This window comes from Tamandua tetradactyla, chromosome 10 (assembly GCF_023851605.1).
Source record: "Tamandua tetradactyla isolate mTamTet1 chromosome 10, mTamTet1.pri, whole genome shotgun sequence".
In the NCBI taxonomy this organism is placed as follows: domain Eukaryota; kingdom Metazoa; phylum Chordata; class Mammalia; order Pilosa; family Myrmecophagidae; genus Tamandua; species Tamandua tetradactyla.
The window spans coordinates 1,978,841-2,248,267 of record NC_135336.1 but is presented as its reverse complement, the minus strand read 5'-3'; the positions used below and the strand labels follow the sequence as shown (position 1 = coordinate 2,248,267).

General features: G+C 41.0%; 1 protein-coding gene, 1 long non-coding RNA gene and 6 pseudogenes across 12 annotated transcripts; 4 read left to right on the top strand and 4 right to left on the bottom strand.

The window, feature by feature from the left end:
- Positions 1–32,120: 32,120 nt before the first annotated feature.
- Positions 32,121–44,617, bottom strand: LOC143648897 (5-hydroxytryptamine receptor 3C-like; annotated as a pseudogene).
- Positions 44,618–51,584: 6,967 nt separating this feature from the next.
- Positions 51,585–67,872, bottom strand: LOC143648896 (5-hydroxytryptamine receptor 3C-like; annotated as a pseudogene).
- Positions 67,873–68,553: 681 nt separating this feature from the next.
- On the top strand, positions 68,554–163,021 carry ABCC5 (ATP binding cassette subfamily C member 5). 8 transcript variants are annotated; one of them, XM_077117717.1, is made up of 31 exons: positions 68,554–68,662; positions 71,891–72,074; positions 109,324–109,481; positions 109,664–109,819; positions 110,492–110,639; positions 113,048–113,122; positions 115,471–115,704; positions 115,859–116,032; positions 116,616–116,763; positions 120,064–120,212; positions 120,647–120,754; positions 124,699–125,055; positions 127,735–127,806; positions 128,904–129,028; positions 129,147–129,219; positions 130,813–131,016; positions 131,916–132,059; positions 134,443–134,545; positions 136,581–136,765; positions 137,170–137,316; positions 137,620–137,749; positions 139,119–139,272; positions 139,361–139,489; positions 141,031–141,217; positions 142,576–142,665; positions 144,837–145,026; positions 147,838–147,997; positions 156,720–156,798; positions 157,957–158,070; positions 158,768–158,932; positions 161,573–163,020. In XM_077117717.1, the coding sequence occupies exons 2-31, from the start codon at positions 71,946–71,948 to the stop codon at positions 161,672–161,674; spliced, it is 4,389 nt and encodes a 1,462-aa protein (XP_076973832.1). In that variant the 5' UTR covers positions 68,554–68,662; positions 71,891–71,945; the 3' UTR covers positions 161,675–163,020. The 8 variants fall into 8 exon arrangements, with proteins under 8 accessions (XP_076973832.1, XP_076973836.1, XP_076973837.1 ...); XM_077117714.1 differs by lacking the exon at positions 68,554–68,662 and adding an exon at positions 68,703–68,838; XM_077117719.1 differs by lacking the exon at positions 68,554–68,662 and adding an exon at positions 69,009–69,144.
- LOC143648135 (eukaryotic translation initiation factor 4E pseudogene) lies at positions 103,645–108,092 on the top strand (annotated as a pseudogene).
- Positions 163,022–165,669: 2,648 nt separating the features above from the next.
- Positions 165,670–263,360, top strand: LOC143648133 (uncharacterized). Of its 4 annotated transcripts, none has more exons than XR_013158412.1 (6): positions 165,670–166,427; positions 216,563–216,588; positions 216,762–216,928; positions 217,086–221,044; positions 229,615–229,800; positions 262,373–263,360. It is a non-coding gene; the product is annotated as an uncharacterized LOC143648133 (long non-coding RNA). The 4 variants fall into 4 exon arrangements; XR_013158411.1 differs by lacking the exon at positions 262,373–263,360 and adding an exon at positions 205,993–206,049 and having other exon boundaries at positions 229,615–230,090; XR_013158410.1 differs by lacking the exon at positions 262,373–263,360 and having other exon boundaries at positions 229,615–230,090.
- LOC143648804 (E3 ubiquitin-protein ligase Mdm2 pseudogene) lies at positions 169,962–186,110 on the bottom strand (annotated as a pseudogene).
- LOC143648803 (twisted gastrulation protein homolog 1 pseudogene) lies at positions 231,919–232,914 on the top strand (annotated as a pseudogene).
- On the bottom strand, positions 242,417–242,513 carry LOC143648989 (U6 spliceosomal RNA; annotated as a pseudogene).
- Positions 263,361–269,427: the final 6,067 nt, after the last annotated feature.

The window sequence follows — 269,427 nt, the reverse complement described above, 5'->3', positions numbered from 1 at the left end:
TCTCCTGTGTCCCATCTGAATTGTTGGTTTGTTCCTTTGACTGGGTCATACCTTCTATTTTCCTAGTATGACTAAACATTTTTTGCTGGTTTCTAGTTATTCAATTTCTTTAATTATTTTATTCTGGAGGGTTTTTTTTCACTTTTTGCCTGGGGTTTTCTCGCTGGATGGCTCTGTTCTCTACCTTTGACATTCAGTTCAACTTATTCTAGACCTCCAGCATAGGTTCTGTTTAACTGATCAGAATTTTCCAGTTCTTGTTTTTCTGTTTCCTGCCCTGCTTAATAGAGCCTTTTTTTTAAAGGAGGGTCTCCTCAGATATTATAGACCCCAGTCTGATTTTTCCAGACCAGAGAGGCCCAGGTTTCAAGAGGAGAGAGTAGCCAGCATCAGTTTTCCCTGAGAGTGAAACCCAGCAGGTTGACAGACTTTCTATGAAGCCTCTAGACTCTGCTTTTCCTGTCCTGTCCAGCATGTAGTGCTTGTTTGCCCATGGCTTCCCACCGGCATAAAGTGGTGTGGTTCCTTTAATTTCAGCAGACTCTACCTGCCAGGGCATGGTTGAGACAGAGGTGAGGCAGTAAGTGGGCTTTGATTACTTCTGTTTTCCAGTCCCAAGGGCTGAATTTTTTGAAGGAAGGATTCCACTTGAACTGGGCCCCACCCCCCTTTTCTTGGGGGAGATAAGCCCTTTAGGGAATTAACCCCTTTCAGCTGGCTAGTTATTTTGTCTCTTTTTGTTCTGCCCTTGCCTGGGGCAGTGCTGCATTCTGAACCGCTTGCAGTTCTATCTAATGAGCTGTTTAAGAAGTAAACAAAAACAAAATCAACCCACCCCCCAGGTTTGCTGGGCTCAAGTTGGTACCTAGCTCTGCATATCTACAGGTTCCATCTTTTGTGTTGTCCAACTGAAAAAGCCTGTGCTTTTTTTTTTTTTTAACATGGGCAGGCACCGGGAATTTTTTTTTTTTTTTTTTTTGTAACCCATCAGCCCTGCCCTTCTCTGCCTGGACAACATCTTCTAGTTCTTTTAGTGCTTATTCCATGTTTACCTGTGCTGGGGACTATTTTCAGTAGTCAGAATTTGTTAATTAATTTTACAAGTGGCGCTTGGCTGGGCTAAGCCCTTGCTACTTGTAAAGTCTGTTTCCTTTTCCCCCAGGGAAACCAGGCTGCCATGCCCATGGGGGAGGGGAGTCAGCCTCCAGGGCTTGGGGGACTTACAGTTCTTTGTGGGATCTCAGCCATTTCAACTGGTCCAGACTGGTGTATGCTGTGTGTCTGGTCACTGCTGTGACTCCAGCAGTTGATCTGTACTTTTCCTGGCTATTTTCTAGCTGCTCTGGGGGACAAACTAAATTCCACACCTCACTAAGCTGCCATCTTACCCCACCTCATTCCTTTTAATGGCTGAATAATATTCCATTATATGTGTATACCACCTTTTGCTTATTCATTCATCTGTTGAGGGACATTTGGGTTGCTTCCATCTTTAAGCAATTGTGAATAATGGTACTATGAACATTGGTACACAAATATTTGAGTCTTTGGTTTCAATTATTTTGGTTTCTGTACTTAGAAGTGGGATTGATGGGTCATATGGTAGTCCTATGTTTACTTTTTTGAGGAACAGCCAAACCTGTTTTCCACAGCAGCTGCACCATTTTCTGTTCCCAGTAATGATATGTGAGGCTTCCTATTTCTCTGCATCCTCAGCAATAGTTGTTACTTTCTGTATAAATAAATAAATAAATAAATATGTGTATATATATATATATATATATTTTTGCACAGGCAGGCACCAGGAATTGAACCCGGGTTTACGGCATGTCAGGTGAGAATGCTGCCTGCTGGAGCCACTGTGGCCAGCCCAATATATATTTTTAATAGTAGTCATTCTAGTGAGTATGAGTTTGGATTTGCATTCCCTGACAACTAATGATGTAGATCATCTTTTTTATGTGCTTATTGCCATTTGTAAATATTTTTTAGGGGAATGTCTATTCAAGTCTTTGCTCATTTTGTAACTAGGTTGTTTGTCTTCTGTGTTTGAGTTGTTCTTTATATATTTTGGATATCACGCCCTTATTAGATATTTTCTTCCATACTGCAGGGATTTTTTTACTTTCTTGATAATGTCCTTTGGTGAAAAAAGGTTTTAATTTTTTAAAACTTTTTTTTATTGTATAATGTAACATATATACAAAGCAAAGAAAGAAAAAAGCAATAGTTTTCAAAGTACTCTTCAACAAGTAGTTACAGGACAGATCCCAGAGTTTGTCATGGGCTACCACACCATCATCTCAGATTTTTCCTTCTAGCTGCTCCAGAATATTGGAGGCTAGAAGGAATAAATATTATTTTTATCATTACAATCTACTTTTTTTTTAAGGTCTTCTGTTGAAGACCAATTTATCTATTTTTTCTTTTTTTTTTTTGGAGTAAAGTTTAATAATCTATTATGTAACACAAGGTCCCTAGGATATTTCTGTGTTTTCTTCGAAAAAGTTTTGTAGTTTTAGCCCTTATATTTAGATCATTGATCCATTTTGAGTTAATTTTTGTATATGGTGTGAGATAAGGGGTTCATTTTGATTCTTTTGCATATGGAAATCCAGTTTTCTGAGCATTGTTTATTGAAGAGAAAATCCTTTCCCATTGAATGGACTCAACACCCTTGTCAAACATCAGTTGGTCATTGTGGGTTTATTTCTGAACTCTCAATTTTATTCCATTGGTCTGTATGTCTGTCCTTGTGCCAGTACCACACTGTTTTGATTTCTGTAGCTTTGTAATAAGTTTTGAAATCAGGAAGTGTGACTCCTTCAACATTGTTCTTCTTTTCAAGATGGCTTTGGCTACAGGGAATCCCTTTCCCTTTCTATGAATTTATGACCAGCTTTTCTACTTCTGCAAAGAAGACTGTTGGGATTTTGATTGAATTGTATTGAATCTGTAAATCACTTTGGGTAGTATTGACATCTAAATGATATTAAATCTTCCAGTTCATGAACATGAGCTATCTTTCCATTTATTAGGTTTTTAACTTCTTTCAATAGTGACTTGTAGTTTTCTGAGTACAAGTCTTTACACTCTTGGTTAAATTTATTCTTAAATGTTTTATTCTTTTTGATGATATTGTAAATGAAATTTTTCTTTGGATTAATCATTGCTGGTATGTTGCCTCGGTTTCTTCATCTGTAGAATAATAATTATCGTATCTTATTGTTATGAAGATTAAATGAGTTAATATTTGCCAAACATTACAAATATCTTACATATTTGTAAATTTGTGTCTGGAACATAATAAACATTAAATATGGGCTAATAGAAACAATAAAATATTCAGAGAACTCACTCTGATTGCTACCAAATTTAAGAGTTTCTTTATAATCTAAACATAGTTAATTTTTATAGCTACTACACGTGTGCTTGCAAAGAATATGCCTCCTCCAGTTGTTGAGTGTTAAATTCTATGTATCTTCATTAAAACTAATTTAACTGTATGGTTAAAGTTTATTATATTCTTACAATGTTTTCTCATTCACTGACACGTTAAACTCTACCACCATAATGGTAGATCTGTCACTTTCTCTATGTAGAGAGCCTCATTATCCTGAATAATTGCTATTGTCTTAATAACAGTTTTGTCTCATATTAGGAGAGTCATTCCAGCTTATTTTTGGCTAGCATTAGCCTTACATATCTTTTCCCATCAATTTATCTGTACCTTTTCTCTTTATGTTTTAGGTGTGTCTTTTTTTTGTGTGGGCAGGCACTGGGAATTGAACCTGGATCTCTGGCATGGCAGACAAGAATTCTGCTTGCAGAGCCACCGTGGCCCACCCTAGGTGTGTCTTTTTGATATCCAATTTTGCAAACACTGACTTAATTCTGATTGAAATCCATTTGCATGTAGTATGATTACTAATACAATATATTTGGATTTATGCCATCATCTTCCCACTTTCTTTTTTCTCCTTTTAGACATTCTTTTTTTTTTGATGGAGCAGTCAGAACACACATCATTTATTGATTAGGTACACTGTCTTATATGGGTATGGTTTATGGTGTCCCCAAACAATTATAATAGTAACATCACAGATCAGAGATCACATATCACCAAACAGATATAATAATAATGCGAAAGCTTTAAATAATGCAAGAATCACCAAAATGTGTACAGACTTGGAGTGAACACAGGCTGTTGGAAATACTCACTGATAGCATTGCTCAACACAGCATTGCCACAAACCTTCAATTTGTAAACAGTATCTCTGAAGCACGATAAAGCAAAGTGCAATCAAGTGAGGTTTGCCTTTACCAGTTCTTCACTTAATGATGATCACACTTTACTGATTGTGCACCTTCTTTTGGAATCATTTAGGGTTTTCTTCCCTTATTTTATTTCCCCTTATTATTGATTTGGAAATCAAGTACTCTATTTCTGTTATTTATTTATTTTTATTAATTAACGGAAAAAAAGAAATTAACCCAACATTTAGAAATCATACCATTCTACATATGCAATCAGTAATTCTTAACATCATCACATAGATGCATGATCATCGTTTCTTAGTACATTTGCATCGGTTTAGAAGAACTAGCAACACAACCGAAAAAGATATAGAATGTTAATATAGAGAAAAAAATAAAAGTAATAATAGTAAAAACAAAACAAAACAAAACAAAACAAAAACCTATAGTTCGGATGCAGCTTCATTCAGTGTTTTAACATGATTACTTTACAATTAGGTATTATTGTGCTGTCCATTTTTGAGTTTTTGTATCTAGTCCTGTTGCACAGTCTGTATCCCATCAGCTCCAATTACCCATTTTCTTACCCTGTTTCTAACTCCTGCTGAACTCTGTTATCAAGGACATATTCCAAGTTTATTCTCGAATGTCGATTCACATCATTGAGACCATACAGTATTTGTCTTTTAGTTTTTGGCTAGACTCACTCAGCATAATGTTCTCTAGGTCCATCCATGTTATTACATGCTTCATAAGTTTATTCTGCCTTAAAGCTGCATAATATTCCATCGTATGTATATACCACAGTTTGTTTAGCCACTCGTCTGTTGATGGACATTTTGGCTGTTTCCATCTCTTTGCAATTGTAAATAACGCTGCTATAAACATTGGTGTGCAAATGTCCGTTTGAGTTTTTGCCCTTAATTCCTTTGAGTAGATTCCCAGCAATGGTATTGCTGGGTCGTATGGCAATTCTATATTCAGCTTTTTGAGGAACCGCCAAACTGCCTTCCACAGTGGTTGCACCATTTGACATTCCCACCAACAGTGGATAAGTGTGCCTCTTTCACCGCATCCTCTCCAGCACTTGTCATTTTCCGTTTTGTTGATAATGGCCATTCTGGTGGGTGTGAGATGATATCTCATTGTGGTTTTGATTTGCATTTCTCTAATGGTCAGGGACATTGAGCATCTCTTCATGTGCCTTTTGGCCATTTCTATTTCCTCCTCTGAGAGGTGTCTGTTCAAATCTTTTTCCCATTTTGTAATTGGGTTGGCTGTCTTTTTGTTGTTGAGTTGGACAATCTCTTTATAAATTCTGGATACTAGACCTTTATCTGATATGTCATTTCCAAATATTGTTTCCCATTGTGTAGGCTGTCTTTCTACTTTCTTGATGAAGTTCTTTGATGCACGAAAGTGTTTAATTTTGAGGAGTTCCCATTTATTTATTTCCTTCTTCAGTGCTCTTGCTTTAGGTTTAAGGTCCATAAAACTGCCTCCAATTATAAGATTCATAAGATATCTCCCTACATTTTCCTCTAACTGTTTTATGGTCTTAGACCTAATGTTTAGATCTTTGATCCATTTTGAGTTAACTTTTGTATAAGGTGTGAGATATGGGTCTTCTTTCATTCTTTTGCATATGGATATCCAGTTCTCTAGGCACCATTTATTGAAGAGACTGTTCTGTCCCAGGTGAGTTGGCTTGACTGCCTTATCAAAGATCAAATGTCGATAGATGAGAGGGTCTATATCTGAGCACTCTATTCGATTCCATTGGTCGATATATCTATCTTTATGCCAATACCATGCTGTTTTGACCACTGTGGCTTCATAATATGCCTTAAAGTCCGGCAGCGCGAGACCTCCAGCTTCGTTTTTTTTCCTCAAGATGTTTTTAGCAATTCGGGGCACCCTGCCCTTCCAGATAAATTTGCTTATTGGTTTTTCTATTTCTGAAAAATAAGTTGTTGCGATTTTGATTGGTATTGCATCGAATCTGTAAATCAATTTAGGTAAGATTGACTCTATTTCTGTTATTTTAGCGGATACCCTTGGGATTTCATCCACGTACTGTGACAGATTGTGACCCAGATGAGTGAGTAGCCAAGACGCTCAGGCTTGTGCTTCTGCTGCATTGCCGCTTCTCCCTCAAGAATCCCAACAGCCTCATGGGAAGGTCCCTACGAGGGAACTAAGGGTGAAAAATATTGGTGGTTGGTTTACAGATGACCCTACTCAATGTGCTGACACTATCCGAAAGTGTACATCTGCAGCACTGCATTGTGAATATAATCAATGCTACTCAGTTGTATTCTTGCATACAATTGGGAAATTTTATTTTGCATATTTTTTACCACAATTTTTTAAAAATAAAGCTATCATATCACTGATTTACCTCCCTAATTGACAAAATTCCAAAAGTTTGACAAGCCATTCTGTTGGAGGGACTATAGGGAAACAGTTACTTTCAGACACTACCTCCTTTGGTTGGCCATTTGACAATATCCATTAATATTAACATGTGTATCCTATTTGATGCAGGATCCCACTGCTGGGGATTTTCCTATCTGCATAATGATGAAATATAGCTTCTACAAGATTATCCATTACAGCATTTCTTATAATAATAGAAGATAGAAACTAAAAATCTACCATTTGGGCACTGGTTAAATAGATTCAAGTCCAGTGAACGAGGCATCTGTCTGCCAGGGCCAAGGCTGCGTGCCGCTGGTCAGGAGGCTGGACTTAGGGCAGAGAGACTGGGCTGGGTCAGAGGAGCCAAGGGGGCCCAGCCAGGCCATTTCTTAGTGAGCGTGACAGAGCCTGCACACCAACTTTTGCCTCTGGGTAGTCCTGCCCACGTGCTTACCGCCACTTCCAGCACTATCTGCCATGGTGGCAGATCCTCAGGAAGCCCCCCAAAAATGGAAAATACATTGCCCAGTAGCCTTTCTTCACACAAAAGCATTATGACAACCATTCAGCTTTTAGATTAGTAACTGAAATAAGCGGAAAGGCAGGTGAGAGCCTGTTGAAAGGAATAAAACAATTCTTTTCCTGACACTTATGGTCGGTTGAGGGGAAGGTAAGGCTCTTCTACCACCAAGGTCGTGTTTTCACTGACCCTGAATTTCCAGCACGTGGTACAGTAGCATGCCAGGTAAGTGCAGCCACCTGGAATTCCCTCAGTCGTCTTTGACCTTAAGGCATTTGTTTACAAATATAAGCCAAGGTAAATCATCCTAGGATGCTTGAGCTGATATCCTATGCAGACCAGCACATTTTCAACTTCCCTGCTACTGAAGTGGGAAACTTCGAGATTGATTCATCCTTAGCGGGCATCAGGTGACTGGGAAAAGAAAGACTAAATACCTCTACTTGTGAGGCATGTTCCACAATGAGTTACTAACTTCCATTTATGGGAGCCTGGTGGTGGTGAGTGGGTTGGGAGAGGCTGTGAAGGAACTTGAAGCAGCCCTCTCAAACTTGTAACGCTGGTTTTGTTGGAGACTGTCTGGATAAAGAGGAGGAGGAGGCAAGGGCTGATAATTGGGGAGTAAGGATAGTTGTCTTCTGAACCCTCCTTTCCTTTGTGTTTGAAACTTGGAAAAGAGGAATGGAACACTAGGTAAGTTGCAGGAAAGAGTTATGAATTTTGAGAGGAATGAGGGAGGAATGGAAGAGAATTTCCTACTTTAAATTCTAGTAAAGAAAATCAGAGAAAATCCAAGCTAGTGACAACACATAAAAAGTTAGGAAGAAACCCTGAGTCTTCAGAAGATGAGGTGTCAATTTAAACAATTATACTCTATAGACAGCCTAATTTCCAAAACAAGAAATTCCTGTTTCTTGGAATCCTGGCAGCCAGATATCTCACAGAACTCATATTTTCTCTGCACTTTTTTCTTTTATTAATTTTCTGCATTGATATTTTAATAACACTCTTAACTTTAAAAAAAGTAATACATGTCATTATTGAATACTTAAAAAATATGGATAAGGAAATAAATCCATCTATGTTTTAAGTTTTGAGGCTAAAGAAGGATTAAGTGAGCCAAAGCTTCAGAAAGTTTATGGTAGAAATCTATCTCTGGATGAGTGCTGTTCAAAAGAAATGGTTGAAATGGTCAACATCTGTGCTGTCCATTAGGGGAACCACTGGCCACATGTAACTGAGCACTTGAAATATGGTTAGTGCAACTGAGGAAGAGAATATTCATATTTTAAACTTTTATTTCATTTTGAATTTGGTCAGGATGGACTCGACCAAGTTTCTCTATGGTGCCATACATTGAGAAGTGGGCATCTGAGACATTTATGAGATACTCAGGTGTCTCCAGGCCCACCAAAGATAGAATAAATAACGCAATATCTTGTTTTAGTGCTCAGAATGCATTACGTCTTTGAAAATGGGTGGTCCGGAATGTTTACAAGTTATTTGCATTTTCTTTTCTGTGAAGACTCTGTTCATGTCCTATGTTCATTTTTCTATTGTTTTTTTTTTTGTCATTTTTCTTTTTGAGTCATAGGGCACATGTGTGCGTGCACACACACACACACGTGCACACGAGCTGCATATATTTTTTACAGTTATAGTGTGCCTTTGTCAATGGTGGCTTTATTTGTTTGTTTTTGCTTTGTGTTGTCTCGCCATTCAACTTTTTTCATTTAACTTTTTTTTTATTGTGAAATATAACATACACAAAAAAGCAATAAATTTCCAAGTATGTTTTAACAAGTAGCTATATAACAGATTTTAAAGTTTAGGATGGGCTATAGTTCCACGTTTTTGGTTTACTTCTTGCTGCTCCAAGACACTGGAGACCAACAGAAATATCAAATAATGATTCAGCAGTTACACTCATTTGTTTAAATCCTATCTTCTCTGTTATACTCCCTCTTTTTAAATAACATAATTACATAAAAGCAATAAATTTCAAAGTACATTGCAACAATTAGTTGTAGAGCAGATTTCAGAGTTTGATATGGGTTACAATTTCATAATTTTAAGTTTTTATTTCTAGCTGCTCTAAGGTACTGGAGATTAAAAGAAATATCAGTATAATGATCCAGCAATCATACTCATTTGTTAAACCCAATCTTCTCTGTATAACTCCACTGTCACCTTTGATCTTTCTCCCACTCTTTAGGAGTGTATGGACTATGCCCATTCTGACTTTTTCGTGTTGGAAGGGGCTTTCAATAATAAGGGATAGGGGGATGGAACTACTTGATGTTCTGGAAAGGCTGGCTCCACTGCATTTCTGGGCCAAGGACCCTTTTGGTGGTTATAGGTTTCTGTAAAGTTACCTTAGTGCATGGAACCTAGGTGCTCTTTAGGATTGACAGGAATGGTTTTGGTTGGGGTTTGGCAAGTTATGATAGGTAGCAATGTCTAACTGAAGCATGCATAAGAGTGATCTCTAGTGCAGCCTCGCGACTCCATTTGAACTCTCTCAGCCACTGATATCTTATTTGTTACACTTCCTTTCTCCCTTTTGGTCATGATGGTATTGTTTCCCTGGTACCAGGGCCAGGCTCATCCCTGGGGATCATCTCCCATACCAGTAGGGAGACTTTCACCCCTGGATGTCATGTCCCACATAAGGGGAGGGCAATGATTTCACTAACAGAGTTGGGCTTAGAGTGACAGAGGCAACATCTGAGCAACAAAAGTGGTTTTTCCAGAAGTAAGTCTTAGGCGTACCTATAAGTAGACTAAGCTTCTCTGCTACATACATAAACTTCATAAGAGCAAACTTCAAGATCAAGGGTTTGGTCTATTGATTTGGGTGTCCCTAATGTTTGGCACAGTATCTGGGGTTTCCCTGGGGGTAAAGTTTAATAATTCCATAATTTTTCTCCCATCCCTCAAGTATTGACTTTTTTGATTATCTGCTTAATATACTCTGGGATGTATCCAGACATTACATTAAGTTATGCAGGATTAAAGGCTCTCATTCTCATTCTGGGCTCCCTGTGTTTGGGTTGTCTAAATGATCTATTCAGACAGTTTGAGTTAGATTAAATGCTACAGAAAACCTAGATTCTGGACATAATAAGACTTTCCTCCTTTGGTCTCAGAGAGTAGGTGAAGTTCTAAAATACATGCAATGTCTTCTTTACCCCTGCATTCTGAATCCTGACCTGATTGACTTGATTCTTATCTCTAAATATGAGGTTATACAAATATAAAACAGCCTCTCAAATCCAGAAAGAACACTTACCATTCTGAACTAAATGTGACTGCAGTAAGAACTTACAATCTAGGCCCCAGTTTTCTTATAAGCATTTTCTAAATGAGAGCATACAATATTCGCTCTTTTGTTTCTGGCTTATTTTGCCTCACTAAATGTTCCACAGGTTCATTCAGGACCTTCATCGGAGCTGCCAGCTTGTGGCCAGCCCTACAGATCTTGTACTCTGCATCCCCATGGTTACATGAGACACTTTAATACATTTTATATTTACATATATCTTCTGCTGATTCTGTTTCCTAGAGAATCCTAGCTAATACATTTTGGAATAGCATTTCTCCCCCTATACCCTGAATTTATACACTCTTTGTATAAGATTCATGCCTTTGCAGTAGTTCATGCAAGAACGTATTTATATTTGTAGTGTACGTTGGTGGGACGCACGAGTCTATACAACTCCTTTCAATCATGTTCACCTTCAATATAGTAATATTACTTATACACCCACTAGTGAACCACCTTCACTTCTATCTATTCCCTTACAATTTCGCTTGTTCTTATAATCAAATTTATCAATCTTTTCTTTTATAGCTTCTGAGTTTTGTTTAATAGTTGGAAAGGTCTTTTCCATGCTAGGATTATGTCTTAAAAGTCCCTCATGCATTTTTCAATTATGTTTATGATTTAATTTTAAAAGTTTGATCCAATTGGACTTTACGGTCCCCACCCCCGACACACACTCTTTCCCATTCTTACTTTGGAATGTGACTTTTGCTTGTAATTTGGTTCTAGGTTTGTCTGGTCTCCCTCCAGCTATTGTTTTCATCACTGGGTTTGCCCCTACAGTATTTCCAGAACCTTTGGATTTGGGCTGAGGAAGGGGATGGAGTTGCAGAAATTCAACCTCCAAATTAATTAATCTCTTCTAGTTTAGGGCTGGCCCCCCTTTTTTTTTAAGTAGAGAAGTTGTGGGTTTAGAGAACAATCATGCATAAGATACAGGATTCCCATATGCCACCTTATTTTTAACATTTTGCATTGATGTAGTACATTTGTTACAACTGATGAAAGCACATTTTTTATAATTGTACTATTTTAAGGCTGGTATTTGTCTAGGCTAGAGTTTTAGGTAGATCCTTAGGGCTCTTAGAATGGATGTGTGGGGTGGAGTGGGATTGTTTTGGTTTTGAATTGTTGATTTGGTTGACCTGGCCTGGTAGATAGATGCCCGGGTAATCTCACTGAGTTCCACCACCCTGTTCTGGTGGTTCCATTAGTGAAAGAGGGAGAACTACCAACTCCTCAATAGCCCATGAAAAAGTCTGCTTTTCCTTAAATAAAGTGATATACAATAATTTTTATTCCATTTTATTCATTTTATTTCCAGTTTTGAAATAACATTTTAACTTGTTTAACATATTTAACTTATTTTTTCATTGCACATGTAGAATATTTTAGCTTCCTTGTGGATTAAACAGACTTAAAAAATATTCTAATTTGGTTACTTAGAATATGTTCCAATGGAAAGTGTGTTGTGAATTCAAAATTATTGACTATATAAATGAACATTTGGAGTATAATTCATCTGCAAGCTGGTTATTACCTGTACTACAATTAAGATTTTGAATATATATTTTTTAAAAGATTGGCAACTTTTTTTAGCATTACATTAGAAAAAATTGGTTTATTTTTCAGCCTATTGAAAACATTCTCCAGTTATTATTGAATGATTTTGTTGGGTACATTTGATAATTCTGATCTTAATGTAAACTTTTCTAAAAGTTTGATTTCCCAGTGGTTATTATAACATGTATACAATCTCCAAAATTGATAGATGTTAACTTACATTAGAGACTTTAAAGACTGTTTATAAATATACATATTTTAAATTTGCATCCTTGCCTTAATACGATTGTATTAGTTTGCTAATGCTGCCGGAAAGCAATATACCAGAAATAGAATGGCTTTTAAAAAGGAAATTTATTAAGTTACAAGTTTACGGTTCTAGTGCCAAGAAGATGTCCAAACAAAGGCAGCAACAAGAGGTTACCTTCATTCAAGAAGGCTGATGTTGTCCGAACACCTCTGTCAGCTGGGAAGGCACATGGCTGGCAACTGCTGGTCCCTTGTTCCTTGGCTCCATTGCTTTCAGCCTGTTTCCTGTGGGGGTTCCTCACTTGGGGTCTGTGGGCCTTCACTGAACTCCTTTGGGACACTCTGGGTTCAGACTTGCCTCATGGGAAAGTACATGGCAATGTCTGCTGAGTCCTGCATCTCCAAACATCTCAGTTTCATGTTGGCTCTGTCTGCTCTAAAGGTACCAGTCTCCAAGCATCTGCATGTGCTCTCAGCTTTCTCCAAAATGTCTCCTCTTTTAAAGGACTCCAGCAAACTAATCAAGATCCACTCTGAATGGGCAGAGCCACATCTCCATCTAATCAAGTGCCACACCTACAACTGGGAGTGTCACATCTCTGTGGACATAATATAATCAAAAGGGTTTCCACCTTACAATATTGAACCAGGATTAAAAGACATGGCTTTTCTGAGGTACACAACACTTTCAAACTAACACAGCTATTAATATCAATTTTTCTACATTGAAAAGTTTAATGTAAAAACTTCAGAAATTTTTAGTCCAAATTAAGAGGTTTTTAATACTGTGAAGTTTTTTATATGTACATACATGTGAAGATGTCTTCACTTTGATTATAAATTAATGAGATTAATTTTTTTATGCCTGGGCTTTCAGACTGTATCATGACTTTTTAGTCACATCTCATACTGAGAGTTATTTTTTATCATTCATTGAAAATACTTAGATTTCTAATTTACATATAATTTATACTTGTAAAACACGTGAACAGAATTATTTTTCAAATTATGTAAGTGGTTATGTGAGTCAGCATGAATTTGAGAAATTCATGAAGAGTTTTAATAACTCAGAATTAATAATAATAGCATACATATGCATAATCTCATTTAATCTTTATAACAGCCTTCTTGAAGACATACTATTAGTATGTCCATTTTATATGACTGAGCTTTAGCAAATTAGTGCTTATACATCTAGTAAATAATGAAGTTGGAATTCATTTCTGGATTTGTCTGTTTGAATCAACATCCAAGAGTTGCAGTCCCTTCTACCAGTGATGAGAAAATATACTGCAAGTTGACAATGATAAATTTGAATCTGTATAATAGCTTTGCTAACTTGCATTTTAAAAAAAGTAAATGGCTTTCTTGAGGGATATTTGATATAGCATAAAATTCACACATTTCAAGTGTATAATTCAATGATTCCTGGTAATTTTACTGAGTGGTGCAACTGTCACCATAAATCAGATTTAGAGCATTTCCAGCCTCCAAATATACTTAATCCCCATTTACAGCTAATCCCCTACTCCTCTCCTGGATAACCACTAATCTACTTTCTGTCTTGATAAATTGCCTTTTCTGGCATAAAAATGGAATCATACAATATGTGGTCTCCTGTGTCTGGCTACTTTCACTTAGCAGAATGGGTTTTAAAAACAATGAGTTAATTTATTTTATTTTTTAAAAATATTTTTTATTGAGATATCTTCACACACAGTCCACCCAAAGTATACAATCAGTGGCTCACAATATCATCACATAGTTGTGTATTCATCACCATGGTCATTTCTTAGAACATTTACATCATTCCAGGAAAAGAAATAAAAGGAAAAATCCATACGTCCTTATCCCTTCCTCTCATTGACCACTAGTATTGCAACCTACCCAATTTTTTTTACCTCTTATCCCCCTATTATTTATTTATTTACTGTCCTTAATTTTTTATTCATCTATCCGTACCCTGAATAAAGGGAGCATCAGCCACAAGGCTTTCACAATCACACAGTCACATTGTAGAAGCTATAGAGTTATGCAATTGTCTTCAAGAATCAAGGTTACTGGAATACAGTAAAATAGTTCCATGTACTTCCCTCTAGCCACCCCAATACACCATAAACTAAAAAGGGATATCCGTATAGTGCATAAGAATAACCTCTAGGATAACCTTTCATCTCTGTTTGAAATTGCTCAGCCACTGAAATTTTATTTTGTCTCATTTCTCTCATCTCCTGTTGGTTAAGAAGGTTTTCTCAAACCCATGATGCTGGGTCCAGCTCATCCTTGGGAATTATGTCTCACATTGTCATGGAGATTTATATCCCTGGGAGTCATGTTCCATGTAGGGGGACACTAAAGGTGATGGTGGAGTTGTACAGAGAAGATCAGGTTTAACAAATGAATATGATTGCTGAATCATTATATTGATATTTCATTTAGTCTCCAGTACCTTAAAGCACCTAGAAATAAAAACCTAAAATTGTGGAATTATAACCATACCAAACTCTGAAATCTCTTCTACAAACTAATTGTTGCAATGTACTTTGAAAATTTTTGCTTTTTTTGTGTATATGTTATTTTTCACAAAAAAAGAGAAGGAAGAGTATGAGAGAAAAAATAAGATTTAACAAATGAGTTTGACTGCTGAATCAATAAATTGAAATTTCTTCTGGTCTCCAGTGTCTTGCAGCAGCTAGAAGAAAAAATGAAAAATTGTGGCACTGTAACCCATACCAAACTTTTAAATCACTGTGGTTCACCAGTCAGAGTAGGGGCTTATGAAGGTCAGGTTATCAATGGAATTTTAGCTTAGGTCCATCTTACAGTGAATCCAACGGGTCCCCAGAGCTATTCCATGGTTATTTCTCTAGTTCCAGAATGCACAATAGAATAGATATATTCAGCAAATGGCAGAATCCCCATGTTGGTTCTCTGACTTATGGAGGGTTATTATGGTAGGAAAGCCAAGTAGAAGCCATTAGAACTTCCCTTACCTAGCAAAATAGCAAATCAAAAACAATCTTGAATTTCTGGAAGAATTGTAGAGATTAGTGCCACCATTAAGGACTCGAAGGATACAGGGATGGTGATTCTCACCATGTCCCTATTCATCTCTCCTATTTGGCCTGTGCAGAAACAGATGGATCTTGGAGGATGACAGTGGATTATTGTAAACTTAACCAGGTAGTAACTCCAATTGCAGCTGTTGTTCCAGATGTGGTATCATTGAGATTCAGCAGGTCAACCTCCCCTGGTACCTGGCATGCAGCTATTGATCTGGCAAATGTTTTTCTCTCAACTGCTGTTGGACCACCAGAAACAATTTGATTTCAACTGGCAAGGCCAGCAGTGTACCTTCACTGCCTTGCCTCAGGGGTATGTCAACTTTCCATCCTTGTGTCATAATCTTGTCAGCAGGGGACTTGATCATTTCTCCCTCCCAAGACATCACACTGGTCCATTATACAGATGATATTATGTTGATTGGAACTAGTAAGCAAAAAGTAGCAACTACTCTAGATTAATTAGTAGGGTATTTGCATCAGAGGGTAAGAAAAACAAACAACAATTCAGGGTCCTTCCATCTCAGTGAAATTTCTAGGTGACCAATGGTATGGGGCATGTCAAGATATTGCTTCTAAGGTGAAGAGTAAAATGTTGCATCTGGAGAGTTCTACAACCTAGTTGGTCTCTTTGAATTTTGGAGACAACGTATTCCTCATTTAAGTATGCTACTCTGAACCATTTACCAAGTGCCCCCTAAAAGCTGCTAGTTTTGAGTGGGGACCAGAACAAGAGGAGACTTTGCACAGATCCAAGCTGCTGTGCAAGCTGCTCTACCACTTGAGCCATATGATCCAGCAGATCCAATGGTGCTGGAAGTGTTGGGGGCAAATAGAGATGCTGTCTGGAGATTTTGGCAGGCCCCTCTAGGGAAATCACAGAACAGATTCTTAAAATTTTGGAACAAAGCCCTGCCATCCTCTGCAGATAATTACTCTCTTTTTGAGAAACAGCTCTTGGTCTGCTACTGGGCCTTAGTGGAGATCAAAGGCTTAACCATGAGTCATCAAGTTACCAAGACCTGAGTTGCCTATCATGAGCTGGGTGTTGTCTGACCTGCCAAGCCATAAAGTTGGCATGCACAGCAGCACTCCATCATAAAATGGAAGTGTCATATGCAAGATAGGGCTTGCAGTCTGCCCTTTGGAATTTGTACTTCTGCATCCCCACAGTCGTGTGAGATTATTCTTATAAAATTTTCATAATATTCACATTATGATACATTACATATATATATATATATATATATATATATATATATCTTCTGTTGGTTGTGTTTTCCTAGAGAACCTTGACTAATACAAAAGTTTTACAAAAGAGCTATTAAAAAGGTAAAGGAGAAGAGATAAAAGAACAAAAGAAAATAAAACAAAAAATGTAAAGGAGAAAAAATAGTGAAAGGTAATGGTATAGGAAAGTTATATGGGAAAACAAGAGGAGTAACAGAGAAAGGTGAGAGAGTACAGCAGTGAAAGAGAGGACAGAGGACCTTGGTTTTCAGAGAAAAGAGATGGAAGAAGAAAGGGGATAAGTGGGAAATATAGTACTAGCTATAGATATTCTGGGTTTCCAGAAAGCGAAAGAAATCAAGGACAATGACAAGATTAGAACATGCAATCAAAATGGTCAATTATATAGGATATAAAAGAATAATTAAAGGGAAATTATTCTTTGAGAAATTCTTCTCAGAATTATTTAAAGAATATGAAAATAAGCAGTGAGATCTTAGAAAGTTGTGGGAAAATCCCTAGATACTGTTAGTGAAAGATATTGTTAGAGAAGGGAGAGGGTGTGAAGTTAGTAAAAATTGCAACCAACAACATTAGAAACATAATCAAGAATTTGATGAGAATAGTAAATCCAGGGCCAATGGTCTGGTTTTTATAAAGAGCTCATAAATTCCCAATGTCCTTTGTGAGGCATGCAACTAGGTGTATGAACCTTAAGGACTGTATGTTAAATGAAATGTCAGGAACAAAAAGACAATTATTATTATGCCTTAATCATATGGACTAACTATAATATAAAAACTCTGTAAACCAGCTGCTGCGATTGTGGCTCAGTGGCAGAATTCTTGCCTACCATGCCAGAGACCCGGGTTCGATTCCCTGTGCCTGCCCATGCGAAAAAAACAAAAAACAAAAAGCAAAAAAAAAAGCCCTCTGTGAACCAAAATTGAGAACCTGGCTTATCAGGTTGGGGCATGTTCTAGTTTGCTAGCTGCCGGAATGCAACACACCAGAGACTGATTGGCTTTTAATAAAAGGGGATTTATTTTGCAAGTTCTTCAGAGGAAAGGCAGCTAACTTTCCACTGAGGTTCTTTCTTACATGGGAAGGCACTGGATGGTCTCTGCTGGACTTCTCTCCAGGCCTCTGGGTTCCAACAACTTTCCCTGGGATGATTTCTTTCTGCATCTCCAAAGGCCTGGGCTGAGCTGAAAGTGCTGAGATGAGGTATACTGAGCTGCTTGGGCTGTGCTATGTTGCGCTCTCTCATTTAAACACCAGCCAGTTAAGTCAAACATCATTCATTGCAGCAGGCATGCCTCCTAGCCGACTGCAGATGTAATCAGCAACAGATGAGGTTCATGTACCATTGGCTCATGTCCACAGCAACAGAACTAGTTGTCTTCACCTGGCAAAGTTGACAACTGAATCTAACTATCACATGTCCACCACTTGTCAACTTGGCAACTACATGCATCACCTTAAACAAATATTAAGGTGCAAAAAATTCTCTTCTGGCTTGGTGGGCCTGTGAATCTCAAAACAAGTTGTCTGGTGCCAATATGCAAAGGAGAATATTCACAGGATACAGGTTTTCATGTCCATTGGAAGAAACACAGTTGTAAGCAAGTGCCATGGGATTTCAAAGTCTGAAAGTCATTTTTCCTTCGGCTTTAGAAAGTGTCAGTCCCACCCTTTCCAAGGGCCTATGCGGTGGCCCACCTCTTTCCAAATCAATCTCAGTGAATGTTGAGGAGACCACCTTTTTCTCGGCTCCACTTTCTCCAGGCATCAGGGCCACCCTGGGTTCTTTGCCATTTCCGGGGCACAAGCTCAACCCCTCCATGTGGTGGCAGCCAGGCTCTCCCCAGTCACCAAGGAGCGTGCTATTCCTTCTCAAAGGCTTGAGGCTGCACAACTCTTCCACTGCAATGAAACGGGAGACTCGTCCTCTGCCCTCAGGGCAAACTCACCCTCTCCATATATATGGGTGGGTCCAGTCTCCTGGCTGAGGTTTCTTGGCTTCAGACCCGAGCATCCATGGTTCTCACTCTGCAAACTCCAATTTGTTCCTTTGTGTCCCCTTTGTCCAGATTGGCAGTGGTTCTGTTTATACCAACAGTCTCTTCAAGCACTCCTGTACTTCTCCATCATTCTCTTTATAGTTCCTCCAAAATCTTCCCCTTAGCCATCCAAAAAACTGTTCCAACATAGCTGGTATTTGCAAACTGCAGCAGCACCCCACTCTCTGGTACCAAATTCTGTTCTAGTTTGCTAGCTGCCAGAATGCAATATACCAGAAATGGAATGGCTTTTAAAAATGGGAATTTAATAAGTTGCTAGTTTACAGTTCTAAGGCTGAGAAAATGTCCCAATTACAAGTCTATAGAAATGCCCAATCAAAGGTATCCAGGGAAAGATACCTTGGTTCAAGAAGGCCGATGAAGTTCAGGGTTTCTCTCAAGTGAGAAGGCACATGGCAAACACAGTGTCGCCTGCTTGCTTCTTCTCCTTGCTTCCTGTTTCATGAAGCTCCACGGAAGGCATGTTCCTTCTTCATCTCCAAAGGTTGCTGGCTGATGGACTCAGGTTCTTGTGGCTATGTCGTTCTGTTCTGCTCTCTCTGAATCTCTTATTCTCCCAAATTTTTCCTCTTTTGTAGGACTCCAGTAAACAATCAAGACCCATCCAAACGGGTGGAGACATGTAGTCACCTAATCCAGTTTAACAACCATCATCCAGGGAGATGATCTGATTACAGTTTCAAACATACAGTATTGAATAGGGATTATTCTACCTTTATGAAATGGGATTTTGATTAAAACATGGATTTTCTAGGGAGCATACTTCCTTTCATACCAGCACAGAGCATATTGTAAAAGATCTTGGATTTTAAGTTCTTATAGCAGTCACATATATTCAGGAGTTGTAACTTATTTCTAAATTCTGAAATATTGAGATGTTTGTTTATAGCCTGGTTATTCCCAGAAACTTCAGGTATTTATATGACACCTGAGACTCAGAGTTAGAGCTCAGAAGCTGTGAAAGCCAGTGGTGTCCCATACAGGAACTGTTTAAAAAGTTGAAAAAGGATCAGACTTCAAATACAGATATGAAGGAAGCTGATCTGGATAGGACTAAGGTATATCAGAATACAGGGTAAAGAATGATATTGTCCATATTTTAAAACTTCAGTCTCTGTGTGAGCCTAAAGGGAGAGATGTTTATTTGGTATAAATTTTATATTTTGGATTTCTAGTTTGTTAGCTGCCAGAATGTAATATACCTAAAACAGAATGGCTTTTAAAAAGGGGAATTTAATAAGTTGCTAGTGTACAGTTCTAAGGCTGAGAAAAATGTCCCAATTAAAGCAAGTCTATAGAAATCTCCAATCTAAGGCACCCAGGGAAAGATACCTTGGCTCAAGAAGGCCGATGAAGTTCAAGGCCTTTCTCTCTCTCAAGTGAAAAGGCTCATGGTGAACACAGTCAGGGTTTTTCTCTCATTTGGAAAGGCACATGGCAAACATGGCATCATCTGCTAGCTTTCTCTCCTGGCTTCCTGTTTTATGAAGCTCCCCAGGTGGTGTTTTTCTTCTTCATCTCCAAAGGACGCTGGCTGGTGAATCTCTGCTTCTCATGGCCGTGTCATCCTTCTCTGTTCTCTCTGAATCTCTCTAATTCTCCAAAATGTTTCCTGTTTTATAGGATTCCAGTAAATTAATCAAACCCAGACCGAGACGTGTCTCCACCTAATCCAGCTTAACAACCACTCTTGATTGAGTGATTTCCAGGTAGAGGATCTAATTCCATATTCAAACACATAGTACAGAATAGGGATTAGAAGAAATGGCTGCCTTTACAAAATGGGATTAGGATTAAAACATGGTTTTTCTATGGTACATACATCATCTCAAAGCGCCACATTTGGGTAGTGCATTATCTGATTTAATTTGTACCATACCAAGCTTAGTTTGGCTCTTTTGACCCCTCCCCAAAATGTCCCCAGTTGTGAAACTCTCCCTATGTCCCACCCTTTTCTTAATATGTCAAAGCCCAATGCAGTAGAATTCTCATGTGCCATGTGAGAGACCCGGGTTCGATTTCCTGCCCATGCACTTCCTAAAGAAATCAACAAAAACCAACCAACAAACAAAAATTCAAAAAATGGTACTGCAATAATGGGATACTCACATGGAAAAAGAATGAAATGTGACCCCGCCATACAGCATACAAAAAAAAAAAAAGCCAATGCATCACTAGTGCATTTCCTAATTTAACTTGTATGGTCAGTTTTGTTGAACACCATAACTATATGGAATCTTGAATAGTGCATGAGATTTTGTTGGTTTGTCCAGATTAGTGTGATGCCCCACTATATCCCAGAGTAATTTGAAAAGAAGTATTTGCAAAGTCCCCTTGGGGGACTTGGGAGAAAGAAGGAAATATTCAACTTCCCCATTTGGAGAATTTCTGATATTCTTGTAAGCAGTGGGGACAACCAAATCAATAGGCCAAGCCCTTGATCTTAGGGTTCACTGCTATGAAACATATACCTGTAAAAGATAGGCTAAGCTTACTTAAAATTAGGCCTAAGGATGTGGGGAGGTGGGGCCAAGATGGCGGTTTAGTGAGGTATGGGATTTAGTTCGTCCTCCAGAGCAGTTAGTAAATATCAAGGAACAGTACAGAACAACTGCTGGAGCCACATCAGTGACCAGACACACAGCGTACCCCAGTCTGGACCAGCTGAATCGACTGCGAGCCCACCCAGAACCATGAATTCCCCAAGCCATGGCAGTTGGTGTTGTTCCTTAACTGGCTGCTTCCCAGAGGGGAAAGGAAAGGGACTTTACCAGCAGCAGGGGCTGAGCACAACCAAACTCCAATTGTGGAATTAATTCACAAATTCTGACTACTAAAAATAGGCTCCCCAGGTCAGCTGATCCTCAAGTAAAAGTGAGGTTGCTGGTTTTTGCCTTAGTGCAGAGAGGGCAGGGCAGACAGAAAAAGGAAAAAAGAAACAGAGTTTTTTTTTTTGATTGGATAGCACATAATACTTGAAAGGGTCTGGGCCCTGAAGAAAAGAAGGAGGCACATAAGCCCTGATGGTACACAAAGCAACATACCCACTTAAGCTCTTAATTGGCAAAACCAAGGAATGGGGGTCCTGCTCTGAAGAGGATTTTTCTTTCTTTTTGTGGCTGTGTCTCTATGGCTTGACTGTTCTTTGGATCCAACTGCAAGGCTTCTCAGGCTCCAACTTCCTCAGGTATAGGCAGAATTGAGCTTATTTGAATGTTTGTCTGGGGCCTATGCCTTCCCCAGGAGAGGGGTGGGACCCTGCTCAGATAGAATCCCTCCCTCAAGGAATTCAGACCCCAGAGTCTGGAAAAGTGAAGTGATTAAGGCCAGCCTACAACCTCTTCTCTGTCTCAACCATGCCCCCAGCAGGGGGAGACTGGTGAAGTTAAAGGTACCACATCACCTTATGCTGGTGGGACCTGCAGGCAGAAAAGCACCACATACTTGGCAGGATAAGAAAAACAGAGTCTAGAGGCTTCATAAGAAAGTCTCTCAACCTGTTGTGTTTGACCCTCAGGGAAAACTGATGCAGGTGACTCTTTCCTTCTGATATGAGGCCAGTTCTGTCTGGGAAAATCTGGCTGGGTATATAATACCAAGGTAGACCCTCCTAAGGAGGGAAAAAGGCAGGACAAGAAATCATACAGGCAGGGCAAGAAACGAGAAAACACCTACTGAAAAATTTTGATCTGTGAGACAAAACCTAAGCTAGAGGTCCAGAATAGGCTGAACTGAATGTCAAAGAACAAATAAACAACAAAGTCATCCTAGGTAAAAAAAAGTGAAAACAATCTCCAGAATAAACTAATTAAGGTAATTAAATGCCTAGACACCAGCAAAAAATAACGAATCATAGGAAAATTGAAGATATGGCCCAGTCAAAGGAACAAACCAACAATTCAAATGAGATATAGGGGTTGAAATAATGAATTCAGTATGTTTGAGCAGATATGGAAAACCTCATCAAAAATCAAATCAATGAATGGAAGGAGGATATAAAGAAGACAAGGAATGAACAAAAAGAAGAAATCGAAAGTCTGAAAAGTCAAATCACAGAACATATGGGAATGAAAGGCACAGTAGAAGAGATGAAGAAAACAATGGAAACCTACAATATCAGATTTTAAGAGGCAGAAGAAAGGATTAGTGAACTGGAAGACAGAACATCTGAAATCCGACAAGCAAAAGAAAATACCAGGAAAAGAATGGAAAAATATGAGCAGGGACTCAGGGAATTGAATGACAGCATGAAGCACATGAATATACATGTTGTGGGTGTCCCAAAAGGAGAAGAGAAGGGAAAAGGAGGAGAAAAACTAATGTAGGAAATTATCACTGAAAATTTCCCAACTCTTACGAAAGATTTAAAATTACAGATCCAAGAAGTGCTGTGTACCCCAAACAGAAGAGATCCAAATAGATGTACTCCAAGAAACTTACCAATCAAAATGTCAGATGTCAAAGAAAGAGAGAATCTTGAAAGCAACAAAAGAAAAGCAATCCATCACATACAAAAGAAGCCCAGTAAGACTATGTGTGGATTTCTCAGCAGAAACCATGGAGCCAAGAAGAGAGTGGGATGATATATTTAAGTTACTAAAAGAGAAAAGCTGCCAACCAAGACTTCTATATCCAGCAAAAATTGTCCTTCATAAATGAGGGAGAAATAGAACATTTTCAGACAAGAAATCACTGGGAGAATTTGTGATGAAGAAGCCAGCTCTGCAAGAAATACTAAAGGGAGCACAAGAGACACATAGGAAAAGACAGGAGAGAGAGGTGTGGAGAAGAGTGTAGAAATGAAGACTATCAGTAAAAGTAAAAAAAAAAAAAAAAAAAAGAAAAGAAAAATTAGATATGACATATAAAATCCAAAAGGCAAAATGGTAGAAGAGAGTACTGCCCATACAGCAATAACACTAAATGATAATGGATTAAATTCCCCAATCAAAAGACATAGTCTGGAAGAATGGATTAAAAAAACAGGACCCATCTATATGCTGTCGACGGGAAATGCATCTTAAACCCAAGGATAAACATAGGTTAAATGTGAAAGGTTGGGAAAAAATACTTCATGCAAATAACAATCAGAAAATAGCAGGAATAGCTATACTAATATCGAACAAATTAGATTTCAAATGTAAAACAATTTAAAAAGACAAAGAAGGACACTATGCATTAATAAAAGGAACAATTCAACAAGGAGACATAACAATCCTACACATTTATGCACTGAGCCAGAATCCTCCAAAATATACGAGGCAAACACTGAAAAGAGAAATAGACACATCTACCATAATAGTTGGAGACTTCAATTTCCCACTCTCATCAATGGACATCGAGATGGAAGACCAATAAAGAAACAGAGAATTTGAATAATATAATAAATGAACTAGACTTAACAGATGTTTATAGAACATTACACCCCACAACAGCAGGATTCTCCTTGTTCTCAAGGGCTCATGGATCATTCTCAAGGATAGACCATATGCTGGGTCACAGTCTCAATAAATTGAAAAAGATTGAAATCATACAAAACACCTTCTCAGATCATAAAGGAATGAAGTTGGAAATCAGTAATAGGCAGAAAGCCAGAAAACCCACAAATAAATGGAAGCTCAACAACACACTCTTAAACATCCTGTGGGTCAAGGAAGAAATTACCAGAGAAATCAGTAAATATCAGCAAATGAAAATGGAAACACAACATATCAAAATTTATGGGATGCCACAAAGGCAGTGCTAAGAGGGAAATTTATTGCCCTAAATGCCTATATCAAAAAAGATGAAAGAGCAAAAATTGAGGAATAAATTGTCCACTTGGAAGAACTAGAGAAAGAACAGCAAACTAACCACAAAGTTAGCAAAAGGAAAGAAATAATGAGATTAGATCAGAGATAAATGAAATTGAGAACATGAAAACAATTGAGAAAATCAACAAAACCAGAAGTTGGCTCTTCGAGAAAATCCTTAAGGTGGATGGACCCTTAGCAAAATTGACAAAAAGAAGAGAGAGGATGCAAATAAATAAAATCAGAGATGGAAGAGGAGACATAACCACCAACTCCATAGCTTTATGCTAATAAACTCAACAATATAGATGAAATGTACAACTTCCTAGAAGGGAATGAACAACCAACATTGACTTGAGAAGAAATAGATGACCTCAACAAACGAATAACAAATAAAGAAATTGAAGCAGCCATTAAGAATCTCCCTAAAAAGAAAAGTTCAGGACCAGATGGCTTCACATGTGAATTCTACCAAACATTCAAGAAAGAATTAGTACCAATCCTGCTCAAACTCTTCAAAAAAATTGAAGAGGGGGAAAACCTACCTCACTCATTTTATGAAGCCAATATCACCCTCATACCAAAGCCAGACAAAGATATTAGAATAAAAGAAATGATATTAGAAGAAAACATATTAGAAGAAAAGAACCATGCAAAGATGGTTCAACATAGGAAAATCAATTAATTAATATACCATATTAACAAATCAAAGCAGAAAAACCACGTGATCATTTCAATTGAGGCAGAAAAGGCATTTGACAAAATTCAACATCCTTTCCTGTTGAAAACACTTCAAAGGATAGGAGTAGAAGGGAACTTCCTCAACATGATAAAGGGAATATATGAAAAACATCTAACACAGCTAACATCATCCTCAATGGGGAAAAATTGAAAACTTTCCCCCTAAGATCAGGAACAAGACAAGAATGTCCACTATCACCACTGTTATTCAACATTGTGTTGGAACTTCTAGCCAGAGGAATTAGACAAGAAAAAGAAATACAAGGCATCAAAATTGGAAAGGAAGAAGTAAAACTCTCACTGTTTGCAGATGATATGTTACTATATGTCAAAAATCTTGAAAAATCCACAGCAAAACTACTGAAGCTAATAAATGAGTACAGCAAAGTGGCAGGTTACAAGATCAATGCTCAAAAATCTGTAGTGTTTCTATACACTAGTAATGAACAATCTGAAGGGGAAATCAAGAAAAAAAATTCCGTTTGTAATTGAAACCAAAAGAATAAAATATTTAGGAACAAATTTAACTAAAGAGACCAAAGACCTCTACAAAGAAAACTACAAGAAACTGTTAAAATAAATCACAGAAGATCTAAATAAATGGAAGGGCAAACTGTGTTCATGGATTGGAAGACTAAATATAGTTAAGATGTCAGTTCTACCTGTTCTAGTTTGCTAGCTGCCAGAATGCAATATACCAGGAACAGAATGGCTTTTTAAAAGGGGAATTTAATAAGTTGCTAGTTTACTTCTAAGGTCAAGAAAATGTCCCAATTACAAGAAATCTATAGAAATGTCCAATCAAAGGCATCCAGGGAAAGATACCTTGGTTCAAGAATGCTGATAAAGTTCAGGGTTTCTCTCTCAAGTGAGAAGGCACATGGCAAACACAGTCAGGGCTTCTGTCCCATCTATACAGGCACATGGTGAACATGGTCAGGGTTCCTCTCTCATCTGGAAGGGCACATGGCAAACATGGCATCATCTGCTAGCTTCCTTTCCTGGCTTCCGGTTTAATGAAGCTCTCCAGGAGGCATTTTCCTTCTTCATCTCCAAAGGTTGCTGGCTGGTGAACTCTCTGCTTCATGGTGCTGCAGCATTCTCTGCTCTCTCTAAATCTCTCTTTCTCCAAAATGTTTCCTCTTTTATAGGTCTCCAGAAACGTATCAAGATCCACTCAAGTGGGTAGAGACATGTTGTCACCTAATCCAGCTAAATGACCACTCTTGATTAAATCACATCTCCAGGGAGATCATATGATTACAGTTTCAAACATACAGTATTGAATAGGGATTATTCTGCCTTTACGAAATGGGATTTCGATTAAAACATGACTTTTCTAGGGGATATACAGCCTTTCAAACCAGCACGCTACCTAAATTGATTTATATATTCAATGCAATACCAATTAAAATCCCCAAAACTTACTTCTCAGAAATGGAAAAACCAGTAACCAAATTTATTTGGAAGGGCAGTGTGCCCCGAATAGCTAAAAGTATCCTGAGGAAAAAAAATGAAGTTGGAGGTCTCACGTTACCTGACTTTAAGCCATACTATGAAGCTACAGTGATCGAAACAGCATGGTACTGGTGTAAAGACAGTTATACCGACTAATGAAACTGAACAGAGTATTCAGATATAGACCCTCTCATCTATGGACAATTGATCTTTGATAAAGGAGTCAAGCCAACTTGCCTGTGACAGAACAGTCTCTTCAATAAATGGTGCCTGGAGAACTGGATATCCACATGCAAAAGAATGAAAGAGGATCCATATCTCACACCCTATACAAAAATTAACTAAAAATGGATCAAAGATCTAAATATTAGATCTAAGAATATGAAACTGTTAGAAGAAAAATGTGGGAAAATGTCTTATAAATCTTATAATAGGGGGCAGTTTCCTAGACCTTACACCCAAAGCATGAGCATTGAAGAAAGAAAGAAAGAAATGGGAACTCCTCAAAATTAAACACTTTTGTGCATCAAAGATCTTTGTCAAGAAAGTAAAAAGACAGCCTACACAATGGGAGACAATATTTGAAAATGATATATCAGATAAAGGTCTCGTATCCACAATACATAAAGAGATTGTTCAACTCAACAATAAAAAGACAGAAAACCCAATTTCAAAATGGGCAAAGGCTTGAATAGACACTTCTCAGAAGAGGAAATGCAAGTGGCCAAAAGGCACATGAAAAGATGTTCAGCTTCCCTGGCTATTACAGAAATGCAAATCAAAATCACAATGAGATGTCATCTCACACCCACCAGAATGGCCATTATCAATAAAACAGAAAACAAGTGCTGTAGACGATGTGGAGAAAGAGGCACACTTATCCACTATTGATGGGAATGTCAAATGGTACAACCGCTGTGAAAGGCAGTTTGGCCAGTCCTCAGGAAGCTAAGTATAGAATTACCATATGACCTGGCAATACCATTGCTAGGTATCTACTCAGAGGACATGAGGGCAAGAACACAAACGGACATTTGCACACCAATGTTTACGGCAGCATTATTTAAAATTGTGAAGAGATGGAAACAGCCAAAATGTCCGTCAACAGATGAGTGGTTAAACAAGCTGTGGTATATACATATGATAGAATATTATGCAGCTGTAAGACAGAATAAAGTTATGAAGTTTGTAACAATGTGGCTGTATCTTAAGGACATTATGCTGAGTGAGATTAGCCAGAATCAAAAGAACAAATGCCATATGGTCTTACTGATATGAACTAACATTAATGAATGAACTTGGAGAATTTCAGTTAAGAACAAAACAAAGAGGAGATAGAAATAGGGTAAATATTGGGTAATTGGAACTGAAGGGATACAGATTGTGCAGTGGGACTGATTGTAAAAATTCAGGAGTGAATAGCACAATATTACCTAACTGTAATACAATAATGTTGGAACAGTGACTGAAGCTGACTGTGAGAATGATAGAGGGAGGAGGCCTGGGGGCACAAAGGAATTTAGAAGGAAAGATACACAATAAAGACTGAAATGGTATAATCTAGGAATGCCTAGAGTGTATAATGATAGTGACTAAATGTACAAATTTAAAAATGTTTTTGCATGGGGAAGAACAAAGGAATATCAATAGTGCAGGGTGTTGAAAATAGATGGTGACTAATATTTTAAAATTTTAACTTGTGTGAGACTAAAGCAAAAAATGTTTATTTGGCACAAAATTTATGTTTTCACTAGTACAAATCCTAATATAACTTATGTAGATAGCTTAATTGAACACCATAAGTACATGGAACCTTGGGTAGGGCATGAGATTTTTTAGGTTTGTTCAGAATGATGCCCCGATGCCCTGAGTGATTTGAACAGTGAATAAAAAAGTATTTGCAAAGTCCCCTTTGGGGAATGGTGAGAAAGGGGGAAAATTCAGCCTCCACAAGTGGAGAATTCTTGATATTCTCACAAGCACTGAGGACAACCAAAGCAATAGGCTGAGCCCCCAGTCTTGGGGTTTGTTCATATGAAATTTATCCCCTCAAAGGATAAACTAAGCCTACTCAAAATGAGGCTTAAGTGTCACCCCCAAGAGTACCTCTTTTGTTGCTCAGATGTGGCCCTCTCAGCCAACACGACAAGTAAACTCACAACCCTTCCCCTTTCTACATGGGACATGAATCCCAGGGGTGTGGACCTTCCTGGGAACATGGGACAGAAATCCTAGAATGAACTGGGACTCAGCATCAAGGAATTGAGAAAACCTTCTCAATCAAAAGGGTGAAGAGTGAAATGAGACAAAATAAAATTTCAATGTCTGAGAGATTCCGAACTCAGTCAAGAGATTATCCTGGAGATTATTCTTACGCATTAAATAGATATCACCTGTTTAGTTAAGGTGTCATGGAGAGGCTGGAGGGAACTGCCTGAAAATGTAGAGCTGTGTTCCAGTAGCCATGTATCTTTAAAATGATTGTATAATGATGTAGCTTTCACAATGTGACTGTGTGATTGTGAACACCTTGTGTCTGATGCTCCTTTTATCTACCTTTTCAACAGCTGAGTAAAACATATGGATTAAAAATAAATAATAAGGTGAACAAAAGTTAAAATAAATTTAGTAGATTGAAATGCTAGTGATCATGAAAGAGAGGGGTAAGGAGTATGGTACGTATGAATTTTTTTCTGTTTTCTTTTTCTGAATTGATGCGAATATTCTAAGAAATGATCATGATGATGAATATACAACTATGTGATGATATTGTGAATTACTGATTGTATATGTAGAATGGAATGATCATATGGTAAGAATGTTTGTGTTTGTTTGCTGTTATGTTTAAAAAAATTAAAAATAAATAATAAAAAAATTAGGCCTAAGGGTCACCCCCAGAGAACTTATGTTGCTCAGATGTGGCTTCTCTTGTGAACTCACTGCCCTTCCCCCTACATGGACATGACTCTCGGGGTATAAATCTCCCTGGCAACATGGGACAGAAAGCCTGGGATAAGCCAGGACCTGGCATCAAGAGATTGAGAAAACCTACTTTACCAAAAGGGGAAAGAGAGAAAGGAGACAAAATAACGTGTCAGTGGCTGAGAGATTTCAAATGGTTGAGAGGTTATCCTGGAGGCTATTTAAGTTTTCTTAAGTTTAAGAAAAACTTAAAGCCACATATAAATGAGGCAGAGAAAATTGCAAGGTGAAACCCAGAGAAATTAAATGTGGAGATGGACAAAGAAAAATAAATAATACAAAGATGATCTTAGAAATGTGAAATTCCTAAAAGGCTTGGTAAGACACTTTTCGTTTTAAGCTATTGGCAAAACCCAAGGATGAGTTTCTGAGTGAGAAGACATGCTCCAAGCAATGTGTGGAAAGGAGAAGGAAATCTAATAGAATCTGATATGAGAAATGCCTTTTACCAGTATATGAGTAACATCTCTAAGAATTCAAGGATAATTAAGCTGACATGTAAAGATGGGTTGCTAATTTTCTAGAATAGAAAAATAAAATATACCGAGGAGGGATAAAGGGATTACAGCAAGATCTAGAAAAATGCTGTTCCTGGTTGATGGGCATGCACTCATACATTTATTCATTCAATACCTCTGTATGATTTATTAGGTATGGCATACATGCTTAGCTATAAAAATGGATGAGACATTGTCCCTTATCTTTAGGGAAGCACACACTATAAGGGGAGGCAGACATGTAGCTAAATCCCTGAAATGTATTCATGCACTTGAAGTATAATTTAGAAACTGGTTCACTTTCCTTTTTGCTTCTTTCTCTCCTCAGCATCTTGCTCTGAGCTGGGTATAAGAATTCTCCTGTGATGCTCACTGCTGATGAAGTGTGCAGTCCTATTATAAATAAGGGCCTCTTTAAGAAAATAGTTTTATTGCTTTTTTCTGATAATGAAAGTAATACATGCTTATTGAAAACAATTTAGAAAACACACAGAAGAGGTTGTAAAAGAAAATAGCAGCCCTCATAAACCCATTATCCAGGGCAGAGTTCGCTAATGTTTTGGTATCTAGTCATTCATACCTTTTCCTCTGCATAACTTTTTCTTTTTTACAGAAATTAGGTCTGTGTTCTGTTCTGTAACTTGTTTTCCCTACTTAACATATCATGGACTGGTTTCTTTGGCATTATCATAGCACTACATACTCACTTTAAATGGCTGCATAGCAATCCATTGTGGGGCTCTATGACAATTTATTTAGCTAGAACCCTTTAACTGGGGCACTTGAATAGCCTTCCTGGCCTTCCTCCAAGGACGCATATTCAGAAGGTCCATTCTGTTTGAAGTTGTGAAATAAGAGGCATGTGACAGGATTTTAACAATAACACACTATCTCATTTAGTTTAAAAAGAAATTTCAGGAATTGGAATGGTGAGGAAAATTGAAAGATAAATGGTTGATTGTTCTAGTTTGCTAGTTGCTGGAATGCAACACACCAGAGACGGATTGGCTTTCAATAAAAGGGGATTTATTTAGTTGACGTATAGTTCTTCAGAGGAAAGGCAGCTAACTCTCAGCTGAGGTTCTTTCTTATGCGGGAAGGCACAGGGCGATCTCCGCTGGCCTTCCCTTCAGGCCTCTGGGTTCCAACAACTTTCCCCAGGGTGATTCCTTTCCACATCTCCAAAGGCCTGGGCTGAGCTGCAAGTGCTGAGATGAGGTATGCTGAGCTGCTTGGGCTGTGCTATGTTGAGCTCTCTCATTTAAGCACCAGCCAATTAAATCAAACATCATTCACTGAGCAGGCAAGCTTCCTAATCCGCTGCAGATGTAATCAACAACAGATGAGGTTCGCATGTCATTGGCTCCTGTCCACAGCAATAGAACTAGGCACCCTCGCCTAGCCAAGCTGACACCTGAATCTAACTACCACATTGATTAAAGGAAACATTTGCATTTATAAATGTTTTCTAATAATTTCTTTAAATGAGATTTGACTCTTTTAAAACTCTGTATGTATCTGAAAGACTAAAAAATCAAATTGGATCACACCTTTTTAGGGCGAAGTATCAAGGCATCTGCAAGAGCACTTTCTACCCCAGAGTTTATGGATCTAAAATAAAATGTACTGAGGAGCCAGTGCCTCCTGGAAAGTCTTTTATTGGGTTGATCAATCAAGGAGAGACTCTGCTGATCTGGATCTACATTTACAAGAACTTAGGTGTAGCCCATAGGACACTGAAGGTGTGCAGGAACGGGGTCTGTGCCTATGGGAAGTCAGGAAATTGTCCAGGAATGTTCAGAACGTACTCTGTGGGGCTGCACTGGAGTTTTTGGAATAGAGGAGGGCCCTTGGTAGTCAGTAGCAGCCAATGACTAAGAGCAGGAGAAACTCTGGGCTGGGGTTTCAGGAAGAGATGGGCTTCAGAGGATGCTGACTGTCATGATGGAGATGCCAGGAAGAGCAGGTAGAGGCGGAAGAGCAGTGCGCCCATCATGTGGCTGAACTGCACCCACAGGCCAACCAAGTGCTGCTTCTGAGGCTCGTGCTCCTACTGGGCCCATGTTGTTTCAAGGTGCCCATTTAACTTGGCCTCTCTGGGTCCTGGCACCTTCCCCACCAACTCCACTGGCCCCTTCAGGCCTATGAAGAGGACAGAGACTCAGTTATGGACTGTGAAGTTCTCCCTGGAGAGGGAGGGTGCCAGGGAAGGAGGCTGGAGCAGAGAAGTGGAGGTATAGAGGAGGGGCCATGGGCCATGCTGACTTCCCTTACCAGGCAGGTGGGAGAGGGAGAGAGCCGGGTCTTGGCTTTCCTTCTTGGGTGCAGTGGGGCAGCATTTCCTTGGGTGGGTGCAGTGCAGCAGCAGGGAGTGGACCACAGAGGCACGGGTGGGGGCTGGGTGGTGGCCAGGTGCAGCAGGTAGGTGATTGGGATGGTCTGGGCACAGGCACAGGGCGAAGTAGATACCTGGGGCAAAGCAAACTATAAATAAACCAGGGCAGCTTTATCTCTGAACACATATTGAGCCTCTTTTCCCAAATCCGGTCTTTCCCCAGAACTCCTTTCATCTTTAAGTGGAACAGCAGACAGTTCTTTTGGTCTCCCTGCCCGTTCCCTGCTGCATTTGCTTCTCCAGGAAGTGGGAGGGGCCGTACTGATGAGGGGGGTGCCACTGACAGGGAGTAAGTCATTCATCATGAGCAGGAAGACACTGTAGCCCAGCAGAAGGGTTCTCTTGAAGGGCGCTCGGTTCCTGCTTTCCACGGCAGGTAGAAGCTGAGGGCCTCGACTGCAACCAGAAAGCCACTGGGCACCGGAAGGTTTATCACGGAGAGGCTGGGTCTGCACCTGATGGCCACCTGGTGGGGCCGAGAGAGAGTGGAGCGGGTGGCAAATAAACTGATGCTAGAGGGCTCATGTGTATATCGGGCCATCTAATCCTTGTGAATAAACTGTTAAGTTGGCTATGGGACCATCTCTTTAGGTAGCATGTGCATTTGATAGTGTCCTACAAAAGGGCCCCTCTCTGTCTAATTTTTATTGATTGCCAACTTGCTGGGAACACACCGTGACTGTAGTCTTTTTTTTTTTAACAGTTTTATTCACACACCATATAATCCATCCTAAGTGTACAATCCATCCTTTATATCCCCCTATTATTGATATTTAGCTTTAGTATATAGTACCTTTGTCACAATTATTGAAATAATATTACAGTGCTATTGCTAATTCCAGACCTTAGTTTGCATTGATTGCATTTTTCCTGTATACGATCCCATTATGAATACTTCATAATACTGACTACATTTGTTCTGGTTCATGTAAAATCTTTCTTATATTTTTACAATTAACCACAATCCTCATCCACTCTAGGTTTTGCTAAATTTTTATCCTCAAGCTTTCTGTCTGGTGACATATATGACTCATTTTCCTCTTTCAACCATCCTCATACTCAGGTTTGTTAATTACACTTACAATATTGTGTTACCATCATGACTGTAGACTTAAAAAAATTTTTTTTTTAAATTTTAAAAATAGGCAGGCACTGGGAAACGAACCTGGGGATCTTAGCCTTTTGAGGGCAGCATGAGCCCTGTGGGCCATCAAATGGGAGGCTGCTGTCTCCCAAGCAGCAGTGGGTGGTAACACTGCCTCCTCCTCTCTGGGATGCATGGGTGGGGACCTGGGGACCTTCCTTCAGTGCAGCTGGGGTAGAGGGCAGAGTGAGGAGCAGGTGCTGAAATCCCAGGAGCTCCTCTTTTACTTTCCGGAGACTTAGATGGAGAGGAATATCACAGAGCTACTAGGGTCAGAAGCCAAGCAGTGTCTGCTGGACTCACACAGAACGTGATCTGGTCATATAGGTTGGTGCCCACTCACATCTTTGGGGTGGCCTTGTTGATGCCAAGGAACTCCTGCTCTCCATGGGTCTGAATGACACGATGAGAGATGTCTGTTATTTCTCACACTTCATGCCCAGTACCGTGTTATCCAGTGCGGGGGGACCCAGGCAGCTCAGCCTACACACTCTCCCAAAGCTCCCACCCACAAAAGGCCATGCCCCCCACACTGAACTGCACCAACACATTTTCCTCTCCGTCCTTTTAAAGCAGGTCATCCAGGTCTTTTCAGAAGTGGGTTACAGGACCAGCAATTCCTGTGTGTGGGCTGCAGCACTGATTTTTGACGTGGTTTTGGAAAACAAGAGCAAGTCAAGGTTGTTATGGGAATGTTGAATATGACTCAAACATGAGCCAAGAGCATGTGGAGTCATTCCTATTTTCCTTCTTAATTTCCCAGTTGCATGATGTTGTTTTAGTGGAATGAAACTTGAACAGCTCAACATTTTTATAATTACTCACATGTCTGTTATAATGAATAATTTATCCAAATTCACCACATGATACCTGATGGCATTCTGTTACATTAATTTACTGTTTTAAATTTGTTAGCTTTTAAAGTAAAAAGGTTTGACCTAAAAATTATGGGTGTGCAGCAGCTCAGGGTCCAATGGCTGTCATCTGGCACAAAGGCTATTCCAAGATTGAAAGTAATAGCTCTCAATGTGGCTGCATGTTAGCATCACCTTGGATGATACAACAAATTACAGTGCCTAGACCCTCCTCTGCAACAATTAAATTGGAGTCTCTGGGGTGATATGCAGTTGGTTTTTTCTTAGAAAAGCTTTAGTGAGCAGCCAGATTGAGAAACACTGATCTAAAGCATTCTTTAACAACAGCCACACCATTTAAATATCTTCCCTTGAATCTTCAATAAGTGCCAAAATGTGCCATACTCACCTGTGTAAAGGAAGGAACTGAAGGTGAAAGTACAGTTCTGTTGGCCAAAAGGGAAGTAGAAGATGTCCAGGTGATGGATGCTGGTCACCCGCATTGGCTTTTAATACTGTATTGACCTTCACTGCTGACATACGTGGTGAGACCTGGAGGTAGCTGACCCTCATCCATGCTGCTTGTGAAAAGGAGGGAGACTGGGTTTGCAGTGGGTGCTTTAATCAGCTTTCGTCTCCCTGCCTTCCCAGGGCTTTCCCTGCTGTGCTCTCCTTTTTGGCTCTTACTCTAATGCCACTACAGCTTGTCTCTTCTACCCTTATAGTGTTTTGTGGCAGTCAGCTAATTGAGACTGTGCCCCTGTCTGAGTCTTTTGACAGCTACGTACCCTGCATTGACACTGAGCTGTTCTTCACAGAAGGCTTTCGCCAGTCCAGATGCATATGATTCCATGATGAAGATGTCCAGGAGGGTGTTCTGTTTTCTGCTGATAACAGTGAGTTTACTGAGGCTGAAACACTCTTCTGGGTTCCAATGGATGAATGGATTATCCCACACCTGGAAGTCATGGCAGTGGGAAAGAAAGGTGAGTGATGGTGGGGCTTGTGCAGTCAGCTTCTCCTGCTCTTTCTAGTCTTCTTTAAACCTTGACCCTCCCCCTGCTGCTTGTGTCCTTACTGGCCACAACTATCTCTGCCTCTTTATTTAACAAGGGTTCATAAATAAAATACCTGCTAATGGTCTTTTTTTCCAGGCAGATCTTAAATATGGTCTAAAAGTGCTTGGAGCCCAGTCATATACCAATATATTGTTCTGCAATCACTTGGCCTGAGATATTTTCTTGGGTCACCATTTCTACTTTCTTAAATTGTCCATCCAGTTATAGGTGGGATTATTTTGTCCCAGTTTGGGAGAGGTTTAGACTAGAAAACTTTTAAGTCATGTCCAACTCCTCAAATTTAAAATTATAAATGGAAGTGGGAAGGGGGTAGCTGAGTCTGTCTTACCAAATTCATCCGCAGGAATGATGGCAGCAGCTGGAGATGTGCATCCTAATAAAGGAATTCCCACCCAGGATTATTAGTGCCAAGAGATTTCGTCCAAGACGACCTCATATTCTCATAAATATTTACTAATTTATTGTGCCAGACATATTCTAGATGCTGAACGGCCTTTTCCTTACTTGTTCCCCTTATTCCTAAGGGCAATTCACGTTTTGATTGACATAGAAACCATTTATTTTTGGAGAATTCCAGAAAGAGCATGACTCAAAGACAACTATATCCTTCAAAAAAATTATTGTGGCATTCTTCTTCATGTCTCCCCACCCTATAGGGTAAACATCTGACTTGTACAGATCCCTTCAGGCACTTATTGCTCACCACTGGGTTGTTGGGGCAGAGGGCCACTGTTCCTATTAGAAGCCTATGGAAAGGATGGAGGAGTCAGCACTCACCACTTCCAGGATGGGAGACAAGGTAAAGTTGATGACTTGACGGAAGTCCTTCTGGTTAAAAACAGCCTGGAAGGCATCAGGCTCCACCCCATGCTGTTCAAACTCTGAGCAATTGATGGTGAAAGTGTCACCTCTTCCTATAGAGAGCAGAGACACTATGAGTTGGAAGCAGGGCCATTGTGTTCCATCTTTTTTTAAACAAAAATTTATTAGAGAAGTTGTACATTTACAGAAAAATCATTCAGAAAACATAGAATTCCCACATACCCTCCTGTGCCAGTTTGGAAGGATTATTAGCTCTAGAAAAGCCATGTTTTAATCCTGATTCATCTTGTGGGGGCAGCTGTTTCTTTTACTCATTCAATACTATGGGTTGGAAAGCTTGATTAGATTATCTCCACAGAGATGCGACACACCCAATTGTGGGTATTAACCTTTGACTAGAGGGAGCTGTGACTCCACCCATTCCTGGTGAGTCATGATAAATTTAATGGAATCCTTTAAAAGAGGAAACATTTTGGAGACAGCAGCAGAGCCAGGGGAACCACGAGAGCCCATGCAGCCAGAGATCTTTGGAGATGAAGAAAGAATATGCTCCCTGGGGAGCTTCATCAAACAAGAAGCCTGGAGAGAAAGCTAGCAGACGTTGTCATCTTTGCCATGTGCCTTCCTCGTTGAGAAAGAAACCCTGAATGTCATCGCCTTCTTGAACCAAGGTATCTTTCCCTGGATGCCTTAGATTGGACATTTCTATAGCCTTGCTTTAATATTAGACATTTTCACAGACTTAAAACTATATGCACACAACTAATAAATTCCCTTTTTAAAAACCTTTCCACTTTTGGTATATCGCATTCTGCAGCTAGCAAACTAGAACGCCCCCTATTATTAACACCTTGCATTAATGTGGTATATTTGTTAGAATTGATCAGACAATGCAATTATAATTGTACTATTAACACTAATCCATGATTTACAATAGGGTTCACTGTTTGGGTTGTATCATTGTGTTCCTACGTAAAAGAAATGCCAGGGCTGGAGCCTTTCTGCAGAGAGAGAACAGGGGACACCAGGAGGAGCATGTGAGCCCCTCCTTCCTGGGCTGAAGCTGTGAGTCAAATCCCCTTTGCCAGGGCCAGGGAGGATGGCTGGTCTGGTTAGGCAAATGGAGGAAACTGATGTGGTGAGGTGAATCAGCACTGTATTCTCACTGCCATTGTTTCAGCCCCTTGCAAAATCTACCCAAAACTGTGTGCAAACTTGGCCTTGGTGCAATGGTAGCCACTTCAAAGAGTCCTTTAATGTACCCATTCCAAACCTTTTGGGTCTACCCAGCACTTGTGCCACTTAGTGCTGCCCCAAATCTGTAGTCTAGACCACTTAGAAATCTGCTGCAATGTATTTCTTTCTCACTTTCAGGGACTTCCATCTACTGAAGATAAGAATGGATTTATCAAGAGGGTAAGAGAAGTAAGCAACTGTACTAGTAGTTAGATGTGGGAAGCATACCGAAGATATTCTGAATAGGTGCTTACCTTGATCCTATTATTTAGCTCTTCTCAGATTTAGTGACCTCAGATGCCTTGAGATTATTTTCAGCATCAGGACCATGAGGCACATTCCATTTGCCCAACCACATAGCAAGGTCTATGCAAGTACTGTCTCTTGGCCATGGCTAGGGAGCCAGCTGGGAAGTAACTGAGAAGAATCTTTTTCCCATTACCATTTATGTTCAGTCTTTTTCTTTGTCTCCTTTTCTACGTCTCCATCTCTTTCCATAATATTTAAGGTATATACACAGATTGGAATATATTTTTTACTCATGGAAACAATGCACCTACTCTTTTCTACCTCAGATTGATCTCCACCCTCCCTTGGTATTTTACTTAATCCTTCAGAGTGTGTTTAAAATCAGTGGCTACTGTTTTCACTAAGACCATATCAAGAGAAACAGAAACAAGGAAAATTGGCTGAAGGGTTTGGTGGAAGGGGCATGAGCAGTCACTGGAAAGATGGAACTGGAGAGGGTAAAGTGAAAAGATAGTTTGGTAGATCTCTACACAGGCAGACATTGAGAAGGCCTGTGTGCACTGATCAGTGAAATGCCTTTCTGTTTCCAAAAGGAAGTCAAGACACAGACATTTCAGAGGAAATATTTAACATGTTAAGACTTTATGCCCTCTAAGTGTTGGAGAGGAAATTCCTGTATGTCCTTCAGATCCACACTCTGTTCTTGCCCCTGTTCTTGCCCCATTTTACCTTGAAGCAGAAGGCTGACAGGCAAAGGAGGAACTGCCCTGTAAGAGGCCACCTCTCTTCCATCATTCTCTCTGGACTCTTGTTTTGAACTCACCCCCATATCCTTGAGCTTAAAGGACCTGGGACCACACCTTGGCTTGTTGTTTTGCATATTGCTCATGTCAGCTGGACAGTCCCTGGAGAGAGGCTGTGGCCGGAGAGGTCACAGGAGTGTGTCCACTTTGCCTGTGCCCAGATACCTTGCAAGCTCCAAGCAGGACGATGTTGGATCATGGCTAAAGGAGAAGCATCCTGCTGGCAGCTGTGTACCGAGATCAATAATATATTAACAACAACTAAGCACAGGATGGTGCAATACAGTGAACCCAATGTAAAGTGTGGACTGTAGTTCATAATATAATTATAATAGTATTGTTCCATCAATTGTAATGAAGGGAACACATTATGGCATTAGTAATGTTACTAACAGGGAAAACTGTGTCTGAGGAAGGGTGTCTGAGAAGTCTGTGTGCTTTCTGCATGATTTTTCTATAAATGTACATCTTCTCTAAAAAACTAAAAGTGAAAAAACAACAGCCAACAAACAAATTAACTCCCCTTAATGAGCAAGTGTCGTTACTAGAGAAATAGGTATTATGTTCTTCCAAGGCCAGAGAATTTGCAGATTTGGAAAGGTGATAATATTTAGGGATTTTGATATGAATAAAGTATCTTATAGCTTTTGTTGACATTAAGGATGACTTCAAATGCCAAATTATAAAGCTTGGTTCACACTTTCACCATCTATTGCCTGTATTTTCCAACAGCTCCTAATTACATTTCTTCTTTCCAGTCTCTTTTCATTCTCTCATTCATTCTCCCCAAACCATTGTTTTCCACACATCTTTAACTCTATGCATTGATTACCTAATAATAGAAATTATAAAATTAAGGTAGTAGAACTGTTTTTAAGATCTTTGTGCTGTTAGTAGTGTTATATATGATTTTAAATTAGTAATCTCAGTTAACATCAATATTATTGTCATGTGTCAATATGACATCTCTAGGAAATACTCAATTGGACCAAGTGAGTGAACTGGAGCATTATTATATAAAATAACTTAGTTACTATTTCCTGAAAGACTTGGAGTTTTTTTTTCTTGCAGAAAGGGTGAAGGGTCAGACCGACAATGCCAAAGAAACTGTTCAGAATGGATGGTCATGACTGCCCTAGACAGTCCTGAGAAAGGCAGGAGTGACAGGGCTACACTTATAAATGTTATAAATAGTCCCTTGATTCCAACAGCTCTGTAAGTAACTTCTTTTCTTCTTTGGAAACGTGGCCATTGTGCTGGTTTGAAAGGATTTATGTACCCTAGAAAAGCCATGTTTTAATCTTAATCCATCACAGCTGTTTCTTTTAAACCCTATTCAAACTGCATGTGGGAGCTTGATTAGCTTATATCCATGGAGATGTGGCACCACCCATCCCATATGGGTCTTGATTAGTTTACTGGAATCCTTTAAAAGAGGAAGCATCTTGGAGAAAGTCTAAGATTCCAAGAGAGCAGAGCCCTGACAGCTCCATGAGACAGAGTCCACCAGCCAGAGACCTTTGGAGATGAAGAAAGAAAATACCCCTGGGAGAGTTTAATGAAACAAGAAGCCTGAAAAGACAGCTAGCAGACCTCACTATGTTCGCCACAAGCCTTTCTAATTGAGAGAGAAACCCTGTACTACATTGGCCTTTCTTGAGAGAAGTAACTTCCTTGATGTTGCCATAATTTGGACATTTTTATAGACTTGCTTTAATTTGGAGATTTTCATGGCCTTAGAACTGTAAACTTGTAACTTATTAAATTCCCCTTTTAAAAGCCATTCCATTTCTGGTGTATTGTATTCTGGCCGCTAGCAAACTAGAACAGCCATCCTGAAGTAGAGGTTGAAGGAATAGGAAGAAGAAAAAAGAGCATCAGAAGAAGTAGAAAGAGAGCAAAAGGCCCGGGGTAGAAGGAATGAAAAAGGGAGGAGGAGAAAGGCAAAATCCTTTCCCTGTTAGAAAATCTGTTCAAGGTTCAGGGCTCTCTAAGGTGACTTGAAAGAGTTCAGCTAGGAGGCAAATTGGGATCTTGAAATAAAAGGTACTGGCTAGCACAAGGAGGAAGCTGATGGTATGAGGGCTGGGTCTACTGGCCAGGCTACAGGTGCTGTTCCAAGCTAGGAAGCCAGGCGGTCCTACACATAGTGTACCCTTAAAGCAGAGCAAACATGGCATGTTCTGAGACAGGTCTGGGAGGGCAGGCATGGCAGTGTCTCACCCAGGAAGTGGATAACCATTTGGAAGTGAGGCCAGCAGCAACTGAGAGTCAAAATGTCCACTTTTGGATTGCAGTTCAAGGCAGAGATTTTGGAGGACAAGACCTGTGAGAATATTGGCTGTCACTCAGGTGGCTCACTGCTTGCAGGCAGAGGGTTGGGGAGTCATACATTATGACTGAACAAATCAGGTAGAAATTGAGCAGGAAGTCTGTCCTTTCAATTTGGCCCATCATGTCATGGAGAACCAAAGTACTGCTGTGTCTGTAACATAACTTGGGGCTCTGATTCCTGCACTGGCTAAGAGTGAAGGACTTTCAAGGGAGCAACAATGGAATTTCCCATATAGACTGGGCTCACAGACCTTGATCTAGGAAAGGGGATTAACTTCAAGCCCTACTAACAAGCAACTGAAGACAGCTGGTGTATATCTTGGTTTCAAAGAGGTTGGCTGAAAAACTGGGCTGAACTTAAGTTTAGAGGTTGAATGTGGCCAAGTAAATAGCTGGAGAGATGGCAATTGGGCCTTGTATTTCCCTACCATAGTTTATAGAAAATAGTAAATTTGAGGAATATATGAAATTCTGTCATTAACCAAAAGAATCAGGCACCCACAGAGTCAGTCACCTGTGTTCTAGTTTGCTAGCTGCCGGAATGCAATATATCAAAAATGGAATGGCTTTTTTTTTTGGAATGGCTTTTAAGAAGGGAAATTTAATAAGTTGCTGGTTTACAGTTCTAAGGCTGAGATCATGTCCCAATTAAAGCAAGTCTATAAAAATATCCAATCAAACGCATCCAGGGTTTAAGAAGGCTGCTGAAGTTCAGGGTTTCTTTCTCAAGTGAGAAGGCACACAGAAAACAGGGTCAGGGTTTCTCTCTCATCTGGAAAGGCATGTAGCGAACATGGCATCATCTGCTAGCTTTCTCTCCTGGCTTCCCTTCATGAAACTTCCCGGGAGGTGTTTTCCTTTACCATCTCCAAAGGTCGCTGCCTGATGGACTCTCTGCTTCTTGTGGCTTTGTCCTTCTACTCTCTTTGAATCTCCCACTTTCTCCAAAATGTTTCCTCTTTTATAGGACTCCAGTCAACTAATCAAGACCCACCCAAATGGGTGGAGACACGCCTCTACCTAATTCAGTTTAGCAATCACTCTTGATTAAATCACACCTCCATGGAGATGATCTAATTACAGTTTCAAACATACAGTACTGAATAGGATTAGAAGAAACAGCTGGCATTACAAAATGGGATTAGGATTAAAACATTGCTTTTCTAGGGTACATACATCATTTCAAACCAGCACATCTTGTATAGTAAAAACACACACACACCTAAAATGATGAATTGGCAACCATTTTCAAATAAGGCAATAAAAAATAAACTCACTGAGGTTGCAGGTTTTGCGATTCTTATAGCTTATAAGAAGCCATATAAGAATCACATATGATTTTTCAGCATGGCTATCAGATCTCTTTCCTACCTTCAGAATTCTTAGGGTGTGCAGGGTATCCACAGAACACATGTTACTTTCTACATTGGCCAGTCTTCCATCTCAGACAAATAATTAAGCATTTGGAATGACTTGGGGAGGCATACTAGCTTGGCTAGCTCTCATTCAGAGTGCATCCTGGAACAGAGTCCCTTGTGACAGTGTGGCTTGGACAGTCCCTCCTGGGTGTGCCTACTTCCTCCCACCCTTCTCCATTAGGCACTCAAAAAAGGGAGTTCAGACATATTTAGACAGAACTTCAGTAGCTTGATATCATTGTCTAAGGCCTTTAGGGGTTTCTGTGCCCTACATTCTCCATAACATCTTGGGGAACCTTGAGGACTCCCATCTTAGCTCCAGGCACATCTCTCCTAAGCCAAGCTGTGGCTTCTCATGGTGATTCAGATCTAGGAGGTGATCCAGAAGCTCTTAGCTGATTCAGGGGTCATTGTGGAGTGTCAGGACTTCCTCCACACTCTCTGCTTTCTCTGAGCATCTTAGGAGCCTCCCTCTAGGGTTCACATATCCCTAGGATGTGCGCATTCTTGGGCACTCAGCCAAGCAACATCTAGAAACATAGGCTTTGAGTCTGGGGCCTTACCTGCCTACTTGGGCAATTCTGTGGCCAGTTAAGGGTATTGGGGGTTGCCTAAAGGAAGGTTTCTCAACTTCAGCACTGTTGACATTTTGCGCTGAATAATTATTCATTTGGGAGGATTTCCTATGCATTGTAGGATGTTTAGTTGCAACTCTGACCCCTACCCACCAGATAACAGTAGTACCCCCATGTCCCACCGCCTACGGTTGTGACGGCCAATAATGTCTCCAGACTTTGCCAAATGCCCCTTGAGGAGTAAAATTACCCCTTGCTGAGAACCACTGGCAACTTAGGATGCTAGGGATTTAACAGTTTTTTATTCTAAATGATTGTAGAGTGGTCACCAGGTGCTCTCCTCTCATTCCCTGTTTTCCCTGGCAGGGCAAATTCTAGCTTCTCTCAGTTGTAACTTCCAATATGTACTTTTCAGGTCTCTTATATTGGCATCTGGGGTCTTGGCTGTACTTTGGAGAATTAGGGACAGGTACATTGGGTAATACATTACCTAAGGCTTCAGGATACTAAGATGAGGCTTCTTTAAGGTCTAGGGCACAGGCACTGAATTTAGAAGCCCAAGTAAGCTAGAGCATCTGAGGCATAGGCAGGGGTCCAGCTGCCCAGGCCAGCCAACAGGGTCTGTGTTCGTAGGCTTGCAAGCTTGCTTTCCTCTGAGATGATGGGAAGTGTCACATTCTATCGTTTCTTAAGCCCTATGGTGGCACCAGTTGGGTATTGTCCTGGCCTGGGACACATAAACTGGTTCCCCAAATGTCAGGGTGTCTGAGCAGTCACCTCAGGGAAGGCCCCTGAGGAGTTTCAGAAGGGGCCAGAGCCCGGACATAGAAGCTTTGGAGCCTCTATAGGCTGGGAAGAGGTAGATGAGGTTTGACAAGGCAGGGCTGGGTTTCTGAGTTCTTCATATTTGAAGGGCAGCTTGGATTTGTTGGCAGATACTATCAAGTCAGTTGCAGGTGTTTCAAGAAACCTTTGTTTCCTGTGGGGTTCCAATATACTATAGTTGCTGCTCTACATTAGACACCTTGAATCACCTGAAAAAACATCTCGGGCAGTGCAATTGTGGCTCAGTGGCAAGAATTCTCACCTGCCAAGCCGGAAACCTGGGTTCAATTCCAGGAACCTGCCCATGCCAAAAACAAGCAAACTAACAAACAAACAAAAAACATCTTCTTCTGCAGAGGGTCTGCCTTTGTACAAGGATGGCCGTGTGCAGCAGAAGACAACCTTCCCAGGAAGGTAGAGAGCCAAGACTCTCTTTGGCAACTGCATAGAACCTTTACAACCCACTGGCTTCATACCGCTCATATCCTTAGTGGTCTCACTCATAGGCTGGCCTTTTCCAAATGACCCTCCACTCCGAAGTCCGCGTGATTTGTCTGAAATGCAAATCTGAGCATGCCTCTCAAACTTGAAATCCTCCAGTGGTTCCCGCTGTCTACCATTTCCAGGTGCCACCGGTCCTGGCACCATGCTTCCAGAGCTGCTGGCCCGCAGGATGGAACCTAGTTCCTCAGCCACCCCCATTCTGTGACTCCCGGCTACCTTTCCCATTATTTTTTGCCTTGGATTTTTTTGTACTGAAGGAGTTGTCCTCAGAATCATCCATTATGTCCCACCCCTCCCCCATTGGCTGAGAACCTTAGCTCCAAATCTGAATGCAGGCAACAGTGGTCAGGGATTTATTTATTTATTTATTTTTTTCGCATGGGCAGGCGCAGGGAATCAAACCTGGGTCTCCAGCATGGCAGGCAAGAATTCCGCCACTGAGCCAGAATTTACGTTGTTAAACGAGATCTGCAGCTGATTTTAAGGCAGGTGGGCCTTGGGCCACACCTGGAAAAACACTGCCTAATGAACAACATTCCCAACCATACTATGTGATATTATGCCTCTACATTTCCCTCGACCTTCTACCGTTATTCTCCTGCCCTGCTAATAAATTCTTAAAGCTCCAGCTCAACACAAGTATCCAATCTTCTGTAAAGCCTTTTACACACACAAGCATGCACACACACACACACACACACACACATGCACCCTGCCCTCCCCCACACTTCCACTGGATTGTAATCTCTTAGAGAGTAGGAAGCACATCTTGTTCTTCTTTGGGCTTCCAGTGTGTGGTATAGTTAGTATGTAGGTGGTCAACGAATGTTAATTAAATGACTGGACCTTAAGGTCACTATGGATGGGGGTGGAGGGAACTTATGTACCTTGGGCAGATGTTAAAAAGTAGCTGGGAAACTTATGGGATTCTCAAGGCCACATCAGAGAAGCTGGCTGCTGTTCCCCTGGTGAGCTGAGGCGCTGGGCTCCATCCTGGGGCAGTTTGGTGGGGGTGGGGTTGGCAGAGGCACGGCAGTCTGCGACAGGTGGGAACCAGGGCCAGGGCAGGGCCTTTCTTCTCTGACTGCCTCCTCCAGCTTCCCAGAAGAGGCACAGAAGGGCCTAAGTGGAGCTAACATTTGTCGAGTTTGTGCTATGTGTTCTTTACTACCTTAGGCACTTCACTTCCAGTATTCTTATTTTCACAAATGTGTTGTGAGATCAGTATTATGACTCCTGTTTTATAGATTACAAAACTGAAGTGCAGAGAGATAAAAAACAAAGCAAAAAAACACATATTCAGGATTCACCCAGGTGGAAATGGTTAGAATTGGATTCCAACCCAGATCAATCTGATTCCAGTGTCCTTTCCTTGTTCTTTTCATTACTCCATAACTGGAGAGTCTTGTTGACTGGGTTACTAGGCCCCTAGGTTTTCACCAGTGAAATCCCTGGGCCTAGATAATGCTTGGGTTGAAAGACAAACAGTATGGACAGCAGCTGTAGTTTTTTCCCTCTGTTTATTTTAGCAAGGTTGCAAATATGGCTTTCTGGTGTCTCAGTTCATCTGAGACTCTGGGGGATCAGATTTGAGAATAATGCTATAATCTGGATGGGGCAGGATTAGTTGGTAGAAGGGAGGTGAAGGGCATGGTTTTGCAGCCCAGATGAATGGCAATCACAGCTAAGGAGCCAGGAGTGTAGGAGGCTTCCAGGGTGTACCAGTTTGAAAGTACTATGTACCCTGGAAAAGCCATGTTTTAATCCTGATCCTATCTTGTGGGAGCAGCATTTCTTTTAATCTTGATTCAACACTGCAGGTTGGAAACTTTTGATTAGATTACCTCCATGGAGATGTGACACACCCAATTGTGGGTGTGATCTTTTGATTAGATGAAGATGTCACTCCACCTATTCCAAGAGGGTCTTGATTAGTTTACTGGAGTCCTTTAAAATAGAAAACATTTTAGAGAGAGTCAGAAATGACAGAGCTGACAGACAAACTTCAAAGCAGAGCCGCCACAGATACTGACACTTGGAGAACAGAGTAAGGATTTTGGGAGATGCTTGGAGCCCAGAAGATGTCGCCATGAGATGTTAAGTAAGCCAGAACCTGGAGAGAGCCCAGGGAAGCCGAAAGATGAAAGCCAGCCCCAGAGAAGCAAAGAGAAGAACCCCTGCAGGAACAGAGGCTGAAAGCAACAGAGCCCAGGCACAAGGGACCAACACATGCCAGCCAGGTAACTTCCCAGCTGACAGAGGTGTTCCTGACCCATCAGCCTTTCTTGAATTAAGGTATCTTGATGCTTAGTTTGGACAATTTTATAAGCTTACAACTGTTTAAACTTGTAACTTATTAAATTCCCCTTTTTAAAAGCTGTTCTGGTTCTGGTATATCACATTTCAGCAGCTTGTAGACTAGTACACAGGGCATCCAAACTGCCGGGTGGTTACTAGCTGAGGTCAGGCTGGCTATAGATCCTGGGAACAGGAGAAAGAGGGTCCGAGGACTCTTAGAGGTACCTGGGTAAAGAGCCCCATGGATAAGCATTCATCTGTGGCTGCAACTTTGATAGGCTCAGGCTCTGATCTCAGGCTCTGCTGAAGTCTGACAACCCCATACTTGTCACTTCATTTTACTCATATAAAAATGAGGGGGTTGAACTGAAAATTTGAAATCCTTTATGTCTATTGCCTCCCACCTAGAAGTCTATTTTACACTCTAAGTTTCAGCCTGCATGATAAATAGAATCTCTCTAGTGCGTCACGTTTAGCTTTTTAGTTTCTGTAAGCTTATAAATTAATTATAAAAGTAGGAATTTAAAGATAATTAAATCTGTGTTTCACAAATAAAGAAATTTAAACTTGTGTGGAGCCAGTATTGGCATCAGATTAAAATTTGGGGCTTCTAAATTCCAAAGCCTCTATACAATACTACTTTTTCCTACTACACAGAAGAACCAGTGTCAATGAATGATCAAATAAGAGAGGTTATCAAAGGAAGAATCAGAAATTGGAGAGGAGAAAGAGCACAGGCTTGAAATGTAATCTGCAATTTACCATCCTAGGATAGGCCCGAAGGAAGGGGAAGGAGGAAAGCAAAGATGGCAAATGAGATAAAAAAAAAATCAACATCATGTTTATATGGAACCAAAAGCAATCATAGAAAATATGGAGAAATATTTCTTATACTGGTTTAGAGAACAAGAGAGTGAACAAAACTATGTGTGAGAGCTGCAGGATGGCACTGCAGATGAATGGACAAGGCAAGGAGTATAAGGTAGTATAAGGCTATCAAATTCAGGATGGCATAGGCAAACCCAGGTGTCTGTCAGCAGATTTTTTTAAAAGCAATTGCAAATTACCTTTCAAAGGCTTACAGAGCTTGCTACATAGTAAAGAGGAAAGTCACCAGCACAAAGTGTGCTAATTATATGACTGTTACACATGAAGCAGAAACAGCAGCAACCATACCTGCTAATTTTCTGGAAGAGCTCCAATTCTGACGGCTTTGTATGATTATCAGTTATGTGTTGGGATTATATACTCAGATTTTGCTTTTGAAGAACATAAAATCACTATAACAACGTCATGTCTTCTCTTACTGAAAGGAGATAGAGATTCCTAATCCATGTTTCAAAAACAGATAAATTGCAGATTTTTTTCTGCAAATAAAACTTAAAGCTACATGTAAGAAAAAATAGAGAAATATGGACATGACGATGGGTGGAGAGAACAAAATGGTACAAATTGGTCTTGAATAATTTCAAAGGTCCTCAGAAGCTGGGTAAATGAGTTATTTGTACTCAGTAAAAGCTGAGGATGTTTCCATGTGAGAGGACTCTCCAGATAGGAAGTAAGAGAGGAAGATCCTAAAGTAGAATAGTTGCAAAAACCAAAATCCATAGGGAACACAGAGGAAAGATTGGATTTGGGGAATATATATATTCTAAAAGGAATGGAGAAAGTGCAACTGGTGAATTTAGGTATTCCAAAGGGCTGGGGATAGGGGTTTTAAGGATCTAAAAGGAAGTTTTTCTGATCAGACCCTTGTTCTTTCTGTTTTAATTCTCCTAAGTATGAGCTGATAAAGATTTGAAGTGACATCGTCATCTCAATACGCAATTCTTAGGGAACTTCTCTGGCTCTCATCTTCAGTTTGGAAGGCTGTATAGCAGAAAGGTTGAATCCAATCTCTAGAGACAGCCTAGGTTCAAACTACAGGTCTGTCACTTAACAAGTTGTGGAAATGTGGGGAACAGCTAAACTAACTAGCTAAACTTAGCCTTACTGGGCTTCATTTTTGCTATTTATAAAATGAAGATAATAATACAAAACCACAATTCCTGAATCTAAGGAACTCTGCCACCCAGCTGATTTTTCAGAAATTATTTGGTGGCAAAACCTAGTACTATTTCGCATGAATATTCATAGCTTTCACTGCAGAATTATTAATCTGTTTGATTATGGGGTGCTGCCCCATACTCCATTTGAGATGTTATTAATATAGAGTACGTGCATGATTATCTGAAAAAACATGTTTTTTTGATGTGAAAAATTCCAAATTCCAAAACATTGGGATCCAAGGTTTTATGGATCTATAGTTCCTATTTCATTGGGTTGCCCTAAGGATTAAATGTGTTAGTTAATTCATATAAAGTGTTTAGAAGAGTGCCTGCCCCATATTAAGAGCTTAATAAATGTTGGCTATTATTATTACTTTTATTGCCTTTTCTGGAGACCCACCTGGTAGAAAGCTGAGTTGAGGAACCACCAAAATAATGCCAGATACCCCAGTTTACTTAGGTGAATATGAGGGCTTCTAATTTGAGCCAAGAGTGTGCACCTACTGGGTTTTGGGCATACTTAGAGTCTTGGTGATAGTGAGGGGAGTGACTAGCAGGGTTGTAGAAACTGAGCACCAAAGACCTTCCTGCAATAAAAGTGCATTTTAAAAGGAGAGTTGAGGGAGCCAGAGTTCTCACCTGCCATGCCGGAGACCTGGGTTCAAGTTCCGGTGCCTGCCCATGTAATAAAAAAAGGAGAGTTGAGGGACACAACTTGAGTTCAAAGATCATGAGCCTGCAGATGGGTCCCTGAACCAGATGAGTACTGAAATGGAACAGGGCCAGTCTCTCCAGGACATCAACTAGTTCCATCCCCCTATCCCATATTATTGACAGCCTCTTTCAACATGAAAAAGTTAGATTGGGCATAGCCTAAATACCCCTAAAGAGGGGGAAAGATCAGAGGTGATGGTGGAGTTATACTGAGAAGGTCAGGTTTAACAAATGAGTATGAGTGCTGAATCATTATACTGATATATCTTTTAGCCTCCAGTAACTTAGTGCAGCTAGAAGTAAAAACCTAAAATTGTGGAATCATAACCCATACCAAACTCTGAAATCTGTTCTACAGCTAATAATTACGATGTACCTTGAATTTGTAGCTGCTATGTATATGTTATTTAAAGAGAAGGAGGAGTATAACAGAGATATAGGATTTAACAAATGAGTATGACTGCTGATTCATTATATTGATATTTCTGTTGGTCTCTATGTCTTGGAGCAGCTAGAAGAAAAAACAAACTTTAATATCTGTTCTATAACTGCTTGCTAAATGTATTTGGAAATTTATTGCTTTTTGGCATATATGTTATAATTCACACTGAAAATAAAAGTTAAAAAAAAAAAGAAAGATCATGAGCCTGAATAAAAGGAGTAATTGATAGTATAGAAGGGTATGTCTGACTCAATACTCCAGATTCCCTTGGACTGGGTCCAACTGAAAGGGATGTAAGAAAAGAGCAAGAAACAGCTGGACTGGTGACTCAGCATCAAACTGGAAACATCTGGGGCTGCAAGACTCAGCGCCTCCCTGTGACTGTGGCAGCGAGAGGCAGAGGCTCCTGCGGGGGATGCCATGGGTAGGGCCTTTGATGGGCCCAGCAGCAGCTCCTCTGGGATGCTGCAAACCTTGCTACCCTTTGGGCGTCTACAGTGACCAAAAGGAGCCAGAGGAGTCTGAGGAAAGCCAGTGGAGAGGAAGAACCAGAGAAATATTGTTTAGTAAATGCTATTTTCATCCCCAGCCTTTTATAACCTGGGAAATACAGGTTTCAGATAGAAAACAGTAGAATAAACGAAAGAAAAGGATATGAATCATTGCTAAGCATAAAAAAAAAAAAAACGTGACTGAGTTGTAATTAAATTGCTCTCAAATCTGTGCTTTTCTGAACCTGCTGTGTCCAACAAGCCCGGCTGTAGCTCTCGTATTCTAAGACACAGTGTTCCCTCTGCTTGGCCCCATGCTGCAGGTGGGGGAGATGGATCCACAGACAAAGACTTTCAAAATAATAAGGCAAAAGCTGGGAAGGGGAATTTTCCAGTTCACATGGGGACATTGTATTTCTCCCAAATAAAGTAGAGCCATTTTCAAATGTGCTTCCCATTACTTAATGTCCTTTTTTTTTTTTTAAAACATCATTAAAGGGAAATCAACTCATATTGCAAAGCAGATACTGTTAGGGGTAATTCCGGATTATGTTCACACTCTAAGTGCTTAATGAAAAATGAGTCAGGCTGTGACAAAAGACTTCCTTCTTGCAGCAAGAGAGGCCCTACCTCGTTCTGACATGCTATTCATTACTGAAGCCAGAGTAACTGGATTTATTAATCTCTATTTTATTACAATTCCTTGTAATAGATTTGGCCCCTTCTCTCACCTCCCCCCACTCACATATATGACTGATAGACTTCAAAAAAGACAAACATTCAATAAAGTCCTTCTTACTTTGGGAAAAAGTTTCTATAGGAAGTTTCTACGAGAAGACTCTCAATCTCAAGTTTTTTTTTACTATAATATAATGCACAGAAGAATCAACACTTTCTGCCAAGGGGTTTATTGGGGCTGATTCAATCAAGGAAGAATTCCAGGAACTGGAATCATGGGAAGGCTGAGGGGAGCTGATGGGGTGCAGGAGCGAAGAACTAACTTCTGAAGCATAGAAAACTATCTGGGTCTCATCTGAAACTGCACAGAGGGACCAGGTTAAAACTAGGTGGTTGCTGGGACTGTGGGCCAGGCTTTGGACAGGCATCAGGGCTTGACTGATCTCCAGAGGCCAAAAGAAACTCTGGTCTGGAGTTTTCAGGAGGTCAGCTGCCTAGGTGCTCCAGAGCATGCTGACTGTCACAATGGAGGACGCCAGGAAGAACAGGTAGAGGTAGAAGAGCAGTGCGTCCATCATGTGGCTGAACTGCACCCACAGGCCAACCAAGTGCTGCTTCTGAGCCTCGTGCTCCTGCTGGGCTTGTGTTGGTTCAGGGTGCCTGTTTACATTGGCCTCTCTGGTACCTGGCACCTTCCCCACCAACTCCACTGGCCCCTTCAGGCCTATGGAGAGGACAGAGACTCAGCTATGGACTGTGAAGGTCTCCCCAGGGAGGGAGGGTGACAGGGAAGGAAGCTGGAGCAGAGAAGTGGAGGTATAGAGCAGAACCTGTGGGCCGTGCTGACTTCCCTTACCAGGAGGGTGGGAGAGGGAGAGAACCAGGTCTTTGTTTCCCTGCTTGGGTGCAGTGCCACAGCAGGTAGTGGAGCCACAGAGGCATGGGTGGGGGCTGGGTGGTGGCCAGGTGCAGCAGGTAGGTGACTGGGATGGTCTCTAGCAGGCTAGCCACCATCAGGGACAGGCACAGGGCAAAGTAGACACCTAGAGGGAAGGGAGGTCTGTGGGGTGCCAGAGGCTCTGCTAAAGACTTCTTGTTTCATCTTTTCTCAGAGGGCCCTTCTCCAAAAGATCTCTTTACACTATGAATGGGGCTGCTGTCCCTCTCCTCACACGCTCCCACCTTGCTTTTGTTTTGATGGAGGGAGGGGTCATACTGATGAGGGGGGTGCCACTGGCTGGGAGTAAATCATTCATCATGAGCAGGAAGACTCTGTAGCCCAGCAAAAGTGTCATCTTGAATGGGGCACGATTCTGGCTTTCCACCGGCTGGTAGAAGCTGAGGGTGTCGATAGCAACCAGAAAGCCACTGGGCAGCAGGCTTATCACGTAGAGGCTGGGCCTGCGCCTGATGGCCACCTGGTGGTGGAAGAGAGGGGGACAGTGAGGAGGAGGCTGCCAAACTAGGACAGGGACCAGAGTTGGATTTGTCGCAGATTATGCTGTCTAGTGAGGAAATGCTACCTCTCGTCCCTTTACACTTTCTGTCTGTCCCTCCAAAGTCATCTTCATTACCACGTCTGCCTTTCCAGGGTTTGGTTCTTCTATGCTTCTTATCATTGACATGTATATCATCCCTTCATGGCCCAAGGTGTCAACTTTCTCCATTTTAAGTTTTTATCTCTACCAATGTGCTCTTGGCACCAGAACAAGAGTGCAGGGACCAGCTTCTTAGGTATCATGTGCATTTATCTTTGTATTTCTGCTTGTTTTCCTCATCAAGGTCTAATCTTCAGTCACTCTGCTGATTCACATTAAAGACTTGTGGGAGGAAAGCCAGAGAGTGGCAGATTCTCGGATTTAGAAGGATTTGGAATCATAACATTCTTAGACAGTATTTCATAACTTTTTTTTTTACTTTATCTTTTTAAAAAAAAGTGTAAAAATCACTGCCCTCCAAAAAGTTCTGAGAGCCTTAGGGGATGGGAGGGCTGCTTTCACTGGGAATAATTGGCATAGGAACCTTGTTTCTTCCAAGGAGAATATTTACTCATACATATTGAAGAATATTTAATCGTACATACTAAATGCCAACAATATGCCAGGTACTGGAATCAATGAAGAAAAGTGATACAACCTGCCCTTTTGGAGCTTACTTTCTAATGGGAGAGCTTAAATTCTAGTCGGGGGCATAAGCTATGAATCTTAGGAGAAGATCACCACTAGGGCCCCTGAGCTCACATAAAAAATGATCTGGTCTTACTGGTGGGCATTCACAATCATCTTCATTGCTCAGAAGTACCCACTGCCCCTTGCTCTGAGGTTCAGTGATGTGTTTGAAATCTCCTGCACATCCTTCTCCATGCCCTGGACCATATACTCCACTGCGAAGGAGACTCAGATGGCTCAGCCTCCCCAGATTCTCCCACCCTCTTACACAGACTGCTGGATCCATCACCACTTAGCTTCCGCACCCCGTCCGTGACATTCCCTCACTGTTCTTGGATTTCTGTCCCCTTCTCACTCAAAACTCATTCTCTGCCTCTTGATAGGCTATTGTAACATGTGTCATCCACCTGTGTAGATGAAAGAGCTGAAGATAAATGTGCAGTTCTGCTGTCAAAGGGGAAGTAGAAGATGTCGAGGTTACAGAGGTTGACTACCCGCATTGGTTTTTCATATGTGATATGACCTTCACTGTTAATATAAGCCATGAGACCTGTAGGTGTCTGGTCCACATTCATGCTGTGTATGAGAAGCAGGGAGGGGTAGTAGGTCCTGTGGTTCCCCATCAGATTTGCCTTCCATCTCAGCTCACCCCACTCCTGTGCTGCTGCCCCACTCTCTTGACTCCCCCTTTTCCACTTAGCCCCCTCTGGTGGGAGTCTTGTGGTCTAGTCAAGTTGGATCCTGCCCTTTTCCAAGTTGTGGCCTACACTGTTTCTATTTTACCCTTCCCTGGAGAAGAGGTTTCCTTCTTCCCTTTTCCCACCCTGAATACTCACAACTCCTCAATGAAGATGTGTGGAAGCCACAGGTTTTCACTGGCTATGCTGAGCTTCCTGGTGCCCCCACATTCCTCCGGGTTCCACCTGATGAGTGGATTATATGAGATCTAAAGGAAATCATGGCATGGAATAAACAGGATGTGGGAACCAGTTCACTCCTGCACTTTACATTCCTTTGTTCATTCATCCCTTCACTCTCCCACCTCCTCCGTAGTGGCACCTGTCACAAGCTCACTAACAAAGTCTAACCTGCTTGCACTTCTCCCTCAGGATTCTCAAGGGAGACTTTAAGATTGGCTTTGGATTTTTGGAGATGGAGCCACCTAAATGTTGGCTTCCTTGACCTTGGTTTATGCTACCTTTTCCCTGTGACCCATTCCTGCCCTCCAAAACAGGCAGAATAATAAAGTTTTGTGTTCTCATTTCTAGTTGGACTATGTTTGAAGTTGTCTAATTCATGAGTATTCACAGCTTTGCCTCATGTAATGTGAAAATTGGACCCAAGAATGGAAAAAGGGATGTATCATAGTAATGAGGAGACTGAGTCTATCACACCATATTTAGCCACAGGAATGATGTCACCAGCTGAAGCTGTGCATCCTAGAGAAATAATTTCCATTAAGGTCATTAATTCTAGGAAGTCAGGTCCAATGCCGTCTCCCATCCCTTACTCATTTCCCAGACTGTTCCATGTGGAAATTATGATTTTCAGTCACAAGCCCCTGAAAATCGTGGGTCAAAAAAACCCAGAGTACATGGGATATATAAGTGAAAAAAACAGTCTGAGGGTCCACTGGGAATATGTTTCCTATAGAGTACTCCAAAGAGATAAATTTTACCCGCAGAAATGTCTCTACAAGGAGTGTGTGGGTAGTTGAGTGGGGGAATTCTTGACTACCATGTGGGAGACTGGTTTGATTTCTGGCCCATACACTCAAAAAAAAAAAAATCAACAAATGGTGCTGCAATAACAAGATATTCACATGGGAAAAAATGAAACATGACCCCCCACACACAGCATAAAAATATTCTCTGCAACATTCCCCACTCCATAGAATGAACTTCTCATTTTATAAAATCCAGTTAGGGGGTGGTGCGACATGGTCAGTGGCAGAATTCTTCCTGCCATGCCAAAGGCCCAGGTACGATTCCCAGTGTCTGCCCATGGAAAGAAAAAAAAAGAAAAAAATCCAGTCAGGGCACCGGCCCTCTGCTTACCACTATCCCACTGTAATGTTGAGTCAGGACTCACCACTTCCAGCATGGCAGAAAGGGTAAAGAAGAAGCTGACATGAGTGGGGACGCTGTAGTTGACGCCCAGACAAAAGGCCTTCCTGTCAAACGCTGCTTGGAAGGCAGCCGGGTCCACCCCATGCTGGTCAAATCCTGAGCAATTGATGGTGAAAGTGTCACCTCTTCCTGCATAGAAAAAGATCTAGAGCACAGCCAGTGAGATAGAAACAGGGTCTCCATGTTCCCTATGTGAGGGGGTGCAGGGCACCCAAGAACTTGGGGAGTCTTTCCGTACAGAGAAAAAGCAGGGCACACTGGGAGAAGCTTCCTGAGCCAGGAAGATGAGCTGGTCCTGTAGGCAAATGGTGGGAGTCGATGAGGTGAACTGAGTCAGGCCTCTGTCCTTAATTCCATTGCCTCTGTTCCCAAGCAAAACTTGTCCAAATGGATATGCAAACTCAGCCTTGACCATCACTTTCCGTTGTACTGCTGTGTTCACACCACAAGTCTCTTCACCTTCACTCAGTGTCCTTCCATTGTTCACCTCTGTCCTCAAGCCATCTGGGTGATATCACTGACAAATTTCACAACCCAAGTTTTCCTCCTCACTAATTAATAAGGCACAGATGGTTGTAAGTTAATGATGAGGATGTGTTCAGGTAGTAATGTGAACTATGTTAAGGAAGAAATGCAATTTTGTAATTTAATGCACATTTACTGTGTCTCTACTATGTGCTGTGACTGTGCTCTGCTAAAACTAAGTAGTCATCACAACTGACATCTCTGAAAGAAAATTCCTTTCTAGTCACATTTTTTGGAGCAGAAACAGAGAGTTATGTGATAATATCTTCTGGTAGAGTCTTATTCTTACCTATCTCTGATTTTCTACTATTCCTTATGGCTCATTTTCAATAATGTTACAAGAAAAATACTCTAAATTGGGAAATTTACACTAAAAATGTTACCCTGTTTCACTACAGATCTTCTTTCTCATACTTCTCCTTCCCGCTTAGCATCTCCTCTGGCCCATTTCTTTTATCTTGAAGAAAGAGAGAAAGAAGAATGCTCTTCTTCTTAACATCGGTTGATACTCAGAAACTATGGGGATAGATTATATGCCTGGAAAGAGAGCGATGTAGGGAAGAAAAAGAGGCCAATAGAAGTACAGAAGTGGAGAAGCAGCTAAAAGGAAAATTTTTTTAGGTTTCTAGGAAGAGGTGCAGAGCTGTCAGTGACTAGGAGTTTTCATTTTTACCAAAACAAATGCCCAGTCATTGACTGACTAGGAATAACAAAAATTAGCCTGGTTCTCTGATTTCCAGAAATTATATGGCTCCTTTGCTCTTGCTCCTGTTCCATCTTACCTTAAAGCAGAAGGGAGAGAATGAAGCTGAAAAGGAATCCTTCCCCATGGGGCCAACTTTTCCATTTTCCTCTCCTCTGATCTCCTAGGGGACTTAGTTGACCTTAAAAGGCCACAGGCCACAGCTCGAGCTGTGTCAGGTGGCATTAGCCATCTTTCTGACAAGCACTCCTGATAACAAAGGAATATCATGGGGGCCTGAATCTGGTTTCCAAAAGGAATCTGGCAAATCAGTTTGGAGAAGCAGCAGCAGAAATTCGTGGTCACTGGAGTACACATAATGCTTCTTCATACTTTAGAGTTACTCTGGCATATAATGCATCATTGAAAAGGCACATAATCACAGCCATTGCCTTCAAGTGGCACCTACCTTTATTTTAGCCCTGCTGCCAGCTTTAAAAACTTGGAGGTGGGTGGGACGGTGGGTGGAAATCTTTTTTTTTGTAATCAACCTTGGGTGCTGTAGTCTTAAAAATGGCTTCAGGACTGGTGAGTGTTTACCTTTGAGAGTGCATATGATTTTTAGGGTGTGGCAGAGCAGTTTGGAGCAAATTCTATTGAATGAATGAAGTGATTAGTGGTTCAGACAGGAGATAGCAGAGATAATACCGTTTTTAGTAGGAGATGACATCCACTTTTAAAGAAGTGCTCAGGAGCTATTGGCCTGCACTTTTATATTGTTTTAGGCCCTTCTAATGTTTTCAAGAAATTAGTCAACATTAAAAAATTGGGAGATTTCAACTATAACTTGTGTTTCTGGCTTCATTTGAAAACCAGGAAGATCAAGCAACACTAGGCTTACATTTGCTTGACAACAACTTTCTGGAGCTAAGAAGTGGTTGAGCCCTTTGGATTGAGATTTCTAGATCTTCTCAGCCACATCACCTTTTATTGTCTTATATCCGAGCAGCTTCTCTCATTTATATTAACTGCTTAACCTCTGTGGGCATTTGAACTTACCTTTGAGTATTAAGATTGATTTTTCTTGTTTGAGTCTTTAACGCCCTTGGAAAGTGCCAAAATACCATGCCAGGCCCTAGGTGATCCCAGATTTAGGGTGAGCAATTACCTGGTTCATGGTGGAAACTAGAATTATTTCTGGTAGGAAATGATTCTGGGAGAGGAGGGTAACTAGTGGCTTAGAGAACCAAGGGAGAGCAATTGCCTCAATGAAGAAGCTTTATAGACACTGATACCATGATTACATGATGGTGTGATGCAGTAGGAAAGGTCTAAGACCAAACCCTGCTGCTGTAAGAATCATGTCATACTTTCTTGGCCTGTTTCCTCACTTCCAAAACTGAAAGGATAAAACCTGTCTTGGAGTTTTAGGTGTGTTTTTTTATGTCTTGCCCATCTTAAGCAATTGCAGTAGAAATAACAGTAAATGTAGGAATCAAAGTAGTTGTTTTTGTTTTCCTGGTGGCTCAGGGTACTTCAGTCTGAATAGACTCTTTTGGACTTAAATTGTCTGGTTGATTGAAGTAACCCAATTCCTGTGAGCATAAGAGCCCTTTTCCCTCAGCCTCATTTAGCTAGATCCTGGTGAGGTTTGTCCTTCCACTCTCCTCAGCATCATTTTTTATCTTTTGGGAATCCCTTCCTCTTTAGGAACTTTTTGCTTGTTTCATTTTTTTAAAGATGACTTTGGACCAGCATTTCCTATAGAACGCTAATTCTACAGGGTGTTAAATGCTGTTTTAAAAAATATTTTTGTTATTTCATGCTCAATTAAATCTGGGAAATGCTGAATTAAATAAGGCTAAATAGATTTCATTACCGTAGGATAATATCTCAGTCTATTGAGCTAAAATGCTAATGTGACTTTTAAATATTATATACATTATCCCCCAAATTTAGTTGGCCTTGGGAATTTTTTTCTCAGACTATTTTGCAGTACTAGTATTCCATGGCTTATATTTTGGGAAACACTGCCGCCAGTAAACAGAATAAGTCTAGAAGAAAAAAAAATGTTAAATTTGTCTTATACTTGGTACAGATAGAATACTGAATGCGAATAGCACATATATAAATAAATCAAGAAGTGGAAAACAAGTAAACTATAAATATTTTAAAACCTGAAGTTTGATTAGAATTGTAAGAAGCTACAAGCAATAAAAAGCTGTTTTAAGCTGTGAGTTTCAAGGTCTCTCTCCTGATCCCTCAGCAATACAAACCTAGACTGATACAAGGAAGAGTCTTTTTATTTTTTAAATTTATTTTTTTAGTTTTATAAACCCTTTTTAAAATTTTGAAAATAACATATATACAAAAAAGCAGTAAATTTTCAAGTACATTTTTACAAGTAGTTACAGAACAGATCTTTAAGTTTGGTATGGGTTACAGTTCCACGATTTTTCATTTTTTAAGGAAGACTCTTTTTTTAAATTCCATTTAGCTCAGTGATGACCTGCCATTTGCGGGTTATATGTCATCCACCTAGATAGAATTTGGGAGTGAGAATTTTAAAAGATTCTTCGGTATTGCTATTTCTCAAACATACCCAAACTATAACATTTTAGTAGGTAAAAAGCAATGCTGATTTTTCTCATTGGTGCTCTTACATTCAATAAAGTATAGTATTTGTGTTTCAAGAAAATATAGGTTCCCCCCATGGGAATGCAGCCTGCATACATTTTTAATTTTCCCAAACAGACACTCAGGCCAAGAGGTTGTTATTACCATTCTAGACCACAGTTGTTTATAACTCCTACTGGCCAAAAGCCCATATTTATAAAGCAAAGCACTTGAGGGTTTGAGGGAATTACTGTTCTTCAAGTCCGCCAAGGACTTTTTTTTAAATGCAATTTTATTGAGATATATTTACATACCATATAACCTATCCAAAATATACAAACAATGGCTCACCGTATTATCATATAGAAGTGCATTCATCACCATGATCAATTTTAGAACAATTTCATTATTCCAAAAATAGAAAGAAAACTCAAAGCATCCCATACCCCTTACCTTCCCCTTATTATTACTAAATTTTGTCTTCATTTTATTACTTATTTACCCATACACTGTATAAAGGGAGTGACACCCACTTAAACATACTTTCTTAATATTCTGTATTTAATAATTTCAACACCTAAAGTCTTTGTGACTCTGTTCTTGTTTGGTTCAACCTGCCCCAACCTCCACCCACTGGCTTTCACTTATGATGCCTGTTTCCATCTGTGACTTGAGAATTTATGACAACGAATTTGTTTTTCTTGGAATGTTGTTTTGGTTTGCTATGCTGCTCAAAGCAGATACTATGAAACACATTGGCTTAAACAGTTGGAATTCATGACCTGTCAAGCTTGCAGTTGTTTTTGTTTGTTTGTTTTTTGCTTTTTTATTTAATTTATTTTGTATTATCAAACCAAAACAACATACAAACATGAACTTTTCTTCTTTTTTTTTTTTTTGTGCATGATCCGGGAATCGAACCGGGGTCTCCCACATGGAAGGCGGGCATTCTAACCACTAAACTACCCATGCACCCAACACAAACATTCTTAACATACGAACATTTCGTGTATGGTGTACAATCAATGACTCACAATATCATCACATAGTAGTATATTCATCACAACAATCATTTTTTAGAACATTTGCATCACTCCAGAAAAAGAAATAAAAAGAAAAAAGAAAAAACTCACACATACCATATCCCTTACCCCTCCCTCTCAGTGACCACTAGTATAACTCAATAGATGCTAACCTTTGCTCCCCCTATTTTTTTCTATACCCCTTACCAGTCCCTTTCATTATTCACTGGTATTTCAATCTACTCAATTTATTTTAACATTTGTTCCCGCTATTATTTATTTATTTTTAATTTATATTTTTTACTCATCTGTCCATATCGTAGATAAAAGGAGTATCAGACACAAGGTTTTCACAATCACATACTCACACTGTAAAAGCTATATCATTATACATTCACCTTTAAGAAACATGGCTACTGGAACACAGCTCTACAGTTTCAGGCACTTCCCTCTAGCCTCTCTAATATACCATAAACTGAAAGGGGGATATCTATAAAATGTGTAAGTATAGCCTCCAGGATAACCTCTTGACTGTTTGAAATCTCTCAGTCACTGACACTTTATTTTGTCTCATTTCTCTTCCCTCTTTTGGTCGAGCAGTTTTTCTCAATCCCTGGATGCTGAGTCCCAGCTCATTCTAGGATTTCTATCCCACATTGCCATGGAGGTTTATGCCCCTTGGAGTTATGTCCCACATAGAGAGGGGGACGGTGGTGCCTTTGCTTGCCATGTTGGCTGAGAGAGAGAGGCCACATCTGAGCAGCAAAAGAGGTTTTCTGGAGGTGACTCTTAGGCTAAATTTTAAGTAGGCTTAGTTTATCCTTTGCGGGGATAAATTTCATATGAACAAACCCCAAGATTGAGGGCTTGGCCTATTGATTTGATTGTCCCCACTGCTTGCGAGAATATCAGGGATATCCTGAAATGCCCAGTCCATACCTCCCAGAAATGGGCGAGAATTCTCCATACACTCCTTATCATTAAAGATGTTGACATTGACATACTGTATCATTTCATTTAGTTTAGTAAGTAATTCTTCTTTGTCATTTTGGGAGGATTAAAATCCCAATGCTAATCTATGGGCTTTGATGTTTGTTGTTTCAGCTGAGTAGATTTAGAAGGTTATTCTGGGTGGAGGAAACAGAGTAAAGACCTGGAAATTAGAGTATTGCTGGGACCTCATATTTGAATAGAAAAGTAACAAGAGATAAAGCTGTGGTAATATGTGGGGGCCAGATCATGGAGGGCCTTGCATACCAAGCTAATGTTTGGTTTTATTCTATAGATCAATGCTTATAAATTGAATGAGATTCAGACCTCTTTTTAGGGAAACAATTCTTTTGAATTCCTAATGTTGGCTTAAATTATTTATATTATGTAAATATATGCATTCCTAAAGCCATGTACAAAGTCTTTTTGCTTAAAGCTTATTAGAAAATTAAAACAAAATAAACAAGGCTACAAAATCAATACAGTATTAATTTAATGTGGTAGAGAATATTGTTTTGCTAAAAATAGATGACTGCTGTCAATTCTCTCCTTTTTAATATGGAGTTGTTGGGTTTTTTTTGCCTTTTTCATTGTTATTTAAAAAAAATTTTATTGAGATAAATCTTCATGCAGCATACAGTCCATCCAAAGTTTATAATCAGTGGCTTACAGTATCATCACATAGTTGTGTATTCACCACGATGATCATTTTTAGAACATTTGCATAACTCCAAAAAAAGAAATAAAAAGAAAAAAGAAAAACCCATACATCCCATAACCCTTACTCCTCCCTCTCATAAACTACTAGTATTGAAATCTACCCCTTATCCACTCCTTGTTAGGTATTTATTTTTTGTCCTTATTTTTTTTTACTCATCTGCCCATACCCTGGATAAAAGGAGCATCAGCCACAAGGTTTTCATGTTCCCACAGTTATACTGTAAGAAGCTATACAGTTACACAGTCGTCTTCCAAAATCAAGACTGGGCAGGGGCAAGATGACGGCTTAGTAAGGTGTGGAATTTAGTTTGTCCTCTAGAGCAGCTAATAAATAGCCAGGAACAGTACAGAACAACTGCTGGGGCCATGTCAGTGACCGGACACACAGTGCACACCAGTCTTGACCAGCTGGAGTGGCTGAGATCCCACCCAGAACCATGAGTCCCCCAAGCCACAGAGGCTGGTGCCCCTCCCCCACAGGCTGGTTTTCTGAGGGGAAAGGAAAGAGACTTTACTAGAAGCAGGGGCTGAGGTCGACGAAGGTCCAATTGTGGAATTCATTAACAGATTCTAATTACTGAAAATAGGCCCCCAGATCTAATAAACCTGGAATGAGAGATAAACTGCTAAGAGTTTTTGCCCCAGCAGAGAGGGGGCAGGCTGATGGGGTAAAAAAAACCACAAAAAACAAAACAAAACAAAACAGAGGCTTTTTGAGTTGGGCAGCCCAGAATAGCTGAAAAGGGCTGGACCCTAAAAAAAGGGGGCACACAGAGCTGGGAGATATGTAGAGCAATGTATCAACCAAACTCTTGATTGACAAACAGGGGGATGGGGTGGGTCCTGTTCTGAAAAGGAAAGTTTTTTTTCTTTGTTTCTACTACTTAACAGCTCATTAGATAGAACTCCTAGGCTTCTCAGGCTCCAACTGCCCCAGACAAGGGCAGAATTAAGCTTGTCTGAAAGATAAAGAGGCTGGTCGGGTGAAAAGAGGCAATTCCCTCGAGGCTGTGCCTTCCCTAGGAGAGGGGTGGGGCCTAGCTCAGGTGGAATCCCTCCCTTGAGGAATTCAGACCCCAGGGACTGGAAAACTGAAGCAATTAAAGCCAGCCTACAACCTCTGCTCTGTCTCAACTACAATCCCAGGGAAGCAGGGAAGAGTCTGCTGAAGTTAAAGGCACCACATCACTTAATGCTGGTGGGACCCACAGGCAGACAAGCACCACATATTGGGCAGGATAGCAAAAGCACAGAGTCTAGAGGCTTCATAGGAAAGTTTTTCAACCTGCTGGGTCTCACCCTCAGGAAAAACTGATGCAGGTGACTCTCTTTCCTCTCGAGAGGAGGCCAGTCCTGACATGGTTCTATAATATCTGAGGAGACCCCCCTCAAAAAAAAAAAAAAAAAAAAAAGAGCTCCGTACAGGCAAGGCAAGAAACAGAAAAACAAAAACTGAAAAATTCTGATCAGTTAAACAGAACCTATGCTAAAGGACTAGAATAAGTTGAACTGAATATCAAAGAACAGATAGAGAACAAAGCCATCCATCAAGAAAATCCTAGGTAATAGAGTGAAAACAACCTCCAGAACAAACTAATTAAGGAAATTAAATGCCTAGATGCCAGCAAAAAATACCAGTCATACCAGGAAAATCGAAGATATGTTCTAGCCAAAGGAACAAACCAACAATTCAAATGAGATACAGGAGTTGAAACTACTAATTCAGGATGTACAAACAGATATGGAAAAGCTCATCAAAAATCAAATCAACAAGTTGAGGGAGGATATAAAGAAGGCAATGGGAGAATAAAAAGAAGAAATCAAAAGTTTGAAAAACAAATCACAGAATTTATGGAAATGAAACACACAGTAGAAGAGATGAAAACAAAAAACAATGGAAACCAACAATAGATTTGAAGAGGCAGAAGAAAGGATCAGTGAACTAGAGGATTGGATATCTGAAATCTGACACACACACAAATATAGGGAACAGAATGGAAATCTATGAGTAGGGTCTCTGGGAACTGAACGACAACATGAAACACACGAATATACATGTTGTGGGTATCCCAGAATGAGAAGAGGAAGAAGAAGGAGCAGAAAGACTAGTTGAGGAAATAATCATTGAAAATTTCCCATCTCTTATGGAAGACACAGAATTACAGATTCAAGAAGTGCAGCATACTCCAAACAGAATAAATCCAAACAGACATACTCCAAGGCACTTACTAATTAGGATGTCAGATATCATAGAGAAACAGAGACTTTTGAAAGCAGCAAGAGAAAAGCAATTCATCACATACAAGGGAAGTCCAATAAGACTATGTGTGGATTTCTCAGCAGAAACAATGGAGGTGTGAAGGCAGTGGTATGATATATTTAAGATTCTAAAAGAGAGAAACTGCCAACCAAGAAATCTACATCCAACAAAATTGTCCTTCAGATATCAGGGGGAGATTAAAACATTTTCAGACAAACAATCACTGAGAGAATTTGTGACCAAGAGACCAGCTCTGCAAGAAATACTAAAGGGAGCACTACAGGCATATAGGAAAAAGCAGGAGAGAGAGATGTGGAGAAGAGTATATAAATGAAGACTATCAGTAAAGGTAAAAAGAGAAAAAAATCTTTTATAACTTGCCTGTGATCATTAAAGTGGTCTCTGCCACACTATATTGTTTCCATGCTAGATAAAAGGTTCAATTAACTAACTTTAAAAATGAAGTCCTGCCAAGAAAATGCCTGTCATTGCAAATCTGATCCACAAAAGAGAAAGTTTTGTCTTTGGATTTGGCAGAAGAATTCATCATGAGTGACCCAGCAGATGTGGGGTGACTGGCACCATTTGGTCTTGGTTCCTGACAAGCCGGGTAGAGGAAGGTGGCAGGAAGCTATGGCAGGAGAGCCCTTCTCATGGTAATGAGTAGTGCTGCTATGCAGCCTGTTCTATAACCAGAAACCCTGGCATTGCTCACCACTTCTTTCTCTCACCCCCATATCTAACCCATCACCAAGTTCTGTTGACTTTACCTGCTCAATTTTTCTTGAGTCCATCACTTCTATCTCTACCATCACAACATGATCCAAGCCAGCATCATCTGTTTCTTGGACTACAGCAGTCACTCCTAGCTGATCTCTTCTCTTCCATTCTGGCTGCCATGAATCCTTTCTCTACTCTGTCAGCCTCACTGCAGTTTTCAAATGGCAAATCTGATGATCTCAACCCTTAACCCAGTCACCCTTTAAAATCTTTCAATGGTTGCCTTTTGCGCTTTACTCTAAATACCTGTAACATGGTCTACAGGGCTTTTAGAGATGTTCCTTTCCTCCCTCCTACCTGCCTTCTCCAGCCTTTGTTGCTCTCTCTGCTTGGATTGCTCTCTCCTCTACATACCTTATCATCTTTACATCCTTAACTCCTACTACCCTTCGGATGTAACATACACCTTCCTTTATGAGTATTTACCACAGTTATAATTTAAAATTGTATTTACATTTATATGGGAATTTATGCTCCATGAGGGCAGGAAACTTATCTGTTTTAGCTCCATTGTATCTCCTCATATAGTGAATGAACAAAAGGAGTATATTCTAGAACACAAATATTATTTAAAAATACATACATTTCTATATTGCAATATAATTTCTCTAGCCCCTTGATTGAGGTTTGGGGAATATCACCCTTAAATTCACATACACTTTTCAAGGAGGGGGTTTTGCAATGAATATCATGGAAATAAGTGTTCTAGTTTGTTAGCTGCCAGAACTGCAATATACCAGAAATGGAATGGCTTTTAAAAAGAATATAAAAAGCTGCAAGTTAACAGTTTTTAGGACATGGAAATGTCCCAATTAAAGCAAGTCTTATATAGAGTCCAATATAAGGTATCCAGGGAAAAATATCTTGATTCAAGATGACTGATGAAGTTCAGGGTTTCTCTCTTAAGTGGAAAGGCACATGGCAAACAAGGTGTCACCTATTATCTTCCTCTCCAGCTCCCTGGGAGGCATTTTTCTTCTTCAAAAGGCGTTTTTCTTCCCCAAAAGTCACTGGCTGGTGGACTCTGCTTCGTGGTGCTGTGGCATTCTCTGCTCTCATAATCTCCTGGCTTTTTCTCTTGTTGTTCTCTAGCTTTTCTTAAAGCGTTTCTTCTTTTACAGGATTACAATAAAACCAATCAAGACCCACCTGGAATGGGTGGAGACATGTCTCCACCTAATCAGGTTTAATACCCACACTGATTGAGTCACATCTCCATGGAGATAAGCTAATTACAGTTTCTAACATACAGTACTGAATAAGGATTAGAAGAAACAGCTGCCTTTACAAAATAGGATTAGGATTAAAACATGGCTTTTCTAGAGTACATATATCCTTTCAAACTGGCACAATAAATTAAGTGTAATTATTTGGTTCAGGATATATTTGAACAGACCAAGACAATACCTATTAAAAATATATATACATATATGTAAAATCCATATTTTCCAAGTCTTTCAGGGAGAGTTTAGACCTTTTTTTTAATCTCATATAAAGACATGATATGTAGCTTTTCATTGCTAGTTTTGAAGCATAGTTGGTAATCCTAACGTGCTTCAATGAGGTGGCTTGAGGGGTGCTGAGGAAAAGCTTTCCTTATCTAACTGGTTGGCAGAGTTGCTTCAGGAATTCTTAACCGTACATGATATATTCCTCTCTCCATATATGTATGTCTCCGAGATTCTCCTGTTAAAGTTTCAGCTAAGGTTTTCAAGTTCCAGTCTCCGTTACAGTTAGATGTGACCATATGACTAAATTGCCCCCAATGGAAAATGAGTGGAAACGTATGCTACTTCCTTCCTTCAGATAAGAATACACCTTCTCCATATTGCCTTTTTCATTCCTTCTACCTGCATGACTGGAATGGCATGACCACAGCAACTCTGGAATATACTGAAGCTGACAGCACCTCTGTAACCTGGGCCTGGGCAGGAAGAATCCCCCACTGACCTGCTAGACACATGTGGGATTTTTATGCGAGAGGGAAAAACCTTCTTGACTTCAGGTCGTCGAACTGTAGCAATCTATTTGGGATCAAATAATATAGTCCATTTTCAAATTGCTTTTTAAGGTGGATCTATCAGTTTATACTCATTCTACCAGCAATGTATGAGACATCATGTTTCTTCAAATCCTCAACAACCCTTGGTGTTGTCACATGTTTTTCATATCAGGTGGGCTTATGTATCTCATGGCAATTTCAATTTTCATTGTCTTATTTAGCAAGATTGGGTGTCTTTTCATATTTTAGTGGCTATTCAAGTTTCAGTTTCTGTGAATTGTCTGCTCACATCATTTGCTGATTTCCTATTGGGTTATCTTTCTCTTATTGAGTTGAAGAAATTATTTATATACTTTGTATTAAGAAATTAGTGAGTTATAATTTCTGGTTTATAATTTCATATTAACAGCATCCTGTATAGAAGCTTTAATTTTAATATAGCAAAAATTGGTGTCTTTCCTTACTTGTTTCTGTATCTTGTTTAAGAAGTTCTTCCCTATTCCCAAGCTTTTAAAGATATTCTGTATTTTCTTTTAAAAGTTTCAAGTTTTCCCCTTCACAGTTAGACCTTTGATCTAGTGGAACTGAATTTTCTGTGGTATGAATTTTTTCCATCAATGGTCACAGCAGTATTTATTGAATCCATTTCCTTTCTCCATTGATGTGCAATATTTTCTCGGTCACAAATTGAGTTAACATATATATACGAGCGGACAAGCCTCTATTCTATTGCATTGCTCTATTAATTCGCCTTTGCGCAGCAGCACACTTTGTTAATTACTTCGGCTTTGTGAACTGTTAAAGGATTAAATTGTATGAAGATGGATAAATGACCTTACCTTTCTTTCTTTCTTAATCTCTAAAAGGGATAACATAATACTTACCCATACGGTTACTATGGAGGCTAACAAAATTTTATGTTACAGATAAAGCACCAAGAGAAATGAAGTGATCCCTTTCTAAATTTCATTTATAAAAAGAATAGGTCAGGTTAACATACCATTTCTAAGGCTCTTGCCACTTCTTAAATTGCGATCCTGGCCTTTTATTATCTAGAAGCCAGGCAGGACAACATCCTAAAACGGGCAGTTGGGATTAAAGCGAGAAGGGCGATAACCGGGCAGAATGCAAGGTCAAATCATGAGCAAGCAATCATAAAATTTAAAGTGCTACAATAAGATGAGATTCGGGGCTGGCCAGCGGGATGGGGCGTCCCTTCCGGCCAGACGCGGGCTGCGGTGTCCTTCACAGCGAGTCTGGTGCGTGAGGGGCCGCGCGCCGTCCGCTCGCCCCTGCCCAAGACGCAGGACTGCTCACGCACACAAGCCCACCGTCGACCTGCCCCGCTGCCCACCCAGACATACGACCGCAGAGAAAATTCCAGACGGATTCGCAGAGGCACGGGGAAGGGGGCAGAACCTGGAGCGAGCGGACCGAAGGCGCAGCCCGCACCGCCTCCAAGGCGCCTTCGTGCTTCTGGGAAATGTGGTTCTCGGACGCGCCGCGAGCCCGAGGTTCGGGGCTGGAGGACTACAGTTCCCTGCAGCCCGGGAGACTGTGTGCGGCGCGCCTGCGCGCTGCGGCGGCCAGAGCCGCTATAAAGGCTTGTTTTGCTTCGGGGCTGATGCTCCGCAGCGTGGGTGACTGGCCGCGCGGGTCTGCGGGCGCCGGGGCGCAGGTAGGTAGCTGTTCCCGCCGACCCCTTCCCTCTCCCTCGGCTGTCACGGGACTCAACCCCGGGCGTTTCCTCGGGGCCTGGCGTGCTGTGGTCACAGAGACGAGCAGTGGGGAGAAGCCGAAGACCTGAGAGATGGGGCCTGGCTTTCGCTGCTCTCCGGCTGCCAGCACCTCGAGGTGGGGTCATGAGGGCTCCTGGGGTCTTTCCATCAGAAGTCAGTTTGGCATGAGTGGTCAGGGGTTCCGGCCACCTTCGCGGCTGCGGCCACTAGGGGGTGCTGCGTGCGCAGACCCGTGGGTGTGGGTCGCTCTCACCTCGCCGGGCTCGGACTGGCCGTAGGAACGCCCTGGGGCCAGAGCATCTCAGGCGAGGCTGGCTACAAAGAAGTCCCCGTCGTCAAGATTGGGCACCCCCGTCCAATTCGACCGGAGACTGTGATCTGTGAACAGCCTTAAAAGTCATCCTCCTGTTTTTGCAAATGGGTAAATAAAGGTGGGGGCCATGAGCACGCGCAGCTGACCCTTGGCACAGAGCACGGAACGGAACCCTAATCTCTTACCTGTCATACTGTGTTCTTACCACTTCCACTACGCGGAGCTGCACGTTGCTCTGTGTTTGTGATTTAGGGTCATTGGGTTTCTGCACAGACGTGCGGGGGCAGGGGCAGATGTGTGCGGTGATGACTGGGAAAGTTTCAAAAGGCTTAGAAAGAGGAGGTGGACCATTTTTACTTGTCTCTGTTCGGTGGAGCTTGGAGGCACAACAAGTGGATTACAGGAGGTGTAGTAAATAGGACCTCAGGATAAGATGTACATTTTGGCTTCAGGTCTTCCCGTGTGCCTGCAGGGCCTGTGGTCTCTTGGAAACTTACCAGGGAATGTTGTGAAAAGGCAATTTGGAAACAGCAGTTTGACCAGTTGCAGTTTTTGTAATTTTCTGCAACTGAACTCCCCTCCTTGCAGTTCAGTCTGCATCATTGTGCAGGGATAATGTCTACATTTTTATCACTGGAAGGAGAGTCTTAATTTAATAAAAAGCCGTTGACCAAAAGCTCTCAACTCTCTTAATCTTGAGTCTGGGCACTTCTTTGGGGGTTCTGTCAATTTGATTATTCTACTTTTGTCATCCTACACCTCTAGCCCAAGTGGAATTCCTCCTTTGGCGCTGAAGTAAGTTAGCGTTTTTAAAACAGACTTAAAAAGGAAAAAAACTTTAAGGGAGAACAGAAGAAAATGTGGAAATTGTATGCAAGTAGTCTGGTCTAGTGACCTCTCTTTATTTGCTTCTTTATATTTGGGCCTTGTTTCTTTCCAGAACCTAGGGCTTCTTAGCTCTTGGCTGGCCTCCCCGAGGGGAGCCTTTTCTTACCTCTGTTTATGCAGAAAATGGTATCCTCCCTCAAGGCCAGGAGATAGTAACTTTGTGCTTTCTGAGGCCTGCCTACTCTGATGGTTGTGCCTCTTTACTCAGGAAGTTAGAGACAAGGGTGTCATAGAGAGTGGGGAAATGTGCCCTGTGCCCTTCATAAGGAAGTGACTTGGTCCCTTGAGGCTAAATTTTAGTACTGTCTTACCCTAACAGTCACCGTAGCCACAAAATAATTATCATTTATACTGTAACAGGGGAGTCATTTCATCCCTGGCTTATATGTTCTAATGATTTTACTTTATCCTTTGGAATAAAGTGATTGAAAGAAAACTTGGTTATCGTGGATTCTTAGAAAATCAAGATAGTTTTCCTGTATTTCTTGACATGGCATTTCATATTATGAATGAGTTACATTCAAACTCCCCTTCCCCTGCCCTCCCCCCCTTTTTTTTGGGTAGTACTAATTGTTTCCTCTTTGAGATAATCAGCTAGGCTAGGGAACCATTGGAGGGTAAGGTTGGATTTCTGTGATCCTTGTAACAAAAAGGGTTACTCTAATCTGCAGCTTGACTTCAGGTACAGTGGCAGATGCCAGGTCTGTTTATAGTTGGGGCTTAATGAGGTCTCAGTGACGTGCTTGCTGTGCTCTTGCTTGGTAAGCCCGTGTTCTCTGTGGTGCAGTTTGTCATTGGACAAGGTGACTTTTTTTTTTCAAGCTAAGTAACTTAGCTGTATCAATATAGTGCTTGAGCCAGACCTCTGCAAGGCAAGAAATCAAGCTTTGTGCTAGATTCTATCTCTTGCGGAGAAGATTTAATTCTTTTTATTTACAGGAGTAGTGAGTGTTCTTTTTTTATGATACTTTAAAATATGAATTGTAATTGTCAGAATTTTGTGCTGTAGAAGTAGTACTTTTAAGTCAGTAATAGCTAGGGATTTATGAAATGCAAAAGGCAACACAACCACACTTTGATTTCGAGTGAGGCTGGTTTGAAAAGCTTCTGTCTTGGAAGCTTTGCACTACCTTAGAAGGGAAGAAACATTTTAGGGGTGTGTGTGTGTGTTTATTTTTAAAAAGTCACCAGAATTGAGACAGGATTTTGATTAGAATCGGGCCAGGCAGGCAGTGATTTAGGACAGAGTTTCTGGCAGAAATTGGATAAGATGTACCTCGTACAGGTTCTGTTTCAATGAAGCTTTACTGAGATATAATTTACATACCATAAAATTCCCCATTTAAAGCCTACAATTGAATGTTTTTTTAATATATTCACAGGGTACTAAATAGTGCTTCACTTTTTACCACTGTCTAACTTTAGAACATTTTCAGCACCCCAAGGGAAATTTGATTTAAAGTTGAGGTATAATAAGTGTTTTAGCTGTATAAATCCATGGCATTAATTAGAAAAATTGGCTAATTATAAAAATGCAGGGATGGAATATATCTTTGATAGAGTGTTTTCTGAGTTTTCATTTCATACTTAGTAGAAGAAATAATGTCTGTTTTTTCATTGTGGAGTTTACTGTGCTTGGAACAAATTTACATTGTTTCCAGAAACTCTTTTGTTTAAAATCCTGTGTAAATGCTTATACATTGAGCTTAGCTGAAGAGGGTGGGTGCCTTTTTATGAGTATTTTTATTTATCCTTAGAGGTGAATAGAATTAATCCTTCCTGATTCTGTTATACTGAATGTTTGTTTTAAAAAATGAAATGGTACTTGAAAACTGAAAATTTTTAGTTTATAATGGTAGAAAGCTTTAATAATTTTCTTTTTTTTTTTTTCTTATTTTAAAGCATGTTAGCATACGGTTAAACATAATCTAGGAAATATCTGTTCCTAATGAATTTTTAATTTCAGGAATTCTAAAGTGAAACCAAGATTCTGTGAGCCCTGGCACCCTTGCTCGGAGAAGATGAAAGATATCGACATAGGAAAAGAGTATATCATCCCCAGTCCTGGGTACAGGAGTGTGAGGGAGAGAAACAGCACCTCGGGGCAGCACGGGGGACACGAGGATTCCAAGTACAAGAGAACTCGGCCGGTCAGTTTCTTCTCCCCTCAGAGTCCTTTTTCTTAACTCGTTTGTTGTACTAGGCCACACACTCTTTTTTTGTATGATGCTTAATTAAAAAGATATTTATTTTTCTTTATTGGCATTAGGCCACTGTTAGGAATTTTTGCTTTCTTATGAAGGAATTGCTGGTTCATAGTAAGCCCTCAGGACATGGAAGGAGAGATTGGTTCTCATCCTCCTACCTATTTCTTCCTTTGCGTTCTCTGCTTTTCCTCTTTTACTCCTCTTTGATGCCCTCTGAAAAAAAGGCTTTGCTTGAGAGAAGACAGCCCAGGGGACAGGCTGAGGTGGGGAGGACATTATGAATCATCATTAAGCTTCATTCATGTATATAAACAAAATTGTTTTTTCTCTGCCTCTGTTGTCTGTGTTTAAAAGGTGAATTGTATGAAGAGACTCATTCATACTTCAGAAAGTACTTGAAACAATTCTAGATGGTTGTAGGATAATCAGTAAGTTTTTCAAGTAAATCTGTGAATGTAGAGGTGCCTTTAAATAGTGATTTAGTTTCCTCAAAGGGAAATAATGGAAAAGCATTTCAAACTGGAGGAAATATATATATGTATGTATGCATTTGGTCTTGTCTTAAAATACGCAAGTAACTAAGAAGGCAGAATGGGAGTAACTGCATTGAAGAAGGGTTGTCTTCATGTATTTATTATGTGAAAACTTGAGAAAGTTCTGAACTTTGCATCTGACACTAGAATTTCACCAACGTGATGTTGCCTGTCTTTTGGTTTGTGAAAGCTGTTGCCTTATAACCTGCATTTCCTCACTAATGGGTCTTTTCTTTCCCTTACTGTGTGTTATGAATGCATTCTGTTTCTGGCTTATCTTTGAAGAAACATAGATTCAGTGTAATCACTGTTAAATCTTTTTATGGTGCCAGTTTTGTAACTTTTTTGTATGTATTCTTTATGTTAATTCAACATTTGTTGAAAATCTTCTGTTTTGCTGATATTGTTAGTATAGCACTTAAATCTGGAAAAAGTCACAGAGATGACATTGGAGCAGGGCCTTGAAGGATGATTAGGAGTTTACTGTTAGATGGGGAGGCTTTCCAGACAATAATAGTAAAGGTCTAGAGGTATAGGGAAATTACACTGCATATTGGGACCTGGGGTAAATTCCTATATCATCTGTGCCTCAGTGGTTTAGTGTTAAAATGGTGATGATAGTAGTAACTCACTCAAGTAATCATTGAGGATTACATGAGATATTACATATAAAGTGCTTAGAATGGTGCTTGGCACATAACCAGTGCTCAATAAATGTCTGTCTTGCAACTAATTTCCTGGAGCGTAGGATGTATAAAGAGAGGGGGTGATCAGGCTAAGAATTTTTGTTCTAACTTTTTGATATAAGTATAGGTTCACATGCAGTTATTAAAAAATATATAGATCCTTTCCTAACACCTGTGTTCAAGTTCCCCCAAATGTAACATGTAGCACATCACAACCATTCACACAGTTGATCAATCTTATTAAGATTTCACCAGTTTCACATGCACTCATTTGTGTGTCTTTAGTTTTTGCAAGTTTTTCACACATGTAGATTCATATGCTCATCACCACAAGCAAGATAGAAAACAGTCCCAGCAGAAGGATCTCTCATTCTCCCTATTTACAACCACAGTCCCCCACCCTGTCCCCAGCCCCTGGCAGCCACTAATCAGCTCTGAATCTCTGTAATTTTGTCATTTTAAGATGCTATGTAGATGAAATCACACAGGTAACCTTTTGATATTGCATTGTTTTCAGTCCACGTAATCCCCGTGAGATCCATCCAATTGACTGTGTGTATCGCTAGTCCTTTCATTGCTTTGGAGTGTCCCTGTCACAGATGTACCACAGTTTATGTGTTCACTTGTTGGAAGACCTCTGGGTTATTTACAGTTTTGGGCTATTACAAATAAAGCTGCTTTGAACATTTACGTACAGGATATTGTATGGACGTAAGTCTTTGTTTCTGTGAGATATATGCTCAGGATTGCAGTTGCTGGGTCATTGGTAAGTATGTATTTAGTTTTTTAAGAAACTGCAATCTCTTTCCAGAGTGGCTGTATCATTTTACTTCCTACCAGCAGTGTATGAGTAATCCAGTTTCTCCACATTCCTGTCCCACATTTGTTGTTCTCACTATCTTTATTTTAGTCAGATAGGATTTTAGTGATTTTTTTTTGTGGTTTTAATTTGCATTTTTCTTATGGCTAGTGATGTTGAACTGAACTTTCAAGAAGGAATTTTTAAGATTAGATTTTTATCTTAGATTAGTCTTGCGGCAGTGCACAAGAACCTGGACAGAAGAGAGACAAAATACACAGAGCAGTCAGGAGGCTGCTGTACCAGTTCATGTGAAAGAGGTTAGGGGGTCTATTTCTAAATATCAGGATCGGGTGGAAGAAAGGAGGGGGAACAACAGGTGAATCTGGAAAGAGCGGGAGCCTTTGGGGTACCTGGGATTGACAGTCGTGATTTTAGACTATCAGTTGAAGAGAAGATTCGAAAGTTAAGAATGAGTTTGATTTCAAGCATGTTCAATTTGAAGTTTACCCAGGTAAAATTATCAGTAGTTAGAATTTAGGCAAGAAATATAATAGGGAAAATAGTTTGGAGCAATTGATGTGTCCAGGTAGAGGAAGCCTTAGTGGTGAGCAAACTTGCCCAAGGGTGGTTTGGAGAGCAGGAAAAGGCTGGAACCTGAGAAGCCAGTGTGTGGTCTTGTGACATTTCTGGTGCCAGAGTCCTCGTCCAGTTTGTTAGAGCAGAATTGAGATTAGAGTGTGAAGAGGCAACGGCAAGCTTTTCCTGTTGTCAATGGAAAAAAACTGGAAATAGAGTGATTGCTGTGCCTTTTGTCCTCTCAATTGTTAGGTTAGCTGCCATGATAGCAAGTTTCCTCCATAGAAATGAAGCTTTATCTTGAAGAAACAGGAAAGCTAATAACAGTTTTATAAAATTTCGGGACTCCACATGAGTTTTATTTTCATTAGCTTTCATGTTTCCTAAACTTTTTTTTTTAATTTATTATTATTTTTATTAATTAACAGAAAAAAAAGAAATTAACCCAACATTTAGAAATCATACCATTCCACATATGCAATCAGTAATTCTTAACATCATCACATAGATGCATGATCATCGTTTCTTAGTACATTTGCATCGGTTTAGAAGAACTAGCAACACAACCGAAAAAGATATAGAATGTTAATATAGAGAAAAGAAATAAAAGTAATAATAATAGTAAACAAACAAACAAAAAAACAAAAAAACCTATAGCTCAGATGCAGCTTCATTCAGTGTTTTAACATGATTACTTTACACTTAGGTATTATTGTGCTGTCCATTTTTGAGTTTTTGTATCTAGTCCTGTTGCACAGTCTGTATCCCTTCAGCTCCAATTACCCATTATCTTACCCTGTTTCTAACTCCTGCTGGACTCTGTTACCAATGACGTATTCCAAATTTATTCTCGAATGTCCGTTCACATCAGTGGGACCATACAGTATTTGTCCTTTAGTTTTTGGCTGGACTCACTCAGCATAATGTTCTCTAGATCCATCCATGTTATTACATGCTTCATAAGTTTATCCTGTCTTAAAGCTGTATAATATTCCATCGTATGTATATACCACAGTTTGTTTAGCCATTCTTCTGTTGATGGACATTTTGGCTGTTTCCATCTCTTTGCAATTGTAAATAACGCTGCTATAAATATTGGTGTGCAAATGTCCGTTTGTGTCTTTGCCCTTAAGTCCTTTGAGTAGATACCTAGCAATGGTATTGCTGGGTCGTATGGCAATTCTATATTCAGCTTTTTGAGGAACCGCCAAACTGCCTTCCACAGTGGTTGCACCCTTTGACATTCCCACCAACAGTGGATAAGTGTGCCTCTTTCACCGCATCCTCTCCAGCACTTGTCATTTTCTGTTTTGTTGATAATGGCCATTCTGGTGGGTGTGAGATGATATCTCATTGTGGTTTTGATTTGCATTTCTCTAATGGCCAGGGACATTGAGCATCTCTTCATGTGCCTTTTGGCCATTTCTATTTCCTCTTCTGGTAGGTGTCTGTTCAAGTCTTTTTCCCATTTTGTAATTGGGTTGGCTGTCTTTTTGTTGTTGGGTTGAACAATCTCTTTATAAATTCTGGATACTAGACCTTTCCAAATATATGTCATTTCCAAATATTATCTCCCATTGTGTAGGCTGTCTTTCTACTTTCTTGATGAAGTTCTTTGATGCACAAAAGTGTTTAATTTTGAGGAGTTCCCATTTATTTATTTCCTTCTTCAGTGCTCTTGCTTTAGGTTTAAGGTCCATAAAACCACCTCCAGTTGTAAGTTTCATAAGATATCTCCCTACATTTTCCTCTAACTGTTTTATGGTCTTAGACCTAATGTTTAGATCTTTGATCCATTTTGAGTTAACTTTTGTGTAGGGTGTGAGATATGGGTCTTCTTTCATTCTTTTGCATATGGATATCCAGTTCTCTAGGCACCATTTATTGAAGAGACTGTTCTGTCCCAGGTGAGTTGGCTTGACTGCCTTATCAAAGATCAAATGTCCATAGATGAGAGGGTCTATATCTGAGCACTCTATTCGATTCCATTGGTCGATATATCTATCTTTATGCCAATACCATGCTGTTTTGACCACTGTGGCTTCATAATATGCCTTAAAGTCCGGCAGCACGAGACCTCCAGCTTCGTTTTTTTTCCTCAAGATGTTTTTAGCAATTCGGGGCACCCTGCCCTTCCAGATAAATTTGCTTATTGGTTTTTCTATTTCTGAAAAATAAGTTGTTGGGATTTTGATTGGTATTGCATTGAATCTGTAGATCAGTTTAGGTAGGATTGACATCTTAATTATATTTAGTCTTCCAATCCATGAACACGGTATGCCCTTCCATCTGTTTAGGTCTTCTGTGATTTCTTTTAGCAGTTTTTTGTAGTTTTCTTTATATAGGTTTTTTGTCTCTTTAGTTAAATTTATTCCTAGGTATTTTATTCTTTTAGTTGCAATTGTAAATGGGATTCGTTTCTTGATTTCCCCCTCAGCTTGTTCATTACTAGTGTATAGAAATGGTACAGATTTTTGAATGTTGATCTTGTAACCTGCTACTTTGCTGTACTCATTTATTAGCTCTAGTAGTTTTGTTGTGGATTTTTCCGGGTTTTCGACGTATAGTATCATATCGTCTGCAAACAGTGATAGTTTTACTTCTTCCTTTCCAATTTTGATGCCTTGTATTTCTTTTTCTTGTCTAATTGCTCTGGCTAGAACCTCCAACACAATGTTGAATAATAGTGGTGATAGTGGACATCCTTGTCTTGTTCCTGATCTTAGGGGGAAAGTTTTCAATTTTTCCCCATTGAGGATGATATTAGCTGTGGGTTTTTCATATATTCCCTCTATCATTTTAAGGAAGTTCCCTTGTATTCCTATCTTTTAAAGTGTTTTGAACAGGAAAGGATGTTGAATCTTGTCAAATGCCTTCTCTGCATCAATTGAGATGATCATGTGATTTTTCTGCTTGGATTTGTTGATATAGTGTACTACATTAATTGATTTTCTTATGTTGAACCATCCTTGCATACCTGGGATGAATCCGACTTGGTCATGATGTATAATTCTTTTAATGTGTTGTTGGATACGATTTGCTAGAATTTTATTGAGGATTTTTGCATCTATATTCATTAGAGAGATTGGTCTGTAGTTTTCTTTTTTTGTAATATCTTTGCCTGGTTTTGGTATGAGGGTGATGTTGGCTTCATAGAATGAATTAGGTAGTTTTACCTCCACTTCGATTTTTTTGAGGAGTTTGAGGAGAGGTGGTACTAATTCTTTCTGGAATGTTTGATAGAATTCACATGTGAAGCCGTTTGGTCCTGGACTTTTCTTTTTAGGAAGCTTTTGAATGACTAATTCAATTTCTTTACTTGTGATTGGTTTGTTGAGGTCATCTATTTCTTCTTGAGTCCAAGTTGGTTGTTCCTGTCTTTCCAGGAACCCGTCCATTTCATCTAAATTGTTGTATTTATTAGCGTAAAGTTGTTCATAGTATCCTGTTATTACCTCCTTTATTTCTGTGAGGTCAGTAGTTATGTCTCCTCTTCCATTTCTGATCTTATTTATTTGCATCCTCTCTCTTCTTCTTTTTGTCAGTCTTGCTAAGGGCCCATCAATCTTATTGATTTTCTCATAGAACCAACTGCTGGTCTTATTGATTTTCTCTATTGTTTTCATGTTTTCAATTTCATTTATTTCTGCTCTAATCTTTGTTATTTCTTTCCTTTTGCTTGCTTTGGGATTAGTTTGCTGTTCTTTCTCCAATTCTTCCAAGTGGACAGTTAATTCCTGCATTTTTGCCTTTTCTTCTTTTCTGATATAGGCATTTAGGGCAATAAATTTCCCTCTTAGCACTGCCTTTGCTGCTTCCCATAAGTTTTGATATGTTGTGTTTTCATTTTCATTCGCCTCGAGGTATTTACTGATTTCTCTTGCGATTTCTTCTTTGACCCACTTGTTGTTTAAGAGTGTGTTGTTGAGCCTCCACGTATTTGTGAATTTTCTGGCACTCCGCCTATTATTGATTTCCAACTTCATTCCTTTATGATCCGAGAAAGTGTTGTGTATGATTTCAATCTTTTTAAATTTGTTAAGACTTGCTTTGTGACCCAGCATATGGTCTATCTTTGAGAATGATCCATGAGCACTTGAGAAAAAGGTGTATCCTGCTGTTGTGGGATGTAATGTCCTATAAATGTCTGTTAAGTGTAGCTCATTTATAGTAATATTCAGATTCTCTATTTCTTTTTTGATCCTCTGTCTAGATGTTCTGTCCATTGATGAGAGTGGTGAATTGAAGTCTCCAACTATTATGGTATATGTGTCTATTTCCCTTTTCAGTGATTGCAGTGTATTCCTCATGTATTTTGGGGCATTCTGGTTCGGTGCGTAAATATTTATGATTGTTATGTCTTCTTGTTTAATTGTTCCTTTTATTAGTATATAGTGTCCTTCTTTGTCTCTTTTAACTGTTTTACATTTGAAGTCTAACTTGTTGGATATTAGTATAGCCACTCCTGCTCTTTTCTGGTTGTTATTTGCATGAAATATCTTTTCCCAACCTTTCACTTTCAACCTATGTTTATCTTTGGGTCTAAGATGTGTTTCCTGTAGACAGCATGTAGAAGGATCCTGTTTTTTAATCCATTCTGCCAGTCTATGTCTTTTGATTGGGGAATTCAGTCCATTAACATTTCGTGTTATTACTGTTTGAATAATATTTTCCGCTACCATTTTGCCTTTTGTATTATATATATCATATCTGACTTTCTTTCTTTCTACACTCTTCTCCATACCTCTCTCTTCCGTCTTTTCATATCTGACTCTAGTGCTCCCTTTAGTATTTCTTGCAGAGCTGGTCTCTTGGTCACAAATTCTCTCAGTGACTTTTTGTCTGAGAATGTTTTAATTTCTCCCTCATTTTTGAAGGACAGTTTTGCTGGATATAGGAGTCTTGGTTGGCAGTTTTTCTCTTTTAGTAATTTAAATATATCATCCCACTGTCTTCTAGCCTGCATGGTTTCTGCTGAGAAATCTACACATAGTCTTATTGGGTTTCCCTTGTATGTGAGGGATTGTTTTTCTCTTGCTGCTTTCAAGATCCTCTCTTTCTCTTTGACCTCTGACATTCTAACTAGTAAGTGTCTTGGAGAACGCCTATTTGGGTCTAATCTCTTTGGGGTGTGCTGCACTTCTTGAATCTGTAATTTTAGGTCTTTCATAAGAGTTGGGAAATTTTCAGTGATAATTTCTTCCATTAGTTTTTCTCCTCCTTTTCCCTTCTCTTTTCCTTCTGGGACACCCACAAAACGTATATTTGTGCGGTTCATATTGTCCTTGAGTTCCCTGATACCCTGTTCAAATTTTTCCATTCTTTTCCCGATAGTTTCTGTTTCTTTTTGGAATTCAGATGTTCCATCCTCCAAATCACTAATTCTATCTTCTGTCTCTTTAAATCTATCACTGTAGGTATCCATTGTTTTTTCCATCTTTTCTACTTTATCCTTCACTTCCATAAGTTCTGTGATTTGTTTTTTCAGTTTTTCTATTTCTTCTTTTTGTTCAGCCCATGTCTTCTTCATGTCCTCCCTCAATTTATCGATTTCGTTTTTGAAGAGGTTTTCCATTTCTGTTCGTATATTCAGCATTAGTTCTTTCAGCTCCTGTATCTCATTTGAACTATTGGTTTGTTCCTTTGACTGGGCCATATTTTCAATTTTCTGAGCATGATCCGTTATCTTCTGCTGGCGTCTGGGCATTTAGTCAGATTTCCTTGGGTGTTGGACCCAACAGGTTGAAAGATTTTTCTGTGAAATCTCTGGGTTCTGTTTTTCTTATCCTGCCTAGTAGGTGGTGCTCGTGGCACACGTTTGTCTGCAGGTCCCACCAGTAGAAGGTGCTGTGGGTTCTTTAACTTTGGAAAACTCTCGCTGTTGGGGAGGTTCGCCAGCCAAAGCGGCTTGGAAGAGTGCCAGCCGGTCCGGGGGTCCAAACGCGGGGAGGGCGCCGGCCGCCGCAGCCCGGGAGAGCGCCCGACCAAATTTCCTAGTCAGCCCGGGGTGCCAAGCGTGGCAGGAGGGCGCCTGCCACCGCAGCCCGGGAGAGTACACCGTTCCCAGCCAGACCGGGGAGTCATGTGTTTAAAAGGGACCCCCCCGGTCCCCGTTCTCCGTGGTCTGGGGATTTGCGACCCAACTCTCTCAGTTGGTCCGGGGGGCCTCGCGTGGTGGGGGCGCCAGCCGCCGTGGCCCGAGGGGACCGCTTGCCCAAATCTGCCAGCTGGCCTGGGAAGGAGGAAGGGAGGTACTCCGGCCTCTTGCCGTCCCGCCTGGGAAAGCCCGCGCCCCTCGGCGATCTCACCAGAGCTGGTTCTCCCAGACAGTCAGCCGTTCCAGGATGGGTACGCCGTCCCTTTGATCTCCGTCGTGACTCCGGGAGCTGTTCTGTATCGTCTCCACTCCCCCAGTAGCTGTTCTGGAGGAGGAAAGGTGAGGGTGGCAAGGCTGTCAAGGACGGTGGCGGAGGAGCCGGTGAAGGCGGAAGAGGGCACGGTGGTGGTTGGAGAGCCCGTTTCGTAGACTTTTAAATTGGAGTACCATTTTCTTGATGTTTACCATGTCCTTGTACCTGCTGAACTTTTTTTAATTAAGATATTTCTTTCAGTCTACTCACTTTTTTTTTTCTCAGCCTTGACTCAAGCAATAAAATCATTGGTTTAGGCAACCTGTTTTTTTTATACACTTAAAAATGAATGCATAGCTATTAAATGTTTTTTTTAAATTCCACATACCACCTAGAATCTTCTTGCATCCTACCTGTGAAGAAACAAAATTTCTTAGGCATCTTTATCTTGAGCTGGCCTCGTATGTTATTAGTTTACTGACAAAGGGAACCAACAAGATTATTTTTAAAATTTTAAGTTCAGGGGTGATATAAAAATTGATGATGTCAGAAGTTGGGAAGCAGAATGCCTATATAAGCATATAATATTTAAAAAAATAAGCAGCTAGTTGGATAGAGATTGCACTTTTATGTCACATGCTCTTAACCATCATTTCTATTTTGGTGGTTATAGAGGAAACCAGATGCCAGCTGTTCCACAGTAGATAACGCTCAATTTGTGGCTCTTAAATGGAAAATAAGGTTTTATTTACCACCATTAAAATTTTGATAGGGCCAGTTAACACAAACTGTGTTAAACAGAAGTCAGAAACAAAGCACCAAAGAACAATTTCTGGTTTTCAACAAGCCAGTGCTGTTCTTCTCAAGCTGTAAGCAAAGATGTGAGCTCTGCTGCCTGCCCATTTCTTAGTCATGGAACAAGTGTTTTCTTTTGGCACCTTCTTTGGAAAACATTGCTCTAACCAGTCTTGTCTTCAAATGCTCCCACATTTGCTTGGAGGTAATTTGGGTAAAAAGAATGCATTTGCACACCTACACCTTCTTCAGGACGAATCAGTTAATGGTTGTGGTAACACGTCTGATGCTTAGCAGATGCTCTTACATCCCGAAGAGCTAGTAGTGGTGCCTTCTGTTGCTGTCAGCTGTCTCAGCCTAAGGACCAAACCTGGCTGGAGTAAACTGGGCATTATTTCAGCTCACATGAGGATTTTTATTTAGGCCCCGCCCTCACACTGTTACTGCATGTGAGGCACAAATATGTATACACAGACTGCACATACCGTGTTTTTTTTTTTAAAGATGTGATATTTATTTATTTATTCATTCAGCAAATGTTTGAGTGCTCTCCATGGTGCTTACACAGCACTGAGCCAGGCAGTCTTGTCCAGGTGAAGGTGAACGGATACTGGGTCTGCATCTCACCCCAGTAGACAGCATACATTGTCATATGCATGGATTACTGTTATTTAGGAGCTCTGGAAATTAGTAAGAAGGACAGAGTGCATCCGTCTTTGGGGTCAGGGAAGAGTTCAGGAGGATATAGTATTTGACTGGAGACTTGAAGAATAGGCAGAATTTGGAGAAATGAAAAACCTGCCAGGCAGAAGAACGAGTTGTGAGTAGAGAGAGATAGGTCCATGGTCTTTGGCCTTAACGCATAAAATGTGTGGTCTTAGATATAGGGGGATAGGTAAGTGAGTTTCAGATTGTGTGTGTTCTTGAACAATAGGTTAAGGGATTTGGATTTTTTTAAAACACTTTTTATTATAAAATATAACATATATACAGAAAGCAATATATATCAAAGTATAGTATAACAAGTGGTTATAGAACAGATTTCAGAGTTTAGTATGGGTTACAGTTCCACAATTTCAGGTTTTTCTTTCTAGCTGCTCCAAGACACTGGAGACTAAAATAAATATCAATATAATGATTCAGCAGTCATACTCATTTGTTAAATCCTATCTTCTCTGTTATAACTCCTCCTTCTTGCTCCAAGACACTGGAGACTAAAATAAATATCAATATAGTGATTCAGCAGTCATACTCATTTTTTAAATCCTGTCTTCTCTGTTATAACTCCTCCTTCTCCTTTGATTTTTCTCCTAGTCTTTAGGGGTATTTGGGCTATGCCCATTCTAACTTTTTCATGTTGGAAAGAGGTCAGTAATATGGAATTGGGGATGGAACTGGCCAGCGTTCTTGAAGAGTCTGGCCCCTCTGGGTTTCAGGACTTGTCTGGCGTGGGAACCATCTAGAGGTTGTATGTTTCTAGGAAATAATCTTAGTGTGTGAAACTTTTGTAGAATCTCAGATATTCCTATGTATTCATTAGGGTTAACAGGAATGTTTTTGGCAAACCATGGTAAATAGCAATATCTAGCTGAAGCTTTCATAAGAGTAGCCTCCAGAACAGCCTATCGACTCCATTTGAAATCTCTTAGCCACTGATATCTTATTTTGTTACACTTCTTTTTTTCCCTTTTGGTTGGGAAGGTGGTGTTGATCCCATGGTGCCATGGCCAGGCTCATCCTTGGGAGTCATGTCCCACATTGCCAAGGAGGCTTTCACCCTTAGGTGTCATTAGGGGGTTGGGTTTTAATTGCTGTAAATTAATATTTAAGGAAGACAAAGCTGTTTGGTACTTTATATGATTTTTTTTTTTAATGTGTGTTTGCTTTCCTATTCTCAGACCAAAGTGAAGGGTGACTTTTGTTTCATAAGCATGTCTAATTTAGCCTGAAGCAAAGGAGGAAGAATAGAAAATAAGCAACAGTTGACTAAAGTTCATGTGCCATTATTACCATGTACTCTTTTTTTCCCTTTCCTCAAAACTGTACCATTGGTGGAATTTTCTTTCTACCAAGTTGGAATATTCGCCTCTAGAGAAGCTAACAAAGCAAGTAGTCATAAAATCCACTAACCATCATTTACTGTTCCTTTACTTCCCCATTAGGCTGACCCTTTAACCTGAGTTGGAGTTTTCATAATTAGTAGTTTGCAGTATTTTGGTGGGCTGGAGCTATAGCCTAGGGATCAAGGGCATAGGTCTAATCCCTTAACAAGAAATGTGATTCTAAGATACATTACTTTTAATGAAAAAAACTGTGGGCTCAATTTGCAAAGTAGAATTGCAAAGTATAGAAGATTGTAGCAGGAAAAAAAATCACTCTTAACCCCTTTCCAGAGACAGCTATTGCTATCACAAAATATTTTGTTTGGCATATTATACCAGAAAGCTGGTACTATGAAAGCTTTTCATTAAGCAAACTATGTGAGCTTGTTTATGCCCTCATGTTCTTAGAGTTAAGAATATTGCCTGTGAGTGTGCTTTGGCTATTAGAAAGGAGAGCAGGATGAAGATTATTTGCATTTGCAGTCTCTGCATTATTTTTCTCTTGATTGGTCTTCAGTGACTCAGCAGATTTTCTGAACAGTGTTAGAATGAGTAAAAATATCTGTCCTCCCTCCCCCCACCCCCCCATTGGCATTTGTAAAGCTTTATAAGACTCAGTTTGTCTCTTCGGCAATGCTGGGTATGATTCGCTGTCTCTAGTAGCAGGCTGCAGCTCTCTGGAGGAGGCGACAACAGGGCTGCTATTGGTGGGAGCCCAGGTGGCTTTTGAATCAGCGTCACGATGGGCAGGCAGATCCTGTGTTTGGTCTGCTGCCTCAGTCATGAACTCGCTTCTGCCATCAAGGCTGCTGCTGATGTCCGTGGAAACGCTGCATGAGGAAATAAGTGTAGGCTGTCAGTGTGATAAGAGAGCTTTCTGTCAAAAAAGGAAGAAGTGTTAAAATTATTTCTTAAGCAGTTTTAAGTGCCTAAATCTTTATTTGGTTAGGATACGTAACTTGAAAGTTACAAATGGTTAATGAAAACTCTTTCAGTGAAATCTTGGTTCCACTTTAGGTTGCCTTCTGCCAATGCTTTCTTTAAATGCCTGACCATTCTTTCTTTCCCTTTCCCTTAATCGTAAGTCAAAAGGTTAGTGCCAAGGACGGAAAACAGGGCCCTTGAAAGTCTTTGCAGAAGTTGAAACTGTCATTGTCAAAATTACAAGACTAATGTGAAGTTAATTTGGTTCATTGACACTATTAATTAGCAGCACTTTGTGTATCTCCCCCCTCCTTTTTTTTTGGGAGTTAGTCTATTTAGATAATTAGATGTTATATATGTTTTAATTATTTAAGATTTATCTAAATTAGCTGTTCTAAGAATCCACCTTAGTGCAGCTATTAGATTCCAGATGAAAACTTTTGCTTACCATAGCTTACTCTTGGAGGCAGAAAGCAAGACAGACTCATAAAGGTGTGCACTCCAAAAGACACACGGGACCTTGCAGGCCATTCTGCACATTTAGCCTCACTTCCCTGTAGGTGAGACCCAGCAGAGGTGTCCTAGGCAGACTGGGTTAGCACCAGGTTCTCCTCCCAGTGAGCTTGTTTCTGGAGTTAGGCGCCTCAGAACCCAGCTCTTGGCCTCCTAGCCCAATATGTTGGACTGCCGAAAGGAGCAGGTCAGGGAATAGTCAGCAGACACCAGTGTACTGACGACTGTACAGCTGTTGTTTTTACCTAACCTTAGAGTAAAGGATATGTTTGGATCACTTTCAAAAGCAAATCTTGCCAAACAAGATTCATGTGGGTGGCTGTGAAGTCTGTTACATGTCATAGAAATAGACAAACTTGGGCTTTCAGAGGTAAAGTACATAGAACGTGTTAGAATAAATGGTTATGTTTGCTTGGCTTTTAAAAAATCTCACGACCTTTACAGTGTTCTTTTCACTTTTAGTTAATGTAGGTATGATGTTGAGTGGTCACTTAGTTTCCTCAAATGTTGTGTTCTCACAGTAGCAAAGTAGCTAAACTGCCCAACTCTTGTGTTTGTTTCTTTCCAGTGTCAGCAGTTCTAGCCTACTCTACAGGTCCACATAGCAGAACCACTAACATCTCATGCTAAGCATTTAATATGGGTACATGCACTGTTTAGCTATTGAAGGAAGTTTATTTAGAAATTATATTTTGGCTGTTTATTTGAAAGCTAAAGTCTGAAAATCCTGAGGGAATTTTTTTTCAGATGCTGAAGACCAGCATTCACAAACTCCATTACCTGAATTAATGGTTGTTATCCTGGCTGTGTATTCATATGGAAGATTATAAATATATGTGTGTGTGTATATAATAATAATAAATGCCAGGCATTTAAGTCAATCTGGGGTGAAACTCAGGCATCAGTATTGTTTGAAAGCTCTCCTGATGATTCTAGTGGGTAGCCAGAACCTAAGAACCTCCACTTTTGGATCTCATGAAATAAAGTCTGCTCTGTCCCCTCAACCATGTGGGGCTCCAAGAGTTTCCTGAGTGTCTTTTTTTTCTGTAGTTGAGTTTCAGCTTAATCCTTTGAAACCTCATGATGGTATTAACAAAGTTTTAATTTCAAACTCCCAATTTAATAGAACTTTGAATAAATTCCTTGGAATTTAGCTCTTTAACCAACCAACATCTCAAATTCCTGCTGCATATGGGGTAATGCTAGATTATGAACAGTAGAAAAAGTAGCTCTTTTACTGTGGTGGTGGTATAAAGTTGTACCCATTGCATTTATATATTTACCCTTGTGAAGCATATTAACAGCTGGTCCTTGCCATGAGGGTAACACAGCACAGCTATAGATGAGTGAGCCGATGCACAGTAGCTTTCTTTGCCCAATGGCATAGCTCCCGAGTGCGGGTGCTGAGATTAGCAGGTTCCCTGACTTTGAATAGTAGGTTCTTTCTTCTGTATTCTAGGATTTTGCTGACCCTCTTGACTGAAGTGGTCAGTATTTGGAAGTTCTTAGAGAAAGGGCCTAAGATGATGGATGTGGTGAGAATTTGGAAAGGGGCAGTCCTTGAAAGCTTTCCTTAACCTGATAGGGGAAGGGAAGGTGGGAAACTGAAGTGAGCTAGTCTTGGGAGAACATCATTTTTTATTTTTTAAAATATTTGTATTGATAAGTCTTTGCACACAAGCATTCCATACATGGTGTACAGTCAGTGGCTCACAATATCATCACGTAATTTGTATTCATCACCATGATTTTTAGAACATTTGCATCACTCCAGAAAAAGAAATGAAAAGAAAAAAAACAAAACTCATACATACCATACCCCTTATCCCTCCCTCTTATTGACCACTAGTATTTCAGTCTATCAAATTTATTTTACTTATTGTTCCCCCTATTATTTATTTATTTATTCTTTATCCATATTTCTTTACTCATTTTTCCATACCCTGGATAAAAGGAGCAACAGTCACAAGGTTTTCACAATCCCACAGTGACATTATAAAAGTTATTTCTTTATAAAATCATCTTAAAGAATCAAGGCTACTGGAACATAGCTCAGCAGTTTCAGGTACTTCCCTCTAGCCACTCCAATACACCATAAATTAAAAAAGGATATCTATATAATGTATAAGAATAACCTCCAGGACAATCTCTTGACTCTGTTTCAAATCTTATTTTATCTCATTTCTCTCTTCTCCTTTTGGTCAAGAAGGCTTTCCCAATCCCATGATTCTGGGTCCTGGCTCATCCTGGGATTTCTGTCCCATGTTACCTGGGAGATTTACACCCTGGGAGTCATGTCCCACCCAGGAGGGAGGGCAATGAGTTCACCTGCTGAGCTAGCTTAGAAAGAGAGGCCACATTTGAACAACAAAAGAGGTTCTCTGGGGGTGACTCAGGCCTAATTTTAAGTAGGCTTAGCCTGTCCTTTGCAAGAATAAGTTTCATAGGGGCAGACTCCAAGATCAAGGGCTTAGCCTATCGATTTGATTATCCCCACTGCTTGTGAGAATATAAGAAGTTCTCCAAATGGGAAAGTTGAATATTTCCTCCTTTCTCCCCAGTTTCCCAAGGGGACCGTGCAAATACTTTTTTATTCACTGCCCAAATATCAGGCATCACGCTAACCTGGACAGATCATCAAGATCTTATGCCTGTTCAATGGTGTTCAACTAAACTGACCATACAAGTTAAATTAGGAAATGCACTACCCAAAATAAAAATGTTGCACCAAATAAACATCTCTCCCTTTGGTCTCACACATAAGTCGAAGTTTTAAAATATGGACAATAGCATTCTTTACCCTGTATTCTGATTTACCTTAGTCCTATCCAGATCAGCTTCATTCATGTCTCTACTCAAAGGAGGACATCATTTAAAAAAATTGTTTAATTTAAAAGAAAATTTTAATTTCTTCTTTTAAATTTATTTTTTCATATTCTGAGCCTCTGGTGGCCTTTGTCTGATGGTGCTACAGTTCCCCCCTGAAGTTTATCTGTAATCCTGGGACAACTGGCAGAAAAGCTTTTACCTGGGCAAGGAGGGTTTATAAGAAGAGGCTGCTCATTCCGTGTTTGTGTTATGATCTTATGAAATTAGGGAGGGGAGAGGAAGCATATGCTGTGTGTCATTTCTGATTGTGCCCCAGACACTGCTTTCTTTGAAGGTTGTGCCACACAGGAGCCCTGCAGGCTTTAACCCCCTGGGACTCTGGGAGGTGCCTCTGTGCTGCAGTTGATGCCTGCCAGCCCTGCACTCTGAGCTCAAGGGGCATGGAGCCTTAGTTCAGAGGCTTAGCAGGCCACGCGGCTGCTGTTCTGCCCTTGGGTACGGGTTGTTCAGCTCCAGGAATGGTTTCTGGCACCTGGTATCTTGTTCCAGCTGCCTTGAAGCAGGGGGAGAAGCCCATACTTCCCCCGTGGTCAAACATCTCACTCCGCAGCCTATTAAAATGAGCTGGGGCAAACCGGGCAAACCGTGCAGGCGGTGGCTGAGTGGGGTGAGAACTGCACTGATTGCGGAAGACCTGAGGACAGGCCCAGTGCGTGCAAAAGAGGGAGGATTGATGCAGAGAGGGCCCTTGGGCAAGTATCTCTGTTCCCTTGTGGATTGAATGTGTGCCTTGTTTCTGGCCCCACGTGGGCTGTGCAGGAGTGTTTTCCCTGACCTTTGTTTAAACCTTGGCCGAATCTGAATTTCTTTGCCCTGTTTTAGCCTCCGGTGTTCCTGTCCCTGGGTTGACACCTTGGTAGGAAAAACCCTGCTGAGTGTCTCCTTAACCACGTCATCCTAGATGAATGTAACAGGTGGTAGTATTTCATTGTGATGTTTTCTCAGCCCCTGGCTGGAGCTGGTATTTTTCCCTTTGGAATGAATCAGCTGCTGCAGAGTCCTCACTGCATGGCCAGAGCCTTTCAGGTCGCCGTGCCCCTTAAGGGTTATAGTGCTGAGAAATGTGCATACTCATCCTGTCTCTGAAAAAGATTTGAATCATCTTAACATAAAAAACAAATAGGAGATCGGATTAGGGCATTTGACCTCATGCAGCATGGTTCCCAGATCAGCATAGGTGGAGTTGTGTGTGACTAGTGCTGCCTGAGCACATGCTGTTCAGGCCCAAGTAACTGTCAGGGCGTCCTCTGCATTGTAGCATGCTCACGGGCACCCCTCACTTCTGCCCACCAGATGCCGGTAGCTTTCCTCCAGGTATTATACCAACAGTGTCTCCAGGCATAGGCACATGTCCCCAGGGGGAGGAAATTGCCCTCCATTGTGAACTGGTGGGCTGCACTGTCCAGTCCGGGAGCCACTTGCCCCCTTGTGGCTATTGAGCATTTGAAGTGTGGCTAGTCCGACTTGAGCTGGGCTGTATTTATAAACACACTAAGGTTTGAAGACCTAGTACAGAAAACAAATATAAAATAACTCAATGGTTTTTATGTTGATTATATGTTGAAAACAGATTATATGTATGTTGGGTTGAATAAGATATATTTTTAAAATTACTGTCATTCATTTTTATTTTTTTAAATGTGGCTACTAGAAGACTTTAAGTTATACATGTTGCTAACATTGTGGTTTGCATTGTATTTCTTTTGGATGGTACTGAGCTACAGTGTTGATCTACTGTATTTCAGCCATTATTGTATTTATAAGGCTTTTAGTTTTATGTGCTCTTGGATTTAAATTATTTTTTTCTTTGGAAATTTTTCCTTCATACAATAAAATTATGGAGGCAGAGAGTATATGAAGTATCACATATTATGAGGTTGCTCTCCAGAGTAGCTGCTTGTGGCAAATTGAAAAGCAACTCAGTGTCTGTGTAGTGTACATTTTCCTACATTTTCTTCCTTCCTGTATTGGATTTCATCACTATTTTTATTAAGGGGTGTATAGTGCTATCTTAAAATTTAATTTATGTCTCTTGACTGGTAACATCTAATTTAGAAGCTGATATATTTTCAGCCAGTTTAGCTGGATTTTTATGAGTCTTAACATTTTATAAATGCCAGTATATAACCCAATGAAGGCAGTGATGGGAGCAGCAGGGGAGCTGTTTGCTCAAGACAGTATCTCCAGCACCGAAATATGTAATTGGTGAATGAATGACTAAAAAATTCATTATGTCTTTCAGTTAAAGCCTGCTATTCAAAATATATTGTTGTATTAGTTAATTAGTTACCTTGTCACTTTTGCATTTCTCCCTTTTGCCTTATGCACAAAGTTTTCCTTTTTGTGTTTATATCTATCCATGTTGCCTTTAATAAGTTTTTGACTTCTGGGAAAAAATAGAGCCTTCTCCATTCCATAACTAAGTGTGATGAGTTATATATATTTCATCTTTTTTTTTTTTTTGGGCACATGGTCCAGGAATTGAACCCGGGTCTCCACATGAAAGGCAGACATTCTAACCCACTGAACTACCTGTGTGCCCTGTATTTTTATCATTTTAAAGTAACATTTTGAGGTATTTCCACATGGATTAATGCATAGTGTGAAACCTGAATATCAGCTAATTCAGCTCCAATCTGGTATTTACTTATCCTAACAATATTCACAGACTTGTGATTTTCTACCCTGTTATATTATTTATGTTTTCATGTAGTAAGTCCTTGTAGTTTGAATAAGTAAGCCTTTTCTCTTGGTTCATTTCCATTTTCAAACCATTCAACCTTAGATTTTTGATAATTGGCTTTACAGAGCATTAATTTGGTAGGAAAAAGTTTATTTTTACCTTTAAACAGGCATACTTCTTTTCCCACCATGCTTGGCCATGTAAACTTTTTTAGGAAGCCTAGGGAGGAAGAGAAGTTAGATAGGCAACCAAATAGTTACAAGTGTGAGTCATCAACACAGTTACTGACGAATTAGTATAAAGGTGCTCAAATTTTATGACTAATTTAATGAGCATCTTCTCATCTTTGGTTTAAAAACAATTAGGGAAGTGCATTTTTGTAATTAAGCAAAATAATTTATTTACATTCTAGTATTCTAATCTATAATTATGACTTTGGAAACTGCCATTTACTTATGATGAGGTTAGTCAGGAGAGTTAGAGAGTTAGTGTTTATTTTAATCTGGACTCACCTTGGGGAAGAGGGAGAAGCTATCATAAAGGTACTTCTGAGATTGTCTGGTACAGTTGTGATTTACTTTCTTGCTTTTTCTTTGAATGGCATGTAGCATGATGCTTAAGCGGATGAACTCTGGAGCCTGCCTTTAAATCCCTGTTGTTACTTAGTTTTCTCACCTGTAAACTGAAGGTAATAATAGTCTGTACCTCATAGAGTTATTATAGGATTAAATGAGTTAATGTCTTTAAAGCATTTAATACAATACCTGCCCCAGAGCCCAAACACCCCTAAAGAGGGGGATGGAAAGATCAAAGGTGATGGTGAAATTATACAGAGAAGATAGGATTTAACAAATGAATATGAATGCTGAATCATTAAATTGGTATCTCTTTTAGCCTCCAGTATCTTGGAGCATCTAGAAGTCAAAACCTAAAATTACGAAATTGTAACTCATGTCAAAGTCTGAAATATGTTCTACAACTAATTGTGGTGCTGTGTCTAAAATTTATTGCTTTTTTGTACATATTTCACAAAAAAAGAAGGGAAAAAAGTCAATTGCGATGATAAAAAATATTTAAGCCCTCTAGCCTCCTATATTCTGGAACAACTAGAAGGAAAAATCTGAGTGAATGGTATGGTAGCCCATGATAAACTCTTAGAACTGGCCTGTAACTACTTGTTGAAGAGTGCTTTGAAAACTATTGCTTTTTTATTTCTTTGCTTTGTATATATGTTATACTATACAATAGAAAAGTTAAAAAACTAAATGAAACAATGCCTGGCACATGTACGTGCTATGTGAGTTTGTTATAAATTAGTTTGGACATATTTTTCTAAATTAGTTTGGACATATTTTTCTCTCGCCAGCAAGTATACAGTTTGCCTTTATAGACTAGTCATGAGATTTGCTTTAAGAAGGAAGATTGCTCTAGCTTCCTCTAGTTCTAGCTAATGTCCAAGGTAGATAGGATGGAGCCCACTTCAAAGGCCAACAGAATAGAACTGAAAGTACTACAGCAACTGGCAGTAATGCTGGAGCATGTAGTCCATAATAAGCCTTCATTAGGCAAACTGGGTGACTGTCTAATTGCTAGGAGGTAGAGTCTTTAATCCTATAATCCCACAGATGGGAATTTACCTTAAATAGTTCAGAAAGAAAAAAAATGGACTATAATTGTTTACCATATTATTAATAATAAACAAGTGAAATGGTATATCATGCTGTGATTAAATGAAAATGGTACAGATTATGAGGCAACATGAAGATATTTTAGTTGACATTTGACGTTAACTACATACTCAATGCTTTGCTCTACTAATACTTTAATACATTAATGCCCCTCAGCTCTTTGGTCGTAGCAGTGACCAAAGATATGACAATAAGTTTGAGCATTTGGGAAAATGTTTAGGAAAGAATAGCAAAGATGATATATGACTTGGAAACTGTAACTTAGAATGGCAAATTTGGTCCTCTTAGGTCCACAATATAGGCTTCTCCTTACCTTTAGTGTAGGAATTCCTACTCTATACTTTATTACGTGGAATTTTGAGGACAAGTAGTGCCATTTCAGCTACTTTTTTGGGGGATGGTTTGTCTTTGTCAGGATAAAGGCGCTTTGTACTGCCTGCCTTGTTCTGAAATCCAAGGCAGTACAAGTACCCTCAATCTGTCATTTTACAGAGCGTGCCTTTTATGGTACTTGGGATAATTCTGGGGGAATGAAGCCTTGCTTGCCAACTCTCATCAGAGTCTTTATTAAGAGCTTTTGAATTTGGCATTCTGTGTTTGGCTTCCAAATAGGAAGTAGCTTTCTACCCAGGAGGTGGTAGAACGTGACATTATTATATATTGTCAAATAACAGAACCCATACAGATGAAATTTTGTTGTTAAGTTCATTAACTTTTCTCCGAATAGATTTTGGTGAAAACTGTCAATAGGCTCTTTGGAGATGGAAAAAAATGAAATTAGTGTGCTGTACACATAGGAATTGGCATATTCAAACATGCAGAACAATCTTGCACATAGTGGATGCTCAGAAAGTTATTTGTCTAAAGAATGAATGAGAAAAGATGTGAGGATTTTAGTTTCTTCTTAATGCTAGTATGCCATTCTCATATTAGCATGTTAATGGATGTGTTTTCTTTTCTGTTGCTATAATAACAAAAGATGTTTATAAAACTCCTGTCTCTTGAGCTTGGTTCACCTGGGTCAGTCTTCTTTTCCCAAGTTGTCTCTCCTTACCTGTACTCTCTTCACCTTCCTTCCACATCTTACATGATGTGGTCGAAATAGCTTGTTTAAAATTTCTTTACTAGAAATTAATTTTTAGCTTTGTATTTTAAACTTAAAAGTTACAAGAATAGTATGGACAATTCCTATTTACCCTTCACACAAATTTCCCAGTGAACATTGTATATTTGTGTTATCACTCTCTCGATATGTGTGTATATATAAATAGCTTTTTTCTGAGCCATTTGAGAGTGTAAGTCACAAACATGATTCCCCTATACGTCTAAAGGTCCAAGTCAAGTATGTTTCCAAAGAAAACGGTTAATCTCTTAAATAACTGCAGCACAATGATCAAAATCAGAAAATTCACATTGAGATACTACTTTTGTCTAATCTACAGACTTTATTCACTTTTCACCTTTTGTTCCCATAATGTCTTTTATAGAAAAAATAAAATACATGTTTTCTCATCTGGGATCCTTTTAAGGATCAAGCATTGCCATATAGTTTCATGTCTCTTTAGTCTCTTTTAATTTGGAATAGTTCCTCAGTCTGTCCTTCGGTGTACAGAATAGAGGCCAGGTGTTTTGTGGGATGTCCCTCAGTTTGAGCTTGTCTCAGATGTCCTACTGATGTGTTATCACTTGGTAGGAAAACCCAGAAGTGATGATGTCCTCAGCACATCATACTGGGAGACACATGTTGGCTTGTCCCTTTTTAGGTGGTATGAACTTTGATCACTTCATTAAGGTTTTGTCTGCCAGGTTTCCTCTCTAAAGCCACTATTTTTGTTTTTATTTCTGTTTTTTTTTCCTTAAAAACTTTTAAGGAAAATGAATCATCTTGTTTAAAAACATCAGCACCTCCTGGGAGTTCACAGGGTTGACCCCCCTATCCCTTTGGCTGTATTTTAAGATTGCATTCTGACAGCACCAGCATTTTAGCTTTCTTCCTCTAGTGATGGCTGCACCCGTTGCCCCCTGAGACTCCAGATGCTCTCCTATAGTTGCCTTTTATCCATGGTGTTGACTTTCTTTCCCATGCCTAGAATGCCCTTTCTTTACTCTGCTGTTGTGTGTGGGCAAATCCAACCATCAGAGCCCTGGAAATCACGTCTGTCCTCTTCCATGGAGCCTTCCTTCCTGGGTCATACCAGTCAGTGCGCAGGGGTGGCTCCATCTGGAATCTGGGCACATGGAAATCCCATTTGGCAGTTACTCATATGCTTCTTCCTTTTTTTATTGTATAATACAACATATATAGACAGCAAAGAAATTTAAAAAAGCAAAAGTTTTCAAAGTACTCTTCAACAAGAAGTTACAGGACAGATCCCAGAGTTTGTCATGAGCTACCATATGATCCTCTCAGATTTTTCTTTTTAGCTGCTCCAGAATTCAGGACACTAGAGGGCTTAAATACTTTTTTATCATCACAATCGACTTTTTTTTTTCTATTTTGTGAGAAGTAGCATATATACAAAAAAGCAATAAATTTCAAAGCATAGCACCACAATTGAAGAACATATTTCAGAGTTTGACATGGGTTACAATTCCACAATTTTAGGTTTTTACCTCTAGCTGCTCTAAGATACTGGAGACTAAAAGAGATATCACTTTAATGATTCAGCATTCGTATTCATTTGTAAAATCCTGTCTTCACTGTATGACTCCATCATCACACTTGATCTTTCCATCCCTTTCTTTAGGGGTATTTGAGCTATGGCCATTCTAAATTTTTCACATTGGAAGGGGCTGCCAGTAATATGGGGTAGAAAGATGGAACTAGCTGACATTCTGGAGAGGCTGGGCCCTCTGGATTTCAGGACTTATCTGGTCCAGGGACCTATCTGGAGGTTGTAGGTTTCTGGAAAGTTACTGTAGTGCCTGGAACCCTTGTGGAATCTTGTATTGTGCTAGGTGTTCTTTAGGATTGGCTTGAATGGTCCTGGCTGGGGGTTGCAGGTTATGATAGGTAACAAGGTCTAAATGAAGCTTACATAAGAGTAACCTCCAGAGTAGCCTCTCGAGTCTATTTGAACTCTCTCTGCCACTGATACTTTATTAGTTACACTTCTTTTCCCCCTTTTGGTCATGATGAAATTGTTGATCCCATGGTGTCAGGGATAGATTCATCCCTGGAAATCATCTCCCATGTTGCCAGGGAGACTTTCACTCCTGGATGTCATGTCCCATGTAGGGGTGATGGCAAGGATTTCACTTGCAGAGTTGGGCTTAGAGAGAGTGAGGACACATCCAAGTAACAAATGAGGTCCTCCAGAAGTAACTTTTAAGCATACCTATAGGTAGTTTAAGCGTCATAAGAGTAAGCCTCAGGATTGAGGGCATGGCCTATTGATTTGGGTATCCCTAAAGTTTGACACAGTATCAGGGGATTCCCTGATGGTAATGTTCAGTAGTTTCATAATCTTTCTCCCGTCCTTCAAGGGACTTTGCCAGTACTTTTTGATTATCTGCTTAATATACTCTAGGATGTTTTCAGGCATTACAGTAATTTATATAGGATTATAGGACCTCTTTCTTATTCTGGGCTCCCTGTGTTTCAGTTGTTCAAATGAGCTATACATATAGGTTGAGTTAGATTATGCGCTATAGAAAATTTTTTATAAGCATTTTTTAAAGGTGACCATACCATTATTGTTCTTTTATTTCTGACTTATTTTACCACTGTAAATGTCCCACATATTATATTCATTCACATCTTTGCATGCCTCACAATTTTGTTCCTTTTTGTAGTGGCACAACCTTCATTCGTAAGTATACACCATCGTTCACCAATCTGCCTCTCATTCAGTGCACCTTTCAGCCACCTGCATTCATCAGAGATCATGTATAGCGGCCCAAGTCCATAGTCCATCACCATTCTCAGTTTTAGATGAAATCATTGTTCCCAAGAGAAAGAAAACCAATGAAACTTCACCAAATAGGAAATCTAAACCTCCTCTTAACTCTTGTCCCTACCCCCATTATTTACCTCTGCTGTTGCTGTGGTACTGCTGAGGGTTTCCTTTAGAACGTAGCTCATAGCATATAATAGCAGTTTTCCCCTTGTACCCTGGATTAAAGACTCTTTGTACAAAAAAATCATATCTTTGAAGTAGTTCTTTCAAGATCTAATTCATATTTCTGGTGTTAATCAATGGGACACATAGGTCTATACAACCTTTCAGTCTTGTCTTGTTCATCTTCGTTATGCTAATATTACTTACAGACCCACTAGAGAACCACTGTTCCAGATTACTAGCTGCCGGAATGCAATATACCAGAAACGGAATGGCTTTTTAAGAGGGGGATTTATTAAGCTGCTAGTTTACAGTTCTAAGGCTGAGAAAATGTCCCAGTTAAAACAATTTATACAATGTGAAAAAAAATTTATAGAAATGTACAATCTATGCATCCAGGCAAAGATGCCTTGGTTCAAGAAGGCTGATAAACTTCAGGGTTTCTCTCTCAGGTTAGAAGGCACATGGCAAACACAGGGTTTCTCTCTCATCTGGAAAGGCACATGGCGAACACGGCAGCATTTACTAGCTTCTTCTCTTGGTTTCCTGTTTTGTGAAGCTTCTTGGGAGATGTTTTCCTTCATCTCCAAAGGTCACTGGCTAGTAGACTCTCTGCTTCTTGTGGCTATGTCATTCTGCTCTCTCAGAATCTCTTGCTTTCTTTAAAATGTTTCCTCTTTCATAGGATTCCAGTAAACTAATCAAGACCCACCCAAAAGGGTGGAGACATGTCTCTATCTAATCCAGTTTAACAACCACTCTTCATTGAGTCATCCCTCCAGGAGATGATCTAATTACAGTTTCAAGCATACAGCACTAAATAGAGATTAGAAGGAAATGGCTGCCTTTACAAAATGGGATTAGGATTAAAATGTGGCTTTTCTAGGGTACATACATCCTTTCAAACCAGCACAACCACCTTCACTCCTATCTATTCCCTTACATTGAAGTTCAACCTCATTAGCTAACTTTTCACCCATTTCTAGCTTCTATGTAATCTCTAAATCCCCTATATTCTATATTGTAAGCCTCTGATTTTACCTTTTCCATGGTCATAAAAGTGGAATCATACAGTATCTATCCTTTTGTGTCTGGCTTATTTCACTCAGCATTATGTCCTCAAGGCCCATCCATCTTGTCATGTGCTTCCAGACGTCATTTTGTCTTACTGCTGCATAACATTCCATCATAGTATATTCCACATTTACTTGATCCATTCGTCTGCAGATGCGCATTTGTTTTGTTTCCATCTTTTTTTTTCTCTCCATCCTGATGATTGTGAATAATGCTGCTATGAACATCGGTGTGCACATGTCTATTTGTGTCATTGTATTTAGTTCTTCTTGGTATATACCAAGCAGTACTATTGCTAGTCATAGGGCAACTCAGTATTGGTTTCCTAAGGAACTGCCAAACTGTCTTCCATAGTGGCTGCACCATTGTACATTCCCACCAGCAGTGCATAAGTCCCAATTTCTCCACATCCTCTTCAACATTTATAGTTTCCTGTTTGTTTAATGGCAGCCATTCTTATAGGTGTGAGGTGGTATCTCTTTGTAGTCTTGATCTGCATTTCCCTTAATAGCCAGTGAAAGTGAGCATCTCTTCATGTGCTTTTGACCCATCTGTATTTGCTCTTCAGAAAAATGCCTCTTCATTATCTTTAGCTCATTTTATGACTGGGTTGTTCTTTTGTAGTTGAGTTGTATGATTTCTTTGTATATACAGGAAATCAAACCTTTGTCCAATATGTGATTTCCAAATATTTTCTCCCATTGAGTTGGCTGCCTCTTTACCTTTTTGACTAAGTCTTTTGAGATGCTGAAGCGTTTGATTTTGAGGAGTTCCCATCTATCTGATTTATCTGGGTTTTTTTGTTTTGTTTTGTTTTTTGTTTTTAACATGGGCAGGCATCGGGAAACGAATCTGGGTCTCTGGCATGGCAGGTGAGAACTCTGCCTGCTGAGCCACCATGGCCCTGTTTTTTCTTTGTTCCTTGTGCTTTGGGTATAAAGTTTAGGAAGCTCCCTCCTATTACCAGGTCTTGAAGATGTTTCCCTACATTTTCTTTTGGAAGCTTAATGGTGGTAGTTCTTATATTTAGGTGTTTGATCTACTTTGAGTTAAGTTTTGTGTAGGGTGGGGGTCCTCTTTCATTCTTTTGGCTATTGATATGTAGTTCTTCCATGCCCAATTATTGAAAATATTATTTTGTCCCAATTCAGAGGATTTTGGGGGACTTGTCAAAAATCAGTTCACCATAGATTTGGTGGTCTATTTCTGCACTCTTGATTTGATTCCATTGGTCAGTGCTTCTATCTTTGTTTCAGTTTTGACAACTGTTTTGACAGCTGTGGCTTTATAATAGGTTTAAAAGTCAGGGAGTGTTAATCGTCCCACTTCATTCTTCTTTTTTAGGATGCTTCTAACTATTCAGGGTCTCTTTTCCTTCCAGATGAATTTGTTAATTAGCTTTTCGAAGTCTTCAAAGTAGGTTGTTGGAATTTTGATTGGTACTGTGTTGAATCTGTAGATCAGTTTGGGGAGAATTGACATCTTAACTATATTTAGCCCTCCTGTCCATGAACAGGGAAGGTCTTTTCACCTATTTAGATCTCCTTTGATTTCTTTTAGCAATGTTATGTAGTTTTCTGTGTACAAGTCCTTTATGTCCCTACTTTAGTTCATTCCTAAGTACTTGATTCTTTTAGTTGCTGTTTTGAATGGAATTTTTTCCTTAACTGACTCCTCAGCTAAGTCATTGCTCATGTATAGAAATGTTACTGATTTTTTGCACATTAATTTTATATCCTGCCACCTTGCTGAATTTATTAGCTCAAGTAACTTTGCTGTAGATTTCTCAGGATCTTCCAAGTATAGTATTAGTACTGTCATCTGCAAATAATGAGAGTTTTACTTCTTCCTTTCCAATTTTGAATGCCTTTTTTTTTCTTTGTCCTGCCTGATTGCTCTAGCTAGAACTTCTAGCACAATGTTGAATAATAGTGATGACAGTGTCTCATTCCTGATCTTAGGGGGAAAGCTTTCAGTCTCTCTCCATTGAGTATGATGTTGGCTATCGTTTTTTCATATATTCCCTTTATCATATTGAGGTAGTTATGGTTGATTCCTATCTTTTGGAGTGTTTTTGTCAGAAAAGGATGTTGAATTTTGTCAAATGCTTTTTCAGCATCAATCGAGATGATGATGTCATTTTTCCCTTGTTAATGTCAAGTAATTGATTTTCTCATGTTGAACCATTCCTGGTATAAACCCCACTTGGTCATGGTATATAATTCTTTTAATGTATTGTTGGATTCGATTTGCTAATATTTTGTTGAGAATCTCATTAGGGAGATTGGCCTGTAGTTTTCCTTTCTTACAGCATCTTTACCCAGTACTGGTATTAAAATGATATTAACTTCATAAAATGAATTAGGTAGAGTTCCTTTTTCCTCAATTTTTTGGAAGAGTTTGAGCAGGATTGGTGTTAGTTCTTTTTTGAATGTTTGATAAAACTCCCCTGTGAGGCCATCTGGCCCTGGGCTTTTCTTTGTAGGAAGATTTTTGATGACTGATTGAATCTCCTTACTTGTGATTGGTTTGTTGAGATCTTTTGTTTCTTCCTGAGTCCGTGTAGCTTGTTTGTGTGTCTCCAGGAGTTTGCCCATTTCATCTAAGTTATTTAGTTTGTTGGCGTATAGTTGTTCATAATATTCTCTTATGATTTCTTTTTGTTTTTCAGGGTCTGTGGTTATGCACCCCTTCTCATTTCTGATTTTATTTATTTGCATCCTCTCTCTTTTTTTCTTAGTCAGTTTTGGTAGTGGCCCATCAATTTTATTGATTTTCTCAGTGAACCAATTTTTAGTTTTATTGATTCTTTCTATTGTTCTTTTGTTCTTCCATTCATTTATCTGTGCTTTAATCTTTGTTATTTCTCTTCTTCTGCTTGCTTTGGGGTTAGTTGCCATTCTTTCTCAAGTTACTTGAAGTGTGCTGTTAAGTTCTCAATTTTTGCTCTTTCTTGTTTGTTTTTTTTTCATGGGCAGGCACCGGAAATCAATGTTTCTTGTTTTTTAACGTAGGTATTTAGGGCAATAAATTTTCCTCTTAGCACAGCCTTTGCCACAGCCTGTAAGTTCTGATAAGTTGTATTCTCATTTTCATTCATCTCCAGATAGCTACTGATTTCTCTAGCAATTTCTTCTTTGACCCATTGGTTGTTTAAGAGTGTATTATTTAATCTCCATATATTTATTAATGTTCTTGTTCTTTGGTGGTTATTGAGATCCAGCTTCATCCCATTGTGATCAGAGAAAGTGCTTTGAATAATTTCAATATTTTAAAATTTATAATGACTTGTTTTGTGTCCCAGCATATGATCTATCTTGGAGAATGTTCCATGAGCCTAAAGAAGTATTTCCTTGTTCTTTGGGGTGCAGTGACCTATATATGTCTCTTAAGTCTAATTCATTTATAAAGTTATTTAACTTTTCCATTTCCTTGTTGATCTTCTGTCTGGTTGGTCTCGCTATAGAGGAGAGTGGTGTATTGGAGTCTCCTGTTATTATTGTTGAAATACCTATTGCTCCCTTCAGTTTTGCCAATGTCTGTCTCATGTATTTTGTGCCTCCTCGATTGGGAGCATAAACATTTATGATTGTTATAGCTTCTTGGTGAATTGACCCTTTAATTAGTATATAGTGTCCTTCTTTGCCTCTTATACATCGATGTCTTTACATTTAAAGTCTGTTTTGTCTGATGTTAGTACTCTTGCTTTCTTTTGGTTACAATTTGCATGGAAAATCTTTTTTCCATCCTTTTACTTTCAGTCTATTTGTATCCTTGTGTCTAAGATGAGTCTCTTGGGAGCACCATAAACTGGATTATGTTTCTTAATCCATTCTGCCAATCTGTATCTTTTAATGGTAAATTTGGTCTGTTAACATTCAAAGTTATTACTGAAATGGCATTTCTTGAATCCACCATCTTATCTTTTAAATTTTATTTGTCAGATCTATGTGTTCTTTTCCCTCTTTCTCTTTTTATTGTTTGAGTTACCCTCGTGGTACTCTTCAATTCTGCACGCTTCTCTAGACCTCCCTCCCCTCTCTTTTTTTTTACCTGGCAGAGCTCCCTTCAGTATTTCTTATAGGGACTTGTCTCTTGTTGACAAATTCTTTCAGGATTTGTTTGTCTGTGAAAACTTTAATCTCTCCCTCTGTTTTGAAGGACAGTTTGGCTTGTTACAGAATTGTTGGCTGAAAGTCTTTCACTTTCAGGATCTTGAGTGTATCATACCACTGCCTTCTCACCTCCAGGATGCCAGTTGAGTAGTCTGAACTCAGTCTTATGTGGTTTCCTTTCTGTGTAGTAGATTGCTTTTCTCTTGCTGCTCTCAGAATTTTCTGCTGCTCTTCAACTGAACGTTGAATGTGTCTTGGGAAGGCCTATTTGGATTTATTCTATTTGGAGTTTGTTGGGCTTCTTTGACTTGTATATTTATGTCCTTTATGAGGGTTGGGAAATTTTCCCCCATTATATCCTCAGCTACTCTTCTAGCCCTTTACTCCTCTCTTCTCCTTCTGGGATGCCAGTGATTCTTATATTTGTGTGTTTTGTTTTGTCTATCATTTCCCTGAGATCCAATTCAAATTTTACCATTTTTTTGCCGTTTGCTGTTTTGCATCTTTGAAGTCAGTTATCCTTTCTCTCTATTGCTTATTCTTTCTTCTGTCTCTTCAAATCTGGTGTTGTCTGCCTCTAGTATGTTTTTTATTTGGTCAACAGAGTCTTTAATCTCTGTGATATCTGCTATTTTTCTCTTTATTCTTTCAAATTCCTCTTTATGCTCTTCTGTCTTTTTGATCTCCTTTATGTCATTTGCTATCCCACGTTTTTTATTAAGTAGAGTTATATGAACATCTTCGATTAGTTGTCTCAACATCTGTGTCTCTTCTGGTGTTTTAATTTGGTTGTTAGGCGGGGTTGTATGTGTCTGCATTGTGATATGCTTAGTGACCTGTTTTCGTCACATGTAAATATCTTGATTAACTTTGGGAGTTGACTTCTTTCAGTAGTCTAAGGCCTTGTGTTTGCGGAATGGTTGTGCAGCAGAGTACAGGGTATGGGGTGGGGCACAATAGTGCAGTGATTTGTTTCAGTATAGGTGCAGGTTGGGGATTTTATGCTGGTGCTTGTGAATGTGGATGCTCAGTGGCCAGGGAGGATGTCGCTGTGCAGGTGCATTGGTCTGTGGGGCGTAACACTGGTGTGCGCTGGTCTAGGGTGTGGGGCCCTTTGTGCATAGGCGTAGAGCTGTGGCAGCAGGGTGGTCTTATGCCTTTGTGGATTGGGTACAGATGTGACCCAGCTGCTCAGGCCAGCACTTTCTCAGAGCTGGAAAATGTGGCTGAGGGCCATGTGCATGTGCGGTTCTAGGACTGAGGTGAGCTCAGGTTCCCAGAGCTGAATGACGTGATTGGGGGCCTGTGCGCATGCCTATGTTTAGGAGCACGGTAAACTGATGCACAGAGCTTGTCAGGCGGGGGTGGAACTGTGTGACACTATGGGCAGGGGGGCAGGGTAGCCTGGGGATGGAGGTTAGTGCATGCAGACTTTATTCGCTGAGGCAACAGCTTGAGGGGAACAGGGAGGGGGCGGTAGAGCTCGGGAGGGGTGCAGGAGAGGTGGGTTGGGCTGTACTTGGGGTGGGGGTAGTGGGGCAGGTACGTGTACTGGGGGCTGGTCAGGTCAGGGTGCCTGAAGCGTGGGAATGGGAGCGGGTGATGGGGTTCAGGTGCGTGGGGTGTGGGGTGAGTCATGGGGTATGGGGTCATGGGGCTGCGCTGGTGAGGGCAGCACATTCAAGGAATTTGGAAGCCTATTTTCCTTTGTAATATAAATCCTATATGATATTCTTGATTTTGCCTCTTGGTCCGCAAAGCCTGATGTATTTATTGTTTGACCCTTTGTGAAAAATGTTTGCCAAATCCTGGCTTAGATAGTTGATTTTTTTTCTTCTGTCTTTTCTTTCTAATATACACTTTTAAAGCAGTCAGAATCTCACTCCGTGCACTGCTTTAGATGCAGTACATAAAGTTTGATGTGTTGTAAATGCTTACACTCTAGCTCAAAATATTTTTTAATTTTCACTTAACACTTTTCATTCTTATTCAGAAGTACATTGCATAATTTCTGAATATTTGGAGATTTTTCTTACCTTTGTTATTGAATTCCAATTAAACTCCAAAGTGGTTAGAGTATACATACAGATTTCAGTCTTGAAATGTGTTGAGACTTGCTTTAAGGCCAGCACAGTCTTTTTTTTGACATAGATTCAATATGTACTTGAAATGGTAGTCTTTTAATTTTTTACCTTCTTCCTGTAGCTGTGTGTATCTAAATAAGATTGGTACCTGTAACATTAACCTACTCTGTACAGGTTTCCAGTTTTTACTCACTTATAGCAGGTATGTTGGTATTTTTTAGAGGGTCTTTTCCCTTCAACCCAACTATGTGGGTTGTCACACCATTTAGCCTTTCCTCAGTTTGGTGATCTATACTTTCTTTTTGTTTCAGTCATTGTTGGATACATTTGTGATACGTGAGCTTCTCTGCTCAGACAGAAAAGGACGATGAACTTATCCTTATTTGAGAAAAATGAAACTTCTGCTTCTGCCACAGCAAGACAAAAACTTTGAAAGTAACTTGGGATAGGTGTGTCCAGATTCTTGACCCACCCTTCTCTTCCACAGACAGACCTTGATTTACGTACATTTTTTTTTTTGTAGATCTAAATGACATAAGTTTTCTAGTAAATATGTGACTTAGTTTTTCAACTTATGAAAATTTGAGGTCCTTTGCTTCCTGCTGCAGGGCATTCTGGAATTCTAGTTATTACAGCTCTTTAGCTCTATGTTCTGTTCTCCCAGTTGCCCATACAAGAGAGCTAGAGGAGGCAAGTGTACACCCTGGCTCTTTTTGCATGACAAGGCTATGTAATTGGGGCTGATTCTGAAGTTTTTGTCATAGAAAATGGGCAGTAAAGATCGATCTGAGATGGAGACTGTGGAACTGGAAACCACCCCTGCTCCTATTCTCCTACCTACAGAAGAAGAGAAAACAGAATCTAATCAGGGGATTGCTAACCCAGAAACACTATATTAAACATCCACTACAGAGTAGATGGGTGCCTTGGTTTTTTAAAAATGATAAAAGTAAAATTTGCCAAACCTACCTTTGACTGATCTCTTAGGTTGATACTGTTGAAGCCTTTTGGTCTCTGTACAACCATATTCAGTCAGTGGCTAGTAATTTAGTGCCTGGCTGTAACTACTTGCTTTTAAGGGCAGTATTGAGTTCCTGTGGGAAGATGAAAAAAACAAATGAGGACGAAGGCTAATTAACATTGAATGGGCAGCAGACATGAAGTGACCTCCATCAGCAGAGATGCTGCTGGGCCCTGTTGGAGAATCTTTTGACGACTTCAGTGATGATGTGTGTGGAGCCATTGTTAACCTTGGAAGTAAGGTGATAAAAGATAGCAGTATGAACTACTGAATGTGAAAAGCAGAGAAGCTGTTACACAAATAGGGAGGATATACAAGGAAAGATTAATACATCCTCCAAGATAGTGATTGGTTGTCTGTCTCAGGCAGACACAGCTTCTAAGAGAGGCTCCACCACTAAAAATAAGTTTGGTATATAAGAGGACACCTTCTGAGTATTTTCATAGAGACTGCGTCAAGCCGCTGAGACTTGGGAGCTGAACCAAAGCCTTTTCAAATCAGTCACTGCATTTAAATTTGATTTCCATCTAGGTGTTGCTAAGATTTAAGAGAAGACTCATTTGCCTTTGTCTTGTACTTCTGTGTTCATATACTATTATTATTATTTTTGTATGTTGTATGGCGGGGTCAATTTTCATTCTTTTTTCCGTGTGAGTATCCCGTTATTGCAGCACCATTTGTTGAATTTTTGCTTGTTTGGTTTCTTGTTTGTTTTATTTTTTTTTTGGGGGGGGGGATACATGGGCTTAGAATCGAACCCAGGTCTGCTGCATGGCAGACAAGAATTCTACCACTGAACTACCCTTGCACCCCCTATTATTAATATTTTTTAACATTTTAAAATTGTATCATATAACATATAAAAAGCAAAGAAAGAAAAAAAGCAATAATTTTCAAAGCACTCTGCAACAAGTAGTTGCAGGACAGATTCCAGAGTTTGTCATGGATCCTCTCAGATTTTACCTCCTAGCTGTTCCAGAAGATAGGAGGCTAGAAGAAATAAATATTTTTTTTATCATCACAATTGACTTTTTTCTTTCTTCTTTTTGTGGAAATAACATATATACAAAACAGCAATAAATTTCAAAGCACAGCACAATAATTACTTACAGAACAGATTCCAGAGCCTGGCATGGGCCACAATTCCACAATTCCAGGCTCTTAACCTCCAGGTACTCCAAGAGACTAGAGACCAAAAGAAATATCAATTTAATGATTTCACAGTCATACTCGTTTGTTAAATCCTACCTTCTCTACCATCACCTTTGATGTTTCTGTCTCTCTCTTGAGGAGTATTTGGGCTATGGCCATTCTAACTTTTTCATGTTGGAAGGGCCTGTCGCTATTATGAGGTAGGAAGATGAAACTAGTTGATATCCTGGAGAGGCTGGGCCCTCTAGGTTTCAGAGCTTATCTGGTCCAGGGACCCATCTGGAGGTTATAGGTTTCTGGAAAGTTACTCTAGTGCATTGGACCTTTGTGGAATCTTATATATTGCCCTAGCTGTTCTTTAGGATTGACTGGAGTGGTTTTAGTTGGCGTTTGGCAAGTTATGATAGGTGGCAATTTCTTCTGAATCCTCCTTAAAAGGCTTCCAGTGATTAGATTAAGCATTGACACATGAACCTGACCATGACACAGTGTCTAACTGAAGTTTGTGTAAGAGTGATCTCCTAGTATTCTCTCAATTCTATTTGAACTCTCTCTGCTACTGATACTTTATTAGTTACACTTCTTTTCCCCCTTTTGGTCATGATGGAATTGTTGATCCCACAGTGCTGGGGCTGGACTCATCCCTGAGAGTCATCTCCCACGTTGCCAGAGAGACTTTCATCCCTTGATGTCATATCCCATGTAGGGGGAGGGCAATGATTTCACTTGCAGAGTTGGGCTTAGAGAGAGTGAGCAACAAAAGAGGTCCTTCAGAAGTAACTCTTAGGCATGCCTATAGGTAGGCTAAGCTTCTCTGTTATTTACCTAAACTTCACAAGAGTAAGCTTCAAGATCAAGGGCTTGGCTTATTGATTTGGGTATCCCTAATGTTTGACATAGTATCATGGGTTTTCCCAGTAGTAAAGTTTAATAGTTCCATATTTTTTCTCCCATCTCTCAAGGGACTTTGCCAGTACTTTTTGATTATCTGCTTAATATACTCTAGGATGTATCCAGGCATTATGTTAAGTTATACAGTATTAAAGGCCCTCATTCTTATTCTGGGCTCCCGGTGTTTTGATTGTTCAAATGCTATCCAGACAGATTGACTTAGATTATGTGCTACAGAAGATTTAGGTTCCAGACAGAATAAACTTTTCTTCCTTTGGTCTCAAAGAGTAGATGCAGGTCTAAAATATGAACAATGTCTTCCTTACCCCTGTGTTCTGAATTACCTTAATCCCGATCTGATTGGCTTCATTCTTATCTCTAAATACCAGTTTATAGATATATAAAACATCCTCTCAAAATCCACAGTGATCTTCTGCTGTCTTTGTGGCATGTAAATATCTTGATTGGTTTACTTTGGAGGTTGATTTCCTTCGATAGTCTAAGACCTTGTATTTGTGGAATGGATGTGGAGCAGGATTCAGGGTGTGGGGTGGGCACAACATTGCAATGATGTGTTGCAGCCCAGGTATAGGCTGGTAACTTTGAGCATGGATGCCCAGCAGTGGGGTGGATGTGGCTGTGCAGGTGCAGGGGTCTGGGGACAGGGCCCTTTGTGTGCAGGGGCAGAGCTCAAAAGCAGCGGGTTCTGCGTTCAGCCTGCTTGGGCTAGGGGTGGCTGTGGCCTGACTGCACAGGTTGGCGCTTGCCTAGAGCTTGGGGTGTGACTGGCGGCCTTATGCATGCACAGATCTGGGAGTGCCATAAACTGATGTGCGCAGGCGCAGAGCTCAGCCGGGACTAGGTGCGGTTGTGTGGGATTGCTCGACTCTATGTGCTGGGAGCACGTGTAGCCTGGATATGGAGGTAAGCACCGATGACCTTTATGCACTGTTGATCGCCTATAGGAGTTAGGGACTGGGAGGCAGGGCTCAGGTGGGGCAGGGTGAGACGTGCTTGCGTAGAAAAGGTCTGTTGGGTTGGGGCAGATGTGCTCCTGCTTGGGGTTGGGGCTTGAGGCGGGGACGCATACAGGAGATTGGGGAGTGGGGGTGCTTGGAGCATGGGGAGAGGTGGTAGGTGACCAGATTCAGGTGCGTGGGGTGTGGAGTGAGTTGCAGGTCACCGGGCTGCGCTGGTGAGGGTAGTGAGTCTAAGGAATGTGGCTTGGCTTACTTCCTGGTCCCCATTTCCCCTTTTGTGCACTCTTGAGGACTCCAGACTTCTGTGTTAGGCTGTTTGCACCAGCCAGATGGTCTCCAATTCTCTGCTTCTCAGTTCCTCAGTTTTTCTACCAGGCCCCACCTTATGTGGTAGAGAAGACTCTCCCAGGTCACTTATACCCTGGAATCACCATCTCAGGTGCCCTCCCATCCCTTCTCTAGATGTTCCTTGGAGCAGGGGTGAACTCCATATGCTCTTATTATTATTAATTTTGGCTAGCGTATCTACTCTCCCAAAGTATGACAGTACACCTCGTCTCCAGAGTCCATAAATGTGTTCCTGGCCTCCTCTGTAATAACTTAGTGGAATTAACATTACAAACTTATTTACCCATCCGCAGTATTCAACAAAGAACTTGGATTTCTATATCTTGCAAGAAAAATAAATTCTACGTATGTTCCATTATTTGTTGTGGCATACTTGGCTGATTTGAAAGAATATGATGCATATAGTTTTCTAGCAAATTTTTTTGTTTCTTTTTATAGCATTGGCTTTGCTGTACTTTTGCTGATGGCTACTAGATTTTTTACTATTTCCCTACGTGATAGCATTAGTGATTCTGATTTTAGTTATTAATTTTGTTATGCTTTTGTTTCTGTCTACATGTAACATTGGTGAAGGATCCAGGAATATGATACAAAAATGGATTAAACATTAATTTGTGCCAAAGTGGGGGGGGCAATAGAATTTGCAGTTAGCAGTAAAGTAGTTTGACTCAGTGAGTCCCAGTCTAAATTGGGAAATGAAAGATAAAACATTTTGCTGATAAAAATATAAATTTAAAGTATCTTAAAGTTCCTTATGAGTTCCTATCATGCAAAGTCAGTGTTTAACCTCCTGACCCTTGGAGTTTCTCAGCTGAGGTGAATCTGGTTTGCCATTGGAGCTGTCGTGCCAGTTAGATTTGCTTGTCTTATTTTTCTAACACTCACTAACTGTGGCCTTGCCTCTCTCCCTACCTGTGTAAAACAGTTGGAGTGCCAAGATGCTTTGGAAACGGCAGCCCGAGCAGAGGGTCTTTCCCTGGATGTCTCCATGCATTCTCAACTCAGAATATTGGATGAGGAACATCCCAAGGGAAAGTACCATCATGGCTTAAGTGCTCTGAAGCCCATCCGGACCACTTCCAAGTAAGAGGCTCTGCTAGGTCATGACTGTTGAGTACCAAAAGCATGTGTGAAAATTCAGGGCTAAGGTTGGACTGTCTCAGGAGACCAGTTTTTAGTCAGGAGCTCTGTTTTCTGACCAGCATGTATTTACTGGCTGGCCTTTCTGTGTTGACAACTTTGTGATTTGGGTTTTCTCTCCCTAGACACCAGCACCCAGTGGACAATGCTGGACTCTTCTCCTGTATGACTTTTTCTTGGCTTTCTCCTCTGGCCCGTGTGGCTTACAAGAAGGGGGAGCTCTTCATGGAGGACGTGTGGTCTTTGTCCCAGTGCGAGTCTTCTGAGGTGAACTGCAGAAGGTAGGCGCCTCCCCTGCGCACCGGCTGCACAAGGCGGGAGCTAGGGGTGTGGGTCCGGCAGTGTGCAGTCTGCAGCTCTGCATCCCTCCAAGATCCGAGCTGTCCTGTGGAGGGAGGGGCGCCTGGGAGTGACTTTCTCTTGGCTCTTCTACTTGATCTCCTATTTCACCTTTAATTCTGTTTTAACCACGGGCTTTCTCTCTCTCTCTCAGCCCCGCTTCTCTTCCTGAGTCTGCAGGGAGATTATATTGCTGCCTTGTGACAGAATACATTTTTGTGGTAGCTGATTGTCATGATTAAAATTTAGTTTCCAATTTTACATTTTACTGCAGGATCTTTCAGAAAGGGCTGGGGACCTTTGAGAAGGGAAGTTCTTATCCACCAAAAAATCTCATTCAGGGACAAGTTTTCTGGGTGGAAGATAAGACTTTTGCTCTCATCATTTTCTGTATCCTGAGAGGCTCCCTATACAGGGTAAATATGTAATTACCCAGGAAGGGTAATTTTTCCTAGGCCTGTGAAGGTGGAGACAATGTATAGAATTTTTAAAGGAGAGATTTTTTGTGTGAGTGTTTTCAAAGCCTGGAGACCAAAAGTGATGGCAGGCGGGAAGCTAGGATATGCCTTCTCACCTGTAGAGATGTATAACAGAGGACATGTGCCCTTGTTAAGACTAGAGAGGCTGTGGCAAGAAGAGCTGAATGAAGTTGGGCCAGATGCTGCTTCTCTCCGAAGGGTTGTGTGGATCTTCTGTCGCACCAGGCTCATCCTCTCCATCGTATGCCTGATGATCACGCAGCTGGCTGGCTTCAGTGGACCAGTAAGTTCTAACCATCCTTTCTGACAGCCTCCAGGGGCCCAGCTCTAACACTCTTGATCTCTTGCAGGGGTTGTGTGCACCTTTGAGCTAGTTAGCAGCTTCAGAGATGCCTCCAGGTCTGTTAAAAGGGAACAGTTGGTTTTGGCTTTGGAGTAAACAGCGGTCTGTCAGCAGTTGGAAGGATCAGAGGGTAGTGCTGCCCAAGAGGACGTGGAACCGGCTTGCTTTCTTAGGGCAGGGGGGAGACTGAACTGATTGTGGTCCTGGATGGGACCGTGCTTCCTTGTCGAGTGTTGATGTGAAATGCAGCCTTGGTTGTGGACAGACGTACTGTGGTGGTCACTGTGAGTGGGCGAGAGCAGTGTTGTGTGGTCTGGGCCGGCCAGCAGGCCTTTGTAACTTCCAAATGAGTGGCATGGTGCATGGAGGCAGAGCTCTCCCATGTCGTCTCCTGGTTCTGGGGCCGATGAGTCCCTGAAGACACTGGTGAGCTGGCGATTGTTTTTAGAGTCCAATCTGGAGTCACAGTTTTGGTTCTTAGTGTGTGGCTAGTGCCGGGGTGGCAGCTGTGTTTATTCCTAGTCTGGACTGAAGCAGAGTAGGTAAGAGAGCCTTTGACGTTCACAGTTTTCTGGGCATTTGTTTCTTACACCTGAGGCTTTGATTAAATCTGTTCTCTACATATTTGCCTTGAGGAGCAGTAGTACTGCTTATACTGTGCATTTTCCATGTGTGGGTAAGCTGGAGGTTCATGGGTTTGGTAAGTATGTACCTAAGATGCATGGTGACTGGGGAAAACTAATTTGCAGTTGTTGGGTTTCATTTTTGTTTTTGCTTTTGTTTTTTAAATGTTTGATGACTTTCTAAAGTTTGATCTTTTTTTCTGAAACAGAGAACATTACTTTTCTGGTATTGGGTTTCTTTATTAATTGAACTAACTTACCTTTATATAAGCTTTGAGTAAGAGAGACCATGTAATTGAATGTCATGTTATGTTATTGACAAAAATGGCAAACATTTTCATAGGACCAGCTTCCCCCAAGAAGAGCTTCTGTCATTGTTTCACTACAGGGCTGGTGGCTGCTCTGCTCTTTCATACAATTCTTTCAGCAGGGTGGCATATATGCAGGCCTTTCTGATAATGGTGATAAAGGGCTTTCTTGATTCTATTTGGCTAGTGCAAGAACTTCATCGGCTCCTCCCTGAAGAAAAATCATTGATTTTTTGGGATTTTAATTTTTACTTGAGAAAAAAAAATATTACATGCATGATCAGCTTGGTGGCTTTATGGTCACTTCCTTGAGCACCTCCTTATTCCTTATTCTCTCTCTTAGTGCAGCACACTGAGATACTAATCTCTAGTAAACTCTTCTGGATGCTAGGTAAAGCCAAGAGCCTTCCTTTAAGAGGAAAACAACAGCACGCTTTTTCTTCTCTCTGCCCTCTTGGGGAAGAGTACCTTAAGGCTAGTATTATTTGATGAGATTCTGTCCTGCAACAATCTAGAAAGCAGTGGATCAGTCCAGTTTCTTTTACTGATAGAAGATTGGAAACTGTAAGCAGTACAGACCTATTTATTTACTTATTTTGGAGCTCTGATTCTAATACATATTTTTTTAACTGGAAATTGAAGGACCAGGCTGGTTTTGAGATTAGTACTAGCCAAAAGTACACCTTCCATCTGTGAATTTAAATCTTTTCAAGAAATATCTGCTTCAGATTTTTGCACATTTTCTCATCTGGCATGACTTTCAAACTGTCTTAGTCTGCTCTTACAGAAATCTCTGTAAGAGCAAACTCCCCAAATGCAGGCTCCCCAAATACAGCTTTACTTTTTCTTGTCCTTTCACCAGACTCATTGAACCTTTGTAGCCATACTTAGAATCAGTGAAACACGATCAAGTTGTTGTTTTTTTCCCTAAATTGCTGGCTTGCCAAGGCTGACTATTTAAGCATCAAAATGATTCAAAGGTTTCTTTGAAGCCAGTAGGCCCACTCCTCTGTGCAGGGAGCCCAGGGGTCACAATAATGTTAATGAAGTACCCAGAATCTGCTAAGGGTATGGTCCTAAAATGAGCAGCCAAATTGCTAATTCCACAGAGACGTTTTGGACCCTTCTTGGGTTAAAAAAGTTTTAAAAGACCAGGGCTTGACCTATGATTTGTGTGTAAAGAATTAGCATCCCCCTGTAGAGCTGCAGGAGACGGCTACCTCCTGCAGTGCTATCTGTTGGTGGACGCTAAACTCTGCTCCAGGACCTTTTGGGCCAGGACAGTGAAAAGCCTTTAGAGAGGTAAGTTTCCCACCCTTCCGACCACTCTCCAGCTGCAGCTTGCTTGGTGCTGTCAGGATCTGGACTTGGGGGGAGTGTCTCTGTAGTGGAACCAGTGACAGAAGCTGTTCTTTAGAATTTTCAGGATGGCTGTGTTCCGCGGTCAGAAAGAGAGAGTCAAGCTGGGCAGAATCTCTCGCCAAGAGTTCAGGTAAGGTAATGTTTATTCACTGGGAATGCTTTCCACAGCCAGAGAGCTATGCTGACAATCTCGAGTTTTCTCCCAGTTTGTTTAAATTAAAATGGTAAATTTGTGCCTTTTTAAAACTACCTGAGTTTTGGTTGGATTTTCATGAAAACCTTTTTTTCTTTACCCATTTCAAAATGGTTTGAAATGTAATTGTTCTTTAAAATCCTTATGTGTTGGAAATTCGTTAATCTGCTGTTTCCTCTCTTTTCCCCCTTTGAAAGTCTTGCATAGTGTAAACGTTCATTTTGTCTTTTACCATGCCCTTGCTCCTCCCCGCTCTGGGAGGTGCTGATGCTATTACCCCATGCTGAAAAATGGCACTCTAAAGGTATGGGAAGGAAGGAACCCAAAACAACAACCTGCTGTCCTTTCACGCCTTCCTTTGGAGACTGTTACATCAGTGCCGTGGTGTGTGAGAAAATGCTTTACTGCACCGCCATCTTACTGAGTTGCTTCACATGAGGAAAAGGGGGCTTTGACCCTGCCACTTGGTGACTCAGTTCCACATTTTGGATTGCATACTGGAAAAGAAGCCAATCTTCTTGCTAGTAAACCAACAACTCGGCAGTAAACAGTTGTGACCCAAACAATGGATATAAGCCTAAAAATCTTGAGGGGGGGAGAAGCAGGATATGATAGATACTTGCATCTGAAATCTCCTATTCGATCAGGTCATTAATTCCTGGGACTTGGCATAAATTTGGTTGGTGGGTATCTCCTAGGATCTAATGGACATCTGGTATTAATTTACTCTTAGGGAAAATGAGAAATGCTAATTAACCCAGAGAGAATCTGGGTCCTGGAATTCAGCATTAGCTACCTCAGGACGATTGCATCTGGCCTCCATTTTTGTCTTGTCACTCGGCGCTGGCTTATAGCTCAGTAACCTTTGCTATAAAGAACAGGGGTAGATGGGGTGGATGGGTTTCTTGTTGAGTTAATTTTTTTCTTTCTTCAGGGTGGGGAATTGGTTTGGCTTACTTTTGTTGTGGTTTGTTTTATTTTTGACACAATCGATTTTAGCTGCAAGGACTTCGAAAGACTCTGAAGATACAACCGGTTTTTCCTTGGGGCCTAGATTTTTTGTATTCCATCCTGAGCAGAGGTAATTCCTCACAGTCTAGTGAACCAATAGCACCAACGATATTAAGCCGAGTACCTCTTTGGGGAGTTCTTGGTTTTGTTTTGTTTTGTTTAATTCTCTTTCTTTAGCAGCAAGGTCTTTATTCCTAGAGAAATCTACTCCATTGCAGAATCGCTGCAACTTCAGGAGCCCTAACCAATTAAGTGCTATCAGCTTGATGTACTACTTCGAACTCTGGAAACAGATACTGGTTCTATTCTGTACTTCCACTGTGTGTAGTTAAAACAGCAGTCGGCGGTTAGATGACCTGTTAGACGGCTAGCCCTGTATAATCGACTCTGTATGTCCCCATTGTATGTTACTGCACTGCTCCTCCTGTTGTACAGTGTTTGTGAGATGCTCTTTGAAGATGGTACTTTTATTTTTTATTTTTTTCATTTTCAATAAAAGTACATTACTTCCTACTTCTTGGTATTTAATACTGTTGCTGAATGTACCTCGCGCGAGTGTGTGCTCCGGCGTTGCAGGACCTCAGAGCTGGAGGTGGCACTCGGTGGTTCTTGGGGGCTGGCTGCTTCCCTCTCTGCAGGTGGTGTTAGACATGTGCTACCTGAGGTAACATGTTTTTATTTTTGGGAGGAAGTGGGTTGTGGGGAGGGCCTGAGGGAGGGCCTCTGGATTTTGATAATTTGCTTTATTTGCTCTCTTCTGTACTATTAAACTGCTGATGTTTATTTTCAGGAATGTTTTGCAAATGCACTTCTCACTCTTCCCCAGTACAACTGTAGGTACACTGTTCCTTTTTATCAAATAAGCACGTTTGAAGCGATCTGAAAGAGGTCATAATTTCACTTAAAGAAATGTATCGATGTGTGGAGACACCAGAATAAGGTCAAATATATACTTTTAATGACCATGTTTGTAGAATTAATTTCAGCTCTTGGACAGGTTTATGTTATGTTAGAAAGAGTGATGGTTTTGATGGTGTCCTTAAGGAACAGAATTTCAAATTAGATCCTCCTCCTGCCAAGTGTCCTGAAATAAATTCCTCCAGGCAGCATGTCCGTAAAGTTTGATGTCCAAGTTTTTTTTTTGTCCCCCCCTCGCACTTGCACACTTTTACCTGGACAGTGGAGCCGCCTACTCTTTCTAACTTAACACAGAACTGTGGCGTGTGTGTGGGTGTCATGGAGATGTCGACAGTGTTGTGTGTCTCTCCCTGTAGGCCTTCATGGTGAAACACCTCTTGGAGTACACCCAGGCAACAGACTCTAACCTGCAGTACAGCTTGCTGTTAGTCCTGGGCCTCCTCCTCACGGAAATTGTGCGGTCTTGGTCGCTTGCACTGACTTGGGCATTGAATTACCGAACTGGTGTCCGTTTGCGGGGGGCCATCCTGACCATGGCATTTAAGAAGATCCTCAAGTTAAAGAACATTAAAGAGAAGTCTCTGGGTGAGGTGAGTGAGTGAGGGGTGTTTGCTTCTGGTGGAGAGCAAGCTGCCATCCTGAGCTCCTTCTCTCCTTTGGGGCCTTGCTCTAACTGTCCTCTTCCTGTGGAGCCCGGTGGCCTGCATCCAGCAGGGTGCTCTCTCACTGCCCTTTGTGTCCTAGCTCTTCAACATGTGCTCCAACGATGGGCAGAGGATGTTCGAGGCAGCCGCTGTGGGCAGCTTGTTGGCTGGAGGACCTATCGTTGCCATCCTAGGCATGATTTATACTGTAATTATTCTGGGACCAACAGGTTTACTGGGATCGGCTGTTTTTATCCTCTTTTATCCGGCAATGGTAAGTCATGACCTTCTTTCTCTGTCTTGGCAGCTTCCCCTTAGGAGGTCAGTTACTTCCCATTGGGTTAGAATAGGCATCACGAAGGTATCACATCTCTGATTAGATAGTCAGTTTGGGAAAGTGTAGAGCTGGCAGCACTCAGTCCATACAGGCAGAATTTTGACTTGAGAGGAAGTAAGATGCCACCTGCATTGAGGTAGTGGCTCCTAAAGAGAGAGAATGTGTGAGTGAAGGAGAAGGCCAGGAGGTGAATCCTGCTCCCAGGCGGAATTGATGCTAACTGATACAGCTCTCCTGCATCCCTTTTGGTAACACTCAGTATCTGTGGTTAGTATGAAAACAAATATGTATTTGTCTTAACTGCCATGCAAAGGGATAAATATTAAATAATGTATTACCATTGAATAGACCACTTTTATTTTAAAAACAGTAGTTTCTTGAAATCCGGCCTGTCCCAGAAAAACAGGATTTTATGCTCATATTATTTAGAACACTCTTAACCAGATTTATTTCTCAGAAAGGCAAGGCAATTCATAAGTTTGAGTGAGTCCTAACTTGGTGCGATCACTTTTCCTTTCAGATGTTTGCATCACGATTCACTGCCTATTTCAGGAGAAAATGCCTGACCGCCACGGATGACCGTGTCCAGAAGATGAATGAAGTCCTTACCTACATTAAATTTATTAAAATGTATGCCTGGGTCAAGGCATTTTCTCAGAGTGTTCAAAGTGAGTTTAAAGATTTCATATATGCATGGAGGAGAAGGGCTTGTATTCTTTGGGTCTAGTTATCCACACACTTTGCTGTCTGAGAAAATTAGATACTAGGAGTCAGGCTGTTTTGGATCAGAGTTTCATAGAGTCTTCACATTGAAAGGGAGCCTAGAGATTTAAACCCGTATCCTCATTTCACAGATGAGGAACTGAGACCTAGGAAAGTTGTAATTCTCCCATACTGACACAGCTAGTTAGGAGTACTTTATCTTGTTTCAGGGCCAACTAAATAGACTCTCACCCTGCCCAGGATTTTCCAGCCTAGCCACAAGAGATATCAGAGAAATCAGTGTCAAGTGCCTGTTGAGCATTCCCCTTTTGCCCCCAGCTCTGGGGTTGCATACGCATTGGAAGTAACTTTGAACCCGAGTGAAGTGTAGGAAGAGTCAGGATAGCTGCTTTCGAGTTGCAGCACTGCCACTAACTGGGTCTTTTGTTTTTTCATTTGAATAATTGGTTTATCTTGAATCATAAGATTCTCAGTCCCTGGTCCTACCTTTACCAGAAAATTTGATGCAGACAGAAACACGTCAGTTATATAAGTGCCACAAAGCTGAAAGGAATAATTAGCATGGCTTGGGCATTCAAAAAGATTTCATCCAAAATTGGAATGACAAGTATTTAAAAAGGTGACATTTAAGAAGGATATATTAAAAGGTACTTTAGGCCTTTTCATGAAGGAATATTTTTGTGATGGACTATTAACTATAGTCCTAAAATTTCCCATTTTAACCACATTCAGATATATAGTTCGGCGTTTTTAGTTACCTTCAGAATGTCATGCTGCCATCACTACCATCCGTGGCCGAAACATTACTATTGACCCAAATAGAAACTCTGTACAATTTAAACATCAACTCCCCATTCCCTAGACTTGCCCCGGCCTTGGTAACCTATATTCTAGTTTCTGACTCTATTGTACTTTTTTTTTTTTTTGGTTGTTAAACTAAGGAGCTTCCAGAGGAAGATGTGCAATGAATTAGGGTGCTTTATTAAATAGTGAACTTGTTGCCACTAGAAAGGAACAAATGGACCTTTGCCAAGCATGATATGACAGGGTGACCACCGGTGGTCCCTTCTGGCTCCCACATTCTATAGTTTTATGGTCTTCTTTCTGACAGTCTCTTCATCCTTCAGCCCCTGACTTGGTATCTTTACCTGTGCGTGTTAATTTGATAAGAGGATTTTTACTTATTATAGCCATGAACAAGAACAAAGCATATGATAAATTTTAAAGCAATGAGTTCGATTCTTAAAAAATGACTTATTAAGCAGCCCTTTAGACTGTTCCTACTGTCTTGGACAAGGATAATATGTTTGAGGTCAGTGGATAACCTCTCAGAAGAACTGTCTCATGTTTAAAACTTTGTTTGAAAATCTTCACCATTTTATTTCACCTCCTAGTCCATGGTCTTTTGTATTCTGTTGTTGCACTATTAATAAGGATGTCGGTTTTGCAGCTATTCAAGAAAAATCCTTTGGCTACCGATGTTGTATTCCACCCCTCTCCTTCCCACCATCCTTCCTGCTTTCTGCTGAAAGCCTCTCCCCGGATGTCAGCATCCAGTTGGCAGTCTGGTAAACATAGCTTCCCTTTTCATCCTCCCTCACTGTTGTGCAGTCTTCTTTAGCTTTTCCTAGGCAAGAAATAAGCACCAACCAGGTAAACAAAACCACCAATTGTACACACAAATTAATGTGTTCATTCTTTCTAACCAAACGAAAATTCACAAGAAGAATCAGAGAAAGGAAGATGACCGTCGTTGTATTAATGTGTAGCAAGTGCTTCCTGTTGCATTCGTTCCCACGTGCCTTGAAGGTCACGGCCCGTTCACAACCTCGGGCTCAGGCAACAGTGCTTATTTCTTTAATGTTAGCGATTGATACTCACACTGACCTAGTCTACCCCAAGGCTTCTAAAGGGTTTTTTTTCTTTTTAAATTTTAATGCTATTTTATTGATATATATTATATGTTCACATACCATGTAATCACCCAAACTGTATAATCAGTGGTTCACAATATCATCAGATAACTGTGCATTTATCATCACAATCGACTTTTTTTCTTTTTTGTGAAAGATGACGTGTACAAAAAAGCAATAAATTTCAGAGTTCATTGCAAAAATAGTTGTGGAACAGATTTCAGGGTTTGGTATGGGTTACAATTTCACAATTTTAGTTTTTTATTTCTAGCTGTTCTAAGGTACTGGAGGCTAAAGGAAATAGCAGTATAATGATTCAGCATTCATACTCGTTTGTTAAACCTGATCTTCTCTGTATAACTCCACTATCACCTTTGATCTTTCTCTCACTCTTTAGGGGTATTTGGGCTATGGCCAGTCTAACTTTTTCATGTTGGAAGGGGCTGTCAAAAATATGGGGTACAGGATGATCTGGAAGGGTTAACCCCTCTGCATGTCAGGACTTATCTGGTCCAGGGTGCCATCTGGAGGTTGTAGATTTTGGAGAATTACCTGAGTGCATGGAACCTTTGTAGAATCTTATATAATGCCCTAGCTATTCTTTAGAATTGGCAGGAATGGTTTTGGTTGGGGTTTGGCAACTTAAGATAGGTAGCAATATCTAACTGAAGCCTGCATAAGAGTTACCTCCAGTATGGCCTCTTGACTCTGTTTAAACTTTCATCCCTGGGAGTCATCTCCCATGCTGCCAGGGAGACTTTCACCCTTGGATGTCATGTTCCACATAGCGGGGAGGGCAATGGTTTCACTATCAGAGTTGGGCTTAGAGAGAGAAAGGTCACATCTGAGCAACAAAAGAGGTCCTCTCGAGGTGACTCTCAGTCTGCTATTCACATAAGCTTCACCGGAGTAAGTCTTAAGATCAAGAACTTGGCCTATTGATTTGGTGTTCCCTCATGTTTGACACAGTATTGGAGATTCCCTGATGGTGAAGTTTAATAGTTCGATATTTTCTCCCATTCCTCAAGTATTTTGTCAATACTGTTGAATTATCTGCTTAAAATACTCTGGGATGTATCCAGGCATTACATTAAGTTATGCAGGATTAAAGGCTCTCATTCTCATTCTGGGCTCCCTGTGTTTGGATTGTTTAAATGGTGTATCCAGACAGGTTGTATTAGATTATATGCTACAGAAATCTAGGTTCTGGACATAACCTTTCTTCTAAAGGGTTGCTTTAAAACCTGTGTGCAGCTGAAGACCTACAGAGTTCTGTTTGGGGGTAGAGGAGCGGTATCCCAAGGTTTCATTCGGCTTACTTTTTCTTCCTAGAAATCCGAGAGGAGGAGCGTCGGATACTGGAAAAGGCCGGGTACTTCCAGAGCATCACCGTTGGTGTGGCCCCCATCGTGGTGGTCATTGCCAGCGTGGTGACCTTCTCTGTTCACATGACCCTTGGCTTCGATATGACAGCAGCACAGGTCAGTTGACTCCTCGTGGGTGGGGGATGTTTTAGAACTGTCACACATCGACATGCTCTAGTCCTCTGGTTACTGGATTTGGTGGTCCAGAATTAGAAGATATTTCTCCGTTTCTGTGAATAAGCCAAGAAATGGAAGAGGGAGGATTTAGTCCTTAGGCACAAATAGTGTACGAATTGTTCTTAGTCATTCTGAGTTTGGGTTTAATCCTGACAATTCAGATCATCCTTTGGTTCAGATTTACTGAGAATTTTAATTGAACGAAGGTCTCATAAGGCAGCTCTGCCTTTTAAAACAATGTATCCAGCTTGTAGTAACACTTGGCAGTGAAGCTGCAGCGTTCCTTAATCTTGAAAGGAAATCTATGATGGCTTGTTATTTTAGTCATATTGCCTGATTGTATTCTGTCTCCTCTTCTCTTTCCCTGTTTTCAGGCTTTCACAGTAGTGACAGTCTTCAATTCCATGACTTTTGCTTTGAAAGTGACACCATTCTCAGTAAAATCCCTCTCGGAAGCATCTGTTGCCGTCGACAGATTTAAGGTAAGTGGCTCGTTCTGCTTCCCATGCCAGGAGCCCTCCCTGGCAGCAACAACTGCTGTCGTTTCTTGTGGGGCATTTAAGGGATTTAAACCTAGAAGATCAGAGCTGTCAGGTGACTGTCCGTTTTTTCCTCACCTTCATCTTTGTACCTGTTGATTTGGTTAGTCTGTAAGCTAAGTCCTTTTTGATACTCTCTTTCTCCTGCACTGTGGTTGCCACTCATGATGCAGGAAATGCAGTGAAATGGGAATAGTCTAAAACTAGAGTAGTGCAGTTAAGTAAGTATCAGTTCTTTGGTTTTTTTTTTTTTTCTTCCTTTCAGGTGGTTAGTCAATCATACTTTGGATGTGTTCTTTGTGCCTCCCGGATAATACAAATATATGTTACAAGAGGGAGATGTATTTGAGAGGGTGGCGGGAGATAGATATCTCAAAGAGGTTAATACTTTTTCAAAAGAAAGGAAACATCCCCTGCATGGGCTAGAATTCCTTGACGAAGCCCCAGGGTATTATAGCTCCTGTTCATCCTTCTATGGCCAGGTGTTTGAGGGATTAATATCATCCCCTTAGAGATTTAAGAAAAACAAATTAGGTTTTTCTCCCAAGAAGAATGGAGAATAACTTCCCAGAATTTATATATGTCCAATTGTTTGCACTTAGCCATGTGAATTTGTTTGATCAAGAAAGCTAGTCATCAAGACTGCCCCTCACTTTACCCAGCCTGGGTGCTTGACAGCCCGAGTCATATGAAAAGAAATGGTCGAATTCTAACTAGAGCTTTATTTTTCTGAACCCCAAATAGCCAGTTGTAGAAATAAAAAATAAAAAATAAATGTGTGGGCCATAATCTACCCCCACATCCCCCAGTTTTCATCCTGTTTGTTCCTATGTCCTTGTTAGAGAATGGATTTGGTGACATCTTGGATGAAAGGGCAAGAGTGCATGTTGTGGGTATGCTCCTTCCTTGTTTCTTGAGGTCTCTCTTCCCTCCACTTTTTGGTGAGCATTTGTATTAGCAGGTGGCATTTCACATCATAGCTCCCTCCTCTATCCAGGAAGCTTCAGAGTTAATGATAGAAGTAAAATCGCCTGCAGCTCTTTCATGTACTCCATGAGACTTCAGTCTCATTCTGTCTTATTCCTCTTAACAGTTTTTTTTTTTCCTAAAGTAAATGGTTAACCCAAGATAATGCATATTTGTTACTGAATCCTTCCCCAGCTTTAAGCTGTTTCATCGTATTATCTTCAGGTGTTCGTTAACTAGAATTCCATTGAGCAGGTTGCCTCAATCCTGGGGGATCATCTAAGGAAAGGTGAACTTTTGGGTTAATAAAACTGCCCCCAAGAAGCATCTACTCCCTTAATATTTTCTGGATGAATGAGAGAAAAACAAAGATGGGGAATTGCTTCTTTGATTTATTTTACAGATCTTGCAATTCAGAGAAGATGCTGTGAAACTTACTACTTACCAAGTGCCTTTTTTTTTAAACAGTTTTATTCATATACCGTACAGTCTGTCCAAAGCATACAGTCCTGGCACTTAGTATAACCACAGATTAGTGCATTTACCACCTCAATTTGAGAACATTCTCATTGCTCTTAAAAAAAAAATCCAACACCCCTTATACCCCCTCTTCCCATTAATGATGCTTAGATTTGGTATAGTACCCTTGTTCCAGTTGATGAAAGAATATCACAGTGTTATTGTTAACTGTAATCTTTAGTTTGCATTAATTATATTTTCCCATTTATCACCCTGTTATTGACACCTTGTAAGTTATTTCTGTTCTAGTTCATGTAAGAACTTTTAAATATTTGTACATTTAAGCACAGTCATCATCTACATTAGGTTTCATTTTGTTATACAGTCCAATGTTTTAAAAGGCTGTGCCTTCTTATTTTACATCACTTCCTTTCTCTCTTTTTAAATTAGAGTTGGGGATCTGGTAGATACAGAGGTATAGTCTTCTCTCTATTTGGCCTACTCTGGAAGTGCATCTTGCAGAGCTCGTTGCTTCCTATAGGAATAGTGTGGACAAAGGATGATTATAGTATGAACGTAGTGTAGTATGGACAAAGGATTGAAAAAAGAATGTAAGATTCCTAAGCGGATGACAACCTGTAGTTGGGCAGTGAAAAGCTACCTCATGTGACTGTCCTGATCAGATTGTCACCAGTGTAGAGTTGCCATGTTTAGCAAGTAATAATACAGGACACCCATTTAAATACTACATGGGATATACTTACACTAAAAGTCTATTTGCTGGTTATGTGGATTTCAGTTTTAACCGGGCATCCTATGTTTTATTTGGCAACCCTTAAGCAGGACCCTCCTTCTGCACAGCAGACACATTCTTCTTTTATTCTTCTAGTAAATGAGAGTAGTTTTTCAGTGGTCAGTTTCCTGTAGTAAAAGGATTCTACTATCCTGGCAGGTGCAAGTCCAGAGGATGTTAATTTGAGTGTTGGGAGGCCTCTGTGTGCTTCAGCCTTTCAGGGCAGGGTGGCCTGAGCCGAAGCCTTCCTGAGAAAAGTGCATGCTGGGAGGAGCCAGTGGGAAGGAAGGACATCTAGAGAAAGAGGCTCACAGGCTGGTAGGCACTGGAATATTTTTTAGAAGTTCCCCAAGCCTAAAAGATCTTTGTCCTTTTAATAACTGTTCAGGGGAGAGAAATGATGAAGATTCTGTCAGTGTATGGTTTCACTCTAAGAAGGTAGTCAAAATATTTGGCATGTTATTCTTAGCTGAGGCTTTCAGGAAGCCTCTGAATCAATGAAACTAGCAGCTGTTTTCAGAAACAGAGATTAAACTAAGAGAAGATTATTTTAAACGAGAGAAGATTATCCAGGAAATTTAGAAACATGACACTTCTGGGAAGATTGGGGATTAGGAATGGGTAGGAAATGTGGTAACTTCAGGGAAGTAAAGAGCAAGCTTAGAATTGTGGGATCTCGGAGAGAGGATTTGTTCATGGGGGAAGGTAATCTCCAGTTAATGGCACCTGTTTCTCAGTAACAAAGCAAAGAGCCCTAATCCTAAAAGTCATCTTTTCTCTAAAGACTTTCTAATGTTTAAAATTTTTTTATTTTTAATTTTTTAATCATATGACAATCCAACCGGGAAAATACTCTGTAAAGAAGATCACTGATTTACAGGTTAAAGTCTTTGGAGAGCTCTGGGCTGTGGTTTATTATGGTCAGGGTTCCCTGTCTAATCACAGAAACACTTATTTCTTGAAGCATTCCATTTTTCTTTGCCTAAAATAACTCAGTGGGACTCTAGAAATGAATGAGGTGTTTCTCAGGGAGAGATCTGCACCCCCATGCAAGCCCATTCCCTTGAGTTCCCACAAGTTCTAAGGCAGGACTTTGAAGACATGAGAATTTGTCGGGAAGAAGGTGTGCTTTAGTGTACACAACCTCAGGTACTCTTCTCTAATCCTAGCAATCAGTCCAGCCCCTCACCCCTTTCCAGTAGGTGCTGAGCTGTGGGTGCAGGATGGGGACAGGTTTGAAGTTATACAGGAGTGGTCTGGAAGGAAAAGAGGGTGATGAAGGTCTGTGCAGATCAGTGTGCCCTTGAGTTTTTCCTATCTACTGCTCTCAACTCATGAGTGCAAACAGGGGTCTGCATACGAGTTAGGTAAATGTCCAGTGACTCATATGAGACTGGTAGAAAAGAAAATGGGAATTGACCGTGTAATCTGTAATGTGGAGTGCTGGGCCATTCACCAGACTCCTGCATCTCCTGAGGGTGTCCCCCCACTCCCATGACCCTCCCGTGGGCCTGAGACCAGACCACACTAATGAGCTACCTTTTGCCCTTCAGCTTCCTTCCACTGTATAGCCTGATGTGTTTTGCTACGTGCGTGTACGCCCTAGGCTTGTCTCCCCTGGTCTTGATCCAGTATCTCATCTTTGCACCTCTCTCACAACTCCTATCAGAGTTTGTTTCTAATGGAAGAGGTTCACATGATAAAGAAAAAACCAGCCAACCCTCACATCAAGATAGAGATGAAAAATGCCACCTTGGCATGGGACTCCTCCCACGCCAGTATCCAGAACTCGCCTAAGCTGACCCCTAAAATGAAAAAAGACAAGAGGGCTGCCAGGGGCAAGAAAGAGAAGGCGAGACAGCTGCAGCACACTGAGCATCAGGCGGTGCTGGCAGAGCAGAAAGGCCACCTCCTCCTGGACAGTGACGAGCGGCCCAGCCCTGAGGAGGAAGAAGGCAAGCACATCCACCTGGGGAGCCTCCGCCTGCAGAGGACTCTGTACAACATTGACCTGGAAATTGAAGAGGTAACACGCCTGCCTCTGACCCCCACCCCCACTCCCATCCGGTCCACTGGGCGCCCCCATCCTAACCTGACGGCCCTTATGGAGCCATTTCTTTTAGCAGAATGCCATGTGGCATAAGTAATTTTTGATCTAAAAAGCAAATCCGGCCCACTCCAACTCTAAAAGGAATATTTAAACTCTCAACAAGAGAAATTAATAGGTGCTAATCTCACAAGATGCTCATTTTATAAGCAAGGAAATGGAGCATTTAAGTGGATTTTTTAAGATTTTGCCTTGAATAGGTTTCTGACTATCATATTTGTGCACAGGCTTTGATGATTATTTCTGATTATAACTGTGTATGTGCTCCTCATTACCACCAGTCTATGCAGCAGTTGTACTGTAATTATTTATTTTAAATATAAATGTCATTACAGTGTATGATGTCACAGCCCAGAAAGCATAGGACTAGAGTTTCTCAGAGGAACTTCTTAGAGAGTGGTTGGAGCAGAGATTTAATCCGAGGCTTTTAAAATATAAAAAATGACGAACCAGTGCCACTTCAGAGGGCTGAATCTTCCAGAGAATTCCAGATGTATATTCATTCAGTCAACAGCCATCTCTATACTAGGCACCGTCGAAGGGCTGGAGGTTAACAGCAAAAGACAAATAGGAAAAAAATCCGTGGCTTCCTAGAGCTTGCATTGTAGTGGGCAAGAGGGGATGGTAAAAACATAAAAATACATGTCAGAGGGTGATAATGGATGTGAAGCAAAGGGACATAGAGTGCTGGTGCAGGGAAGCAGTTGTGGTTGCAATTTAAACAGGTTGCTCAGGGGAGGCTTCATTTAAAAAGTAATATTTGCACAAGGGCCTGGACAGGTGAGGGAGTGAGCCATGTGGATATGTAGGGGCAGTAGCATTCTAGGCAGAAGGAGCAGAAGCATAAGGGCCCTAAATCCGGAGTGTGTCTGCTGTTACTGGAGCAGAGCACATGGGGGAGAAGAGCCAGGGATGAGGTCAGAGGAAATTGGGGTTCCAGAGCCTCCTCTGAGGACCTTGGCTTTACCCTGAGTGGGCAGAGAAGCTGTTGGAGGACTTTGAGGAGAATGACATGACCTGACTTTTATATGAAGAGCATAATTCTAGCTGCTGGATTTGGAATAGTATACAGGGAGACAAGAGAGCCAGAAGAGTTAAGAACCTGTTACTGCAGTAAACTAGGTGAAGGGTGAGGTGTCTTGGACCAAGGGTGATAATGTTGGAAATGGGGAGAAATGTTTATCTAATGCCATAGCCAAAAGTTGGGAATAGAGTGTCTAAAGCAGCGTGTATCGAAGTCAGCAGCAGACTAAAGGCATGTAAGGCAGATCCAGAGCTAAGCTGAGGAGAGAACTGAAGACTTTCATCTCAGGAAAGAGGGGGAGACATGACTTTTTTTATTCATTCCTCAGTGAAACCACCTGAAACTAGGGTAGTGCATCAATGAAGGGTGCTTAAATCAATTTTCCCTTCAGTTAACGCTGAACTATTGGCTTCCTTACTTGATAACTGTTATCTTGGTCATTGAGGCAACTCTGTTACCTTGTCCGTCAGCTCTCTTAGAGATTTACCCCTCATATTCAGCTGAAATGTACTCTTCTTACTTCTTTACTGATCCTTCTTTGCCCTTTAGAGTCCACAGACACCTAGTAGACCTTCAGCTATTTGAAGAGAGTTGCCCTAATTCTCCACTCCTTTGGGGAGGGAAAGGGAAGTTAATGCTTGCTTCATGTCTTCCAGGTACCATGCATTTACTTCATGGTTGATATCTCATTTAGTCACCTTTTAGTCTTCACAGCAGAATTCTTCTCTGTTAAAGGATTGGCCTAAGCAGAGATGAAACCTCTGACTTTGGTCTCTTCATTGCCACTGAGCTATAATCTTTAACATTCTTGGACTTTGTTAAAATCATTTTGTTTGTTCAACATACTTTTATTAAGTGCCAGACACTGTACTGGGTTCTACAAGGGACAGTTCTTTCCTTCAAGGAGCTGAAAGTCCAGCGAGGAAGATATCCACAGTATTAGTTTAAGTACCGAGGCCGAGATCACACATTTAGCAAGTGTAAGTGGATTTGGGACCCAGAAACTTTTAACACTACCCAATAGAGAATTCATTACCTTGCCTGAGGAAATTCGGTGACTCATAGTCTTGGTTTTCTCCTTTTTGGTGGGATTGATGGCATAAATATTCCTTAGGGTTCTTGGAATATTTTGTAAAGATAGGGAAACAACAGTGTCCATAATTTAGAGCTTATAATAATTTAGAACAACCTAGAGGAAAATCATCTTAAAATATCTTTCGAGGGCCCTGGCTCTCCCTTCCAGATAAACCTCAAAAACAAGCAAAGGAACAATTTAGAGTACCACTGAGCTAGGAAAGGACTGGGCCTTTGTGAAATCGATGGTGGGATACCTCATGCTTTAGTGTGGGGCACATTTAATTTTTCCAAAGGGCCTGCATGTCTGTCACCTGTGTGTGTCCTTACAGAAACCATGAAATCGGTGGCTACGGAAACAAGTGCCTGGTTGGGTGATCAGGGTGACAGTTCCTGTATCAATTGACTCTAGTTATGTTTCTCCTCAAAAGGATGAGGTGTTCTAGAGAAGAGTGCTCAGTAGTGTCTTAATGATCTCCTTCTCTCTGTACTTTGTCCAGGGTAAACTGGTCGGAATCTGTGGCAGCGTGGGAAGTGGAAAAACCTCTCTCATATCAGCCATTTTAGGCCAGGTAAGATTTTGTTTATTGACATGGTATTTTCTGGCTTCCTTCTCTCTATTCTGCTTAGCAGAATTCTCGGGTAAAATGAACTTGTCCCTGGAAGAGTCAGGACAGGTGGAAACAGAATGAACCCTTGGTCTGCCTCATGTCCCCTCCACCCACATTCCTGCCCCTTGGTAGCAGCGTATCTGGAAGGGAGCTCAGTGGACACCCAGTGAACCCCAGTGGGGTTCATTCTCATGCCTTTTACTCATCACGGATTCATCGAGTACCTTATGTCAGAATTAAAAGATGAAGCAAACACTAATGTCATCAAGGAGTTTGAGCTCTGATTGGTGAGCCAGGCCTTCTAGATACACAAATGCAGCACAGAGCTTTGTTTCAAAGCTATATAGATCATATCCCTAACCCAAGACAAATATATACTCTCAGTCCCAAAAGAAACCATGAAAGAAGATAAAAATGGATACTTATATCAATGGCTCTATCAGTTACATGGATGTATCAATCACTATGACTGAAAATACAGTTCAAAGCACGTGACTCATCATGCAGGGCTTTCATGTTGGAGAGGAAGGACCACCATCACTATATGAAGACTATAGAATACAAGTTGATATCTAAGTTGGCAATTTCTTTTTCCCTTTGATCCTCCTTTTGCAAAGCCGCTGATCTAGCCAACAGCATTCTGTGGATGAGTTGGCCTACCCTTATCTTTAGACAGTGACTTGCTCTAAATCCTTACAGTATCCTCTCCAGGAGAGTTCTGAAGGACCTTCTTGTTTGCATTTTGCTTAGTTAAAACAGTTTGCAATTAGGAAGAAAGGATGTAAAGTCACAAATGGGCTGCTGAATGAAGTATTTGTTCATTTAAGCCAGAGAGGTTGTGCTGGGCTCCCAAAACACTTGCTTAAGGAGAACTTTGGTTTTTGTGGCCATGGCAACTCCTTTGGAACAAAGGAGAGATCTGGATTTGGGTCCAAAAAGCATCCAAAGGAATTGCCAAAACTTTTTAGATTCCATTGTGGAATATAGCAGGTTTTGTTGGCTCCAGGTAATGGTTTTGAGTTATGATGCCATTGAATGGTGGGTGTCTCTCTCCCTAGATGACCCTTTTGGAAGGCAGCATTGCGGTGAGTGGAACCTTTGCCTATGTGGCCCAGCAGGCCTGGATCCGCAATGCCACTCTGAGAGACAACATCCTCTTTGGGAAGGAATTTGATGAAGAAAGGCAAGGAATGTTTGGTTTCTGTCATGCTTTCCATTTTGGCTGCATAAGACACCAGGCAGCCCAAGTTAGCAGATTCTGTTCCGGTGTCCCTGACACTGGATCTCTGTGTGTCTTTCAGATACAACTCTGTGCTGAACAGCTGCTGCCTGAGGCCTGACCTAGCCATTCTTCCCAACAGCGACCTGACTGAGGTACAGGCCTTCTGCCCCCAGTGGAGCAGTGTGTTTAGCAGAGAGGGCTGTGGGGGATGGGTAGCAGGGCTGTGCCAGAGCTGCTCCAAAAGTTCATGGATGCTTAGGAGGTGAACCTGTACAGGCAGTTTTGCTTTCCTTGGGACTTTAAGTTAGGCAAACATCTGTTCCTTAGGGTAGAAGCACTAGTTGTTTTAAGCCTATAAGGATTACATATATCATGGGAGTTTAAAATAAATTCCCGTTGTTGCATCAGAGTTAATATCTTTTTACTTTATTCATTTTTAACTGCCAGGTCAAGCATGTGCATGTTGAACTTCCTCCCTGAGTTTCATTTTGCCTACTTCTCACCCAGATAATCTTTAGGGAGCCCTTTGTGTGGCCACCAGAAAGGATGAGGACTTAAATCTGTGCTGTCTCTCTTTGTTCTCTACCCCAGGGTAGTTTCCAGAGCGTCACTCTGGAACGAGTTTGTGCTATCCAGTGTTGAAGCCTTTCTCTCATGAGCTGCCCTAGAGGTCTCTGGGGTTGCACTTTTATTCTGCTGACTTCAGTTAAATCCCTTGTACCGAATCTGGTGAATGGTCCGGTTAGGTTAGAGGTTCTCAAATCTTGGCAGCGGCGGCAACACCCAGAACTTGTTAGAAATGCCAGTTCTTAGGCCCCAGTCCAGACCTACTGAATCAGAAATTCTTGTAGTGGGGCCCAACAGTTTGTTTTAACAAGCTCTGCAGAAAATTCTGATGCTCAAATTTTGAAGACCACTGACTTAATTGAATAATTTTTAAGGACAAGTTTGTTGGTTGTTTTAAAATGTAGAACGAAGTTACCATTTGACAATTGAGCTCCTCATTTGTTGGTTTAGTAAACATCTTTCAGGTACTGGCTCCATGCCCTGGTAATATAAAGAAAAAGGACATTAATCTGCACCATCAAGAAGCTTACAGTCCAGGGGGCAAGAAACTCAAAAAAATTGGCACAAAATAATGTGATGAAAGAGTCCCCTTTCATTCGGGTGCTAGTGGAGAAGAGATTGGGAGAGGTTTCACAGAGGAACAGAGCAGAAACAATCCAGGAAAAGGCACCACAGTAGTTGTGTGTTTTCCATAATGTACACATAATTCCCAGGATGTAGATCCCCGGATGTATAGGGGGTTGTACAGTGTAGGCTGAGAGGGCTACTGGGAAGGCCAGGTGGCCAGGGAATTTCTTCTTGTGCCGAGTTCGGGTGTTTCAGTTCCATTCTTTAGACGTTAAAAGGCTCTTGAAAGGTTTTGAACAAGGGTAGGGACATGGTCAGCCTTGTGTATAGGGTAGATCTTTCTGCCATGTGGAGAATGGATTGCCAATGAGCAGTGGCAAGGCTGGATGTAGGATTCATGTGTAATCAGATAGCTGTGAGGGAAGAGGAATCTGCCTGACTCCTCCCGTCTTGGCCTGGGCCCTGGGAGGGCCATAATGACAGTTCACCCTGGGGAAGCCAAGAAAAGGAGCTGGTTTCGGGTGGGAGCGGGAAGAGATGATCAGGGTTGCCACCACGCACGGTTCTGGACAAGAGCCAGGGGCTTCACTGTGCTTTCTGGGCTCCTGTAGATTGGTGAGCGGGGAGCCAACCTGAGTGGTGGGCAGCGCCAGAGGATCAGCCTTGCCCGGGCCTTGTACAGCGACAGGAACATCTATATCCTGGATGACCCCCTCAGTGCCTTAGATGCCCACGTGGGCAACCACATCTTCAACAGTGCCATCCAGAAGCACCTCAAGTCCAAGACGGTTCTGTTTGTTACCCACCAGTTACAGGTATGGTGCTTTCTTCCCAGGCTGCCCTCATGGCTTGCAGGATCAGAACAGGAAGGTGGGCTTGGTGCAGGTACCTTCTTGGGGCTCCTCGAGGTTCCTGGAAGCAGGAATTTCATTTCCTCAGCAAATAGCATCTAGCTCATTGTCCCAATAAAGCTCATTGTCCCAGTGTACCAACTGGCCATCTGAATCAGAGATCCTTGGAGCATATTATCTTCTGCATATAAAACAGCAAGTGAAAGGGCTGAGAAGAGGAGGCTGAAAATGGAGTTTGGGTATGAGATTGTTTGGAAAGCATAGTTAACATCTATATGCAAATGGAAACTGTTACAAAAACAAACTGTTCTCCCTTTGTCATTCCATGACATGCAGCCACTGTGGAGAGCAGCTCAAGGATGCTGCCATCTGCTTTGTGTATGTTTTCAAGTTTGGGGGGCTAATCCCCCATTCTGCCACAGAAAGTCTGTAGTTACGTGCACTTGTTAATTCAGTGAGAAAACATGGAGTTTGATGTAAGGCCTCTGTGGCCTGATCAGTGGATTCATCTCAAATACTGGAGGAACTGCTCTTTGAACTAATGTCACAAGGCCCTATAAACTAAAGCAGGGTTTCTCAGTCTTGGGACTAGTGACATTTTGATTGGATAACTGTTGGGGGTGGGGCTGCCCTTTGCATTGTAGGGTGATTAGTGGCTTCCCCTGGCCTCTGCCCACTCGATGCCAGCAGCACACTCCCACTCCTGGTTGTGAAAATAAAAAATGTCTCCAAATGTTGCTAAGTGTCCTCTGGGAGGCTAAACTGCCGCCCTGATTGAGCGCCACTGAACTACGGTGTAGGTATTTGAATGTTTTTGCATAAATATTAACAATGTTAATCAAAGTCCCCACCTTTGTCTCCAGTACCTGGTCGATTGTGATGAAGTGATTTTCATGAAAGAGGGCTGTATTACAGAAAGAGGTACCCATGAGGAACTGATGAATTTAAATGGTGATTATGCCACCATTTTTAATAACCTGTTGCTGGGAGAGACACCCCCAGTTGAGGTAAGTTTCCAGTTGTGTTTGTGTCTCCTCCTTTCCAAGCAAGGGGCACATGGCTATAGTGAGTCGATGGTCCCAGCTGAGCTCAGTGTCTGCCTTCTTGGCAGGGGCCTCCTTTTTGAAACCAGCCTGCTGCACTTTAGTTCACATTTGGATTCTGCTCTAGGAGAGCAGCATGGTGGGGGTGGTGACCTGAGAACTTCCTGAAGCAGCAGTGGCAGGGAGAGGAGCATAGGCCCACTGGCGGGGCTGGGAGAGGATGGTACTGTGTTCATTTGTAGCTTAGTGTCTAAACCCCCGCACATCCTGATTGAAACATAAAGTTTTTTTTTTTTTTTTTAATAAGGGAATAAGGTGCTGGGAAGGGAAATTAAACCGTTCATACTTTTGAAAATGGTCCATTGTATCTTAGTTGCTGACTAAGGCACTTAGGCACTTCTTAATTATCATCTCATTTAGTCATTTTAACAAAGCTACATGGCAAAATAGGGCTACTCCCCACTTTTATAGATAAGGAAACTGAAGCTTAGAACAGTTGCCAGTAAGGGCAGTTTGACTCCAGGCTCCCTCTCTGCTCTGCTGCCCTGCCCTGTCTCCTGTAGCAGTGCAGACGATAGCAGTTTTCCACAGCTGTACCCTGGGCTCTCTATTGGGTACAGTCCAAGTGCAGACTGAGTCAGAGCTCACCAAAGAGACTGGCCATCCTGCTCTCATATTTACCTCTTATTCTGTGATAAGGAGCCCTAGGATCCTAGGTGTGCACTCAGCTTGGGCTATAAACTTCTTTTTTGGCTCTCAGGTCATTTTGACATGTGAGAGGGATGAAAACAGAAAGCTATTGGGACTTTTCCTGCGATTTCTGCTCAATCTTTGGTTTTCATTCCATTTGATTTTGGGTACAGTATAGCTAACTGTTCATGACTGATGGGTCATTAGCCTTTTTAATTCAACTCAAATATTCCAAGTGTCATTATTGACTTCTTTGGGCACACCTGAGTTTAGTTGGATTTTATGAACTCTCTGTGGCTCTCAGGGTACTGTGAACTCTTGATGATTTCTTCCTCACTGTAGACACAGGGAAAAAGAATGAGAGGGAGAGAAACTGAAATATGAAATAGCAAAAGAATGCTAAGAGTCCATGTGTTGTAGCAGAGGGACCAGATTTTAAGTATGTCACTTAACTTTTTTGTGCTTCAATATCCTTGTCTTAAAAAGTGAATATCTCCTCTTAGAGTTATTGTATAGATTACATGAAATAATAATGCGATGTTTTTACAGATCAACAAATGGTAAATTTTCCTTTAGTGCATTTATTTGTGCACTGTAGTAAATAATTTAAATGTTAGAGCCATTTCACGTGTTCCAGATGTGACCATATTTTATAACCTGCTTAGCCAATTGAGGGCATGAGGCTAGCCTGTGACATAAAGTTAAATGTAGTGAACCATATTAAGGGAAATTCCTATATAAAAATATAAGGAGGAACCTGGAAAGAGAGCAGAAAGCCCTGTCTTGTTATCTCAGATTCAGTCTGATAAATGTTTAAGTCCTCTTATGGGAAGTTGTCAGTGCCAGACCCTGTGCAGGATATAGCTGTGAGTGAGCCATCATCTCTGCCTCGGAGTTCACGATCTCCCAGAGAAGAGTGTTGCTCTCACAGGTGGACTGTGACAGCAGGCCACACACATAGCCATGTGCTATAATAGAGGCCCTGACACAGTACCAGGGGAGGCCTGGGGGTGGTGAATCCTATACCTCCTGGAGATATAGATTTGAAACCCTCTGAGTGGAAACAGCTGTGACTGAGCTTGGGCTGAGGGGTGGGGCATCCCGGGTGGAGGAGCCAGTGCGCAAAGGCACAGGATTAGGAAATTGAAGTGTGGTGTGGGGAATGGTGTGAAATCCAGGGTGGCTGGAGAGTTGGAGCCATGGGTGACAGTGAAGTGGGGGAGAAATTTGCAGGATCAGGCCAGGGCCAGAGTGTAGAGATCCTGCAAAACCAGGCTGAGAAGTTTGGGGTTGTTCTGGGGTCACAACAGATCTGTGGATTTGATTTAGTGATGTGAGGGATCAGAAATGCGAGGAGGGGAATAATGTGTCCTAAGGCTGTGGACAAGTTAGAGTGGGGAAGAGTGGAATAAAGGCCACTGTGGTTGGAGTGTAGGTCTTTAGCAGCTTTAGGGGAGCAATAAAAATGGAATAACAGGGTAGGAACCCAGATCTCAAGGATTTAGTGAGGAAGTGGAAGAAGTGGGTATAAATGCCCTTTTAAGAAGCCAGACGAATCTCTTTTTAATGAAAACAGCTGCCTCTTAGATAGTTCTCTGATGTGTCCTGCACCTGGATGATCATGCCATGCCTGGAACCAAATTTTTTTTTTAATTAGGTTAATTCCAAAAAGGAAACTAGTGGCTCACAGAAGAAATCACAAGACAAGGGTCCTAAAACAGGATCAGTAAAGAAGGAGAAAGTGGTGAAACCAGAGGAAGGTAATGACTTTTTTTGAAATTGTGTATTTATCATTTAAAGTGTCTTATAGGAATTTATGCCATGTAGTAATTCATGATATTTGAGAACACTGTGTGTTCTAGAGTACCCGGCTTGGAACAGTAGGATTCTTACATAATATTGGGAGACTGTGTGGCACCTTCTGTTTGTTTAAACAGACCACAGCGATAGGAATTAACTTTAGTCTTCTGCCCTTTCTTTACTGTGCAGGGTGGGGTTAGGTGTAGTGTGATCACAGCTGAGTCACCCTGAGTAAAGAAAAATTGGATGGTGGGTAAAGATATACCTTTCCCTGCTGTGATTCATCTGTGGTTTTTGAAAGCCAGTCCCAGCCAAAGCAGGTGTTCCAGCTACACCCTTCAGCCTGGTCCATAGTAGTTCTTGTGTCTTAATCAAACACTTATCAGTTTGTCAAGAGAAGGGTGTTGCCAGTACCAAAGTGAAGAGTTCCAGCCAGGGTTGACTTGACTCTCCCATTTAATTGATAAAACTGAAACAAATCTTGGAAGTTAGAAAATGTACTGGAAATATGTTGGGCATTTTCACCTAGGAGAATTTTAAGCTGCATATCCATTTACAAAAGAGAAGAAAAACATGGTTCTTAAAAGGCTGTTGAAAAGCTCTTTTTGTTCAGTCACCTCCTACCTGACTTAGGGCCTCTCTTGGATATACCACTGCTTTGGGGATGGAGCTGTTTTCTCTCCTTTTTCTTAACACTGCAAGCAGACATTTGGTGTCAGTAGTGGGCCATTCTCAGTTATTATTCCTTGCCTCTTTTCTTTCTTTTAAGAAAACATGTTTGAAATTTTAAATTTAGGTGTGATTTGAGATACCTTACTCAAACAGAAAACACAAACACAGCACAGATGGCAAAGACATACTAACCTGGGTACTCCCAACTCTTAAAGTGCTCAAGGTGTGTGTGGCTTATTCCAAGGTTATTAAGCATTATTTGTGAGGGAGAGTAGAAGCCCCTGTATTGCTGTTTCTCTGTAATCTTGTATCAGCACCCATCACCTGGCCACACCAGGGAGACCCTAGGAGGTAGCCTTGAATCCTTCCTGTCCTCCCACAGCCCGCTGATCACCATGTCCTACCAAATGCACCTCCTGAATGCTTCTCTAACCCATTCCCTGGACTCTACCCCCATTGCCGTGGCCCTACTTCAGGACTTTATCATCTTGTACATAGAGTGTTGCAACTGCCTCCTTTTAAATCTGTCCTCCACCCAGATAGCCGAGAGATCTAGTTGAAAACAGGAGACCAACCAACTCACTCACTTTTGCATGAAGCCTTTTGATGACTTGAGGTAAGTCTGGCGATTCCAGACCTACCTCATGCAACAGGACTCAGGGAGTCAAATCCTGATACCTCCTATAACCCCATTCTTTTGAGAAGTTCTGATCTAGAAGAAAAGTACACTTCCTTTATCATCTGAACCCCAGCCTTACATCTTGCCACTCCCTATATTGACATATTAATCCATTAGTGCCAAATGGCCATGATTGTTGATTTTCCTATCTCTATGCCTTTGTTCCTCTTATTTCCTCTTCCTGTTGTCGCCCTACCTGGTCAACTCTGGCCTACCTTTCATGATGCAATAGAAAGTCTCCCCTGAAACCTCCCCCCAACGACTCGTACTCCTCCCCCAAGTAGGTTAGGTATGCTTCCTGTGCATTCCCAGGCTGCCCTGCATGCAGTTCTATCACAGCATTTAGCACATTCTGCCATAGTTATCTGTTTAATCGTCTGCCTGTTACCAGACTCAGCTCCTCAAGGGCAGGGACATGGTCTCAGTCCTCTTTACCACCCCAGGGTCTCATTCTGCACCCAATTCATGTAGGTGCTCCGTAAACGTTAAGTGGGTGAATGCATGCTTCTGGTAAAGAGGAAATAATTCTAACCTAGAGCCCTGTGAAGCTATAGGCTCTCTTTGATTCTGTTGCTCAATAGGTGATTTCCTTAGGGAAGAGTAGATTTTCCTTGTATGTTCATGTGTCTTTCTTTCCTCCCTAGGGCAGCTAGTGCAAGTGGAAGAGAAGGGTCAGGGTTCCGTGCCCTGGTCAGTCTATGCCGTCTACATCAGGGCTGCTGGCGGACCCTTAGCCTTCCTCATCATAATGTCTCTCTTCATGCTGAACGTGGGCAGCACTGCGTTCAGCACCTGGTGGTTGAGTTACTGGATCAAGCAAGGAAGTGGGGTAAAGCCTGCTCACTCATATTCTAAGAATGTGGCCATCTCTTTCCACAGTCCCTGGCTGTTCTTGTGGGAACTGCTTTTAGTTTTCAATGAAGAGGGGCAGTGACCAGGGATTACCCAGGATGAAAAAGATGAGTCCCTAATGTAACCTCACAAGACAGAAAACCTCCTGAACAGCTCATAGGGCAGTAGAGCTCCTTGTCAGCAGGATATATGCAACTGGCTGCCGTCACCCAGTAGAAAAAAGAGGAGGAGGTGGAGGAGGGCAAAGCCAGCCTTGGGTTGGCCTCAGCCAGATCCCAGAGCCCTTACCCTGAACCCTCTCCCCAGAGCTGAGGAAGGCCCTGAGCAGGGGCTCGTGGCTGTACTCGGGTGTCAGCCTCACCCAGCCTTCCCTACCAACAGAACTCCACTGTGACCCGAGGAAATGAGACCTTCGTGAGCGACAGCATGAGGGACAACCCTCACATGTGGTACTACGCCAGCATCTATGCCCTCTCCATGGCGGTCATGCTGATCCTCAAAGCCATTCGAGGAGTTGTCTTTGTCAAGGTATGCCACGGTGGCTTCTGCCCCTCCTCCCCGGTGGCTACCTTGGCCAGCTTCAGCATGGTCCCCTCGGGTTTTCTCTGCATTGGGAGCACCCTTGAAGCAGCCCATGGCCCTCACCGAAATGACTCGTGTGCCCTGAGTCTCGGCCTTTTCTTAGTCACATCCTTCTCCCTTGGGGGTTGACTGTGAGCCCCAGGCCATTTGCCCATCCCCTGCAGAGTCAGGACCTGGATGGATGGGACCTGAGCCTGCCCTGAGCCCCAGGGTCTCCAGGCTATCATCACTTCGTACTCCACTCCTCAGGGCACGCTGAGAGCCTCTTCCCGGCTCCATGACGAGCTTTTCCGAAGGATCCTTCGAAGTCCTATGAAGTTTTTTGACACTACCCCCACAGGAAGGATTCTTAACAGGTTTTCCAAAGACTTGGATGAAGGTATTTATCACTGATCCTTTCTTTTATGCACTGGAGCTCACTGTCCTCTCTAGCCTTCCTAGATGATTGACCAAATGTGCAGATTTATGCTTTCTTGGCATCCAAGAGCACAGTGGCTGCTCGTTTTCCACCAGGAACATTTTAGTTCTTAACATTTTCTCCATATTTCAACTTGCATTTAGGCTAAGGGCCTGTTTGAGTTTTCACTTTTCATTTAAGTTCCTGTTCAGTCTTATTTGACCTGAAAACAAGTTGAGTTAACATAAAGCCTTTGGAGAAGAGTGTCTGGGATTCCAGAGCATATGTTTACCATAAGGTAGTGCTTAGGTTCCTGGAGACCCACACCCCTCTGGCAGGTTTTGTAGATTCACTATGTGAATGGGCTGTGCAGGGCAATGGAACTTAACTACTCCAGTAGACCAGAATAACAGTAACACTACCTCACCTGGATGAGGGCTGACTGTGCCCACGTAGAGGGCTGAATATTTCACGTGCAGTATCCTAGTCCTTATAGCCTTCCTTCCAGGTGGGTATTGTTTCACCCGTTGAATGCATGAGAAAGCCGATGTCTGGAAAGGTTTACTTACCCAAGATGATACAGCTATTAGGTAACAAAGCTGGGAGTTGAACCCAGGTCTTTTTTACTGCAGAGCTAGTGTTTTTTAACTCCTGCACTGTGCTGCCTCCATAGAAGGAGCTTGTTTCAGACATTGATGGGCCACTGCAAAGCCCTGGTCAGAGGTAATGAAGGATCAAAAACATTGGTCGGCAGAACTGATGCATAACATGTTCTCATTTCTGATAGACACACATACACACAAGAATGGAAGACAGCCTGAAGGAAAAATAAACAAATGTTACCAAAATGTCTGAGATTTGCATATAAATAGTCCAGCTAAAAAAGAGAAGGTTGGAAAGATAGCTACAAGGAGAGTAAAAAGTTTTAATGATCATTAGAGGTTCTGTACCCTTCTTTCGACTTTTGTCTGTGTTCCAGAATTTCCATGATGAAAAATTTTCTTAAGTATCATCAGCAATTCATTGGGATCATTTGCATATAGATTATATTTTTATATTTTTCTTTTTTATATATTATTTTTCAAGTATTATAGAATGAGTAGTATAAAAATATGTTACCTTGTAAAAGGGAAAAAAATGTAAAGGGGGGGCAGGGAGAAAGGACACATTTTCTTAGGACAAGAAAAATTAGAGCAACCAGTTTTCTAGATTTTTCTATGCTCAGACCATCCTAAAGACCAAATAATGTTTAGATAAGGATTCTTGGGGAGCTGCTTTTGATTTGCTTTCCTGTGTGGCTCTGTTCTCCTGGGCCCCGTGGTCTGACTCTGTTCCTGTGTGGTCTCCCCAGTTGATGTGCGCCTGCCGTTCCAGGCTGAGATGTTCATCCAGAATGTCATCCTCGTGTTCTTCTGCGTTGGCATGATTGCGGGAGTTTTCCCTTGGTTCCTCGTGGCAGTGGGACCCCTCGTCATCCTCTTTTCTGTGTTGCACATTGTCTCCAGGTAAATAGGAAGTTTCCGCATCTTCTGGGCAGAGGATGAAGCCAGAGTTGCCAGTGAACCCCTCTGATGCAACTCATTCTCTCTCCAGGGTCCTGATCCGAGAGCTGAAGCGCCTGGACAACATCACGCAGTCACCTTTCGTCTCCCACATCACGTCCAGCATACAGGGCCTGGCCACTATCCATGCTTACAATAAAGGGCAGGAATTTCTGCAAAGGTCAGTGGTCATGGGGGCAGAGAGCTCGAAGGAGAGCGAGCATCCAGGCATTGAATAAAAGTCTGAGTCCCTTCAAAGCCAGAGTTCTGAAACTCATTATTAAGGGTATTAGTGATTTCATGGAATAGTCTCTGAATAAATTTCAGTCGCTTAGTAAACTCCCTTTGGAGCATGTAGGACAAAATTCAGGTTTGGAGTTAAGTTTTTGGTCCTGAATGCTACTGATATGGAACAGTCACGAAGACATATTAGTGAAAGAGCAAGGTATAGATGCATGAGTGTGGCATGCTACCTTTTAAGTGTGTGGTTGTATGCATTACCTTTAGATGACTTCTGAATGGGTACACAGGAAACTAACTGCCAGTCACCTTTGGAAAGGGGAAGTGGGTAGTAGAGGATAGGTAGGAGAAAGACTGACTTGTCATTGTGAGACCTTTGTACCTTTAAAATGTTCTATCCTGTGCATGTATCATCTATTACAAAGGTAATTCTCAAAGAAAATTTAGAATTAAAAGGTTAAAAAAAACTTTTTATAGAAAATGTTAAACAGCTCAAGGAAGTACATCCTAAGTTTAGGTGAAGAAAAGGTAAAATATTGTGTATGTACATGTATGTATATACTTAACAGCAAACATGAATGCTTTCAGGAAAATATGGTAGTGGAAAGGCAGCAGGATATTAACTGGTTTTAAGTGGATGGTATGATTAGAGACTTTTATATTTTCCTCTTTTTTGCACCTTCTAAATTTTCTCTAAAGAGCACATATATTATTGGAGGTGTGGGGAATAAAAGCAGAGAACATTTGCCTGGCCAGACTTCCCACTCTGGAGCTATAGTTTTGTGCTGTTCTCTGAGCCTTCAGGAGGGGTCTGAGCTGCTCCCTGGAACCCCTAGTGACAGTGTGTTGTCCGAGCCTCATTTGCTGTGGTTTAGCTCACTGCCTCTACTCCCTAGTTCCATGGCTTCAGGTGGAGTCTGAGCTGCTCTCAGGGACCCCTAATGACGGCATGTTGTCTGAGCCTCATTTGCTGCGATTTAGCTCACTTCCTCTGCTCCCTAGTTCCGTGGGTTCGGAAAACAAACACCATTTGGCCCAATGGTGGGGTGCCAGGAAGCCATTCGAGCTTTCCCTTATTCAGCCCAAGAGTTTCTTTTTCCTGGTCTTGGCCCATTTATGCTGTTTGCCTACATAACCACTCTGTCTTTGAGAAAATAACCCCTGACCAAAGACATTTTTCTAATGTTCAGCAGCAACTTCCTTATTTGATCTTTCCCCATGCTTTCCCTGTGCTATTGAAGTGATTCCCCCACCCCCAACATCTTTAATCTATTTTTTTTTTTGAAAAGTTTATACTAGGAAGCCTTAGACAAGTGAGACCTGAAATACTTGCCCTCCTAAGTTTCCATGTCAACCTCCCAGTTATAACAGGGTGCTTAAATATTTCCCGTCCATTCTGTTACTCACCAGAGCTTTGACGTCAGCTGTGATCAGTGTTGTGTGGGACTTTCTTTGCCCATCAGGCATCTGTCTTCCTCACAGGTACCAGGAGCTATTGGACAACAACCAGGCCCCTTTCTTCTTGTTCACTTGTGCGATGAGGTGGCTAGCTGTGCGGCTGGATCTGATCAGCATTGCACTCATCACCACCACTGGGCTGATGATTGTCCTCATGCATGGGCAGATTCCCCCAGCCTACGCAGGTCTTGCCATCTCCTACGCTGTCCAGGTCCGTATCCAGGGTGGGGGCATCATCCTTGCTCCTTTTAGTCCTACTTCTGTTGGCCTAGAAGAGGTATGAGTAGGGGTTCTGCCCAAGCCATTGTCTTCCCTCTGGACCCTTCGAGATTTGTCTGATTTGGCATCTACAATCTGGATTTGACTAGAGCAGTTAGGGGTGGGAGACAGGTGGGGGTTGGAATCTAGGGAAAAAAGGGATTTCATCCTGGTGCAACTGTTTGAGAAATAGGTGCTTATTTTTCTCATAAGCAAACATGATTTTGAAAACTTTATTTGAAGATTTCTGTCTTCACCACCCTCTCTTCTTCGGCCTCTTCCTAGTTTTACAAGACATATTATAGCCTTAATATGTTCTTTATATGTGTTTTACTTTCCTAATGCTAATTTTTCCAATACCATTATATATATAAACACTTCTGGTCCCTGGGGATAGTTGGAGGTCTTTAAATAGCTCAAAAAATAACTAGGAACTTAAACAACTAATTAGATATTTAAAGTTATTAAGGATTTGTTGATAATTTTTTAGGTGTGATGGTATTGTATATATGTTTTTAGAGTCTTTCTATTTTAGAGAGACATAAATTGAAATATTTATGGATGAAAGATAAGATATCTGGGATTTGCTTCTAAATAACATAGGAGGGGGAAACTGGTTTGGGATATTGGCTTTACACTGATAATTTTTTCAAATGGGTGACTGACATATTGAGGTTCATTATACTGCTCTCTCTACTCATATTTATTTGACATTTTTCCACATTGGCAAGATAAAAATAAATAAGTTGCCAGAGAATCCCAGAGATACAAGTCTCCACAGATACCCAAAGACATCTGTCCACGTTCTGCAGACTTCTGTAATTGTTGGGAAAGACTTTATATCGCATGTGTTCTGTTTCAGAATCCTCAGTCTGGGGTACCCAGGGTCTCTGCATTCACTTTTTTCCCAGTCTCCTATCACGTACTTGGCCTTCTTGGAATCCAGCATTCTTACTAGTTGCTCACAGGTTACACTCCCCATTTGTTGTGACTGCCACAGCAGGTGCAGGTACAAGTCTGAAGTCCAGAAGTTATTCAGTCACAGATACATGTTACTGGAAATATATAGATGGATAGAAAGCCTTTGAAGACAGAAAAGTTAGCATCCACAGTGTCACCATGCCGTTTGCATTTGTTGGGAATTGCAGTTGATTGGGGGTTTTTTGGTCTTAATGTTAAGAGAATGACCCAGTCCCTCAAACCAGCTGCTGCACATCCTGTGTGGTCTCCAAGATGAAAGAAGCTATCTAGTGTGGGCCTGGAGGCTGCTGATAATGAATTCTTACTCAGACTTTTGCTTTCCACTGTTAGTTAACGGGACTGTTCCAGTTTACGGTCAGATTGGCGTCTGAGACAGAAGCTCGATTCACCTCCGTGGAAAGGATCAACCACTACATTAAGGTGAGACTGCCTGCCATCCCTTCACTGCTGTCTCATCCTCCATGGAGTGGTTTTCACGTTTTTCATTGCCTTGGATCCATGTGTAAGGAGACTTGTTTTCTCTCTCATATCTTCTCCCACTTGAGTGGGCCAGTGGTCTCTTAAGCATGTATGGAATGGAGAAGAGGATATTTTAAGACTTTCGAAATGTATTTGTAAATGGTGGTCACATTGGGAGCTTATGACGATTAGCTAACATCCAGAGTATTCAGGATCTTAGTTCAGTTGAGTGTGGCATTTTTCTCACAGTGTTTAAAACCACCTGTTGCTTTAATCTGTAGTCTAATTAGTTGTTCTTAGCCTGGGACAGTCATCAGAATCCCCTGTTGAACTTTCGGCCAAGGCACAAACATGGGCCTCATCTCTGGGAGACTCTAGTGCAGTAGGTCTGGGATGGGACCTGGGCTTCTAGTTCTGAAAACTCTGCAGCTACTTCTAAACTGCATTCGTAATTTAGAAACCAATTAATTTAGTTGATACTGAGATTATCTAGCGCTTCCCCCTTCCCCTAGGAACCCCTACAGTTTTACTGTGAGGTGCAGTGTCTTGCTGGTATCCTAGTTGGAACTCTGAAAGTAATTTTCTGTCGAGAGAAACAGAGTCACAAATAGGATTCTCAGATTCAACTCATTTCTCAAGATTATCGATTTTATGAACTCTCTTGAGACTACCAGTATGTATAACGTTGTTTAGGTGGGAAGAACACATTCCAAGTTCCAAGTAATTAACTTAGAAACACAGTTTTAATAAACTACTCTTTCATTTGAGAACCAAGTGTATGTAAGCTGCATTTTCTAGCAGAGACCTACTTCACTGGAAGTCCTGTTTTGACCACAAGTTTATTTTTTCCAACTTACAAACAATTCTTCTCAGAAAGAATGGCAAATAAACTGCTAATAGCTGTTCTTTCTTTTTTTTTTTTGGTGCATGGTCAGGGAATCAAACCTGGGTTTCCTACATGTAAGGCGAGCATTCTACCACTGATATTCTTTCTTTTTATGTATTACCCTTGTTGTCCAAGGTTCTGGTCCGTGGAAGAGATGTGTGTGAGCACATGGATGTATAATGTTTGATCTGCATCGCTGTTGGTGCAACTCTCGTGCTGGGGAGGTCAGGATGACAGTTAGAGGTGGTGCAGCGTGGACCTGCACAAACCGGTCACATCATGAGGACTGGCTTCCAGTTCCTAACCTGGATACATTTTCCAGGATGGAGTCCTTCCAGCTTGTGGTTTTAGACTCCAGACTTCTCCCTCAGAACACTGTCATCTATGGTCCTTACTTCCCTATCAGACTATAAAAGCCCTGTGGCTAGGTGCCAAAGAGATTTAAAACATTGTGAGGTGTGAGCAGGCCACGATGGCTCAGCAGGCAGAGAGTTCTTGCCGGCCATAATGGAGACCTGGGTTTGATTCCTGGTGCCTGCCCATGCCAAAAAAAAAAAAAAAAAATGAAAGAAACATTGTGAGGTGTGACTGACTGTTGATGACAGAAATTACCCAGGTCATTATATAATGACAGCATGTTAAAGCTGGAATGGATTCCCCAGATTATCTAACCCAGTCCCCACAATTGGCAGATGGAAAACTAAGACCCAGAGAGAGGGGTGACATGACGAGGTCACACAGCTAATAGTGGCAGAACTGGGGTTAGAATCCGTGTCTTTTAGATTGACTGAGCTATGTCAGAATGCCAGATCAGATCAGGTGTACAAAAAATGTTTCTTTGTTTCTTTATGGTCTAGGCCAGTGGTTTCCAAATGGTGGAATCCTGTTTTGGGTAGTGATTTTTAAGAAACTGCAACAAAAACAGCTGTGGTTAAAGGAAGGTGTAAGGCCTCCTGCCCCACCACTTAACTTCTTTCTCCCTCAGCCCCCAACACAGCTCCATGGAGGAATTCCTGAGAGCAAAGGAAGTTTACAAAACATTACAGTTCCTGGGCTGTGTTTAGTAGCCACTGAACTCTGCCTCTGTCTAGTTTAGTGGTGATTGGCATTCACTGCCAAGGGAATCTGCCATAGCAAAAGGGCAGGGTGACAGTGGCCTTGGTGAGGCTACTGTGGTTGTCCTGATTTTACTTCTCTGTGATAAAGTTTTGCCAACTGTCTGAATTAGCCACTCAAATCTCCCTAGACTCTCTCCTTGGAAGCACCTGCCAGAATTAAGAACAAGGCTCCTCCCCCTGACTGGCCCCAGGAAGGAGAAGTGGCCTTCGAGAATGCAGAGATGAGGTACCGAGAAGACCTCCCTCTGGTCCTGAAGAAAGTGTCCTTTACCATCAAACCCAAGGAGAAGATCGGCATTGTGGGCCGGACAGGGTCAGGTACGGGAGGCAGAGCCGCCTCTGCGGAAACCTTCGCATCTCTGTCTGAATTTAGTCTGGGGCCCATGATGTGCTGTTTATTTAGTATCTCTTTCATTCCTTCAAACCAGATCCATGTTAGTTGAGCAATTAGTGTCTCAGGCCCTTTTGAATTTTCTCGGTTTATTCTTAACCCTGTTTAATAGCATTTAGTATTGTTTCTAATTATTACACATAGCAAACCACACTTGTGGTAACCCAGAGGTAACCACCGCCAACATTTTGGTGTGTGTCTCTTTAGGCTTTTCTGTTAATACATATGTTAATAAAAATAAGGTCATTTTACACACATTGTTCCTTGGCCAGTGTTTTAAATTATGAATGTTTTCCCACATCAGTTACTATACTAAAACATGACTCTAACATGATTTTTATGTAGCATAATGCAATATTCTATTATGGGTGAGGGTGTATTTAACTGGTCCCAACTTACAGGACATTGAGATTGCTGTCAACTTTAGCTATCACAGATGGCATGCAGTGAACATCTTTATTTATATAACGTCAAAATATATGAACATTTTAAAGGACTTTTTGATATATTGTCAGTAGAACCTCATATTTATCAGAAGCACATTAACGCTGTTCCAATAAGGAACCTGTGATCCTTCAAAGGCAAATTACTTTCTTGGTCTGATGTCACTTTGCAGCGAAATAGGTAATTGCCCTTCATTTGAGCATTTTACTTCATGCTTTTTCTAGAAATGTGTTGCTATATACCTTTAGATTTCTAGGGTCATGACTTGGGTATTTTATTTCTTTTCTTCTTTCTTCCCTGCAAAGCATTTCAAAGATCAGTCAGTCCTGTCTTCTTTTACTAACCTGCTTAACTTTGTGTAAGAGGTCAGTTATCTGGACTCCATTCTTAACTTGGCATCAACTTGTCTAGCTTTTTTTTTCCTTGGTATGAGAAAAGGGCCTTTTGTCTTTTCTTGGCAATTTACTTTAAAAGAAACTGCTAAGGAGGAAAAGAAAAAGCCATTTCCTCCTTCCTCCGTGAGGAAATTATTTCATGTTAAAACAAGACACTAGAAAAAGAACCCTTAGCCAAAGAAGGTGGTCTTTTCCTTGGATTCCCTTTGCTACATCAGACAGGCTGAAACAATCCCCAAGACTTTATTAAACTCTTAAGTTTAATAGGTGATAGACGAGAATAAATAAGAAAAATAACATAATTATAAATAGCGTGATTTAAAAATCTAAACTCTGATCCTAATACAGCTTCTTCCAAGATCCATAGGCCTTGGCTAGCTCATGTGTCTGCGGTCAAGGACACCAGAAGGACTTTCTTGCCTTTTACACCAGCATATCCCACCAGTGCAGAGGTCATCTCGATTCAGAGAACTATAAAGTCTTCCAGCCCAGGGTGGTCCAAACTTAGCATCTTTTGTTAAAGTGGAACAACTTGACCAACTTAATCGCAGCACTACTCCTTCCTTAGCTTAGACCTTAAAACAAAGCAGTGCCCTAGCACTCAGGAAATGTCTTCCTCTCCTTTTATCTGGACAAGGGGCCAATAGCCAGGTCCCCCTAGTCCTGAATGAAGTCATTATTTCCAGGAGGAGAAGGCCTCATCAGCAGATGTCCTGCTCCATGACTCAGGCTTCCCAACTTGTTTCCAGTAGATAGACTCGAGGATTGCTGTGTTAGGATTAATGCATATTTCTCAGGGTTCCCATTAGGTTGTTTGTCAGAAGTATGCCCAGGGGACAAATCTCGACAGCTGGGATGTGGTGGCAGACCTTGAGAGCAAGGCAGGATGTTTACATTCTTGATGACTTCAGAGTGAGCACGTCAGAGTCATCACAGACCTCTTCGTGAGAGGTCGTTCAGAGCACAGAGGCAGGAGGAGGGTGGAAGGGTCGAGAGCCAGGCACTGTGGAGACGTGGTCTAACAGTTAAAAAAAATTGTAGTTCTAAATCTAAACCATGTGTCCAAGTTGCTGTAAGGTAGACAGGACTATGTCAAACCCCCCTTTATTTTTTGATTTGGCACTTTATCGAGAGAACTTTTAAAATGTTTCTGTCTTTTGACTTAGTAATTTCAGTTCTGGGAATCTATCCCAAGGAAATCATCTGAGTTAGGAGCAAACTTGGAGCAATGAGGTACATACCACCACATTATTATAATACATTTAAATAAACTAAATGTACAACCTTAGGGCACTCGTTAAATAAGTTATGAGTACATCTACCTGATAGAATATCTACGAAAAATTGTTCTGCTTACCTTAATGCTGAACTCCTCATTCTTCTGCCCTGAACCTGCTTCTACCAGGCTTCTGTCTCATGGTAGAGTTGCTGGCAGTCCCTCATTTACTCAAACCAGAAACTTAAGAACTGGTTTTCATTCCCCCTCGTCCTCCACTTTTCCGCACTCCTGAAACCTCTTCCATTCTCCAGCTGCTGCCCTGGCGATGAAAGACCTTTTCTTAGTTTCTCTCTCGGCCATAGTAAGGGGATGGAAGCGAATCCCTACAGTGAGACCCTTTTCTCCTGATTCTGTCTGAGAAGATTTAATCCTTTGTAAACTGTTCCTGAAGCTAAGCAGCCCCTCGCACTCCTTCTTGGGCTGAAGCTATGTAATTCAAATACCTGTGCTTGGTAACTCAGGAAAGTTAGTCACTTTTTTCTGTCTCTGGCCATCCTTTTATATATTACCTCAACTAGCTGAAATAGAAAAACGGAATGTTTTCCACTGAGAGTGAGCCAGTGTTGTCGTCACAGAATTTGCTAATTGAGCTCCTTTTCTGCGGTCTTCTGCCTCATCAGGGAAGTCCTCCCTGGGGATGGCCCTCTTCAGGCTGGTGGAGTTATCTGGAGGCTGCATCAGAATCGACGGCGTGAGGATCAGCGACATTGGCCTTGCCGACCTCCGCAGCAAGCTCTCCATCATCCCTCAGGAGCCAGTGCTGTTCAGCGGCACGGTCAGGTGAGGCCAGGGTACATGGCACAAGGCCTGCCTGGAGGCCAGTGGGCAAGCCGAACCGTTGTCTAGGGCTCCACTGCGCACTGAGACTAGTGACCCATGGTCCAGCTTTAGATATCGTGCCATGGACAGACTGCTTTGTCAGTGAAGCGGTTAGGGAGACCCAGCTGCATGGTATAAGGCAGTCAAAGGGATGGTCCAGATCTCTGCTCTGAGACTTTGGACAATTATTTATCCGCTTTATGCCTGTTTATCTATAAAATGGGGATGCTATTAATACCTGTTGTTGTAAAGATTGAGTAAATTAATACAAATTATAGTAGCACAGAACCTGGCCAACCAGTAAAGCATTCAGTAAACGCAGCTGCTGTCATCATCTTCGTCCCCTGTCTTCTCCCCACCCCACACTGTCTCTCTTAGGTATCCCAAAGCTGTCAGTTCTAATGATGCCTTTCAGATATTAGTACTACTGACATTTTTTCATTCCCCAGTATCCTCTCCTATCTGGAATGAGGCCTTTTTCTGAAATCTTTGTCAGCGGACCAAAGACAAAATTGCTGTCCACCAAGGAGACCAGCAAACCAACTGTTGAAATATATAGTAATGTACATTTATTAGGAAATATACTTAATCCTGTTCTTTTCCTTAACGTTATCCTACCTTTAACCTTAAGCACCTGCCTTCTAAAAACAAGTTTCCATAATTTTTGTCCATTCGGGTGGCCTCCCTTTGGAGATAAAAACAGCTTTACAATGTAGTTAACTTAGATTGAATTTCTTTTTTTAATCATTCTAAAAGTAGTTTTGCCATTTCCTCTTTATTTTTTGATGATTCAAAAAAATTAATACCAACTTAATTTCAAATAACCATGGGATTTGTTGAGACCTGTCTTTAAAACTGGGTCCTCCTTTTCTTTTAGGAAATGACATTTGAACCTGTTAACTCAGAAAGTTTGGTAACAATTCTTACCTGCATTCACAGAGGCTCGGTACTCCTGGGTAGGCTTGTTTTGGCATTTCTCTAAAATTCGAAAGAGTTTGGGCAAAATAAAGTGTATCTGTTGATGATATATATATCATACATATCATTATATATCATCATAAATCGTAAATTATAAATCATTCCCTTGGGCATGTGATAATAAGGCCAAGCAGGTGACACTGGAAAATAACTAGAATTTATTGAAGACTCAAAGTCTAAACTTTAGGAATTAGGAGGTGTTGCCAAATCTGCTCTTCCTTCCCACAAGGCTGAGTATTTTAGTTGCTATGGGAATGTCTATGAGAATGAACCTGGCCTTGGTCATTTTTGGCTCAGGATAAAAGTGCCATTTACTTTTTGATTTTTAAATAATTATTTGGAAGAGAATAAAAGAATAAAGCATGTTAAACTTTAGATTTCTCTTGGAAATGCTGTCACCAAGAAGCTTCAGGGTTGTTTTTGTTGTTTTGTTTTTTGCTTTTCAAACTTTATTCATATGTAATAACAGAGCAACTTTACATTGAAGTAGAACAATCTCTAAGGACAATAAAATCTGTACTGATTTGCTTCAGTTCAGAACGGCTACTCAGGTATGGAGTTCTTTGGCATAGATTCAGGTTCTTGTCTTGTCCCTCATCACGTATGGCCAGTATGTAGGAAAGATTTGATGGGAAGTTGAAGAGTAACTGCGGTAGGTCCAATGAGGAATTTTGGGCGACATTCAGAAAAGGAAAGTCACTTCTCCTCTCATGATCGAGGAACACATCTATCCGACCATGAGGTTTCTGTATATACTGACAAAGCATGGGGCGGTGGTGAAGAGACTAACCATTATGCCCTTTTACAAGTAAAAGAAAAAAATATGTCTTCAGATTCAACTAGTGTGCCATTCTTCCTTATCCAGAAATCATTTCAGACTCCAAGAGCCCAATTCTAAGAAGAAGCTTCAGTTTTAATTTTAAACTTTTACAGAGCTTCATTTTGGTTTGAGATTCAGGGCATCTAGAGTTCGTGGTTGAGGACTGACCCATTGGCATGTGCAGATGGTGGATGTAGAGCATCATGGAGGTGTAGCTCTGGTGGAAACTGAGACCATTTGCTTTTAGATCCAGAAGTTTTTGCTACTTTGTGGACAAGCTCAATTGATGTGCTGCAGTCCTCAGGCTTTAGTCATTGATCTCAGAGTACTCTTTTGCAGTCAGCTTTGTAAGCTTAGGAAATCATGCAAGTTTAATTTTCTGCCAGTTATAATTTTGGCTTTTTCAGCCAGTGGTAGACACAAGGAAAAACTAAATCCCAGACCTTCTTTTTCTCTTCCCTTTCCCCCTTTCTTAAAGATCTTAAAGAACATTCAGCTTTTGGTGTTCTTATGCTTTTCTTAAAAGAGTAGAAAGCCTGTAATGAAAGCCTCAGTACCTGGCACAGAGTAAGCTCTCAATAAGGTTAGTAGCTATTTAATTATGATTGGTGATGCTGTTCATTTTTAGAGAGCAGTACTGGCACAGAATTATTTTTCAACAAACGTTAGTACCGTCTAGTGCGCGCATGTAGTCAGCCCAGACTTAAGAGTACTTTCTGACATGGAGACTAGAAGCTTTTGGGGGCTTGGGGGCTCCCAAGTCCCGCAAGAACCAGAAAAGAAAAGGGGAAGGGGTCCTGACACATGAGAATTCTTCAGAGGGACAACTTACACAGTTAGAAAGTCTCTGTGTAAGCCTGAGGCAAGGGCAGGAGAGAGCAGCTTTTTACTTTGCAGCCCCCCATAAACTGAATTTGGAAACTGTCTCTCCGTAGCTAGTATTGTGGGGTGGGTACGTCTTTTTGAGATACCAACAAGCAATTACAATTTAAAAGGAACTCGGAATGCAAAATAAAAGCAAAAATAAACAAAGTTTAAAGATATTATAAGATAGGAATTTCTGAATTGTTCTGCATATAAATATAATATAAATTAGAGACCATATACAATTTGGGGCCACCTCCTCCATCCTTAGAGTGGCCGAATCTCAGTCTGTTCCAGGACTTGCATCTGGCTCTTTCTTATACATCTGTCCACGCTTGAGGCAAATCCTTTCCCTCTGCCTTTACTTTAGCCCGAGCATTTAGCCCCAAGAAGAGAGGCTGTTCTTCATCCAGACCTTAAACACTTTCTCTGACCTGCCGTCTTTCAGGCCAGGCCCTGGTGCTGCTTTCGTTCCTCTCTCCCAGATGGAGACCAGCCCTGACCAGCCTTACCTTGGCCCTGACCAGCCCTTGCTGAATCTTTCTGTCCTCGTGGGTTGTCTGAAGTCAGGCTTGGCTGTGGTAAACCTCCTCAGTCATCCTCCCGTGTCACTGACTTGACCCCAAGTCTCAGTCTCCTCTGATGATGAGTACCTTCTCATCACCTCAGGCATTTCTGCTTGGCTTCTATCCTCTACCAAGAAGGAGTATTCTCATTTCTTCCTGTTCAGATGCCCTCCTTTTTATCTGCCCATTAAATTGTCTTACTTTTATTTGTGGAGTGTCCCTAGTTCTCAACTCCCAATCACAGCAAAAATGACTGAGTCCACAGTTGGCCATTTCTGTATTTGGTTTCTCCTGGACCCAGAACACCTTCAGACAAAAGCATCTAGCAGTCTAGATGAAACAGAAGGTGCTCCAAAATTGCTGGCAGGTTCAGAGACTTTCTAACTGTGTAAGTTGTCCCTCTGCAAAATTCTCATGTGTCAGGACCCCTTTCCCTTTTCTTTTTTGATAGTCCTGGTCCTTGCGGGACTTGGGAGCCCCCAAGCCCCCAAAAGCTTCTAGTCTCCATGTCAGAAAGTACTGCTAAGTCTGGGCTGACTACATGCGCGCACTAGACGGTACTAACGTTTGTTGAAAAATAATTCTGTGCCAGCACTGCTACTCTAAAAAGGAACAGCATCACCAATCATAATTAAATAACTACTAACCTCATTGAAGGCTTCCTCTGTGCCAGGTACATGTCTTTTACACGTACTAATTCATTGACTGCCAAACATGCCACGAAGTGAAGGCACTGTTACTAAGCCCACTTTATAGATGAAGTAACCGAAGTCCAAACAGTTAAAGTGATTTGCTGTAGGAGACCCAGGAGAAAGTGGCAGAGCCAGAATTTGAACCTTGGCAGGCTGCCTGCAGAGACTGGGGCACTCGCTGTACTGTCTCCTGACCCAGTGTCAGAGCACCATGCCCACTGTGACCTCAACAGAGTCAGTCTCAAAAAACCTAAGTTTGGCCTGACTCCTCAGGGGTCTTGACCTTTAGTTACCTCTCTTCTTCCAGCATGTTCAGACCCTTCTCATCTGCCTTCAGATTTGCATAGGCTTTTCCAATGTTGAAAAAAAATTCTCATGACCTCTGCTGCTTTTTATTTACTCTGCTTTTCTCCTCTTTTTTTTTTCCACCTAATTTTACTCTTAAAAACTAAAGGCCAGGGTGGTGCGATGGTGGCTGAATGGTAGAATTCTCACCTGCCATGCCCGAGACCCGTTCGATTCCCAGTGCCTGCCCATGTAAAAAAACAAACTAAAGGCCAGAATCAGTCCATATTTCTTTTTTTTTAATTTATTTTTTTCTTTTTCTTTTTTTACATGGGCAGGCACCAGGAATCGAACCCAGGTCCTCTGGCATGGCAGGCAAGCATTCTTGCCTGCTGAGCCACCATGGCCCAGTCCATATTTCTTAATAACTGTTTTGAGCCTTTTATTCTTTTCCTAATAGGAGATGGTCTGTGAGTCCCTCAGTCTCCTCCTGTGGGGACCTGAGCTGCCAAGGAGGCACCACCACCGTGGCTCAGTCGTAGTGTGCTTCTGAAGTCATACAACTCCAGGAACCAAGGATGGATAGCAATGTCACATCATACTCTAGGAGATGGTTGTGGCCTCACTGAATGGTAGCCAATAGGCTAGCATAGAATATTGCTTTTAAAAAAGCAAACATGAAATGTACTTTGGGCAGCATTTAGGACCTCAGGAATTCTGATTGAGAAAATAGCTGCGTTTGCATGCAGGGTTTCAGTGGTTGGCTGAATCCTTTTGATGTAGTGAATGTGGAGCTTTCAGTTCTATCTGTGGGTCACACCAGGGGCCATCTGGCTTCTCTAATGGAGTTCCCTGCTGAGATCAGTCTGGTCTGCCTTAATTGTATGTATACCACTGACTGGTGGGATATAAATATTCTTTAGATTTTGAACCCATGGCTCAGTCTCCTGAGGTCTCTTTAGCTGGTGCAGTGGGCCTGCAGGTCCTGTCGATATGTCCACTGAATCTTCACCCACAGAAACTTGGATGGGGCAGGCTACTCAGGGGCAGGCGACTGCATGCCGTGTACTTGTTGTTTGTCTGGTAAGTGGTATCTGGTGAGCATACTGGGCATTACCATACAGTGTTAAAGAACGTATCCTAGTCTAAGTCTGGGGGAGCTCTCCACATTCCTGTCCTGGGAACAACATTATGGACTCGTTCAGCCTTAAGCATACATTTTTTGGGGTCTTATTCTGTACAAAGGAATCAACTCAGAAGTGGGAGGCATTTGAACAAGCAGTAAAATCCATTAAACATTCCTGCTGACGGTGGGTAGAGAAAGGGCAGATTTAAGCAATTTAGTGATAGGCTAAAGCACATACCCAGAGAGTATAGTGTCAGGCTGCAGATAACCAGTTGTCAAGTTCTGGTGCTGGGGATTCCAGCCTTACGTAACATAGATTTTCCATAGGCAACTAGAGTACAGAATCAGGGACTTGGCAGTATTTAGAGACTCCAGAAGGCAAACGTTACAACCAGGGAGTTCAGGGGTTTGGGGAGGCAGGACGCCAAACCTTGTGAGAGCCCGAACAGGCTGTCAGCATGGAAACTTAAGTACGTGGAAGCATAACAGGAAAAAATAACCAGAACTAGATTCTAAGGTAGAGACTCAAGCTCAAGAAGAGGGTCTGGTGGCTCTGAATAGAGCACGGTGAAGATCCAGGGTATCCTGCTACTAAATCCCCCCACGTGCTGACCTGAACTTCCAGGTCAGAGTTGATTGTGCCTAATGGGAAAGGCAGTCTCCAGCGTGGAGCCCTTTGGCTCAACTATGTAGAGACTAGCAGGAGACCAGCAAAGCAAGGCACGACTACTGTTTGGAACCAATCGTGATTTCCTGTGTGTGGGTGGCAGTGCTGGTGAGTTCCCCTTCTTTCTTGGTTTGATAAGGATTTCCAAAAAAACCTTGTAAAGACCTCTGAGGAAATCATTAAAACAATTGAAAAAAAATAAAACCATAATCATAATGTGAAGTTAGTAAGTAAATAATATGTATTTATATTTATTAAGAGCTCTAAGAGTCGGGGTTCAAAAGTGAGACCCCTCTTGTGACCCCAAGGGCAGGAATATGTTATATGCGGAGGGCCATATTAGGTTACACTTAGGGGAAAGAGGATATTTTATTGTGAAAACCACACTACCCCTTTAAATGTCCTGAGCATTTTCTGGCTAACCTTGCCTCATGAGAATTCCTTTGTTAAACCAAAAAAAGTGTGACTGAACTCAGACATGGAACAGAGAAACACATTTTAATCTGTCCCAAGAAGTTTCTCCTAAAAGCACAGCTAGAAAGGAGAACAACAAACAGTCATCCCATCAACTCCAGTGCATTGTGCAGACAGTCTAGAGAGGCAGAGGGACAGTGAAGGTCTGGAAATTGCAGTGTCTCTTGGTTTTGTGCTTTTGATTCGAAGTGGGTGTTCGTCTTTTTAGACTGAGCCCATGGTCTGCCATTTAATAACATTAAATTATTGACAAATCTGACCATCACCTTCTTTATTTAAGAGGGCCCTTCCCTAGATGTATTGTCCATAGAGAGCAGCTTCCCCATCCAGGCCTTTCAAACAGAGCTATTTCTGATCCTGGCATTAGGCTTCCTGTGACTATTGTGTCCACTAGGAAAATGCATTGAAGACATGATACAGAAAACCACCAAGTATTGGGACCAGGCGTTGAACCTGCCCACGTGTGCCCTCTCGTTAACAGCTGCTGAGTGTCTTCAGTGTTCCAGGCACTGCACATATTCTCTTTCTAATGTTTACCGAGTAGTGTCTGTGCACTCCCATTTTAGAAATGAGAAGACTGAGTGGTTTGTCGAGTTCTATCCAGTGGGTCGCGAGCAGAGCAGGAATCAGAGCCTAGTCTCCCCAAATCCCAGGGTGACTCTCCTTGCCCTACACTGCTCTTTACCTCTGCTATTTCACAAAATATCTGAGTGGTGGCATACTAATGTCTGTGATCAGGAAATCAGATATGGATGTGAGGAATAAGTTCTTTTATTCATTTGAAAATACTAGGCCATGTGCTAGTATGTGGATACGACAGTGAGTAAAATCCAGACAAGGAATCTGGTCCAGTGAGAAAGAGAGACAAATGAACGGGTCATTGAATGCAGTAACAAGGGGGAGCATAGAGACATCTAACCTCAGCTGACAGGCTCAAGAATCACTTCCTGAGGAGAACAGGTAAATTGAGACCTGAAGGACAAGAAGGAATTATAGGCAAGGAATAGCAGTAATAAGAATAGCTCTCACATACACAGTGCGAGCCCTCTACCTGGACTGCTTTTTTATATGTGTGAACCTTCAGTTAGTCCTCACAGCAACCCTTGAGGTAGGCTCTCCTTTATCCCTGTTCTATACATAAGGAGCCAGAAGCCTAAAGAAGTTAGGTTAATATGACGGCATCTGTACAGGCAGTCTGGCCGCACAGCCCTTGCATTTTACCAGCCACTCAAGCACAAGCGTGCCTGTTCCAGGCACGGGCAAAGCACCTGTGCAGAGGGCAAGAAGCCCCAGAGAGTGCAGCTGGCTAGAATCTCCTAGGTGACTCCAGAGGCCACCCGAATGGCGTGAGCAAAGGCAGGGTGCTCTGCTCTCCCTCCCCTCAGGTTGAGCCCTGGGAGAATGACCTGCTTGCGCTTGTCATGCCCGTAACTAATTCCAGACATGGGGACAAGTGTGGCGCACTGCTGGCCAGGCTGTCCTGAGTGCCGCCCCTCTCTCACAGCTCCTGATATCGTCCTCTTACAGAGACTGCATGAACCCCTTTCACCATTTTCAGACTCCCACTTTTCACAAATGACCTCAACAGCAGTTGGAAGTCCAAATTTATGTTTCTCTTAAAGATTTTCCTGTCTCATATACCAAGCCAATTTTGTGAGCAAAGATTACACTTCATGCCTTTTAGATAACTGGATGCTAAAATGACAGGACTGTCCCCCCTGTGCATCAAGAAGAAAAAGCGTGGTTTTGTAGGTTTGTACACAGAGAGCTGTATTGTAAGATGTAAACCCATAGGAAATACCCATGTCCCATCTGGAATGGGATATATACCAGTGTGCCCCCAGTGTTTGTTTCTAGGGGTGTGAGTATATAGGTGATGAAACATGTTTTTCATTTCATGTTAACTTTTCTATAACTAACTTGTATTATTTATAGAATAAAAATGGTAACAAAAGTTGAAATAAACAAGGGTTTATAAAGAAGACAGGGAAGCCCAATCTCTGTTCTCAAAGGACTTCTCTGGACGGGCAGGCATCCTCTCTCCATCTCAGCCTCTGTCTAGGTTACTTGGGGAGTGAACCATCTGTGGCCTTCGGGTTTGAGTCCCCTTTTACCAGCGCATGTTTAAACTTTTACCACAGACAGTGTCACACTGTGTTCACTTGAATGTGGGGCCATTGACAAATTCCTACTCTGCTTTCCTTTCCATAGATCAAATTTGGATCCCTTCAACCAGTACACAGAAGACCAGATTTGGGATGCCCTGGAAAGGACCCACATGAAAGAATGTGTAAGTAAAGAATTAAGACCGCAGAGAGCTTTACTCGAATTTCAGGGCTGGAAATGCAGGGATGCCTTCACGCCCAGCTGGCTGTAGCTGCCTCTGTCCAGCCACAGCCTTTCCCTCGCCTCCAGGATGTCTTGGATGAGCACAGTAAAAGCAGGACCTCCCAGGCATCTCAGATGCCATCCAAGTGTGTGTCTCCTAATCTCCCCCCACCATTGCCCACCTTCATGTTGCCCATTTGACATCTGCTCATTGAGAAGATATTAAATGACAAGTACTCTGAACTCAGTCATCCTTTTCAATTAATCTGTATTTTATTAATCTTAACAGTATACTTCTAAAACATCCATAATATGCAAAACATATAATTCATTGAATGTGCAGAAAAGGGACGGCCTGCATATGGATGCACAGTCCTGTTGGGAGAGCTCAGCAGGCCGCCCCATGGGTCACAGCCTACGATGACACCACTGGCCTGGGCTTGGGGTCTTAAGTGCCCCTGGGTGCAGGCTCAGGATCCTCTGCCCTAATTCAACCACAACAGTTCTGCTTTTACTTCTTTGTTTGTCTTGGGCTTCCACATATGATTTCATTTGAAAAGCAGGTTCAACACCTTACCAAACCACCCAGCAGCTTTCGGCTACAGCTTTGTCCTTGAGAAGGGAAGTCATTTTGCTGACCCTATCTCCAAGTGCAGTCTCCTTGGAAACTGACAGCTCAGGGAAATGAAAAACAAAAACCCCCTTTATGCCTAAGCCCCTGTCGAGGTAAACTTAGAAACATCTCTGGGTGTGCTCTCAAAGTATCCCCCTGGGCTCGAGTCCTGAAGACCCTGGGACCTTCACCTCACTCCCCGTGTCCCTGCTGCCCCCATGTCCCCACCGCCGTTACCTGACAGGATTTTTGAACATGAAAATACTGGAATTTCAGGGACAGACTGAAGGCAACAGCTATCAGGAAAATATAGTGGAAACACAGACTGGCCTAGAAAAACATGGGTCCTGGCCCACGTATCGTCACAAGTGTACCTTCTTTCCAGAAGGGCCGGCTCTTAGCTAATAAATCTTCCCCTTGGTTCAGAGCAAAACAGATTTGTTTCCCCTGGATTTTTGACAAAATGCAGTCTTTTACCCTTCCGGTCTCTACTTCCCTTCTTCCTAGATTGTTCAGCTACCTCTGAAACTTGAATCTGAAGTGATGGAGAACGGGGACAACTTCTCAGTGGGGGAGCGTCAGCTCCTGTGTGTGGCGAGGGCCTTGCTCCGTCACTGTAAGGTGAGGAGTGGGGGGCTGCGGGGATGGCAGGGACAGGGAGGGCGGTGAGGACATGGGGAGCTGTGGGGGGCAGTGGGGACACGGGAGGCTGTGGGGAGGGGTGAGGACGTGGGGGGCAGTGGGGACATGGGCTGTAGGGGGGGTGGGGGGACACGGGGGGCTGTGGGGGTTGGGTGGGGACATGGGGGCTGTGGGGTCGGCGTGGACACGGGGGGCTGTGGGGGTGGGGTGGGGACATAGGGGCTGTGGGGTCGGCGTGGACATGGGGGCTATGAGGAGCGGTGGGGACATGGGGGCAGCAGGGACACGGGGAGTGAGGTGAAGGTCCCAGCGTCTTCAGGCCCCGAGCCCAGCGGGACACTTTGAGAGCACACCCAGAGATGTTTCTAAGTTTACCTCGACAGGGGCTTAGGCATAAAGGGGGTTTTTGTTTTTCATTTCCCTGAGCTGTCAGTTTCCAAGGACTTCTTTGGTTTCTGGCCATGGTACAGCTGAAGCACTGAAAACCGTAAACAAGACACATATGAGTTTAAAGTTATAACAGTTCTAAGCAAAATGGTATTTTTGCCTATGTGTACCAACTGAAAAAAAATGGTATTTGTTGTAAGTAATAAAATACATCTTAGTTGAACCTAGATTAACTTAGTACACTTAAGGAATTTGTTGATTCCCTCTTTCTCCTCTGCTTCCCTTGCAGATACTGATTTTAGATGAAGCCACAGCTGCCATGGACACAGAGACAGACTTACTGATTCAGGAGACCATCCGAGAAGCATTTGCAGACTGCACCATGCTGACCATTGCCCACCGCCTGCACACCGTGCTTGGCTCCGATAGGATTATGGTGCTGGCCCAAGGACAGGTAACTCAGCCCTTAGTGGCCTTGGCTCAGCGGGTAGCCTAAGTGTGGGAAGGAAAACTGGCCCCCAGCAGGGATGGGTTGATTGCTATCCAGCACCATTTCTGAACTTTCTGATAAGCCACCACAAGAATTCTATTCTGGATGGCCCTCAATCGACACATTGAATCAGAGGTACTTTTATTGGGTTCTCATTTGCTTTGCTGCTTGTTCTTTTGTTGCTTATAACTTTGAGGTCAGAAAGTGTGTGTACTTAGTGACTCACCCATACGCAAGAATCTCCCAGGGCAGCCCTGAGACCAGACACCTAGTGTTTGCTTTTTACATGTATATGTTGGTGCCCAACTTTTTATCCTGCTGTTCCAGACTTTCCCCCAATCTGCCTCTAGCCCAGCTCTCTTAATTTCCCATGTCACCCCTCCAGGTGCTGTCAGCTATAGACAATCTTCTGTTGTCTATAGCTTTTCACCTGTGTCTTTACTTCTCCATCCACTTAAAATGCCCTTTCTTCTTCCTCCCTCCCCATTTCTCCCTGCTTACAACCTGCCTGTCTCTCAAGAAAGACATGGCTCAAGCACCACATTTCTATGAAATCCTCTGATTGCGCAGCCCTCCTTGACTTTATCTTACCTTTTTGGAGCAGTCTGCCTCGTCTGCTAGCAGTTTGTATACGAGCCCCATCTGCCCTGCTGGACTGTCAGCTCTCCAAGGACAGGGGTCAGGTCTCATTCATCTCCAGGTCCACAGCAGTGCTTGGCACTACAGTTCTTTGCACCTATTAGATTTTAAGTTAATTTAGGTTGACCAAGTAACTTCTTTGTGTGCCCCTGGGATGAAAGTAAATTAATGATTTGGTGGAAATAACAAGTCTTTTATGATGGCTAACTTGTTTTCTCTTACTAATAATAATGGCTGCCATAATAGCCACTATTCTTGAATGTTTATTGTGTCCTCAGCACTGTGCTGAATGCTTTCCATAAAATTTCCCAACATATCAGCATCATAGCAGCTGAGAAAGCTACAGAAATCATTCACTCTGCTTTCCAGATGAGGGGATTTAGGCTCAGGGGACTGGCCTCCCCCTATCTCTGGCTCTCAGGAAGTGGCAGAGTCAGGACTGAACTCAGTCATGTGTGGAGAAATACTGAGAAAACCATCTAATAGGGCAGATTCGGCCTGGGTTTCAGAGCTCTAAAGTTAAGTTTGAGAAAATATAGGGGTTAATGATTTTCCTCCTCATCTTGAAATTATTTTAACATGAGAGTTTTTTGTCACTATCTTAGTTAGCATTATCCTGATATTTACTGAGATTCTAGTATACACTAGATTCACAACTACTACTCAGTACATCAGCACCAAATAGAACAAATAATTATAAGATAGAAGGAACCATGAACACCTTTGGAAAGTTTTCTCTTAAAAACACAAATCCAGACCTCTGTGTTTTTCTGTGGGTGCTTCAATGTTGTTTAGGAATGGGGTGTGAAAGGTTCTTTATGAAGGACCCTAGCCTTCCCTTCCCATCATTTTTTTTCTTGTTAATTAAAAATTCTCTATAATTTTAGGAAGACCTAGAAAACACAAAGCAAAAAAGGCCAAAAAAAAAAACCAAAAACATCATCATCTCCCTAGAGGCAAGCATTATTGATACGTTGACTCACCCATGCCAGTATTTTTCCTGCCTGTATACACCCAGATTCTAATGGATAGGATGCTTTCTGCTGCAGATGACAGAATGCCAGTGTCAGAGAGGCTGAGCCAGCAGGCATTCATTATCCTACTTGGGGAGGGCAGAGGGTGGCCACTGCAGGGTTAGTGAATTCAGTGGCTCAGCGATGTCAGGCTCTGAGTCAGCTTCTGGACAGCTCTTACCTTCCCCCTTGTAGTGTAAGATGTCTGCTCTAGCCTACTATCAGATCCTCACAAAAGCAAGTACAAAGGAAGGGCATGTTCTCTTCAGGCCTCTCTTTCTTTCCTTCAACAGAACAGCCTTCCTAGGAGCACCCCAGTGACTCCCCATTAACGTCTCTTGGCCTCAGCTGTATCCCATGCCTTTGCCCTGTAGCAGGGGAGCCTGGGAACCTGAGTGCGTGGCATTTTCAGACTCTGTCTGCCATGGGAGGCTGGTTCTGACAGCCTATCATTCAATTTTCCACTGAAATATGATTTTCAGTGACTGCATAGAAGTCCCCCAGATTAATGGATAATTGACTGTCAGCCCTTTACTCATTCTCTTGTTTTCCTTCATCCTGAGCTGCTCCTTTTCCGTCTAGGTTTAGATCAGCTTGCACGACAAGATGATGTTTGTCTGGAACACCCCTGATTTGAGCTGTTATTTCCCCCCCTGCAGTTTATAGAATCTCTCTGATTTATTCCTTTATAGTAGAAATGTCCAAGGTTGAAATAATTGGGGTTTATATCAAAGAGGTCTTTCTCCCTAACCTTTTCTTTAGATCCTAGTTAGTTTATACAGACAAATAAAAAACCAGGAGAACCATTTGGGCATGTCAGGGCCAATTGTGTTGTCACCCTGCTTTCGTCCTCAAGGTGTTTTGGTGTTCACCTCCCTTCCTGAGCTCTGACTTCTCCAAATCATCCCAAGTGTCTCAGAGTCACATCCTGATATGTCCCCTTCATTTGCAGGTTGTGGAGTTTGACACCCCATCGGTCCTCCTGTCCAATGACAGTTCCCGGTTCTATGCCATGTTTGCTGCTGCAGAGAACAAGGTTGCTGTCAAGGGCTAACTCCTCGTCCTCGAGGAGGTCTCATCTCCTTGGAGCATTGCCATTTCCTGCCTGGGGCCGGCCCCTCATCATTTCCTCCTGCCGACACCTTGCCTTTCCTGATTTTATACAGCAGTTCAGGATTGGCTTGAGTGTTTCCCCTTTAGGGAGAGTCATATTTTGATTATTGTATTTATTCCATATTCATGTAAACAAAATTTAGTTTTTGTTCTTAATTGCACTCTAAAAGGTTCAGGGAACCATTATTATAAATGTATCAGAGGCCTATAATGAAGCTTTATATGTCTAGCTATATCTCTATATAATTCTGTATATAGCCTATATTTACAGTGAGAAATGTAAGCTGTTTATTTTATATTAAAATAAGCACTGTGCTAATAACAGTGCGGATTCCTTTCTATCATTTTTGTACAGTTTGCTGTACTAGAGATCTGGTTTTGCTATTAGACTGTCAGGAGGGTAGCATCTTGTTCTCCCCTAGCTGGTTGTTTCACGGCGCCAGGTTTTCGGGATGTCCAAAAGGAAGACGTGTGGCAATAGTGGGCCCATCAGCGGTCCCCTTTGCTGTCACCCCACAGCCATTCCAGGGGCTGCACAAAGGGTGGGGCCGACAAAGACCACGCAGAGTGCCGTGAATTCTCAGGGCTCCTGCTTTCTGTCCCATTGTCACTTCATTGTTTTTGTCAGGAGAGCGGTGGGGCAAAGCCCCTGGCCCCTTTCACTCCCTCCACCAGGAATGAGAAGCACAGAAACATTCCTTGGAGAGGGGAGTTTCTTTCCTACCTTCCTCTTTTCCGCTGCTGCTTTGAAACACGAATCAGTCTGTTCACAGTGCCCCACTGCCTCAGGTCCCTAACGCTGGCCACTGCACAGAGCTCTCCAGCTCCCACACCCGTTGGGTCCGAACCCTGCAGCCAGCTGCTGCTTTTTAGGTGGTCCTTTTCCATTTGCCGGGTTCTCCACCTCCACAGTGCGGGGACGGGTTCAGGACTTTGTGGGGCCGTTCTCCCCTCTCACTGCAGTTGTCGCACAGTCTCTCTCCAAAGTCTGCAGCTTTAACAGCTCTTGCTAATCAGTGTCTCACACTGGCATAGAAGTTTTTTGTACTGTAAAGAGACCTACCTCAGGTTGCTGATTGCTGTGTGGTTCAGTGTGTCTCCGTAAACCCCTTTGTGCTGTGGGGCCGGTAGCGCAGGTGGGTTGAATGGTCAGCGTCGCATGTCGTGACCAACTAGACATTCTGTCGCCTTAGCATGTTTGCTAAAACACCTTGTGGAAGCAAAAATCTGGAAAAAAAGTGAATAAAATTATTTTGGATTTTGTAAAATGCTTGGTGTGTAAAATAGTTCTCTGGGAAGGGAGCAAGGTGCCTTCACAGGACTGTGGAGTTACATCTGGTAAGGACCAAATGGCAGAGCTGGTAAGGGGCAGGGGCCCAAATGCCTGGAAACGCCTGGGTTCCTGGGTGGAGTGGGAGAGGAATGGTTATAGTGAGGTGGGGGGGTCTGATGAAACATATTTTAAAAAATAGTTTTTAAGGGTTCTCAGCAGTTCAAGCAATATAATTGTCCTTTCAGCTGATTCATACAGATCAACCCATTAAGAATTACACACCCATTCAAAAGGAGACTCCTGAAGTTTCTGAATATATTGTGTCGATTGCCACCAGGGAAACTTCTACACTTTGATATTGGCTTACGGACCATTAATGGAAATTATATTTTCAACCCAGCTGTCTTGGGTTTAAAGCGCTGTCTGAAAATTCAGGGGCTTAGCTCTGAAGTTAAAATTTCAGTTTCTCATTTGCCACATTTCATGTATTCATGAACCACATGTGGTCTGTGGCTTTGGTATCAGCACAGAGTCAGAACATTCCCATCATCGCAGAAAAGTCTGTTGAACAGCACTGATCTAAACAAATAACCACTTTATTGATCCCTAGATTTACTTCCTAAGAAGGGGCAGCGAGGTCAGCAGGAGTCATTGCAGCATTCCCGTTCAAGCTGTCTCTTCAACAGGGCTTCCCTCCTTTTCAGTTCTGTCTTCATGACTCTTGATCCTCTTCCCATCTTCTCATCCTGCTTTGCCTGCTTTGCCCTGTCCTCTTCCCACTCCCTTTCATCACCTTGAGTGGTTTCCTTCACTCCACCAGTACGTGAGAGCCTTCACTGGTGAACTCAGCCTCCCCTCGGCCCCAGTCCCCAGCTGCCTGCTGAGCCTCTGCTGTCTGCCTCTCAGGTGCCTCAGACACAGCCTCCTGGAACTCAAACTGCAGTCCTTAGTACCACTGGCCTCCTGGACTTGCAGGCTCAAAGCCTTGAATCCATCTTCTGCTCTCCTACCTACCTTTCCCTCAAATTCAACCACTTCCCAGACCCCTGCCTCACCTTTCCCCCACCCACCCCAGGCCCACCTCCTTGCATTCTTTTTTTTGCGTGTGTCATGACTTTTATTCTATCTTACAGCTGCGTAATATTCCATCATATGTATACAACAGTTTGCTTATCCACTCATCTGTTCATAAACATTTGTGCTGTTTCTATCTCTTGGCAATCATGAATAATGCTGCTATGAACATCGCTGTGCAAATGTCCATTTGTGCCCCCGCCTTCAGTCCTTCCATGTATATCTAGTAATGGGGATGCTGGATCAAATGGCAGTTCTATACTTAGCAAACTGAGGAACCACTGAACTGCCTTCCAGAGCAGTCGCACCATTTTACGTCCCCACCAACAGTGGATAAGTGTACATCTTTCTCCACATCCTCTCCAGCACTTCTAGTTTTCTTTTTTTTGATAATGTCCGTTCTAGTGGGTATGAGATGATATTCCCTCCTTGCATTCTGATATTTTAATTCCAGCCTCTTAGCTGGTCTCTGCTTTAGTGCTCCTCTCTGAACCGTTGTTTACACTACTGCTAAAATACAGACCAGAGATGCAAGTTGGGTCCCATACGTAATCCTCCAGAAATGTTCAAGGCGTATTTCCCTGGAGAATGGCCTGCATACCTTAGTTCTGCGGTCAAGGTCTTCCTCTCTCTGACTCTGACCCTTCTTTTCTACTTGACATTCCTAACAACAGGCCATATGTGGTCACATCTTTAAGCCTTTGTTATTTTCTAAACTTGTATTCCTTGGCCCTCTTGCCAGACAAATGCATGTTTTTCTTGTAAACCTCAGTTCAAATACTCTCTCCTTGTCATGGGCTGAATAGTGTGTCTCCAAAATTCATGTCTTCCAGGAACTCTTACTTAAATAGAGTCTTTGCAGGAGTTGTTAAGATGAGGTCATGCTGGGCTGGGGACCCCTAAATCCAATGACTGGTGTCCCCGTAAGAAGAGGAGAAGAAGAGCACCCAGGGAAGGGGTGGGTGAGGTGGAGCAGAGGAGACTGCACAGGGAACAGCCCTGCCAAAACCTTGATTTTAGATTTCTGGCCTCCAGAATTATGAAAGAACAAATTGTTGGTCTTTTAAACTGCTCAGTTTGTGGTGATTTGTTACAGCAGCTCCAGGAAACTAATATACTCCCCCACAAAGGCTTTCTCTGTACACCAAATTTCTCTATTACTTTGCTTATTCATCTATTTTAAGGTTTCTTTTTCTTTACATATCATAGTTGATTATTTTCCTCTTTCTCTTTGTGAATATAACCTTAAAGACAGTAAATCACCTTTTTGTCTGCCTTGTGTGCCCTGGCATTAGCATTGTATTTTTCATATTGTAGGTCCTTAGCAAGTACTTTGCACATGGATGCTCGGTGAGTATTTTTTAATAATGTAAATCAGAGTTGTAGATTTTCATTGTGGTTATGGCAAAAAGAAATTTGATTGTCAAAGAGATGGTCACACTAAAGAAAAGAACTCTTTATGTGGAATGACTTCAGGGAAAGCAGAAAATTATGCCCAACATTTAGGTAATAGCTTAGTGGTGTGACAGCTTTTGGGATTGATCAGCTAAAAAGAGGGCACAGCATTAAAAATAAATGAGGGGCACAGAAAGGCTCAGCTAATTGGAAGCTTATCTTGCAATATAAGGGTGATAGTCACCCTTATTATTGTAAACCATATATAAAACTTTTTATTTCTGATCAGTAAAATGATGCATGTTTACAGTACAAAATTTAGAAAATGCAAAAAGGTGCAAAGAAGGAACCAAAAATTGCCTACAGCCCCCTTGTGAGAGAATATTATTTTCCAAAGGTGATGAAACAGTTTCATCTCACATGCTCTTCTGCAATGTGACCCTGCCACTCTCCCATCAAGAGCTAGCATATACTTCTCTACCACCTTAAATCTGGGTGGGCCCTGGGACAGCTTTGACCAGTGAAGTATGGGGAAGTGATACGTTCCAGCCCAGCACAACCCTGAGATCAAAGAACACAATAGAAAGAAGATTATCCATGAGTTTAATTAGGGGCTTATGGACAGGAGGAAGATCTTCCCCAATGGCAGCAGTTGGGAGATGAAAGCCTGCACTCCACCCAAAGCCAAGAGAAAAAGGAAACAAGGCTTTTACTCATGAGATTTGGTTGGTAGGGAGAGGGTTTTTACATTCTTTGACTTTTGACGTCTGGCCTGGTTAGGCAGGCAGCTGCTCTCTAAATGGAGGAGGAGGTGGGATCTGGGCCCTGGGCCTCCACAGTCCACGCCCACAGCAGACTCAGCTGACCAGAGGACAGACATTGCATTCCTGAACAGTACGAGAGAGACAATAGAACATTAGAGTTCCCTACACAGAGGTGACAACTCCACAAGGTAAGGCCGCGTGGCTAGAGACAGAATTACCTCGTTCTGATAATTGATGAAACCTGTGATTTCAGTTCTAAGTGAGAAGATTCTCTTCTAGATTTTCCAGTGTGCTGAATTCTCCCAGGCCTGCAGGGTCTTCTGTGAGGTCTGTGCAGTGCAGTTCACAGGAGTCACAGTCCAAGGCAGGCTGGTGGCACCCAACGGTGCAGTTCAGCCCACACTCAGCACTGAGACCGTTGTGCACGTGGGTTACTGCAGAAGCCTATTGTAGGAAGGTATCTGCTACAACGCTATGGGCAAAAAGAAGAAAGCTAAATTTCCAATACTAGACAGATAGACCTTTCCCCCTGCAATTGCAGGGAGCCTTTTTGGAGTCAAATCCACAGTTAGCCTGGGCATGATAAATACTTACAAAACTGTGTCTTGGGGTGTGGGGGCAGGGAGTCCTGAGTTGTTTACATATACAGCTTCTGGCATTTTGTGTATAAACTGTGGTCTAATACTTAAGTTTTGGGTGACCTCAATACCCCAGGCACCTAGTACTCCCAACCAGCTTGGCTGCATTGGCCAGGACAATGATCAATCAACCTTGCTTCCCCTAATTTCTAATGCTCGTGGCACAGGGAAGAGCAAGTTATTCTCATGACCTTGTTGGGGCTGTAGCATTGCTCATCTTTTTATCTGAATTCACAGCATCTGTTTGGGCCCTGCTGTTAGTTCAGCGGGGGTTGGAGCAGCTGCTTGGGGCCATGAATTGAGGCTGGCAAGGCTGTGTCCCCTGCTGCAGAGATTGCTTATCCCCTTTTAATTACTCTTCTAAAAGCCCATTCATCCTTTTAATCAACCCCACTGCTGTTTGGTTGTAAGGCAAATTAAATGTCCATAAAACATCATGCTCAGTAGCCCAGGCTTGAGTTAGTTGTCTGGAAAAGGGGGTCCCCCTATCACTGTCACATGTGTGGGGAGCCCAAAGAAGGCATTGAGCTTTTCTAAGCTACGTGTTGTAGTTCTGTGGTTAGTTTTCCCTACTGGGAAGGCCAGCACAACCCAGCGGCCATCTCTATGGCTGTAAAAGCATACTTTGCACTTCCAAATAAGGGGAGGGTCATCATATAATTTATCTGCCACAGATGACTAAACCCTGCTCGTGGCTGATGAGACCAAGTTTATAAGGAAGCATCCTTGGGCGTCACAGCGAGCAGGAGGGGCAGGCATCCACGATGTCTTTCAGTTGTCTGGTGATGGGCAGCTGGAGTTGCTGTGCCAGTCTCCACAGAGTCTGGTACTTGTGGTGTCCTGTTTTTCTGTGCAACCATTTGGCAGCCTCATGCAGCATTGGCTTTAGATTATGAATTTTTGCTAGAGCGTTTGCTTCAATATTGCCAAGTAAAGAATCAATGTTAACTGCAGAGAAATAAAACATGGTTACCTTTTGCTTGTGACAGGTAGTGAAGATATCTTCCCAAATTTCTTTTTCCCATAAGGGGTGGCAGACAACAGTTCACTGCTTTTGCTTCCACGTGGCCATCCACATTGTCAGGCTGTTGTTGAATATACTGTGCTGCAGCAGATAAGTATGTACCCACTCCACTAGGGGTGGCTGAGCCAGCCTGCCATAGCTGGCTGCACTGCACACGACATCCAACCGACTGCAGCAGTCAGAAAAGGGACCACCCTCCCTATACCCACCAGGGAAGCAGGGTGCCCAGGAATTGCAGTAGTGGAAACTCCATTCACCCAGGAAAGTAACTGCGCCTCTGAGAAGTGGCCAAAACTTTATTGCCAGCAGACCCAAAGGACTCTGTCCAAAGTCTGAGCCCCGAATATTCTTTGTTTCTAGATTATATAGGCTAGTGAGCAAGGCAGGAGATACAAAGGGAATGATGGTAAACACTGGAAAAGTACAGAGACAGAACTTGCAGGGTAGAAGTTACTATCTGGCCTTTAGCTGAACTCTTTTGTCCAAGATAAGGGCAGCTCCTGGACATGACAAGAAACAGGCCTGGCAGCCTCCCTCTTTGCATACCAATACCTTTGGACATGCTTGAGTAAGCCTGGATGTGATTTACAGCACTGCAGACATTGTGCTTTTCTTTCTTTGAGAAAGCTTGCAATTATATGCCTTTATGAATGCATCAATTTATAGTGATATATACAGATACACAGAGTAATATGCCTGAGTGCGTAAAGTGATACACATAAATTCATAAAGTTATACAACAATAATACTGAGATTAAACTTGTAAACTACCTCAGAATTACCCTGCAGAGTTCTCATACTCCAGACTCATACTCTTTATGGCCGGTGGCTCTTTGGTCTCCTGGCTAGTGCGCCAAATATTCCAGCCCAACACAACCTGGAGACCAAAGAACACACCAGACAGATTACACATGAGTTTAATTAGGGGCTATTGGCAGGAGGAAGATCTTCCCAATGGCAGCTGGTTGGGAGATGAAAGTCTACACTCCACCCAAATCTAAGAGAGGAAAAAAGAGAGCGAGATGTGAGATTTGTTCATTAGGGGAGGAAATTTTACATTCTTTGACCTTTAATGTCTGTCCTGGCCACATAGGCAGCTGTGTGAATTGCTCTCAAAATGGAGGAGGGGCGGGGCCTGGGCCCTGAGTCCTTATGTGATACTGAGGGGTTCTGTACTAAACCCTTCCATGGCTTAGCCACACGCGCTTCTTGCCTTCCGGAAGAGAGCTGTCATGTGAGCAATGTCATGGTGCTAGACCACCATCTTGTGGAAAGTCCTATGTGGAGAGATCCTGGAGAGTGAGATACCATGTGGACATCTAGTGAGGACACAGGGCACCAAGACACCAGACATGAAAGTCAACAAGCCATTTTGGAAGTGGAGCTCCAGTCAACCCAGCTTATGCCACACAGAGCAGAGATGAACCACCCATCTGTGCCTTTCCCAAATCCCTGAACAAAATAAAATGTTATTGTTAAATTGTGACATTTGGGGTAGTTACACAGCACTACTGAAGCACCCATCACCCAGAAATAACTGATGTTACATTGTTGTATTTTTCATAGCCTTTTCTAAGTATCTATATTTTATTTTGTATTTCATATTTTTAATTATCAAAAATGTGCATTTTTTTGGTGGGCAACGGTGGTTCAGTGGCAGAATTCTCTTCTGCCATTCCAGAGACCCAAGTTCAATTTCCAGAGACTGCCCATGCTAGAAAAAAATAAAGAGTGCAGTTTTTTGGTTAGAAATACAAATTGCACACAAATGTAGAAAAGAAGAGGCAACCACTATTAACTATTTGATCTATATTTTTCCAGGCTTTTTGCCTAAACACATAACAGTATTATTCATAGGCTGACTTTTTTAAAATCAAAATTGGGTAACTTAGACTGTATGGTTGCAATGTAGTAGGAATATTTTTTCATACCATTAAATATTCTTCAAAAGCACAAACTTTTAAATAGCATTTCCCTGTAGAAGATTCATTTATTTGTTTTATTCAAAAACTGTGTATTGAGCACCTAGTATATGACAGGCTCTGTTCTAGGTACTGATATCACAATACTGTTTGGCAAATCACACCCGGTCCAATGGCATTACGGGGAAAACTAGATTCCGTACTTTCTTCTTTATCTTATCCTTCTTCCTTCTCAAATTCTGACATCTTCTTGATTGCTGTAAATGATGCTACTAGAAGTTGATGGCTGAGAATAGTCCTCACTGTTTCGTCTTGGGATCTTGGGATTGGAGGCTGTGTGATATTATCATCATTTTCTTCAGTGCATGGCTCTTTAGAGACACCCACTGTCATATTTTTGCAATCGGCATGAAAGCCCTCTTTCACATGTGCTGAGTTTTCTAGTTTGGCTTTCTCAGATATTTTCCCTTTATCCTCTTTATCTTCAGGAAGCCAATTCTCATGAAGGGCCCAAAATCTGCTGTAGTGCGGTGGGAGGGAAGGATTCATTTCACTGCATGAAGTACACTTCTAATAGTCAGCTAAGGGAAAGTTCAGGTCTTCCTCAAGTGAATCTGTATCACTACCCCCTGTCTGACAAACAGTAACTTGATATACCTCATCATCTTCATCTGAGAGCTCTTGCTCTTCTTTACCAAGGCTTCCGAATTGAGAGATTCAACCTCAAGCTCTATACTGAATTGATCTGAAACTGAATCATGATCTATTCAATCACCAGAACATTCACTCATACCAGCATCAAGATCTTGATATGTAGGTTGGGGCCTATTGTAAAGGGTCCTAGATTGTAAGCTCTTCCAGCAGTCACATCTATTCAGGAGGTGTGACTGTTATATCTAAATCCTGAGATACTGAGCTATTTGTGTATAACCTGGTCATTCCCTAAAACTTGGGGGTATTTGTGTGACACCTGAAACTCAGGGTTAGCGTTCTGAAGCTGTGAAAGTCAGCAGCACCCCATACAGGAACTGTTTACAAAGTTGAAAAAGGGACTAGACTTCAAGTAGAGATACGAATGAAGCTGATCTGGATAGGACTAAGGTAAATCGGAATACAGGGTAAAGGATGATATCCATATTTTAAAACTTAAAATTCTGTGTAAGACTAAAGGAGAGATTTTTTTTGGTGCAAAATTTATATTTTGGGTCGTGCATTTCCTAATTTAACTTCTATGGTCAGGTTAGTTGAACACCATACATACATGGAATCTTGAAGAGGGTGTGAGATCTTGTTGGTTTGTCCAGGTTAGTGTGATGCCCCGATGTATCCCAGAGTAATTTTCTCAGAGAATAAAAAAGCATTTGCAAAGACCCCTTGGGGGACTGGGGAGAAAGGAGGAAATATTAACTTTCCCATCTGGAAAATTACTGACATTCTCACAAGCAGTGGGGACAACCAATTCAATAGGCTAAGCCCTCAATCTTGGGGTCTGACCCTATGAAACTTATCTCTGCAAAGTAGAAGCTAAACCTACTTGAAATTATGCCTAAGAGTCACCCCCAGAGAACCTCTTTTGTTGCTTTAATGCATTAGGTAGATATGGCCTGTCTTTCTAAGCCAATGCAGCAGGTGAATTCATTGTCCTCTCCTCTATGTGGGACATAACTCCCAGGGGTGTACATCCCCTGGTAAGTGGGAGAGGACACTTGTGATGAGCCAGGACCCAGCATCATGGGATGGAGAAAGCCTTCTTGACCAAAAGGGGTAAGAGAGAAATGAGACAAAATAAAGTTTCAGTGGCTGAGAGCTTCCAAACAGATTTGAGATGTTATCCTGGAGGTGATTCTTATGCATTCCTATACATACATTCCTTTTTTAAAATTTTTTTATTAATTAAAAAAAATTACAAGAAACAAACATTCCCAACACATACACTCAGAAATTCACAATATCATCACATAGTTGCATATTCATCATCATGATCATTTCCCAGAACATTAGCACCAATTCAGAAAAAGAAATAAAAAGACAACAGAAAAATATAACAAACAGAAAAAAAAATTTTACAGGCCATACCCCTTACTGATCCCTTTCATTGATCACTAGCATTTCAAACTAAATCTATTTTAACATTTGTTCCCCCTATTATTTATTTTTATTCCATATGTTCCTCTCATCTGTTGACAAGGTAGATAAAAGGAGCATCAGACACAAGGTTTTCACAATCACACAGTCACATTGTGAAAGCTATATCATTATACAATCATCATCAAGAAACATGGCTACTGGAATGCAACTCTACATTTTCAGGCAGTTCCCTCCAGCCTCTCCATTACATCTTGGATAACAGGGTGATATCTATTTAATGCATAAGAATAACCTCTAGGATAACCTCTGGACTCTGTTTGGAATCTCTCAGCCATTGACACTTTGTCTCATTTCACTCTTCCCCCTTTTGGTCGAGAAAGTTTTCTCAATCCCTTGATGCTGGGTCTCAGCTCATTCTAGAGTTTTTCTCAATCCCTTGATGCTGGGTCTCAGCTCATTCTAGAGTTTTTCTCAATCCCTTGATGCTGAATCTCAGCTTATTCTGGGATTTCTGTCCCACGCTGCCAGGAAGAACTACACCCCTGGTAGTCATGTCCCACATAGACAGGGGAGGGTGGTGAGTCTGCTTGCTGTGTTGGCTGGAGAGAGAGGCCACATCTGAGCAACAAAAGAGGTTCTCTTCGGGGTGACTCTTAGGCTTAATTTTAAGTAGGCTTGACCCATCCCCTGTGGGGTTAAGTTTCATATGAACAAACCCCAAGACTGGGGGCTCAGCCTATAGCTTTGGTTGTCCACACTGCTTGTGAGAATATCAAGAATTCAACTTGGGGAAGTTGAGTTTTCCCCCGTTCTCACCATTCTCCGAAGGGGACTTTGCAAATACTTTTCCACTCACTGATCAAATCACTCTGGGATTCATCAGGGCATCACCTGGACAAACCAACAAAATCTCATGTCCTATACAAAGTTCCATGTACTTAAGGTGTTCAATCAACTATCTATATAAGTTATATTAGGAGATGCACTAGTCAAAGTATAGATTTGTACCAAATAAACATTTTTTGCTTTAGTCTCACATAGTAGTTGAAATTTTTAAATATTAATACCATCTATTTTCAGCACACTGCAGTAATGACATTTTTTTGTTCTTCCTCATGCAAAAACATTTTTTAAATTTGTACATTTAGTCACTATCATTATACACTCTAGGCATTCCTAGATTACACCATCTCAATCTTTATCATCTATCTTTCTTTGTGATTTCATTTATGCCCCAGCCCTCCTCCCTCTATCATTCTCATATGCAGCGTCATTCAGTTTTAACATAATTGTATTGCAGTTAGGTAATATTGTGCTGTCCATTTCTGAGTTTTTATATTCAGTCCTGTTGCACAATCTGTATCCCTTCAGCTCCAATTACCCAATATCTTACCCTATTTCTATCTCCTAATGGTCTCTGTTACCAAGGAAATATTCCAAGTTTATTCACTAATGTCAGTTCATATCAGTGAGACCATACAGTATTTGTCCTTTTGTTTCTGGCTAATCACACTCAGCATAATGTCCTTAAGGTCCATTCATATTGTTTCATACTTCATAACTTTATTCTGTCTTACAGCTGCATAATATTCCATCTTAGGTAAATGTCACAGTTTGTTTAGCCAACTGTCTGTTGATGGACATTTTGGCTGTTTCCATCTCTTGGTAATTGTTAATGATGCTGCTATAAACATTGGTGTGAAAATGTCCATTTGTGTCCTTGGCCTCGTGTCCTTTGAGTAGAGACAGCATATAGATGGGTCCTGTTTTTTAATCCATTCTGCCAGACTATGTCTTTTGATTGGAGAGTTTAATCCATTAAAATTCAGTGTTATTACTGCATGGGTAGTACTTTCTTCTACTATTTTGCCTTCTGGATTTTATATGCATATCTAATTTTCCTTCTTTTTACCTTTACTCATAGTCTTCCTTTCTACACTCTTCTCTACACCTCTCTCTTCTGTCTTCATATCTGTCTCTAGTGTTCCCTTTAGTATTTCTTGCAGAGCTGGTCTCGTGGTCACAAATTCTCTCAGTGATTTTTTTGTCTGAAAATGTTTTAATTTCTCCCTGATTTTTGAAGGACAATTTTGCTGGATATAGAATTCTTGGTTGGCAGTTTTTCTTTTTTAATAATTTAAATATATTATCCCACTGTCTTCTCGCCTCCATGGTTTCTGCTGAGAGATCTGCGCATAGTCTTATTGGGCTTCCCTTGTATGTGATGGATTTCTTTTCTCTTGCCGATTTCAAGATCCTCTCTTTCTCTTTGACCTCTGACATTCTGATTATTAAATGTCTTGGAGTATGTCTATTTGGATCTATTCTCTTTGGGGTACACTGCACTTCTTGGATCTGTAATTTTAAGTCTTTCATAAGAGTTGGGAAATTTTCAGTAATAATTTCCTCCATTAGTTTTTCTCCTCCTTTCCCCTTCTCTTCTCCTTCTGGGACACCCACAACATGTATATTCATGTGCTTCATATTGTATTTCAATTCCCTGAGTCCCTGCTCATATTTTTCCATTTTTTCCCTATAGTTTCTGTTTCTTGTTGGATTTCAGATGTTCTGTCCTCCAGTTCAGAAATCCTATGTTCTGTCTCTCGAAATCTACCATTGTAGGTTTCCATCGTTTTTTTCATCTCTTCCACTGTGTCTTTCATTCCCATAAGTTCTGTGATTTGTTTTTTCAGACTTTCAGTTTCTTCTTTTTGTTCTTTCCTTGCCTTCTTTATATCATCCCTCAATTCATTGGTTTGGTTTTTGATGAGGTTTTCCATGTCTGTTCGTACATTCTGAATTAATTATTTCAACTCCTGTATGTCATTTGAATTGTTGGTTTGTTCCTTTGACTGGGCCATATCTTCAATTTTCCTAGTGTGATTTGTTATTTTTTGCTGGTGTCTAGGCATTTAATTACCTTAATTAGTTTATTCTGGAGATTGCTTTCACTTCTTTTATCTAGGGTTTTCTTGCTGGATGAATTTGTTGTCTATCTGTTCTTTGACATTCCGTTCAACTTTATCTGGACATTTAGCTTAAGTTTTGTTTAACAGAGGAGAATTTTTCAGTTCTTGTTTTCTTGTTTCTTGCCCTGCTTGTATGGTGCCTTTCCCCCACACACACACTTAGGAGGGTCTACTTAGATATTATAGACCCCAGCCAGATTTTCCCAGACCAAACTGGCCTCCTATCAGGAGGTTTTAATGGCTTCAAATTACCAAGCCCTGGTGTCTGAATTCCTTGATGGAGGGATTCCACCTGGGTGGGGCTTCACCCCTCCCCTGGGGAAGGCACAAGCTCCAGATAAGCCCCCAAAAGAGCTCACTTCTGTCTATGCCTGGGGCAGTTGCAGCCTGAAAAGTCCTGCCACTGTATCCAGAGGCAGTCAAGCCTTTGTAGATACACAGCCACAAAAACCTCTGTTTCCTTCTTTTTTTCCCCCCTTTTTCTGTCAGTCCTGCCCCCTTGGCACTGGGGCAAAAATGAGCAACCTCCGCTTTGATCAGGTTCACCTAAGCTGGGGGCCTATTTTTAGTAGTCAGAATTTGTTAATTAGTTCCACAATTGGCATTTGATTGTGCCCAATCCCTGCTGCTGGTAAAGTCCTTTCCTTTCCCCTCTGGGAAGTGGCCTGTGGGGGAGGGGCGCTGGCCGCCACAGCTTTGGGAACTCATGGTTCTGGGGGGTGCTCACAGCCGGTCCATCTGGTCCAGACTGGGGTATGCTGTATGTTCGGTCACTATCGTGGCTCCGAGAGCTGTTCTGTACTGTTTCTGGTAATTTAGTAGTTGTTCTGGAGAACGAACTAAAATGCATACATCGTGAAGCCACCATCCTGACCCGGAACCATATCCCTTTTTAGTTTATGGTGTATTGGAGTGGTTGAAGGAAAATACCTGAAATTGTTAAACTGTGTTCTACTAGTCTTGATTATTAAAGATGATTGTATAAAGATATAACTTTTATAATGTGACTGTATGATTGTGAAAACCTTGTGTTTGATGCTCCTTTTATCCATGGAAATACTAGTGGTCAATGAGAGGGAGGGGTAAGAGGTATGGGATGTATGTTTTTTCTTTCTATTTTTTTTTTCTGGAGTGATGCAAATGTTCCAAAAATGATCATGGTGATGAATACACAACTATGTGATGAAAAAAAAGAAGATCCAGATTTGATGGAGTCTCTGTCAATTCACTCTACTGCTTCTTTCATGACATATCTCCCCTATTACCCACAGAGCAAGGCTTTCATCAAAGGAAAGGGAAATGCTATCAGATTTGTGGTGCTTTCTTTCTCGTTCACCAGCTAATTCATCAGAATTTTCTTCTAGTCAGAACTCTTGTCTTCCTGTGAAGTCCCAAAACACTCTTATATCCTGTACTATGAGTATATTTGTGTCTCTCTCCACAACCAGATCACAAGTTTTTCACATAAGTTCTTAATCATTTTGTATTCCCTGTCTCAACAATTGCTCTCCTTCTAGATGAGGCAGTTGGTCTAGAAATTAAATTTGGGGGTGAAGGTTTCTCTTCCTACAGCTCCTGCACAGAGCCCCTTTGATCACTGCCATCTTCAACATGACATCTGTTTTACCTCATACGTTTGCCTGAATCTGATGGTTCCTGCTGATGGACTGCTACCAAGCTTCTGTGGATCATTATATGTATTTTCCTGTGCTCTGTCACAGAGAAACTTGGCACTCTAAACAAATCCCCTACAAGATCATTTGAACAATATACAAATGCTGTTGCTTCTCATCATATAATCGTTTAGCCATTATATGCTGGCCAAGATAAAATATGACCTCTTTCATTTGTGTCTTTTTGTGCATGGACAGACTTAAACAACTTCAAAGGCAATGACTTTGGTCTAACCTTTTTCTCCCCAAATTGTATATATTATAGCAACTTCAAGTTACATGAAATAACTTCAAAGTGAAAATCAGGGTCTCTTGTTCCCAAGCAGAAATCTGGAGGGGTTTACAGCACATCAGTAGATAAGATATGTTGGCATTGCACACTTGCAAGCGGGATTTTTCACTCCTGGAGTTGGGTCTTGGAGGCTCCCCTGTACTGATAATGGGGTGGGCAGAGCCGAAGCACTGGGCCTCGGCAGGCTTTCCACATGCATGGCACAGGCTCCTGGGGTGCTGCAATGCATGACGTTGGGAGAAGAAAGGTCCTTGTGTCAAAAGCATGGGAACCTCAGTCAGAGGGCATAGGGCTGCCTCTCTGACATGGCTTCTTTTTTTCCTTCATTCCTTCATTTTTAAAAAAAAAAAATTATTTTTATTGACAAATCTTCACGCACATACAATCTGTGCATGGTGTACAAATTATGGCTCACCATATCATCATCGTGATCATTTTTTAGAAGATTTGCATCACTCCAGAAAAAGAAGTAGAAAAATCTCATATATCCCACATCTCTTACCCCTCCCTCTCAATGACCACCAGTACTTCTATCTACCCAATTTGCTCTATCCCTTATCCCCCCATTATTCATCCATTCTTTTTTTTTTCTAAATCAGTAGGCTTTTATTTTTATTTTTTCCTTATGGACAATAAAATGGATATGAATAGTACAATAATGTAACCTTTTTCTATATAGATTTAAATTACTCAAACATTTATTTATTTACTCTTGAATAAGTGCTTAGAACTCAGAATACACAATGACCAATTCCTGTTCTCAAGTACAAACTCTTACTTTGATGTGAGTTGAAGTGTCATAATATTAATTTTCTAAAGACAGGGAGATACCACTTAGACCCACAAGCTTTTCCTGCATAGGTGTTTTTCTTTGTGAAACAGGCTATTAACTGATGTTATTTTCTCAGCATTTAAAATAACTCCTGAGTAAATTTATGAACTTTACATGGTACTAACTTCTGGAGGCCATTGACTTACTATACTGTTACTGGGGCATAAAAAGCCTCCCAAAGTGCTTAATTTGCTTCCTAGTTTAAGGACTGAATTTGAATACTTATCAGTGAAAATTACTTTAGGTATAAAGGTTGCAGGTCTGAAAAAAAAATCATTTCTTAGAGCACATTTACAATTATGATTGAAAATGCATTTTTCCCAGATATTTCAAGATTTTCTGTTGGAAGAAAGTAAATTCAGTTATAGATTAAGGTACTACAAAATATATTCAGCATTTATTAAAAAAATGCATGAGTTTATCGGTGATTTTACCTTTTTTTTGCAGACAGCAAAACTTTTGGAGAAAAGGATACATTTTATATTTCACTTGTTTTGACAACTTTACTGAGTTAATTCAGGGGATTCAAGAGTATACATTTTTGAGGTCTTCAAATGCTGATTTGAAAGGACACCACCTTGGCATCAGTAAAAAAGATATGTATAGGAACATCTAATTTGGATGAAATTCAAGACAAAAATGTATAATTATATGACCTACAGTGATTTACAATTTTCAGTGGCTAGCATTGCTGAATTCCATAATAGTTACTGAAATAATAATAAAGCTTCCAGTTTTTAACTCTACATGTTTAAACTTGAAAGGTTGTTCTCACCTTCAGAACAAATAAAAACTGGACAAACAAAAAAATCAATAATTTTCTGGATATACCAAACAAATAAGGTCACAGAGCAAACAACCAGGCACAAACACAAGATAAGCATATCTATAGAAACACAGATTTCTACTTATGTGGAGCAGATGCAGCTGGGATCCTAAACTGGTAGGTACACTTAAATGGTAATTTTGATGAATTCCTAGATGAATTCTCATAACACAAATTCTTAGAGGCTGAGTGTGCTCTAGTAGGAAACTGAGAAACTACTGGGTATCCAGCAGTTTTATGGAGGCAAGACACACTTTTGTGGATTTACCTCCAGGAATGCTACCATGCTCTCAGTGAAAAATCTGGAAAGGTTACCTTACCCCTCTGGCAGAGGAGAGGGGAAGATGAGCCACTCTAAACACACCCAGATTCTTCTTGCCACAACAGAGGCCTACTCTCCAAGGCTAAAAATGTTGCTAGAGCCTTGCTCTTGCTGGGAAATAGAATTCCTTCCGCTCCAGCCCTTTAGGCCTTCTGGTCAAAAGTGTTCAGGACAGATCATAAAAGCTACTGGCAGGGAAGAGGGGAAAGGTTGCACCACTAGGGAAGCGCTGTATAGGCCTGTAGCTCCTAAAAGGCTTACAAGATTCTAAAACACCCCCCGCCACCCTCACACACACACCTTCACCACCACACCCAACAGGGCTCCAGTGTATTAACAGAAGACACAAGCTGAGGAAGTTGAAGACACAGACTTTCTCTGAGGAGGAATACTTAAAGAAGCCCAAAGTCAAGAGCAGAGTCCAAAACAAAGATGCTTAGAGGCATGTGAAGCCTCCAGCGCTTAGAGCAAACATTAAACAACTTCTAGACAGATTAACACAAATCCTCACACTAATGGTCTATTTTTTTCTACCTACCCCATAAAAGATGGCTTTCAAAAAAACTTACAGGTCACACCAAAAGAGTAAGATGAGACACAGTAGAAAGAGAAAAAGCGATCATAATAAGCAGTCTCAGATGTGATGCAGACATTGGAATTATCACTGGGAATTTAAAAGAACTGCAATTGATATTTTAAGTGTTCTAATGGAAAAAGTAGACAACATAAAAGAACAGATGGGTAGTGAAGGCAGAGAGATGGAAATGCTAAGAAGGAATCAAAAGGAAAATGTAGAAATCAAAGCCACTGTAACAGAAATAAAGAATGCTCTACACCAGAAAGAGAAGGGAAAGGAGAAGGAGGAGAGGTAAGTGGAAGAGGAGAGGAGGAAGGGGTAGGGATAAAAGAAAAAAAGAAAGCCAGTACTTTTATAGCCCCAAGTTCTCCAGAAGTTCCTGTATGTGAACTTCGCTGCCACATAGGCCTAAATGCATCTGTCTAATTTCATTTGGGTTAAACCATAGCAAGTGCCCAATGCTTAGCATGCCAGGCAAAGTTCCAGGGAAGCCAGAATGTTTCACACCAGTTTCCAAGTGGTGTGAAACAAGAGATGTCTCTATATGATCATCAGTTAAGTACCCCAACTGGAAAAGTCTGAATTCCAAGGCTTTGCTGGTGACATAGCTTTACCTAGTTCATCAGACCTCTATGGCTCTTTAGTTGGCACGGAAAAAATTCAGTGCTTTCAAAACCTTTCAAGTCCCTTCAAAATCTCCAGAATAAAATGTATGAAAAATAATTGGGTATTTGGAATGGTGGCACAGAATATATACCTAAGTTTTGTGGAGGGCAAGAAGTGAGCTGGTGCCACTAAGGACTTGCCTTGGTGATTTCAGTAGTTTAAATTCAAAGAGGTGAAGCCATATTTAAAACAGTGGCATTCTCATGGATTTGGCATTCTGGTGATATGAAGCCATATCATATGACTAAGAATGGTCACGGGAAAAATGTATTCCTAAGGGAACCATTTATTCAGCAGATATTTGTATGGGTTCCACTGCAAAGAGAACACAAGGCATTGTCAACAGCAGGGGTGATTTTAACTCCAGTAGCAACCACTAGAAATGGCCACTGCTGGTATTTGTTTTTTCATACATACTATGTCTCTGCTCTACCATGTCACTAGGATGATGTTACAGACATCTTGACCTGGTATGCCCAGATATCTTCTTCTATGAATATCTTTGAGTCCCTGCTTTTCTATCTTCTAGAGGGCATCAATGCAGGTGGGTATACCTGTGGGCCAATTTTGGCAACCATGGAGATCCTTAGAATTATTGGAAGAAGGAAGTCCCAGCAAAGGCTGTACTTCCTTCAGAGGAACATAGTAATGAAAATTTGGATATTAATATTCATCCATTCTTTATCCATAGTTTTTTGCCCATCTGTCCGTAGCCTGGACAAAAGGAGCATCAGACACAAGGTTTTCACAATCACGCAATCACATTGTAAAAGTTATAGCTTTATACAATCATCTTCAAGAATCAAGGCTACTGGAACACACCTCAACAGTTTCAGGTACTTCCCTCCAGCCACTCCAATGCATGATAAACTAAAAAGGAATATGTATATAATGCATAAGAATAATTTCCAGGATAACCTCTTGACTCTGTTTGAAATCTCTCAGCCACTGAAACTTTATTTTGTCTCATTTTTCTCTTCCCCCTTTTGGTCAAGAAGGCTTTCTTAATTCCTTGATGCCAGGCCCTGGCTTATCCTGGGAGTCAGGTCCCACATTGCCAGAGAGATTTACACTCCTGGGAGTCATGTCCCACGTAGAGAGGGAGAGGGCAGTGAGTTTGCTTGCCATGTTGGCTGAGAGAGAGAGGCCAAATGTGAGCAACAGAAGAGATTCCCTGGGGATAACTCTTAGGCAAAATTTTAAGTAAGCCAGCTTCTCCTTTGCAGGAATTTGTTTCTTAGGGGCAAACTCCAAGATCAAGGGTTTGGCCTATTGAATTGGTTGTTCCCACTACTGGCAAGAAAATCAGCAATTCTCCAAATGGGGAAGTTGAATATTTCTTCTTTTCTCCACAGTCCCCCAAGGGGACTTTGCAAATACTTTATTCACTGCCCAAATCACTCTGTGATACATTGAGGCACTGCACTAACCTGGACAAACCAACAAAATTTCACACCCTATTCAAGATTCCATGTACTTATGTCATTCAACTAAACTGACCATACAAGTTAAAGTAGGGAATGCACTATCCCAAATATAAATTTTGCGCCAAATAAGCACCTGTCCCTTTGGTCTTACACAGAAGTTGAATTTTTAATATATGGACAATATTTTCATTTACCCTGTATTCTCATCTACCTTTGTCCTAGCCAGATGAGCTTCCTTCATATCTCTAGTCAAAGTCTGATTCTTTTTCAACTTTTTAAACAGTTCCTATATAGGGTACTGCTGACTGTCAGAGCTTCAGAGCTCTAACCCTTAGTCTCAGGTGTTACACAAATACCTGAAGTTTCAGGGAATGACCAAGTTATATACAAACAGCTCAGTATATCAGAATTTAGAAATCAGTTATACCTCTTGAATAGATGTATCTACTATAAGAGCTTACAATCTAGCACCCTTTACAATAGGGCCCAACCTGATAACCCATGTTTTTACTTCAGTTCACCAAGTTTTTATATTATAGTTAGTCCATATGAGTGAAGCATGATAATATTTGTCATTTTGTTTCCGACATTTCATTCAACATACAGTCCTTAAGGTCCATTCACCTAGTTTAATGCCTCACAACTTCATTCCTTCTTGTGCTGCTCAGTAGTCCATTGTATGTATACACCAGAGTTCCCTTTTCCATTTCTCAATTATTGTACCCTTAGGCCACCTCCATCCTTTGTGGGTCATGAACACTGCTGCCATAAACACCAGAGTACAAATGCCCATTTGTGTCCCCACATTCTGTTCCTCCAGGTATATACTGAGCAATGGGGTTTTAGGATCATATGGCAACCCCACCCATAGCCTCCTGTGGAACCACCACACTGCCCTCCAAGGGGCTGCACCTCTCATTTCTCTACCGACAGTGAATAGATCCATCTCTCTCTCAGCATTTTCTCTAGTGCTTGTTTCTCTCTGTTCTTTTTCATTTTTTTCACTTTTTTAATGTATAGTATGATATATATACAAAGCAAAGAAATAAAAAAGCAATAGTTTTCAAAGCACTCTTCAGCAAGTGGTTACAGGACAGATCCCAGAGTATGTCATGGGCTACCATACTATCCTCTCATATTTTTCCTAACAGCAGCTCCAGAATATAGGAGGCTAGAGGGCTTAAATACTTTTTAATCATCACAATAAACTTTCTTTTCCTTCTTTTTTTGTAAACAATAACATATATACAAAAAGCTATAAATTTGAAAGCATAGCACCACAATTAGTTGTAGAACATATTTCATATTTTGACATGGGTTAGCAATTTCACAGTTTTAGGTTTTTACTACTAGCTGCTCTAAGATCCTGGAGACTAAAAGAGATATCAATTTAATGATTCAGCATTCATATTCATTTGTTAAGTCCTATCTTCCATGTATAATTCCACCATCATCTTTGATCTTTCCATACCTCTCTTTGGGGTTGTTTGGGCTATGGAAATTCCAAATTTTGATATTGGAAGGGTCTTTTACTAATATGTGGTAGGGAGATGGAACTATCTGATGTTCTGGAGAGCCTGGGCTAGGTTTCAGGACTTATCTGGACCAGGGACCCATCTGGAAGTTGGAGGTTTCTGCAAAGTTACTCCAGTGCCTGGAACCCTTGTGAAATCTTATATATTGCCCTAGGTGTTCTTTAGGATTGGCTGGAATGGTCCTGGTTGGAGGTTGGCAGGTTATGACAGGTAGCAAGGTCAAACTGAAGCTTGCGTGACAGCAACCTCCAGAGTAGCCTCACGACTCTATTTGAACTCTCTTTGCCACCGATACTTTATTAATTACACTTCTTTTTCCCCTTTTGGTCAGGATGGAATTGTTGATCCCATGGTGCCAGGTCTGGATTCATCCCTGGGAGTCATCTCCCATGTCTCCAAGGAGACTTTCACCCCTGGATGTCATGTTCCATGTGGGGGGAGGGCAATGATTTCACTTGCAGTCTTCTCTGTTCATTTTTAAACAGTTTTATTCACACATCAAACAATCCAGAGTGTATAGACATGCCTTTGCACAATAACCTATATGAAGAGTTACTTTTTCTTCTACAAAATTCCATACCCCTCCCCCATTCCCTCCAGCCTGTTGACATTTAGTTTTGGCATAATGCCTTTGTTGTATTCAGTGGAAGCATATTATAGTGTTACTGTCGACTATAGACCCTAACTTGCATTGATTGTACTTTTTCCTTTATAACATCCATTTTCAACACCTTGCAATTTTGACATTCATTTGTTCTCCCTCATGCAAAAATGTTTTTTTCATGTGTACATTTAATCACCATCATTGTTCGCTCTAGACATTCCGAAGTTATACTGTCTCAGTCTTTATCCTCTATCTTTCCTTCTGGTTTCATAAGTGCCCCCAGCCCTCCTCACTCAACCATCCTCACATTCAGCTTCATTCAGTGTACTTATATTATTGTGCTACCATCAGGTAGTATTGTGCCACTTCTCAATTTGCACAATCTGTATTCTTTCAATACAGCACCAAATGGCCAATCTCTATCCTGTTGCTATCTCCTGAAAACCTGTGTTCTTAACTTCAACTCTCAAAGTTCACTCATTAATGTTAGTTCATATTAGTGATGCTATACAGTATTTATCCTTTTGTTTCGGATTAATTTCTCTCAGCATAATGTCCTCAAGTTTCATCCACATTGTTACATGCTTCATGACTTTATTCTGTCTTACAGCTGCATAATATTCCATTGTATGTGTATACTACAGCTTGTCTAGCCACTCATCCACAGATGGACAATTGGGCTGTTTCCAAAACAATGCTGCTATAAACATTAGTGTGAAAATGTCCATTTGTGTCCTTGCCTTTAGTTCCTCTGAACCACTGAATATGTATCTAGTAATGGAATTGCTGGATCATTTGGCAATTCTATACTTAGCTTGCTGGGTCATATGGCAATTCTATACTGAGCTTCCTGAGGAACTGCCAAACTGCCTTCCACAGCAGTTGTACCATTTTACATTCCCAACAAAAGTGAACAAGCATTGTCTCTTTCTCTACATCCTCTCCAGAACTCGTCATTTTCTGTTTTATTGATAATGGCCATTCTGGTGTGTGTCAGATGATATCTCACTGTGATTTTGATTTGCATTTCCCTAATAGCCAGTGAAGTTGAGCCTCTTTTCATGTGCCTTTTAGTCATTTGCATTTCCTCTTCTGAAAAGAGTCTGTTCATGTCTTCTGCCCATTTTTTATTGGGGTTGTTTGTCTTTTTGTTGTTGAGTTGAAGAATCTCTTTATATATTCTGAATACTAGACTCTTATCTGATATGTCATTTCCAAATATTGTTCCCATTGCATAGGCTATTTGGTTTGGATTTTTGCTCCATCCCCTTTCCAGTCACAGAGGGTCACACAAGCGCCAAAAGGAGTGGAGCTCACTAAGATTCCCCAACCCCACCCCAGAAGTGAATAATCCACTTGATGGATGCTTAGTTTGTTTCAGGTTTTCATTTTTGCATGTCGACTTTAATTGTTTTAAAGGCAATTTCCATATCACCATTTTGTGTTGTTCCCTGCTCATAAATCTCTGTGTCCAAGTATGTTGTCAGAGTAGGCTAACTGCTATAATAAACAGCCCCAAACTTTGATCAGTTTGGCACAATGACCCCACAGAGCGATGTGGTCAGTGCAGCAGAGGGTGAGGGGGTAGTTCTGCTGGGGTGATCACTCGGGGAATCTGGGCTCCTCCTTCTGGTTGGTCTGCTGATATCTATTCACGACATTCTCCCCTGGAGCCTCTGCATTAGGGAACCTATGCATCAGATGTTTCATCAGGCAAGAGAGAGGTGAGATGTTGAACCAGGAGTTTTTATGAAAAGGAAGACAGGATACAGTGCTTTTCTCCAAATTCCATCAGTTAGAACTCAGTTACATGGCTGTACCTAGTTGTCTAGCCATGTGCCCATGAAGAAGACAATATGGTTTTGGTGAACATCTAGCCATCTCTGCCATAGGTGACCTGCGGGAGTCCGTTGGGGTGTGTGCAGGAAAAGTTTTATCTCATAAAATCCTCATGTTTATTTTGATGTTGATTTGTTGTATTTTAATTAAAGCTTTAACATAAAAAGCTTTATAACCTCTCAGTAGTGTCAACATCAATGAGGAAAGAGAATACTCATATTTTCTGAACACCTGTATGTAAGCATTCTGCTAGTGAGGAAACAGTTTCGTGGGGTTAAGTTATCCCATGTCACACATCTAAAATATGTGGTGGATCACACAGAATTCAAACCCAGACAGTCTGATTCCAGAGTAGAAGCTATTTCTTTTGTACTTTGGTTTAGCTTCAAATGCCTTGGGAGTAAATGGATATGCTGAACCAGATGGTCTCTAAGGTTTCTTCCAGCTCCAATTCTATGACTCATATGGATCAATAAATATGTCCTGAAATACCTGGTCCTGATAACCCCAGCAGACACATAGCTCCAGAACTATGCCTCTCCTGGCCCCCATGAGGGAGGAGTGTATACCAAGGGAGGTCCACATCACTCCCTGGGATCTCCTCGTCCTGCTGCTGCTTCTGGCCTGGGCTCTGCATCTTTCTTGGTTCAGGCCAGCTCCCTCCCACCCTCTGAGGTAGTCAGATTAGAGGTGGGTAGCTTATGCCCAAGCAGTTGGTCTGCCACAGCCCTAACATCCCCATAAACCTGAAGGGACAGCCCACATTCAACAAGGACAGGCCACTGGCAACCAGGCAGGGGTATGGGTAGACATTTGTCAGGGCAGAGACATAGACCTTGCCCAGAAGGGTTGGTTCCAAGTGATGTTCTGTGCCCTTGACAAAAAATCTGCTGATGTCTGGAGGAAAAGGCTAGGGTTTGGGACCCAATCTGACCACTGGTAAGAGAAAATTCACACTGGAGACTTCTGCTGACTGCATCCTCATGGTGACCACACCATGCCTACAAGGGTGGCTTTTCCTCCAAGTCCTCTAGGAATATTAGCAGGCCACTTTTGCAGCCCCGTTGATGCAATCAGTCTCTTCCCTTTCAGCTTCCCAGTCCCTGGGCTGTAGCCCCCTTAGAGTTTTCATTTTCTTTCTCCCAAGCAATTTTTACTGGGTGTCCACTGAGTGCCAGGCATTATGCTGACCACTGGAGACCCAAAACAGACACATGGTGCCCACAGCCTAATGAAGAAAAAGACTAAATTTAAATTTGCTATGTCATTCTCTGCCTCTTTTTCTCTTCCTCCCTCCTCCATGTTTCTTTGTCTGTCTCTTGTCCCATGCATCTGACATGCTAAGAGCAGTCAGGGTCTCTCATAACTGGGGCAGTGACTGGCCTAGGAGGCTGGGATGGTGGCTAGGATCAGTTCCATCCTGGGTTGTATAGGGACACCTTTCCCTCTGGTCCATGGTGCTTTCTACCTTGGCATCGTTCTTCCTCACCACGAACATGGTAAGAGTTAAAGGTCCAAGATAATGATGTGGACCCAGGGCCTGCTCTCTGAGCCTTGGGCCTCCTCCAGACCAGCCACAGGAGTCCTTGGGCATCACACTATCCAGACTAACCCACCATGTTGCCCCGTGGAGGCATGGGCAAAACCTTAGGATAGTAAACTGAGGAGCTTTGCCTAGAGTAGCCTCTGCATCATGTATTTCCTTTGGAAGTGTGGCAGCTAGTCAAGAATGCAGGTGCTGGGTCCCAGCCACATGCCCTTTACCCTGACTTAGTCACTGGCATTCATATTTAGATAAGCCAATATAATGTTTGGCTAAGAGAAGAGATACTTTGGGGAGATATATGCATCCACCCAGCCCTAAGTACAATTGAATTCCACACTTAAATCACTCCCCACCCTAGCAGGATAATGTTGTCATCATAGAAAACCCACTGATCTTTTGGGTGTAATACTTTGTCCTTGGCCAGAACTGGAGTCGTTCTCAGAAATGGGCTCATGAGAAAAGCTGCTGCTACACCTTCCATAAAATCTCTGTTGACAACATTGTCCACCTGACAGCAATATCTGAAACCCCTTCAGATATTGTTACCAGGAAAAATGCTCTGCTGCTCAATGAAGATTCTGGAACACACTGCTTCTTCTTCTTCTTACCTTGGCTTGATAGGAAACATGGGTACTGAAATTATCTCAGTGTATTTCCCTAAATTTTCATCAGATATTGGATCTTTCCTTTTGATCACCTTGAATATATTTAAATATACCATTGTATAATAAGGACATAATTCTGGTTTGGTGACTAATTCTACTACTCCTGGAACTCTTTGAAGGTAGAACACATTGGGTGTGTCTGTGGGTGGGAGGTGTTATCTGATGGTGCCATACTCTTCAGACCCCATGATTCTTCGTGAACCCTGAGAAAATACTCCCTTGGGGCACAGCAAGAGCACCAGGGTGTCTGTTTCTGTCCCTCAAAGCTGAGGTAGAAATAAAGCAGCTCCCTGGGGGCACTCAGTAGAGTTCTAGAATTCTGACTTCACATCATCATTTCCCCACCTTTAACCTAGAGACTTACAGAGAGGGTAGTTGTAGAGTTTTCATGGGGTGTAGGAGGATTATGTCATTTTTCAGTCTATACTAGAATATTTTTGAGAGTGAAAGGGATGCTATTAAAAACAGAATGCACAAATCAGGGCCAAATCCTCTAGAACTGGCCCTTGTCTTGGCTGCCTGGACATGGCTTCTAAGCCTGACCCTCCCTTCAGTTAAGGGGATTGTTTAAGGACCCCTGGGTTTCCCAATACTCACCGAAAATAGCTAGTCCTTTGGGGACTGCCTGGAAGCACTCAGGCCACCTGGTTTTGTTCCAATTCACTCCCATGAGATCCTGTGAACATTTAAAAATCCCTCTTTGTTCAGGTCTTTGGGGATCTCTCCCACCTCACCTCTCTTCATTTGGTTTATTGCCACTGGTCTCAGACTCTCCTTATTTTTATGTCCTTTCCCCACCATCGGGGAGGGAGATGTGTTGAGGGTGGAGGTTATAGGTAGTTCCAAATGCTGGAGTGCAACTGAGGTCTAGAACAACCCCAGGTCTGAGCATGGGTTAGGCACCCAGCTTGGGTGGATCTAGAGGTGGGAGAAGACAACATTTTGATTGGAAATTCATCTACTTTGTGGAGGGGGGACACACAGTGAAAGGAGCTGTCTTCTTATGGAAAATGGCCCCTGCCTGGAGTGTGGCCCCCTTGGCTGAGGTTGTTGATGGGAACCTGTTCCAAAAGAAAATCTACTTTGCCCACAGAGCTCTGCATTCCTTATCCACTGGTTCTCCAAGGGCCCTGGAAGGAGGTCTGTGGGCATGGAAGGGAGGGAGAGAGGAAAGAGCATCTCAGCTCTGGAGAAGGGGTTTCTGGTGAAGCATCAGACAGGAGGCCAGCAGCAGACTTGGGAACAGCCTGAGCCCTGGAAATTCCTCTGAGGCTGCAGCTGAATTTCTGGAGACAGGACTAGTTCTTGCATTTGTTTTCTCTTGACCTCAGTAAGTTTCCTTTTAAATATACTGGCCTGTCCCAGCTGGGAAGCAGCTGTGGGCAGAGCTGAACTGAATTTGGAAAGAGAAGACCTGAGTTAGAATTGTAGCCTTGCCAGTCTCTTGAGCAAATCATTTCACCCTTCTGAGCCTTGCTATATTTGTCTGTGAAATGGCAGCAGTAACATCCTTCACAATATTGTAGAGAGGATTGGTTTAGAAATTCAATGTGAAAATAACTCATTCAGAGAAGGTCTGCTCAGTCAAGATATTCTCTTTGATTTTGGTTGTTCTTAAAGGAACAGGGGAAGGGAAAGGGGTCTGAGTTTTTGCCTATTCTTTCTTTTTCCTTAGAGCAGATGGAGTTTTACAGAAAAATTATGCAGAAAGTAAGAGTTCCCTTTAACCCCTCTCTGTGCCGCCCCTCTCCCCCAACAAACACAGTTTTGAGTTTTGTCCATTCTTGAATTCTAGAAAGGAAACAAGGAGCCCTGTAAGGTGGGTGGTGATACAGCTAGAATCACAGGGAACCAACTGAGGGGGAAGGCACGACTTGGGGCTGGGCTACCACTGGTCAGTTTTCCCCTGTAGGGGTGTCCCTTCTAACAGAGGATTCTTTACAAAACCCTGTACTAACTATTTATTTTAAAATGGAGAATTTAAATTCATGAAAAATTCTAAGTGGGGATTGATAAATGATGAACATAATGGAATAATTACTTTCTGATTCTCGTCATACTCTGCAAGATCATACTGAAAAAACTAGTAGCAGTGCTAACTTGCCCAGCTACACAATAACACTAAATGATGACTTCAATTAGATTCTCAAGAATGAGAACTGCCTTATTAAAAAAAAGTTAGCTGGATTGAAAAAGAACTCCTTGTATCACAGAGTTCTGGATAAATTACATTTATGGGAAAACCTTAGAGCTCAGGATTTTTACCTCACTGGGGAGGCCAAAATCTCACCCTCAGACTCTGGGGGTCTTGGACAAGTAATGAAGAAGGAGCTAGTCCCCCAGGGCCTCACTCCAGATCTGGACAAGGTGCACTATGTCCCTGAGACCTGCCATCCCTGGAATGTGGCCGCACTCCGGCCAGGTGCACTGCCTGGAAACATGTTCTGGGAGCTGCAGCTCACCCTCAGCAACAAGCACATGGTGACCCTTGGGCAAGGGAGAGAAGTGAGAGGGAGGAAATGTGTCAGAGTTCAGGATACTGGGGAATGTTGAACAGGTAATGAATTTCCCCATCTTAAAGAAAAGGCTAGCTCCGAGAAACGTTCTTGGCCGGGGGCCCAGAATGGAGCCCGAATGGCATCTGGTCAGTGGAATATAAGGCAGATGACTGACTCATCTTCCTAACTGACCACAACTACCAACACTACCACCAAAGTCGATAACCTCAAACCCACCTCCACCATTCTCAATCCCTGTAAAAGCAGCAATCACTCTCACTAAGGCCAAAATCTCTAAAGTTCATTACCAAAATTACAACTCAAAATGGCCATGGCCAAAGCCATTGTCACCATCACAGTCACTCCTAAACCACAATGCTAAAGCCTCCAGCACCACCAGTATCACTACCACCCCATCACAACCACCCCCAAAACTACCATCCTCAAGTGCCCAAACCACCATCAACTGGACCAAATTGAACACTGGAACAATGTCCTTTCCCTATGGCCCAGAATCCTGGTCTTGATGGGTTGCCCCAACTGGATCACTTGCTCTCCAGATTCCAGTTGTATTTGGCCAATGGGAGGCACTGGTAGAGAACAGAGGGAGGAGGAGAGTGTGAAGACAGCATTTATCACTTGAATTTCCTCCTGGCAGGACTGTCATGGCCAGCTGCAACCCAAAGGCCAGAGCCCTTGTCAGCAATCTTGTTCACAGACATACAGACTCCAGGTTCCTCAATGCCTCCAGCCCTTGAGTCTATAAGGCTAGAGTGGAAAGGAATCCCCACTGTGGCTAGCCTTGGAGACCAGCACCATGCCATGTGGTTTCCCTACCCATGGCCCCCACACCATTGTAAACAGAATGTTTATCAAACTGCTTTCCATTTACCCAACTCAAGAGTGCCATTTATTTCCAACCATGCTCTTCATTGGTACCACAACCCGATGAGGTAGTTGACTAAAATGATTATCTCCATTAAACAAATGAGGAAACCGAGGCAAAGAAAATTAATAACTCACCTAAGGTCTCACAACTCAAAAGGGGTGGAAGTGGGTTTTGGGTTTCTGCAGTCTGGCTCCAGAACAGTTTAAACAAATGAAAAAGTCACAAAATGTGACTACCAACAAACATCAGGGCAAAGAAGCCAAGGTGGAGGTTGGTGAAGCCTCAGGAGGGGCTGCTTTGTGATCAGGCAGAGGAGAGCAGCAGGAATATGAAGCCCAGATTTAGTCATGTTGAGGTGGAGTGGCATATCCTGAGGGGAGACACTGCCATTGCCAGAGGCTGCCCCCTTCCTCCCCTGAGCTAACCCACATGGACCTCCAAGACTGTCCCTCAGAGGCTGAGAGGAGCCTCAGAATTGTGCTCCATGGGCCAGAGGTGAGGTGAGTGTGGGAGTGAAGGTGTCACAACCTGCCCCAGGCAGGAGTCCTACAGCCCTTCTGAGCAGTGCACCCCAGACATGGCTGGTGTGACCAAGTGGATTTACTCCTCTAGGGAAAGACTCTTGGGCTTGCCTCCCTCTAGGCCCTACCTGAGAGCACTGGACTTGAAGCGGAGGTCAGGCAGGGTGGGAGAGGGGGGCAGTCAGAGAGGGTGAAAGAGAAGGCCAAAACATGGCAGTCCCAGGTCTGGGAAACAAAGGGAAGGGGAGGGATGCAAGGCCAAAAAGAAGTTCTCCCTGCTCAGAGGGCTGATTTTACTGGCACCCCAATAAGGAGACAGATGCGTGGGCCCTTGGACACTGGGGGTGCTCAGGGGAGGCCTCAGCCTGTACCTGGAAAGGAGAGTGAGAGGTTGGTTGGAGGAATGCCAAGCAGCTTGATTCAGGGGTCTGTAGGTGGCTTCTGTCCATCTAGCTGACAGGTTCACAGCATCGAACCTCCTGTGTTGTGGTTCAACATGCCTGTATGGGCAAAGAGTAAGAGGAGCATTGCATCCTCATAAACACAGTTTTTTGGGGGTACCAACATCCTAGCTGGGCCCTGGACAAACAGTGTCTGCTACCACTGCTCTCATTTCTGTCAAGATTATTTTGGGGGTCTCAGATGAGCAGCAGCCCTAAGATGCCTGGGCCTGAGGCCTCAGCCCACTGTGGAGCCCCCAGTGCAGCCCTTAGCTGCCTTGACTCAGGGGCTGGTGCCTGAGCAGGCTCTGGATGGGCCTCTCTCTCCTCTGCTGTTTGGCATTTCCCCCCTTCCTGGGGTCCTCTGCCATCTCCCAGGACCTCACCAGGAGATATGCAGGTACCAGGAAGATATGCAGGGATTCATCTGCCAGAAAATCAGGAGATTCAAGCACAAGGCCTGAAAGACCTGCCAGGACTTCATCAGCGGCTACCTGGCTCAGGTCACCAAGGTATTCTGAGGGAGCTGTCCTCCTGGGCTGCACTTTGTTTCTTGGCTGTGGCCTCAGTTCTTTATCTATGACCTGGCCTACAAGATTTCAGAGCACCCTGATACAGTAACCATTTGGGTTTTTTCCACCCTTTCTCCCAGGCCAGGGATGACTTCTGTAGATATGAGAAGGTGGGAAGCAAAATAACCAGCTGATGTCAGGGCCAGAACCCCCAAGAACAGTCCTCCCTCAAAAGTGACTGCAAGGACTTCCGGAAGATGGTGGAATCAGATGGGCTGAGTCCACCCTTGCTCTGTGGAACAACTAGGGTAGTGACAGAAACATAACTGGGACAGGAGTTCCAGGGTGTGATTGAACTGAGAGGATCTTCTACACTATGTAGGGTGGTCTTGGATGAAAAAGTGGAGAAATTGGGACAGAGAGAACAGGGTGTGTGCTCAATCATGATTCCACCTGGGGCAAGTGGTGGCACACAGGAAGGAGTGGGCTCTAAAGGAGCAGGGTGCTGCTGCACTCCTGCCTGCTTCCACAGCTAGCTTGGGAGATTGTTCCTTTCAGCTCTGCAGCTGGGAGCTCCTGGGGGGAACCTGGAAGCCAGCAAACTTGGTTTACCTGTGCACAGAGATTTTCCAGCCAGTGCATACTGCCTTCCCCCTGACCTCGGAGGCAGGCTGCCGTGGTGCTTGATTTTTGGCAGAGTCTGGGGGACCCTCTTTTTGGGAGGAGGGGGAGACCCAGAGTGGAGACAGTCTTGACAATTGGCTTGTGAAAGAGACTCATTGGGTCCCACAAGCACTCTCCTTTCCCCACGGTGGCCCAGAACCCTCAAGCATGCATGATGGAGAGGTGCAGCCAGGGGAGCAAGCTGAGCTGCTCCATGCTGCCAGGCTTTTCCACATTGGCTGAGGGTACTGGCAGTTGAAATACTCAGTCCCACAGCCCAATGTCATTCCAAGCAGGATCCTGGTGACTACTAGACTTATTGGGCCCGCAGCAGACTCTCTGCTGAGGTGCACACTCCCCACCTCCAAGCCCCATGTTTGGCAGCTTTCAGTATGCACCAAAACCAGCGGCCATGGCTGGAATCACACCAGGTCTCCTCCATCCAGCTCTCAGCTACTGCCCACAGTTGGGGTGGGGTGGACCTGAGGGAAAGAGGTGGTGGCCCAAGAGCGCCATCTGCTAGGAAGACATGGAAAGTGCAGTCTGGCAAACTGCCTACCCTGCCTTGAAGTCCATGTGAAATCACAAAGCACATGCAGATGCAGGCAGATATGTCCCAAACAAATGACCAAACTAAAACACCAGAGGAAACACAGGATTTGGGACAAGTAACCAAAGCTTTTCATACAAATCCCCTAATAAAGTCAGTGGATTGGCTAATGATGTAAAAAATATCAAGAAGACACTGGAAGAGCATAAAGAAGAATTTGAAAAAATAAATAGAAAAATAGCAGATATTGCAGAAATGAAAGATATAGTAGACCAAATTAAAAATATACTGGAGACACACAACAGAAAATCTGAAGAGGCAGAAAAAAAATAAGCAAACTAGAGGATAGGACAACTGATTTGAACAAATGGCCAAAAAAGATGGAAAAATTGGAATCGGATCTCAGGGAAATGAGGAAAAACCTGAAGCGCATAAATATAGAAACCATTGGTGTCCCAGAAGGAGAAGAAAGAACAAATGGCTAGAAAGGTTAGTTGAGGAGATAAAGGGGGAAACTTCCCAACTCTTATAAAAAACATAAATATGTAAATAAAAGAAGTCAATGAGCCCCAAATAGATTAAATCCAAATAGACCCACTTCAAGACATATACTAATGAGACTCTCAAATGCTGAAGAGAAGCAGAAAGTCCTGAAAGTAGCAAGAGAAAAGTGCTTCACTATATAAAAAGGAAGCCACATAAGACTAAGTTTGGATTACTCAACAGGCATCATGATTACTCAACAGGCATCACGAAGGCGAGGAGGTAGGGAAATGATATGTTTAAGATTCTGAAAGTGAAAGACTTTCAGACAAGAATTCTTTATACAGCAAAGTTGTCCTTCAAAAATGAGGGAGATACAATCACTGTTAGCTAGGGTCCATAGCTGGCAATAACATTCCTAGTTACTTCCATTGAACGTAACAAGGGCAATATGCCAAAGCTAAACGTTGAAAAGCAGGGGATGTGGGGGAGGGGTATGGGATATTTTGTAGAAGAAAAGGAAATGTCTTCATATAGATTGTGGTGGCGAAGTCATGACTATGTAATTATACTGGGAACCATTGATTTTTTACTTAGGTTGGATTTATGATGTGCAAATACAGCTGTTTAAAAATGAACAGAGATTTGATTTCCTGCCCATGCATTTCCCAAATAAGCAAACAAGCAAATAAAAACAAACAAAAAGCCCAAACAAAACAAAAATTCAAGAAATGGTGCTGCAAGAAGGGGATACTGACTTGGAAAAAGAATGAAAAGCGACTGTACAGCATGCAAAAAAAAAAAAAAAGAAAAGAAATGAACAGAGAGATAGAAGTGCAGGAGAAAATGTGGAGAAAGAGATGTACTTATTCACTGTTGATAGGGAAGCAGGGGAACCCCACAGGAGGCTGGGCATGGGGTTGCCATATGATTCTGAGACCCGGGTTGCTCAGTAAATATCTGGAGGAACTGAGAGTGGACATTTGCACCCTGGTTTCTATGTTCGTGATTTGCAATGGATGAAGTTGGCCTAAGGGTACATCGACTGAGGAATAGAAGGGGGATCTGAGGTGTATATACAATGGACTACCGAGCAGCTGCAAGAAGGAATGCAGTTGGGAGGCATGCAACTAGGTGAATGAAACTTGAGGACAACATGTTAAATGAAATGTCAGAAACAAAAAGGCAAGCATTATCACGCCTCACTTATATGGACTAACTTTAATATAAAACTCTATGAACTGAAGTCAAGAGCATGGGTTATCAGGTTTAAGACCTATTGTAAAGGTTCCTAGATTATAAGGTCTTACAGCAGTCACACCTATTTTGGAGTTGTAACAATTATTTCTAATATTCTGAGATACTGAACTATTTGTGTATAGGCTGGCCATTCCTTGGAACTTCGGGTATTTGTGTTACACCTGAGACTCAGAGTTAGAACTCTGAAGTTATGAAAGTTAGCATTTCCTTATATAATTTTTAAAAGTTGAAAAAGTGATTAGACTTTGACTAGAGATATTAAAGAAGCTGATCTGGATAGAACTAAGGTAAACCGGAATACAGGGTAAAAGATGATATGGTCTATATTTAAAAACTTCAACTTCTGTGTGATACCAAAGGGAGAGATGTTTATCGGTGCAAAGTTTATATTTTGGGCAATGTATTACCTAATTTAACTTGCTTGGTCAGTTTATCCCAGTTAATTACATGGAATTTTGAATAAGGTGTGAGATCTTGTTGGTTTGTCCAGGTTAGTGTGATGCTCCAATGTATACCAGAGCAATTTGGGCAGAGAATAAAAAAGTATTTGCAAAGTTCCTTTGGGAGACTGGGGAGAAAGGAGGAAATATTCAACTCCCCATCTGAGGAATTGCCGATATTCTCACAAGTAGTGGGCACAAGCAATTCAATAGGTTGAGCTGCTGATCTTGGGGTGTGCCCTTATGAAACTTATTCCACCAAAGGAGAAGCTAAGCCTACGTATAATTATGCCTAAGAGTCACCCCCACAGAACCTCTTTTGTTGCTCAGATGTGGCCTCTTTCTAAGCCAACTTGTCAGGTGAACTCATTGTCTACCCACCCCCACATGGGACATGACTCCTGGGGATGCTCCAGGTCCTGGAATCAAGGGATTGAGAGGCTTACTTGACCAAAGCTGCCCCCAGTGGGGGGTCCCTGCTAATGCCACCCCCCCTACTCTTCCTATTCTGATCCCACCACCTCTCTCCTCCCCAAAACACCCCAAAGACCCTCCTCAATCACTCAGCCCCCAGAACCGCAGTTCCAGTCATTCTCTCCCCATCCTCTATATTGTAACATGGAGCAGGGCTGACTTCCATCTGCCCTGCTCTCCATCTTCCTGGAAGTTTAGCTCTGAGCTTTTCTTTGTAGGAAAATTTTTTTTTTTTTAACATGGGCAGGCACCGGGAATCGAACCCGGGTCCTCTGGCATGGCAGACAAGTGTCCTTGCCTGCTGATCCAACGTGGCCCGCCCTGTAGGGAAATTTTTAATGACTGGATCTTTAAACTTCTGATTGGTTTGTCAAAGTCTTCTGTTTTTTCTGGAATCAGGGTAGGTTGTTCTTGTGTTTCTAGAAATTTCTCCATTTCATCTAAGCTGTCTAGTTTGGTGGCCTATAGTTGTTCATAGTATCCTCTTATGTTTTTTTTTTTTATTTCAAGGTCCACGGTAACGACTGCTCTCCCATTTCCAATTTTATTTGCATCCTCTATCTTTTTTCTTTGTCAGTCTAGCCAAGTATATTAGTTTGTTAAACTGCTGGAATGCAATATACCAGTAATGAAATGACTTCTATAAAGTGAATTTAATAGGCTACAAATTTACAGTTCTAAGGTCAAGAAAATATCAAACTAAAGCACCAACAAGAGATTACTTTCACTCAACAAAGGCTGATGCCATCTGGAACACCTGTGTCAGCTGGGAAGTCATGTGGCTGGCATCTGCTGGTCCCTTTTCCCTGGGTTTAGTTGCTTTCAGCCTCTGTTCCAGTGGGAGTTTCTCACTCTGCTTCTCTGGGGCTGGCTTTCATCTCTTGGCTTCCATTAGCTCTCTCCAGGCTCTGGCTTGTTCAGCATCTCATAGGAAGGCATTTGGCAACATCTGCTGGACTCTCTGCAGGAGTCTAGGCAGCTGCTCTCTCTTTTGGCACTTCAAGCATCTCCAAGCATCTGAGTCTCTCTCTGAAGCAGCTGTTATGCAGGCATCTGCATGTGAGGTTTCTCCAAAATGCTTTCCCTTTTAAAGTACTCTAGTAAACTAATCAACACTCTCATATTAGGGCGTCACATCTCCATGGAAGTAATCCAATCAAAGTTTAAACCCTAAACAGTAAGTCTGGCCCTACAAGATTGGATCAGGATTACAACTACATAATAGTTTCAAACCAGCATACCAGAGGGCCATCAGTTTTACTGATTTTCTCAAAAGAAAATCTTTTTCTTTCTCTTTTTTCCCCCAGTTCATTTATTTCTGCTTTAATCTTTGTTATTTCTCTTCTATTTGTTTTGGTGTTAGTTTGCTGTTCTTTCTCTAGTTCCTCCAGGTAAGCAGTTAAGTCCTTGATTTTTGCTTTTCTTCTTTGTCAACATACGCATTCAGGGCAATAAATTTCCCTCTCAGCACTGCCCTGCATCCCATAAATTTTTGACATGTTGTGTTCTCATTTTCATTCATCTCCAGATTTTTACCACTTTCTCTAGCAATTTCTTCTTCAATGCACCTATTGTGTAAGACTGTGTTATTTAATTTCCATATATTTGTAAAAGTTCTGCTCCTTAGGTGGTTATTGATTTCCAGCTTCATTCTATTGTGATCAAAGAAAGTGTTTTGAATCATTTCAATCTTTTTAAATCTATTAAGACCTATTTTATGCCCCAGCAAAAGATTTATTCCAGAGAACATTCTATGAGCAGTACAGGAGAATATATATCCTGGTGTTTGGGGATGTAATGACCTCTATAGGTCTGTTAGGTCTAATTCATTTATTGCATTGTTTAGGCTCTACATGCACTTATTGATTCTATAGAGTCAATATAGGTCTGGTTGTTCTATCTATAGAGGAGAGTAGTGTATTGAAATCTTCCACTATTACTGTTGAAATATCTATTGCTCCCTTCAGTTTTGCCAATGTTTGCCTCATGTACTTTGAAGCTCCTTGATTGGGAGCATAAACATTTCTGATTGCTATTTCTTTTTAGTGAATTGTCCCTTTAATTTATATGTAGTGTCCTTCCTTCTTGCTTATAACATCTTTACATGTAAAGTCTATTTTATCTGATATTAGTATAGCTACTTCTACTTTCTTTTGATAACAGCTCACATGGAATGTTTTTTCCATCCTTTCACTTTCAACCTATTTATATCCTTGGGTCTAAGAGTCTCTTGTAAGCAGCCTATATATGGATCATATTTTTTAACCCATTCTGCCAATTTATATTATTTAATTGGTGAGTTTATGTGTTAACATTTAAAGTTATTATTGTAAAGGCATTTCTTGAATCTACCATCTTATTTTGGTTATTTGCCAAATCTGAATATTCTTTTCCCTCCCTCTTTTTATCCTTTAAGTTACTCTTACTGATACGTTTCAATTCTGTTCCCTCCTCCAGACCTCCCTCTCCTATCTTTTTTTCCAGCTGACAGGACTCCTTTTTTTTTTTTGAAGTGTCTGGTCTGGGAATCGAAGGTCTCTTGCTAACAAATTCTTCAGCCTTTGTTTGTCTGTGAAAATTTTCATCCCTTACTCATTCTTTTAATTTAAATTTAAATTCTTTAAATTTTTATTGAGATATCTTCATGTGGGGAGACGCAGACAGGAAGGAGCTGACCTCCCTCCACTCCAGCCTGCGCAAAATGCTGGCTGGGGAGAACTTCCTGACCACCTGGCAGTGCCTATGGGGACCCCGAAGGCAGGCCAGCTGTCTGCCAAGAAGAGCCAGACCCCAGGTTATGGGAACGGTGGCCCAGCTGGGCACAGCAAATAGCAGTCCCATCTGGCATAGTGCTGCAGGTCAGTTGCTTCTCCCCACCCCACCGATTGGCTCCATGTGCTGGGACCAGCCATCCCACCCCCACAGCCTGAGCACCTTCCCCCACCAGGCACACAATCTCTCTAGCTGATCCCTGCAGGCACGGGCCTAAGGGGAGGAGACACTTCTATTTTGCCACCTGCTGGAAGGACCTGGTAAGTGCAGAAGGCAGACTCCCTATTTCTCTAGGTTTTTCTTTTTCTTTTTTTCTCAATGTATCTTTTCTCTCTATATATTCTTTATTAGTAGTAGTGTTATTTTAAATTTATATATATATGTATTTTTTTTTTTACATGGGCAGGCACCGGGAATCAAACCCGGGTCCTTGGGCATGGCAGGCAAGCACTCTTACCTGCTGAGCCACCGTGGCCCACCCAAATTTATATATATTTTATGTATTTATATTTTATTTATTTTTATTTCTTATTTTAATTTTTTATTCTATTTTATTGTATTGTATTTATTTACTTTTTCTTTAATTTTTGTTTTTTTCCCTTTTGTGGACACCAGTCTCTGAGTTCATCCCCAATATATCTTGGGGTGTCTCTTTCTGACTTTGGGGTTCATTACTGGTGAGGTGTGTTTTTAAAAAAAAATGGGGGGGTTTCACAGGTCAGGAATCAGGGCTGGGTTTCCTGCGTGGTGAATGGGCATTTTGCCACGGAAGTACTCATGCTTTTAATAGACCTCAACTAAAATTACATCCCTATATGAGATCCAGACCTTGGTTTGGAAGGGAATTACTGACAAACCAAGAGCAAAAGGAAACCCTCGATGCAAAAGGAAGTAAATACAAACCTTTAGGCAAGTGAAGGAAGTCAACTTGCAAAATAACCTTATTAAGATAATCAAGTGCCCCGGACACAACAGAAAATCATAAAGCACATGAAAATACAAGCAGAAATGACCCAGCCAAATAACCAAATCAAAACATCAGAGAAAACACAGAATATGGAATAACTACTCAAGGATATTTATAAAATAATAAAGGGTATCAGGAAGACACTAGAAAAGCATAAAGAAGAATTTGAAAGATTAAATAGAAAAATGGCAGATCTCACAGAGATGAAAGATTCAGTAGACTAATTAAGAAATATACTGGAGATACATGATAGTAGATTCAAAGAAGCAGAAGGAAGAATAAGTGAGGTAGAAGACAGACCAATTGAACTAGAGCAATACAAAAGAACAAATGGCAAGAAAGATGGATGGAATGGAACTGGATCTTAAGGAAATGATGGACAACAAGAGGCACACAAATATAAGAATCATTGGTGTCCCAGAAGGAGATAAGAAGTGTAAAAGGCTGGGAAAATTAGTTGAAGATATAAATGGGGAAAGCTTCCCAACCCTTATAAAAAACACAAGTATCCAAATTCAAGAGGCCCAATGAACCCAAATAGAATAAATCCAAATAGACCTACTCCAAGATAATACTAATCAAATTGTCAAATGTAGAAGAGAACAGAAAGTCCTGAAAGCAGCATGAAAAAAACAATTTACTATATCAAAGGAAAACACATGAAACTGAGTTTTGACTACTCAATAGGCACCATGGAAGCAAGAAGGCAGTGGTATGATATGTTTAAGATCCTGAATGAGAAGGGCTTCCAACCAAGAATTCTTTAGCCACTCAAGTTGTTCTTCAAAATTTAAGGAGAGATTAAAATCTTCAAAGACAAGCAAAGACTAAGAGAACTATTCAACAAGAGACCTGCCCTGCAAGAAATCCTAATGGGAGTCCTATCAGATGAAAAAAACAGGAAAGGGAGGTATGGAGAGGGGCATAGAATTGAGGAACACCAGTAATAGTAGTTTAAAGGAGAAAAAGAGACAGAGGGAAAAGAATCTATAGATCTGACAGATACAAACTACAGGATACAATGGTAGATTCAAGAACTGCTTTTACAGTAATAACTTTGTTAATGGGCTAAACACACCAATTAAAAGATACAGATTGGCAGGATGGATCAATAAATATAATCCATCTATATGCTGTTTACAAGAGATGAATCTTAGACACAGGGACACTATTAGATTAAAAGTAAAAGGATGGAAAGAGAGTTCTATGCAAGTTGTAACCAAAAGAAAGCAGGAGTAGCTATACTGTTGTAAGATAAAATTGACTTTAAATGTAAAGACATCGTAAGAGACAAAGAAGGACTACATGTTCATAAAAGGGAAGAAATAACAATCATAAATGTTTATACTCCTAGTCAAGGAGCTCCAAAGCACATGAGGCAAACTGGTAAGACTGAAGAGGGCTATAGATGTTTCAACAATAATAGTAGCAGACTTCAATACACCATTCTCCTCTATAGATAGAACAACCAGACAGAGGATCAACAAGGAAATAAAGGACTTAAATAATTTGATAAATGAATTAGACCTAACAGACATATATAAGTTGTTAAACCTCAAAACACCAGGATGTATAGTCTTCTTTTAGTACTTATGGAACACTCTCCAGGACAGAACATATGCTAGAACACAAACTGAGTCTTTATAAATTTAATAAGATAGAAATTATCCAAAACACTTTCATTGACCTCAATGGAATGAAGCTGGAAATCAATAATCAGCAAAGAACTAGAGCTTTCACAAATACATGGAGATTAAACAACACACTCCTAAATGATCAGTGTGTCAAAGAAATTATTAGAGAACTTGGGAAATATCTGGAGATGAATGATGAGAATACAACATATCAGAACTTATGGGATGCAGCAAAGGCAGTGCTTAGAAGGAAATTTACTGCCCTAAATGTGTATATTAAAAAAGAAGAATGAGAAAAAAAAGAGCACTTACCTGCTCACCTGGAAAATTTAGAGAAAGAACAACAAATTAACACAAACCAAAAAAGAGAAGAGAAATAAAGATTAAAACAGAAATAAACAGACTGGAGAACAATAAAACATAGAAAGAATCAATAAAACCATAAGTTGCTTCTTGGAGAAAATCAACAAAGTTGATGGACCCTTAGCTAGACTAACAAAAGAAAAAAGAGAGTGGACACAAATAAAATCAGAAATAAGAGGGGGTTCATAACCATGGACCCTGAAGAAATTTTAGGAATCATAATACTATGAACAACTATATACCAACAAACTCAACAACTTGGCTAAAATGGATAGATTTCTGGAAGCACAGGAACTACCTATACTGACTCAAGAAGAAATAGAAGATCTCAACACACCAATTACAATAAAGAGATTCAATCAGTTATCAAAAATCTTCCCACAAGGAAAAGCCCAGTACAAGAAGTCTTTACAGGGGAATTTTATCAAACATCCCCAAAAGAACTATCACCAGCCCTGCTCAAACTCTTCCAAAAAATTGAGGAAAAAGGAAAGCTACCTCACTCATTTTGTGAAGCTGGCACCACTTTGGTGCCAAAACCAGAGAAAGACACTGAAGGAGGGAAAGACTGCAGACCAATCTCCCTAATGAACGTAGATGTGAAGATTTTCAACAAAGTACTGGCAAGTCGAATCAATGACACATTTAAGAAATTATACATTACAACCAAGTGGGGTTTGTACCAGGAATGCAGGGGTGGTTCAACTCAGGAAGGTTAATCAACATAATACAGCACAAATGGCCAGCTGAAGGGAAAGGATCACATGATCATATTAATTGATGCTGAAAAAGCATTTGATGGGATTCAGCATCCTTTCCTGATGAAAGCATTTCAGATGGTGGGAACTGAGGGAGACTTTCTCATAAATGGCATATGTGGAAAACCCATAGCCAGCATCATATTCAATGTGAGGGGCTGAAAGCATTCCCCTTAAGATTGGGAATGGGACAGGGATGCCTATTATCATCACTATTATTCATCATTGTGCTAGAATTCCTAGCTGGAGCAAATAAGAAGAAAGAAAAAAAACATGCAAATTGGAAAAGGAAGAAGTAGAACTTTAATTATTTGCAGATGATCTGGTCCTGTCTTGGAAAACCCTGAGAGATCTATGACAAAGCTATTTGAGTTGATGGACAAATTTCAGCAAACTGGCAGGATACAAGATTAATGTGCAAAAATCAGTGATATTTTATACACAAACAATGACCTATTTGAGGAGATAATTAAGGAAAAAATTCCATTCAAAATAGCAATAAAAAGAATCAGGTATCTAGGGGTGGGCCTAGCCAGGGATGGCAAGGAACCAGAAAATTACAAAACATGGTTAAAAGAAATTAAAAATGACCTGGAAATATGGAAGTACATTCTATGCTCATGGATGGGAAGGTTGAATGTCATTGGGATGTCAGTTCTACTCAGGTTGATTTACAGATTCAAGGCAGTACTGATAAGAATCCCAATATCCTGCTTTGAAGATTTTGAAAAACTCATTTTTGAAATTTATTTGGAAAGGAGGGAGATCCCAAGTAGCTGGGGATATTCTAAGAGAAGAGTGAACTGGGAGGACTATCACTTCCTGACTTCAGAGCTTAACATAAAATCACAGCAGTTGAGGCAGCATGATATTGGCACAAAGACAGAGGTGTTGGAGTTAGTCAAGAGTTTGAGGATGAACCACCAAATCTATGGACAGTTGATCTTCAATAGGATCTCCAAATACACTGAACTGGGACAGAATGATCTTTTCAATGAATAGGCATGGTTGAATTTGATGTCCCAGGCAAGGAGAATAAAGAAGGACCCCTATCTTACACCCTATATAGAAATTAATTCGAGGTGGACTGGGTTGTGAGAGCCAATACCATGAAACGTGGGATCTAGTGATAGGGAGTGGCTTCTTAAACTTTGCACCTTGGGCACAAGAAATGAAGGAAAGAATAGACAAATGGGAGTCCCTTGGGATTGGGCTTCTTTGCCTCAGGGGACTTCGTCGGAGAGGTGAAAAGGCAGCCAACTCAATGGAAGAAAATATTTTGGGACCACATATCAGATTAAGGCTTGAGATCCCATGTATATTAAAAAAAACTACGCAACCCAGCAGCCAGGGAACAAACAACCCAACTGTAGAATGGTCAGAGGATATGAGTGGACACTTTTCTGAAGAGTAGGTGTGGGTGGCTAAAAATCGCATGAAGACATGTTCATTTTTGTTGGCCATAAGGGAGATGCAAGTCAGGATGACAATGGGATTTCACCTCACGCCTACAGGAATGGCTGCCAATGAACAGAGGACTACAAGTGTTGGAGAGGATGTGGAGTAATTGGAACACTTATTCACTGTTGGTGGGAATGTAAAATGGTGCAGCCACTGTGGAAGACAATTTAGTGATTCCTCAGAAAACCAAATATTGAGTTGCCCTATGACCCAGCAATACCCGTACTTGGTATATACCCAGAAAAACTGAAAGCAGTGACATGAACAATCATTTGCACACCAATGTTCACAGCAGCATTATTCAAAATTGTCAAAAGATGGAAACAATCCAAATGTCCATCAACAGATGAGTGGATAAACAAAATGTATATGCATATGCTGGAATATGATACAGCAGTAAGATTAAATGAGGTCCCAAAGCACATGACAACATGGATAAACCTTGAGGACATAATGCTGAGTGAAATATATCAGACACAAAAGGATAGCTACTGAATGAATCTACTATTATGATTCTGATAAAGACAATGAAAATTGTCTAAAATTTAGAGTGCTGCTGATTGTACAACCAGGTGAGGATATTATAAGACATGGTTTGTTTGTTTTGGACACTATCCATGGTGCCCAGTTGTTCTAGTTTACTAGCTGCCAGAATGCAAATATACCAGGAATGGAATGGCTTTTAAAATCAGGAATTTAATGAATTGCTAGTTTACAGTTCTAAGGCTGAGAAAATGTCCTAATTGAAACAAGTCTATAGAAATGTCCAATCAAAGGCATCCAGGGAAAGATACTTTGGTTCAAGAAGGCCAAAGAAGTTCAGGGTTTCTCTCTCAAGTGAGAAGGTACATGGTGAACACAGTCAGGGCTTCTCTCTCAGCTGGAAGGGCACATGGCTAACAGGTCATCTGCTAGCTTTCTCTCCTGGCTTCCGGTTTCGTGACGCTCCCTGGGAGGCGTTTTCCTCCTTCATCTCAAAATGTCGCTGGCTCATGGACTCTCTGCTTCGTAGTGCTACAGCATTCTCTGCTCTCTCTGAATCTCCTTTATTCTCCAAAATGTTTCCTATTTTATAGGACTCCAGAAACTTATCAAGACCCACCCAAATGGTGGAGACATATCGTCACCTAATCCACCTTAACCACTCTTGATTAAATCATATCTCCAGGGAGATGATCTGATTACAGTTTCAAACATGTAGTATTGAATAGGGATTATTCTACCTTTATGAAATGGAATTTTGATTAAAACATGGCTTTTCTAGGGGACATACATCCTTTCAAACCAGCACACCAATAACTGGAGGGAGCTAGAATGTACAATGACTGAGAAATAGAATGGTAAACTGTGACACATTTATATGATGTAATATGGTGCAGCCACAAAAAGGAAGGATATTGAGAGGCATGCAACAAACTGAATAAAACCTTGGGAAGAATGTGTTGTGAGAGAACCCAGAAACAAAAGAACAAATATGCTAAGTTCTCTTTCAGAAAATATTTATAAGAAAATTGGAGCCTAGATTGCAAGGCCTTATAGCAGCCCCACTTAGTCTGAAGCTGTAAATATATATCTGGATGGTGAGACACTGAGCTGTGTGTGTATCAACTGGCATTTCCCTAGGACCCGAGTAACTCTGTGACACCTGGAACCCAGAGATGGAACGCTGTAGCCTTGAAGGTGAGCACAGCTATATCTGATAACAGTTAAAGCAACCAAAGGGGAGATCTGGCCTCAATTAGAGTTAAAAACAAAGCCAATCTGGCTGGGACTAAGGTATTTCAGAATACAGGGTGAAAGATGATAGTGTATGTATATAGACCTTCACCTACTGCATGGGACCAAAGGCAGGAAAAAAACCCTAAATTTTCTGTAATACATAATCTAAATCAACTTGTCTGGATAGCTCATTTGAATGACCCAGACTTTCCAGGGAACCTCTTTTTTGCCCAGATGTAGCGTCTATATCTCTGGGGCCAACTCTGCAAGGAAAGTCATTGCCTTCCTCCCTTGTGTGGGTCATGTTATCAGAGGAGGTCTCCCTGGCAATGTGGGGTATGGCTCCTGGGGATGAGTCTGGTCCTGGCACCATGGGATCAACAATACCTTCCCAACTAAGGGGAAGAAAAGAGGCATTAATAGATACATAATAAGGCATCTTTTCCTCAAAGTTCCCAGGTTGTAGTCTATCCTGTGGAATTTGGATTTGTCTATCCCAAGAGTTGCATGAGCCAAATTCCTATAATAAATCTCATAATATTTACATTACATATTATATATACTATATATTATATAAGTCTTGTTGGTTCTGTTTCCTTAGAGAACCCTGACCAATATATTAAATTACAAATAAAAAGTCTTTTGTACTTAAAAAAAATTAAGGTATCAGTGGTCAAGAGAGATTAAGTGGAGTCGAGAAGCTCCTCTTTAGGTAACTCTCATGTAAGCTTCAATTAGATAATGCTGATTACCCCAACCAGCCTCACACCTGATGACTCTTGAGACCATCTAGGGATCAAACTGAGACGCTATAGAGGTTTCATGCATTATATTTGCTTTTCAGAACCTGTAATTCCTAGAGGGTTTCTATTCTAGGTCAGATTAATCCTGAAATCCAGACAGACCAGCTTCTCCAAGATTATCCTTTAGTGTCTACACCCCTTCTCAACATGAAAAAGTCAAAATGGGTGTTGCCCAGGGATCCCTATAGATTGGGAGAGGGATCATGTGAGAAGGAGAAGGTATAACAGAGAAAATAGGCTTTATCAAATAAGTATGACTGCTAAATTCTATCTTAATATTCCACCTAGCCTCCAGTGTTTAGGAGCAGCAAGAAGAAAAATGTGAGATGGTGGAATAGTAGCCCATGAAAAACTCTGAGATCTGTTCTGTAACTACTTGTTGAAGTACTTGAATATTACTGCTTTTTTATTTCTTTGCTTTGTATATATATATTACGATAAATAATGTGAAAAAAGAAAATAAAAGTACAGAGCCTGAGGGCTTCACAGGGGAATTTTATCAAATATTCCCAAAAGAACTAAGACCAACCTTGCTCAAATTCTTTAAAAATGTTGAGGAAAAGGAACACTACCTAACTCATTTGATAAGGCTACATCACTCTAATGCTAAAAGCAAATAAAGATGCTACAAGAAAGGAAAACTGCAGGCCAATTTCTCTAATGAATATAGATGAAAAAATTCTCAACAAAATACTTGCTACTCAAATTCAAGAACACGTACAAAGAATTATACAGAAAAACCAAGTGGAGTTCACACCAGGCATGCAAGGGTGATTCAACACAAGAATATCAATCAATGTAATCAACACATTAATAAATTGAAAGGGGAATATCATATGATCATCTTGATTGATGCTGAAAAAGCATTTGACAAAATTCAGCACAATTTTCTGATAAAAACACTTTAAGAGGTAGGAAACAAAGGAAACATCCTCAATATGTTAAAGGGCCCATATAAAAAGCCCACAGCCAGCATCATACTTAATGATGAGAGACTGAAAGCATTCCCCTTAAGATCACTAATGAGCAAGGATGGCCACTGCGAGCACTTTTACTTCAACACATGCTAGAAATTCCAGCTAGAGCAATCAGGGTGAAAAAGAAATAAAAGGTATCATATTGCCAGTTTGGAACTGTTGTGTACCCAGGAAAGCCATGTTATTTAATCTTCATTCAATATTGTTGGGTGGGATCTTTTTTATTAAGTTGTTCCCATGAAGATGTAAATCACTAAATTGTGTGTACGACCTTTTGATTAGGTGGTTTCCATAGACATGTGTCTCCACCCATTCAAGGTGGGTTGCTTACTGGATTCCTTTAAGAGGAAACAATTTTGGAAAAGGCTTGAGACCTGATGCAGAGATACATCAGGAGATGCTGAGAGTATGTGTGTATGTAACTCACTTTATAATAATTTTTTTTCATTGAGAAAAATCTTTATACATACTTTCTGAACATGGTGCACAATCAATGGCTCAGAATATCATCACATAGTTAGTTGTGTTTTTCTCCTCATGATCATTTTTTAGGACATTTGCATCACTCCAGAAAGAGAAATAAAAAAAAAAAGAAAAAACTCATACATATATATATACACCTTACCCCTCCCTCTCATTGATCACTAGTGTTTCCATCTACCTAATTTATTTTACCCTTTCCCCCATTATTTATTTATTTATTTCTATCCATATCTTTTACTCATCTGTCCATACACTAGATAAAAGGAGCATCAGACACAAGGTTCTCATAATCACAGTCACATGGTAAATGCATAACTCACTTTTTTCTTTAATTAAATTTTACTGACGTATACACTATGCAAACCATCTGAAGTATATAAATCCATGGCTCACAGTATCATCACATAGTTGTGCATTCATAACCATGATTAATTATAGATCATTTTTGTAATGGAGAAAATAAATAAAAAGGAAAAAGAAAACACAAATGTTCCCATACCCCTTATGCCTCCTTATTATTGACCTATAATATTGATATGGTATATTTGTTACTGTTGATGAAAGAATATTAAGATATCTCTGTTAACTATAGTACATAGTATGCAATAGGTACATTTTCCCCATATACCCCTTGTATTAGTTAGGGTTCTCTAGAGAAACAGAATCAACAGGAAACACTTGCAAATATAAAATTTATGAAAGTGTCTCATGTGACCGTAGGAACACAGAGTCCAAAATCCACAGGGCAGGCTGCAAAGCCGATGACTCCAATGGATGGCCTGGACGAACTCCACAGGAGAGTCTCACCAGCCAAAGCAGGAATGCAACCTCTCTCCTCTGAGTCCCCCTTAAAAGGCTTCCCATGATTGCATTTAGCATCACTAATTGCAGAAGACACCCCCCTTTGGCTGATTACAAATGGAATCAGCTGTGGATGTAGCTGACGCGATCATGACCTAATCCTATGAAATGTCCTCATTGCAACAGACAGGCCAGTGCTTGCCCAATCAGATGAACAGGTACCACAACTTGGCCAAGTTGACACCTGTCCCTAACCATGACAGTCCACCCCTTGTCAACTTGGCACACACACACACACACACACACACACACACATATATATATATATATATATATATATATATATATATATATATATATATATATCACCTTAGACCATACTTAATTTCCAAATGAAAACAAATAAGCACACATTTTTTCTTTTACCTGACAATACTCAACTGTCCTGCATATAACTGGAAACACATTAAATCTCTCCAGAATAGCGTGCAAATCCTTGGGCAACATTCATTCTTAAACTTGATATCTTACAACTTAAATAGTATAACACAAACAAAACAGCATTACAGTCCTCGTTTCTGTAACTGATCACGTGGTCGAAGTTCATATTTATCACTGCCTTCTTCCACTACCCATTCCATGTTCCCTTTCCCCTCAGCAAGCACTTCAGCTGACCGTGGTTCTTTGCCTGGTGGGGTGACCCAAACCTTCATTCCTGAAGTCTCAGAGCCATTAGTGGTCCTGCCTGGATTGTGTTGTTGCAGTTTTCCATTGATTTTAATCACAGGGCATGGTAGTACTAATAGATGCCACAGGGGATCTCCTATATTCCAAGAAAACTCTTCTTTACCTCCATTATGTAGTTGCAGTCCTACTTCCTTCTGATAGTCAGGGTCAATTACCCCAGACAATAATGTAATCCCCTTCTTGGTGTGTTGATCCAGAGGCATAAGTAGCCCAAAGTGGCCAGGTGGCAATCTTAACTTCCAGTTCAGTGGTATCACTGTTGTTTCTCCTGGAGAAAGCACACCCCGTTTTGGAACTAAAACCTGTAGACCAGCAGAACTCAGGGTAGCAGGGACAGGAAGCAAAAATTTTCCTAGTGGATCACTAGGAGTAATAGTGAGAGGCACCACACCCATTTCCAACCCTTGGTTCCTGGACCCATGGATCCTGGCTATGGGAGAAACAGCACCATACAGTGGACGCTGATTCAGAGCATACACAGCTTCCTGGAGAACATTACCCCAGCCTTTCAAATTTTTGCCACCTAGTTGGCACCGTAATTGAGTTTTCAAAAGGCCATTCCACCGTTCTATCAATCCAGCAGCTTCTGGATGATGGGGAACATGGTAAGACCAGAGAATTCCATGAGCATGTGCCCATTCCCGCACTTCATTTGCTGTGAAGTGTGTTCCTTGATCCGAAGCAATGCTATGTGGAATACCATGACGATGGATAAGGCATTCTGTAAGCCCACGGATAGTAGTTTTGTCAGAAGCATTGCGTGCAGGGAAAGCAAACCCATGTCCAGAGTATGTGTCTATTCCAGTTAGAACAAATCGCTGCCCCTTCCATGAAGGGAGTGGTCCAATGTAATCAACCTGCCACCATGTAGCTGGCTGGTCACCTCGGGGAATGGTGCCATATCAGGGGCTGAGTGTGGGTCTCTGCTGCTGGCAGATTGGGCACTCAGCAGTGGCTGTAGCCAGGTCAGCCTTGGTGAGTGGAAGTCCATGTTGCTGAGCCCATGCATAACCTCCATCCCTACCACCATGACCACTTTGTTCATGAGCCCATTGGGCAATAACAGGAGTTGCTGGGGAAAGAGGCTGACTGGTATCCATAGAACGGGTCATCTTACCCACTTGGTTATTAAAATCTTCCTCTGCTGAAGTCATCTTCTGGTGTGCATTCACATGGGACACAAATATCTTCATGTTTTTAGCCCACTCAGAAAGGTCTATCCACATACTTCTTCCCCAGACCTCTTTGTCACCAATTTTCCAATTATGGTCTTTCCAAGTCCCTGACCATCCAGCCAAACCATTAGCAACAGCCCATGAGTCAGTATACAAACGCACCTCTGGCCAGTTTTCCTTCCAAGCAAAATGAACAACCAGGTGCACTGCTCGAAGTTCTGCCCACTGGGAGGATTTCCCCTCACCACTGTCCTTCAAGGACACCCCAGAAAGGGGTTGTAATGCTGCAGCTGTCCACTTTCGGGTGGTACCTGCATATCGTGCTGAACCATCTGTAAACCAGGCCCGAGTTTTCTCTTCCTCAGTCAATTCACTGTAAGGAGCTCCCCAAGAGGCCATAGCTCTGGTCTGGGAAAGAGAAGGTAATGTGGCAGCAGGAGTGGAAACCATGGGCATTTGTGCCACTTCTTCATGTAACTTACTTGTGCCTTCAGGACCTGCTCTGGCTCTATCTCGTATATACCATTTCCACTTTACAATAGAGTGCTGCTGTGCACGCCCAACTTTATGACTTGGTGGGTCAGACAACACCCAACTCATGATAGGCAACTCAGGTCTCATGGTAACTTGGTGGCCCATGGTTAAGCGTTCAGTCTCTACTAAGGCCCAGTAGCAGGCCAAAAGCTGTTTCTCAAAAGGAGAGTAGTTATCTGCAGCAGATGGTAAGACTTTGCTCCAAAATCCTAAGGGTCTGCGTTGTGATTCTCCTACTGGGGCCTGCCAAAGGCTCCAGACAGCATCTCTATTTGCCACTGACACTTCCAGCACCATTGGATCTGCTGGATCATATGGCCCAAGTGGCAGAGCAGCTTGCACAGCAGCCTGGACCTGTCGCAGAGCCTCCTCTTGTTCAGGTCCCCACTCAAAATTAGCAGCTTTTCTGGTCACTCGATAAATGGGCCGGAGTAGCACACCCAAATGAGGAATATGTTGTCGCCAAAATCCAAAAAGACCAACTAGGCGTTGTGCCTCTTTTTTGGATGTGGGAGGGGCCAGATGCAGCAATTTATCCTTCACTTTAGAAGGGATATCTCGACATGCCCCACACCACTGGACACCTAGAAATTTTACTGAGGTGGAAGGCCCCTGTATTTTTGTTGGATTTATCTCCCATCCTCTGACACGCAAATGCCTTACCAGTAAATCTAGAGTAGTTGCTACTTCTTGCTCACTTGGTCCAATCAACATGATATCATCAATATAATGGACCAGTGTGATGTCTTGTGGGAGGGAGAAACGATCAAGGTCTCTGCGAACAAGATTATGACATAGGGCTGGAGAGTTGATATACCCCTGAGGTAGGACAGTGAAAGTATATTGCTGACCTTGCCAGCTGAAAGCAAACTGTTTCTGGTGGTCCTTACTAATAGCTATTGAGAAAAAAGCATTTGCCAGATCAATAGCTGCATACCAGGTACCAGGGGATGTATTGATTTGCTCAAGCAATGATACTACATCTGGAACAGCAGCTGCAATTGGAGTTACCACCTGGTTGAGTTTACGATAATCCACTGTCATTCTCCAAGACCCATCTGTTTTCTGCACAGGCCAAATAGGAGAGTTGAACGGGGATGTGGTGGGAATCACCACCCCTGCATCTTTCAAGTCCTTAAGAGTGGCAGTAATCTCTGCAATCCCTCCAGGAATACGGTATTGCTTTTGATTTACTATTTTGCTTGGTAGGGGCAGTTCTAGTGGCTTCCACTTGGCCTTTCCCACCATAATAGCCTTCACTGCACGAGTTAGAGAACCAACGTGGGGATTCTGCCAGTTGCTCAGTATGTCTATGCCAATTATACATTCCGGAACTGGCGAAATAACTACAGGATGGGTCCGGGGGCCCACTGGACCCACTGTGAGACGGACTTAAGCTAAAACTCCATTGATCACCTGGCTTCCATAAGCCCCCACTCTGACTGGTGGTCCAGAGTGACGTTTTGGGTCCCCTGGAATTAATGTCACTTCTGAACCAGTGTCTAATAATCCCCGAAATATCTGATCATTTCCTTTTCCCCAATGCACAGTTACCCTGGTAAAAGGCCGTCGGTCTCCTTGGGGAAGACTTAGAGGAAGGTTAACAGTATAAATTTGTGGCAGTGTAACAGGTTTCTTCCCCATAGGGACCTGGCCTCCCCTTCATTCAAGGGGCTCAGGGTCTGTAAACTGTTTCAAGTCTGGAAATTGGTTAAGGGGCCGTGACTCTGTGTTTTTGTAATTCAGGTTAGACTTCTGTTCCCTTGACCTAGAACTCTTTTGTTTATACAGCTCCAACAAGAATTTAGTAGGCTGCCCTTCTATTGTATTTCTAGGCACCCCATGATTTACTAGCCAATGCCACAAATCTCTGCGTGTCATATAATTTTGATGCCTCCTTTGAGTTTGTTGTCTATTATAATACCCACATCTACCCTGTCTTTGGCGATTAAGTGCTGCCACCTGGCTTCTGCCAACTTGGGATCCTGTCATCCCCATTGTGTTTAAGGATTCCAGCTCAGTGACAGCAGTTCCTACAGCAATATCTGACCTACAGAGAAGTGCAACCACACAGCTCTTGAGGGATGATGGTGCTAGTCTCACAAATTTATTTCTCACTGTTCTGGTAAAAGGTGCATCCTCTGGACATTCCTGGGGTGTAAGAGCAGGCTTTGCATGATAAATCCACTCTAACATCCCAATCTCTCTAAGCCTCTGGATCCCCTCATCTACATTATACCAGGGCAGTTCTGGCATTTCAACCTCAGGTAATGTTGGCCACCTTTTGATCCATGTTTCAACCAACCACCCAAACAAGCTGTTAACACCTTTTCTAACTGCTCTAGCTATAACATTGAATGCAGAATCTCTGCTTAGTGGGCCCATATCAATAAATTCAGCCTGATCCAGCCTTATATTCCTCCCACCATTATCCCACACTCTTAAAATCCATTGCCACACATATTCCCCAGATTTCTGTCTATATAAATTGGAAAACTCACACAGTTCTTTTGGAGTATAACGTACCTCCTCATGTGTGATACTCTGTACCTCACCTTTAGGGGCCTTTTGGGACTTTAGTCTAGTTATAGGCCTAGAAGAAATGAGGGGTGGTGGGGGTGGGTCATGAAAAGAATTAGAAATATCTTCCAAGCCATTTGCTTCAGGGCTTTCATTTGCAGTTTCATCTGGTGAAACAGGATTAATAACTCTAGGGCTAATCCCTTCAGGAGGAGGTTGGGTGGCCAATTCCTCAAGGCAGGCTGGAGGTGGGGCAGCTATGTCCTCAGGGCAGACTATTACAGGGTTATCTAAAGAAGGCTCAGCATGGTCTAGGGTTTCAACCTCACCCCCAACATCATTATCAATCCATATGTCACCATCCCATTTTTCAGGGTCCCACTCCTTTCCAATCAATGCCCTCACTTTAACGACAGACACCATGCAAGACTGAGATTTCAGTTTACGTTGTAAAGTTGCTACTCTAACAATAAGATTCTGAGTCTGATTTTCAGAGATCTCAAGTCTACGGCTACAGGAAATAAAATTTTCCTTCAGGATACTCATAGAAACCTCTACATCTTTCAGACGGCACTTAAGCTTCTTGTTTGAAGCCTAAGCCCATCCCTTTCACCCTTTAATGTAGACAGTGTATCTAACAACAACCAACCAACATCTCTATAACTCTTATTCCTACAAAACTCTGTAAAGGTGTCAAAAACATTATCCCCCAGAGTCTGGCTTCGTACAAGCGAAGCATTAGGAGAATCGAATGATAATATTTTGACTATCTCCTTTGCCAACTCAGTCCATGGATTGGGAGTGTCATTCTGATTATGGGAATCAGAGTCCTTAGTGTCTCTGAGCCCAGTCAGAGTAGAAAACCATTCATAAAAACCCATTTTTAAGATTCTGTTCCTTAAGAACCACTCCTGGTACCAAGATGTATTAGTTAGGGTTCTCTAGAGAAACAGAACCAACAGGGAACACTTGCAAATATAAAATTTATGAAAGTGTCTCACGTGACCGTAGGAACACAGAGTCCAAAATCCACAGGGCAGGCTGCAAAGCCGATGACTCCAATGGATGGCCTGGACGAACTCCACAGGAGAGGCTCACCAGCCAAAGCAGGAATGCAACCTCTCTCCTCTGAGTCCTCCTTAAAAGGCTTCCCATGATTGGATTTAGCATCACTAATTGCAGAAGACACTCCCCTTTGGCTGATTACAAATGGAATCAGCTGTGGATGTAGCTGACGTGATCATGACCTAATCCTATGAAATGTCCTCATTGCAACAGACAGGCCAGTGCTTGCCCAATCAGATGAACAGGTACCATAACTTGGCCAAGTTGACACCTGTCCCTAACCATGACACCCCTCTATTATTTTTTTTAACTTTTTAAATTGTATAGTATAGCATACATACAAAGCAAAGACATAAAAATCAATAATTTTCAAAGCACTCTTCAACAATTAGCTACAGGAAAGATCCCACAGTTTGTCATGGGCTACCATACCACCCTCTCATATTTTTCCTTCTAACTGCTTCAAAATATAGGAGGCTAGAAGGCTTAAATATGTTTTTATCATCACAATCGACTTTTTTTCCTTTTTTGTGAAAAGTAACATATATACAAAAAAGCAATAAATTTTAAAAGCACAGCACCACAATTAGTTGTAGAACACATTTCAGAATTTGACATGGGTTACAATTACACAGTTGTAGGTTTTTTGCTTCTTGCTGCTCTAAGATACTGGAGACTAAAAAAGATGTCAATTTAATGATTCAGCAATCATATTCATTTGTTAAATCCTATCTTCACTGTATAACTCCACCATCACCTTTGATCTTTCCATCCCTCTCTTTAAGGGTGTTTGGGCTATGTTGATTCTAAATTTTTCATATTTGAAGGGTCTGTCACTAATATGGGATAATGAGATGGAGCTAGCTGATGTTCTGGAGAACCTGGGCTAGGTTTCAGGACTTATCTGGTCCAGGGACCCATGTAGAGGTTGTAGGTTTCTGGAAAGTTATTCAAGTGCCTGAAACCCTTGTGAAATTTTATATATTACCCTAGGTGTTGTTCGGTATTTCTCCTATTAAAAAAATAATACAGCAGAACCTTAAAAATAAAAATAACACATTAAATTTTATTTTCATTTTTGAAGCACTGTAGTTTCTATCAGATATATGGAGACAAGGATGCAACTTTCGAATCTAAAATGTTCATAATTTAAATTTCATGGTTATTTTGAATTTATGATTCTTTAACAAGGGAATTAAATGCTTTCTGAATAAAAGAAGGTTGAGAATAAGTAAACCAGAGCTTAAATTCTAAGTAAGTGACTTTCAGCAGGGACTTCCCATAGCCACGCTGCTGAGAGTGCACGCTGGAGGCAGGGCTTGCCCTCTGCTCAGCTCAGGCGCTCACAGCACCTCCCACTGTCTTCCAGATTTCACGTGGAAGAAGAAATGCAAGGTAAAGACCCACGAATGCTGCCATGTTCCCTTGTGCACATGCTGGAGGTGCCCATTTGCCTGATTTGAGGGTGGGGCGCCCACAACCTCTGCCGTTGTACCCAGTGGCTGCACGGGGGTCGCTTTCCTATCATTTCTAAAAGTAATTCATTTTGGCTTTTTTTCTTCTTTCAGGAAAATGTTCGTGTCATTACAGGGGTTAAGAATTGTGGTCATATATTTAAATTCTACATTTCATGAAACGATGCAGTTCTCATAAAACATGGTTTAAATCGAGACTGAAGAACAGTGCGACGAATCAAATGCTGGGTCCAGGTGACAGCCGCGGCGGGCATGTCTAGGTGAGGTGGTTGCAGGGACAGGGCCTCCTTATAAAGCCCCAGGGTGGGTCCCGTGGACCTTCAGTCCACCCTTGGGGGTGGGGGCAGGGGAGGGAGCTGCCTCCCTGCAACCTCGTCAGCTCCTGCCCTAAATGTCCACTTCTCCCCCTCCTCACAGTTGAGCCCCGCAACAGTGCTGTCAAAGAGCCAGGTGCACTTCCAGGGAAAGAAAAGAAAGAAAACAGCCCAGAAAAATGACCTTCAATATAACTCAATGTTTGATTCTTTGGGAAGGTGTGTGCGTGTGTGTGTGTGGGGGGGGGGAGGTTGCTTGTTTTCCTGAAAGTAAAAAATTTCTGTTAGAAAGGAAGTCTTTTGAAGCTTTTGGCCTTTTCTCTCAGGGGTGCAGGGCGGCATTCTCCAGGGGGCTGTAGCGTCACTTGGTGTCAACGTGTCTGCTCTGCAGTCTGCGTCTGGCAGGACACCCTAACTCTCCCAGTGTCTCCTGTCTTCCAAAGATGAGGTCTGCTTCAGGCGGCTGCACAGCGCAGAGCCTTCTATCACACACCAGCCTCTGAAACGCAGCCACCCAAAAAGGAAGGAAAGGAAAACGCTGGCGCGCTATCCCTTAAAAGACTCCAGCTTTGGGTTTTGCTGTGGCTGGAGCTCTCTTAATGAATATTCAAAGACACCCGGGAAAACCTGCGGCTGCTAGATAATGAGAATACGGTGAACTTCGCAGGCTAGTCAAGAGGATGTCCGATTCGCGGGTTTGTACTTGAGCACATTTTTTTTTTCCTTCTTAAGAAGGATCATCTTAAAAACATATTCTGCAATTACAGCTCTACACATTATCAGCAGAATAAAAACAGTACGGTCTAAAGTTTCAGGGGAGCCTGGGGCAAGTTTTAAGTCACTTATCTGTGTTTCCGTCCACAGCTGCCCTCCAGCTCGGCGCAGCAGCAGCAAAAGCAGAGCCACGATGTAGGCTCCGGGGATAGACCCGGTGTTCCCATTCCTGTCCCGGGGGTCTCCAAAGACCAAGCTGACAGGCGGGTCCCTGGGCGAGCCCTCCCTGCTGTTTCTGCCTCTGCCTGGGGCACACCCCCAGCCCTGACTCCCAAGAGTCAGCCCCGCCTCTTCTGGCTCCCGCCCTCCCACTTTCGTCCAGGGCGCATTGTCCTCACGCCCTGTGCCGGACACCTTGCGTGACAGGTGGGAAGAACCAGGAGCTCAGGATGGGGGTGGGGGCGGGGAGGGCCACTGCAGGCTGGAGCCCGGCAGGGCCAGCGCACAGCCCAGCTGGCTCTCCGGCTCTTCGGCTCTGTCCCTGATAAACCTCAAACCTTTTCTTCCCCCTAGTGGTGTGGAAGCAGAGACTTGGCAGCACGTTTGCTCACTCACAGGTTTTTGCGCTTTCCATTTTGTAGTTGGCAGAGTCGGTGGAGAAAAGCCACACATTATACCTTGGAGTTACCCCTCCCTGTTCGTGGTGTGTATGCGGGGGAGGGGTGCGCTCGGGTTAAACTGTCTCACGTGTCAGTTAAAGCAAGTTATTACAGAAAAAAAAATAGCAGATGTCGTAAAACATAGCTAAAATTATTCCTAAGGGGGAGAGTTTGTATTTTCTGTTTATATAAAAGGCATTGTCTTCTGCTAAGACTTTTACTCCATAAATTCCTATTATGAAAATAGAGACTGGGCTTGCCAGTCGTTAAAATCGTGTACAATGTACCTGAGAGGGCTATCTACTTATTTCCATACAGGGTGAGTGAGATCAGGCCAATTAAATGAAGCAAATGGGTTTAATTTGATAAATTCCAAGTTTTTAAATGAGCTATATCTCCTCTGAACTTGCTCTACTGGGACCCTCTAGAAATAACTCCCTAAAAAGACAGAATGGAAAGGAAGAAGCCCTAAGAAAAGGGATGCTGGAGAGCCTGAGCAGAGCAGAGCACAGGAAGCAGCCTAAGGATGGAGAGGGGGCAGCATGGTTTCATCTAAGGGCTAAGGACTGGTAATTTGTGAACAAAACCTCGAACGATCCTAAGGCTGCTGCTAGGAACATAGGTGAGCTTCCTGGGGCCTCCCACAGAATATCAGAGGATAAATGAGTGACACTGGCACCATAGGACCTTCTGAGATAAACCCAACACCCCACTGACCAGATGAGACTGCCCCCCTTCTCCCTGGCCCAGATGCACCCCACAACTTTGCTGGTTCAAAGGGTCTCTGGTTCTACTGAACTGAAAAATGTTGTCACCTCCTGAAAACTCTGTGTCTGGTTGTTGTCATGAAAACAAGGGAGAAAACAAACTTAAGACCGATCAGTTAACACATTAAAATGAAAACCAATTGTGCTTTATCGATTTTTGCAAATGAACCTCCCCAATGAAAGGTATTAATAATAGGGTGGTATATGGGAACCCCTTATTTTATGCGTGTTTGTTCTGTAAATCCCAACATCTCTCACAAAAATAAATTTAAAAGTGAAAAGCTATGAGCATTTACTCCCAGAATCACTTATGGGGACAAAGAGTTCAATTGCTTAATGACCATGGGAGGTGGAATTTTGCATGCACGGCCCATCTCGCAGGGGACCCTGAACCCCAAAGCTTCCAGGCAGAAGTCCTGGGCACAGGGCACACCTACCAAAGCTAGTTCAGGTCCCCTTGTAGGGAAGCACAGGGGGTCGTGGCCTCCAAAGCCCATAACTGATGATGGGAGCACGAAGCAAGGGGCCTGACCAGGGCCCCTTCCTCTGTGGTGGGTACATCCAATGCTCACGGCGAAATCCACATGGCTCTGCAGCGCTGGACCTTCCTTATGCCCAGGAGCCCCTGATGTCTCAAACTTCACATAACCAAAAGAAAAAGCCTTTTATTTTTCTGCCCAAATCTGTCCTTTCCTGAGTCACTAGAGCCAGAAACCTGCAGTCAGCCTGAGCACCGCCTTCTGTACAGTACCTTCCACTTCTGCTGGCCTCCAGGGACCTCTGCATCTCCCCCATAGCTCAGGCAGCCCCTGACAGCAGCTGGTGCGAAACTTAAACAGCAGTGATGAATCCAAGATCACTTTTCTGCTGGGAACCCACAGGACATAGAATACACCCCAGATGTGTTCAAGAGCTGGCACTCAGCCACTGGGAAAGGGCAGGCGAGTCCACCCTTAGTTTAGAAAGCACGTGGATTGGCAACTGTGTTACAGAGTGCCTTACACACGGGTGTGCTTGCGTGTGCACACATAGGTGTGTGCATGCATGTATGGTGTCATTAACATTGTCTTAAATAACATTAACGTTTTACAACAGGCAAGAAGTCCTTTTGTAACTCAAATCAATCTAGACACTTTACAGAAAAAACTCCTTTCCACAAACATTAAATGTTCCTTAATTAGAACACATTCACTATACATAGCTCATCCACTCACAATATAATTGACTGGTATTTATATAAAATGATAAACTAAAATCCTAAAATTTGCTATTAAAATTCTGTTGCCTTCTAACTCCATTTGAACGATGTAACAATTAGCCAACATAAAATATAAAAGGTATTACTTGTTTCTGTTACTAGCACGCAAGATATTTCAGTTTTGTCAGAGTTTTAAGAGAAAAGTAGGAAAAAGTAAAATGACAATACACAAACTAATTGTATTTACTATTTTCAGCAGACAGCCTCAAGCATATAAGACACAAAAACTGCCTATAATTTTTGCATTGTTTCATCAATTAAATCAATGTGGTATAATAGTTTTGGTTGATCAGCCATTAATAACAAGCACTTCTAGAGCTTTAGAATGCAGAACACCTTTTCAGTTCAGAGCATGTCTTATGAGCAAATAGCTAACTTTGCTAATTTTGACTAAAATGATTAGAGGTTGGCAGTGTAATGATGACAATAGAAAAATCACTTGTGGGCATTTGTTTATTTCAGAGAACTTTGAGTTACTCAACTAACAAGTAGAATTACTTGTGGCGGTTACTCCAGCCTGCAGCTCCCGGTCTGGGAGGTGGTCCTACACTGGCTGCCACAGCCCCAAGGGTGAAGTTCCTGGATGTATGAGCACACTGCCCCTTCTGGACAGATGCTGGATGGAGCCTAAAGTGAATTCCATTGCATTGCTTCCCTAACAGAGGTTTGCATCAGTTCCTTTGCAGCCCCTGGGTTGTGGAAGCCCAGACCTGAGAAGGTATAGGGTGACGTGGGTTTCACAATGAGCAGAAGGCTGTTTCTTGATAATTGTCTTTCAGGATTCCCTGCCCAGGCTGCACAGAACTTAAATCTTTCCACAACCACTAGAACATTTCATTAGCAATAGTCTCCCTAGCCAAGAGGATGTAAGGACAGGACCATTTTCACATTGGAAATAAGAATTCAATGCATTCCACATTTTAAACAGAAAACACTGAAATAAAAATTGAAAAGGAACAGGTTATTGAATGGAAAACCTTAAAAGGGGTGATGCAAGTAGAGCCTGGACTGGCTGTACTTTTTCCCTTGAGCATCTGAGAACCTCCACCTTCGACCTGCCCTGCAGGCCTCACTGCAAGCAGGCTGTGGGGGGATAGGCCTGGGTGGAGGGAGGATGCTCCCAAGCCATGCTTGTGTTCAACAATCTGTGCATGCCCAACTCTAAGTTTGGATATATCAGGGCTATACCACTCTTGAGGCCTCATCCTACTCTTTTTTTTTTCTATTGGTTTTAAAGGAGTTTTGTTGAGATATACTCACATACAATACAATCCATTGAAGGTATATAATTGTATGTAATCAATGGCTTTTAGTATAATCACAGAGTCAGACAGAGACAGATTTGGTGTGACCTGGAGTTAGTTTCTTGCCTCTCTGAATCTTGGTTTTCTCTTCTGGAAACCTAAAATGATAATTGAAGCTGCTTTGTCAGTTTGTTGCTAAAAGTGAATGAAATGCTGTGTACCAGCTTGAAACTGTTTTGTACTGCAGAAAAGCCATGTTCTTTTTTTTATTGATTAAACCAAACAACATGCAAACAGAAACATTCTTAATATATGAACATTCTGTACTTGATGTGCAATCAGTGGCTCACAATATCATAACATAGTTGTATATTCATCACCTTGATCATTTCTTAAAACATTTGCATCACTCCAGAAAAAGAAACAAAAAAAAGAGAAGAAACTCATATATACATACCCCTCACCCCTCCCTCTCATTTACTACCAGTGTTTCCCTCTACCTAATTTATTTTAATATTTGTTCCCCCTATTATTTATTTATAATCCACATTTTTTACTCATCTGTCCACACCATAGATAAAAAGAACATCAGAACAAGGCTTTCACAATCATATAGTCACATTGCAAAAGCTATTTCATTGTACAAACATTTTCAAGAAACATGGCTGCTGGAATACAGTTCTACAGTTTCAGGCACTTCCCTCTAGCCATTCTAATACACCACAAACTAAAAAGGGGATATATATATAATGTGTAAGAATAACCTCCAGGATAACCTCTCGACTCTGTTTGAAATCTCTTAGCCACTGACATTTCATTTTGTCTCACCTCTCTCTTCCCCCTTTTGGATGAGAAGGTTTTCTCAATCCCTTGATGCTGAATTCCATCTCATTCTAGGATTTTTGTCCCACATTGCCAGGGAGGTTTACACCCCTGGGAGTTTTGTCCCATTTAGAGGTGGGGAGGGTGGTGAGTTTGCTTGCTGTGCTGGCTGAGAGAGAGACAGGCCACATTTGAGCAACAAAAGAGGTTCTGTGGGGGTGAATCTTAGGCTTAATTTTAAATGGTTTTAGCCTATCTTTTGTGGGGATTAAGTTTCATATGAACAACCCCCAGATTGAGGGCTCGGCCTATTAATTTGGTTGTCCCTACAGCTTGAATATCATGCCTTCTCCAAATGGGGAAGTTGAATTTTCCCCCTTTCTTGCCATTCCCCCAAAGGGACTTTGCAAAGACTTATTTATTCACTGTTCAAATCACTCTGGGATTTATTGGGACATTACTCTGGATAAACCTACAAAATCTCATGCTCTATTCAAGGTTCCATGTTCTTATGGTGTTCAATTAAACTGTCCCTATAAGTTATATTATGTCCTACTCTTTTTGGTCTTTTCTATTGGTCCTTTAAAAATCTTCAGCTTTCAATAAGTGTAAAAGCTCAGGTGGAGTCACTGCCCAGAGCACTCTCTGAAGAGGAAAGGGGGGCCTCTGTTCTGCTCAAGGGCCACCAAGGCAAGGAGGGGGCTCCACACTGGGGGCTCCACACTGGGGGCTCCTGCACTGGGGGCTCCTTCACTGGGAGCTCCTGCACTGGGGGCTCCTGCACTGGGAGCTCCTGCACTAGGGTCTCCTGCACTGGGGGCTCCTGCATTGGGGGCTCCTGCACGAGGGGCTCCTGCACTGGAGGCTCCTGCACGAGGGGCTCCTGCACTGGGGGCTCCTGCACTGGGGGCTCCTGCACGAGGGGTTCCTTCACTGGGGGCTCCACAACCCCACTGCTCCAGGGTGGGAGAGACTCTGCCCCTCTACCCTGTAAAGGGGAGCGAATGAGTCAGCAGAGGTTGCCGGGAGAACCAGAGTACCTTTCAGCTGGTCAGGAAATACATATAAGGCAGGTGGTAGACTGTATGGAGAAAGCTCTGGGGAGCCCTTGGGGCCTAAAAGCCCATACCCTGCTTCCTTTTTAACCCTTTGTTGCATTTCTTCTTAAATCCCCACCAAGTCAGCTGACCCAGAAAACCCATCAGGACCTTAACTCATTACCTTTGACCCAATGCAAAACAAAGCCCACCTGCCCTGACTCCGCCCTTATAAGAGGGATGAATGGGCTAACTTCATTTTTATGACTACAAATCTCATTGTGGTTCCTAGAGCCCCAAACTATTCTGTTTTGTGAGTGATCTGACTTCCATCGTGCAGCAAAATGTTGAGCATCCGAATAAGATGCCTGATCTGAAAACTGACTCTGAGTTGCCTTTGACCCTGGAAAATGAAAGGGAGGGTCCCTGGATGTGGATGCCAGAGTGAGGCTAGCGTCTTAGGGCCCCCAGGAGATCCCTGGCTGCCTAGAAAAGCAGTGGGCCTGAAGTCTCAGGACAGACAGACAAAGCATGGCAAGCCACACCCTTCTTTCTCTGGACTTGATCTGTGTTGGCTCTTTGCAAGCATCTGCCTCGCTCAGTCTAATTCCTTCCTGCTCTTAAGGATCTCAGAAGCACAGAACTAGGTTCACCTAGGCTTTTTTAGAAACACACAGTCCACGAAAGCCTCCACTAATTTCCCTACATTTATTTTTAAGCTAATTCATTTAAATAAAACAAATAAACACCAGAAACCCATTCCCCAGTATGCCAATCTAAAACGGAGAAATAATCTACCTGTGCTTCTTTGGAAGCCCTGCCACTATTTCTTTTCATAACACTGATATGCAAGCTCTTAATAGAAAAGGATTTCGTAAATTAACTTTGTGTGAGGAAAACGATGTTCTCATTGCTGCAACACTCTCACAGGCACAGAATCAAAAGTGATGAAAATGGTGATTTCATTGAATATTTAATATCAATTTTCTTTTATTGGAAGGTTGGGTGGACTTCCCCTATGAAATATCTGGTCCCAGGCTTTTTGTGTGTGTCTGTGGGTGTGTGTGGGGGTGTTGATTACTGATTCAACTGCTTTATTAGTAATTGGTTTGTTGAGATCTTCTATTCTTGAATCAACAGAGGTAGTTTGTGTGGATTCTAATAATTTGTCCATTTGACATATATTATCTAATTTATTGGCATGCACTCACTCATAGTATACACTTATTTTTATTTCAGTGGAGTCAGTAGCAATGTTCCCCTGTTCATTTCTGGTTTTCATTATATGTATTTTCTCTCTTTTTTTTTTTCTTTGCAGTCTAGGTAAATGATTTAATGATTTTGATTCTGATGATCTTTTCAAAAGGACCGACTTTCTGTTTTGTTGATTCTCTCCATTTTTCTATTATACTTCATTTATCTCTGCTCTAATCTTTGTTATTTCCTTCCTTCTGCTTGCTTTGGGATTAGTTTGCTGCTCTTTTTCTAGTTCTTTGATTTTTGAGGTTAGGCCTCTGATTTTAAGTCTTTTTTCTTTTAAGCATTTAGAGCTATAAATTTGGCTCCCAGCTCTGCCTTTGCTGTATCCTATTAAGTTTTGGTGTGTGTATTTTCATTCTCCTTCACCTCAGGATATTTCTTAATTTCACTTCTGATGTCCTCTTTAAACCATTTGCTGTTTTAGAGTATGTTGTTTGATTTCCACATATTTGTGAAATTTCCCTTTCTCATTTCATTGTGGTCAAAGAATATACATTGTATGATTTCAATATTTTTTAATTTATTGAGACTTGTTTTGTGATCCAACATATGCTCTCTGCATTGGCCCTTGAGAAATATGGATTCTGTTTTCATTGTGTGCAGGGTTCTACATATGGCTGTTAGGTCAAGTTGGCTTTATATATCATTCAAGTCCTGCACTTCCTTACTGACCTTCTGACTAGATGGCCCATCTCTTATTGAGAGTAGTGTGTTAAAATTCCCTACTATTATTGTAGAACCATCTATTTCTGTCTTTGAACTGACAGTATTTGCATCACATATTTTGGGATTCTGCTGTTGGGTGCATACATATTTGTAATTATTACATCTATCTGTTGAATTGTTTCATTTATCAGTATTGTGGCAGTTTGAAAGGATTATGTGCCCTAGAAAAGCCATGTTTAATCCTGATCCATCTTGTGGTGGCAGCTATTTTTCTTAATCTCTATTCAGTACTGTGGGTTGGAAGCTTGATTAGATTATCTCCATGGAGATGTGACTCACCCAATTGTGGGTATTAACATTTGATTAGAGGGAGATGTGTTTCCATCCATTCCAGGTTGGTCTTGATTAGTTTATTGGAATCCTTTAAGAGAGGAAACATTTTGGAAAAAATGTCAGAGCCACAAAAGTGAAAGTCCATGCAGCCAGAGACCACTGGAGATGAAGAAGGAAATCAACCGCTCTTCCCCCACCTCTTTTTTTTTTATCATTCTGCCAGTTTCTGCCTTTTGACTGGAGAGTTTAATCCATTTACATTTAAAGTCACTACTGATAATACAGGTCTTTCCTCTGCCATTTTTCTATTTAACATTTATAAGTCTTATACTTTATTTATCCCTCACTTCCATCAAACCTATTTTTATATTTATTTGCCTTCTTGTATTGTACCACATTGAGTGCCTTCTCATGTCTATCTATTTTTTGTGTGTGTGTGTATGTGTGGTTACCATAGGGTTAAAATTTAACACTTTAAATATATAACGATTATATTTGGTTTGATACCAACTTAGTTTCAAAAGCATGCACATATACTTTTCCTATTCCCCCATCCCCTACCATTTTTTTTTACTTGTCACCACTTATATCTTTATATGCCATATGTTTGGAAACCTAGACTTATCATTACTTTTTATGCATTTTCATTTTAGCACCATAATTTATCAACTTTTTCCTCCCACTCTTCCCTGGATGCTGTACAGTGTTCTTCTGGCCTCTAGAGTTTCAAAATAATTATTTTAGGCAGCTTTCTACTGATATCTCTTGATCCACCACTTTCAGACATCAACCACTTCCTTTCCATCATGGCAGCAGGTGTAAGACATAACCAGACCTTAGCTAGATTCATTGTCAGAACAGAACTATGGACCTGATGGACCTGATAGGCCTGATGGACCTGGCGACCTGTTGGTCCTGATGACCATATAGACATAATGGGCTTGTGGACCTTATGAACCACAGGACCCTTAGAGCACTCCCCCCTACCAAAAACCAGGTGCAAACTCAACATCTCCCACCTGGGTGTCCTCCAAAGACCAAAAAGTATCCTCCAGATAAGTCCTCCAGAGATTGATCTTGATTGTCCTCTAGTGATCATAAGCTCCCTAACTGCTCATATACAGCAAATTCCACCAGTAAATAGACTCCTGAGAGCTACTGGGAGTGGCAAGAACAAAAAAGGATTTCACCACTTGGCCATCCCACCTTTTCCTGACTTTGAATGTGGCCATGATACCTAAGGCAAGCATCTTGATACTATAAGATGACAATGCAAGGAATGAAGCCTCTACTGATTCTCACTGAAATGTGGGGGCATTTATACTTCTTTCAAGTATAATTTCCGCATAGAATGAGTCTCTTTTAACAAAGAATTCTTCTGTGTTCTACTATCACTCACCAATACCCAATGTATTAGTTTTTTAAAGCTGCTGAAAGCAGCTTATCCCTTATAGGAATATGGGAAGCACCAAATGCTTCTGATTCAGTGTTTCAGAACTTTGTTTATGTGGGTTTTTTTGCTAAGATTTGCCTTTCAGTAAATAGTTTCTGCTATTATTTTTCCAATGAGAAAACTATGTGTCAAAGTTTCTTTAGGTTGTTCTTGAGCCATAAAAATAGTCATACTTTTGTTAATTTCATGTTCTCAAAGGATACATCAAGGAATAACACTTAATGCATCAGTTTTTTGTCCCAGTTTTGTTGTTGAAGACTCTCCATTTAATGGGATGTGAGGGAATTCACTCAGGGAAGAGGGGACAGCTGCCTCCCCTTACCCATTGCATGTTTGGGCTGCAGTGTTGTCTGAAGCCTGACACTCACAGGCAGACCTGTGCTTGGATGACCTTAATGAAAGAGGATTTTGTGAATTCTCCAGAAAGCAATCAGCCTGCATGATTCCCAGAGTCACATTATAGCAGTTGTAACTCTTCAAGATGAAAGAGGAATTTCTCAACAATTCTTCATTTAGAAATAAAATCAACCAATCATCTGTTTTTACTTTTTAAAAGTAAATAGTTGTTTAAAGATACTTTATTAATTTTACAGAGTGGAGTATTAAAAGTTAGAAGCACTTTATATCATTTGCCAACTGTTGAAAAACAGATTTAATTTCACTGTTAGCCTAAAGGATAATTTAAATTTCATCCATAGCCTGTTCAAATAAGTAGCATTTAATTAAATAGAAGCAATTATACAAATGACATTCTAATCTAAAAAATGCTAAACTACCAAATGGTAATGTGGGTACAAGTTCTTGCACATATCAACACTCCTATATCCTTGAATGTGAGAAATTCTAATTTCAGGTGAGTTTTTCTGTTGGAAAAAAATGTTACACTTATGGAATTATAAAAAGCCATTTGGCATTTGAAGACAAGTATTTTAAGTAAATTGATCTAATAATAACTACCCACTGCATTTATAAAACCTGTTAACTAAAGGCGCCTCATTCATTTTTAAATCCATGGCTGCATACCTCTGGATTTAAGGAGCTGGCATGAAGTGATTTAGATCCCAAATTGTAGCAGAAGCAAAAATGTGGTTGCTCAAGGCTCAAACCCCACTTTTCTCAGACTGGTGGCTGTGATGGTTGAGTGAATGCTGCTTCAAATCCTGGTTTTCAGAAAGAATAACTATGGGTCATTTCAGGTAGGAATACATGGAACAGACTTTTGGTGGAAATTAAGTGGTTCTGGAACATTTTATTTTATTTATGTTTGCCTTTGGAATATAAAATGGAAGTTTCTTTTTCTCTAAAAGCAAAATAATTAAAGAATCATTACTTCTGAGTTTCTGAGGCATAAGATGCTGTTTCTGCTTGCTCCTTGTCCTTGAACCCCATGGAGGAGTGAAGGAAGAAGCTCTGGAGCTTTGGCCCAGCAGAGTCCTCTGGGCCCCACCTTCCACACTTACTGGACGTGCAGCTGCATTTTCGCCTCCTCCTTTCACGCTCCATCAATCACACTCATTAAACTCCCAAACCTTCTAATCCACAGACACCACCTTAAATCCTTTTCCAAGTCTGTAACTTTTCTCTAATCATCTCGGGAACTCTCACTTTTTTACCTTCTCCTTCTATTTCTTCCTTATAAGCACACTAACAAAAGGAAAACATCTATCATGTTGACGTGATCTAAGGGTAGTCCCAGTTATAGGTCTGTAGAAGGAAACGTAATTTAAATATTACATATCATTCAGAGCTGGGACTCCCTTGAATGTCGGTACATTGCACTTTCCAAACCAGCCCCAGGTCTCCATCTGTCACTCAGGAGAGGCCTGTCGCTCCTGCTGCATATCGAGGGTTCGGCAGGGAGCGCTTCGGCTGCCTGGACGTGCCCCGGTGTCCTGCCTGACCGCAGGCTCCGTGAATCCACACCACACCGCACCACCCACTGCGAGAGCGGGGTGGGGTGGGGTGGGGGGAGACACGACGACGACGACGACGACAGACGGGCGGCGGAGGAGGCACCGAGGTGAGTACCACAGCAGGTGGTGCCGCGCAGCCCCTCAAGGCCCCCTCTGTGTGGGGGGGGAGTGATGGAATTTCATCAGAAAACACAGAACAGCGCTGGCTGCCGAGCAAATCCCCAATTTGTTTGCGCTGCTATTTTTCCTTCCGTTTAATTGGAGATTTAACATTACTGACATATGAAATGTTTCTCTTCCTTTTATGTCGTTGGAACCTTATGAGTGCTAACTTCTGTTATTCAGTGTAGGTGTGGAGTGGGCATGTCTGAGGCCCACATGGGTGACGCCTGGGAGGGCTGAGTGGGATGTCCTAGGACTCTCTGCAGAGACAGGTTCCCAGGGCTGGGGCCAGCAGACGCGAAGTGACCTTGGCCACTGAAGTTTTCTTTTGTTTTTTCTTGAAGGCGCACACAACACACCTGGCCCCACCATCCTGCAGCCTGGTTAGGAAGGATGCTCTCTCTCTATGGCCAGAAAGTGTCTTCTGGAGCTGCCACCATTACAGCCATGAGGGAGAAGCCAGAACATGGGAGAAGACAGTGCTGAGAAAACCGCTGAGAATGGGATTTGAGCCCAAATGATGCCTAACGGTAAGAGTCCTGGATGTGCCAGCCTCATCTTGTCCCCTACATTTGTCACCTATTAAGTTAGGATTCCCTTATTATAACCCGGTGCATCACAACTCTATCTGGCATTCTTTACATTTTCACATTTTCCTATCTACAGAATTTGTCTGCTTAGATGTGGTAAATCCTCAAAGTCATAAGGCAGTAGACACAAAATCACAACATATTTTCATTAAGCATATTCTATGGGGTGGCTGATGTCTCTAGTTGCAAATTCTTGGTCTGTTTCTAAGAAGTAGACCACCTTTTATTTCACTTTTATGTTTAGTAAGAAAATGTAAGAAATAGAATATTGATGAGTACAGTATATGTATGACTCAGATAATTTACATTATTCAATTTTAAGAATAACATTAAATTATTAAACATGTTAAATTAGAAATAATCTATTTTTGCCATTTCTAAAAAATTGAACATTTTAATAAGTAAATAAGGACTTCTAATGTCAGCATAGTGAAGTGCTTGCACAAGTCATCACAAATATAACAACTATAAAATCTGCACCATATACCCAAAATACCTATTAAGAGGCACTGAAAAAATCTAAAAGCTGACACAGCCAGAAAAGAGTTTTCTCTGAAGAAAACAAAAACAAAAACAAAACTTAGTCTGGAAGCTGTAAGCATTACAATTTGTAACTGTTTTGCAAACTACCAGGCTATAGCTTCAGGGAGGGGGAAGCCAATGTGGTTTAGCAGCTTGAGGCTGGAGGTTTAACAGAGATTACATGGAAATTTAAAGAGAAAACCCTGGAAACAAACAACAAACAAAAATCAGAAAAAGTGAGACTAAAAATCTCTATGTAAAATCTGTCCAAATACTTGATGGGTCGCCAAAATATGCAGGCACAGGGAAAACCACTGAGAGAGTCAAGTTAATAAGAGTTAGCAGCTGTGGCTTTTAGGATTGAGAATTTACCAGCTATTGCATATTGTAGGAGATTGAGTTTTCAGTTTAGGTCCAGACAAGTTAAGTATATTCTAGAACAAGAATCAACTATCCTCTGAGGAATTCAACAGAAATAACAGTCTCTAAAATTTATTACCTGCAATGTTCATTTCAACCAAAAGATACTGGAAATAAAGAAACAGAAAAATGTGACCCATAATCAGGAAACAGTTATTCAATGAAAATTCATTCCAGGTGCCTCCAGATGTATGAATTAAGTTGTATGGATTTGAAAGCAGCTATTGAAAATATGTTTTTACAAAATTGAAGGGAAAAATGGTCTTAATGAGGAATCTCTATGAATACATGGAAACCATAAAACAAAGGAAATACAAGATATGAAATGTATAGTAATTTAAGTGAGTCATTTACTAGATAAACTCAGTAGCAACATGGAAATAGAGAAAGACCAGAAATGCCTTGAGTTTTCTAAAGGGAATTTACTAAGTTATAAGTTTACAGGTCTAGGGCCATAAAAATGTTCAAACTAAGGCATCCAGAGAAAGATACCCTGATTTAAGAAAAGGCCAATGACTTTCTAGGTTTCTCTGTCAGCTGAGAAGGTACCTGGCAATGTCTGCTAGTTTTCTCTCCCACCTTCTCATTTCCAATGGCTTCCCAGGGCAGTTTCTTCCTGCATCTCCAAATGTCTGTCTGTGTCAGCTCTGAAGCTTTTTCCAAAATAGCCCCCTCTTAAAGGACTCCAGTAAGTGGATTAAGACCCACCTTGAACGGGTAGAGACACATCTTCATGGAAACAATTCAATCAAAAAGGCCCCACCTAACAATACTAAAACAGGATTAAAGAACATAGCTTTTCTGGGATATACAACAGTTTCAAACTGGCACAGACAGTAACACTTCTTTATCAGGGGTATAACATATAGATATCGATGAGATGGCATTGGCACTAAAGATAGTGGGAGTGTCCTTATTAATTACCTGAAGTAATTTAATATTGACTCTAGGTAGACTATCATAAATTAAAAGATGGTGCTTTTATCTCTGCATCACTGCTAAAAATTGGAGGGAGATGTGGCTATAAAAAGATGTTTACAGAGGTATTACAATGGGACACTAAAGCAATGAATTAATAAAGTGAAGGGCATAAAAAACAGATTTGGAGGATAAGGGATGAGGCAGAGGCCAGAGAGGGAGGAGTTTCCTCTTCAGAGGCTGGGGCTCCTGGGTGAGGCTGCGCCTCAGCAGTGGGAGGGGGCATGGAGGGGGGGAGGGGTGTGGACCACCTGGGGGGGCAACCCAGCCTCCCTCTTGTTCCAGACCTGACTCCCTGTGCCACTGAAGTGTAACAAAGTGCTCTGTGCTAGAGACATGAGCAGATGTCTCATTCAAGAGCTCAGTGGTGCTGGCTTGGAGAAGGAAACTGTTGCTGTTGTAAAGAGTCTGTGCTTTGTTAAGTGCTCTTTGGGTTGAGTGTTGCAATTCGTTGGAACAAGCAATCCTTGAAAATATAGCAACAGGCCTTCAGCTTCCAAGAGCAAGGTGGAAGGAGCTGCTCTCTTCTGTACATTCACAAAGGAGGCCGGCAGTTAAGTTGGAGCCTTGCTTCCTTTCCTGTTGTAGAAGAACTTTCACATCATGAGACTCTGGTACCTGTTTTGGAAACTGTGCACCAGCCACATCACCAAAATGTGTCTATTCCTGGCAACAGTGTTGGTACACCTTGTTCCAGTGAGTAAGAACACATGTGCACTGTGCTTTACTTTGATGACTGCAAGTCCATACATCAGTGTAAAACACCCTGCAAGTTGAGGGGGTGACCAAATAATGATGTACCAAAACTCTGCTGCCAGTGCTTCCACTGTGGCAGAGAAGCTACCAAATGCATGAAATGCATATTCCAAAGAAGCAAAGGAAATGCAAACCAAAGGAATGTGGTCAGAAAGAAGAGGATGAGAAATTATTCTGTGAGGTCTTCTGGTGGCATCAGAATGCCTGCGGTTTAAGATGTAAAGAATTTAGAATGACTTGCTTTAAAAATATGACATATGCAGTGGTTTGTTAGATTGTAGTCCTATAACTGCTTTTACTGACCCCTTTTCCCAGTAGCAATAAACCCTTTCCTTTGAATACATGTACAATTTTGGTCATAAAAAGAGGCAAGTGCGTAGAGGACTCTTTGAAGTGTTCAAGGTTTCTGCTGTAACGACAGATGTATTTTTTTTGTAGTTAACTCACAGCCGCCGGTTTTGAATGCTGGTAGAAACATGTTAAAGGAAGTTGTGATTTCTTCAACTTAACATTTCTCCGAGCTTTTATAGTTGTGTGCCATTGATGACTTTGTATTTTATTATCCTTTCTAAGAATAGGGCAGATGCTCAAATATATCGCTACCAGAGCTCACATCAAAATCAGCATAAAAAGCTTCCTTTCAACATCTTTTATGTTCATTTTAGAAAGTAAACGCTTACGTTATTCTGCTAGTTGAAATGTACATGCTGACAAAGCTTCAGAAAAATGTTTCATTCTCTTCCACCATCCCTTCCTAGAGAGATTTGGAGGTGGTGATAAAGATTCTTTACCAGGAATATCAGGGTGCTGCTATGAAATGGCCTTAAAACCACTGCTAGTAATGACTTACTAGTCACTAGGAAGTTAGAGCATTTCTTCTGCTAGAACTCTAGGAATGTGGAATGGCTGCTCAATCAGCTATAACTGGAGAACCAGAGAAATGGCCACAGCCAGCTGTGGGGAAGATACAGCTGAAAGCTGAAGCTAGGCTGGAAGGTGAGAAGGCTTGCTTAAAATCAGTGGATAGTTGAAAGACTAAATATAAAAGGCTCTTTCTCATAAGACAAGTGCTCGCATGGCTTTTCTCTAGTTTTTTCCTACAACATCTAATTGCTACTGAAACTGTACACATAATAGTGGTACCAAGTCAAATGAGAATTCAAATAATATCTAGTCTGTATTTATACAGGATGTTATAAATGTAAAAGAGTCTTAATTAGAAGTATGACTTCTAGCATTTCAGAAAACAAAATAAAATATTTGAATACTTAAATAATTATTTATAAATCAAAATAGGGAAAAGAAACAAATGCTTTTCTTAAAATGAGGTAAATATAAATAAGGCACAGTTTTAAAGTTTATTTTTGAAGAGTTTCTAATCTATTTCACATTCCAAGAGTATATGTTTATTGTACTTCACATGACCTATCACATGTAAAATTATGCATTTTTCTTTGTCACAATAAACGAGAAAAATATTTTAATAAAAATTTAAACAAAAGGGAAAAAAGCAGATGAGATCACTGGAAAATGACTAGCAAAATGTCAAAATTAGACACAACCATATCAATAATTGCATGAAATGTAAATGAACTAAGCGCCAGTTAAATGTAGAATTTGTCAGTCTGGATAAAAGAAAATTAAGTACCACCTCTATGATATCTGTTCTTTCTGATATGATAAAGACTCACCATTTGTATTAGTTAGGGTTCTCTAGAGAAACAGAATCAACAGGGAACACTTGCAAATATAAAATTTATAAAGGTGTCTCACATGACCACGGGAACACAGAGTCCAAAATCCATAGGGCGGGCTGTGAAGCCAATGATTCCGATGGAGGGTCTGGACAAACTCCAAAGGAGAGGCTTGCTGGTGGAAGCAAGAAGAGAGCTTGTCTCTTCTGAATCCTTCTTAAAAGGCTTCCCATGATTAGATTGAGCATCACTAATTTCAGAAGACATGCCCCTTGGCTGATTACAAATGGAATCAGCTGTGGATGCAGCTGACATGATCATGATTTAATTCTATGAAATGTCCTCATTGCATCAGATAGGCCAGCACTTGCCCAACCAGACAAAAAGGTACCACCACTTGGCCAAGTTGAATGTGACCATGACACCATCTTTTTTTAGTATTACAATTTGCAGAATCTTTTTGCATTCAGTTTATTTGTGCCTATACATTGAAAATGTGACTATTATAGACATCATAAAGAGATAAAAAGCATATTACATAGAGATAAAAAGTATAGGGTGGGCCACGGTGGCTTAGCAGGCAGAGTTCTTGCCTGCCATGCTGGAGACCCGGGTTCAATTCCCGGTGCCTACCCATACACAAAAAGAAAAAAAAAATAGTACATTACATAGAGGGTATAGGGTTGGTTCAGTGGTAGAATGCACACCTTCCAAGCAGGAGACCTGGGTTCGAATCATGGACCATGCACCCACCCCCCACACACAAAGTATATTACATAGAAAAGGTACACTTCATAGTGATGCAGGGACTATACATTAGTTTAATATAAAATTGCATATGTATTTATACCTCATAACAGTGCTTCAAATACATGAAATAAAAACTGACAGAACAAAAAAGAAAATTATAATGATTACTGGAGATTTTAAATTTTTTGTGTGTGTATGTAGTATATCATATATACAAAGCAAAGACATAAAAAAACAATAGTTTTCAAAGCACTCTTCAACAAGTAGCTACAGGACAGATCCCAGAGTTTGTTGGGGCTACCATACAATCCTCTCATATTTTCCATTGAACTGTTCCAGAATATAGGAGGCCAGAATGCTTAAATATTTTTTTATCATCACAACCTTTTTTTCCTTCTTTTTTTGTGAAAAGTAACATATGTACAAAGAAACTATAAATTTCAAAGCCCCACACCACAATTATCTGTAGAACACATTTCAGAGTTTGACATGGGTTACAATTCCACAATTTTAGGTTTTTACTTCTAGATGCTCTAAAATACTGGAGACTAAACGAGATATCAATTTAACTATTCAACATTTAGATTCATTTGCTAAATCCTTTCTTCTTTGTATAACTCCACCATCACCTTTCCATCCCCCTCTTTAGGGGTGTTTGGACTATGGCAATTCTAGATTTTTTGTATTGGAAGGGTCTGTCACTAATATGGGGTAGGGAGATGAAACTATTCAATGTTCAGGAGAAGCTGGGCTAAGTTTCAGGAGTTATCTGGACCAGGGACCCATCGGAGGTTGTAGGTTTCTGGAAAGTTATTCTAGTACCTGGAACCCTTGTGGATTCTTATAAATTGCCCTAGGTGTTCTTTAGGATTGACTGGAATGGTCCTGGTTGGGGGTTGGCAGATTATGATAGGTAGCAAGGTCTACCTGAAGCTTGTGTAAGAGTAACCTCCAGAGTAGCCTCTTGACTGTATTTGAACTCTCTCTGCCACTGATACTTTATTAGTTATACTTCTTTCCCCCCTTTTGGTCAGGATGGAATTGTTGATCCTTTTGTTCAGGATGGAATTTTTGATGGCGTCAGGTCTGGATTCATCCCTGGGAGTCATCTTCCACGTCACCAGGGAGACTTTCACCTCTGGATGTCATGTCCCATGTAGGGGGGAGGACAATGATTTCACTTGCAGAGTTGGGTTTAGAGAGAGTGAGACACATCTGAGCAACAAAAGAGGTCCTTCAGAAGTAGTTCTTAGGTATGCTTAGAAGTAGTCTAAGCTTCTATGCTATCTATGTAATTACTGGAGATTTTAATAATCTCTCAGTAATTGATGAATAAACTAGATAAATGGTTAAGTAAGGATACTGAAGATCCAAATGCCTCTACTAACCATCATTATTAATTGACATTAACAAAGCACTTCACCTAAAAACTGAAAAATGATCTGCGGTGGTTTGAAACTGTACGTATCTCAGAACATCATGTTCTTAAAGTGAATCCATTCCTGTGGGTGTGAATGTATTGTAAATAGGGTCTTTTCATAAGGCTCCTTCAGTTAAGGTGTGGCCCAGAGTGGGTCTTAATCCTCTTCCTGAAGTCCTTTATAAATGGGATCATGGACCATAAAGAGAGAGAGAGTGAGAGAGACAGACAGAGAAAGAGAGAGAGAAAGCCTTGAAAGCAAGAGGCTGAAAACTATGAAACCCAGAAGAGAAGGGAGAGACCAGCAGCCACTGCCATATACCTTACCATATGAGAGTGGAGTCCAGGGTCAGCAGCAGCTGGTCCTTGGGGGAAAAACATTATCTTGATGATGCTTAGATTTGAACATTTTCACATTTTAAAATGTAAGTTTGTAAGTTAATAAATTACCATTATTAAAACCCAGCCTATTTCATGGTATCTGCTTTCAGGAACCTAGTAAACTAAAACAGATTTTGGTACCAGGATTGGGGTGCTGTGATTTGCAAACACAAAATATGTTGGAACAGCTTTTGATATGGATAAGATTCTGGAAGAATTATAATATGTTTGAAAGGAAAGGCCTAGAATGCTTTGAAGAGACTATTTGTAGAAATATGGTTGCTGAAGTTACTCCTAATAAGGCTTTAGACAGAAATGATGAATGTGGAAGAAAGGTGACCCTTGTTTTAAAGTAATGGGGAATTTGGCAAAATGGAGTCCTGATGTTGGATGGAAGATAGAATTTGAAAGTGATGAGCTTGGATATTTAGCTGAGGAAATTTCCAAACTAAATGTGGAAACTGCTGCCTAGGTTCTCCTAGCTGCTTACAATAAAATGTGACAGGAAAGGGAGAAGCTGAGAACTGAACTTCTACACACAAAGAAACCAGAAATTCATGGTTGGGACAATTTTGACCTTCCAGAAAATGCATTCCCAGAGAGAAGTGTTCCATGTGAAGGTCGAACTGAAAATGGAGCTAGTCCTATTCACACCTGGGAGAGTTATCATGATTGCATGGGCATTTTAGATGCAATCACTAGCATGTTTTCTTAAAAGATATTTCACAGTTTTTCATTTACTATCATGCTGACTGATAGGAGAACATTATAACAATATCTTTAATGTTTTCTTCAAAGAAAAGAAATCCTTACTGCTTTAAACAAACAAATATAAACTTCAATTTCAAGAAATATTATTAACAAGTTTCAGTTTCATTTGATCTAGTCCTTAGGATTAGTTCTTCAGTTCAAGTAAGGAAAACATGCACTGCTTTGCCTTAGATTTAAAAGTATTGATGCTGTGAGTTTGAGAACCTAAAATGCTTGTAAATAGAATAGCATTAACCAAAGCAACCTAAGCCTTAAAGCAGATGTTTTCATATAAATTTTTCATATCTCAATTGTTGTAATATTTTATATGTTGATAATTATTTTTGCAACACATTATGAAAACCATATCTCCATGGTAAAAATAATAGGCTACATAGTCAAGAAGTGGGGTTTGAAATTGCTTTCACCATGATTGCTGTTTGAACTTGGATCAAGTAGGCAGAAAGATGGGATAAAGACAATGAGCACCTAGGGAAATTAGGAAGCCAGCTCCAAGCAGAATATAAAGGAACAAAATACCGATGCTCACACACAATTTGGGGGTGGGGCAGAAACAGAACACATGAGGGTATGCATGTGATTCCACTGACAAGTCCAGGGACAAGCAAAGATAATCCACCGTGATTGGCAAGAAGTGGGCAATGCAACTCTGGGTGATGGAAATGCTTGGTGATTCATTCAGGTGGTGGTTGTGTGGGAAGAAACAGCTGGGAAACTCATTAAACTGAAGGCATAAGGTTGTGCATTTAGATGCCTATAAATATACCTCCTTAAAGCAAAGAGGTATTCAGAAGCAGGCCACTCCCACTGTTGTTGATGCTTGAGGCAAGAGTGCAAATACAGGACTCCACATCATATGTCCAAATGTTTAAAAGGTCCAAATCAATAAAGCAAGGTGGAATAATATAAGCTCTATCTCCCTCTAAACAGCACTAGGTCTGGCCTCACAGGAGTTAATGCTTGCAGGAATCAGTGCCTCATAGCAGGAGCATTGAGGTGATGAGAAGCTGGTTATGACTTCCATGATGCAAAATATTGGAATTCTCCTTTATTTCTGATTTCTGAGCACAGACAGTGATGTGATATTTAATGGCCATGCTTGTCCACTCATAAAGTCATCACTGAGTAAATGAATTGATTATTGAAGGATATTAAAGCACCAACTCATCCTAAAACAAATCAACAAAACACAAAAACATACTTTATGTGCAGTTAAGTGCATGTCTTCAAATTTAATTGATACAATTTTGAATTAAAATATTTAATTATACAAGCTGTTACAAGGGCTTCCTTCATCATAAGCCTACAATAGTGAAAAAAAATAATCTGAAACAGAGAAACCTAGACAAATGAGGAAGTCCTTATCATTTGGATTTAAATATCCTTTGATTCAGTACATTTGAATTTACACAATATGCACGATACTGTTGAAATGGGACTAATGTGGTCCAGCTACTACTTTGAATGAGACCCAGGGATTGTGTGTATTCTGCAGTTTAAAGCTAAGAGAGCAGCACCATTTACTTTCTTTTATTTTTATGTAGGCAACTTACTGGGAGCAGGCAGAAAGGGACATGGCCACATCATGCACTTTGGGTTATTGGTAGCAATGACCTTTCTTGGAAATGTTTTCAGTGCTTCAGAGACCTATTTTTTAAGTTTAGTAAAGACCAATTTAACTTTAAAAAGTACTGAAGAGAAGACACCACTATGGATACACCTAGGTGACATCTACAAATCTTCAGCTTTGTCCGTAAACTAAGAAAAATTGTACCCTCGTACACTATTTGCTGCCACACTAGAAACTGTTTCTAAAACCCATGACTGATAAAAAACATAAGAGAGTAATCATACATGAAGTTTCACATGTTTAAATCTTAGCCAGACTTTTCACAATAAATTAAACATATATCTAATATGTCTCCCATACTTTTCAAGTTCCAAATTCTGTTTCCATTCCTGAACCCCTGAATTCTTTCCTCCTCAGCATCAAGACCATGTGCTGAATATTTCATTGGGAATTCATGATCTTTTTTCCCAAACCACTTGTTCTGAGTTTCTTTCTTTCCTGTTCCAAATTACTACCACTTTGGAACAGGCCTCTTCTAGACCTATAATTTCACAATGTTGGAATAGGGTCTGATTCATCTCTCTTTATTCTCTTTTTTCAATAAAATTCACAAGAGCTGCCACTTCTCCAGCTGAAACCCCCTGGGTTCTGAGTGGTATATATTTTTGTTGCAATGTCTGTCACTCCCTTCAGTTTTGCCAATGTTTGCCTCGTCTACTTGGGAGCTTCTTGATTGGGAGCATAAACATTTATGATTGTTATTTCTTCTTGGTTAATTGTTCCCTTTATTAGTATGTAGTGTCCTTCTTTGTCTCTTACTGTGTCTTTACATTGAAAGTCTATTTTTCTGAATTAGGATAGCTACTCCTGCTTTCTTTTGGTTACAGCTTACATGGAGCATATTTTTCCATCCTTTCACTTTCAACTTATTTGTGACCTTGGGTCTCATGTGAGTCTCTTAGAAGCAGCATATGGCTGGATTGCATTTTAAACCCATTCTGCCAATTTTTATCTTTTAATTGGTGAGTTCAGTCTATTAACATTCAGAATTATAACTGAAAAGGCATTTCTTGAATCTGCCATCTTATCCTTTGAATTGTAGTTGTCAGATCTCTATATTCTTTTTCCTCTTTCTCTTTTTATCCTTTAAGTTCTTAGTGGTACTCTTCAATTCTGTTCCACACCTCTCTCTATTGTCTTTCTTTTCAGCTGACAGAACTGCCCTTAGTATATATTGTAGAGCCAGTCTCTTGTTGACAAATTCCCTCAACATTTGTTTGTCTGTGAAAATTTTAATCTCTCCTTCACTTTTGAAGGACAGTTTTGCTCAGTACAGAATTCTTGGCTGGAAGTCTTTCTCTTTCAGGATCTTAAATATACCATACCATTGTCTTCTTACCTTTATGGTGCCTGTTGTGTAGTCCAAACTCAGTTTTATATGGTTTCCCTTTGTATGTAGTAGATCATTTTTATCTCACTACTTTCAGAATTTTCTAATTCTCTTCAACATATGACAGACTGATGATCTGTGTCTTGGAGTAGACTTATTTGGATTTATTTCATTTTGGGTTCATTGGGATTCTTTTATAAAGTTTGGGAAGTTTTCTCCCATTATATCACCAAATAATCTTCCTAGCACTTTACTCTTCTCTTCTCTTTCTGGGACACCAATGATTCTTATATTGTGTGCTTTGTTTTGTCCATTATTTCCCTGAGATATAATTCAAAATTTTCCATCTTTTTTGCCATTTACTTTTTTTGCATGTTTGAAATCAGTCATCCTGTACTCTAGCTCACTTAGTCTTTCTTCTGCCTCTTCAAATCTGCTGTTGTGTGTCTTTAATATATTTGTGGTTATCTTTAATCTCTGTGATATCTACAATTTTTCTATTTATTTTTCCATGTTCTTCTTTATGCTCCTCTACAGTCTTCTTGATCTTCTTTTTATCATTAGCCAACCCACTGATTTTATTTAGTACAGTTATATGAACATCTTTGATTAGTTGTTCAAAGGATGACACATCATTAGTTGTATCTCCTTCCCTATTTTAATTCGGTCATTAGGGTGGGCTATAACTGTCTGCATCTTCATGTGCTTTGTGATTTCTGTTGCCTTCAGGGAATGTAATTATCTTGATAGAGTTACTATCCTTGCCTCCATTACCCTGCCTGTGCACTCCTGAGGGCTCTAAGCCTCTTTGAAAGGGGCATATTATGCAGTTTGCACCCACTGGATGGTCTTCACTTGTCTACACCTCAATTCCTCAACTTATGCAACCAGAGCCTCCCTATGTGTTGTAGAAGACCCTCTCTGGTCACTTAACCCCTGGAATTGATATACTGGTCATTTTTATGTCACTTCTCTAGTTATTCCTTGAAGCTGGGGTGAACTTGACATATCCTATTCCATCATCTTCCTGGAAGCCTCAGCATTTATATTTTATCCTCCATGGATTGTTCATACAGTTTAGGCTTAATTAGTATTTTAATTTACCTCAACATAATGGGTGCTAAATTTACCTCTAATTATTTTACATGAATCTATCATACCATGGTTATTTAATTTATTACAGGATTTTATTTCTGTTCAAGAAATTTCAATAGAGACTCCTGGGTTTATATATCTTGAGTTTGAGTCCTTGAAAATTTAGGAGAATTTGGGGTTATAAGATTCTTTAGTCTGATGTTCTTTCTTTCAGAGCAATATCTAAAATGTTTTGGTTTCTCCTATCCTGAATTCCTACCTGAATTTCCCCTTTGCATGTTAAATTTTAAACTTATTTTGTAATCATTTCCCCCCTTAAAATAGTAATTTCACCATTACATTCTTGTGCAGAATGTTTTGTATCACTTTTTTCCTGGGACAAGTCATGCCCTTTGAAGTTGTAGACATAACTATTTATTTAATTGTCTCTTTAAATATTGTTTTCTGCTCTATTTTTTTTCTTTTTCAGAAACAACACTATTTTTAAATAATATATATTCTTTTTAATTTTATATTTGTCTCCACAGTTTCTATTTCTTTCTTCCATCTCTTTTCTGAGTTCAATGAGTTCACTTTTCATGATTATATAATCTCACCTCTAAATGAATATAGTTCTTTTTTTCTAGTTTATTTCAATTTAATTTTTAAAAATCATGGTATCATACATAAAACTTGTCATTTTAGCCTCCCTCAAACACAAAATTCAGTGGCATTCACTACATTTATGTTTCACTGCTACCAACATCATCCCTTACCAAAACAGAAATTTGGTACCTTTTGTTACTGTGGCACACCTTTTATAATTTATGAAAAATATGGACTGCTTCATGAATTTATGTGTCATCCTAATCATGCTAATCTTCTCCATATCACTCTAATTTTGGTATAGGTCCTGCTGAAGCAAGCTGTGAATTGGTTTTCTGATGAGGAGAACAAGTCCACTCAATGGGGAAAGAATAGCCTCTTTAGCAAAGATGCTGGGAAAAGACTGATAGTGGACACTATTCACAATGTATTTTAAAATAACTAAAAATGGATCAAAGACTTAAATGAAAGAACCTAAACTATAAAATTTTTGGAATAAAACCTGGGGAAGCATCTTCAGAACTGTGCATTATGTTGTGGTTTCTTAGAATTTACACCCAAAGCATGAGCAACAAAGTAAAAAATAGATGAATGAAACTTCATAAAAATTAAAAATATTCATGCATCAAAGGACTTCATTATGAAAATCAAGGGGCAGCCTTCAGAATGAGAAAAAATGTTTTGTAATCATGTATCTGATAAGGGTTTAATATCCAGTAAAAATAAAGAAATCCTACATCTCAATAACAAAAAAGGCAATTAAAAAATGGGCAAGAATTCAATAGACATAGAAATGCACAGGAAAAGCAGCTCAACATCATTAGCCATTTGGGAAATGCAAGTCAAAACCACCATGAAATGCCATGTCACACCCAGTAGAATGGCTTCCATTTTAAACATGCATTTATTTCTTCTTGATTAGTGGTTAGAGAGACTGTGCTTCTTTCTATGTCTGAGACTATGGGGAATTATTTAAGAATGCTCATCTTTTCCTTGGATAATCTTGTAGATTTACTTATGTTGTGTTTTATATTCTGTTCCTCCTCTGGGAATGGAGTCAAGCCATGCAGAGATCCACATTGGTGATTTTTTGGTCATTTCTACCTAATTATGTATATTTTTTGCTAGTGCTTAGTGCAGCCTGTGGGAATGTGGTGTAGTCCTGTGAATTGGATCAGGCCAGGACTTCTGTCAGGTTCATTTTAGTGTAAGCCTCTCCTCTGGCTGGCCATCACTTTTGCCGCTGGGTCTCTGTCCACATTACACAGCATCAGTTAGTCACTCTTCATAGCATTTCATGCATGGGAAGTGGCTGTTTATCTCATTGAAGATAAATATTCCTCTTGATTTTTTCTTCTCTTTTGTTCAGTGAGTGAGATAAATTGAAGTCTTCTCTGTGAATTATGTAATATTTTTAAAAAATCATATAAGATCGGAAACTATTATGGTAAAGCTAGTTCCCAGTAGGACTTCCAGTTGCCTCTGGAATTGTGTGAAATTTATTTTGCTGTCAACTTAGTGTGTGGTGCTTCAATATATATCCCTGCTTGAAAGATGGGAGCAGTGGTGTCCTTCCTGTGGTTGCAGGTTGGAGGGGAGCTCTGAGTTTCTGTGACCTGTCCAGCACCCCACAGGGTGCCCACACTCCAGATGTGTTTCTGGAGGCTGTAGCAGCAGGTGCCCACCCACATTTTTCATGCTGGGTACTCATCTCTATAAAAATGTGCTTCAATTTCCACTTTCTCCTTTATGCCTATGGCAGCCAGCAATGAACAGGGAAAGAGCATTACATTTTCTCTTGTGCACATGCAGAGCTATCAATGAAGACTGCTAGCTTGAATTTATACTTCTGCTACTCAACAGATGGTATTATTTTCTGTCAAAGTCATTTCAACAAAAGTAGTTTCACAACTTAGATCTGTTTGAATTCATGTGAGGGGTGGTTTGCAAAGATTTTGAAATGAAAGTAAGACCTACCTAAAAAGTCCATTTTCATTGTCAAATATTTAAGTGCATATTTATATATAGTTGCTCTAGTTTGCTATCTGCTGGAATGCAATATACCAGAAATGGAGTGGCTTTTAAAAAAGGGAATTTAATAAGTTGCTAGTTTACAGTTCTAAGGCCGAGAAAATGTCCCAGTTAAAGCAAGTCTATAGAAATGTCTAATCAAAGGCATCCAAGGAAAGATACTTTGGTTCAAGAAGGTCAATGAAGTTCAGGGTTTCCCTCTCAAGTGAAAAGGTCCATGGCGAACACAGTCAGAGCTTCTCTCTCAGCTGGAAGGGCACATGGCCAACATGGCATCATCTGCTAGCTTTCTCCCCTGGTTCCCTGTTTCATGAAGCTCCCTGGGAAGCATTTTCCTTCTTCATCTGCAATGGTCATTGGCTGGTGGATTCTGCTTCGTGGTGCTTCAGCATTCTCTCTGAATTTTTCACTTTCTCCAAAATGTTCTCTCTTTTATAGGATTCCAGTAAACTAATCAAGACCCACCAAAATGGGTGGAGACATGTCATCACTTAATCCAATTTAACAACCACTCTTGATTAAATCACATCTCCAGGGATGATCTAATTACAGTTTCAAACATATAGTACTGAAGAGGGATTAGAAGAAACAGTTGCCTTTACAAAATGGGATTAGGGTTAGAACATGGCTTTTCTAGGGTACATGCATCATTTCAAACTGGTGTGATAGTCTTACCTCCTGTACTTCATTGGAAGAAAATGCCAATCTATGTCTTTTAATCCTTTCCTTAATTTAGAACACGTTAACATTCTCTGGCTGTAAAACTTTGAAATTTACTTTGTAATCTTAACAGTTGAATATTACCAAAAATATCATAAGCATGACATTTTATCCATCTATAATCTCATTAAACTTAATGAAGTCCACAGCAGCAATAAAAGAAAGCCAAATAAACCTTGCACACTCAAGTGCAATTTCATATTTCCCATTTCAATTTAATAGTTAAATATTTTCAGGGAATTGTTATAAAATGACTTTCTGTTTAGTGGGTTCAGTAGTGAAGAGTATAATGGTATGCATGACTGTGGTCCATAGAGATTGTCTTCAAGTCCTGACACCTGATCCCAAGGTGCTTCTTGTATTTCCCAGCCCTGGCTTATTCAAGACTGGGTCCTCTTCAGGAACCTTACACTTTTTCAACCTGGGGCATTCTGGAATGGAGCAATCAATTCCTGGGCCAACTGGAAAATCATATTGATTTACAGGTATTGGTTTCATTTCATGTAGTTCACACCTTGAAATCTACTTAACAAAGTCTTTGAACTACCCATCCAAGTACTTGATATTTCTGGGTTAACTTTAGGCAAAACCAGATATTCCTGGATCTCCTTCTTCTAAAGCAATTTTTAAATTGTTTAAGTACTTGGATAATTTTAGGATAAGTCCAGAACATTAGGCAAGTCCTAGGAATTTAGAGATTTTTCTGCCTAATTTGTATTTGTTTTTCAGTGTTAATTAAAGTGATACATTTTTATGGACATTGTCATTCTCATCTGTATACTCCACATAAGTGCTATGAATTTTATGAATTTCTCAAGTCCAAATAATGAATAACCATTCACTAAAATAAAGTTTTGCTGATCTTCACCTCTCGCAATTTCTGTTTTAAGTGCAGGGATACAAGAATGAATCATTTTTGCCTCCCTCACCCCTACTACAAAGTAGGAAATGTTCAATTTTTTTTTAATTTTAAAGGTATTTCAAGATTGAAAATGTGACTTCTTCAAACATTAGAAAAATGTCAATAATAAAATTTTAATGGTTCTTTAATTTAGGGATTGGCATCATCTATGCTTCTGGAGAGATTACGGGATTATTGTAAAATGGAAATTAATTTTGCAGTCATTCAGAATTTGGGAAGTTAAAGGTGAAAGAGAGATTGTTCTGTAAACCTAGAACTTCTCTAATAAAGAAAAAAGTAAACAAGAGGAGAAGATAAATGAAAAAATAGAGTCTGTTACTGAAGGAAACAGAAAAGTGGGGAAAAGTCAACCCAAGCTCCAACTAAGAAAAATAGAGGAAAGAGTGTGTAAGCACTTCGAGCAGATTTTTTTTATTGAGACATCTTCACTCACATGCATTCTATACATTATATACAATCAAAGGCTCACTATGTCATTAAATAGTTGTGTATTCATCACCATGGTCATGTTTTACAACAATTGCATTACTCCAGAAAAAGAAAAAAAAAAAAGCAAAAACTCATGCATACCAGGCCATGGTGGCTCAGTAGGCACAGTTCTCACCTGCCATGCTGGAGACCCAGGTTGTTTCCTGGTGACTGCCCATGCAAAACAGAAACAAAAACAAAAAATCTCATACATACCATACACCTTACCTGTCCCTTTGATTGACCACTAGTGTTTCCATCTACCCAACTTACTTTACCCTTTGTCACCCCATTACTTATTTATTTTTCAATCCATATTTTTTACTCATCTGTCCATTCCTTGGATAAAAGAAGCATCAGACACAAGGTTTTCACAATCACAGTCACAATGTAAATGCTATATCTTTATGCAATCATCTTCAAGAATCAAGGCTATTGAACACAGCTCAAAAGTTTCAGATACTTCCCTCTAGCCACTCCAATACACAATAAACTAAAAAGGGATATCTATGTAATACATAAGAATAATCTCCAAGGTAACCTCTTGACTCTGTTTGAAATCTCTAAGCCACTGAAACTCCATTTTGTGTCATTTCTCCTTTCCCCCTTTTGGTCAAGAAGGCCTTCTCAATTCCATGATGCTGAGTGCTGGCAATTCTGTCCCACATTGCTAAGGAGATTTACACCCCTGGGAGTCATGTCCCATGGAGATGGGAGGGTAGTGAGTTGGCTTAGAGAGAGAGGCCACATCTGAGCAACAAAATAGGCTTTCTGGGGGTGACTCAGAGGCCTAATTTTAAGTAGGCTTAACCTATCCTTTGCAGGAATAAGTTTCATAGGATTTAGGGCTCAGTCTATTGATTTAGCTGTCCCCACTGCTTGGGAGAATATCAGGAATTCTCCAAATAGGCAAGTTGAACATTTCCTCCTTTATCCCCAGTTCCCCAAAGGGATTTTGCAAATACTTCTTTATTGACTGTCCAAATCCCTCTGGGATTTATCAGGGCCTCACACTAACCTGAGAAAACCAACAAAATCTCACACCCTATTCAAGATTCCATGTACTTAAGGTGCTCAACTAAACTGACAATACACGTTAAATTAGGAAATGCACTACCCAAAATATAAATTTTGCATCAAATAAATATTTCTCCCTTTAGTCTCACATAGAAGTTGAAGTTTTAAAATATGGACGATATCATCTTTTACCTGTCTTTTAAGTCTTCTGATATGCCTTACTCCTATCCAGATCAGCTTCATTCATATCTCTGTTCAATGTCTGATTGCTTTTCCCATCCTTTCAACTGTTCCTGTATGGAGTACTGCTGACGCTCATAGCTTCAGAGCTCTAACTCTGAGTCTCAGATATCATATAAATACCCAAAGTTTCTGGGAAAGACCAGGTTATATATAAACAGCTCAGTATCTCAGAATTTAGAAATAACAGTTATACCTCCTGAATATATGTGACTGCTGTAAGAACTTACAATCTAGGACCTTTACAATAAACCCCAACCTGAAAACCCATGCTCTGGACTTAATTCACCGAATTTTTGTGTTATAGTTAGTGCATTTTATTGACTCATGATATTATTCATATTTTTGTTCCTGACACTTCATTCAACATACAGTCCTTAAGTTTCAGACACCTAGTTGCATGCCTCACAATTTCATTCCTTCTAGTGGCTGTTTGGTAGTCCATTGTATATATACCATAGTTCCCCCTCCCACTCCTCAGTCATTGTATCCTTAGGTCACCTCCATTCATTGTGAATCATGAACATTGCTGAAACACCAGTGTGCAAATGTTCATTTGTGTCCCCATACCCAGTTCCTCCAGGTATGTAATGAGCAATTGGGTTTCAGGATCATATGGCAACCCCATCCCCAGCCTCCTGTGAAACTACCACACTGCCAGCCAAAGTGCTGCACCTCTCATTTCCATTCTGACAGTGAATAAGTACATCTTTTTCTCTGCATTTTGTCTAACATTTGTTTCTCTCTGTTCATATTTAAACACTTTTATTCACTCATCATACAATCCAACCTAAGTGTATAGCCATGCCTTCACCAACCATATCTGAAGACATTTCATTTTCTTCTGCACAGAATTCATACTCCTTTCCCAATTCCTCCACCTTTTTTTTTTTTTTTGCATGGGCAAACACCAGAAATGGAACCTGGGTCTCTGGGTCTCTGGCATGGCAGGCGAGAACTCTGCCTGCTGAGCCACCATGGCCTGCCCCCCCCCCCAACCTTTTGACATTTAGTTTTAGCATAATGCCTTTGTGACATTCAGTGAAGCATATTACAATGTTACTGTTGACTATAGACCCTAGCTTACATTGATTGTACTTTTTCCCATATACCATCTATTTTCAACACCCGACAATACTGAAATTCATTTGTTCTTCCACATGCCAAAACATTTTTTAATTTGCACATTTAACCAGCATCATTGTTCACTCTAGGCATTTCAAAATTATACTGTCTCACTGTTTATTCTCTATCTCTTCTTCTGGTTTCATACATGCTCCCAGCCCTCTCCCTCTATCAAACTCATATTAAGCTTCATTCAGTGTGCTTATATTATTGTGTTACAATCAGGTAGTATTGTACTATCCATTTCTAAATTTTACACAGTCCTCTGGCACAATCTGTATTTCTTCAGCACCAATAGTCCAATCGCTACCTTATTTCTATCTCCTGATAACCTGTGTTCTTAACTTATATTTTCCAAGTTCACTCATTAATTTTGTTCATATCAGTGATACCTTACAGTATTTGTCCTTTTATTTCTGGCTAATTTCACTGAGCAGATTTTTTTTATTAATTAATGGAAAAAAAGAAATTAACCCAACATTTAGAAATCAGACCATTCTACATATGCAATCAGTAATTCTTAACATCATCACATAGATGCATGATCATCGTTTCTTAGTACATTTGCATCGGTTTAGAAGAACTAGCAACACAACAGAAAAAGATATAGAATGTTAATATAGAGAAAAAAAATAGAAGTAATAATAGTAAAAAACAAAACAAAACAAAACAAAACAAAAACCTATAGCTCAGATGCAGCTTCATTCAGTGTTTTAACATGATTACTTTACAATTAGGTATTATTGTGCTGTCCATTTTTGAGTTTTTGTATCTAGTCCTGTTGCACAGTCTGTATCCCTTCAGCTCCAATTACCCATTATCTTACCCTGTTTCTAACTCCTGCTGGACTCTGTTATCAATGACATATTCCAAGTTTATTCTCGAATGTCGATTCACATCATTGGGACCATACAGTATTTGTCTTTTAGTTTTTGGCTAGACTCACTCAGCATAATGTTCTCTAGGTCCATCCATGTTATTACATGCTTAATAAGTTTATCCTGTATTAAAGCTGTATAATATTCCATTGTATGTATATACCACAGTTTGTTTAGCCACTCGTCTGTTGATGGACATTTTGGCTGTTTCCATCTCTTTGCAATTGTAAATAATGCTGCTATAAACATTGGTGTGCAAATGTCCATTTGTGTCTTTGCCCTTAAGTCCTTTGAGTAGATACCTAGCAATGGTATTGCTGGGTCGTATGGCAATTCTATATTCAGCTTTTGGAGGAACCGCCAAACTGCCTTCCACAGTGGTTGCACCATTTGACATTCGCACCGACAGTGGATAAGTGTACCTCTTTCTCCGCATCTTCTCCAGCACTTGTCATTTTCTGTTTTGTTGATAATGGCCATTCTGGTGGGTGTGAGATGATATCTCATTGTGGTTTTGATTTGCATTTCTCTAATGGCCAGGGACATTGAGCATCTCTTCATGTGCCTTTTGGCCATTTGTATTTCCTCTTCTGAGAGGTGTCTGTTCAAGTCTTTTTCCCATTTTGTAATTGGGTTGGCTGTCTTTTTGTTGATGAGTTGAACAATCTCTTTATAAATTCTGGATACTAGACCTTTATCTGATATGTCATTTCCAAATATTGTCTCCCATTGTGTAGGCTGTCTTTCTACTTTCTTGATGAAGTTCTTTGATGCACAAAAGTGTTTAATTTTGAGGAGCTCCCATTTATTTATTTCCTTCTTCAGTGCTCTTGCTTTGGGTTTAAGGTCCATAAAACCGTGTCCAATAGTAAGATTCATAAGATATCTCCCTACATTTTCCTCTAACTGTTTTATGGTCTTAGACCTAATGTTTAGATCTTTGATCCATTTTGAGTTAACTTTTGTATAGGGTGTGAGATATGGGTCTTCTTTCATTCTTTTGCATATGGATATCCAATTCTCTAGGCACCATTTATTGAAGAGACTGTTCTGTCCCAGGTGAGTTGGCTTGACTGCCTGATCAAAGATCAAATGTCCATAGATGAGAGGGTCTATATCTGAGCACTCTATTCGATTCCATTGGTCGATATATCTATCTTTATGCCAATATCATGCTGTTTTGACCACTGTGGTTTCATAATATGCCTTAAAGTCAGGCAGTGCAAGACCTCCAGCTTCCTTTTTTTCCCTCAAGATCTTTTTAGCAATTCAGGGCACCCTGTCCTTCCAGATAAATTTGCTTATTGGTTTTTCTATTTCTGAAAAATACGTTGTTGGGATTTTGATTGGTATTGCATTGAATCTGTAAATCAATTTAGGTAGGATTGACATCTTAACTTTATTTAGTCTTCCAATCCATGAGCACAGTATGCCCTTCCATCTATTTAGGCCTTCTGTGATTTCTTTTAGCAGTTTTTTGTAGTTTTCTTTATATATGTTTTTTGTCTCTTTAGTTAAATTTATTCCTAGGTATTTCATTCTTTTAGTTGCAATTGTAAATGGGATTCATTTCTTGATTTCCCCCTCAGCTTGTTCATTACTAGTGTATAGAAATGCTACAGATTTTTGAATGTTGTTCTTGTAACCTGCTACTTTGCTGTACTCATTTATTAGCTCTAGTAGTTTTGTTGTGGATTTTTCCGGGTTTTTGACGTATAATATCATATCGTCTGCAAACAGTGATAGTTTTACTTCTTCCTTTCCAATTTTGATGCCTTGTATTTCTTTTTCTTGTCTAATTGCTCTGGCTAGAACCTCCAACACAATGTTGAATAATAGTGGTGATAGTGGACATCCTTGTCTTGTTCCTGATCTTAGGGGGAAAGTTTTCAATTTTTCCCCATTGAGGATGATATTAGCTGTGGGTTTTTCATATATTCCCTCTATCATTTTAAGGAAGTTCCCTTGCATTCCTATCTTTTGAAGTGTTTTCAACAGGAAAGGATGTTGAATCTTGTCAAATGCCTTCTCTGCATCAATTGAGATGATCATGTGATTTTTCTGCTTTGATTTGTTGATATGGTGTATTACATTAATTGATTTTCTTTTGGTGAACCATCCTTGCATACCTGAGATGAATCCAACTTGGTCATGACGTATAATTCTTTTAATGTGTTGTTGGATATGATTTGCTAGAATTTTATTGAGGATTTTTGAATCTATATTCATTAGAGAGATTGGCCTGTAGTTTTCTTTTTTTGTAATATCTTTGCCTGGTTTTGGTATGAGGGTGATGTTGGCTTCATAGAATGAATTAGGTAGTTTTCCCTCCACTTCGATTTTTTTGAGGAGTTTGAGGAGAGTTGGTACTAATTCTTTCTGGAATGCTTGATAGAATTCACATGTGAAGCCGTCTGGTCCTGGACTTTTCTTTTTAGGAAGCTTTTGAATGACTAATTCAATTTCTTTACTTGTGATTGGTTTGTTGAGGTCATTTATGTCTTCTTGAGTCAAAGTTGGTCGTTCATGTCTTTCCAGGAACCCATCCATTTCATCTATATTGTTGTATTTATTAGCGTAAAGTTGTTCATAGTATCCTGTCATTACCTCCTTTATTTCTGTGAGGTCAATAGTTATGTCTCCTCTTCCATTTCTGATCTTATTTATTTGCATCCTCTCTCTTCTTCTTTTTGTCAATCTTGCTAAGGGCCCATCAATCTTATTGATTTTCTCATAGAACCAACTTCTGGTCTTATTGATTTTCTCTATTGTTTTCATGTTTTCAATTTCATTTATTTCTGCTCTAATCTTTGTTATTTCTTTCCTTTTGCTTGCTTTGGGATTAGTTTGCTGTTCTTTCTCCAGTTCTTCCAAGTGGACAGTTAATTCCTGCATTTTTGCCTTTTCTTCTTTTCTGATATAGGCATTTAGGGCAATAAATTTCCCTCTTAGCACTTCCTTTGCTGCATCCCATAAGTTTTGATATGTTGTGTTTTCATTTTCATTAACCTCGAGGTATTTGCTAATTTCTCTTGCAATTTCTTCTTTGACCCACTTGTTGTTTAAGAGTGTGTTGTTGAGCCTCCATGTATTTGTGAATTTTCCAAATTCACAAATTTTCCAGCACTCCACCTATTATTGATTTCCAACTTCATTCCTTTATGATCCAAGAAAGTGTTGTGTATGATTTCAATCTTTTTAAATTTGTTAAAACTTGCTTTGTGACCCAGCATATGGTCTATCTTTGAGAATGATCCATGGGCACTTGAGGAAAAGGTGTATCCTGCTGTTGTGGGATGTAATGTCCTATAAATGTCTGTTAAGTCTAGCTCATTTATAGTAATACTCAGGTTCTCTATTTCTTTATTGATCCTCTGTCTAGATGTTCTGTCCCTTGATGAGAGTGGGGAATTGAAGTCTCCAACTATTATGGTATATGAGTCTATTTCCCTTTTCAGTGTTTGCAGTGTATTCCTCATGTATTTTGGGGCATTCTGGTTCGGTGCATAAATATTTATGATTGTTATGTTTTTTTGTTTAATTGTTCCTTTTATTAGTATATAGTGTCCTTCTTTGTCTCTTTTAACTGTTTTACATTTGAAGTCTAATTTGTTGGATATTAGTATAGCCACTCCTGCTCTTTTCTGGTTGTTATTTGCATGAAATATCTTTTCCCAACCTTTCACTTTCAAACTATGTTTATCTTTGTGTCTAGGATGTGTTTCCTGTAGACAGCATATAGAAGAATCCTGTTTTTTAATCCGTTCTGCCAATCTATGTCTTTTGATTGGGGAATTCAGTCCATTAACATTTTGTGTTATTCTTGTTTGGATAATATTTTCCTCTAATATTTTGCCTTTTGTATTATATATATCATATCTGATTTTCCTTCTTTCTACACTCTTCTCCATACCTCTCTCTTCTGTCGTTTTGTATCTGACTCTAGTGCTCCCTTTAGTATTTCTTGCAGAGCTGGTCTCTTGGTCACAAATTCTCTCAGTGACTTTTTGTCTGAGAATGTTTTAATTTCTCCCTCATTTTTGAAGGACAATTTTGCTGGATATAGGAGTCTTGGTTGGCAGTTTTTCTCTTTTAGTAATTTAAATATATCATCCCACTGTCTTCTAGCTTCCATGGTTTCTGCTGAGAAATCTACACATAGTCTTATTGGGTTTCCCTTGTATGTGATGGATTGTTTTTCTCTTGCTGCTTTCAAGATCCTCTTTCTCTTTGACCTCTGACATTCTAACAAGTAAGTGTCTTGGAGAATGCCTATTTGGGTCTAATCTCTTTGGGGTGCGCTGCACTTCTTGGATCTGAAATTTTAGGTCTTTCATAGGAGTTGAGAAATTTTCAGTGATAATTTCTTCCATTAGTTTTTCTCCTCCTTTTCCCTTCTCTTCTCCTTCGGGGACACCCACAACACGTATATTTGTGCGGTTCATATTGTCCTTGAGTTCCCTGATCCCCTGTTCAAATTTTTCCATTCTTTTCCCGATAGTTTCTGTTTCTTTTTGGAATTCAGATGTTCCATCCTCCAAATCACTAATTCTATCTTCTGTCTCTTTAAATCTATCATTGTAGGTATCCATTGTTTTTTCCATCTTTTCTACTTTATCCTTCACTTCCATAAGTTCTGTGATTTGTTTTTTCAGTTTTTCTATTTCTTATTTTTGTTCAGCCCATGTCTTCTTCATGTCCTCCCTCAATTTATCGATTTCGTTTTTGAAGAGGTTTTCCATTTCTGTTCATATATTCAGCATTAGTTGTCTCAGTTCCTGTATCTCATTTGAACTATTGGTTTGTTCCTTTGACTGGGCCATATTCTCAATCTTCTGAGCATGGACCATTATCTTCTGCTGCTTGCGTCTGGGCATTTAGTCAGATTTCCCTGGGTGTCGGACCCAATAAGGTTGTAAGATTTTTCTGTGAAATCTCTGAGTTCTGTTTTTCTTATCCTGCCCAGTAGGTGGCTCTCGTGGCACACGTTTGTCTCATGTGTTTGGAAGGTATCCTCCTGGTCACCGTTCTCCGTGGCCTGGGGATTTCCTATCCAATTCTCTCAGTTGGTCCGGGGGACCGCACATGATGGGGGCATCATCCGCCGTGGCTTGAGGAGACACTGTGGCTCCTTTATTAATTCCCCTATTGGTGTTTGGTTGGACCCAGTCCCTGCCACTGTCAGAAATTCCCTCCTCTCCCTTGAGGGGTGTCAGTTGCCGGCCGCAGCAGCCCAGGGAATTTACCACCGGACCAGGAAGCCGTCCGCAGGGGAGGGGCATCGGTCGCCGGCTGCTGCAGCCTGGGGAATTCGCCACCAGAGCAGGAAGCTGCCCACGGGGGAGGGGTACTGGTCGCCAGCTGCCACGGCTTGGGTAGCCCTCTGGTCCGAGACTCGTAGCAGGTCCAGGAAGCCGTCCACAAAAGAGGGGCGCCAGCCACCGTGGCTTGGGAAACTTGCCTCTCTGAGACTCTCAGCTGGCCCAGGAAGGAGGGAGGGAGGAGCTCCGGCCGCCGGCTGCCACAGCTTGGGGAATCGCGTGCCGCTCGGGGATCTCACCGCAGCAGAGTCTCGCAGTCAGTTTAGCCAGTCCATACTGGGGTACGCTGTGTGTCCATTCCCTGCCGTGTCCCCAGGAGCTGTTCTCCACTGTTTCTGTTCACCTAGTAGTTGCTCTGGAGGAGGAACTAAGACGCACCTACCTTACTAAGCCGCCATCTTGGCCCCCTGTCCCCACTGAGCAGATTTTATTGAAGTATTATGTATTGTTCATTTTATACTAAAAAGATATTAAAAACTCTAAATTGAAAAAGAATTGAAGGAATTTTTTCCTTCCAAAATATTTTCTTTCATTCTTTGTTTACTGTCCACAAAACTGAAAGTGTCATGTAACTCTTTTAATCAAGCATGGGCCCCTGCTATTCCTAGAGTTGAGGGAAAGTTTTATTTTCTCATAGTAAAGAGATGGACTTTTTTTTTTTTTTTTTTAATATAATGAGCAAACTCATGGATTTTATTTTATTTTATTTTTATTTTTTTTCACATGGGCAGGCACCAGGAAGCGAACCTGGGTCCTCTGGCATGGCAGGCAGGCATTCTTGCCTGCTGAGCCACCATGGCCCGCCCAAAGAGAGATGGACTTTTAATTCCAGGATGGCTCCAGCGCAGACACAAAAAGGAAGTAGGCATCTTCTTTCATTTCAGGTTTTCCCCTTAATATTTTTATTGAGATAAAAAAATATATATATACAATGTTACACAATTTGATGAATTTTTTAAAGGCACACACCCCTTAACCACCACCACAATCAAGATATAGAACGTTTTCATCACCCTAAAATGTTACTTGTGCCATTCCCTGGAAAATGTAACAGTGGTTTGTATCACCCTAGGTTCATTGTTGCCTGTTGAGGGCCTTCATATAGAAGAAATTAGATGGCATTTACTCCATTTTCCCTGGATTCTTTTGACTCCACATGATTTTTCCACAACCAATCTATGTCATGACTGTCAGTAGCTATCGTTACATTTTTTTGCACAATATTGGTCTATTGTATGACATACTATTATTTGTATGTTTATTCTCATGATGATTAAAAAATCTGGCATGTTTACATTTTTTCCAATTTTTACTAGTAATAAAATTATTCATAATATTTCTTTATTATCCTTTTGAAAATTTTGAAAATATCTTTCAATCAAGATATTTTAAGTTTAATTTCTAATTTAACACTTCATCATTCTTGTTAGAAGATATTGATTTACTAGTCTTTTCAAAGAACCAAATTTTGACTTAGTTGATTTACTTTATTTTTGACCGTTTTCTATTTTATTGGTTTCTGTTTTTGTTATTACCATTTTCTTCATTCCAGTATTTTAAGGTGGAGGTTTACATCTTGGGTTTGCAAACTATGTTCCTTGAGCAAAATCTGGCCATCTGTTTGTTTTCGTATGGCCCATAAGCTAAGAATGATTTTACATTTTCAAATGCTTGAAAGATTTCAAAAGAAGGGTACTATTTCATGATGTGAAAATTATATGAAATTCAAATTTTGGCATCCATAAATACAATTTTCTTGTAACACAGCCTCATCCACTCATCTAAGTGTTGTTTCTGGCTGGTCTTGTGCTTCAGTGGCAGCACTGAGGCAGAGTTGAGGCAAAATAGATTAGTTGTGACAGAAACCTCATGGCCTGCAAATCTTAACATATTTACCATTTGGCCCTTTACAGAAAAGTTTGTTGATCTCTGGATTAGAGTATTGATTTTAAGCATTTTTTCTTTTCTAAAGAAAGCATTAACTTTATAAATTTCCCTCTGAGCACCACATTAGTTCTATCCCAAATTTTAATATGTTGCATTTTCATTATCATCAATTTGAAATGTATAAGATTTTTCCTTTTGATTTTTTCTTTGACCTATGGGTTATTTAGAAGATATGTATGTGTGTGTTAATTTTCTAATATATTGGAACTTTATAATCCTCTGTTATTACTGATGCATGTATTAATTCCTTTGTACTCAGCATACTTTGTATTATTTCAATTTTCTAAAAATAATTGAGACTTGTTTTCTTGCCCAGCATATGGTGACTGGTGACAGTTTTGTCTATTTTTTGGTGACTATTCCATGTCTGTTAAAGAATGCATGTACTGCACTTTTGGCATGAAGTGTTCCATACATTTCAGTTAGGTCAAGGCAACTGATAATGTTGCTCTTATTTTTCATAACTTTACTGAGTTTTGTCCAGTTGTTCTATAAGTTACTGAGACACAGCTGTACAGTTACCAATTGTGTTTAAGGATTTGTCTAGTTCCTTTTCAGTTCTGACAGTTTTTGCTTCACACATGTTGAAGTACCATTACTAGGTGCATACTGTTTTAGGTTGGTTGGTTCTTCTGATGAAGTCATATCTTCACCATTAAATATCCATCTATCTCTGGTAATACAGCTTGTATTGAAGTCTATTTTATCTGAGATTAACATTAAACTGCCAGCTTTCTTTCTTTTTTCAATTTTTTAGTAAATTTAGTAAACTCCGCAAAATAATAGCAGATGCATTGAAATATTTACATAATTCAAATTTTAAATCTCTCTCGTTCAGAAAAAAGGGACAAAAATAAGATTCTGCTGTAAAGGCTGCACTACAACCTCTTTCCTGAAATGGATCAGTAAAATAAGAGACATTATATGATGAGAGGAACTAATTTACACTTGAGAGGTATTCATCTTCTGCTAAGAGAATATGTCCCTTTGTAAGCTATATAAATTAGGCAATGAAAATGATATTTTCTACATTTTTAGAGCTCTGTTTAAAGTTCTAAATCCAACTCTTACTTGAAAAGAGAAACTGATTTTGGTACTCACAAAGAGTACAGTTATAATGGAAAGATAACTAACTCTATATTTCACTTTTTTTTTTTGCTTTTGAAATTTTAGGCCAGAGACAACTTGATGACATTTCTGGCCCAAACAGTTATGCTTACACAAGATACAAATTTTTTACATCTGACTAGAAATTTTGGTTTTGTGTTATTGGTATTTCAATTTTCCGAGTCCCTTTCATTTCCAAGGAAGATTCAGTGAGAAGATGGCATGTGAAAATGGTTCATGGAAAATTCCATCATGCATGAGCATCAGCGTACATATGTGTTCACCTGCCATCGCCGTTACCCCCACCAAGGCTAGGCATTTACACGACGTGGTGTGAGAACAGTCTTCATGCATTTAGTCAGATTTTTTTTTAATAGTAGGAGTTTTGTAAAATGGAAAAAGCACAGTCCCTTAAAATCAAAACTGCTGGATAGTATAGTGCAACACTTCATTTCTGTCTGTTCAGTGTGTTGTCTGTTCAGTGTGTTCTGTCACACCAGTTCAGAAGCTTGGTTCAGGCTTTCATGACTCAGGTCCTGAGATTTCAGTTACACCTTCTCTAGTACAATCCTATTTTCCCAAATCCCATGGAAATGATAAACATCAACTTGAAACTAGGTATTTTTTACTTATCTGTCATCAACAAATTTCCTCTAATTCAGGTGATTTCTCACTTAATATAAATTAGACCTTTTAAGAATTTTCAAACGACATCAATGTCTTTTATGTTCAAGTAGTTCAAAATCTTTTGGTATACTCATCTTTAGACTGAAACTGTATAATAGAGATAGTAAAGAACTACCATCTATTAAAATTCATTTAATACAGTTTCATGGCTCCATATTTCAAATAGAAATCTTTCAGGTACCTTATATAGTACATACCCCTGAAATGCACACCACATTTATATAACTTAAACACAAATGCTGGCTTGAGAAAGGAATGGAAGTATAGTATAGCACATCTTATTTCTTAAAGCACATACAGGAGACCAGGTGATTGGGGAAAGAAGCATATTCATTTAATTTCAGTGCCATCATGACATCTATTTTGCCCCTAAGGAATAATTAATGTTTGTATTTCTCTATGTCCAGAATAGGCAAATCTATAGTCAGAAAGCAGATTAGAGGTTGCCAGGGTCTGGGAGAGGAGAGGAGTAAAGACTGACTCGCTAATGGGTGTGGTGTTTCCTTTTGGATTGATGAAAGGGTTCTGGAACTAGAGGTGGTTGCGCAACATTTGGAATGCACTAAATGCCACTGAATTGCACATTTGAAACTGATTAAAATGGTAGATTTTATGTTACGTGTTAAAGGATAGAAGAAATTGACCTAAATGATGGAGAAAATATGAACTGAGATAAAGGTGCTTTGTCTGTGGGCATTCCATCATGTGAGGCCTGCCTGGCGTGGGTGCGGGTTACCTCGCGCGGCTGTCCTGCGCGCCCAGAGCGTGTGATCGCGGACCGCGGGTTCTGCAGTACCAGGCTCAGCAGGCTGTGTTCCTTGCAGGGAAGCCCGAGAATCGCGCCCTGAACAAGTCTTTGGGGGCCTTCGCAGGGGAGGGTGCTCGAAGCCCCACGGGAGGACCGTGTGGAGCCTGGGCTGGGAGGTTTCAGCAGTGATGTGTCCATGGGAAATTAGTCATTCCTACTTTGCTGGATGGCGGCTGGAGTCCACTTGTCCTTTCCAGGAAAAGGCCTCTTTTGCATAGGAAACTCGCCCTAACCATCTGCCCATTCCTCCAGCCCCTCTTTCTATTATTATTATTGTTTTGTTGTGGTAAGATATAAAACTCAAAATTCCCATTTTAACAACTCTCAAGTGTGCAGTTCATTGGTGTTAATTGCATTCATCTCTCAAGCGTACCTGGGTTTCTTCTACCTTTTGGCTATTGTAAATACTGCTGCAGTAAGCATTGGCATACAAGCATCTGTTCAAATCTCTGCTTTCAAACCATTTTAGCTGTATATCTAGAAGGGGCATTGCCAGGCCATATGGCAATTCTATGTTTACATTTCTAACATCACCAGGAAGTAGCTGCACCATATTACATTCCCACCAACAATGCATAAAGGTTCCAATCTGCATCCACCAACATTTGTTATTTTCCAGTTTTTAAATAATAGCTATCCCAAGGGGTATAAAGTACTGTCTGGTTATCATTTTGATTTGCATTTCCCTGATGACCAGTGACGTTGAGCATCTTTTCATGTGCTATTGGCCATTTGTATCTCTCTTTTGGAGAAATATCTATTCAAGTCTTTTGTCTATTTTTAATTGAGTTATTTGTCTTTTTGGTTATAGCAGTTCTTTATATAATTTGGATATTATTTCATATTATTTTTTAATTGGGAAATGTATTTAGAGTCAGGGGAGTGGTCCATAGGAAGAGTCCCCTGGTTCACTGAGGTTGGAGAGCTGGGACTGGAGAACTCCTGTGTCCAAGACTGGATGATGCAGCCACTGCATAGAGTGGAATGCCCTGGGCCCCTCGACCAGTTCCCACCCATGACAAACCCCCGTCCCAGGCTCTTTTCACTGCAAGTCACCCATGGCTACAACATGGCTCTTTCTGCTCCCTTCCCACAGCCAAGGCTTATCCAGGTTTGCACAGAGGAAGGCTTTTGTGACAGGGAGGTGCCTCTTTGAATCTGCAACTACACTGTGGTATAAGCCATGGGAGGGAGGAGGCCCTGGGAACCAGTGAGGGAGCACAGCAGGAGGGAGTAGAGCAGAGGCAGATTCTAATTTTGAGCTCTGGAGGGCCACAGAACATGCACATGGCACAGGAGCAGTGGCTTTGCGAAGTCCACATGTCTCCAGGCCCCTGCACCCAGGGAGCACTATCCTGAGTGTTTACACTTAGCATTGTCCAACTTTGAAATAAAACATTTCACCATACCTCATGGATTCCTAAGCAATGTATTGTTTAATATTGCATATTTCAAAACTCTTATAAATGAGCTAATACTGTGTGTGTGCAGTCATCTGCAAGTTGCTTTTTTTTTTTTTTTTTGGCATGAGCAGGCTCTGGGAATTGAATTCGGGTCCCAGGCATGGCATACGAGAATTCTGCCACTGAGCCACTGTTGCACTGCCCAGCAACTTGGTTTTTTTTATCATTCAACTGTAAAATTCTTTGGCTGACCCACATTAATTTATGGAGCTTAATAATTCTGTTTTACAACTGTATAGTAGTCCAGGATATGTATATATCACAATGTATTGATCTGTCCTTACCCCTGGATGTCTGGATATTCCCAAGTTTTGCCCCTAAGAGCAGAGCTGCCCAGAGCATTCTCATGTAAATCAGCACAGATGTGCAGCAGACCCTCTGGGAGAACACACTGATGCAGGCCATCTGGCTAACATGCCTTCCTGTCGTGGCCTCCCTGCTTCTCCCCCAAACCCAAGAATATGCTCCATATTTAGCAATGGAATGGAAGGATGCTTAAACATTTCACACCATTGTATTGGTTTCACACTGCAATTAGAGCTTTTGCATCTTTGTTCATGAGTGAAATTGGACTATGGTTTTCATCTTTGGCCATCTTTGGCAATGCTTTGTCAAGAGTTGCAATCAGGCTCTTCTGGTTGCATACAATCTACTGAGGAGTATGTTATCTTTTTCTGTGTATCTGAAAGGTTTGGGAAAGGGGATGGTGCTTGTTACTCTGTTATACTAACAAAAAGCTCTCTAATACAAACTTATATTCCATACAGGGTGTGATGGTTAGGTTCTGGTGTCAATTTGGTCAAATGATTATGCCCAATTGTCTGGTCAGGCAAGGGCTGGCCTGACTGCTGCTGCAGGGATACTTTATGGCTGGCTGATGAAAGGCTGGTGTATTAAATCATTGGGGAGTTGATTGGATCTCTAGCTGACTACATCTGAGATAAACCAAGGAGCATCTTCCACGATGAGATAATCCAATCAGTTGAAGGTTTTAAAGGAAGAAGAGAGACTTTTTCACCACTTCTGACAGCAAGCCTCTCCTGTGGAGTTCATCCAGACCCTTCATCATAACCTTCAGCTTCACAGCATGCCCTGTGGATTTGGGACTCTTCCATTCCCATGACTCCATGATGCACTTTTATAACTCTTATATTTACAGTTCTCTCCTGTTGGTTATGTTTCTCCAGAGAATCCTGACTAACACATGGGGTCATTATATATATCCTCTACACACTTTGTGGATCTGATTTTATTTGTGATTTTTTTCCCCTGTTGTTTTTCATTTGTCTAATTTGTTTCCTGAGTCTTTGTAATTTTTTTCTAATTGTGAGTTCTGTTTTTAGAATTGATCTCTGGGAATTCTTTGTTCCTGAGGGACACTTGCTTCCTCCCAACAGGAACACTTTACACTCAATTCTCAGCTTGGGTTTTTTCCTTGTTTTGCAGGTGGGAACCGGATCACAGGCTGCACTAGAGCTGGTGTTCTGGATTTCTCAGAACAGTTTTCCCTCAACTTCTATCCAAAGACATGCTTCATTTCTATCTCCGCTTGGCTGCCTGTGCATGTTTCTAGTTTACTCGCTGCTGTTCTACCTCTGCAGCACATGGGTTGGGGTCTCAGCTTCAGCAGGGCCAGAGCCCCTTCACAGGCCAGTACATCTGCATTGGAGCTGTTCACACCAGACATCCAGGCCTTTAGCTATGGCCAGAAACTGCCCAGCCTCTAGATGTGAACTCTGTACCTGTTTTTTGGCCTCTGGGATAGTTCCCTTTGTTTTCTTGGGTTACTATTAATAATATTGAAAAGTTTCAGTATTTTAAAGTGCTTTGTACTGGAAGGATTTATCAATAGTATGGTCTTCAATATCTCCAAAAATAGAACAAGCAATGAATAATCATGAATTGTTCAAGGAAGAACAGAGCAGGGAAAAATACAAACATGTATAGAGGTCCAAAGGCTTCCTGTTTGCTCTGCATTTTACTTTTCATTTAAAAACAGGCATTTCTAAGAAGATCCCAGCATCCTCTGGGATGGGTCTGAGGATGGAAGTGTCCTGGGGAGTGGCTTTCTGAGTAAAGAAAATTCCTTCACTTTGGAGAGGAGGCCCATCTGCACAGTGGGCATGCCCACACACTTGTCTGATTCTCAGGGCAAATCCAGAGACTGAAGTACTCACAGTCTTTAGTTCTGAACCCTTAGGAACATGGTTTGGGAAAAAGGTTTGCTGCTATGAGATGTGATGTGTTCAGCTTGCTCTGTATCACCGGCGACCCTTCCCTTTCCTGGGTTCCCATTTTCTGGTCTGGGGATGCTGGGCCACTCAGCTTTGCCATGCTTGAGGCAGAAAAAGGGCAGACAGCACAGGACAGCCAGGCCTGCCAAAGTGCCATCATGCTTTATTCACAAATCCAGCTTGGAATTGTGGATGCTTCAGTGGATTTTTCTCCATTTGGCTTGGTGGATGATCCTGGCCACCAGGAAAGTCTGTGCCCAAGATATTTTCTCTGACTCACTCCCCTTTAGAAAGGGGTATATGAGGACACACCTGGGATGGGCATGGAGGAGAGTGTGAGGTGAAAGCTCTACTGTAGTCAGTGATCCCAGCCACAGACAAGCCAAGGCCCGTAGGCCTCAAGGCTACAGTCTGGCTCTAGCCAATGCCTCACATCCCTACATGCTGGGAAGCCCAGGAGCATCAGGAGAACATGGCCACTGCAGCCCCACCATCCTCATGCCTGACCCAGGGGGCTGTGTTTCAAGAGGGTGGGTGGCACAGCTGCCCAGGTTCTCAAACCTATCTTAATGCCACCTCTCTTCTGGAATCTCCAGTGAGGAGGTGGCCTGAGTGTAAGTCCTTTAGGAAGTTAATTTAGAACTTCCTAAAGATTCAATAACATTTTTCTGCAGGAGAGACGGGCCCCCAGGAACAGCCTGCCCAGTGCATTCACACTTAGTGGTCAGCTGTGGGAAGGCCATGGTGATGAAGCCATTTGGGACCCATTGGTGGGTCCTTCCCAGCTCCTCACTCCCTGGGACAAGTGAGGGTCAGGTGCAGTTAGTGGGCACTGCTCAAGCTGGGGCTCCATAGTTATAAGTTCTGAGCATCCAGAGTTCTGTGTTTGCCCAGCAATTAGCCCACTTAAACAGCCTCTGCACTCAGCTTGCCCTCAGAGGGAGTCTGGATGGACCTCCAGGTTCCAGAGTCATGGTGGGTGGAACCCTTCCTCCACACTGTAGAAATAGCATTAAGTTTAGCTTTCACACAAAATGATGTGGAGTGAGGAAAACAAAATTAACTAACTAAAAGGCTGCAAAACCAGCTCAGGCCAGTGTCTCAGACAGGGGAAGGAAAGAGCCTCTAATGTAAGCCCAAAATTGGCATCAAGTCCTTATATCAGTAAAAACAAGTCTAAACAGATAATGACCAAGTTCACTGGAATGTAAAACATAATCAAAAGTGAGAACTGCCAGCAGAAAATTTGAATTAGTTAGACTTCTTGGATAGGCTGTAACCTCTAGAGTATCTAATAAGTGGAGAAATTTCCTGCTTGCTAAGCTTAGAAATAAATGTTACTACTTTCTGGCACTCGGTGTGCAGCCAACTCATTTTGGTTGTATGCCTCTTCTTGCAAGATTGTGAATGAATTTTTTTTCCTCCATAATCAAGTGGGTATTTATTCTTTCATGTACAGCTTTCTTTCTAACATGCAAACATGCACACGTGTGCATCCATGGCTGCAGGCCCACTGCATGCCCCACAGGGTCATGTCTCCTGGCACACTGGCCTCTGCTTGCCCCCATCGTTCAAAGGTATAGTTAACTCCATGTCCAGGAGACCTCTTTCTGCATCTTCTTCAGAATTGTAGAGTACATGATTAAGTTGCAAAGGTACTTCCCATAACTGTATGTAAGACCTTTTCTTGCCATGCTTCCCTTCTCAGGGCTTAGCTTGGGGTTTCTTACCTGGGCAAGTGAGAGCTCACTGCCAGCTCCCTGAAGGATGGCTGGTGAATGCGAACTGAATTTAGGATTGTCATATTTGGACCAGCTAAGAAGAGAAGGAAATTCAACAGGAATTGAATTCAACTTAATAAGCTAAATTTCTCAACTCGTTCCCCAAATCCCCTGTAATTAGTTTGAAGTTAAAGTTGTCCAAAGCTAAGTCATTGTATACTCATTACAAGACCACTTAAACTATACTCAGTGAGAAGATTTTCTTTGGGTTGTTAACTTAAAACAAAACAAAACAAAATTAAAGTTGAAAAGCAAATATTTTACATTTTGTCAGTACAAATTAATTAATTGAAGACTTATATAAAATGTTTTATTTCCTAAAGATTCAATAACATTTTTTAAATTTTCATTGTCACTTTACCAATTTTGCCCTAGCTCTAAAATGTTTTCCTTAATACTTAGCAATACTCTAGACAGATTATCTTTTTTAATATTCTCAAACGGACCTGTAAATACTATTAATAGCTCCTTTTTTTTGTTTTTAACTTTTTTATTGTATAGTATGACATATATACAAAGCAAAGAAATAAAAAAGGAATAGTTTTCAAAGCACTCTTCAACAAGCAGTTACAGGACAGATCCTAGAGTTTGTCATGGGCTACCACATGGTCCTCTCATATTCTTCCTTCTGGCTGCTCCAGAATATAGAAGGCTAGAGGGCTTAAATACTTTATCATCACAATCGACTTTTTTTCCTTTTTTGTGTGAAAAATAGCATATATACAAAAAAAGCTATAAATTTCAAAGCACAGCACCACAATTAGCTGTAGAATATATTTCAGACTTTGACATGGGTTACAATTTCACAATTTTAGGTTTTTACTTCTAGCTGCTATAAAATACCAGAGACTAAAAGAGATATCAATTTAATGATTCAGCATTCATATTCATTTGTCAAGTCCTATCTTCTATGTATACTTTCACCATCACCTTTGATCTTTCCATACCTCTCATTGGGGTTGTTTGGGCTATGGCAATTCTAAATTTTTCATATTTTCTGTCACTAATATGGGGTAGGGAGATGGAACTATCTGATGTTCTGGACTTATCTGGACCAGGGACCCATTTGGAGGTTGTAGGTTTCTGGCAAGTTACTCTAGTGCCTGGAACCCTTGTGGAATCTTATAAATTGCCCTAAGTGTTCTTTAGGATTTCCTGGAATGGTCCTGGTTGGAGGTTGGCAGGGTATGACAGGTAGCAAGGTCTACCTGATACTTATGTAAGAGCATCCTCCAGAGTAGCCTCTAGACTCCATTTGAACTCTGTCATTGATACTCTATTAGTTACACTTCTTTTCCTCCATTTGGTCAGGATGGAATTGTTGATCCCATGGTGCCAGGTCTGGATTCATCCCTGGGAGTCCTCTCCCACGTTGCCAGGGAGACTTTCACCCTAGATGTCATGTCCCATGTAGTGGGGAGGGCAATGATTTCACTTGCAGAGTTGGGCTTAGAGAGACTGAGGCCACATCTGAGCAATAACAGAGGTCCTCCAGAAGTAACTCTTAAGCATACCTGTAGGTAGTCTAAGCTTCTCCACTACCTACATAAGCTTCACAAGAGTAAGCCTCATGATCAAGGGCATGGCCTATTGATCTGGGTGTCCCTAAAGTTTGACGCAGCATCAGGGGATTCCCTGAATATAAGGTTTAATAGTTTTATGGTCTTTCTCCCCTCCCTCAGTGGACTTTGCCAATACTTTTTTATTATCTGCTTAATATACTCTAGGATGTATCCAGGCATTACAAAAATCTATACAGGATTAAAGAACCTCTTTCTTATTCTGTGCTTCCTGTGTTTCATTTGTTCAAATGAGCTGTACAGATAGGTTGAAGTAGATTATGCACTACAGAAAACTTCAGTTTCAGATCAAATAAACCTTTCTTTCATTGGTCTCAAAGAGTATGTGTGGTTTTAAAATATACACAGTCTTCCTTACCCCTAAGTTCTGAATTACTTTAACCCCAACCTGTTAGGTTTTGCTCTTATCTCTAAATATCAGGTTACGTATATAAAACAGCCTCTCAAAATCCAGAAATACTAATCACCATTCCAGACTTAATGTGTCTGCTGTAAAAGCTTACAATCTAGGCCCCTGTTTTCTTATAAGCATTTTCTAAAGGTGACCATACCATTGTTGTTTTTTTGTTTCTGGCTTGTCTCACCAAATGTTCCACATGTTCATTCACATCCTTGCATGCCTCACGACTTTGTTCCTTTTTGTAGAAGCATAACCTTCATTCATAAGTATATACCACGTGTGCCAATCTATTTCTCCATCAGTTCATCCTTCAGCCACCTGCATTCATCAGGCATTAGGTATAATGCCCAAAGTCCACAGTCTGTCAACATTCTCAATTTTAGATAATTTCATTGTTCCCAAGAGACAGAAAACCAATAAACACACCCTCACTAAAGAGAAAATCTAAACCTCCTCTTAACTCTTGTCCTTACTCTCATTATTTACCTCTGCTGTTGCTGTGGCTGTGCTGATGGTTTCCTTTTGAAACAGCTCATAGCATGCAATAGCAGTTTTCCCTGCTATTGTACCCTGTTGTACCCTGGACTTAAACACTCTTTATATAAGAATCAAATCTTTGAAATACTTCTTACAAGAACTCACTCATGCTTCTAGTGTGAGTAAGTGGGTCATGAGGGACACACTGATCTATACAACCCCTTCAATCTTGTTCACCTTCACTGTGGCAGTATTACTTACAGACCCACTAGAGAACCACCTTCGCTTCTATCTATTTCTTTATATCAGAGTTCAGCCTCATTAGCTAACATGAAACATGGATTTTTAATCCAAGTTACTTCAATTGGCATGAAGAGAAGAAAATAAATGGAGCTGTTTTAGAGAAGATTTGTTGTATATTCCACCTGAGTGAAAGGCACTGCAGGAAACACAAATAAAACGAAGACACTTTCTTCTCAACTTTTTAAAACCATAGTAGTGGATACAGGCACAATTATACAAAGTACTCTGCAAGGCAGTTCTTTAGAAGTACAATACATATTTGATGAATATTACGGGGACAGACGCAAGAGTCATTCGGATTGAAAATTTTGCCTCAAGGAGCATCACGCGTAATTTTCTGATTTATGACTGTCACAAAGCCATAGAAAAATGGAACTCCACATGTCCAAAGAGAAGGTTTCATCAATCTTAGCAGAAATAGGAGAAATGACAGCTGAGTCATCCACCAGAGGAGGCACAGAGGTGGACCACCCAAAAGTCCAACAGTGACTGACTTCCTAAGAGACTGCAGTACAAACCGCTAGAAACAGGACACTTTCTACATGAAGGCATTACTGAAACACCTAAATGAGTGTTAAATTTACATACGGATGAGTGGTGGCAACTCTTAAATGAAAACACTGATAGTATCTGACACACAGAAAGTGCTAAGTAAGTACCAGCTATTGTTTCACCTGCCAAGTCAGCAGGTAAAACACACCATCTAGGTCTCATCTGCATTTCTTTGATAAATAGGGTTGAAGATATTTTTTTCATGTGAATTTTATTTCTTCATGTCCAACTACTGAGGTATTAGTCCTTTTTTACTAATTTATAAGTGCTGTTTATATACTGATACCCTATATAATGTCAGCTTGTCCTATGCCTTTTAAATTTCTTTGCTACCTACTGGTTTTTCATTTTTAATGTGGTTAAAATTTTATCTTCTTTTTCTTAGTGATGTCAGGCTTTGATTTTATGCTTTCCAAAAAAACCTTTCCTGATTTCATTATTAAATAGTCATCCATATTTTATTATGGAACTCTTATAACTGTTTTTTTTACATTTAAATCTTAGTCCATGTATAATTTATTTTGACAAATGGTAGTTAGCCAAATAGTTAGCCAGTCCTGATATCACATACTGAATAATTCATCTATTTTACACTTACTTGAAATGACGTCTTTAGCATGTTTCTCTCTAGCATTTACGTTTTTCTTTATTTTCCTATGTGTCACATCAATGTCCAAAGCACCTGAATTTAGTTGACTCACTTAACTTACAGGAAATCTAGCTACATACACACAAGCTAGTCATGGCAGAAGATAAATAGTAAAATCTTTACACACTAGTAACTATCTCTAGCCTAACCAATTATTCAGTGATAAGTCATCCATGTCTATATGGGTATTTCAGTGGTTTCTGTGAAGTCACTTCCACAGCCACTGCCTGGAGCGGTCTCCTGCGGTTTAAATGCCCTGCTGCCCACACACTTGCAGACATGGGTGCCTGCTGTGCCACACGCCACACACCGACAGGGCAGCTCTTCCCACAGTGAAGCACAGTGCCCAGTGGAAGGCGATCTTTCAACATTTACACAACCACTGCCCACAGCTGCGGGGTGCTACGAACCACAGCACGAACCCCTTTAGGGCTGAGAGATTCTCATTCCGGACCTGTTCATTTCGCCCAGGGCAGCTGATGGTTAGTGCTCGTTTCCAGTTTCCAATGAGAAAGGCCAAGCAGA

Excerpts from the sequence above, each read along its gene's own strand:
- ABCC5 (XM_077117714.1), top strand. The coding sequence starts at position 68,795 with ATGGGGCCTGGCTTTCGCTGCTCTCCGGCTGCCAGCACCTCGAG. Across the intron at positions 115,705-115,858 it reads AAGAGAAGTCTCTGGGTGAG|CTCTTCAACATGTGCTCCAA; the intron begins GTGAGTGAGTGA and ends TTTGTGTCCTAG. Across the intron at positions 129,220-130,812 it reads CCAACAGCGACCTGACTGAG|ATTGGTGAGCGGGGAGCCAA; the intron begins GTACAGGCCTTC and ends GGGCTCCTGTAG.